The sequence below is a fragment of the Oncorhynchus nerka genome, linkage group LG10 (genome assembly GCF_034236695.1).
Source record: "Oncorhynchus nerka isolate Pitt River linkage group LG10, Oner_Uvic_2.0, whole genome shotgun sequence".
Taxonomy (NCBI): domain Eukaryota; kingdom Metazoa; phylum Chordata; class Actinopteri; order Salmoniformes; family Salmonidae; genus Oncorhynchus; species Oncorhynchus nerka.
This window is the reverse complement of record NC_088405.1, coordinates 51633207-51912750: the sequence shown is the minus strand read 5'-3', so window position 1 is coordinate 51912750 and position 279544 is coordinate 51633207. Positions and strand designations below refer to the sequence as shown.

The window sequence follows — 279544 nt, the reverse complement described above, 5'->3', positions numbered from 1 at the left end:
GGATGCCCTAAAAAGGGTTGAACAGCTCAGAAAATATAAAAATACACATTAGTTCTCCTCAGGCAAGCTTTGTACCCCAAGGATCTATTGTGCCTTCAGAAGGTATTCACACCCCTTGACTTTTTCCACATTTTGTTGTGTTACAGCCTGCATTTAAAATGGATTAAATTTAGATTTTGTGTCACCCATAATGTCAAAGTGGAATTGTGTTTTTGAAATATTAGCAATTAATTACAATTACGTACAATTATCTGTAAGGTCCCTCAGTCAAGCAGTGAATTTCAAACACAGATTCAACCACAAAGACCAGGGAGGTTTTCTAGTGCCTCACAAAGGGCACCTATTGGTAGATGAGTAAAAAAAAAAGCAGACATTGAATATGCCTTTGAACATGGTGAAGTTATTAATTACATTTTGGATGGTCTATCAATGCACCCAGTAACTACAAAGATACAGGTGTCCTTCCTAACTCAGTTGCCGGAGAAAAAGGAAACCTCTCAGGGATTTAACCATGAGGCCAATGCTGACTTTAAAACAATTACAGAGTTCAATGGCTATGATACACTATATGACCTACCACTTCACGGCTGAGCCGTTGTTGCTCCTAGACATTTCAACATCACAATAACAGCACTTACAGTTGACTGGGGCAGCTCTAGCAGGGCAGAAATTTGACAAATGGACTTGTTGAAAAGGTGGCATCCTATGACAGTGCCACGTTGAAAGTCACTGAGCTCTGTAGTAAGGCCATTCTACTGCCAATGTTTTCCTATGGAGATTACATGGCTGTGTTTTCAATTTATATACACTGCTCAAAAAAAATAAAGGGAACACTAAAATAACAAATCCTAGATCTGAATGAATTAAATATTATTATTAAATACTTTTTTCTTTACATAGTTGAATGTGCTGACAACAAAATCACACAAATTATCAATGGAAATCAAATTTATCAACCCATGGAGGTCTGGATTTGGAGTCACACTCAAAATGAAAGTGGAAAACCACACTACAGGCTGATCCAACTTTGATGTAATGTCCTTAAAACAAGTCAAAATGAGGCTCAGTAGTGTGTGTGGTCTCCACGTGCCTGTATGACCTCCCTACAACGCCTGGGCATGCTCCTGATGAGGTGGCGGATGGTCTCCTGAGGGATTTCCTCCCAGACCTGGACAAAAGCATCCGCCAACTCCTGGACAGTCTGTGGTGCAACGTGGCGTTGGTGGATGGAGCGAGACATGATGTCCCAGATGTGCTCAATTGGATTCAGGTCTGGGGAACGGGCGGGCCAGTCCATAGCATCAATGCCTTCCTCTTGCAGGAACTGCTGACACACTCCAGCCACATGAGGTCTAGCATTGTCTTGCATTAGGAGGAACCCAGGGCCAACCGCACCAGCATATGGTCTCACAAGGGGTCTGAGGATCTCATCTCGATACCTAATGGCAGTCAGGCTACCTCTGGCGAGCACATGGAGGGCTGTGCGGCCCCCCAAAGAAATGCCACCCCACACCATGACTGACCCACCACCAAACCGGTCATGCTGGAGGATGTTGCAGGCAGCAGAACGTTCTGCACGGCGTCTCCAGACTCTGTCACGTCTGTCACATGTGCTCAGTGTGAACCTGCTTTCATCTGTGAAGAGCACAGGGCGCCAGTGGCGAATTTGCCAATCTTGGTGTTCTCTGGCAAATGCCAAACATCCTGCACGGTGTTGGGCTGTAAGCACAACCCCCACCTGTGGACGTCGGGCCCTCATACCACCCTCATGGAGTCTGTTCCTGACCGTTTGAGCAGACACATGCACATTTGTGGCCTGCTGGAGGTCATTTTGCAGGGCTCTGGCAGTGCTCCTCCTTGCACAAAGGCGGAGGTAGCGGTCCTGTTGCTGGGTTGTTGCCCTCCTTCGGCCTCCTCCACGTCTCCTGATGTACTGGACCGTCTCCTGGTAGCGCCTCCATGCTCTGGACACTACGCTGACAGACACAGCAAACCTTGCCACAGCTCGCATTGATGTTCCATCCTGGATGAGCTGCACTACCTGAGCCACTTGTGTGGGTTGTAGACTCTGGCTCATGCTACCACTAGAGTGAAAGCACCGCCAGCATTCAAAAGTGACCAAAACATCAGCCAGGAAGCATAGGAACTGAGAAGTGGTCTGTGGTCCCCACCTGCAGAACCACTCCTTTATTGGGGGTGTCTTGCTAATTGCCTATAATTTCCACCTGTTGTCTATTCCATTTGCATAACAGCATGTGAAATGTATTGTCAATCAGTGTTGCTTCCTAAGTGGACAGTTTGATTTCACAGAAGTGTGATTGACTTGGAGTTACATTGTGTTGTTTAAGTGTTCCCTTTATTTTTTTGAGCAGTGTACTTGTCTGCAACTGGTGTGACTGAAATAGTAGAATCCACTCATTTGAAAGGGTGTCCACATACTTTTGTATATATACTGTGTAGGGGAAAACTGAGGATGGATCAACAACATTGTAGTTACTCCACAATACTAACCTAAATGATAGAATGAAAAGAAGGAAGCCTCGACAGACTAAAAAATATCAAAAGAATGTGTCCTGTTTGCAACAAGGCACTAAAGTCAAACTGCAAAAAATGTGTCCTGAATACAAATCATTATGTTTGCAGCAAATCCAACACAACGCATCAATGAGTACCACTCTCATATTTTCAAGCATGGTGGTGGCTGCATCATGTTATGGGTATGCTTCTCATCAGCAAAAAAATAATAAAATGGAAACAGCCTAAACACAGGCAGAATCCTAGAGGAAAGGCTGGTTCAGTCTGCTTTTCGACAGACACTGGGAGACAAATTCACCTTTCAGCAGGGCAATAACCTAAAACACAAGGCCAAATATACACTGGAGTTTCTTATCAAGACGATATTGAATGTTTCTGAGTGGCCTGGTTATCAGCTTGAAAATCTATGACCAGATTTGAAACTGGCTGTCAAGCAATGATCAACAACCAACTTGACAGAGGTTGAAGAATTTTTTTAAGAATAATGTGCAAATATTGTACTATCCAGGTGCAAAACTCTTAGAACCTCAACCAGAAATACTCACAGCTATAATTGCTGCCAAAGGTGATTCTAACGTATTGACTCAGTGGGTTGAATACTTATGTAATCAAGATACAGTGGGGCAAAAAAGTATTTAGTCAGCCACCAATTGTGCATGTTCTCCCACTTAAAAAGATGAGAGAGGCCTGTAATTTTCATCATAGGTACACTTCAACTATGACAGACAAAATGAGAAAAAAAAATCCAGAAAATTACATTGTAGGATTTTTAATGAATTTATTTGCAAATTATGGTGGAAAATAAGTATTTGGTCAATAACAAAAGTTTATCTCAATACTTTGTTATATACCCTTTGTTGGCAATGACAGAGGTGGAGGACAGAGGAGCCTCTTAAAGAAGAAGTTACAGGTCTGTGAGAGCCAGAAATCTTGCTTGTTTGTAGGTGACCAAGTACTTATTTTCCACCATAATTTGCAAATAAATTCATTAAAAATCCTACAATGTGATTTTCTGGATTTTTTTTCTCTCATTTTGTCTGTCATAGTTGAAGTGTACCTATGATGAAAATTACAGGCCTCTCTCATATTTTTAAGTGGGAGAACTTGCACAATTGGTGGCTGACTAAATAATTGTTTTGCCCCACTGTATATTACCATTTTATTTTTCAGATGTTTTTATTTTAATTTTTTTTACAAATGTTAGAATTTTTCTTCCACTTTCATATTACAGAGTATTTTGTGTAAATTGTTGACAAAAATAGACAATTAAATACATTTGAATCCCGCTTTGTAACACAACAAAATGTGGAAAAAGTCAAGGGGTGTGGCCCATGCAACGGGTGGATCAATACAGCATTGTAATGTTAAAGTAGAACCAAAATCTAAATGAAGAATAGAGGAGAAGATTCTGTCTGGAATGTCCCTCCAAATCTATGGAGTCACCAGCTCCTCCACGCCTCTCAGCTGTCCTTCTCTCCTGCTCCCCTGCTGCCGCATGACATTTACAGGTAAAAGAAAAAAAAGAAAAACACAATTAGAAAGCTATGAATAATTAATATTTACTCAATAACGCTGATGGAGAGCTTTGTTCTCGAAGCCACGAAGTAGAGGGCTGTTGAAGTGCAAAAGGGAGGCTTTTTTTTGGATGGCAGGAGTCAGCTTCACTCTAGTGACTTCACGCATGCTGCCGTGACACAGGTGTGGTGTCACCTATCGACGGGGAAGCAGCAAGGGGAAACAGGAACATACTAAAACATGACTTTGTTCTTCATGGAGCAGCTGTATTTAAAGCGAGTCAACAGATCCATTCAGTACATCTCTGGGCGTACCAACAATACTCTTACTCACGTTTGACTTAAAGGAACACGTTGAGCCTCGCTTTGCATCCGACAGGGAGAACGTCCGGAAAACTAGGGATTGCCATGCGTTGTAAACAGAAAGTCAGTTCATTTATCCAGTCGCAAGCTCTTCATGAACCCCAACGTAGGCTGCAAGGCCACAGCTGATGTTATTACATTGGATTGGAGGTAATGAATATGACAGGTAAAATGAGGCTTTGATTGCGAGGATGGGAATTTCATGATCACGGAGCTTTGCAGAGCATATTTTAGTAGGCTGCATGGGGGCAGAGGGCATGAAGGTGAATTTCCAATTCCTGAGAATTAATTACAAATATCAGATCACTGCAAACCCTGGCTAGAGTTAGCATTAAGGACGTAGATACAGGTTTCTACAGTGGTTCTAATGGCCAGTTTTTCTAATGAGTGAGTATCCACGGCGGCGGCCCAGAGTGGTGGGCTAGCTAGTGCGCGTGTGAGCGTGCGTGCACGTGTGTGTGCGTGAGCTGGTGAGCAGATTGGCGTTGCGAGGGTTGGAGAGTGCGTATTCCCAGCTTCCCCCCCTGGTGCCAGCGCTGGGCTAGTGCCATCGCCGTGGCTCTGGGGGGGGCTGAGGCCCTGCATTATTAATGTGCGCCGCGGCGTCCTCCTCGCCTCCTCTGCTCCTGGCCGCCCGCACCGCTCCGCACAGCACTGCTCACTGCCCAACCTGTCATCATTGAGGGGGGTGGAGGGGAAGGGGGGGAGATAAAGAAAGGCAGCAGAACGAGAGAGCAAAAAATGATTGTGTGCCTGTGTGTAGGAGGATCTGAGGCGGAGTGGACTCACTGTTTAATTCTTATACTCCTATGTGATGCCTGCTGCTGAGAAAAACATAACTTTATGGGTTTAAATCGTGGTATGACCCAGGGTTGGGTTAAATCCCATTTGAATTCTGGTCCATTCAGGAAGTACACTGAAAATCCAATTCCAATTTTCCAATGAAAAAAAATGTGGAATTGGAATTTGGTTTACTTCCCTAATTGACTGGAATTCCAAAATGGAATTGACCCCAACCCCCAGAAACACAAACCACTAATGGTCAGATATTAATCAAACCACCTTCCTCCCCCTAACCCCCCCCCCCATGTATCCAAAACCACTAGGTGTGGTGAGAGTTGATTGAGGTTGGTGAGGTGGTACAGTATAGTTGTAGTTGAGGGTTAGGTGGTGGTAGTGGTGGTGGTGCAGGTGTTTCTCTACATAGGGGTGGTGCTAGGGTGGGTGAGCAGGGCCTGTCACAGTGTAAGAACCCTGGAATCTTATCACCGCCTCGCAGACACTGAGCTGCACTGATCTGCTCCCCCTCTTGACCGGCAGACGTGCCCTTCCCCCATCCAAATGCCCCTGCACAGGCAGACCCCTTCCCTTCTCTCTCCGCTCCGCTCGCCTCCTTCCTCGCAAGGGGAAGATAGTCGGAGATGACGCAATTCCATTGTTGTGAGTAAAGGAAATGTCTTAAAAGAAAGAGGAAGATGTAGGCTTCCAGAATAAACAGATATTTAGGAATTGAAAATGACTATTCGGTGTGATGAAATGACTTACCTCCGTGAATATACCTGGCTGGTTTGAGAGCTACTGTGCACGAACGTCAAACTTGGCTAATACTCCGCCAATGGTCGACAGTGGCGAAGGAAAAGCCTGATTTCGCTGTGACTGCTCAGTATGTGAGATGCTATGCTTTACCGTGACCGACTTTGAACGGGCCTCCGCCTGGCTTCGGTTAGGTGATGCAGGCGGTGGGAACTCAGTCACGTCTTGATGATTGACGCACATCAATTTAACAGTGATGACCGTTTCCTCATCTCTCTTGTGCCTTTGTTTCTGCTGTGGCTTTGCGGTCCGTGCTATTGGCCAGCAACACCGCTCTCCCTTATTCTTCGTGTGCATAACGGTGTCTGCTATGAGGACAAGAGGCGTCAAAATCCAGCCTCAGAATGTATCTGTTGTGATGACGAGCTTCCAGCGGCTGAACGTACCCAATTATACACACTGTTTGTGTGTCTGAAAGCTGGGGGGGTTTATGCCTCATCTCTGGTGGTGACGTCATACACACCTCCCTCCCCGCTACCCAGGGGACCTCCTGTCCTGTGTTTGTGTGTGAGCTGTAAGGGAGCTGCTGCAGTGAGATAGAATGGCACTAAGGCATAATGCCTCAGTGACACACTCAGGCTATTCCTGTATCCTGTTAGTTAGCAAAGATCATATTGACAAGCCTGACTTATGTAACAAGAGGACATTGACAGGCCAGGGATTTTTTAAAAACACCACTTTACCATATCAGTCACAGAGATGAATAATTCACTGTTTGCAAGGACATACACAACAATATCTTCACTACTTGTTTCGGTTGTAGAACTTTGATATGGAACCAACTTAATGAGGGGGGGATCAAACCTGGGCGTCGATAGACATCCACCATAGATGAAAATATAGATGACACAAAAGGCAGCCTACCTGATGAATATATTAGTCATCCAAAAGCCAATCACTACGTTACTTAAGTCTGTTATGTTATGTCAGCGGTGATTTGTCGTTTACAAGAAAGGAACCCGTTTCGGACACATGTTACCAAGCATCTTAGAGTAGAACATTGGTGCTGAGAATATAGACATTTTACTCCTGCTCTTATGGGTAAAAATAAAAAAGCTATACAATGAAGCTTCTTTAGTCATAAGAGTCCCACTCAGTCGACAGGTATTTAGGGGACCTCGTGAGTTGTCCTAACCTGTTACGAGTTACCAGCAGGTGTGTCGATAATGGGAAAAATGCAGCGATTCAGTGCCTCCTGCGCCGTAGACCGGCAATCGCTTCTGGAGTTGTTGAAATAAAGTTTTTATATTTCAAAATGATCAACCCATAAATAATCTACACCTACATCTCACTGGGTACAGACATCAGTTAAACGTCTAGTTTTGATTTACATTCATTCATGATTCAATGTCATCACATTTATTTTTGGGGGGGTTGAAATGACATGGAAACAATCCGTTTTTTTGGGGCCCAGTGGGATGCAACAGTATCTATTGCACTTTTGACAATTATTTCACAAGGCCTTTATTCACATGATATGTCTAAATACTGAAACCACTTTGCTAATAAATAATCACTTAAAAAAATATATATATATATTTCATTATAGGCCTACATCATGTTATTTCAAGTTATCCCTTTGGAGTGCAATATCATGTTGTTAAAAAAATATATGTCTGAATTGGGTCTATAAATTGGGCAATTGAAAGTACTGTATCCAGGGCCTGTGTTGACTTCGATTGTGATAGACCCTTCAAACGTTTTATGCAACCGGCAAGTGACTTGATGCCCACTGTGCCAAAGCAATTTAGAGTTGTTGAATAGGAGTGACAAGTGTGTTGATATAACAGTAACATTATTCAAAATCTGCTTTTAACATCAACCATCCCGCTGGGCACACACTGGTTATATCAAAAAGGTTGTGCATGCCAATATATTAGGCAATAATTAAGAATTGGCAAAGTGACCGTGTCAGGCGAAAGTTATATCAAACGTTTTACCATTGCCACATTTGATGTACAGTTACATTCACCGTGATTGGGTGGTATAGTGTCCACAGATGGCGATGCCTCATCGTGATTGGTTATTCCCCATCACTTGCAACAATGTCAATGAACGTCTATCACCACTATCTTCCGTTTGCAGTACCTCAAGCTGTCGTGATTACCAACCGAGATCAACTTTTCGGAGTTGATTTTTCTCCTGGCTCAGTTTGTCTGAGCAGTGTGCTAATATCCTAAAACCTACTCTGAGCTGGGAGTTATTTTAGTCTTAAAACCGGTTTTAGCAGGATTCCTAGAACCTTTCCTGGACGCTTTGTAGATATGGCCACAGACCACATTGGAAACATTGATTTAATGCTCAAGCTGGCCACTTGGGACTTCTTAGTTCTTCAATAGGTTGGTGTTTATTTACATCCAGACCAATTTATCTTGTGGTTGTTATTTGAGGATCACTTGCATACACAATGATAACTTAATAATTCACCGTTAATACCTCATGATGGCAGGAGACTTTTCAGTATTGATGTCAAATGTCTTTTTTTGAAATAGATATAGTCAAAATTGGTAAGCAGCAACACCCTAAGCAGACAAACAATGCTGCATTCTAAATAGGGCATCATGAGGATGGTTTACTTCTTCAACATAAAGAACAGTGTAGGTTTGCAGGAAAGGAATTAAGTATCAGGTACATGCACACCTGTTAAAACAGAGAGAGAGAGAGAGAGAGAGAGAGAGAGGGCAAGAGAGAGAGAGAGCGAGAGAGTAGAGAGAGAGAGAGTGTAGAGAGAAAGAGAGAGAGAGATGATTTAAGATTTACCCACCCACTAAAACACGTGCAAATCTAAGCTTGTCTTGCGCACGAGCCAAACACACACACACGCACACACACACGCACACACAGAAACAGATTAAGCCCAAATCAATGGCTGTAGCTCGAAAGGGAGAGAGATTTCGCCCAGGGTTCTCGTTAAGGCCTGATGCAGGCGGCTGAGACACGGGGGAGTGTTATTACCAGGGTGATGGCTGATAAGACGCTCGTTCCTCCATGGTGCATCCCGTGGGACAGATGCATGCATCGTGCAGCCATGGTAACCGTAAGGCTAGGCGTTATGCTGTAATTGTGCCAGCATCTTCAAATTAGAAATGTAAAAAGCCATGGACCTTCACCTCCCTTTCTGTTCCTGTGTAATTTGTTATGTCCAGTAACAACCGACAGGTACAGTATAGATGGAGGATTCTGTTGTGGAATTTCAGAAATGTAAAAATACAAAATGTTGAAAGGTAAAGTCTACTCTCTTCAAAATATGACACAGAAAGATACCAGGCACAAATATCTGTATTTTAATATTGACAACAGCATAAATCAGCAACAGTCATTCAAGCATAATTATGCTAATTTGTCTGAATAAGAAATTAAAACAGACACACACAAATACAAGCTAATATACATGTAACACACTGATGCACCCCTTTCCGCATCACAAAGTTTCTCCCTGGTTTTACATTTCCTTTGAAATCAAGAGAAACGTACATATGGGGAGACTGGTTGGGGATGGAGAGGAAGGAGAGTTGATGACCGTGCTCTGCTCACTCTCTGCAGCTCGCTTGATTACGATCAATTTCCCTGGTATCGACGGCTTCCCTGGCCCTGAGCTACACTGCCTCCTGCATTTTGCATGGCACGTGCTTTGTGTACCATGACACATCTTCCACACCAGTGGTTCCCAACCATGGGTACTGGAACCCTTGGGGGTACTTGGCCAATCCACAAGGGGGTACTTGAGAGGACTCATGAGACCATAGGCTTACCGGCAAAAGGGGGGACTTCGGGGGTACTCCGGGCAGAGCAAAATTCAGTTGGTGGTACAGTAACTGACAGAGGTTGGGAACCACTGTCCCTCACCATCCACCACAACCAATCCCTCACCAGCCGCCAGGCAGCCCTCAGCTTTCCCCACCTGCAATCCAGTTCAGTCCCATGCACATTATGGCCTAGGGGAGAACAACATGGAGGAACATGGATGACTCACCAACAGGGTGCTCTGCCAAGATACTGTACAGTGCCTTTGGAAAGTATTCAGACCCCTTCTCTTTTTGACAGAGCGAAAACAGGTTTTTCAAAATTATTGCAAATGTATTAAAAAAAAATTTAAAAACAGAAATACCTTATTTACATAACTATTCAGACCCTTTGCTATGAGATTCAAAATGGAGCTCAGGTGCATCCTGTTTCCATTGATCATCCTTGAGATTTAAGGATTTAGAAAGGCACACACCTGTCTATATCAGGTCCCCCAGTTGACAGTGTCTGCTAATATACACACAGTGAGAGTTTGACGAGCCTTGCTCAGATGCTCTACACTAACCTATATCTGTTTCCTATTATACTTTGATATTTTTTGGTAGAACTGTTTTGTCCCCTGATATAGCTTAGTGGTATTGATGTAACGGTGTTGATGTACGTTTCTGTGTGTGTGTGTGTGCGCGCGCGTGTTTACTGTGCAGAGAGGCGTCTCTCCCAGGACTGTGTGTAGATCTGTTGTATTGAGCCTGCTCTGCTCTGCTTCTCAGACACTGGGAGACTAGGGGAGTTGCAGGGCCTGGAATGAGAGAGAGGGGGAGAAAGAGAGAGGGGGAGAGAGAGGGGGGAGGAAGAGAGAGAGGGGGAGGAAGAGAGGCGTTTGTGATGTCGCGGACTCGGAGGAGACGAAGAGTCTGGTTCTGTGTCTGTGACTGTGAGACCATACTCCCTCCTGCGTGTGTGAGGGTGCACCCCGCATCCCTCTATCTCTGCACTCTTGGCAGGCTCTATCCAAATTAATTGCATCTCCGAGAGGGAGAGAGGGAGTGAGGGAGAAGGAAAGAGAGATAGAGGGGTAGAAAGAGTGAGAGAGCAAGAGAGAGGTAGTGAGGAAAAAGAGAGGTTTAGTTGTACGTACTGCTGGGCTGGTCTTGCTACGGGGGGGAATCATTTAAAATTCTACCTCCCATGTGGTTCCTGGTTTCCAGTTTAATGACCCCCCCTCCTCTCCCGACTTTCCTGTGCTTGGAGCTCAGAGCTGTTTCCTCGTTCTTACGTCTCCATTGTCTTCAGAGAACACCCCTCCCCCGACACACACACACACCACCACCACCACCACCAGCGCTACGACTCTCTGCTGCAGTTCCACGTAACGCCCTGCTCGCCAATTATCAGCAGTAGATCCTGCACAGCCCCCGGGGAGCATGGCTGCTGCTGCACCTGTTGTCAAGGTTTGCTGAAGGATCTCTGAACTAAAAACCTGTTACAGGGCCATACACACAGTGATATTTGTGCACCGAGATGGATCATGAAGTCTTTGGATTGTAACTTTTTATATGTCTTTGTTTGTTACTCCGTGGAAGGGACTGATAAGGGACTTGCTGCCTCACGACTCATATTATCCAGGGGGTTTAATGAGAGAGAGAGAGAGAGAGAGAGAGAGAGGTCCCCTACCCTGGACTTGAGCTGGCCCACCTTGACAGTGTGAGGGGTCTGGGACCATCTGGCCTTTGCGTGTTTGCCAGGTCTCCCGTCACTTGCACCAGTGGACCTGGGTTCAGGCTGAGTGGACAGACAGGAAGTGTAGTGTTCCCCTCGCCATGCTCCCTAACTTCCATGCCAAGCAGAGAGGGGGAAGGAGGAGTTTTTGTTGTTGTTGATATGATTGCCTTTGGCAAATTCAGTCTCAGACCTTGTATGGCCATAAGACGCCAGTCATTTGTTTTGTTTCGGTAAACGCTATCCAGCACTAACCCTTGGGATGTCTCTACCGTAAACGCTAACACTAAGCTTAACCCCTACCATTACCCTTACCTTAACCATAACCTTTATCTCATCCTAACCTTAACCCTTACCATTACCCTTACCCTAACGATAACCATAACCTTTATCTCATCCTAACCTTAACCCTTACCATTACCCTAACCATAACCATAACCTTTATCTCATCCTAACCTTAACCCTTACCATTACCCTTACCCTAACGATAACCATAACCTTTATCTCATCCTAACCTTAACCCTTACCATTACCCTTACCCTAACCATAACCATAACCTTTATCTCCTCCTAACCTTAACCCTTACCATTACCCTAACCATAACCATAACCTTTATCTCATCCTAACCTTAACCCTTACCATTACCCTAACCCTAACGATAACCATAACCTTTATCTCATCCTAACCTTAACCCTTACCATTACCCTTACCCTAACCATAACCATAACCTTTATCTCCTCCTAACCTTAACCCTTACCATTACCCTTACCCTAACCATAACCATAACCTTTATCTCATCCTAACCTTAACCCTTACCATTACCCTAACCCTAACCATAACCATAACCTTTATCTCATCCTAACCTTAACCCTTACCATTACCCTTACCCTAACCATAACCATAACCTTTATCTCATCCTAACCTTAACCCTTACCATTACCCTTACCCTAACCATAACCATAACCTTGATCTCATCCTAACCTTAACCCTTACGGTAACCAATGTCAACATCAACGGGGTGATGTCAGAGTTGGACGTCCCACGGTCCCCGGATAGCAAGGGCCGACAGGGCAGGGAGCCTCTCACTAGTGCATGATGGGATATGCCCTCGGACACCGGCGAATGAGCCGAGCCCTCCTGCCAGCTATTTGTAGGACACACACACGCACATACTGAGAGAACGCTTGTAGGACAGTGACTGTCCGCAAGGTCAGACTAGGCAGCAGTGTATACGGTTGTTTTTCTCTCAGTGTTTCTCTCTCTCTCTGTATCTCGGGGGGTGGTTGGACGCAGTGTGCTGCCTGCCTCCCCAGGTCTCTCCCCTATCTGGTCAATATGAGCACGCAGCTTGTGAAGATCAATTTGGGGGTCAATACCTCTCAGGCGCCTGCCTCTTTGTGTTCTCACTGATTTAGCTTCCTCCAACCCCCGGCCCTCTTTTTTTAACTATTTTTTTCCCCCTCCTCTCTTTTCTCTTAACGACCCGGGCTCTTAAATACGTCGCCCTGCTGAAATTAGAGACACAGTAGTAAATCTGGGACGCTGAGCGCCCACTCTTTCCACCAAACACCATAAACCTAGCCCCTCATCAGGAAAGCACACAGCTGTCTCTGCTGCAATACACCCCAACAAGCAGGCAAACGCACGCACACAGACGATAAGATGGCGGCACTGAGGAGGGCACAAGCCCTGCTCGACTTTGCTTATTTTAATGGCTATTTTTGCGTTAATTATTCCTTTGTTTGTTCAGAATGTTCGTGCAATAATTTCCTACTTCCGGATCATGAATTGGAAGCTACACACTTGTCTCTCAGCCTCCCGGATCAGGAATACTACCTTCGCTCTTTTGTTCCGTTCCACAGCGGGCTTACCTGTTGCTCCTGGCCGAGATGACCGAAGGCTACGCTGGCGACAAAGAAAGAAAAGAGGGACTTGTGAAGCTGGTTGAGAATATACCAAGAGTGTGCAAAGCTGTCATCAAGGCAAAGGGTGGCGATTTTGAAGAATCTCAAATATAAAATATATTTGGATTTGTTGAACACTTTTTTGGTTACTAGATGATTCCATATGTGTTAGTTCATAGTTTCGATGTCTTCACTATTATTCTACAATGTAGAAAATAGGGAAAATAAAGCAAAACCCTTCAATGAGTAGGTGTGTCCAAACTTTTGACTGGTACTGTATGTCACAGAGGACCAACAACACCACCACTGTTGTCAAGAGGGCACAGCAGCGTCTCTACTTCTTTAAGTCGGCTGAAGAAATTTGGAATGCCGCCCCGGGTTCCTCGCCAAATATTACCGCTGCACCATCGAAACCATCCTGGTCGGTTGCATCACAGCCTGGTACGGGATTTGCTCCGTCCATGACCACAAGGCCCTCCAGCGGATGGTGCAGACTGCCCAGGTCATTACTGGGACCTTGCTCCTACCCATCCAGGACATCTACTCGAAACAGTGCCTGAGGAAGGTCTGCAGCATCATTAAGGATCCCACACACTTAAGCCACGAGCTGTTCTCTCCCTTACCGTCGGGCAGATGGTATTGAAACATGAGGTCTAATACCAACAGGCTCAGAGACCGTTTCTATCTACAAGCCATCAGACTGCTGAACACTTGACCTGGACTGAACACCTGCTCGGATTCTCCACACATTAGCAACACATGCACTCACTCATGCGAATACACCCACACACACACACACACACACACACACACACACACACACACACACACACACAGACACACACATATACATTCATGCTACACACACATCACACACTGCTGAGACCAGACTCTTACTATACTGCTCAGTTTATCCCTCTCTTCCCCGAAAAACAAGTGTAAATATTGGACCATAAATTGTGCCTTCCTGCTTTATACTCGTATTAAAATGTTTATTCTATTCTACCGAGCCATTTACTTTGTGTTCGTGTGCTCATCTCGTACGATTTCTTATTGTTGCTGCGTTGTCGAGAAGAAACCTGCAGGTAAGCACTTCGTTGAGCCGTGCGTAGAATAAAACGTGAACGCAGCAACAACACAAAGGTAGCCGTGTTGACATGATCCTGTTGCGAATGACGGTGAGGGTTTATTGTCATCCCTTGATACTTCCTCATACGTCACTCTTAGCAACAACAACAAAAAAACAGAAATAGTCAAGCAGGAAGGAACCATTAATCACACTTCTACAGCATGACAGGTATAGATCTACTCATTTGCTGGTCATTGCCTGCCATAATGATAGAGATTTGGATGTTTTGGCACTCGCCACCTTCACCTGTAGGTGGGGCTAGATTAGGGTTTGCCAACCCCCCTCTAGCACCACACAGCTGATTCAAATAATCAACTAATCATCAAGCTTCGATCATTTCAATCAGCTGTGTAGTGTTAGGGCAACAAACAAACAAAAACGTGCTCTCCTCTGGGTCCCGGGGGCCTAGATTAAGGGCCCAAGTCCAGGCCATAGAAATATGTATTGCTGCTTAGCCGTATGCAAGATGTTCCCGAGGTTATTTGTTCATTGGCAAATTGCAGGCAACCGTTTGCGTCACACATCAAACGACAACACATTACGAATAGTGCCAGATACACGTAACACTCCCATACAGACAGAGGAAGGACCTGTAGGATGACGTGTTGGAAAACACATAAAGAGACGTGTCACTCATATCACTATATAACCACTGGTATTATTGTCTCATTCATGTTCTCGGAGCGTGTATTGAAGGGTTTTAGGTTCATTTATATGATATTTTTGTAAGATAAAGTGGCCAGAGGTTTCACATAGGGTGTTTGGATTGTTCCTGATTTCTAGAGATGTTTGGAAATGCCAGATTAGAAGTTCTGGGTTCGATGACTGAGGGCATGGTAGCGTGCTGGCAGGTTAGGTAACGAAGCGTTAGGGAGCGGCGGGGTTGTCAGGACTTGTCAGGGTGATACGGCCACACTTGCAAACGCTAGAAAAACGTTTTCACTTTAAACTGTTTCTCCGTCGCAAAAATTGCGCATCGGCCAATTCATATCGTTGATTTACTTGCCTGTGATAGTTACATTATGGCTGGTCCCTTCAGATAGGCTGGGACACGTTAGTCCTACCAAGACCTGACCAAGTGGCAGTGATTATATCTGTTATCAAGTTCTGTATCAGATCATTCCAAAGGTTTCTATAGGTGGACATGACCGAACACTTTTTCATGAACACGTCGTGCGTGGTGCGTTGACAGGCCCTTAGCCGTGGTATATTGGCCATATACCACCCCCCCCCCGGGCCTTATTGCTTAATTATAATCAACCACTTTGTCATACGCGTTATTTGAATCGAGTATGGAGGACCGGCAGTGAACAGTATTTTCCTTAACAAAAAAGCTTTTGACAGGAGGGGGCTGTAACTCACAGTTAAAGCGATGGTGATCACGCTACATGACAGCTATTTGATCCAGAAATCCATAAGGCTCCTCATCTTTTCTTTTTTTACGACATACAATAAACTCACGTACCTCATTTAAGGACCTCCTTTATATTTCTTCGTAAAAGGCACAAGGATGTGTGAAACGGATGTTCCAGTCCGTGTGTGGAACAAAAGTAAAGCTGGAATTTGGAGGTTTTAAAATACACCTCTGGTGGCCAAGTTGACTCATTTGAAGAAACCCCATTGGTTGGTGGATATAAAGTCTTTAATAGGCTGTTACGGAATTTGTTACAGGAAATAATGACTGTCATCTGGCGAGGTTAACATGGGACTAACCTGTGCCAGGTGATCTGATGGGACCATCTACAATGTAGTGTACATATCATTTGCAAGTAAATCAACGATTTTAATTGGCTGATCGGCATTTTGAATGGATAATGTTCGCAAGTGTGCCCCTCCCCCGGGGTCAAAAGATATTGATTGCAGAGGGATGGGCTGCAATTACGGAGAGCCACTTGGTGAGTTGAGCAGGCATGAGTTTATTTTACAGTGCATTCGGAAAGTATTCAAACCCCTTCCCTTTTTCCACATTTTGTTATGTTACAGCCTCATCAGCCTCATCAATCTACATACAATATCCCATAATGACAAAGCAAAAACTGATTTTAAGAAAGGTTTGCAAATGTATTAAAAATGAAAAACTTAAATATCACATTTACATAAGTATTCAGACCCTTTACTGAATACCTTGTTGAAGCACCTTTGGCAGGGATTACAGCCTCGAGTCTTCTTCGGTATGACGCTATAAGCTTGGCACACCTGTATTTAGGGAGTTTCTCCCATTCTTCTCTCCAGATCCTCTCAAACTCTTTCAGGTTGGATGGGGAGTGTCGCTGCACAGCTATTTTCAGGTCTCTCCAGAGATGTTCGATCGGGTTCAAGTCTGGGCTCTGGCTGGGCCACTCAAGGACATTCAGAGACTAGTCTCAAAGCCACTCCTGCGTTGTCTTGGCTGTGTGTTTAGAGTCATTGTCCTGTTGGAAGGTAAACCTGAGAGCTCTGGTGCAGGTTTTCATCAAGGATCTCTCTGTAGTTTGCTCCGTTCATCTTTCCCTTCAACCCTGACTTGTGTCCCAGCCCCTGCCGCTGTAATACATCCCAACAGCATGACACTGACATCACCATGCTTCACCGTGGCTTCCGTCTGGCCACTCTACCATTAAGGCCTGATTGGTGGGGTGCTGCAGAGATGGTTGTTCTTCTGGAAGGTTCTCCCATCTCCACAGAGGAACTCTGGAGCTCTGTCAGAGAGACCATCAGGTTCTTGGTAAACTCCCTGACCAAGGCCCTTCTCCCGCGATTGCTCAGTTTGGCAGGGCGGCCAGCTCTAGGTAGAGTCTTGGTGATTCCAAACTTCTACCATTTTTAAGAATGATGGAGGCCACTGTGTTCTTGGGGACCTTCAGTGCTGCAGAAATGTTTTGGTACCCTTCCCCAGATCTGTGCCTCACCACAATCCTAGTCTTGGAGGTCTACAGACAATTCCTTCAACCTCATGAGTTGATTTTTGCTCTGACAAGCACTGTCAACTGTGGAGGCTTATATAGACAGGTGTGTGCCTTTCCAAATCATGTCCAATCAATTGAATTCACCACAGGTGGACTCCAATCAAGTTGTAGAAACATTGATGGAAACAGGATGCACCTGAGCTCAATTTTGAGTCTCAAGCAAAGGGCCAGAATAGTTATGTAAATAAGGCATTTCTGTTTTGTTTTTTAAATATAATTTAGCAACAGTTTCTAAAGACCTGTTTTTGCTTTGTCATTATGGGATATTGTGTTTGGATTGATGAGGAAATACATGTATTTATTCAATTTTAGAATAAGGCTGTAACATAACAAAATGTGGAAAAAGTCAAGGGGTCTGAATACTTTCCGAATGCACTGTATATAACCATACCTGTCCTGTCCTGTCCTGTACCGTCCTGTCCTGTCCTGTACCGTTGGCTAGCCAGTGACAGCTCGAGTCCCAGTCCCAGAGACATAAACAGACCAAAATGACGCGACGTCGTTCCTCATCTCCCGCGCGGCATCTGACAAACGTCCCCTCTCCCAAAGTGTCGTGTGATTGAAAGGCCCCCGTGGAGCCCAGTGACATTATGGTAATTGTCATTACCGGGGCTGGAGTGCGTGCGTGACTGACGCCATTAGAGCGAGCGCAATTACAGTAGGCTTTGGCGACCTTGCTGACTGGAGGAGGTCAGGGCTTCTCATTAGAGTGTGGTGGAAGGCAGCCCAGTGTCTCCGCTATGCCAATCAATAAGAGCGCAGCTCAGCCCGCACTAATCACGGCCGCCACCACGACGCAGCCCAGCCTCACAGCTCATCACCCCGCCCCCCACCACCCCCACTCTACACCACTACCTCACTACATCAGTACCCGGCACCGCATTCCCTCTCTCTCCCTCACACACACAACTCATCTGACTCACCATTCCCCACCTGTACCTGAGTAAGACCACCAGACCTGGGTTCAAATACACGTGCATTTGATTATTTGTTATTTAATTACTTATTTTCTGTGTATTTTCAAATAATATGGCCCGGATCAACTACTCCTATAGCCAATCCTTATTTCAAAATACATTTCTTCAAATACCAAACAGACCTGGGCCCATATCCACAAAGAGTCTCAGAGTGGAAAATTGGTTGTAGCTTAGGGTAGACATTTTACTCCTACTCTTTATGGGTAAAAATAAAAAGCTATACATGAAGCCTCTTTAGTCATGAGACTCCCACCTAGTTGACAGATATTTAGGAGACCTCGTGAGCTCTCCTAACCAGTTAAGTGTTACCAGCAGGTGTCTTGATAATAGAACAATGCCGTGTGTCAGTGGTTCCTCCTGAGCCACATGCAATTGTTTTGGAGTGGTTAAAAGAATGTCTTAATATTTCTGTTTTGATTTAATAAATCCATAAATAACATAGTCCTACGTGTAACAGTAGGCTTGTTTCCACGTCAATTTCAACAAAAATAAATCAATGTGATGAAATTGAATTAATTTAGAAAACTGATTGGATTTGCAAAACGAAATCAATGTAAGAGAATTTCACGTTTTTTTCAACCGGCTTTTAACCTAAATCCAATGGCGTGGTGATTTTTTGGGTTGATTTCACGTTGAATTCATGTTAGTTGACAATTCAACCAAATGTAAATCAAAACTAGACGTTGAACTAACATCTGTGCCCAGTCGGCTATCTCATGCGCTTTTGACAATTATAGTCACGAGGCCTATTTCACGTTACATGCTGAAACACTTAGAACCTCTAGGCTAATACATTTATTTCAAGTTACCCGTTGGAGCACAACATCAGATTATTTAAAAAGATGCCTACATTGGGTTTACCTATAAATTCGACAATTGAAGGATTGAATTATGCTAACTTTGATTGTGTTCAATGAAAATTATGGATCTTTCGAACCATTGTATGCAACATTATCGGCAAGTGACTTGATGCCTACTGTGCCAAAGCGATTTAGTTGTTAAACGAGTTACCAAGTGTGTTCATATAGGTAATATTGTCAAAGTTCCGTTTTTAACAACCTTCAGAATTGATTTTTTTTTAAAGGTTGTGCATGCCAACATATTAGGCACTAATTAAGAATAGGCAAAGGGACCGTGTCAGGCGAAAGTTATATCAAACGTTTTACCATTGCAACATTTGATGTACAGTTACATTCACGCGTTTGTCTGAAGCGTGCTATAGAGTTCACAGCTGGCGATGGGTTATTCCCCATCGTTTGCAACAAGGTCAATGAGCGTCATCACTGTCTTTGCTCTGTGGTACCTCAAACATCGTGATTACCAGCTGAGATAAACTTGAATGAGTTGATTTTACTCCTGGCTCAGAGTTTTGTCTTGGCAGTGTGGTAAAGGCCCAGTGCACTCAAAAACATGATTTCTTGTATTTTAAATATATTTCCACACTATGAGGTTGGAATAATACTTTGAAATTGTGAAAATGATTAATGCCCTTTAAGTGTTAGAGTTGTTTGAAAAGACCTATCTGTCTGTAGCTGTTATAGACCTGTCTATAACAGCTAGTTATCCCCTCCCGCTCAGACCAGTCCTAGACAGTCCTAGCAAAAATCTTGCTTGTGAAATTGCTATTTTCTAAGAAGCTTTTTTTTCTTCCATTTTGACCATTTAAAATTGAAAACAATCACAGTAAGGTACTTATTTGTATTCCAGAAATGAATTGATATTGAGATTTTTTTTAAACGGCTGTATTCCACCTTTAACATGATTCTAAATGACAAAAAGAGTTTGTTTTACCCAGGTCTGAGGACCACCACAGCCCTCATTACTAAAGCTCTATACGGAAACACACCAGATATAGCAATGTGTGAAACCCACTGGACATGCTATGCCCAGACATATAGTGCTGTAGTGCTGTTTGTATTACAGTGTTGATTGGGATACAAGAGTGTTGTATGTCTGTGTGTTAAGATGTATTGGAGGTTTTTGTGTTGTAACACAGTAGTGTACTTTGTGAGGCAGTGTGAGGTATGTGGTGTGACTGTGTGTGAGGGTGTGTAAGTGTGCTCTCTGTGTTAAGTGTAGTATAATGTGCTGTGTTGTGTGTCCCAGGCGGTAGAGCATGAATTACCGGAGGGCCGTAATAAAGGCAACAAAAATACAACTTTGGAGGGGGGGTCTCTAAATATCGATAATTTGACCTAGATGCACTCGCAAGGCGCATCAATGTCACTGCCGAAAGCGTCCGAGCGAGCGAAACAGTGCAAATCTCAGTGTGTGTAGACAATGTGCAGCTCCCTCAAATGCTTTCTCCGGTAAGATAGATTCAGCTACTTGAGGATTGAAGGAAAATGATGAAACATGGAGAGACAAAGAAAGAAAAAGGATTTCATTGTTTTGTTTCTGTTTTTATGACTAAAATGTTTGGGGAAGCATGGCTTCCATTGGCATCCGTGAACACACACCACTGTATAGGCCTAATGCCATTACACCTTTAAGGTGTTTGAAACATATTCATCTAATGGCTGTTTGGATGCTGGAATTCTTTTTGGAGTGGACAAATGTGCTCAGGTAGCCACATTTGGAAGTGATTCGTTTGACAATCAGATGAAAACATCATGACTGACTGTGTTCATGCCACATTAAAATGTAATACATTTTTACCTTTAAATTACGTATTCATTCATTTGTGGGCCCATAAAAACGTTTCACTCAATAGAGGTATAATTCACACTCTGCAGGGTGATGTGCAGTGTGTGTGATGTGTAGCACAGTTCGATATGTGAGAGTGTGTGTGGATATACGTGTGTGTGTGTGCAGTTTAGTGTGCTCTCTTTGTGAGAGTGTGCAGTATAGTGTGCTGGGCTGTACGGTGTGAGGTATGCGGTGTGGCTCGGGGCAGGCAGTCAGGCAGTCAGGCTGTGAGTCAGTTGTCCTCGGAGACCGAGGGGGAGGGGTGGCCGGCCGGAGGGCTCCAGGCACCAGCACATTTCCGCACTCCAGTGGTTCAGTCACCAGCCGGGCCTATTAAATCAAGGGCCCCTTTCGACAAAGACTGCCAATTATGCCCTGCCGAGACGCAATTCTCCCCCTCGCTTGCTCTCTCTCTCTCTCTCTCTCTCTCTCTCTCTCTCTCTCTCTCTCCTCTCTCTCAGTTTCAATCTCTGCCTCTCTCTCTTTTTTTCTGTCCTTCTCTCACTCGGCCTGCCTCACTCTCCCGGGCTACTGTCCAACGGGAAAACCTGATCTCATCTCTGCCAATCCCCTGGTTTCTGTGCGACTCACACAGCCGTGGTGGAGAAGGGGAAAAAAGCCCCTTACGTGGGCTGATCTTTGCGGTGGTGGCCTCAACTGCGGCCTAACGCTGGTGCCCCATGGCTGTTCTGGCTGGCTGCCAATGTGCCTCCCCACTCTCCCTCTCTACAGCATGTCTCCCTCCCCCCTCTCTCTGCAGCATGTCTCCCTCTTTCTCTCTCTCTCTCGCTCTCTCTCTCTGTCCTCCCCCTCACTGACCCTCTCTCCTCTCTCTGCCTCACTTGTCCCCTTGCTAGGATGGCCTTTAGTCACTTTGGGGACAGTGTTCTAGCATCAGGAGGGACATAAACAGGAATGGGCTTGACTTCTAGCTGTCCTCTGCAGCGTGCAGTGTATGCTGTGCTGGGAATTCGTCCTCAGTGTTTAGAAGACGTGATCAGTCTCTGCCTTGCGTTATTTTCCTTACCTGCTCAGTAGCGGTACAAAAATAATCTTCTGGCAGGTTTTTTTTTTTTTTTTTTGATCTGAGGTTCAGCCTTTTTTTCTCCCCCAAATGACATGGAAATGACTGTAGTGATCTGTGAGAATCAATCATCCTCTTTGCAAATGAGGTTTTTAGTCCCTGGGTCTCCCCTATACTCTCTCTGTATCCAGGTCCACTACACCAAGGCAAGTGGAATGGCAGTGGAATGGGGATTCTGGACTGAGGTAGCCCCTGTCTGTCTGTGTGGTGTGTGTATTGCCCTGTGTGTGTGTGTGGTGTGTGTATTGCCCTGTGTGTGTGTGTGGTGTGTGTATTGCCCTGTGTGTGTGGTGTGTGTATTGCCCTGTGTGTGTGTGGATTGCCCTGTGTGTGTGTGGTGTGTGTATTGCCCAGTGTGTGTGCATGTGTAAAGGCAGTGGGGGGCTGGGGGGGATTGGCTCTGACAGAGATGCCATAGGGAGGTGACCTCAAGCTGGGCGCTGCTGTGTTTCGTCAACACGCCTTCCTTCTGCAGAAGACACGAGTCCCTTGAGATTGCCCCGAGCTTTTCTCCCCCAGCTTTCACTCTCTCCCTCTTCCACTCGGTCCCCTCCTCTAACCCCTCTCTGTTTTTCTATTGCTCCACAGTCATTCTGGACAGAGAGGTAGAGGACAGAGAATACGTTTTGAGCTTTTTGCTTCATAGATTCCTTTTGAAAACGATCAAAAGAGCTCTATGTGACATGCCACTCACTCAACTCAGTCCTGTGTCAGATGCTGTCATTGTTTCCAGAGGACGTGTCTCCAATAATATCTCCCAGTTTGACCAGTTGCCGATGTGTTGATTTGATATCAGTGGGCTGTGGACCATGGCAAAGGCTCAGTTAACAGAAAGGGTTGGAGAAATGGGGAATGAAGGGAATTTAGACAGAGAGAGAGAGAGAGAGAGAGAGAGAGAGAGAGAAGGAGAGGAAGAAGACAACAGCGGGTAATAAAGAGCGGTATAGGGAGCTGTGTCTGGGTGAGTGTTCTCTTCCTCTCCTCTCCTTGTAGGTGGGGATGACAGATGCTTGTTTACCGGCCTCATTATGTCAGCGAAGGGCTGGCTGTCCTCGGAGGCTGTGGCAGGTCACGCCATGCCCCTCCGTCCGGCACTCTCCCGCCGTCCACCCACTGAGACCCTGCTACCCTGACCACTCTGCCCAGACACACTGCCCTCAGGACAGAGTGAAGGGGAATGACTGTCTGTACCATTACATAAATGAACAGACGTTACCTGCACACTGTTAATACTCCCATAGATGGCAGATTCTATTGTGAACTTTGCAAACATACCCGATCAGGTGAGGCTTTTTCGTCAAGGTAGACTACCGGCCTCATGATCAGAGGTCCAAGGGCGGAACATGGCGAGACGGATTCTTAGTTTAAGTTTGATTTAGTGGCAATGGGATGCAGTTGCTGATATTTTTGATGCAGCGGAGGCTGGTGAGGGGAGGACTGCTCATAATAATGGCTGGAACGGAGTGAAATGGAATAGCATCAAACACGTGTCTTTGACGTATTTGATACCATTCCACATTTGCCGATCCAGCCATTACCACGAGCCCGTCCTCCCCAATTAAGGGGCCACCAACCTCCTGTGTTTTGGTGAAGCGTCATTATGGGCACAATATCTAATTGTCTCCAAGGATTCTTCAGAGTTTCTCTCGCTAGAACGCCATTGTTTGTGTGGTATGTGAATGCACAGTATGCATAAATGACAAATGGTGTGATCATTCATATGAGCATGTATCTACAGTATACGCATGTATCCGTGTGTGTACATTACCGAGGAAGCCTGTGTGTGTGTGTGTGTTCCTCTCCGCAGTCCCCACATCTATAATCCCTTTTATTGAAATCCGTGTCACCTGCCGCCCGTGCAGTCCAGCGCTCTGAAGCGCCAGTCTGCTGGCATAGTGACGGGCACTGCGGCGAGAGACAGAGGGAGACAGAAAGAGAGAGATGGAGAAAGAGAGAGATGAGAGAAAGAGAGAGATGGAGAGAGAGAGAAGAGAGAGATGGAGAAAGAGAGAGATGAGATGGAGAGAGAGAGAGAGAGAGAAAGAGAGAGATGGAGAAAGAGAGAGAGAGAGAGAGAGAGAGAAAGAGAGAGAGAGAGAGGTATAAAACAATTATACTACAAATGTGTCAGTTACCACACATATAGGGAAACTTAGTTGCATAATGTGATTAAATATTCCGAGACTACCGTCTGTGCGTGCGTGTGTGTGTGTGTGTGTGTGTGTGTGTGTGCACATAAACATTTGTATTTCAGTGATGTTAAAATGCAACAGAGAGATGACAGGTCACAGACGAGAGCAGGGTTGGAGTTGGTCAAGTGTGGGACACATGACTATAACATTCAACCAACTGTTCAATTCATTTCTCACTCTAATCATGTGAGGCATGACAGTCAATCCAGCGTGTATGGATAGTCCCTGTTCCTTTGTCCTGTGTAATGAAATCCGCGTGTGTTCACATTCCCATTTCATTGTTTTGGTAGAGTCCTATGGGCCATGTACTATTGAGGCTGTCTATAACACTGCCCACTCTCTGTTCGTCTTCATCTAGTATGGGCTGTAGAGTCAGGGCGGCCATCTTGGATGTGAGAAAAGGTAGAGCTTGTTGTCCCTCTGGTCTCTCCCCCAGTGTGTTTTACCTCCGTGCTTCTGCTCGCCTCTCCTATACACCTGGGAGATAGGCTGGCTATATATTCTGTAGAGGGAAGGAGAGAAAGATGGAGGGAAGGAGGGAGGGGAGATAAAGACAGTGGGAGGGAGGGAGAGAGGGAGGGAGGGTGGAAGAAAGCGGCAGGCAATCTTGCAAACCTGTGACATATGAATTATTAACAAACTCAGACTAAATGCGTAAAGTCTCTCCCTCTTGTTCATTCTCTCTCCTCTTCCCTCTCTTCCTCACTCACTCCCTCTAATTTACCCTCCTCTCCCTCTCCCTGGAAAACACTCACTTTTTTCCTTCTCTCCCCTACATGCAAGCGCACACGCACACACACACACACACACACACACACACACACACTTACACACACACACTTACACACACACACACTTACAAACACCCCCTCCTAGCCTGCCTCTTTTTTGTGGAGTTTTTCTTATTTTTTTCACGGTGAGGTGCCGTGTGCTGCTCGTAAAATGAAGTGGAGCATGTCGGAAGGGGGGGGTTGGGAGGGTGACAACAGTGTCAGGCATAAGGCCCATAGAGGGGGACTGGAGGGAGAGCGAGGGAGGACACAGTGAGGGACAGAGAGAGAGGTAGAGGTGGAGAGAGTGGGGACTGGGGGAAAGTGAGATCGAGCGAGGGGGGAGTGAGAGGAAGTAGGAAGAGAAAAATACAGGATGGAGGTAGGCTGAGAGTCCAAAGGCAATGAGCGAACAGAGAGGGAGAGAAAAAGAGAGGGCGAGAGAGAGAAGGGAGGCAGCGCCAGTCAGAGTGAGTTTCAGGTGCTGTTTCTCAGGTGTGGATCAGTTCATTAGTGCAGGAAACGGGCCTCTCTGCAGCTCAACCCAAGAGTTTCATGCACAAACACACCAACACAATATAAACAAAGAAAGTATACTCCATATCTTGAGGGTGTCTGCAACAAATAAGTGTGAAACAATGAATTCATCAAAGCCATGGCTTTCTGAATGGAGGTTGTGTTGCAATTTATGTCAGGTAGCAGAGGACTGAATGGGTGAATATTGTTGTCACTAGAATGTAGGGTTGTCCTCACTTAGAAATATGATGTGCTCCCTGATGCTGTCATAGTCTATGTAATGACAAATATGATGCTCCCTGATGATGTCATAGTCTATGTAATGACAAATATGTGCTCCCTGATGATGTCATAGTGTATGTAATGACAAATATGATGTGCTCCATGATGATGTCAGAATCTATGTCATGACAAATATGACATGCTTCCTGATGATGTCATAGCTGACGTAGTCTATGGTTGTCACGCGGGACTAGGTGGGTGCAGGAATCAGACGCAGAGAGAGAGAGAGAGTAACTGAGTTGAAGTGCTTTACTCTTGCACACCAAAATAATAAGCCCAACACAATACAGGGCGCAGGACACTTTACAAGACAACCCAAAAACTACAGGGTGTCAAGTAATGAAAAGAAAATCCACCACTAGCTAACATGCACACACGTAACATTAAGATAATCCACCACTAGCTAACATGCACACACGTTACATTAAGATAATCCACCACTAGCTAACATGCACACACGTAACATTAAGATAATCCACCACTAGCTAACATGCACACACGTAACATTAAGATAATCCACCACTAGCTAACATGCACACACGTAACATTAAGATAATCCACCACTAGCTAACATGCACACACGTAACATTAAGATAATCCACCACTAGCTAACATGCACACACGTAACATTAAGATAATCCACCACTAGCTAACATGCACACACGTAACATTAAGACAATCCCACATAAAACAAGGGCGGGTCAAACTACTACATATAGGGAAGCTAATTAAACCAAAATACACACAGGTGAAACTAATAAGACAAAACCAACAGACAAACGAAAAAGGGATCGGTAGCGGCTAGTAGGACGGCGACGACGACCGCCGAGCACCGCCCGAAACAGGCAGGGGAGCCAACTTCGGCGGAAGTCGTGACAATGGTGTGCCCCCCCCCCCTCCAGTAAACATACACATATCCCACAAGCTCCTTCCATCCACAACCTGTCACACATAGATAACCATAATAGAGACTTTGTACTTGGACACAGCCGCTATGGGTGTTGTCTCCATGGACACGGTCTCCGTGGACATGTTGTCCGTGGACGTCAATGCTTCTTTTTCAGTGGGATGAGGCAGGAGCTTCCCCAAACACACACTGCTTGCTCTCCAACAGATATCCTCCCTCTGTGATTGGACGGCCAGGGGCCTTTTGTGACAGGCAAAGTAAAGGACATCAGAAACACCCCCACTCATCTATCCCTGCTGAGAGCAAAGAAGCCCAGCTCCCCTCCCGCCGCTGGGACAGGAAGCCTAGGGCAGCAGGGTCAAGGTCCACCTACAGTCCCCTGAAGCCGCTGGTCACAGGAGCTCGACTGGTAGTATGGAGGGTTGAAGACCAGTGGCAGACCCCTCAGGTCAGCTGGACTAGAACCACAGGGCCGATGGGCATAGAGGGCATGACATTTGGTGGTCTACTATGCGGAGGAAACCACAGTGAACAAGGTGAGAGAGATCTCGTCATCTTTAGATTATTCAGCATTCATTGGATCACATGGTTTGTCATGTTTTGATCTTCATATCAAGGGTGGACATTCTGGGGTATGGACAAGAAGCTAGGGTTAGGGTTAAGGATAACCATGATGCAACCTAACCATGATACAACCTCATTTGCCATGGCTGCATACTTCAAGCACAGCTACAGTCATCATTTTTTACTGATTCATAACGATAGGTTAAGGAATGACTAACAGTCCAGAAACAAACAGTAAACACTTTACCCGTTATAAATGTTAAAGGACAGATCATTTGGTCATCTAAGAGCCAGTCAGAAGAGTGGATGCACATGACATCAGGTTGAGAGAGACTATTGAATGTATTTATGTTTACAAAAAACACAGAGGCCGGGTGCACTTAGTGACACTCACACAGTGATGACACACGTTGCAGGGATAGCTGCAGTGACCATACAGTGGACCAGGGAGGACAGTCTCTCTGGCCCTGACAGCCTGCCTCACCATGGCAACACTTCCCACTGTGCAGGCCCTGCAGCTGTATCAGCCGCCTGCGCACTGCATGTAAACCAGGGCTGTAGCCTTATGCACGCACGCACGCACACACACACACACACACACACACACACGCACACACACACTGCCTACACTCTAAGAAATACAGAGTTGTTCGGAAAGGGATACAACTGCTTGTCACAGGGGTGGTACTCTGTAAGGTCATCGTTTGTAGTCCACAGGTACAAAAGTGTACTTTTAGAAAAGGTAGGATTTGCCTTTATAGGGAGCCATCACAGTGACAAAGCCATATGTAGGTGACAACATTTTTACCTCTACCATAGACCACAAACTGGTACAACACTTCCACTCACGGGTGGTCAAAAATAACTAACTGGAAGCCACACCCCCACTATAATCTCCTAGTGTGCCTTGCCTTTTCGAGTGAATTGTAGCGTTACCACCTATGACTGTATTTGTTAGTGACAGAGAGACGTGGCTGTTGGATTCATTCATTTTCAGTCCTGTGGCCGTCACCAAGTGAGTTCATAGGCATATGTTATGATAACAATACATTACATACAGTGGCGACCCATCCTCTTTAAATACATTTCTATACTTTTTACATTTCTTTTCTTTTTAAATGCATTTTCATTTTTTTGCATGTTATTTTGGCATTAATTTGTGTCGCAAACAATGTCAAAACGAATTTATTGAGTGAATAAAGCCACATACAAACATGGTCTCTTTCTTGCTTTCTTAAGTAAGGTAGCTTCAAAATGCAGGTGTTTCATCCTAGCTCAGTGCTTTCTGTGGTGGAGGGGCAAGCCAGCAGAAAAATACAGAGTGCAGGAGTTGGTCATCTTCTCTGTAGCGCTGTGATTGGCTCAGTGTTCTGTCACTCATGGGGACACTACGTCACTGCAGAATCTACTGGGAGAGCTAGGCAGTTCAAGCCCCCTTGGGTGCTGCCATACATTTACATTAGAAGTGCCCATCCAAGAAGGCTCAAGGTCATTGGCCACAGATAAAATGAAGTCAAATCATGTTATATCTACTGTAGCTTTGATTGGACTGATCCTGTCAACATCATACTTTCAAAATCTCAGCTAACAAGCTAGACAAGCAGTCCTCATCATGAATCACGTCAATCTACTGGCATATCCTTTTCAATCCTTGTCATATGAAGAGAAATTATAGATAAAAATGTACCGGTGGTCATCGGCCACTGGACGTAAACATTACACAACAAGTCAGAAATCACAAATTCAAGAATGAGTGGTTTGGAAGGAGTCAGTGGCTAACTGCAAGCGTTGCATTTATTTGGTTCCCCTGCCTGCTAGTCGGTGGGGAGGGGGTTTGGTCCAAGTCTGGGTTTGAGGATTTAAGAAATCTGTCTGAAAGGGTCTCTTTTCCAAGCTTAAATGACAAACATTCACACACAAAACCATGGGCCAGAAATGGTTGAATACAATGACCATGCTGTCAATCCAGCATGACTTCTGCCTCGTTCAAAACAACTGGAAACTCAGAACTGGCAAATCTCAGACTTCAGTGAGTTCAAGACAACTGGGTAGTCAGAATAAAACAAGCTCCAACTGGGAAAATACGTTTTGAACGGAACTTGGGCATCCTTCTAGAGCTCCGACTGGGAAAATACGTTTTGAACAGAACTTGGGCATCCTTCTAGAGCTCCGACTGGGAAAATACGTTTTGAACGGAACTTGGGCATCCTTCTAGAACTCCGACTGGGAAAATACGTTTTGAACGGAACTTGGGCATCCTTCTAGAACTCCGACTGGGAAAATACGTTTTGAACGGAACTTGGGCATCCTTCTAGAACTCCGACTGGGAAAATACGTTTTGAACGGAACTTGGGCATCCTTCTAGAGCTCCGACTGGGAAAATACGTTTTGAACGGAACTTGGGCATCCTTCTAGAGCTCCGACTGGGAAAATACGTTTTGAACGGAACTTGGGCATCCTTCTAGAGCTCCGACTGGGAAAATACGTTTTGAACGGAACTTGGGCATCCTTCTAGAGCTCCGACTGGGAAAATACGTTTTGAACGGAACTTGGGCATTCTTCTAGAGCTCCGACTGGGAAAATACGTTTTGAACGGAACTTGGGCATCCTTCTAGAGCTCCGACCTGAACATCACAGACGTCATGATTCAAACTTGTTGATTTCAGCGTTCCCAGTTGTCATCCAGACAAATCTCTCTCTCTCAACATTGAACAGGCCTACCTGGTCGCAGCTCGTTTGCTTGCACTTGCTTATACTTAGAGCTAAGTGTTAATGATATAAGTATAAACATTGTGAATTTACTGAACATAAATGCAATAATGTTTGTGTATGGTTCAAAACTCATTTCGGCGTTTTGGGTATTATCGAAGGAGAATGTGGTTCTTATCGACTTACACAAAAAAAAGCAGTCAGTGGAAACTGCATTTATTTAAGCAAGTCAGCCATATCAGCTATGTTTTTTAAAAAGGCAGTAAATGAGGCTGAATGAACTGTTTCACTGCCAGACAAGGCTCCGCTGATAGCAAGGTGTAGCAGTGGTAAGGATTCACTCCATTGTGCTGGAAAGAAAGCTCTGCTGTTGGGACAGCTTTATGTAATAGTTTTGTAGTGGATCACACTACCTCTACCTCTATCATTACCACTACCTCTATCACTACATCTACCTCTACCACTACATCTACCTCGACCTCTATCATTACCACTACCTCTACCACTATCACTACATCTACCACTACCACTACCTCTACCACTACCACTACCACTACCTCTACCTCGACCTCTATCACTACCTCTATCACTACGTCTACCTCTACCACTACCTCTACCACTACCACTACCTCTACCTTTATCACTACCTTATCACTACCTCTACTGTACCTCTAACACTACCTCTACATCTACCTCGACCTCTATCATTACCACTACCTCTACCACTATCACTACATCTACCTCTACCACTACCACTACATCTACCTCGACCTCTATCATTACCACTACCACTACATCTACCTCGACCTCTACCACTACCACTACCACTACCTCTACATCTACCTCGACCTCTATCATTACCACTACCTCTACCACTACCACTACATCTACCTCGACCTCTACCACTACCACTACCACTACCTCTACATCTACCTCGACCTCTATCATTACCACTACCTCTAGCACTACATCTACCTCTACCACTACCTCTACCACTACATCTACCTCGACCTCTATCATTACCACTACCTCTACCACTATCACTACATCTACCACTAACTCTACCACTACCTCTACATCTACCTCGACCTCTATCATTACCACTACCTCTACCTCTACCACTACATCTACGTCAACCTCTATCATTACCACTACCTCTACCACTATCACTACATCTACCTCTACCACTACCTCTACCTCTACCACTACCACTACCTCGACCTCTATCACTACATCTACCTCTACCTCTATCATTACCACTACCTCTATCACTACATCTACCACTACCTCTACCTCGACCTCTATCACTACCTCTACCTCTATAATTACCACTACCTCTATCACTACCACTACCTCTACCACTACCACTACCTCTAGCACTACCACTACCTCTAGCACTACCACTACCTCTAGCACTACCACTACCTCTACCTCTACCACTACCACTACCTCTACCACTACCTCGACCTCTACCACTACCTCGACCTCTACCTTTATCACTATCACTACCTCTACCACTACCTCTACTGTGCCTCTAACACTACCTCGACCTCTAACTTTATCACTATCACTACCTCTACTGTACCTCTAACACTACCTCTACCTCGATCACTACCACAACCTCTACCCCGATCACTACCACAACCTCTACCTCGATCACTACCACAACCTCTACCTCTAACACTACCACTACTGTACCTCTACCACTACTGTACCTCTACCTCTATCACTACTGTACCTCTACCTCTATCACTATTGTACCTCTACCTCTATCACTATTGTACCTCTACTGTACCTCAACCTCTACCACTACTGTACCTCTACCACTACTGTACCTCTACCACTACCTCTCCCATGACCAATACTGTACATCTACCTCTATCACAACCTTGATCACTACCACAACCACTACATCTACCTCTACCACTACCTCTGCCTCGACCTCTATCACTACCTCTATCACTACCTCTACCTCTACCACTACCACTACCACTACCACTACCTCGACCTCTACCACTACCTCGACCTCTACCACTACCTCGACCTTTATCACTATCACTACCTCTACCACTACTGTACCTCTAACACTACCTCTACCTCTACCACTACCACTACCTCAACCTTTATCACTATCACTACCTCAACCTCTACCTCGATCACTACCACAACCTCTACCCCGATCACTACCACAACCTCTACCTCGATCACTACCACAACCTCTACCTCTAACACTACCACTACTGTACCTCTACCACTACTGTACCTCTACCTCTATCACTACTGTACCTCTACCTCTATCACTATTGTACCTCTACCTCTATCACTATTGTACCTCTACTGTACCTCAACCTCTATCACTACTATACCTCTACCACTACTGTACCTCTACCACTACCTCTCCCATGACCAATACTGTACATCTACCTCTATCACAACCTTGATCACTACCACAACCTCGATCACTACCACCACCACTACCTCTACCTCTATCACTACCACTACTGTACCTCTACCTTTATCACTACCACTACCTCTACCACTACTGTATCTCTACCACTATCACTACCTCTATCAATACCTCTACCACTATCACCACCTCTATCACTACCTCTACCACTACTGTACCTCTAACACTACCTCTATCACAACCTCGATCACTACCACAACCTCGATCACTACCTCTAACACTACCACTACCTCTAACACTACCACCACCACTACCTCTACTCTACCACTACTGTACCTCTACCACTACTGTACCTCTACCACTACTGTACCTCTACCTCTTTCACTACTGCACCTCTACCTCTATCACTACTGTACCTCTACCACTACTGTACCTCTACCACTACTGTACCTCTACCACTACTGTACCTCTATCACTACCGCTACCTCTAACACTACCACGACCACTGCATCTATCACTCCCTCTATCACTACCACTACCTCTACTCTACCTCTACCTCTACCACTACTGTACCTCTACCAATAACACTACATCTACCTTGATCACTACCACAACCTCTAACACTACCACTACTGTACCTCTACCTCTATCACTACCTCTACCAATTATGTACCTCTACCTCAATCACTACCACCACCTCTACCTCTATCACTACCTTTACCACTACCTCTACCTTTACCACTACTTCTAACACTATATCTATCAATACCTCTACCACTACCTATATCACTACCACTACCTCTACTGTACCTCTACCTCTACCACTACTGTACCTCGACCACTACCTCTAACACTACATCTACCTCGATCACTACCACAACCTCTACCTCTAACACTACCACTACTGTACCTCTACCTCTATCACTACCTCTACCAATTATGTACCTCTACATCTATCAATATCCCTACCACTACCTATATCACTCCCTCTATTACTATCTCTACCTCTACCACTACCTCTACTGTACCTCTACCACTACCACTACTGTACCTCTACCACTACATATACCTTGATCACTACCACAACCTCTACCTCTAATACTACCACTACTGTACCTCTACCACTACCTCTACCAATTATGTACCTCTACCTCAATCACTACCACCACCTCTACCTCTATCACCACCTTTACCACTACCACTACCTTTACCACTACTGTACCTCTACCACTATCCCTTCCTCTACCACTACCTCTACCTCTACCTCTACCACTACTTCTAACACTATCATTACCCCTATCTGTACCTACACCTCTACCATTACTGTACCTCTACCACTACTTCTATTTCTACCTGTACCTCTACCACTACCACAATCTCCACCACTACTTCTACCACTATCTCTACCACTATCTCTACCTCTACCACTATGTATACCTCTACCCCTATGTCTACCTCTACCACTACTTCTATTTCTACCTGTACCTCTACCACTACCACAACCTCTACCTCTACCACTATCTCTACCTCTACCACTATCTCTACCTCTACCACTAACTCTACCTCTACTTCTAACACTACCACTACCTCTACCTCTACCACTACCACTATCTCTACCTCTACCACTATCTCTACCTCTACCACTATCTCTATCACTACATCTATCACTACCTCTTCCACTACTTCTACCTCTATCATTACCACTACCTCTATCATTGTCACTACCTATTTCACTACCTCTACATCTACCACTACCTCTACCACTATCTCCACCTCTACCACTATCTCCACCTCTACCACTATCTCCACCTCTACCTCTACCACTACTTCTATTTCTACCTGTACCTCTACCACTACTGTACCTCTACCACTACCTCTACCTCTACCACTATGTCTACCTCTACCACTACTTCTATTTCTACCTCTACTCTACCTCTACTTCTATTTCTACCTCTACTGTACCTCTACCACTACTTCTACCTCTACCTCTACCACTACCTCAACCTTTATCACTATCACTACCTCTACCACTACTGTACCTCTAACACTACCTCTACCTCTACCACTACCACTACCTCGACCTCTACCTTTATCACTACCTCTACCACTACCTCTATCACTACCTCTACTGTACTTCTAACACTACCTCTACCTCGATCACTACCACAACCTCTACCCCGATCACTACCACAACCTCTACCCCGATCACTACCACAACCTCTACCTCGATCACTACCACAACCTCTACCTCTAACACTACCACTACGGTACCTCTACCACTACTGTACCTCTACCTCTATCACTACTGTACCTCTACCTCTATCACTATTGTACCTCTACCTCTATCACTATTGTACCTCTACTGTACCTCAACCTCTATCACTACTGTACCTCTACCACTACTGTACCTCTACCACTACCTCTCCCATGACCAATACTGTACATCTACCTCTATCACAACCTTGATCACTACCACAACCACTACCTCTACCTCGACCTCTATCACTACCTCTATCACTACCTCTACCTCTACCACTACCACTACCACTACCTCTACCACTACCTCGACCTCTACCACTACCTCGACCTCTACCACTACCTCGACCTTTATCACTATCACTACCTCTACCACTACTGTACCTCTAACACTACCTCTACCTCTACCACTACCACTACCTCAACCTCTACCTTTATCACTATCACTACCTCTACCACTACCTCTATCACTACCTCTACTGTACCTCTAACACTACCTCTACCTCGATCACTACCACAACCTCTACCCCGATCACTACCACAACCTCTACATCTAACACTACCACTACTGTACCTCTACCACTACTGTACCTCTACCTCTATCACTACTGTACCTCTACCTCTATCACTATTGTACCTCTACCTCTATCACTATTGTACCTCTACTGTACCTCAACCTCTATCACTACTGTACCTCTACCACTACTGTACCTCTACCACTACCTCTCCCATGACCAATACTGTACATCTACCTCTATCACAACCTTGATCACTACCACAACCTCGATCACTACCACCACCACTACCTCTATCACTACCACTACTGTACCTCTACCTTTATCACTACCACTACCTCTACCACTACCTCTATCAATACCTATCACCACCTCTATCACTACCTCTACCACTACTGTACCTCTAACACTACCTCTACCTCTATCACAACCTCGATCACTACCACAACCTCGATCACTACCTCTAACACTACCTCTAACACTACCACTACCTCTAACACTACCACCACCACTACGGTACCTCTACCACTACTGTACCTCTACCACTACTGTACCTCTACCTCTTTCACTACTGCACCTCTACCTCTATCACTACTGTACCTCTACCACTACTGTACCTCTACCACTACTGTACCTCTATCACTACCACTACCGCTACCTCTAACACTACCACGACCACTGCATCTATCACTCCCTCTATTACTACCTCTACCTCTATCACTACCACTACCTCTACTGTACCTCTACCACTACCTCTACCACTACTGTACCTCTACCACTAACACTACATCTACCTCGATCACTACCACAACCTCTAACACTACCACTACTGTACCTCTACCTCTATCACTACCTCTACCAATTATGTACCTCTACCTCAATCACTACCACCACCTCTACCTCTATCACTACCTTTACCACTACCTCTACCTTTACCACTACTTCTAACACTATATCTATCAATACCTCTACCACTACCTATATCACTACCACTACCTCTACTGTACCTCTACCCCTACCACTACTGTACCTCGACCACTACCTCTAACACTACATCTACCTCGATCACTACCACAACCACTACTGTACCTCTACCTCTATCACTACCTCTACCAATTATGTACCTCTACCTCAATCACTACCACCACCTCTACCTCTATCACCACCTTTACCACTACCACTACCTTTACCACTACTGTACCTCTACCACTATCCCTTCCTCTACCACTACCTCTACCTCTACCACTACTTCTAACACTATCACTACCCCTATCTGTACCTACACCTCTACCATTACTGTACCTCTACCACTACTTCTATTTCTACCTGTACCTCTACCACTACCACAATCTCCACCACTACTTCTACCACTATCTCTACCACTATCTCTACCTCTACCACTATGTATACCTCTACCCTTATGTCTACCTCTACCACTACTTCTATTTCTACCTGTACCTCTACCACTACCACAACCTCTACCTCTATCTCTACCTCTACCTCTACCACTACCTCTACCTCTACCACTACTTCTAACACTACCACTACCTCTACCTGTACCTCTACCACTACCACTATCTCTACCACTATCACTACCTCTTCCACTACTTCTACCTCTATCATTACCACTACCTCTATCATTGTCACTACCTATTTCACTACCTCTACATCTACCACTACCTATACCACTATCTCCACCTCTACCACTATCTCCACCTCTAACACTATCTCCACCTCTACCTCTACCACTACTTCTATTTCTACCTGTACCTCTACCACTACTGTACCTCTACCACTACCTCTACCTCTACCACTATGTCTACCTCTACCACTATGTCTACCTCTACCACTACTGTACCTCTACCACTACTTCTATTTCTACCTCTACTGTACCTCTACCTCTACCTCTACCACTATTTCTACCACTACCACTATCTCTACCACTACCACTATCTCTACCTCTACTGCTACCACTACCTCTACCACTATTTCTATCACTACTTCTACCTCTATCATTACCACTACCTCTATTACATTTACATTTAAGTCATTTAGCAGGCCAGAGGTGGATGAACGCAGTGCCCTTGTTTGGGTGTAGGGCCTGATCAGAGCCTGGAGGTACTGAGGTGCCGTTCCCCTCACAGCTCCGTAGGCAAGCACCATGGTCTTGTAGCGGATGCAAGCTTCAACTGGAAGCCAGTGGAGAGAGCGGAGGAGCGGGGTGACGTGAGAGAACTTGGGAAGGTTGAACACCAGACGGGCTGCGGCGTTCTGGATGAGTTGTAGGGGTTTAATGGCACAGGCAGGGAGCCCAGCCAACAGCGAGTTGCAGTAATCCAGACGGGAGATGACAAGTGCCTGGATTAGGACCTGCGCCGCTTCCTGTGTGAGGCAGGGTCGTACTCTGCGGATGTTGTAGAGCATGAACCTACAGGAACGGGCCACCGCCTTGATGTTATTTGAGAACGACAGGGTGTTGTCCAGGATCACGCCAAGGTTCTTAGCGCTCTGGGAGGAGGACACAATGGAGTTGTCAACCGTGATGGCGAGATCATGGAACGGGCAGTCCTTCCCCGGGAGGAAGAGCAGCTCCGTCTTGCCGAGGTTCAGCTTGAGGTGGTGATCCGTCATCCACACTGATATGTCTGCCAGACATGCAGAGATGCGATTCGCCACCTGGTCATCAGAAGGGGAAAGGAGAAGATTAATTGTGTGTCGTCTGCATAGCAATGATAGGAGAGACCATGTGAGGTTATGACGGAGCCAAGTGACTTGGTGTATAGCGAGAATAGGAGAGGGCCTAGAACAGAGCCCTGGGGGACACCAGTGGTGAGAGCACGTGGTGAGGAGACAGATTCTCGCCACGCCACCTGGTAGGAGCGACCTGTCAGGTAGGACGCAATCCAAGCGTGGGCCGCGCCGGGAGATGCCCAACTCGGAGAGGGTGGAGAGGAGGATCTGATGGTTCACAGTATCGAAGGCAGCCGATAGGTCTAGAAGGATGAGAGCAGAGGAGAGAGAGTTAGCTTTAGCAGTGCGGAGCGCCTCCGTGATACAGAGAAGAGCAGTCTCAGTTGAATGACTAGTCTTGAAACCTGACTGATTTGGATCAAGAAGGTCATTCTGAGAGAGATAGCGGGAGAGCTGGCCAAGGACGGCACGTTCAAGAGTTTTGGAGAGAAAAGAAAGAAGGGATACTGGTCTGTAGTTGTTGACATCGGAGGGATCGAGTGTAGGTTTTTTCAGAAGGGGTGCAACTCTCGCTCTCTTGAAGACGGAAGGGACGTAGCCAGCGGTCAGGGATGAGTTGATGAGCGAGGTGAGGTAAGGGAGAAGGTCTCCGGAAATGGTCTGGAGAAGAGAGGAGGGGATAGGGTCAAGCGGGCAGGTTGTTGGGCGGCCGGCCGTCACAAGACGCAAGATTTCATCTGGAGAGAGAGGGGAGACGAGCAAACAAGGATCGGATGTCGTCGACCTTCTTTTCAAAATGGTTGACGAAGTCATCTGCAGAGAGGGAGGAGGGGGAGGGGGAGGAGGATTCAGGAGGGAGGAGAAGGTGGCAAAGAGCTTCCTAGGGTTAGAGGCAGATGCTTGGAATTTAGAGTGGTAGAAAGTGGCTTTAGCAGCAGAGACAGAAGAGGAAAATGTAGAGAGGAGGGAGTGAAAGGATGCCAGGTCCGCAGGGAGGCGAGTTTTCCTCCATTTCCGCTCGGCTGCCCGGAGCCCTGTTCTGTGAGCTCGCAATGAGTCGTCGAGCCACGGAGCGGGAGGGAGGACCGAGCCGGCCTGGAGGATAGGGGACATAGAGAGTCAAAGGATGCAGAAAGGGAGGAGAGGAGGGTTGAGGAGGCAGAATCAGGAGATAGGTTGGAGAAGGTTTGAGCAGAGGGAAGAGATGATAGGATGGAAGAGGAGAGAGTAGCGGGGAGAGAGAGCGAAGGTTGGGACGGCGCGATACCATCCGAGTAGGGGCAGTGTGGGAAGTGTTGGATGAGAGCGAGAGGGAAAAGGATACAAGGTAGTGGTCGGAGACTTGGAGGGAGTTGCAATGAGGTTAGTGGAAGAACAGCATCTAGTAAAGATGAGGTCGAGCGTATTGCCTGCCTTGTGAGTAGGGGGAAGGTGAGAGGGTGAGGTCAAAAGAGGAGAGGAGTGGAAAGAAGGAGGCAGAGAGGAATGAGTCAAAGGTAGACCTGGGGAGGTTAAAGTCGCCCAGAACTGTGAGAGGTGAGCCGTCCTCAGGAAAGGAGCTTATCAAGGCATCAAGCTCATTGATGAACTCTCCGAGGGAACCTGGAGGGCGATAAATGATAAGGATGTTAAGCTTGAAAGGGCTGGTAACTGTGACAGCATGGAATTCAAAGGAGGCGATAGACAGATGGGTAAGGGGAGAAAGAGAGAATGACCACTTGGGAGAGATGTGGATCCCGGTGCCACCACCCCGCTGACCAGAAGCTCTCGGGGTGTGCGAGAACACGTAGGCGGACGAAGAGAGAGCAGTAGGAGTAGCAGTGTTATCTGTGGTGATCCATGTTTCCGTCAGTGCCAAGAAGTCGAGGGACTGGAGGGAGGCATAGGCTGAGATGAACTCTGCCTTGTTGGCCGCAGATCGGCAGTTCCAGAGGCTACCGGAGACCTGGAACTCCACGTGGGTCGTGCGCGCTGAGACCACCAGATTAGGGTGGCCGCGGCCACGCGGTGTGGAGCGTTTGTATGGTCTGTGCAGAGAGGAGAGAACAGGGATAGACAGACACATAGTTGACAGGCTACAGAAGAGGCTACGCTAATGCAAAGGAGATTGGAATGACAAGTGGACTACACGTCTCGAATGTTCAGAAAGTTAAGCTTACGTAGCAAGAATCTTATTGACTAAAATGATTAAAATGATACAGTACTGCTGAAGTAGGCTAGCTGGCAGTGGCTGCGTTGTTGACTTTGTAGGCTAGCTGGCAGTGGCTGCGTTGTTGACACTACACTAATCAAGTCGTTCCGTTGAGTGTAATAGTTTCTACAGTGCTGCTATTCGGGGGCTAGCTGGCTAGCTAGCAGTGTTGATTACGTTACGTTGCGTTAAAAGAACGACAATAGCTGGCTAGCTAACCTAGAAAATCGCTCTAGACTACACAATTATCTTTGATACAAAGACGGCTATGTAGCTAGCTACGATCAAACAAATCAAACCGTTGTACTGTAATGAAATGAAATGAAAATGTGATACTACCTGTGGAGCGAAGCGGAATGCGACCGGGTTGTTGAGTGCGGAAGTTCTATTCAGTAGACGTTGGCTAGCTGTTGGCTAGCTAGCAGTGTCTCCTACGTTAAGGACGACAAATAGCTGGCTAGCTAACCTCGGTAAATTAAGATAATCACTCTAAAACTACACACTCTAAACTACACAATTATCTTGGATACGAAGACAGCAAAGACAACTATGTAGCTAGCTAACACTACACTAATCAAGTCGTTCAGTTGAGTGTAATAGTTTCTACAGTGCTGCTATTCGGTAGACGGTGGACGTTTGCTAGCTGGCTAGCTGCTGGGCAGATAGCAGTGTAGACTACGTTAGGACGACGAAATACGATAATTACGCAATTATCTTTGATACAATGACGGCTATGTAGCTAGCTAAGAAGAAATTGCTAAGATTAGACAAATCAAACTGTTGTACTATAATGAAATGTAATGAAATGTAATGAAAAGTTATACTACCTGCGGACCGAAGTGCGGATGCGACCGCTCGCTCCAACCCTATCATTGTCACTACCTCTACCACTACTGTACCTCTACCACTACTTCTAACACTATCCCTTCCTCTGCCACTACCTCTACCACTACCTTTACCTCTACTTCTAACACTATCACAACCTCCACCACTACCTCTACCACTACCACTACCTCTACCTGTACCTCTACCTACACCTATACCACTACCACTACTGTACCTCTACCTCTACCACTACTGTACCTCTACCTACACCTATGCCTCTACCTGTACCATTACCTGTACCATTACCTCTACTGTACCTCTACCTACACCTATGCCTCTACCACTACCTGTACCCACACCTCTACCACTACCTGTACCTACACCACTACCTGTACCTACACCACTACCTGTACCTACACCACTACCTCTACCACTACCACTACTGTACCTCTAACACTATTGTACCTCTAACACTACCTCTACCACTACTGTACCTCTACCACAACCTCTACCACTACCACTACTTCTATTTCTACCAGTACCTCTACCTCTACCTCTACCACTACCTTTATCACTACCACTACCTCTACCACAACCTCTACCACTACTGTAACTCTACGACTACTTATATTTCTACCAGTACCTCTACCATTACCTATACCACAACCTCTACCTCTCCCACGACCTCTACCGCTATGAATACTGTATTAGTACCACTGCTACTATGCTTTGTACTTCTGCAAAAGATATGAGTAATTATGTCACATACTAGCTTTACCATTAATAATGGAGTTCATAATTAATATACCAGTGATATGGATTTACTCTTTCAAATAAACAAGCACACAAGCAGATCTCCTCAACATACATGCTCTCTCTCTCTCTAGGTCCCCTGGTTTGTCCCCCTGCCCACTTCCTCTGCAGCCTGTGGTGTTTCCGTTGGGGTGAGAGAGTGCCAGCTCCCTCCCCCTGCTCCCCAGTGGGGTTCTGCCTCCCGGCATCTGTCAGGGCAGCTGTCTCCCCTCTTCGCTCTGCACCACGCCGTGCCTCAACCGGCCTCCACGCAGCACTGTGTGCCACACACACTGCTCACATACACATACTGTGCTCATACACACATGCATGCCAGATCCACACACACATGGATGCCACACACACACGCCCGAAACACACCTGCAACACACAAATTTGAATGTATTGCCCCCCCCGCCCCAACCATCAACTCAAATACACCCACAGGTGACACGTTATTGGTCAGGAAAATGAAAATGAAGAACGAGAACTTGGTGAAACAGGAGAAGCAACATCCAGCCACTCAGGGGACAACAGGAGGGAAGTAAAAGCAGAGAGGAGAGATCAAAGGGGGTGGGGTAGCCTGAGTCCAGGTGTGCTAGGAGCTACGGGGAGTAAACATAGAGGCGCTCAGCTACGCAGGTGCTGCTGAAAACTGATCCTGTGCCTGGAGAGAGAGGCCCAGCAGAGAGAGAAAGAGAGCCAGGCTGATCCATCCTGGAACACAGAGGGCACTCTGGAAGAGGACGAGAGCAGCGGGCCAGAGAAGGGCGCACATGATTGTAGTTCTGACTGTGAGTCTGGAATCAACCCAGCACTGACAACCCTCATCCTCGCCACACTCTCATCCTCTCTCCCCATCGCTCTTGCTTCTTTGTTTCTTTTTTCTCTCTCTCTCTCTCTCTCTCTCTCTCTCTCTCTCTCTCTCTCTCTCTCTCTCTCTCTCTCTCTCTCTCTCTCTCTCTCTCTCTCTCTCTCTCTCTCTCTCTCTCTCTCTCTCTCTCTCTCTCTCTCTCTCTCTCTCTCTCTCTCTCTCTCTCTCTCTCTCTCTCTCTCTCTCTCTCTCTCTCTCTCTCTCTCTCACATACTCTCCACTCCGCACTCTTTTTCTCTTACACCCCTTCACCCCAGGCTCCCGCCCCACCCCCCTCCTGGAGGTAGGGGTCCATCCAGCATGGATGCAGCTCTGATTAATTGGGCGCGACGCGGGGAAGTGGGTCTGGAAACTACCTGCCAATTTCCTTCAGCCTGTCCCCCACCCTATCCTCCCCCCTCCTCTTGGAGCGCACAAGTCGGCAGGTGGGCTGCTGGGAGGAGGAGTGGCTGCCATGCAGGCAGCGTTGATATTCTGCCTGCGTCCAGCTTGCCGGGCGCCCTACATTGCAGGCGCTCCCTCTGCCAGTGCCTGGCTTCAGCTTGGCTTTGGGCTGAGCACTGGAAACACTGAGGCTCTGACAGGATCCATGGACACACACAATGGAACAGAACGGACTGCCGTTCTCACCACCGCAGCGAAACACACACACACACAGATATTTCATTGTACGGTAATGATGCAGAGGAAGAAGCATGTACAGCTGGCTACTCCCACCTCTCTCTGCTCTGGCCCCTGCACTGAGAGAGAGAAGGAGAAAGAGAGGAATTTGGGGGAGTGGACTGGAGGAGGAAAGAAACATTGAAACAGAGTGAGGGAGGAGAGCCAGTGATAGACCCAGGTACAAAGTGAGATTTATAGCGGGAGAGAAGAATGAGGAAATAGATGGGGGACACAGAGAGAAAGAGAGATATTTACCTCATCCACATTCTGTAAACCGTCTGGATTACGCAGTGGAGCAGGAGGGAGTCTGTTTTAATGAAAGCACAGGAAGGGGGCAGCAGCTGGTGGCGTGTGTTTGAGCCGAGAGGATAAGACCCCCCCCCCGCCCTCCCAACACCCCCTGTAGAGACTGAGCTCCTTTGTCCGCTCTGCTGCCGCCCGTCCTGGAGCAGGGCCCGAGCCGCGGGGGCCTGCCGGTGAGCCAGCACCAGAACCGGAGCAGAACCAAGTTCAGCCTCTCTCTCACAGTGCTGGCTGGAGGCTGTCTCTCTGGACCCACAGAGCAGAGCTGCCTGCCTGGCGCCCACTCACCCTGCGCTTCTTCTGGACTTTTGGACTCTGGTGTGAGCTCTGCTCATTGTGTTGGGTGGGGAAAAGAGAAACACAAAAAAAAGCGACGTCTAACAGATTCGTTGGACAATATGAACAAGAGAGAGAGATGTAGAGAGAGAAAACTGAGAGGAGCAGGACCCAAGCTGCGGCAGAGAAATGGGACACTGCGTTCTCAAGCCACGCTCTCACGGAAAATGTCAGCCATTTTGAGAGGACTAATCTCTCTGCCTCGAGTTTACAAGTGAAGCAGCTGGATGTGTGGCCATACAGTGTCACACAGTAAAATGAAGACCAACACAAAATCATTTGACTTTCATTTGTAATCATTTGTAGCCGCACACAAGATATGTTTTCCAAAATCGGAATTACGACACTTGTCCAAACCAAATTAGAGAAACATCCAAGCAAAATGTCTGATCCTCATAGAGTGTATGCTGAACAGTATGTTCATGTATCAGAATATGTATCAGAACAGGGTAACAGTAGGAGTTTAACTGTAATAAGATAAGACACCTTTATTATGTAACAACAGACACCTCTCTTCTGTGACTTACCCAAATTATGCCCAAATTGCTCTGGTGCTGCATTGGGGTGCATTAGACAGACATACTGTATCCTGGAGGCAGCATTGGTCCAGTATGCATTAGTTTTACTGAAACACACCACTGTGGGAGATGATAAGGATAATTGGTTGAAAGTTGTGGTTAGTGTCAGTGGTGGAAATCGTACCCAATTGACATACTTGAGTAAAAGTAAAGATACCTTAATAGAAATGACTCAAGTAAAAGTGAATGTCACCCAGTAAAAAACGACTGAAGTAAAAGTCTAAAAGTATTTGGTTTTAAATATACTTAAGTATCAAAAGTAAATGTAATTGCTCAAATGTACTTAAGTATCATAAGTAAAAGCACAAAATTCCTTATATTAGGCTAAGCAGACGGCCACATTTTCAATAATTTTTGCCAGGGGCATGCTCCAACTCTCGGACATCATTTACAAACCAAGCATGTGTTTAGTGAGTCCGCCAGATCAGAGGCAGTAGGGATGACCTGGGATGTTCTCTCGATAAGTGTGGGAATTAGACCATTTCCCTGTCCTGCTAAGCATTCAAAATCTAACGAGTACTTCTGGGTGTCAGGGAAAATGTATGGAGTAAAAAGTACGTCATTTTCTTCATGAATGTAGTGAAGTAAAAGTAAAAGCTGTCAAAAATGTTAATAGTAAAGTACAGATTCACCAAAAAAAACTACTTAATTAAGTAGTACTTTAAAGTATTTTTACTTTACAACACTGGTTAGTGTTTCCCAACTGTTTGGTTGATAACCTCCGGGTTGTGCTTTAACACTCGATTCTGGCTAGAAGTTTTGTTTTTGTTTCAAGAAAATGAAAACTACAAAAGAAAACATTGGGGAGTCACTAGGTTGGCAATTGAGCCAGTTTGTTGCATTCTGGGTAAGGGTTAGTAGAATAATGAGGACCTAACTATGAATATACTTTCTGAACTAAAGAGACTCTGGTAAAGTGTAACCTAATAAAGAACTCGTAAAGCCAACAATAATAAATGTCCAACTTGTCGTGATGATGTGGATGAAAATAATTAAGGACAACTCTGATGCATTGCATTAGCTAGAGGGTGGGAATACGGAACGCATAATGCAAAAACAATCAAATCTAATGTGTGTGGGATTGGCATGGTGTGGCAGGGTGAAGGGGCTGTGTGTAGGGAGGAGGAGGAAAAGGAGGACGAGGAGCAGGAGCAGAAGCAGAAGAAGGAGGAGAAGGAGGAGGAGCAGGAGGAGGAGCAGGAGAAGGAGCAGGAGAAGGAGCAGGAGAAGAAAGAGCAGGAGAAGGAGGAGCAGGAGGAGAAAGAGCAGGAGAAGGAGGAGCAGGAGGAGAAAGAGCAGGAGAAGGAGGAGGAGGAGCAGGAGGAGGAGCAGGAGGAGAAAGAGCAGGAGAAGGAGGAGCAGGAGGAGGAGCAGGAGGAGGAGAAGGAGCAAGAGCAGGAGGATGAGCAGGAGAAGGAGCAGGAGGAGAAAGAGCAGGAGAAGGAGGAGCAGGAGGAGAAAGAGCAGGAGAAGGAGGAGGAGGAGGAGGAGGAGCAGAAGAAGGAGCAGAAGGAGCAGGAGAAGGAGGAGGAGCAGGAGAAGGAGCAGGAGGAAAAAGAGCAGGAGAAGGAGGAGCAGGAGTGGGAGGAAGAGCAGGAGGAGGAGCAGGAGGAGGAGCAAGAGCAGGAGGGTTAGGGTCTTGGGGGCACCAGGATGGTGCAGATCCAATTACCGAGGAACACACTGAGGCGTTTGTGTCTGTCACTCCTGATAACCGGAGCCCCAAACCTCCTATCTGCTCCAGCTTCTTAGACTGGACACAGCTTAACACTATACCAGTGGAGGCTCCTCAGAGGAGGAAGGGGTAGACCATCCTCCTCAGTAAATTTTATAAAAATAAAATGTTAAATATTTTACAATTTAAATGTTAAAGAAATTCATACTCCCCAGTGAATTTGATTTAAAATATATATATATATTTTAAAGTTTTCATTTTAAGATAAAACTATACTAAATATATTAATGTGACGAGAAGAAAAGGTGAGAGGGGGAGAACCTATAGAGGCGAGAAGGAATACCACGTGGCTGCTATGAAAGTGAACTTTGTTTACGCGTGACCAGGGGTGTATTCATACCGCCGATTCGGTTGAAAAACGTTTCGTAAATAGAAGCAAACGGAACGAAACTGGGATGAACATACCTGAATTTGTCTAATAGAAACTATCGTTTGCAACTTTTGGACAAATGATTACACCACAGATAACCTAGATTAAGGAAACAGTGTGCAAGGCGGTATTGAATGTGTGTTACTGTCTGTCACCTCAAATTATTCTCTCGACCTGTGTGCACCGACGTTGTAAACTTTCATTCATAGGCTAGACTTTAGCAACCTCATGATGGTTACAGGGAAAATTAGAGTATCATGGAGTAGCCTAAACCTATCGATGTTACATTGAACTGGGTGAATGGGATTTGAATGACCGTGAAAAATAAATAAAGCCATGCTCATGAAAAACAAAAATCGTCCTCCCAAATCTTAAACGGCACCGACCGCCACTGCACTATACAAGACACACAACTCAACACTATACCAAACACACAACTCAATACTATACCAGACACACAACTCAATACTATACCAGACACACAACGCAACACTATACCAGAGACAGAACTCAACATGATACCAGACACACAACTCAACACTATACCAGACACACAGCTCAACACTATACCAGACACAGAACTCAACACGATACCAGACACACAATTCAACACTATACCAGACACACAACTCAACACTATACCAGACACACAACTCAACACTATACCAGACACAGAACTCAACACTATACCAGACACAGAACTCAACACGATACCAGACACACAATTCAACACTATACCAGACACACAACTAAACACTATACCAGACATACAACTCAATACTACACCAGACACAGAACTCAACACTATACCAGACACACAACTCAATACTACACCAGACACACAGCGCAACACTATACCAGACACACAACCAAATACTATACCAGACACACAACTCAATACTATACCAGACACACAAATCAACACTATACCAGACACATAGCTCAACACTATACCAGGCACAGAACTCAATACTATACCAGACACACAACTCAATACTATACCAGACACACAGCTCAACACTATACCAGACACATAGCTCAACACTATAGCAGACACACAACTCAATACTATACCAGACACACAACTCAATACTATACCAGACACACAACTCAACACTATACCAGACACACAGCTGAACACTATACCAGAGACACAACTCAAAACTATACCATACGCACAACTCAATACTATACCAGACACACAACTCAATACCATACCAGACACACAATTCAACACTATACCAGACACACAACTCAACACAATACCAGACACAGAACTCAATAATAATAATACCAGACACACAACTCAATTATATACCAGACACACAACTCAATACCATACCAGACACACAACTCAATTCTATACCAGACACACAACTCAATACCATACCAGACATACAACTCAACACTATACCAGACACACAGCTCAACACTATACCAGACACACAACTGAACACTATACCAGAGACACAACTCAAAACTATACCAGACACACAACTCAATACCATACCAGACACACAATTCAACACTATACCAGACACACAACTCAACACAATACCAGACACAGAACTCAATAATAATACCAGACACACAACTCAATTATATACCAGACACACAACTCAATACCATACCAGACACACAACTCAATTCTATACCAGACACACAACTCAATACCATACCAGACATACAACTCAACACTATACCAGACACACAGCTCAACACTATACCAGACACACAACTGAACACTATACCAGAGACACAACTCAAAACTATACCAGACACACAACTCAACACTATACCAGGCACACAACACTATACCAGACACACAACTCAACATTATACCAGACACACAACTCAATAATAATACCAGACACACAACTCAATTCTATACCAGACACACAACTCAATACCATACCAGACATACAACTCAATACCATACCAGACATACAACTCAATACTATACCAGACACACAACTCAATAATAATACCAGACACACAACTCAATTCTATACCAGACACACAACTCAATACCAGACACACAACTCAATTCTATACCAGACACACAACTCAATACCATACCAGACATACAACTCAATACTATACCAGACACACAACTCAATACCATACCAGACACACAACTCAATACCATACCAGACACACAACTAAACACTATACCAGACCCACAACTCAACACGATATCAGACAGGCAACTCAATACTATACCAGACACACAGCTCAATACTATACCAGACACACAGCTCAACACTATACCAGACACACAACTGAACACTATACCAGAGACACAACTCAAAACTATACCAGACACACAACTCAACACTATACCAGACACACAACTCAACACTATACCAGACACACAACTCAATACCATACCAGACACACAACTCAATAATAATACCAGACACACAACTCAACATTACACCAGACACACAACTCAATAATAATACCAGACACACAACTCAATACCATACCAGACATACAACTCAATACTATACCAGACACACAACTCAATACCATACCAGACATACAACTCAATACTATACCAGACATACAACTCAATACTATACCAGACACACAACTCAATACCATACCAGACATACAACTCAATACTATACCAGACATACAACTCAATACTATACCAGACATACAACTCAATACTATACCAGACATACAACTCAATACTATACCAGACATACAACTCAATACTATACCAGACACACAACTCAATACCATACCAGACATACAACTCAATACTATACCAGACACACAACTCAATACCATACCAGACATACAACTCAATACTATACCAGACACACAACTCAATACCATACCAGACATACAACTCAATACTATACCAGACACACAACTCAATACCATACCAGACATACAACTCAATACTATACCAGACATACAACTCAATACTATACCAGACACACAACTCAATACCATACCAGACATACAACTCAATACTATACCAGACATACAACTCAATACTATACCAGACATACAACTCAATACTATACCAGACATACAACTCAATACTATACCAGACATACAACTCAATACCATACCAGACATACAACTCAATACTATACCAGACATACAACTCAATACCATACCAGACACACAACTCAATACCATACCAGACACACAACTCAATACTATACCAGACACACAACTCAATACCATACCAGACATACAACTCAATACTATACCAGACATACAACTCAATACTATACCAGACATACAACTCAATACCATACCAGACACACAACTCAATACCATACCAGACACACAACTCAATACTATACCAGACACACAACTCAATACCATACCAGACATACAACTCAATACCATACCAGACACACAACTCAATACCATACCAGACACACAACTCAATACTATACCAGACATACAACTCAATACTATACCAGACACACAACTAAACACTATACCAGACCCACAACTCAACACGATATCAGACACACAACTCAATACTATACCAGACAAACAACTCAATACTATACAAGACACAGAACTCAATACTATACAAGACACAGAACTCAATACTATAGCAGACACACAACTCAATACCATACCAGACACACAACTGAACACTATAGCAGACACACAACTACATACCATACCAGACACACAATTCAACACTATACCAAACACACAGCTCAACACTATACCAGACACACAACTGAACACTATACCAGAGACACAACTCAAAACTATACCATACACACAACTCAATACTATACCAGACACACAACTCAACACTATAGCAGACACACAACTCAATACTATACCAGACACACAATTCAACACTATACCAAACACACAACTCAACACAATACCAGACACAGAACTCAATACTATACCAGACACACAACTCAACACTATACCAGACACACAACTCAACACTATACCAGACACACAGCTCAATACCATACCAGACACACAATTCAACACTATACCAAACACACAACTCAATACCATACCAGACACACAATTCAACACTATACCAGACACACAACTCAATACCATACCAGACACACAATTCAACACTATACCAAACACACAACTCAACACAATACCAGACACAGAACTCAATACTATACCAGACACACAACTCAACACTATACCAGACACACAACTCAACACTATACCAGACACACAGCTCAACACTATACCAGACACACAACTGAACACTATACCAGAGACACAACTCAAAACTATACCAGACACACAACTCAACACTATACCAGGCACACAACACTATACCAGACACACAACTCAACATTATACCAGACACACAACTCAATAATAATACCAGACACACAACTCAATTCTATACCAGACACACAACTCAATACTATACCAGACACACAACTAAACACTATACCAGACACACAACTCAATACTATACCAGACACACAACTCAATAATAATACCAGACACACAACTCAATTCTATACCAGACACACAACTCAATACCATACCAGACACACAACTCAATTCTATACCAGACACACAACTCAATACCATACCAGACATACAACTCAATACTATACCAGACACACAACTCAATACCATACCAGACATACAACTCAATACTATACCAGACACACAACTCAATACCATACCAGACATACAACTCAATACTATACCAGACACACAACTCAATACCATACCAGACACACAACTCAATACCATACCAGACACACAACTAAACACTATACCAGACCCACAACTCAACACGATATCAGACACACAACTCAATACTATACCAGACAAACAACTCAATACTATACAAGACACAGAACTCAATACTATAGCAGACACACAACTCAATACCATACCAGACACACAACTGAACACTATAGCAGACACACAACTACATACCATACCAGACACACAATTCAACACTATACCAAACACACAGCTCAACACTATACCAGACACACAACTGAACACTATACCAGAGACACAACTCAAAACTATACCATACACACAACTCAATACTATACCAGACACACAACTCAACACTATAGCAGACACACAACTCAATACTATACCAGACACACAATTCAACACTATACCAAACACACAACTCAACACAATACCAGACACAGAACTCAATACTATACCAGACACACAACTCAACACTATACCAGACACACAACTCAACACTATACCAGACACACAGCTCAATACCATACCAGACACACAATTCAACACTATACCAAACACACAACTCAATACCATACCAGACACACAATTCAACACTATACCAGACACACAACTCAATACCATACCAGACACACAATTCAACACTATACCAAACACACAACTCAACACAATACCAGACACAGAACTCAATACTATACCAGACACACAACTCAACACTATACCAGACACACAACTCAACACTATACCAGACACACAGCTCAACACTATACCAGACACACAACTGAACACTATACCAGAGACACAACTCAAAACTATACCAGACACACAACTCAACACTATACCAGGCACACAACACTATACCAGACACACAACTCAACATTATACCAGACACACAACTCAATAATAATACCAGACACACAACTCAATTCTATACCAGACACACAACTCAATACCATACCAGACACACAACTCAATACCATACCAGACACACAACTCAATACTATACCAGACACACAACTCAATAATAATACCAGACACACAACTCAATTCTATACCAGACACACAACTCAATACCATACCAGACACACAACTCAATTCTATACCAGACACACAACTCAATACCATACCAGACATACAACTCAATACTATACCAGACACACAACTCAATACCATACCAGACATACAACTCAATACTATACCAGACACACAACTCAATACCATACCAGACATACAACTCAATACTATACCAGACACACAACTCAATACCATACCAGACACACAACTCAATACCATACCAGACACACAACTAAACACTATACCAGACCCACAACTCAACACGATATCAGATACACAGAACTCAATACTATACAAGACACAGAACTCAATACTATACCAGACACACAGCTCAATACTATACCAGACACACAGCTCAACACTATACCAGACACATAGCTCAACACTATACCAGGCACACAACTCAATACTATACCAGACACACAACTGAACACTATACCAGACACACAACTCAACACTACACCAGACACACAGCTCAACACTATACCAGGCACAGAACTCAATACTACACCAGACACAGAACTCAATACTATACCAGACACACAACTCAATACTACACCAGACACACAACTCAACACTATACCAGACACACAGCTCAACACTATACCAGATACACAACTGAACACTATACCAGAGACACAACTCAAAACTATACCAGAGACACAACTCAACACTATACCAGACACACAGCTCAACACTATACCAGACACACAACTCAACACTATACCAGACACACAACTCAACACTATACCAGACACACAACTCAACACTATACCAGACACACAACTCAATACTACACCAGACACAAAACTCAACACTATACCAGACACACAGCTCAACACGATACCAGACACAGAACTCAATACTATACCAGACACACAACTCAATACTACACCAGACACACAACGCAACACTATACCAGACACACAGCGCAACACTATACCAGACACACAACGCAACACTATACCAGAGACAGAACTCAACACGATACCAGACACACAACTCAACACGATACCAGACACACAATTCAACACTATACCAGACGCACAACTCAACACTATACCAGACACAGAACTCAACACTATACCAGACACACAGCTCAATACTATACCAGACACACAACTCAACACTATACCAGACACAGAACTCAACACTATACCAGACACAGAACTCAATACTATACCAGACATACAACTCAATACTATACCAGACACAGAACTCAACACTATACATTTACATTTAAGTCATTTAGCAGACGCTCTTATCCAGAGCGACTATACCAGACACACAACTCAATACTACACCAGACACACAGCGCAACACTATACCAGACACACAACGCAACACTATACCAGAGACACAACTCAAAACTATACCAGACACACAACTCAACACTATACCAGACACACAGCTCAATACTATACCAGACACACAACTCAACACTATAGCAGACACACAACTCAATACCATACCAGACACACAATTCAATACTATACCAGACATACAACTCAATACCATACCAGACACACAGCTCAACACTATACCATACACACAACTCAACACTATACCAGACACACAGCTCAACACTATAGCAGACACACAACTCAATACCATACCAGACACACAATTCAACACTATACCAGACACAGAACTCAACACGATACCAGACACAGAAGTCAATACTATACCAGACACACAACTCAATACTACACCAGACACAGAACTCAACACGATAACAGACACACAACTCAATACTATACCAGACACACAACTCAATACTACACCAGACACAGAACTCAACACTATACCAGACACACAACTCAATACTATACCAGACACACAACTCCATACTATACCAGACACACAACTCAATACTATACCAGACACACAACTCAACACTGTACCAGACACATAGCTCAACACTGTACCAGACACATAGCTCAACACTATACCAGACACACAACTCAATACCATACCATACCAGACACACAACTCAATACTATACCAGACTGATACCCCACCAACCAATAAATACCCCAAACCCAACATATACCCCAACATTACTAGATCAATAACCCAAAAGACAAATAACTGAACACTCAAAATACACCCAACACTCCCAGACAGACACCCCAACACTCCCAGACAGACACCCCAACACTTCCAGACAGACACCCCAACACGTTCAGACAGACACCCCAACACAACACTCCCAGACATACACCCCACTACTCCCAGACAGACACCCCAACACAACACTCCCAGACAGACACCCCAACACAACACTCCCAGACAGACACCCCACTACTCCCAGACAGACACCCCAACACAACACTCCCAGACAGACACCCCAACACAACACTACTCCCAGACAGACACCCCAACACAACACTCCCAGACAGACACCCCAACACAACACTCCCAGACAGACACCCCAACACAACACTCCCAGACAGACACCCCAACACAACACTCCCAGACAGACACCCCAACACTCCCAGACAGACACCCCAACACAACACTCCCAGACAGACACCCCAACACAACACTCCCAGACAGACACGCCAACACTCCCAGACAGACACCCCACTACTCCCAGACAGACATCCCACTACTCCCAGACAGACACCCCAACACTCCCAGACAGACACCCCACTACTCCCAGACAGACATCCCACTACTCCCAGACAGACACCCCAACACTCCCAGACAGACACCCCAACACTACCAGACAGACACCCCAACACTACCAGACAGACACCCACTACTCCCAGACAGACACCCCAACACGTTCAGACAGACACCCCAACACAACACTCCCAGACAGACATCCCACTACTCCCAGACAGACATCCCACTACTCCCAGAAAGACATCCCACTACTCCCAGACAGACACCCCAACACTCCCAGACAGACACCCCGACACTCCCAGACAGACACCCCAACACGTTCAGACAGACACCCCAACACAACACTCCCAGACAGACACCCCAACACAACACTCCCAGACAGACACCCCAACACAACACTCCCAGACAGACACCCCAACACTCCCAGACAGACACCCCAACACTCCCAGACAGACACCCCAACACTCCCAGACAGACACCCCACTACTCCCAGACAGACATCCCACTACTCCCAGACAGACACCCCAACACTCCCAGACAGACATCCCACTACTCCCAGACAGACATCCCAACACTACCATACCGACACCCCAACACTACCAGACAGACACCCCAACACTCCCAGACAGACACCCCAACACGCCCAGACAGACACCCCAACACTACCAGACAGACACCCCAACACTCCCAGACAGACACCCCAACACTCCCAGACAGACACCCAAACACTCCCAGACAGACACCCCAACACAACACTCCCAGACAGACACCCCAACACGTTCAGACAGACACCCCAACACTCCCAGACAGACACCCCACTACTCCCAGACAGACATCCCACTACTCCCAGACAGACATCCCACTACTCCCAGACAGACACCCTAACACTCCCAGACAGACACCCCACTACTCCCAGACAGACATCCCACTACTCCCAGACAGACACCCCAACACTCCCAGACAGACACCCCACTACTCCCAGACAGACATCCCACTACTCCCAGACAGACACCTCAACACTCCCAGACAGACACCCCACTACTCCCAGACAGACATCCCACTACTCCCAGACAGACACCCCAACACTCCCAGACAGACATCCCACTACTCCCAGACAGACACCCCAACACTACCAGACAGACACCCACTACTCCCAGACAGACACCCCAACACGTTCAGACAGACACCCCAACACAACACTCCCAGACAGACATCCCACTACTCCCAGACAGACACCCCACTACTCCCAGACAGACATCCCACTACTCCCATACAGACATCCCACTACTCCCAGACAGACACCCCAACACTCCCAGACAGACACCCCAACACTCCCAGACAGACACCCCAACACGTTCAGACAGACACCCCAACACAACACTCCCAGACAGACACCCCAACACAACACTCCCAGACAGACACCCCAACACGTTCAGACAGACACCCCAACACGTTCAGACAGACACCCCAACACTCCCAGACAGACACCCCAACACTCCCAGACAGACACCCCACTACTCCCAGACAGACATCCCACTACTCCCAGACAGACATCCCAACACTACCATACCGACACCCCAACACTACCAGACAGACACCCCAACACTCCCAGACAGACACCCCAACACGCCCAGACAGACACCCCAACACTACCAGACAGACACCCCAACACTCCCAGACAGACACCCCAACACTCCCAGACAGACACCCAAACACTCCCAGACAGACACCCCAACACAACACTCCCAGACAGACACCCCAACACGTTCAGACAGACACCCCAACACTCCCAGACAGACACCCCACTACTCCCAGACAGACATCCCACTACTCCCAGACAGACACCCTAACACTCCCAGACAGACACCCCAACACTCCCAGACAGACACCCCACTACTCCCAGACAGACATCCCACTACTCCCAGACAGACACCCCAACACTCCCAGACAGACACCCCAATACTCCCAGACAGACATCCCACTACTCCCAGACAGACACCCCAACACTCCCAGACAGACACCCCACTACTCACAGACAGACATCCCACTACTCCCAGACAGACACCCCAACACTCCCAGACAGACACCCCAACACTACCAGACAGACACCCCAACACTACCAGACAGACACCCACTACTCCCAGACAGACACCCCAACACGTTCAGACAGACACCCCAACACAACACTCCCAGACAGACATCCCTACTCCCTGACAGACACCCCACTACTCCCAGACAGACACCCCAACACTACCAGACAGACACCCACTACTCCCAGACAGACACCCCAACACGTTCAGACAGACACCCCAACACAACACTCCCAGACAGACATCCCACTACTCCCAGACAGACATCCCACTACTCCCAGACAGACACCCCAACACTCCCAGACAGACACCCCGACACTCCCAGACAGACACCCCAACACGTTCAGACAGACACCCCAACACAACACTCCCAGACAGACACCCCAACACAACACTCCCAGACAGACACCCCAACACAACACTCCCAGACAGACACCCCAACACGTTCAGACAGACACCCCAACACTCCCAGACAGACACCCCAACACTCCCAGACAGACAGCCCACTACTCCCAGACAGACATCCCACTACTCCCAGACAGACACCCCAACACTCCCAGACAGACATCCCACTACTCCCAGACAGACACCCCAACACTCCCAGACAGACACCCCAACACTCCCAGACAGACACCCAAACACTCCCAGACAGACACCCCAACACAACACTCCCAGACAGACACCCCAACACGTTCAGACAGACACCCCAACACTCCCAGACAGACACCCCACTACTCCCAGACAGACATCCCACTACTCCCAGACAGACATCCCACTACTCCCAGACAGACACCCTAACACTCCCAGACAGACACCCCACTACTCCCAGACAGACATCCCACTACTCCCAGACAGACACCCCAACACTCCCAGACAGACACCCCACTACTCCCAGACAGACATCCCACTACTCCCAGACAGACACCTCAACACTCCCAGACAGACACCCCACTACTCCCAGACAGACATCCCACTACTCCCAGACAGACACCCCAACACTCCCAGACAGACATCCCACTACTCCCAGACAGACACCCCAACACTACCAGACAGACACCCACTCTCCCAGACAGACACCCCAACACGTTCAGACAGACACCCCAACACAACACTCCCAGACAGACATCCCACTACTCCCAGACAGACACCCCACTACTCCCAGACAGACACCCCAACACTCCCAGACAGACACCCCAACACTCCCAGACAGACACCCCAACACGTTCAGACAGACACCCCAACACAACACTCCCAGACAGACACCCCAACACAACACTCCCAGACAGACACCCCAACACGTTCAGACAGACACCCCAACACGTTCAGACAGACACCCCAACACTCCCAGACAGACACCCCAACACTCCCAGACAGACACCCCACTACTCCCAGACAGACATCCCACTACTCCCAGACAGACACCCCAACACTCCCAGACAGACATCCCACTACTCCCAGACAGACATCCCAACACTACCATACCGACACCCCAACACTACCAGACAGACACCCCAACACTCCCAGACAGACACCCCAACACGCCCAGACAGACACCCCAACACTACCAGACAGACACCCCAACACTCCCAGACAGACACCCCAACACTCCCAGACAGACACCCAAACACTCCCAGACAGACACCCCAACACAACACTCCCAGACAGACACCCCAACACGTTCAGACAGACACCCCAACACTCCCAGACAGAAACCCCACTACTCCCAGACAGACATCCCACTACTCCCAGACAGACACCCTAACACTCCCAGACAGACACCCCACTACTCCCAGACAGACATCCCACTACTCCCAGACAGACACCCCAACACTCCCAGACAGACACCCCACTACTCCCAGACAGACATCCCACTACTCCCAGACAGACACCTCAACACTCCCAGACAGACACCCCACTACTCCCAGACAGACTTCCCACTACTCCCAGACAGACACCCCAACACTCCCAGACAGACATCCCACTACTCCCAGACAGACACCCCAACACTACTAGACAGACACCCACTACTCCCAGACAGACACCCCAACACGTTCAGACAGACACCCCAACACAACACTCCCAGACAGACATCCCACTACTCCCAGACAGACACCCCACTACTCCCAGACAGACACCCCAACACTACCAGACAGACACCCACTACTCCCAGACAGACACCCCAACACGTTCAGACAGACACCCCAACACAACACTCCCAGACAGACATCCCACTACTCCCAGACAGACATCCCACTACTCCCAGACAGACATCCCACTACTCCCAGACAGACACCCCAACACTCCCAGACAGACACCCCAACACTCCCAGACAGACACCCCAACACGTTCAGACAGACACCCCAACACAACACTCCCAGACAGACACCCCAACACAACACTCCCAGACAGACACCCCAACACAACACTCCCAGACAGACACCCCAACACTCCCAGACAGACACCCCAACACGCCCAGACAGACACCCCAACACGCCCAGACAGACACCCCAACACGCCCAGACAGACATCCCAACAGTACCACACAGACACCCCAACAGTACCACACAGACACCCCAACACTACCAGACAGACACCCCAACACTACCAGACAGACACCCCAACACTACCAGACAGACACCCCAACACTCCCAGACAGACACCCCAACACTACCAGACAGACACCCCAACACTCCCAGACAGACACCCCAACACTACCAGACAGACACCCCAACACTACCAGACAGACACCCCAACACTACCAGACAGACACCCCAACACTACCAGACAGACACCCCAACACTCCCAGACAGACACCCCAACACGCCCAGACAGACACCCCAACACTACCAGACAGACACCCCAACACTCCCAGACAGACACCCCAACACTCCCAGACAGACACCCCACTACTCCCAGACAGACATCCCACTACTCCCAGACAGACACCCCAACACTCCCAGACAGACATCCCACTACTCCCAGACAGACATCCCAACACTACCATACCGACACCCCAACACTACCAGACAGACACCCCAACACTCCCAGACAGACACCCCAACACGCCCAGACAGACACCCCAACACTACCAGACAGACACCCCAACACTCCCAGACAGACACCCCAACACTCCCAGACAGACACCCAAACACTCCCAGACAGACACCCCAACACAACACTCCCAGACAGACACCCCAACACGTTCAGACAGACACCCCAACACTCCCAGACAGACACCCCACTACTCCCAGACAGACATCCCACTACTCCCAGACAGACATCCCACTACTCCCAGACAGACACCCCTAACACTCCCAGACAGACACCCCACTACTCCCAGACAGACATCCCACTACTCCCAGACAGACACCCCAACACTCCCAGACAGACACCCCACTACTCCCAGACAGACATCCCACTACTCCCAGACAGACACCTCAACACTCCCAGACAGACACCCCACTACTCCCAGACAGACATCCCACTACTCCCAGACAGACACCCCAACACTCCCAGACAGACATCCCACTACTCCCAGACAGACACCCCAACACTACCAGACAGACACCCACTACTCCCAGACAGACACCCCAACACGTTCAGACAGACACCCCAACACAACACTCCCAGACAGACATCCCACTACTCCCAGACAGACACCCCACTACTCCCAGACAGACATCCCACTACTCCCATACAGACATCCCACTACTCCCAGACAGACACCCCAACACTCCCAGACAGACACCCCAACACTCCCAGACAGACACCCCAACACGTTCAGACAGACACCCCAACACAACACTCCCAGACAGACACCCCAACACAACACTCCCAGACAGACACCCCAACACGTTCAGACAGACACCCCAACACGTTCAGACAGACACCCCAACACTCCCAGACAGACACCCCAACACTCCCAGACAGACACCCCACTACTCCCAGACAGACATCCCACTACTCCCCAGACAGACACCCCAACACTCCCAGACAGACATCCCACTACTCCCAGACAGACATCCCAACACTACCATACCGACACCCCAACACTACCAGACAGACACCCCAACACTCCCAGACAGACACCCCAACACGCCCAGACAGACACCCCAACACTACCAGACAGACACCCCAACACTCCCAGACAGACACCCCAACACTCCCAGACAGACACCCAAACACTCCCAGACAGACACCCCAACACAACACTCCCAGACAGACACCCCAACACGTTCAGACAGACACCCCAACACTCCCAGACAGACACCCCACTACTCCCAGACAGACATCCCACTACTCCCAGACAGACACCCTAACACTCCCAGACAGACACCCCAACACTCCCAGACAGACACCCCACTACTCCCAGACAGACATCCCACTACTCCCAGACAGACACCCCAACACTCCCAGACAGACACCCCAATACTCCCAGACAGACATCCCACTACTCCCAGACAGACACCCCAACACTCCCAGACAGACACCCCACTACTCCCAGACAGACATCCCACTACTCCCAGACAGACACCCCAACACTCCCAGACAGACACCCCAACACTACCAGACAGACACCCCAACACTACCAGACAGACACCCACTACTCCCAGACAGACACCCCAACACGTTCAGACAGACACCCCAACACAACACTCCCAGACAGACATCCCACTACTCCCTGACAGACACCCCACTACTCCCAGACAGACACCCCAACACTACCAGACAGACACCCACTACTCCCAGACAGACACCCCAACACGTTCAGACAGACACCCCAACACAACACTCCCAGACAGACATCCCACTACTCCCAGACAGACATCCCACTACTCCCAGACAGACACCCCAACACTCCCAGACAGACACCCCGACACTCCCAGACAGACACCCCAACACGTTCAGACAGACAGCCCAACACAACACTCCCAGACAGACACCCCAACACAACACTCCCAGACAGACACCCCAACACAACACTCCCAGACAGACACCCCAACACGTTCAGACAGACACCCCAACACTCCCAGACAGACACCCCAACACTCCCAGACAGACACCCCACAACTCCCAGACAGACATCCCACTACTCCCAGACAGACACCCCAACACTCCCAGACAGACATCCCACTACTCCCAGACAGACACCCCAACACTCCCAGACAGACACCCCAACACTCCCAGACAGACACCCAAACACTCCCAGACAGACACCCCAACACAACACTCCCAGACAGACACCCCAACACGTTCAGACAGACACCCCAACACTCCCAGACAGACACCCCACTACTCCCAGACAGACATCCCACTACTCCCAGACAGACATCCCACTACTCCCAGACAGACACCCTAACACTCCCAGACAGACACCCCACTACTCCCAGACAGACATCCCACTACTCCCAGACAGACACCCCAACACTCCCAGACAGACACCCCACTACTCCCAGACAGACATCCCACTACTCCCAGACAGACACCTCAACACTCCCAGACAGACACCCCACTACTCCCAGACAGACATCCCACTACTCCCAGACAGACACCCCAACACTCCCAGACAGACATCCCACTACTCCCAGACAGACACCCCAACACTACCAGACAGACACCCACTACTCCCAGACAGACACCCCAACACGTTCAGACAGACACCCCAACACAACACTCCCAGACAGACATCCCACTACTCCCAGACAGACACCCCACTACTCCCAGACAGACACCCCAACACTCCCAGACAGACACCCCAACACTCCCAGACAGACACCCCAACACGTTCAGACAGACACCCCAACACAACACTCCCAGACAGACACCCCAACACAACACTCCCAGACAGACACCCCAACACGTTCAGACAGACACCCCAACACGTTCAGACAGACACCCCAACACTCCCAGACAGACACCCCAACACTCCCAGACAGACACCCCACTACTCCCAGACAGACATCCCACTATTCTCCCAGACAGACACCCCAACACTACTAGACAGACACCCACTACTCCCAGACAGACACCCCAACACGTTCAGACAGACACCCCAACACAACACTCCCAGACAGACATCCCACTACTCCCAGACAGACACCCCACTACTCCCAGACAGACACCCCAACACTACCAGACAGACACCCACTACTCCCAGACAGACACCCCAACACGTTCAGACAGACACCCCAACACAACACTCCCAGACAGACATCCCACTACTCCCAGACAGACATCCCACTACTCCCAGACAGACATCCCACTACTCCCAGACAGACACCCCAACACTCCCAGACAGACACCCCAACACTCCCAGACAGACACCCCAACACGTTCAGACAGACACCCCAACACAACACTCCCAGACAGACACCCCAACACAACACTCCCAGACAGACACCCCAACACTCCCAGACAGACACCCCAACACGCCCAGACAGACACCCCAACACGCCCAGACAGACACCCCAACACGCCCAGACAGACATCCCAACAGTACCACACAGACACCCCAACAGTACCACACAGACACCCCAACACTACCAGACAGACACCCCAACACTACCAGACAGACACCCCAACACTCCCAGACAGACACCCCAACACTACCAGACAGACACCCCAACACTCCCAGACAGACACCCCAACACTCCCAGACAGACACCCCAACACTCCCAGACAGACACCCCACTACTCCCAGACAGACATCCCACTACTCCCAGACAGACACCCCAACACTCCCAGACAGACATCCCACTACTCCCAGACAGACATCCCAACACTACCATACCGACACCCCAACACTACCAGACAGACACCCCAACACTCCCAGACAGACACCCCAACACGCCCAGACAGACACCCCAACACTACCAGACAGACACCCCAACACTCCCAGACAGACACCCCAACACTCCCAGACAGACACCCAAACACTCCCAGACAGACACCCCAACACAACACTCCCAGACAGACACCCCAACACGTTCAGACAGACACCCCAACACTCCCAGACAGACACCCCACTACTCCCAGACAGACATCCCACTACTCCCAGACAGACATCCCACTACTCCCAGACAGACACCCTAACACTCCCAGACAGACACCCCACTACTCCCAGACAGACATCCCACTACTCCCAGACAGACACCCCAACACTCCCAGACAGACACCCCACTACTCCCAGACAGACATCCCACTACTCCCAGACAGACACCTCAACACTCCCAGACAGACACCCCACTACTCCCAGACAGACATCCCACTACTCCCAGACAGACACCCCAACACTCCCAGACAGACATCCCACTACTCCCAGACAGACACCCCAACACTACCAGACAGACACCCACTACTCCCAGACAGACACCCCAACACGTTCAGACAGACACCCCAACACAACACTCCCAGACAGACATCCCACTACTCCCAGACAGACACCCCACTACTCCCAGACAGACATCCCACTACTCCCATACAGACATCCCACTACTCCCAGACAGACACCCCAACACTCCCAGACAGACACCCCAACACTCCCAGACAGACACCCCAACACGTTCAGACAGACACCCCAACACAACACTCCCAGACAGACACCCCAACACAACACTCCCAGACAGACACCCCAACACGTTCAGACAGACACCCCAACACGTTCAGACAGACACCCCAACACTCCCAGACAGACACCCCAACACTCCCAGACAGACACCCCACTACTCCCAGACAGACATCCCACTACTCCCAGACAGACACCCCAACACTCCCAGACAGACATCCCACTACTCCCAGACAGACATCCCAACACTACCATACCGACACCCCAACACTACCAGACAGACACCCCAACACTCCCAGACAGACACCCCAACACGCCCAGACAGACACCCCAACACTACCAGACAGACACCCCAACACTCCCAGACAGACACCCCAACACTCCCAGACAGACACCCAAACACTCCCAGACAGACACCCCAACACAACACTCCCAGACAGACACCCCAACACGTTCAGACAGACACCCCAACACTCCCAGACAGACACCCCACTACTCCCAGACAGACATCCCACTACTCCCAGACAGACACCCTAACACTCCCAGACAGACACCCCAACACTCCCAGACAGACACCCCACTACTCCCAGACAGACATCCCACTACTCCCAGACAGACACCCCAACACTCCCAGACAGACACCCCAATACTCCCAGACAGACATCCCACTACTCCCAGACAGACACCCCAACACTCCCAGACAGACACCCCACTACTCCCAGACAGACATCCCACTACTCCCAGACAGACACCCCAACACTCCCAGACAGACACCCCAACACTACCAGACAGACACCCCAACACTACCAGACAGACACCCACTACTCCCAGACAGACACCCCAACACGTTCAGACAGACACCCCAACACAACACTCCCAGACAGACATCCCACTACTCCCTGACAGACACCCCACTACTCCCAGACAGACACCCCAACACTACCAGACAGACACCCCACTACTCCCAGACAGACATCCCACTACTCCCAGACAGACACCCCAACACTCCCAGACAGACATCCCACTACTCCCAGACAGACATCCCAACACTACCATACCGACACCCCAACACTACCAGACAGACACCCCAACACTCCCAGACAGACACCCCAACACGCCCAGACAGACACCCCAACACTACCAGACAGACACCCCAACACTCCCAGACAGACACCCCAACACTCCCAGACAGACACCCAAACACTCCCAGACAGACACCCCAACACAACACTCCCAGACAGACACCCCAACACGTTCAGACAGACACCCCAACACTCCCAGACAGACACCCCACTACTCCCAGACAGACATCCCACTACTCCCAGACAGACACCCTAACACTCCCAGACAGACACCCCAACACTCCCAGACAGACACCCCACTACTCCCAGACAGACATCCCACTACTCCCAGACAGACACCCCAACACTCCCAGACAGACACCCCAATACTCCCAGACAGACATCCCACTACTCCCAGACAGACACCCCAACACTCCCCAGACAGACACCCCACTACTCCCAGACAGACATCCCACTACTCCCAGACAGACACCCCAACACTCCCAGACAGACACCCCAACACTACCAGACAGACACCCCAACACTACCAGACAGACACCCACTACTCCCAGACAGACACCCCAACACGTTCAGACAGACACCCCAACACAACACTCCCAGACAGACATCCCACTACTCCCTGACAGACACCCCACTACTCCCAGACAGACACCCCAACACTACCAGACAGACACCCACTACTCCCAGACAGACACCCCAACACGTTCAGACAGACACCCCAACACAACACTCCCAGACAGACATCCCACTACTCCCAGACAGACATCCCACTACTCCCAGACAGACACCCCAACACTCCCAGACAGACACCCCGACACTCCCAGACAGACACCCCAACACGTTCAGACAGACACCCCAACACAACACTCCCAGACAGACACCCCAACACAACACTCCCAGACAGACACCCCAACACAACACTCCCAGACAGACACCCCAACACGTTCAGACAGACACCCCAACACTCCCAGACAGACACCCCAACACTCCCAGACAGACACCCCACAACTCCCAGACAGACATCCCACTACTCCCAGACAGACACCCCAACACTCCCAGACAGACATCCCACTACTCCCAGACAGACACCCCAACACTCCCAGACAGACACCCCAACACTCCCAGACAGACACCCAAACACTCCCAGACAGACACCCCAACACAACACTCCCAGACAGACACCCCAACACGTTCAGACAGACACCCCAACACTCCCAGACAGACACCCCACTACTCCCAGACAGACATCCCACTACTCCCAGACAGACATCCCACTACTCCCAGACAGACACCCTAACACTCCCAGACAGACACCCCACTACTCCCAGACAGACATCCCACTACTCCCAGACAGACACCCCAACACTCCCAGACAGACACCCCACTACTCCCAGACAGACATCCCACTACTCCCAGACAGACACCTCAACACTCCCAGACAGACACCCCACTACTCCCAGACAGACATCCCACTACTCCCAGACAGACACCCCAACACTCCCAGACAGACATCCCACTACTCCCAGACAGACACCCCAACACTACCAGACAGACACCCACTACTCCCAGACAGACACCCCAACACGTTCAGACAGACACCCCAACACAACACTCCCAGACAGACATCCCACTACTCCCAGACAGACACCCCACTACTCCCAGACAGACACCCCAACACTCCCAGACAGACACCCCAACACTCCCAGACAGACACCCCAACACGTTCAGACAGACACCCCAACACAACACTCCCAGACAGACACCCCAACACAACACTCCCAGACAGACACCCCAACACGTTCAGACAGACACCCCAACACGTTCAGACAGACACCCCAACACTCCCAGACAGACACCCCAACACTCCCAGACAGACACCCCACTACTCCCAGACAGACATCCCACTACTCCCAGACAGACACCCCAACACTACTAGACAGACACCCACTACTCCCAGACAGACACCCCAACACGTTCAGACAGACACCCCAACACAACACTCCCAGACAGACATCCCACTACTCCCAGACAGACACCCCACTACTCCCAGACAGACACCCCAACACTACCAGACAGACACCCACTACTCCCAGACAGACACCCCAACACGTTCAGACAGACACCCCAACACAACACTCCCAGACAGACATCCCACTACTCCCAGACAGACATCCCACTACTCCCAGACAGACATCCCACTACTCCCAGACAGACACCCCAACACTCCCAGACAGACACCCCAACACTCCCAGACAGACACCCCAACACGTTCAGACAGACACCCCAACACAACACTCCCAGACAGACACCCCAACACAACACTCCCAGACAGACACCCCAACACTCCCAGACAGACACCCCAACACGCCCAGACAGACACCCCAACACGCCCAGACAGACACCCCAACACGCCCAGACAGACATCCCAACAGTACCACACAGACACCCCAACAGTACCACACAGACACCCCAACACTACCAGACAGACACCCCAACACTACCAGACAGACACCCCAACACTCCCAGACAGACACCCCAACACTACCAGACAGACACCCCAACACTCCCAGACAGACACCCCAACACTACCAGACAGACACCCCAACACTACCAGACAGACACCCCAACACTACCAGACAGACACCCCAACACTACCAGACAGACACCCCAACACTCCCAGACAGACACCCCAACACGCCCAGACAGACATCCCACTACTCCCAGACAGACACCCCAACACTCCCAGACAGACATCCCACTACTCCCAGACAGACATCCCAACACTACCATACCGACACCCCAACACTACCAGACAGACACCCCAACACTACCAGACAGACACCCCAACACTCCCAGACACACACCCCAACACGCCCAGACAGACACCCAAACACGCCCAGACAGACACCCCAACACGCCCAGACAGACATCCCAACAGTACCACACAGACACCGCAACAGTACCAGACAGACACCCCAACACTACCAGACAGACACCCCAACACTCCCAGACAGACACCCCAACACTACCAGACAGACACCCCAACACTACCAGACAGACACCCCAACACTACCAGACAGACACCCCAACACTACCAGACAGATACCCAACACTACCAGACAGACACCCCAACACTCCCAGACAGACACCCCAACACTACCAGACAGACACCCCAACACTCCCAGACAGATAACTCTGCATTATCAAACACACTCAATACCTTCAGACACCCCAACACTACCAGACAGACACCCCAACACTCCCAGACAGACACCCAAACACTCCCAGACAGACACCCCAACACTCCCAGACAGACACCCCAACACTACCAGACAGACACCCCAACACTACCAGACAGACACCCCAACACTACCAGACAGACACCCCAACACTACCAGACAGACACCCCAACACTCCCAGACAGACACCCCAACACTACCAGACAGACACCCCAACACTACCAGACAGACACCCCAACACGCCCAGACAGACACCCCAACACGCCCAGACAGACACCCCAACACGCCCAGACAGACATCCCAACAGTACCACACAGACACCCCAACAGTACCACACAGACACCCCAACACTACCAGACAGACACCCCAACACTACCAGACAGACACCCCAACACTCCCAGACAGACACCCCAACACTACCAGACAGACACCCCAACACTACCAGACAGACACCCCAACACTCCCAGACAGATAACTCTGCATTATCAAACACACTCAATACCTTCAGACACCCCAACACTACCAGACAGACACCCCAACACTCCCAGACAGACACCCCAACACTCCCAGACAGACACCCCAACACTCCCAGACAGACACCCCAACACTACCAGACAGACACCCACTACTCCCAGACAGACACCCCAACACGTTCAGACAGACACCCCAACACAACACTCCCAGACAGACATCCCACTACTCCCAGACAGACACCCCACTACTCCCAGACAGACACCCCAACACTCCCAGACAGACACCCCAACACTCCCAGACAGACACCCCAACACGTTCAGACAGACACCCCAACACAACACTCCCAGACAGACACCCCAACACAACACTCCCAGACAGACACCCCAACACGTTCAGACAGACACCCCAACACGTTCAGACAGACACCCCAACACTCCCAGACAGACACCCCAACACTCCCAGACAGACACCCCACTACTCCCAGACAGACATCCCACTACTCCCAGACAGACACCCCAACACTCCCAGACAGACATCCCACTACTCCCAGACAGACATCCCAACACTACCATACCGACACCCCAACACTACCAGACAGACACCCCAACACTCCCAGACAGACACCCCAACACGCCCAGACAGACACCCCAACACTACCAGACAGACACCCCAACACTCCCAGACAGACACCCCAACACTCCCAGACAGACACCCAAACACTCCCAGACAGACACCCCAACACAACACTCCCAGACAGACACCCCAACACGTTCAGACAGACACCCCAACACTCCCAGACAGACACCCCACTACTCCCAGACAGACATCCCACTACTCCCAGACAGACACCCTAACACTCCCAGACAGACACCCCACTACTCCCAGACAGACATCCCACTACTCCCAGACAGACACCCCAACACTCCCAGACAGACACCCCACTACTCCCAGACAGACATCCCACTACTCCCAGACAGACACCTCAACACTCCCAGACAGACACCCCACTACTCCCAGACAGACTTCCCACTACTCCCAGACAGACACCCCAACACTCCCAGACAGACATCCCACTACTCCCAGACAGACACCCCAACACTACTAGACAGACACCCACTACTCCCAGACAGACACCCCAACACGTTCAGACAGACACCCCAACACAACACTCCCAGACAGACATCCCACTACTCCCAGACAGACACCCCACTACTCCCAGACAGACACCCCAACACTACCAGACAGACACCCACTACTCCCAGACAGACACCCCAACACGTTCAGACAGACACCCCAACACAACACTCCCAGACAGACATCCCACTACTCCCAGACAGACATCCCACTACTCCCAGACAGACATCCCACTACTCCCAGACAGACACCCCAACACTCCCAGACAGACACCCCAACACTCCCAGACAGACACCCCAACACGTTCAGACAGACACCCCAACACAACACTCCCAGACAGACACCCCAACACAACACTCCCAGACAGACACCCCAACACAACACTCCCAGACAGACACCCCAACACTCCCAGACAGACACCCCAACACGCCCAGACAGACACCCCAACACGCCCAGACAGACACCCCCAACACGCCCAGACAGACATCCCAACAGTACCACACAGACACCCCAACAGTACCACACAGACACCCCAACACTACCAGACAGACACCCCAACACTACCAGACAGACACCCCAACACTCCCAGACAGACACCCCAACACTACCAGACAGACACCCCAACACTCCCAGACAGACACCCCAACACTACCAGACAGACACCCCAACACTACCAGACAGACACCCCAACACTACCAGACAGACACCCCAACACTACCAGACAGACACCCCAACACTCCCAGACAGACACCCCAACACGCCCAGACAGACACCCCAACACTACCAGACAGACACCCCAACACTCCCAGACAGACACCCCAACACTCCCAGACAGACACCCCACTACTCCCAGACAGACATCCCACTACTCCCAGACAGACACCCCAACACTCCCAGACAGACATCCCACTACTCCCAGACAGACATCCCAACACTACCATACCGACACCCCAACACTACCAGACAGACACCCCAACACTACCAGACAGACACCCCAACACTCCCAGACACACACCCCAACACGCCCAGACAGACACCCAAACACGCCCAGACAGACACCCCAACACGCCCAGACAGACATCCCAACAGTACCACACAGACACCGCAACAGTACCAGACAGACACCCCAACACTACCAGACAGACACCCCAACACTCCCAGACAGACACCCCAACACTACCAGACAGACACCCCAACACTACCAGACAGACACCCCAACACTACCAGACAGACACCCCAACACTACCAGACAGATACCCAACACTACCAGACAGACACCCCAACACTCCCAGACAGACACCCCAACACTACCAGACAGACACCCCAACACTCCCAGACAGATAACTCTGCATTATCAAACACACTCAATACCTTCAGACACCCCAACACTACCAGACAGACACCCCAACACTCCCAGACAGACACCCAAACACTCCCAGACAGACACCCCAACACTCCCAGACAGACACCCCAACACTACCAGACAGACACCCCAACACTACCAGACAGACACCCCAACACTACCAGACAGACACCCCAACACTACCAGACAGACACCCCAACACTCCCAGACAGACACCCCAACACTACCAGACAGACACCCCAACACTACCAGACAGACACCCCAACACGCCCAGACAGACACCCCAACACGCCCAGACAGACACCCCAACACGCCCAGACAGACATCCCAACAGTACCACACAGACACCCCAACAGTACCACACAGACACCCCAACACTACCAGACAGACACCCCAACACTACCAGACAGACACCCCAACACTCCCAGACAGACACCCCAACACTCCCAGACAGACACCCCAACACTACCAGACAGACACCCCAACACTACCAGACAGACACCCCAACACTCCCAGACAGATAACTCTGCATTATCAAACACACTCAATACCTTCAGACACCCCAACACTACCAGACAGACACCCCAACACTCCCAGACAGACACCCCAACACTCCCAGACAGACACCCCAACACTCCCAGACAGACACCCCAACACTCCCAGACAGACACCCCAACACTACCAGACAGACACCCCAACTCTACCAGACAGACACCCCAACACTCCCAGACAGATAACTCTGCATTATCAAACACACTCAATACCTTCAGACACCCCAACACTCCCAGACAGATAACTCTGCATTATCAAACACACTCAATACCTTCAGACACCCCAACACTCCCAGACAGACACCCCAACACTACCAGACAGACACCCCAACACTACCAGACAGACACCCCAACACTCCCAGACAGATAACTCTGCATTATCAAACACACTCAATACCTTCAGACACCCCAACACTCCCAGACAGACACCCCAACACTACCAGACAGACACCCCAACACTACCAGACAGACACCCCAACACTCCCAGACAGATAACTCTGCATTATCAAACACACTCAATACCTTCAGACACCCCAACACGACCAGACAGACACCCCAACACTACCAGACAGACACCCCAACACTACCAGACAGACACCCCAACACTCCCAGACAGATAACTCTGCATTATCAAACACACTCAATACCTTCAGACACCCCAACACTACCAGACAGATAACTCTGCATAATCAAACACACTCAATACCTTCAGACACCTGACATTTCCAAATTGCCAGATTGGTCATCATAACAAAAACAGTTGATAATTGCCTAACTTTCCATCCTACAGCAAACACCAGAAACAACTCAGAGCTGCTGGGTAATAACCGTATTACAATTTTTCTACCTGGGATTATCACAACCTATCTTTTCTAAATTGGGTAACTGAAATTTGACAGATACATCTCATTATCATATGTGTAAACTGAAAGACTAATTTAGGAGAATCTCTGAGTTTGTGCATGTATCAGTGTTACTCAGTGTGAATTCTGAATGGCTAATGGACTGTGTGTGTGTGGTGTGTGGTGTGTGTGTGTGTGTGAGTGGGCTACGTGTGGTCTTTGTTCCCAGGGCACAGTTTAATGTGTTCCTGCTGTGTCCCCTTCCATAAAGAGGCTGGAATGGTCTGCACTGGCGCGACCTGCTCCCTCCCTCGTCTGCGGAAAGGCCAGAGCTGCACAGACCTTGGTCTTACCGAGTTCCTCACATACTTCACTTCCCTCTGTCTTCCCCTCAATCTCACTGTCATCTGAGCTAGTGTCGGTGAGGATTAAAATGAGCACAACCCTGACCTGATCTCCATGCTCTGGACCGGCATGCTCAATGAACTTGATTGGCTAGCTTCACTCGCTCTCACTCACTCTAACAACCTAACACGCAGCCATCACTGGCAGAGTTCATTTCCTAGAAACATGGACACCCCCCCTTCTCTAACCCCCCCCTTCCCCCGTGAACTGTGGCCTTCTCCCAGAATGCCATACCGACCCCCCTCCCAGGCAACAACAGCCATCATGTGATTGCAACATCTACGGTTTCCTGGCAACCACAGTTATTGGAGTGGTCACAGCTCACGGAGGCCATGTTGGCTGAACCAGCCATGTGACGCAGGTGTTGATGGTGACCCCTAGAGATAGGGCGAGACATTACACACTCCAGCATTGGGATGCCACCCATCTCTTGTGCTGCTTGTTTTCCTGTCACATTGACTCCTAGACAGGGTTTAGTGGCAGAGTGAGTCCCATCCCAGTTCCATATTAGACCATCAACCTCCACGCACGGCATCACTAGCCCCAATGCCTGTCTCCTAGCAACGCTGACTGCGTCCCATGCCCCAGAGAGGAATCTGTTGGTCTGTACACTAATACTCACATGGTGCAGTTCTTGGAGGGCAAATCAACCCCCGCCCCACTCCCCTCTCTCCACCCTCCCTCTCCGTGTCTCTCTCTTCCCCTCTCCCTCATGCTGGTCTCCTCCAACTGGCTCCCACGCCAGGATTTGGAAGGGCGCTCTCACGCAGTCCTCGGGATGAAAATAACAAGGCCACAAAAATGTCCCTCCCTGCCTCACAGAGCTCTCCTTCTTCTAGTTGGACGTGCAGTGACGATAGTGCACCATCTCTCCAACACAGTTGGTCTCTCAGGGTGGATAATGACCCTCCCAAGATGACTCTGCTGAGAATCACAATTTCACTATATCAGTTTGGTCTTTCACTGTTCAATCTTATATTGGGTCACAATGAGTTCGAATACTTTCCCACCCTGTTTCAGAACGGTTTCATCTCCCTTTTAGCTGCTGCTGTATGTGTATCTATGTTTTGTATAGAGAGCCAAGACTGATATCTTTCCAGGGGTAAATGAAGGTGTGTGTAAATAATTCATAAGGCGAGTTTGACGGATACAAGGCTTTCTCTGACCTTGTGTTGTCCTTGTATTTGGGTGAAAATGAGAGTGAAAAACAAAGCCCAATACATAACAAACTCCAGCGAGCCCTGTGGAACAGGGCCTAGCTCATTAAATCTGGCTCCACACCTCTCTCCATGCGAATGAGTCTACCCCCTCCACACACACCACCAAATCGCTATTCCCAGAGAATTCCCCGGGCTCTTGGCTGTTCCCCCTCTCTTCCCTCGGAGGGCCCAGCTTTCCCACTAGGCAGCGGGGCTGCCTGCGTCGGCGAGCAGCGAGCCGCTCTTGCCCACCTTCCGCACATCTGAGAACCTCTGTGAAATCCTAATCCCCAGAGCAGGGTGAAGCGCAGACCCAGCTTGCCTGACCTCTCCGGTTGCCATGGATACACCGCACTATAAATAAAACAGAGGGCTTTTTTTTTTTTTTGAAAGCAGTTTGGCAGGGCTGTGTGTCCTACTCACTGGAGAGGCTTATTTTCTTTCTCCACCTCTCTCTGTATACTCCCCCCCCCCCCCTGCTCTCTTCTCCCCTCAATCACCGGGTGTCCATCCTCACTCTGTCTTGGTTTCCCTTTCTCGCTCTCGTACTCTCATTCGCCCTTTACACTCTGGCACTTTTTAGATCGAGGCACTAACTGTGTCATTAACAACTTTTTGGACACGGCGTTCTAAAAATCATGGTAGCCTAAAACAGCCACAAAAACATGGAGTGAGAGAGAGGGGAGAGAGAGTGGACCTTGCGAGAGACGAGGCAGAGTTATTTTGTGGGTGCTGTTTTTGGGAGCATTTAAATCTGTCGAGTGTAAACAGACAGAGCCATCCTAGAAGAGGCCCTGTAAAAAAAAAAAAAAGAAGAGGCCTATTTTCTTCAAAGTGGCGGCAGAGAGGCGTTGAGAGACGAGGGGAGGTTGCGTGTTTGTGCACTGAATCAGGGCTGCGCTGCAGATTTTTGTCTGGCGAGGCGAATCTCGGGAGGCTAGAAAATAATTTGGTCACGGCTGTGGGAGGTTGCTGGGGGCAGGCGGGCGGGGGGTGAGGAGGAGGAGGGTGGAGGGACGGCTGGAGGGGGGGCAGGGTTTCGACCGTCTCGCTGCGGTGAGAACACGCTTGACACTTCATTCCTTTCCAGTCAATGCGGAGCGTACTGCAGGAGGTTAACCCTATGCCTGCCTGGCTGCATGGCTGCCTGGTCACTGGCCTCGTGCTTTGCTAGGCCTCTACACCAACCTGAAAACACCTAACCATAAGGCCCGGACAGCGCCAGAACGGACCAGTGGCCAAATATAAGACACTGTTTGTAAGGATACGTTCATTTTTGTATTGCGTCTATGTGTCACGTCAAGTTGGTGCGAATATCTGAGTAACGCGGCGACGCCGAAGGTGCCGAGTATCCGTCATGGTGGTTGGTGATTTGACCACGACATAACTGGTGGCCCTTGTCTGAGACAAGGAGGAGTCAAATCTATCCGTCTGCCTCGGGTGAAGTAGACGTTTATAAAAAATACTTTTTTTTTTTTTTCCTAAACACAAAGGAGATGGTCACATGACTAAGGGTGGTCACATGAGATGACGGTCACATGAGACGACGGTCACAGACCTGGGGGCTAATCACATGGTCCCTCATCATGTCATGAAACCATCGCATGTCCGGTGGACATTCCCACAGGTTGGCTTAAAAAAAAAAAAATTCAAAGCTTCTTTATTCATGTCTGTAGCCATGCCTGGAACTGTCCGTAGGTAGAAAGAACAGTGGATGTACAGTATATTGCTCTGTTCGTGACTTTGGGAGGCTGGCTAAGGCAAAGTACAGCTACAGTATGGTAGGACCTCGGAGACGGCTGAATCTGAGCTCTCTATGCAGGTGAATCCACTGTCTCCCATCGACCGTATTTTACAGTCCTCCACAGAGGTGTGTGCAAGCCAGTGTGTTTGTGTGTTTAGGTGTACATCTCGGAGTGTGTGCTAGCGTGAGCATGTGAGGACATGGTGAGGACGTGGTGAGCAGGGAGTTAACCACACAGGCAGGGCTGTGGCAGTCCTCCTGCCCCTCAGCCAGATTAATCATGCAGGAGAGACACAGCAGGCCCCCGCTCGCTCTGCCTGGGGGTGAAGCCGTGCTCGCATGCTCTCCGTATCACATGGCCTTGCCCCCCCCCCCCCTCTTCTCTCCTCCCTCTCTCTGCTCCACTCCTCCAGGCTGGGGGGCTGGGGATGGGGCTGGTGGAGGGAGAGAGAAGTGGTGGGGGGCCAGTGGAACGCCTCATAACGCAGTGCTTTTCTTCCTCGGCTCTGCTTGGCTTTATTTCCTTACTTCCCCTTCCGTGGGCGTCGGGAGATAGAGGCAGAGAGAAGGAGAAAAACAGAGGCGTCCATCTCCCCTGCTCCGCAACAACAACGGCCCCTTTTTATCTCTCATCAGAGGGCCCCAATGGTGCCGGTGGCCAGGCTCTTTGGAGGGGGAGTAGTTTGTGTGTGTGTGTGTGTGTGGGGGGGGTTACCAAGGGCCTCCAGCACTCGCCTGGAAACTGCTCAGCGATGTCTCTGTGCGTCAGAGAACAGTCGTAGCCATTGTTGGGCTCACAGGGAGAGAGCTCTAGCGAGGCGCTGTCTCACAGTCTCGTGTATCACTGTGTTTCGCTCTGTGTGTGTGTGTGTCTGCACGCACAGCTGTGTGTCAGTACGAGTGCTCGTGTGGGTTGAGAGTGCGTTTCAGTGCGAGTGTGTTTTGGTGTGCGAGCGTGTGTCTGTGCGTGTGTGGTGGGATGTGTGAAAATCCTCCACAATGCTGATGTGTTGACTTCCAAAGCGTCTCACCCCCCCCCTGCGTTTCGATAAAACCCTCCGTGACATCACAGGGCCCTCCTGCTGCCACCTCGTCAAAATCAACACCACTCCTCCTCGTCCTCCCAAACAATAGAATTACCTCCACTCTGTCTGTATGACTCTAATCAAACACATGTGGATCAGAAGAGGGCATGTTTACTACCCCGAGGTTACACGCCATTGTTTGTTTACGTTTCCTGTAAAACTGTGGTCAATAATTTTTTTAAACTCATGCACGAATGTGACTTTGTTGAATACAATGTTAAATAAATAGGATCGTTTGTGGTTTCGGGAAACTGACTTGAAAGTTATGATCAACAGGGTGCTAAATGGCTTCTGTCGTGTCATCTGAAATGTATCCATAGCCTGTCAGACTGTGTATTAGGGACCAGAACTGCTTCACTCACTCAATTCAATGGGCTTTATTGGTATGGGAATCATATGTTTACATTGCCAAAGCAAGTGAAATGGATAAACAAAAAAAAGTGAAATAACTCTCCCTCTCTCGCTCTCCCTCTCTCTCGCACACACTCCCCCTTTTCCACGCGGGCTGGCACTGTATCTCCTCAGAGGTATAATGCTTTGCTTTGACTGGCAAGCAGGGGGCAGCCAAGAGAGGTTAAATGAGGGAATTGATGTTTTATATTAACTACCCAAATAGGGATCTGGGAGGGGAAGCCTATAGGGAGTCCCCCCCCCCCCCCCCTCCACTTTCACTCTGAATTTCACTCATGGAATCTAAAAGGAACCAAAGTTTACCGGTGTACATTTCTCTGCCGCAAAAGAAATCCTGTATATAAAGTGGATAAAGAGAGAGAATCATGCAGAAGGCACGCGCACACACACATACACACACCGCCTTGCCTCTTGGAAAATTCACATCACTAGCGCTTGGAGGGGTCAAACGATTTTATTGTTCCACTGTGGTTGCGCCACACAGGCCTGACATCACACACATAGTTCAACACACACCTTGTGTGGGACAACACACAATTGGAGAGCTACCATCAGCTCTCCGAATTAACATAGTAAAAAAGTTTTCAAAAAAAACAACAAAAAAAACAAAGTGCAACCAATCAAAAATGAGATTGAGAAAAAATAACAGACGGGTTAACCACAGCTAACAAGTATTATTTGGCACTGACCGTGTGGCTTGCCAGTGTTCGGTCCACTGGGACACAGAGCAGAGGCGTTTGGCACCGTCATTGGTCAATCTCAGGTAGTTAGCGCAAGGTGCTTGTTCGGGCTAGGTGGCAGTCAGGGGAGATGTGACAGTATACAAGCCGACGGTGCTACTCCCGGTGAGGAGCGCCGTAGACGAAGGAGGAAGCCCCGCCCCTCACTCATCCGGCTTCACCCGTCCAGCCATACTGTACTCTTACCCATCTCCTTGGTCATGACAGGCGGGTATGATCAATGTGGCTCTGTCATTTGTCAGCACACGGAACAGCTCTCAACCACGAAAGCAAATGTCCTGCGTCATTTTAAGTTGACATTTGTCGTGACTTGTTGCAATCTCAAGAACAGGTTTATGACCTTGATGACATTGCACAAAGCTTTGTGACCGTACTGTGCACCAAATGTAACAATAAAAGTGGTATTTGTACATGACAAGATATAAAAAATAAAATGTTAAAAAAGTATATCGACAGGTGAAGAATACATGGTGTGATACGGTCAATAATACATTGAATATTAAAGAGGCAAAATCAGGAAACAAAGGAAGACGCTGTTCTACAATCAACGCTTTTGGTTCACCTTTCCCCACAGAGAGAATTTACAGTACTGTACAATTTAAAATACTAAATCAAATTAACTATTAAAACATGGCACAGGTAAAAATGGCAAAAGCTCTATTCTCATTGCTTTGCTTTTGGAGTAAGAGCAATGGAATCAAAATGTTTGGCTGTGTTCCTGAGAGCCTTGGGGCCTGCCTCCTTGCGTCCTTGTCCCCAGTTGCTGAGACACCCAGGCTGGGTGCCCAGCAGTGTTCAGTGGAGCCTGGGTGGGGTGTGGTGGGGGACAGCGGGTGGCCCTGTGGATTACCTGAGTGAGGGGCTGGCAACCAGGTGCAGGTGGTTGGGTTTGGTGGGGATGGGGGGTTTACTCCCGCGGGGAGGAGGGATCTGTGCAGGGGGCGTGGGGCTCTTCACGCAGAAGTTCTTCATCAGCTGAGCCACCCGACCACTCCGTGAACAGGTGTCTCCGCCCCCCTCTGACACCACATCCTCAGACATGGCCCTGCGATAGGCTGCCATCACGCGGATATCTGGGAGAGAGACAGAGGCAGACATTAGATGAATGGTTAGAGGTGCCTTGCATCAGCGAACGGAGCTGAAGCTCACATTGGTTACGATGTCTTGGTCGGTTGTCGCGCTTCCCCGTAACTGGGAATGCTAATAAACATTTTTTTTTAAAAAGAGGTCTGTAAGCCTACCGGCATCACGGAACATTCTCCCTGATCTCCTCTCCTATTTCTGCGTTTTTTCCCCCCTTTCTCCTGCTCGCCCTAGCCTTCTTCCTCTACCCTCCCGGACTCTTCCGTCCTGGGCTGTAGTAGGCCAGACTGGAGGTCATCTTCATATGAAGAGGAGCAGGGACACAGCTGGGTGTAGTTGGTGTGTGTGTGTGAGAGAGAGGCACGACGTTTGGGAGGGGGTATAATTGAGGGACGGGAGCGGAGGAGGGCCACGGGGACAGAGACGGAGAGCAGACAGACGCTGTTCAGACACCAGAAGGCTTGAGGAGCCGAGTATTTTTAAGCGCCGTCCCCGGGGGGGGGCACAGATGTGTGAGCACACACACACACACACACTTAAAAAACACACATAACCTTGGATCTTAACTTTTTATCATCTTAAAGTGGGATTAAAATTGATTTAATGGTCATTTTCTCTCAACGACCTACACAAAATACTCTGTAATAAGAAAGTGGAAGAATTTCTTTGGATTTTTTTTGATTCATGATTAATTAAACACTAATATAGTTTGATTAGATAAGTACCCCGAGTCAATACATGTCGGAAACACCTTTGGCAGCGATTACAGCTGTGAGTCTTCTTGGGTTAGTTTAAAAGCTTTGCACGCCAAGTTCTTTCAAGGTGTTGAGGATCATGGCGAGACAGCAATTTTCAAGTCCTGCCATAGATTTTCAAGGACAATTAAGTCAAAAACGGTCACTTGGCCACTCAGGAACTTTCACTATCTTAAATGGTAAGCAAATTGGCATTGTGTTGTAGGCTATTGTCCTGCTGAAAGGTGAATTAATCTCCCAGTGTCTGATGGAAAGCAGACTGAACCAGGTTTTCCGCTAGGATTATGCCTGTGCTTAGCTCCAACCAGTTTCTTTTTTATCCTGAAATACTCCTGTCTTTGCCGCTGTCAAGCATACTTATAACATGATGCAGCCACCACCATGCTTGAAAATAAGGAGGCATTCATTCAGTCATGTGTTGTTGTTGGATTTGCCCCAAACATAAGGCTTTGCACTTAGGCCAAAAGTGTATTCTATTGTCTTTCTTTTTTACTGAATTACTTTAAGTGCCTTTTCGCATGTTTGGAATATTTTCATTATTATTTTCTGTATATTTTTTATTCTTCTTTTCACTCTGTCATTTAGGTCATTATTGTGGGTCACTACAATGTTGATGCATCTTCAGTTCTCTCTTTACAGTCATTGAACTCTGTAGCTGTTTTAAAAATCACTAATGGCCTCATGGTGACATCCTTGAGAGGTTTCCTTCCTGTCCCGCAGCTCAGTTCAGAAGGACACCTTTATCTTTGTTGTGTCTGGGTGGTTTAACACAGTCGTAGCAAAAAGTTGAGAATGACACAAATATTAATTTTCAAAGTCTGCTTCCTCAGTTTGTATGATGGCAATTTGCATGTACTCCAGAATGTTATGAAGAGTGATCAGATGAATTGCAAAGTCCCTCTTTGCCATGCAAATGAACTGAATCCCCCCCCCCCCCCCAAAAAACATTTCCACTGCATTTCAGCCCTGCCACAAAAGGACCAGCTGACATCATGTCAGTGATTCTCTCGTTAACACAGGTGTGAGTGTTGACGAGGACAAGGCTGGAGATCACTCGGTCATGCTGATTGAGTTCGAATAACAGACTGGAAGCGTCAAAAAGGAGGAGGGTGGTGCTTGGAATCATTGTTCTTCCTCTGTCAACCATGGTTACCTGCAAGGAGAAACATGCCGTCATCATTGCTTTGCACAAAAAGGGCTTCACAGGCAAGGATATTGCTGCCAGTAAGATTGCACCTAAATCAACCATTTATCGGATCATCGGTTTAACTGTTGGGAAGAAGGCTTCAGGGCGCCCAAGAAAGTCCAGCAAGTGACAGAACCGTCTCCTAAAGTTGATTCAGCTGCGGGAACGGGGCACCACCAGTACAGAGCTTGCTCAGAAATGGCAGCAGGCAGGTGTGAGTGCATCTGCACGCACAGTGAGGTGAAGACTTTTGGAGGATGGCCTGGTGTCAAGAAGGGCAGCAAAGAAGCCACTTCTCTCCAGGAAAAACATCAGGGACAGACTGATATTCTGCAAACGGTACAGACAGGGATTGGACTGGGGTAAAGTAATTTTCTCTGATGAATCCCCTTTCCGATTGTTTGGGGCATCCGGAAAAAAGTTTGTCCGGAGAAGACAATGGGAGAGCTACAATCCGTCCTGTGTCAATCCAACAGTAAAGCATCCTGAGGCCATTCATGTGTGGGGTTGTATCTCATTCAAGGGAGTGGGCTCACTCACAATTTTGCCTAAGAATACAGCCATGAATAAAGAATGGTACCAACACATCCTCCGAGAGCAACTTCTCCCAACCATCCAGGAACAGTTTGGTGACGAACAATGCCTTTTCCAGCATGATGGAGCACCTTGCCATAAGGCAAAAGTGATAACTATGTGGCTCGGGGAACAAAACATTGATATTTTGGGTCCATGGCCAGGAAACTCCCCAGACCTTAATCCAATTGAGAACTTGTGGTCAAATCCTCAAGAGGCGGGTGGACAAACAAAACCCCACAAATTCTGACAAACTCCAAGCATTGATTATGCAAGAATGAGCTGCCATCAGTCAGGACGTGGCCCAGAAGTTAATTGACAGCATGTCAGGGCGGATTGCAATGGTCTTGAAAAAGAAGGGTCAACACTGCAACTATTGACTCTTTGCGTCAACTTCATGTAATTGTCAATAAAAGCCTTTGACACTTATGAAATGCTTGTAATTATACTTCATTATTCCATAGTAACATCTGACAAAAATATCTAAAGACACTGAAGCAGCAAACTTTGTGTAAATTAATATTTGTGTCATTCTCAAAACCTTTGGCCACAACTGTACATCATCCACAGCATCGTTATTAACCATGCTAAAAGATATATTCAAAATCTGATTTGGTATTGCTACCAATAACAGACCTTCTTTTACGAGGCTTTTAAAAAGCACCCTGGTCCTTCTAGTTAAATCTGTGCTTAAACTTCAATACTTGACTGAGGGACCTTACATACGTTGTATGTATGGGGGACAGAGGAAGAGGTAGTCAAAGAAATTATGTCAACCCCTATTATTTCACACAGAGTGAGTTCATGTAACTTATGTGATTTGAGAAGTACAATTTAACTCCTGAACTGATCGAGGCTTGCCTAAACAAAAGGGGTGAATAATTACTGTATGCAATGACTGTATTTAACTTATTTCATTTTTTATTCATTTGGAAAACGTGTAGAATTCTTCCCGTTATGGAGTATTTTGTGTAGATCAGTGATAAAAATGTCAATGAAATCCATCTCAATCCCACTTTATAACGCAGCAAAATGTGCGAGAAAAAAAATCCAAGGGGACTGAACACTTCTGATACCAACTATACTCACACACACAAATACACACACCCTCCTGCTCACAGACTCAGTCACGCATGCACCCATCTCTGACTAACCGCATCACATTCGATTCAGACACTGAGGTCCTGTGTTTAGTGTAGAGGGTGTGTGTGTGCAGCCCAGGAGAGGCAGTCAGTTCTATGGCCAAAGAAGCTTTAAAGCAAACACTTGATAGCGGTGAGGCATGAAAGGAGACGGGCCCAAACTATCTTTAAAGGTTTTCCTTTTGTTGTTTTTCTCCCTCTCCCCCCTTTCCCTGTAGCTCTGCCCCCTGCCTCCACCATCGTCTCCCTCCCCTTTCCCTGTAACTCTGCCCCCCTGCCTCCACCATCGTCTCCCTCTCTCCCTCCCTCCCCTTTCCCTGTAACTCTGCCCCCTGCCTCCACCATCGTCTCCCTCTCTCCCTCCCCTTTCCCTGTAACTCTGCCCCCTGCCTCCACCATCGTCTCCCTTACCCTCTCTCCCTCCCTCCCCTTTCCCCCTGTAACTCTGCCCCCTGCCTCCACCATCGTCTCCCTCTCCTTACCCTGTAGCTCTGCCCCCTGCCTCCACCAGTCTCCCTCTCTCCCTCCCTCCCCTTTCCCTGTAGCTCTGCCCCCTCCACCATCGCCTCCACCATTGTCTCCCTCTCTCCCTCCCTCCCCCCTTTCCCTGTAACTCTGCCCCCTGCCTCCACCATCGTCTCCCTCTCTCCCTCCCTCCCCTTTCCCTGTAACTCTGCCCCTCTGCCTCCACCATCGTCTCCCTCTCTCCCTCCCCTTTCCCTGTAACTCTGCCCCCACCATCGTCTCCCTCTCTCCCTCCCTCCCCTTTCCCTGTAGCTCTGCCCCCTGCCCCCACCATCATCTCCCTTTTTCCCCTCCCTACCTCTGTCCCCCTCCCACCACCTTCCTCTCCCCCCTCCCTTCCTCTGCCCCCTGACCCGCGGTTCCTGTGTTAATGTCCTCTCGCCGCACTGCGTGGGCCTGCCTCTGATTGTCTCGCTGTGTTGTGTGGTCACCAAGGAAACCCTGGATAGGCTCCAGCGATCGAGGTTGGACATGCATGCAGGCACGCATACACACAAGCACAGAGTCACACAGGCACAGAGTCACACAGGCACAGAGTCACACAGGCACAGAGTCACACAGGCACAGAGTCACAAGCACGCGTGGTCGGAGGCTTTTTGGTGCTTGGGTTTCGTTGTTGGTTCTGATAGGAATGCTAAACACAAGGAGTATGTGTGTGCCTGCGTTTGAGAACGCTAGCGTGCAACGTATTCCTAACCATTACACGTGGGTACGGTGAGGGAATAGTAAGAAGAATTATGCTTTTTCTTAAATGTATATATATTTTTTTATCCCTCTGAGGAAGATGATACCTCTAGAAACTAGACGCCAACCTAACCTGTCTTAGCAAAGAACGGCCCAAACCCACGCAGAACGTTCCACCAGAAACCAAAAAGCCAAACATCAAGCCGATAGACTCGCAGCTCTGTCAACACAAATGGAGCGGGGGTGAAAAAAAGCAGTCCGCTCAGCGGGTTACCTAACTGTGCAGCCGTTTGTAGGAAACCTTGGCAACACCTGATCACAGTTACAGGAATTTCCTTCTGCTCCAAGTCACTGGTCAATATGACACAGTGTCTGTCTGTCTGTGTCTTCAGGCGGACCTTTGAGGCGGCTCCCGCTCTTCACACCTCGGCCCAGTCCCAGTCCCAGTCCCAGTCCCAGCTCCAGCCCCAGTCCCAGTCCCAGCCCCAGTCCCAGTCCCAGTCCCAGTCCCAGCTCCAGCCCCAGCCCCAGTCCCAGCTCCAGCCCCAGTCCCAGCCCCAGCCCCAGTCCCAGCCCCAGTCCATACATGCAGTGGGGGAGAGTGTCACCCACCAGCACCAAAATAAAAGCAAGTCTAGCTCTTTAAATTACCCCCTCCTCTCTGGCACAGAGGGGGAGGGAGGGGGGGGGGCAGAAGTGGGGCAGAGGGCAGAATTCCGGAGCGGCACGTCTGTGCAGTGAGCCAGGCCGCGGGAGGGTCAGGGTTGGGAGGGGGGGGCCGGCATGGCGCTGTGTGGAGGCTGGGGGCCCTGTCACTTATCAGCTCCGGCCGAGCGTCGCCCAGGGCCAGAGTCGGGAAGCAGCGCTGGAATGTGTGTCCTTCTCTCTGAATGTGAGGAGAGGAAAGGCAAGCCGAGGGAGAGAGCGAGGCACACACACACACACACACACTCAGCGAGCCAGCAGCTGCAGGAGACTGATACACTCGCATGCACACATACTCACACGTACACTATCACCTATTCTCTACCCCAACCCCACCACCCTTGGGGTGCACACACACACCAACATGCATGGACATAGGTCAATATACACATTAACACACTCATATCTTATATACTCACACCAACACATTAAACCCCTAAATAAAACCTCTCAGAGGTAGTAATAAACATGAACAGACTCCCTCAAACTGTGTGTAAACACCGATAGACTTTCCCATACATAAAATATGGGTACCTACAAGAACAACACGTACACACTCAAGCATGGCGGTCTCTTAACACTTTTTTGGTTACTACATGATTCCATGTGAGTTATTTCATAGTTTCGATGTCTTCACTATTATTCTACAATGTAGAAAATAGTCAAAAGCAATAAAAACCCTTGAATGAGTAGGTGTGTCCAAACTTTTGAATGACTGTCTGACTGTCTGTCTGTCTGTACGCACGCAACTGTTCAAAAGTTTGGGGTCACTTAGAAATGTCCTTGTTTTTGAAAGAAAAGCACATTGTGTCCATTAAAATAACATCAAATTGATCAGAAAGTCGGAGTGGGAGGCACCGGGGCCTCCCACTCCTCTTTCTATTCTGGTTAGAGCCAATTTGCGCTATTCTGTCAAGGGAGTAGTACATAGCGTTGTACGAGATCTTCAGTTTCTTGGCAATTTCTCGCATGGAATAGCCTTCATTTCTCAGAACAAGAATAGACTGACGAGTTTCAGAAGAAAGCTCTTTGTTCCTATCCATTTTGAGCCTGTAATCAAACCCACAAATGCTGATGCTCCAGATACTCAACTAGTCTAAAGGCCAGTTTTATTGATTCTTTAAAATCAGCTCAACAGTTTTCAGCTGTGCTAACATAAAAGGGTTTTCTAATGATCAATTAGCATTTTAAAATGATAGACTTCGATTAGCTAACACAACGTGCCATTGGAACACAGGAATGATGGTTGCTGATAATGGGCCTCCGTACGCCTATGTAGATATTCCATTTAAAAAACAATATATATAAAAAAAAATCAAATAAAAATATCAGACATTTCCAGCTACAATAGTCATTTGAAAATAAAAGAGAGCCGCACACTCTTGGAGCTCAGATGCAAAAATTTAATACCAACGTTTCGACGGCCAAGCTGTCTTCATCAGGGTATAATCACAAACACTGCGGGATGACTCGTTTATATAGTGTCAAAAGACACAGGTGTCTGTAATCATGGCCAGGAGTGGCCTAATATCATTGGTTAATAATCAAATATTAAAATGTCATACAAAGAACAGCATACAAACAAATGGATAGCATACGATCATAGATTAATTTGACTATACAAGTTTACACACAATTACAATGGCAAAGTCACAATAATCACAAGAATGGCTTCAGATCAAAGTCTACGTTGAGACCGAAGGGCGCAAGGGTCTTTAAATTAAAGATCCAGGCAGCCTCTCGTTTTAACAATAAATTATCAAGGTCACCCCCTCTCCTAGGGAGGGTGACATGTTCGATGCCAATATAACATAATATAATAACGCAGAGACAAAATCGATAGTCATTTACAACATCAACAATGTCTACACTGTATTTCTGATTAATTTGATGTTATTTTATTGGACGACAAATGTGCTTTTCTTTCAAAAACAAGGACATTTCTAAGTGACCCCAAACTTTTGAACGGTACCCACACACACACACTAAAAAGATGGCGCCGATAGAGATGGCAGCTTCGCTTCTAGTCCTTAGGAAACTATGCAGTATTTTGTTTTTTAAAGTATTATTTCTTACATTGTTAGCCCAGAAAGCCTTAAGTGTTATTACATACAGCCGGGAAGAACTATTGGATATCAGAGAGACGTCAACTTACCAGCACTACCAGACCAGGAATACGACTTTCCCAAAGCGGATCCTTTGTCTGCACCTCCCAGGGCATTTGAACTGATTCCAGAGGCTGACCCAAAACGACACCATCGGAGGAGAGGGTGCCGGAGCGGTCTTCTAGTGAGGTTTCGGATGCGTGCACAACACCTGCCGCTTCCGAGTATATTACCTCGCTAATGTCCGGTCCTCAGTCAACAAAATTAGGGTAAGATTTGCTTTTCAAAGAGATATCCGGGATTGTAGCATACTTTGTTTCACAGAGACATAGCTAGCTGGACACATCCCGTCGGAGTCCGTACAGCCAAACGGGATTCAGTACATCGCACTGACAGGAACAAACATCTCTTTGGTAAGAAGAAGGGCGGGGGTGTACGTTTCAAGATTAACAACTCATTGTGTAATTGTACCAGCATACAATAACTCAAATCCTTTTGTTCACCTGACCTAGAATTCCTCACAATCAAATTCCGGCCGTATTATCTCCCAAGAGAACTCTCCTGGGTTATCGCCGCACCCGTGTATATCCCCCCGCAAGTGGATACCAAGACGGCCATCAAGGACCTTCACTGGACTTTATGCAAACTGCAAACCATATATCCTGAGGCTGCATTTATTGTAGCTGGGGATTGTAACAAAGCTAATCTGAGAACAAGGCGAGCTAAATTCTATCAGCATATCGATTGCAGTACACGAGCGAGTAACATGCTCGATCATTGCTACTCTAACTTCCGGAATGCATACAAAGCCCTCCCCCGCCCTCCTTTTGGCAAATCTGACCATGGCTCCATTTTGTTGCTCCCCTCCTATAGGCAGGAACTAAAACAGGAAGCGCCCATTCTTAGGTCTATCCAACTCTGGGCTGACCAATCGGATTCCACGCTTCAAGATTGCTTCGATCACGTGGTCTGAGATTGCTTCAGACAATAACATTGACGTATACGCTGACTCGGTGAGCAAGTTTATAAGGAAGTGTATAGGAGATGTTGTACCAACTGTGACTATTAAAACCTTCCCTAGCCAGAAACCATGGATTGATGGCAGCATTCAAGCAAAACTGAAAGCATGTACCATCGCATTTAATCACGGCAAGGCGACTGGAAACATGGCCGAACACAAACAGTGTAGTTATTTAGTCCGTGAGGCAATCAAACAAGCAAAATGTCAGTATAGAGACCAAGTAGTCGCAATTCAGCGGCTCAAACATGAGACATATGTGGCAGGATCTACAGACAAAGAAAACCAGCCCCGTCACGGATATTGACATCTTGCTCCCAGACAAATTAAACAACTTCTTCGCACGCCTTTGAGGACAATACAGAGCCACCAACACGGTCCGCTACCAAAGACTGTGGGCTCTCCTTCTCCGTGGCCGGCGTGAGTAAAACATTTAAACGTGCTAACCCTCGCAAGGCTGCCGGCCCAGACGGCATCCCTAGCTGTGTCGGACATAATCAATCCCTTTCCCAGTCTGCTGTCCCCACATGCTTCAAGATGGCCACCATTGTTCCGGTTCCCAAGAAAGCTAAGGTAACTGAACTAAATGACTATCACCCTGTAGCACTCACTTGTCATCACGAAGTGCTTTGAGAGACGAGTCAAGGATAATATCACCTCCACCCTACCTGACACCCTAGACCCACTACAATTTGCTTACAGCCCCAATAGGTCCACAGACGACGCAATCACCATCACACTGCACACTGCCCTATAATTTCAGCATTCAACACCATTGTACCCTCCAAACTCATCATTAAGCTTGAGACCCCGCCCCACATGGGTGTGTTCTCAGCCCTCTCCTGTACTTCCTGTTCACCCACGATTGCGTGGCCATGCACGCCTCCAACTCAATCATCAAGTTTGCAGATGACACTACAGTGGTAGGCTTGATTACCAACAACGACGAGAGCCTACAGGGAATAGGTGAGGGCCCTCGGAGTGTGGTGTCAGGAAAATAACCTCTCACTCAATGTCAGCAAAACAAAAGAGATGATCGAGCGCACCCCCCTATCCACATCGACGGGACCCAGTGGAGAAGGTGGAATGTTAAGTTCCTCAGTGTATATATCACCGACAAACTGAAGTGGTCCACGCGCACAGACAGTGTGGTGAAAAAGGCACAACAGTGCCTCTTCAACCAACAATGTGGCTCGTCACTGAAAACCCTCACTAACTTTTACAGGTGCACAATTGAGAGCATCCTGTTGGGCTGTATCACTGTCTGGTACGGCAACTGCACCGTCCTCTCCAAAGGGTGGTGGGTTCTGCACAACGCATCACCGTGGGCAAACTACTTGCCCTCCAGGACACCTACAACACTCAATGTCACAGGAAGGCAAAAAAGATCATCAAGGACAATAACTACCCGAGCCACTGCCTGTTCACCCCGCTATCATCCAGAAGGCGAGGTCAGTACAACAGGTGCATCAAATCTGGGACAGAGAGATTGAAAAACCGCTTCTATCTCAAGGCCATCAGATTGTTTCACAGCCATCACTAGCACAGAGAGGCGGCTGCCTACCTACAGACTTGATATCATTGGCCACTTTAATAAATGGAACACTAGTCACTTTAATAATGTTTACATATCTCAGATGTATAAACTGGATCCTGCATTTCGTTACACTCCCAATAACATCTGCTATCCCATGTGACCAATAAAATGTGATTTGAACCACACACACACACACAGACAGAGATAGATCGGACATGTATACAAAAAATATGTATAGATTTTTTTTTTTAACATCTGAAAATAAGTAACCCATTCAAATGACAATACGACTTCGCCATCTTCACTTGAAATGTCTCAATATTGTGAGGAAACATGCAACCCATGAATATGTTCTGGTTGAATTACAGGTTCCACAGCCAGGACAAAGAAACACAGTTCTTCACCTCATTGTAATGTTAGCACACATCCAGCAGGGGGAGACTGTAGACGGCAGACAGTTTTGTTTCCGGCTGACTCTGTTAAGAGGACTGGCTGCAGTGTGATCAGTGGTCCACTGAGTGGTGCTGGTCTAGTTCCCTCTCAGTCTGTGTCTGGTTTGTGAACTGGGTCACTTGTCTGTCGAGCTGGGATGTGGGCCGCTGATCAAAAACCAACAGCCTATCCTGATCACCCAGCGGAACGCTGTCCAAACATTGCTAATTAGACTGATAGTAAACTCACTCCTAATATTACACAGTCAGGGAAAGCTAGACAAGCTAAGATACTGAGGAATTCTACGGAATAGGGGACACCAAAAAATTTTTAAATACAAATTGCAACAAGACACAGAGACGCTGCCATAAAGCAATCAACTACAAGGGCAAAGCCAATAACTCACTATATGTGAGGCTCAGAGATACAAGAGACATCCATCATCATACACTGATAAAAGTAATGTTCGTTAAGAGGGACTGTGGAAAACGTTAGACAAACACACATAGAGATCCCCCCGAGAGCGAGTAGCCAATAGAAAGGCAGAGGAGGTGTGGGACCATGACACTGCTACCCCCCCCCCCCCCCCCAAAGACGGAGGCACTGGCCTGCTTTTAGTCTGCCAGTTCATACAGATTCCAGTGGGCTGAGGTAGCATTTGGCTAGGACTCTGGGCAAATAAATCCCCATCGCTAACTGCACTAGGAAAGTCTAACCAACAATATAGGGGCCTACTGCAGAACCATGGTGTAACTGACCATTATGAACACCACACACACCAGGTAAAAGGGATTCGATGTCAGATCATCTTCGTCACATACACATAGGCAATTCTCTTCCCTGCCACGTGGGTGCTGTTTTTTTTTTTGGAGGGGGGGTACAACTTCATTACCAAAAGTGTTCAATAAAAATGTGTCCTGGTGTCTACATGCTTCCAGGCCCAAATCTGTTACTCCCACCATTCACAACAATCTCAATACATTCAACTTTGACCCTAGCACCCTAGTGTTGGAATGTTGTATTTGTGCCATTGGTGCTGTATAAAATGTTCTTCTTCTTCTGTGTTTGAAAAATGTATAAAGCTAATATTGGTGATTTTACCGCCACCTGCACTGCTGGAGTCCTGAACCAAAATATTGTGTGTCATTCATTTATTGTGTCCACTATAATATAGCTTAAAGCCATTTACAAACCGTATAACCCAATTTGAAGAAGACAATGCTCTCAACCCATAGAAATCCCCACCCATTTGACTACTTTAAAATGGTAGAATCCCTTAATGGCAATGTCCATGCTACAACAGGTCATTTCCAAGCAGAGATCTCTATACATCTCTATGGAGGGGACCCAATCTCTCAAGCTGCTCTACACTCTTACCTCCGCTGCTGGGTGTCTCCTGGGGGTGGGGCTCAGCCGGCTCCTCGGGGTGGAGTCTGGTTGTGATGGACAGCGGGACAACGGTCGTCTTCTCCGGACCGTGTGGTTTGGTGGTGCTCTTCTCTAGAGCGTCTCTTATGGCCGTGCTGCTAGCCACAGGGGATGGAGCGATGGTCCTGTGGAAAGGGGACGGTGAATAGATGCTAGGGACAGGAGACGGAGTGGAGCTTGGGACAGGGGACGGTGAGACACTGGGGACAGGGGATGGAGTGGAGCTGGGGAAAGGGAACGGTGTCACACTGGGAACAGGGGACAATTTGACAGAGCTGGGGACGGGAGAGGGCGTGATGGTCTTCTCTGAAGCGCGAGCTTTGGCAGCGCTCTTCTCTAGAGCGTCTCGGATGGCATTGCTGCGGGGGACAGGAGACGGTGTGACAATGCCGGGGACCGGAGACACTGTTACGGTGCTGGGGAGAGGGGACGGTGTGCTGGTAGGGACAGGGGATGGTGTGGCGCTGAGGACAGGGGATGGTGTGATGGTGAAGTTCTTGGGGACAGGGGACAGCGCGGTATCTAGCCTCGGGTTGGCAGTGCCAGCTCTTGAGTGAGGTCTGCAGGAAGAGAGGACCGGCTTCTCCTCTGGAGCATCGACCTCTAAATCCTGCTTCAACTCAGCTTGCTGCGGAAACAGGAAAGAACAGTCAGTGTCCGATTCATTCATACCATTTTATTTGCATATTCGGCAACCGTTCAACCTGAATTCAATGCCTTCAGGTTACTGAGAGGTTTGATGGCTTCCATACACAGTAAGTATCCCCCAAAATAAAATGAAACATGGGGTGCAGACACCATGAGCTAAGCAGGCCTGGGCAACGCCAGTCCTCGAGGTCCTGATTGGTGTCACAGTTTTTGCCCCAGTCCCAGCTAACACACCTGACTCCAATAATCAACTAATCATGATCCTCAGTTAAAAATGCAATTAGTTTAAAATCAGGTGTGTTTGCTAGGGATGTGGGTGAAAGTGTGACACCAAATCAGTCCCATGAGGACTGGAATTGCCCAGGCCTGAGCTAAGGGCAGGTTTAAGGCGACCTCGGCATCCATCATTAAGACCCCTCACTGTAGCATCAGCAGTACCAGTACCAACCCCCCCCACACACACAAACAACTATCAGCTCCAAATACCGTTGCCGGAGATCATAGCCATTTGGATGGTAGTACAGTTCCAATTAACAACCTGAATTCTACATAACAACAAAATCTATGTGTTAACAAACCGTTTCAGAATCCCAGTCTCTCATACCTATCATATTTAACAATAGGGTGGGGCTGTGCATTAGGACTTTGACATGGGTTGGCAGACACGTGCAGCGGTGTGTTTAGGAGGAGTCTTGTGTAAGGATACATGAACGGAGTGATAGAGTTTTCTCCTGCGGTTCGGCTTGGCTGCGTGCAGTAGGCGACGAGATGGAAGGAGATCTCCCCTGCGCAAACCTCAGGAGACAATCCCACAATCCCATCCATCTGTGACTGAAACCCTCCCCTGTCTCTGGCGTTTTAATACCCTGATCAACCATCTGCTCCAGAGGAGACCAGAAACCAAGCTCCAGCGATTCCGCTCCTCGTACACGCACACATTTATTTTACCTTTATTTAACTCGGCAAGTCATTTAAGAACAAATTCTGATTTACAACGACGGCCGACACCGGCCAAACCCGGACGGCGCTGGGTCAATTGTGCGCCGCCCTATGGGACTACCAATCACGGCCGGTTGTGATACAGCCTGCGCGCGCACACACACACACACACACACACACAAAAACAAAAAGAACACCAAACGAAACAATCACTCAGGAACACCCTTCATTCCACCCCACCCCAACCCAGTCCCATTGCAGCATGTGGTAGAGAGCAATGACATACATCCTGGAGGGCTGCTACAGTTCAGCTGCTCCCCCAGAGAGACAGAGAGAGACGTATGAGGGGTGAGGCGGCCAGGCCAGGAGCAGCTGGAACGGAGAGAGAGACAGAGAGAGCTGGGAGAAAGAGGATCTGGAGAGAGGCTGAGAGTGAAGGGACAGCTGGCCTAACCTCCACACCCTGGAACGAGGGAAAGAGTGAGTGAGTGAGTGAGTGAGTGAGTGAGTGAGTGAGTGAGTGAGTGAGTGAGTGAGTGAGAGAGAGAGATAGTGAGAGAAGGGGCGTGGGTGTCCAGAAGAGTCAGACGTGTTCAAGCCATATTTAAGGAGAGCCGAAAGGGTGGATTAGTGAAATGCAAACCACACTTAGGCAGGATATTTGAGCAAGTGTTTTGAAATTTGAACCATCCACGTCTGTGTCATGGCTATTCGTGCTGAAACCTGCCACTTACTAGCACCGCTGAGACAATGACACACGTGTTGCCTTCTCAACCCCATAACCCAGCCAGGAATACTAGGGGATTAAGGCCGTGCTTTCCCATCTTTCATTACATGACACTTGATTATATGCCACCGATGACATCATCATCGTCGCTGTTCAGGGAAGTGACGATCAAATGGCTCGCCCTCCACAACCCAGGGAATAACCCAACCTCTTACTCTCCAACCGTGCACAGCGTTATACATACCTAAACTCGGTGTTAAATGAACGTAGCGTTTAAAAAATGACTACCAACAGAACAGGTGCATTTAATAGTAGTCGTCGTTTGATTCAGTATTAATACGGCATCAAACTACTGAATCAAACTACTATTAAACACACTGGTTTATCTTTAACGTCGCTGCATACCTACCTTTATCAAAGCAGAAACAAAATGTCCTCAATGTGCATAATGGACAAACTGATTTACAGAAGCCAAACTCACAAACGTGTTTATGTGATGCTTTACTTTGTCCAGTGCTGCAGGTGGCTGCTGCTCACCCACTGACACCTGTGGGTTGAACACACAAACACAGGCATTACTGGGCAACTCATAGCTTCTGAGCTGACGGACATTCTGAGCTGACGGACAAAGCAGTGATATGTGCAGTACATAACCATACCTGTAGAGGGGGCAATGTCCTCACTTCCTCAGTGTTCTCCTGTTGGAAAAGCAGGAAACAGGTCAGTTGGTATGACCGATTTAAAAACGCACCTGCTATGGGCGTGCAACAGATGTATATAGTGTAAGCACACTGTAGGCCTGCACAAGGCCTATACATTTAGATTCATTTCCTTGTGCTTGTCCGGGACCATTCTCAAAACATTTCCGACGTTCTGTTTGCGGTACCAGCCCATGGGGTGCCTGGGATGGGCACTGGTATGCTCTACAGGCAAGATGGAGTGTCCACCCGGGCCTGCGCTCGCTATGTGCAAACGGGTTGCCATGACAACGCTGAAAATCTTCTCCCTCTTTTTAAGATGGCGTGAAAACGGAGGTAACCTGCCCTACCACACACACAATATACTTGTGACACAGGCACGCTTCTCAATTTCATGGTTCGGTTCAAATATCTAGGGTCAAACCAAATATGCAGGGTTTACTATAACACATAACCCCCCCCCCAATCAGTCCCCCTCCTACACAATTAAAATACTTAATGTACATGTAGATTTACACAAACACACAGGGGTGGCACATGCACACACGAGGGACAGCACAGGAGGTTGGTGGCACCTTAATTGGGGAGGACGGGCTTGTGGTAATGGCTGGAGCGCAATAGTATTAAATACATCAAACACATGGTTTCCATGGTTTCCAGGTGTGTGATGCCATTCCATTTGCCCCGTTCCGGCCGTCCTCCCCTCACCAGCCTCCACTAACTCCCAGCCAGCGGGAAACACAAATGCAATAGGGAGGAGAGGGATGGATAGGATGTGGTTGAGCTGGAAAGAGAAGAGCAAGGGAGAGAGGTGTTCTGCGGAGTGTTGGAGGTAACAATGGGGAGTAGAAGAGGGAGGGATGGAGTAAGGGAACAGTCAGGAGAGGGAGAGATAGAAGGGCTGATTTATTTGGCTGCTGAGCAATGACTCTCCCTCGTCTCACTGGCCCTCAGCTGTGTCCGAGATTAATGACAGCAACAGGAAGGTCACTCTCACACACACACACACACACTCACACACTCACCTTTAAATTGAGCTGTATCCCTGGCTGTGTTTTGGGAAGCAGGCTCTCTCTCCCAGTTCTGACAGATTCTGAGACGGGTCTGTTTACCAGGTTGCTCTTCGGGGGGGTTGTCTGGTGGCTACAGATGGACCAGACAGGATAATCAAAACAGGGATGATAGAAAATGGAAAACCCCAAAAAACAACCTCCTACTCAATTTGATATGGACTATTACAACTCCACAGAACTGCAGGTAAAAAAATGTTTTTAACACTGCTGGTATTGCTGACGTGTCCGTACCGTGTGCTATTGTGCAGGCTTGGTGGTGCTTTCCTCTCCACGGGCCCAGAACAGATGAGTTTAGAGGTCTTCAGCTCGTCCACCTCTCCAATCACCATGACCGCCACATCACCGTCCCTGCCCAGCAACCAGCTCACATTCTTACGGTTGGCTACAGGGGACACGAAACACACTGAGGATGAGGAAAACCAAGATTTGTCATATTTATGTTTCTGTGGCAAATAGACATTGATGGGTTCCAGCACACACACACACAAAACACACACGATCAGTAGAGACAGCTATCCAGCCTAGTTGCCTTGTAAATATCCTTTGCTATTCTGATGTTGTTTTCTGTATGTATTGTGATTGCTACAAAACGAGAAAGAAAAAAACTTGAATGTCCTCAATGAGGCTTTCGTAATCGTGAGGGTTTTGGTTGAAAAGAAGGGGAGGCACCCCTCCAGAGCAGATTACCAGTGAACTGGTTCTGCCAGCCTGTCCTGTGGCAAATGCAGGGAATTCCACTGGGGCAAACCACGATGACATGCCCTGAACTCAGCCCAGACAAGTCAAAACATACTAGCTAGGCAAACAGACAATTCTCTCAAAACGCAAGACACTAACTACAGACAACAAAACACTTGTCAAACTTGTGCTCTGGACTCGTGGAACCCAAAACTCCTTCGCGCCTTGACTAAACATCACACCCTCTCTGTTCTGAGACCCTCATAAACCCGGGGCCATGTTCCTTGTACAGTGGCATTTATTTCTGATTTAGCACGTACTATATCCCTGAGATCTGCATATCTGTGGCGCGTTCAGGGATCACCGCGGGCCTAGTTACTGTGGCAATAAGACGGCCCGCCCTGCACTGCAGTCTATCATCTGCCACTAGCAAACGTCACCAGTCTGCCACGTTCTGTACTCAAAGCTCAGACACATACCAAAAACGGACCTAACCACACACAGGACCACATACGATGTACGGAAAAACTGTCATAACAGCACGAGTCATGTAGCCTACATGCTACACATTATACAGATGTACACATACACGCTACATATATATATAGTTACACAAACATTCAACAACACATTAACTACAGTATATTACACGCCAAACTAAAATGGTAAATATAACTGAACAGATGAAAAACACAAAACCTTTTTTTCTATTTTTTTCCCCAGCCGTATGTTGTCTTTTTGTTCTCCACAATGCTTGTCCTGCATGCTTCCTGCTGTGTTCGCAGCTAATATTTAGAAGGAAGGGGCCAGGAGTCACTTCCTGCTTTGCACAGACACCTGGGTCATGTGCTTGTAACAGACCACCATTTCCTCTGCTTCACACTAAGAAACACAAAACTAGGTCTGCTACAGACCTCTAACTCTATAGTCCAGTGTGTGTGTGTGTGTGTGTGTAACACCGCAGCGTGTATCGGGGTGTGTGTGTGTGTAACACCGTAGCGTGTATCGGGGAGTGTGTGTGTGTGTGTGTGTTTAACACCGCAGCGTGTATCGGGGAGTGTGTGTGTGTGAAACACCGCAGCGTGTATTTGGGAATGTATGTGTAACACTGCAGCGTGTATCGGGGAGTGTGTGTGTGTGTGTAACACCGCAGCGTGTATGTGTGTGTGTGTGTTTAACACTGCAGCGTGTATCGGGGTGTGTGTGTGTGTGTGTGTGTGTTTAACACTGCAGCGTGTATCGGGGAGTGTGTGTGTGTGTGTAACACCGCAGCGTGTATCGGGGAGTGTGTGTGTGTGTGTAACACCGCAGCGTGTATCGGGGAGTGTGTGTGTGTGTGTAACACCGCAGCGTGTATCGGGGAGTGTGTGTGTGTGTAACACCGCAGCGTGTATGTGTGTGTGTGTGTAACACCGCAGCGTGTATGGGGGAGTGTGTGTGTGTGTGTAACACCGCAGCGTGTATGGGGGAGTGTGTGTGTGTGTGTAACACCGCAGCGTGTATGGGGGAGTGTGTGTGTGTGTGTAACACCGCAGCGTGTATGGGGGAGTGTGTGTGTGTGTGTAACACCGCAGCGTGTATCGGGGAGTGTGTGTGTGTGAAACACCGCATCGTGTATTTGGGAATGTATGTGTAACACCGCAGCTTGTATCAGGGAGTGTGTGTTTGTAACACCGTATTGGGGAGTGTGTGTGTGTAACATCGCAGTGTGTAACACCGCAGTGTGTAACACCGCAGTGTGTATCACCGCAGTGTGTACCACCGCAGTGTGTACCACCGCAGTGTGTTTCGGGGAGTGTGTGTAACACTGCAGTGTGCATCCGGGGGGGGCATTGACTTGTAGGAACAGCTGCCCTGGTAGTTAGCAGATAGAGAGGCCTATGTTCTCCCGCCCTCCCTGTCTGACATTCAGTCGGTTGATAATCAGTACATTGTGGTCAACTGCAGCCAAGAAAAGAGTTCCAGAATCAATGCACAACCTGACATGTGCTACAGTGACCTACAGCCAGCCATCACAGAGACTCGTTTTCATCCACTGTTACAAATCGCTCTCGACCAAACTTCCCAAGTAGAAGCTCTGGGGTTGTTGTCTTGTGATCTCAGATTCTCTTGATGGAATGCCAAGGGAAAGTACATTGTGAACCGAGTCATTACGACACAGATTTCTCATACAGGGACCGGCTGGCTACCTACAGAAATAAAATGCAGACGGGCAAGATTCTGCAGTACATCAAACCAGTTTCAGGATTGAATTAGGGGCCTGCCTTTTTCTATTTGTAGCTATGCATGTAATGAGCCATCTGCACAATACAAGAAAACGTGATTCCCTCTCTAACATAGGGGTACAAAATATAGTGGCAGTTTCACAGAGTATTTCTGTCTATCGCGTGTTCCTATTTTAATCTGTTATCGGTTTTTCCGACACACGCACACACATTCCAGACATCAGCCTGCCTCTCCCTCGCACACACTAGTGCTTCACTGGGAACAAGATTATCTATAATCAGGGCATTGTACACACACACACACACACACACACACACACACACACACGAGGAAAAGCAGCCAGACCTATTCTGCTTGAGTGCATCAGATTCAGCATCACGCCTGTTTCAACTGTTTGTTGCGTGTGTGTCTAGTGGGTGGACAGCTTACGCTCAGATGGGCTGTGTTCACTGATAATGCCCCTTTAAAAAAACGATTGATTAGTGAACCAACAATTCAATCAATTAAGGGTGAGTCAGCTATAAGTGTGTCATTTCCTCAAATGAGATAGCACTGTCGCATCCTGATCTGGCAGTAGGCCTACTCTTTCAGACATAGTTGCTATTGGAAGTGACTGGAAAGGTCGGATGGGTACCTTCATTTCGTGAAAAATGTATTGAACTTGATGCAGTTTAAGAAAAGGATGACTACTCTTCATGAAGAAATTAAACAGTTGACCAGGCGCCTTGACCTGAATAAGGATTCTATGAGACTACTGGCATCTTTAAATGCTTCCTATCAAAACATCCAACAGGATCCTAATGGGACCTTCCCGAACTATGATACATTTCCCCCACTGCACCCCTCTACTAGCTAGAATCAGGAAATGGCTGCTCATCGTTCGACTCCAGGTGAGCGTAAATGGATGTGTGTCAGAACCAGAAAGAAGGAGAGGAATCGTTCTCGGGGCGCCTGCCTTTTGCCCCCCACCTCTGGACTTAAGACTCTCAAATCACTTTGAGCCCCTATACCGGATGTCTTCTGCCGGGGGCTTGAGGGGGGCTGTGGATGCCCCTCCAGCTACTTCTCCCTGTCCTAGTCAATCAACCGCCTGGGCTGTTGTGGCCTGCACGCAGCCGCCGTCTCAACAGCCCTCTTCTCAGGTGAGTTCTGTGGCTCTGGCCTCCGCCTCGAAGACCACATCATTCCGGCTATTGTGATAGGGAGTTCAATGGTGATGCATATATCTGTACCTGGGGCAAAGACTTTGTGTTTTCCTGGGGTCAAAGTTCAGGATATCACCATGTTGATTCCGAAGGCTGTGAGTAAGTCACCGGGGACTGATACTGTCATGGTTTATGTGGGGTCAAAGTTCAGGATATCACCAGGTTGATTCCCAAGGCTGTGAATAAGTCACCGGGGACTGATACTGTCATGGTTTATGTGGGGTCAAAGTTCAGGATATCACCAGGTTGATTCCCAAGGCTGTGAGTAAGTCACCGGGGACTGATACTGTCATGGTTCATGCGAGGTCAAAGTTCAGGATTTCACCAGGTTGCTTCCCGAGGCTGTGTGTCAGTCAACAGGGGCTGATGCTGTCATGGTTCATGTGGGGTCAAATGACATTATTAAGGGCAGCTCAGAACAGAACTGATTGGGTCTCTACTTGACACCAACAAACACCCTACCCTCTCTAAATCGTGGCATTGAACATTTCAGCAGACTGTTAGCCCTCCATAACTGGCTACGAGACTATTGCAGCTCTGTGGATGTAACATTTAGATACCTTCTGGAAACAAAGCTTGTTTTATAAGGAGGATGGGATCCACTTTCACAGCATTATAAGGCTGTGTTGAGACAATGACTTAAATTACCCAAGTTTAGCTCATTTAATCCCTGCCATTGTGTCACTGAGATACCTTCCAACACCCCTAGGATAATGTACATTTTTCTGAAGCAGGATGACATTGTAAGTAACCTAATGTATGTCCATCTTACTGCCCTGGATGCCTCTGCTGATCCTACAGCTATTGTATGCAGTAATCATATGCCTATGAACCAGAGTTATACTGTTAGCACTGTGGTGGTGTGCTCTAATAGGAAGTCCCCTGTGTGCAGCTCACCCTGCACTAATAAATAACCTGAGCATTGCTACCTCTGCTAAGCTTCCCAGTAAAGCAATGAAAACAATCAAGCATCCCAGAATTTTTTAAAAATAGCCCGCGATAACATATGTAGCTTAAAAAACAAGGTTCACGAAATCAATAATTTGCTAGTAACAGATGACATTCATATTCTGACAATCTCTGAAACTCACTTAGATAATACAGTGGTAGCAATACATGGTTATAAGATCTACAATTAAGACAGAAATGCCAAAGGTGGAGGTGTGGCTGTTTATATTCAGAACCACATTCCTGTAAAGCTTAGATAGGATCTCATGTTAAATACTGTTGAAGTAATATGACTACAGCTTCATCTGCCTCACCTAAAGCCTTGTGGGAACCTGCTATAGACCATCAAGTGCTAACAGTCAGTATCTGGATAACGTGTGTGAAATTCTTGATAATGTATGTGATATCAATTGAGAGGTACACTTTCTGGGAGATTTAAATATTGACTGGCTTTCATCAGGCTGCCCACTCAAGAGAAAGCTTCAAACTGTAACTAGTGCTTGCAACCTGGTTCAGGTTATCAATCTACCAGGGTAGTTACAAACAGTACAGGAATGAAATCATCAACATGTATTGATCATATATTTAATAATGCTGCAGAAATTTGTTTGAAAGCAGTATCCAGATCCATCCAATGTAGTGATCACAATATAGTAGCCACAGCTAGGAAAACCAAAGTTCCAAAGGCTGAGACTAATATTGTGGATAAAAGTGTTGCAGTGATTGTATTGATTAAAAGTGTTGTCGTGATGTGAAGAATATTTGTTGGTCCGTGGTGTGTAATGACAAGCAACCAGACGCTGCACTTCAAATTTATTAAATTGCTTATCGCAGTTACTAATAAGAACGCAGCCATTTAAGAAAATGACTGTAAAAAATGTTAAATCCCCATGGATTTATGAGGAATTGTAAAATGTTATGGTTGAGAAAAAAAAAAGAGATGTCAAATAGGTCTGGCTAATTGAGAAATCATGTGACTAAATTGAATTTAAAAAGAAGAAACTACTACACTATGAAACAAAGATAAACAACATAAAGAATAATGGTAAAAGTCTTTGGAGCAACTTCAATTACATTTTGGGAAAAGACAAATTCCGCTCCATCATTTATTGAATCCAATGGCTCATTCATCACAAATCCCACTGTTATTGCCAACTACTTCAATGATTTTTTAATTGGCAAGATTTGCTAACTTAGGCATGACATGCCAGCAACAAACGCTGACACTACACATCCAAGTATATCTGACCAAATTATGAAAGAAAAGCATTGTAATTTTTATTTCCGTAAAGTAAGTATGGAAGAGATTAAAAAACTATTGTTTATCAACAATGACAAGACACCAGGGACTGACAACCTGGATGGAATATTACTGAGGCTAATAGCGTATGATATTGCCACTCCTATTTGCCATATCTTCAATTTAAGCCTACTAAAAAGTGTGTGCCATCAGGCCTGGAAGGAAGCAAAAGTTATTCCCCTACCTAAGAACAGTAAAACGACCTTAACTGGCTCAAATAGCCGACCAATCAGCCTGTTATCAACCCTTAGTAAACTTTTGGAAAAAATTGTGTTTGACCAGATACAATGCTATTTTTCAGTAAACAAATTGACAACAGACTTTCAGCATGCTTATATGGAAGGACATTCAACAAGCACAGCACTTACACAAATGACTTATAATTAATTACCTGAGAGAAATTAATGATAAAAAGATTGTGGGGGCTGTTTTGCTAGACTTCAGTGCAGCTTTTGACATTATAGATCATAGTCTGTTACTGGAAAAATGTATGTGTTATGGCTTTACACTCCCTGCTATATTGTGGATAGAGTTACCTGTCTAACAGAACACAAACGGGATTCTTTAATGGAAGCCTCTCCAACAAAATCCAGGTAAGAATCAGGAATTCCCCAAGGCAGCTGTCTAGGCCCCTCAACTTTTTTCAATCTTTACTAACGACATGCCTCTGGCTTTGAGTAAAGCCAGTGTGTTCATGTATGCGGATGACTCAACACCATACACATCAGCTACCACAGTAACACTTAACAAAGAACTGCATTTAGCTTCAGAATGGGTGGCAAGGAATAAGTTAGTCCTAAATATTTGAACAACTAAAAGCATTGTATTTGGGACAAATCATTCACTAAACCTTGAACCTTAACTAAATCTTGTAATGAAGAATGTGGAAATTAAGCAAGTTGAGGGAACTAAACTGCTTGGAGTAACCCTGGATTGTAAATGGTCAAAACATATTGATACAATAGTAGCTAGGATGGGGAGAAGTCTGTCTGTAATTAAGCGCTGCATTATTTTTAATATTTTTTTCCATTTTACCCCCTTTTTTCTCCCCAATTTCATGGTATCCAATTGTTAGTAGCTACTATCTTGTCTCATCGCTACAACTCCCGTATGGGCTCGGGAGAGACGAAGGTTGAAAGTCATGCGTCCTCCGATACACAACCCAACCAAGCCACACTGCTTCTTAACACAGCGCGCATCCAACCCGGAAGCCAGCCGCACCAATGTGTCGGAGAAAACACCGTGCACCTGGCAACCTTGGTTAGCGTGCACTGCGCCCGGGCTACCACAGGAGTTGCTGGTGCGCGATGAAATAAGGATATCTCTTCCGGCCAATCCCTCCCTAACCCGGACAACTCTATGCCAATTGTGCGTCGCCCCATGGACATCACGGTCGCGGCCGGTTACGGCAGAGCCTGGGCGCGAACCTAGAGTCTCTGGTGGCACCCGGGAGGCCCCCAAGCACTGCATTAGTAACAGCACTATCAACAGGGCAGGTTCTACAGGCCCTAGTTTTGTCGCACCTGGACTACTGTTCAGTCGTGTGGTCAGGTGCCACAAAGAGGGACTTAGACAATTGCAATTTTCCTCAGGACAGGGCAGCACGGCTGGCCCTTGGATATACACAGAGAGCTAACATTAATGATATGCATGTCAATCTCTCCTGGCTCAAAGTGGAGGAGAGATTGACTTCATCACTACTTGTATTTATGAGAGGTATTGACATGTTAAATGCACCAAGCTGTCTGTCTAAACTACTGGCACACAGCTCAGACACCCATGCATACCCCACAAGACATACACCAGAGGTCTCTTCACAGTCCCCAAGTCCAAAACAGACGATGGGAGGCACACAGTACAACATTGATCCATGACTACATGGAACTCTATTACACAATCAAGTAACTCATGCCAGCAGTAAAATTTGATTTAAAAAGCAGATAAAAATATGCTGTATGGAACAGCGGGGACTGTGAAGCATCACAAACATGGACACATGCATACAAACACACGATAACATACGCACTATACACAAACATGTACACATGGATTTTGTTTTATAGATAAGTGGTATTAGAGTTGAGGCCTGGGGGCACACACTTAATATGTTGTGAAATCTGTTATGGATGTATTGCAATGTTTTTCAAATGTATAACTGCCTTCATTTTGCTAGACCCCAGGAAGAGTAGCTGCTGCGTTGGCAGCAGCTAATGGCAATCCATAATAAATACAAATACTAGAAACCTGAGTTGAAGACCTATTTCTCTCACCCCGGTGATGCTACATGAGGCCGAGCCACTTCCACACACCCTCCAGTGTTCCTATTGTGATGCTAAATGGTACCACTGGTGAGAAACTGCAGGTAGTGATTTAACAAAAGACAAGTAGTCTTTCCAGCCATTAGCTACTCTCTTAGCCCTGCTGACACTCATAACATAAACAGATAATGCCATCTCATTGAAACAACGTGTGTAACCTACTCGCAGGCAGACACAGACCCACATACAGAGGGCCTGCCAACAACAGAAAAAAGAAATGACTGATACTGAATACATTGGCAGTAGCCTAAAGCACACCACAGGATGTTTCTCAGAGGTAAGCCACATGCTTGCAGCTCAACTTCACAAGGCAGCTCCCTATTAGTTCATTCACAGCAACAACAAAAACACACCAACATATCTGAGACTTGCCCGATGTGTCTGCCTTTAGAAAGACCAAGTGGGTTAGGTTTCAAAGAAACATGTTTGTAGACTTATTTCATAAGCAGATAACGATACTTTTTTTTTTTTTGCAACAACAACAAAAAGTTACACAGCCTCCAGTCACACAGACCCTGTATGTGAAGATGTAGCAGGAGAGGCAAGCAGAAGAGGTAGGGAGGAATGAAATGAGTACCTGTACTCGGCTTTGGTCTATGGTCTTCTTTCTCCTCGCGTTCCTTCCAACGCCGCACCTGCTCCTGTCTCATCTTCAGGAACAAGGTCTTCTTCTGGTCCTCGCTCAGGGCCTCCAGCACATCAGGATCGATGTACATGTCCTTTAGTATCTGCTGCAGCATGGTGGCGGAGGGATGAAGGTGGAGGGGTAAGGCGGTAAGGGCTGTTCCGGCAGGTTGCCCAGTCTAGCAGGGTGTGGATGGGTACTGTCCGGACTCCTTGGGTCGACAGTTTCCTGAAGACGTGTTGGCTTCTAAACAAGCTTCATGAGGAGAAGGAGAAGATCGAGCCTCGCCTGTCACATACACAAGCTGTAGACAGCTTCCTCTGACGTCCTCTGCACTGACACTCCCTCCTCCCTCCACACACACACACGTCAGTCGTCCTCAGTCCTCATCAGGCAGCCATGGCTGGGTGAATCTGCATCAGGGAAAATTACACATCACAACCTTTGTCAGCACTGTAGATGACTGGCACTCCCTGCTGTATGCTAATCATGCTGCTGTTAAGTGCTCCTAGCCACTTGTCCTTCCTTGTCTTTTGATTTATTTTCTTACTTTTTCCCCTTTGTCTCTTCTCCTCTTAAGATGCAACTGCTCATTGCCTTCTTCTTCAATGCATAGTAAATCACAGCGATCTCCTTTCCCTTCTTCAGACGAATGATAGAGTTCAAACCCTGGCTTCCTCACCCAAGCCATGGGCAGGGCTCTGAGAGCGACTGTCTGGCCCTGGATGGGAGGAGATTCCAAAGGAATGGGGCATTTTTTTCTGCCGTCAGTAACCCCCCACCCCCACCCCACCCCCCTTTCCAACCGCCCTTCTTTTTTTGTCTTCTTCTTCCAAACTCCCATGAGATGGCTGCTCCATTTTAACACGCTCGTTGTTGGGCTGTAACCAAAATACAGGGTCACATCCCAGGACAGCGTGAGTAGAACGCTACTCTAGCAGAGGGGCTGAAAGGACTTCACTAGGCATGGTGGTCATATTAACAATGGAAACAGCACAATCAACATTTGGAGGGAGACAAAGGTAGACTGAGAACTGTCACTGCTGGGAAACAGATTGGTTTAAACTCAACACTTGGTGGTGGGGGGAAAAAAATACAAAAAGAAGAGAAGCGAGTGAGTCAGTGATAGAGAATTCGGCAGAACGTGTGCGAGAAAGGATGTGTTGTTTAAGGAGGATGTACTCACAGTGGGGTGCAGACGCTTCACGGCAGAGTAACTACTCGGGAGAGTGAGTGTGCTTGTGTGTCCTCCTCCTTGCCTTTGTGTAGGACTGAGCTGATGACATCACAGCATTCCATTAAACTGTCTCTCACTCTATCTCCCGCTCTGTAAGACACACACAATAATTATCTTGGTGGTGGTGGTAGGGGGAGAGTCAGGAAACAGAGCTCAGCCAAGCTAGCTGGAAAAGAGGTAACAGCATCCTGTTTAACAGAAAGAGAAAGATCAAAACCAGCTGCTGTTAGAAAACCATGTTTCTATTGCCTGGATTGTGCAATTTGATTGCTATTCAAAAATATTGTATTTTTATTTTTTATAAACAATCCAATTGTACATTTTGCTTTTACTTGTCACATTTCTCCTCCGCAAACTATCTCCTCTTTTCTTATTTTTCAAAAGCTCTCGCACTCCACCTCCCCTGAATACATAGCTCCTCCCCCCATAAAAGTCTAGTCCTCTTCAGACCATATTTGTCCCCTTCGTCCCATATAATCCCCCTATCGCTTTCTCAAACACCAAACTAACCAACGAAACACTAACATATAGAAAAAGATACATCGACAGTTGTCTTCAGAGATGCCAATATCTAGTTTACACAATTGCCCCACTTCCACGTTTCAAATTCAAGTGAATAGCACTCTCTGGTGGTCAAACCCTTTGGCCTGTAAATGAAGGGGGTTTTTTTCTCCCAAAAATGTCTTTATCCATAACTGCAATTTGTCTAATTTAGTCTCATCAGATCAGTAAAATTATATGGATAGGTTTAAGCCAAAAAAAAAATCGATTTCGAAAACAATGATGATACCATTTAAATTCAAACAACGGGCAATTGTCCAGTAGGCTTTACAGCCAGTCTACTGTAAACCACTCCTGTACCTTGATGTAAAGAGCTGCTGTTTCCCATATCCTGAAGTCATTGTTCGCGTTACCCTGCTCAGACGTTGCATGCATCAACCAATGGTTGCGTGCCGCGTCATCGACTGAAACTAGATTCACTACATACTGGTCTTGACGAGAAGGGGAAAAAATGAGTACATGTGTAGTTAAGATGGAATGTCGCCTTGTTAAAGTCCAAAAGCAAAAGTATGTCACAGGCACTCTTAATATTTGTCCCGAAAACCGGACCATCTGGTTGTTGGAGACTTGGCAGAGGCTATCGACCGACAGATTGCTATAATGTGTGGTTAGCTGATACGTAAAATACCTATCAGGAGTAATGAAATCTGGCAGACATCAGCAAGGAACGTGTCTTTCTGGATGCATCACTCCTCAAGGTCCATCACAGCACAACATATTGCTTTAACCAATTGCGCCATCTGCTGGTTGTAGCCTATTTGAAAAGACTACAAGGATGATGGTTTTCATTTTTTTTTAACTAGTCAGTTAATTAAGAATAAATTGTTACTTATAATGACGACCTACCGGGGAACAGTGGGTTGGTTAGCTGCCTTGTTCAGGGGCAGAACAAGGTATCTTGTAAACTCGGGGATTCGATCCGGCAACCTTCCGGTTTACTGGCCCGACGCTCTAACCACTGCGCTGCCTGCCGCCCCAAAATAGCACTTCAAAAATCAGATTAGGAATAGTTTAAAATGACATGTTTTCAGGAGCCGGTTAAATGCGGCCATCTTCTCTCACCCCCAAAGGTTTTCAGGTGTAGCATCCTCCTCATCAAAGTAATTTCTGCATTGTTCAAGACAACTGAGAACTTGGCAATCTCCGACATTTGATTTCAATGTGTTCCGACAACTGGGAACTCTGGTAAAAAGAAGCACTGAGTGGGGGGAAAAAAGTTTTGAATGGTCATCCAACTCGGAATTCCAAGTCGGAAAGTAGGGGATCAACCTGTGTCACGTTCACATCTTGTCATTGTGATCGGAGGAAATACTTGGAGCGGTCATGTGCTTGGAAGGAACGCAAGAACCATTCTCACTATTGACAGACGAATCCGCGGTCATTTTCATTGGTGTGTGTGACGTCAGAGTTCAGCGTGTGGGAAAGATTGGCGTCTTAACACTGGTGTAGCAAAAAACCCTGCAGTCCCCTAAATGCAGTGGTGTAAAGTACTTGAGTAAAAAAAACTTGAAAGTACTACTTAATGTGTTTTTTTGTGTATCTATACTTTAATTTACCATTTTATATTTTTACAACTTTTACTTTACTACATTCCTAAAGAAAACGATGTACTTTTTACGCCATGCATTTTCCCTGACACCCAAAAGTACTTGTTACATTTGGAATGTTTAGCAAGAAAAAATTGTCTAATTCACACACTTATCGAGAGAACATCCCAGGTCATCCCTACTGCCTCTGATCTGGCGGACTCGCTAAACACATGCCCCTGGCTATGAGTTTGGAATTTGAAATTATTTATACTTTTACTTTTGATATTTAAGTATATTTTAGCAATTACATTTACTTTTGATACGTAAGTATATTTAAAAACCAAGTACTGGACTTTTACTCAAGTTGGATTTTACTGGGTGACTTTTGCTTTTACTTGTGTCATGTTCTATTAAGGTATCGTTAGTTTTAGTTTTACTCAAGTATGACATTTGGGTACTTTTTTCACCACGGCCATAATGCAGGCGCCTGTCATCTCACACCCCCCGTAATGACAGTGGCTTTGCTCCTCTTCCTCCTCTCGAGAATAGTGACAGAGATCGACTGTGAACACTGGTAAGTCTACGAGTGATGAGACGGATAGCCGACAGCGTGGAGTCCAAGTTCAAATGTGTCATATAAATAGTCTACCAGCTAAATACTGGATATATGTAAAGATAGGCTAGACTGAATTGTCTGTAAAATGAAACAATCAGTTGTGTTGATTGTGGACTGATTATATTATTTGGCATCAAGGCTGGTTTTAGACCACACATACTTTCTATCCAAGCTGCGATAGAGCGCGAGGACCGCCAAGGTAGGCTATAGGCTTAAATATATATATATATATTAGTTACTGATTAGTATGTTGTTGCATGGAAAATTCATTTTACAATGTGCAATTTTAAATGTCCCACTTTAATTACTGAACAAGTTAATACATTATTACCGCCAGACAGCATTCTAAATAGCATCTTTGCGAAACCGTAGGCCTATAGATTCTTGAAACATAAATGTTAGGCTTATGAGAAAATGACGAGCAAACAAAAAATGAACATGTATCCATTGAAGCAAAGATGTAGGCTACTACATGCACTAGCACCACATAATCTGATAGCCCATCGATAGGCAGCCGTGTAAAATTGCAATTTCAGAACCATGGACAGGGATCGGTAGCCAATAACCTGTGAGTGGCTAACGGATTAGATTTTAGAGGGATTTTGCGGGAGTACCAGATAAACCGCGCCACATCAGTGGGACCAGAGATTATAACCAAGTTTCATAGTTGGAATTCAAATTTGGAGGTGCGTTCAAGTGCATTTTTACCAATAGGACGGTCGTATTTAGGATTTCCCGACATGACGTGAATGCGGCAGTAGAGCTCTGACTTCTCCGACCTTGAATATCACTGACGTCACAATTTGACCTCGTTGTTTTTCTGGTTCCCAGTTGTCTTGAAAGCACAATTTGTCCCCTGTTTGCGCATTGGCAGCAGTGTCTGGTCTATGAGATTATTAGCAAGCAATCAATCACATTTCTTAGGACCTTCACAAAGATAGTATAACTTCTATAGACCTTATATTCTGAAAGGAAAGCCTCTTTAAAAAGGAGTGCAGAGATCATTATATTGGGCAACTAAAAAGTTTGTGGTTATCTAATTGACTATGGCGCGCCAAATTTCAAAACTCAGCCGACCACGTTTGGAGTGAGTCTGATTAATCAGGCTGTAATGCACAGTTAATTGGATATACAGCCTGAAATGAATACATGCAAAATCGTGTAAATGTTCCTTATATGCCAGAATGTCGAATAAAATTACATTTAAACTTACTGTACTGGTTGTCTGTGAGGTTTGTTCTTCAGCTCCTCGAAATTTGAGACATTTAATCCTTGTAAAAATCCCCTGTTTTAGGTGAGTTAGGATCACCACTTTATTTTAAGAATGTGAAATGTCAGAATAATACTAGAGAGAACAATTTATTTCAGCTTTTATTTCTTTCATCACATTCCCAGTGGGTCAGAAGTATACATACACTCAATTAGTATTTAGTAGCATTGCCTTTCAATTGTTTAACTTGGGTCAAATGTTTCGGGTAGCTTTCCACAAGCTTCCCACAATAAATTGGGTGAATTGTGACCCATTCCTCCTGACAGAGCTGGTGTAACTGAGTCAGGTTTGTAGGCCTCCTTGCTCGCACACGCTTATTCAGTTCTGCCCACAAATTTTCTATAGGATTTAGGACAGGGCTTTGTGATGGCCACTCCAATACCTTGACTTTGTTGTCCTTAAGCCATTTTGCCACAACTTTGGAAGTATGCTTGGGGTCATTGTCCATTTGGAAGACCTATTTGTGACCAATCTTTTACTTCCTGACTGATGTCTTGAGATGTTGCTTCAATATATCCACATCATTTTCCTCCCTTATTATGCCATCTATTTTGTGAAGTGCACCAGTCCCACCTGCAGCAAATCACCCCCACAACATGATGCTGCCACCCCCGTGCTTCACGGTTGGGATGGTGTTCTTCAGCTTGCAAGCCTCCCCCTTTTTCCTACAAACATAACGATGGTCATTATGGCCAAACAGTTCTATTTTGTTTCATCAGACCAGACAGCATTTCTCCAAAAAGTATGATCTTATGTCGATATAGGACTCATTTTACTGTGGATATAGATACTTTTGTACCTGTATCCTACAGCATCTTCACAAGGTCGTTTGCTGTTGTTCTGGGATAGATTTGGACTTTTCGCACCAAAGAACGTTCATATCTAGGAGACAGAACGCGTCTCCTTCCTGAGCGGTATGACAGCTGCGTGGTCCCATGGTGTTTATACTTGCGTACAATTGTTTGTACAGATGAACTTGGCACCTTCAGACATTTGGAAATTACTCCAAAGGAATAACCAGACTTGTGGAGGTCTACAATTTTGTTTCTGAGGTCTTGGCTGACTTCTTTTGATTTTCCCATGATGTCAAGCAAAGAGGCACTGAGTTTGAAGGTGGGCCTTGAAATACATCCACATGTACACCTCCAATTGACTCGAATGATGTCAATTAGCCTATCAGAAGCTTCTAAAGCCATGACATCATTTTCAGGAATATTCCAAGCTGTTTAGAGGCACAGTCAACTTGGTGCATGTAAACACTAGAATTGTGATACAGTGAATTATAAGTAAAAAATCATCTGTTCGTAAACAATTGTTGGAAAAACTACTTGTGTCATGCACAAAGTAGATGTCCTAACCGACTTGCCAAAACTATAGTTTGTTAACAAGAAAGGTGTGGAGTGGTTGAAAAACTAGTTTTAATGACTCCAACCTAAGTTTATGTAAACTTCCCACTTCAACTGTATATGGTTTGGTTATAGGCACCAAGGTAAAGCTTAGTTTTATATTGGATATGTTGGGGTTCTCTTGTCAATAGCTATTTAACCAATCATTCCATGACTATTTTTTTTTAGAAGATTGAAATCTGAATTTTAAAAAATGAATAAGTGACAAATTCTCCATCCTCCGCTGATTCCCTAGACCCATAATGGATTAAAGGAGCATTACGCTCAGGATCCCTCATCCTTGACCCACCCTCCTCTACTCTCCTCACCGCCTCAGCATATGAAACCTTCTGTACTACTCTGACCAACTCAACCTGCCGGACACTTCCGATTCCTATCAACATGGGCACCCCTACAGTTGACAGACACACACACACACACACACACACACAATTACAGAGCAAAAAAACAGAAATACCTTATTCACGTACGTTTTCAGAACCTTTGCTGTGAGACTCGAAACTGAGCTCAGGTGCATCTTTCTTCCATTGATCATCCTTGAGATGTTTCTTCAACTTCATTGGAGTCCACCTGTGGTAAATTCAATTGATTGGACATGATTTGGAAAGGCACACACCTGTCTATGTAAGGTCCCACAGTTGACAGTGCATGTCAGAGAAAAAACCAAGCCATGAGGTTGAAGGAATTGTTCGTAGAGCTCCGAGACAGGATTGTGTCGAGGCACAGATCTGGGGAAGGGTACCAAAACATTTCTGCAGCATTGAAGGTCCTCAAGAACACAGTGGCCTCCATCATTCTTAAATGGAAGAAGTTTGGAACCACCAAGACTCTTCCAAGAGCTGGCTGCCCGGCCAACCTGAGCGATCGGGGGAGAAGGGCCGTGTTCAGGGAGGTTACCAAGAACCTGATGGTCACTCTGACAGAGCTCTAGAGTTCCTATCTGGAGATGGAATAACCTTCCAGAAGGACAACCATCTTTGCAGCACTCCACCAATCAGGCCTTTATGATAGTGGCCAGACGGAAGCCACTCTTCAGTAAAGGGCACATGACAGGCAGCTTGAAGTTTGCCAAAAGACACCTAAAGGACTCTCGGACTATGTTAAACAAGATTCTCTGGTCTGTTGAAACCAAGATTGAAATCCTGGGCCTGAATGCCAAGTTTCACGTCTGGAGGAAGCCTGGCACCATCCCTATGGTGATGCATGGTGGTGGCAGCATCATGCTGTGGGAATGTTTTTCAGCGGCAGTCAAGATCGACTAGTCAGGATCGAGTGGCAGATGAACGGAGCAAAGTACAGAGAGATCTTTGATGAAAACCTGCTCCAGAGCTCTCAGGACCTCAGACTGGTGTGAAGGTTCACCTTCCAATAGGACAACGAACATAAGCGCACAGCCAAGACAACGCAGAAGTGGCTTTGGGACAAGTCTCAATGTCCTTGAGTGGCCCAGCCAGAGCCCGGACTTGAACCCGATCTGACATCTCTGGAGAGACCTGGAAATAGCTGTGCAGCAACGCTCCTCATCCAACCTGACAGAGCTTGAGAGGATTTGCAGAGAAGAATGGGAAAATCTCCCCAAATACATGTGTGCCAAGCTTGTAGCATACCCAAGAAGACTTGAGGCTGTAATCACTGCCAAAGATGCTTCAACAATGTACTGAGTAAAGGGTCTGAAGACTTATGTAAATGTGATTTTTCAGTTTTTTATATGTAATGATTTTACAAACATTTCTAAAACTGTTTTTTGCTTTTTCGTTATGGGGAAATGTGTGTAGATTGATGAGGGGGGAAAAACAATTCAATTCGTTTTTTAAAATAAGGCTCTAATATAATGTGGAAAAAGTGAAGGGGTCTGAATACTTTCCGAATGCACTGTACATGGGACAATATTTTAAATGGTTAATAGCTCCAAATTTGTATGACTTAACCTCAAACCCACTATAAACTATAGAAATCTATATACAAATATGAATAACCATTTAATTAGACAACTAACTGAAAATACTGTCCCATTTACATTATATATTGCCCCAGGGATATGCTATCCAACGTCAAACCAATTTTGCCACAGTCGCACACCAGCAGGCTGAAGCGAATTGGCAAAAGAGGTTGGTTAGCACTAGCTAGCCTAGGAGACTTAGAGACACAAGATCTGATTAGACTGATTTTAAGTGATCTAGAAGGGTAGTGACTGTAACTCTGCACTCTTTTGGCAGAGTGAATGTACAAAATTCTTGCCACGTGTGAACACACAAACAGCCACATTAAAATGTTTGTCAAAAACCTATTGAAAAGTGGCAATTGGCAAGACTATTACTGACAAAGGAGACCCAGAAAAAACGAACTAACTGAAAAACATTTTTCATTTCAGTTGGCTAAAATGAGAAGAGATTCTGGACAAGAGTTTTTGGAGAGAATGAGAACTTTTCAATGATAAGCACAATTATATTAATTATATTATATTATATATATTGAAGAAAATATTAATGCAACATATAAAGTGTTGGTCCCATGTTTGATGAGCTCAAATAAAAGATCCCAGAAATGTTCCATATGCACGAAAAGCTCTTTAAAATGTTATGCACAAATTTGTTTACATACCTTTACATTTCTCCTTTGCCAAGATAATCCATCCACCTGACAGATGTGGCATATCAAGAAGCTGATTAAGCAGCATGATCATTGCACCTTGTACTGGGGACAATAAAAGGCCACTCTAAAATGTGAAGTTTTGTCACACAACACAATGCCACAGATGTCTCAAGTTTAGAGGGAGCATGCTGCAGGAATGTCCTCCAGAGCCATTGCCAGAGAATTGAATGTTCATTTCTCTACCAGAAGCCTCCTCCAAAGTCGTTTTAGAGAATTTGGCAGTACATCCAACTGGCCTCACAACCTCAGACCATGTGTATGGCGTTGTGTAGGTAAGCAGTTTGCTGATGACAATGTTGTGAATAGAATGCCCCTTGGTGGCAGTAAGGTTATGGTATGGGCAGGCATAAGCTATGGACAACGAACACAATTGCATTTTATCTATGGCAATTTGAATGCAAAAGTCACTGTGATGAGATCCTGAGGCCCATTGTCAGGCCTATTTTGCATCTCTGTATTCCCAGTCATGTGAAATCCATAGATTAGGGCCTAATTTATTTATTTCAATTGACTGATTTCCTCATGAATTGTTACTCAGTAAAATCAATGAAATTGTTGCATGTTTTTGTTCAATATATTATACAAATTGTAATTCGTAACATGTCAGACGAAATGGGTGATGAATATCCACAAATTAATACATACCATACGAAACGTAACATATCATAGTAAATGGAGTGTATCAGATTTATGTGCAGGTTGAGACCAGGTTGGTTAGATACACTTTTCATAGCTAGGTTCTGTAGCCAAAGTAGTATTCTCCCTCTTTTCCTCCGAGACAACTACTGGGCAAAAACTGGTTGAATCAGCTTTGTTTCCACATAATTTCAACCCCCAAAATACATGTGCTTACGTTGAATCGACGTGGAGTACTGATTGGATTAGCAAAAGTCATCAATTTAAGGGAATTGTTTAAGGGAATTGTGCCATTTTTTTCACCCAACTTTTAACCTATATTCAATGACATGGTGACATTTTTGTTGATTTCTCGTTGAATTCACGTTAGTTGACAACTCAACCAAATGTAAATCAAAACTAGATGTTGAACTGATGTCTGTGCCCAGTGGTTAGCCATTACTGTTCAAAAGATATGACCCACAATACCGGCGCTATACGTTTTTTTCTTTCCATCGTGCATTAGTGGGCCACATTTTACATACAAAAAGTATATCGCTGGGCCATTCTAAGACTAGGCTAACTTGCGGTCAGTTTGTTAAGGCTACACCTTGTTCAGTCATGTTACCTCATTAGCTAGCTGTAGTTAATAATCTGGGGCGCGTTCAGCAGGAAGCAACGTTGTGGAACGTCCAGTTAGAAATGTGCTGTGTAGAACAAACACACCTCTGCCATTTTAAATAAGGAATAATGTTGGCTCTATTCATGGCTTTCTATCTGCAACGTTCGAGAACGTTTTGCAACTGAACGTGGCTACGCCAACATTAACAGTAGCCTATATGCAAACATTTGGTGGCATAAAAAGGAAAACAAACTATTTATTGATTAAATCCCTCGCGCTACAACACCATATCTGACTGGGTAAATAACATTATTTTGAGTTAATGTGACTCACACAGGACTCGAGCACTGGGACTCGGACTTCAGCCAGAGGGACTCGTTACTCGAACATTGGACTTGGACTCTGACTCGAGCACAGGGGACTTGGGACTCGATTCGGACTCGAGGTACAGAGATTCGACTACATCACTGGGCGAAACAGTCATTGACGTTTTCATGTGAATATTCTAAAATCAGCATTAAAAAAATATATGCATTTTCCCACCAGTGGTGTTTCCACCAAACGGACTTGTTACAGATCAAAGGCAGTGCGTGATGACGTGATACTCACAAAATGTACTTTTCCGTTTAAGTTTTCATGTACCAAATGCAAATCTAAAGTTCAATGTGTTTCCATGCCATTTTCAACTCTACTGATGTGTTAAATAGCAAATGTGCCCATTCTGGTTTTGGCACCTGCGCTCTAGCCAACACCATATACAGTGCGGGTAGGCTGTGAGGGTAGGATAGTCTACATGATAATATTTGCATTTGTCAAACAGCAGTCAAGTATCAATCATCATGTCACCAGAATAAGACATTCGATATTTATTTGAAAAGGAACATCGAGCTTCTCTCTTTGCACTTTCACCACCCTGTGAATTCCATCATAACTTGTCATCTGTAGCCTAATAAACTGCATGGTTTCCCCGAGTAACAGTGTGAGGACCACACCATATCATGTTTGACTCTAAGTTTACTTCCATATGATGGTTATTATATCAATATTTGCGAATAAATGCCTTTCCACCACCATTTCTCGCATAATTAATTTTACCAACACAAGATTCAGCCATGTCGAATGTACAAATGATCTGTTGGCATTTATAAAATTGTACCGAGACTTCCTGTTTCCATCACAGCTGTCATGTCTCTCTCTCTCTCTCTCTTCTCTCGCTCTCTCAATTGAATGGGTTTTATTGGCATGGGAAACATTAACATTGCCAAAGCAAGTGAGGTAGATAATATACATGGCCAGATAATCCTGGCCATGTTTCAATCCAACATTTTTATGTGAGTAAAGTACTTTTTTATTTTTTTATTCACTTCAGGCCTGATGGAAAACAGCAAATTTTTCATTAAACTTTCCAAATGTCGACAAAACAAAACAGCTAGACATGGTGGGATCTTTTTTGTGATGGTAAAACTAATTATGCGACAAAATGGAGGAGGAAGCACTTATGCTCAAATATCGATATAATAACCATCATATCGAAGTTAGTTTGGAGTCACGCGATGACGTGTTGTGTGGTACTCCCGCTACGACTCGGGAAAGCATGCGGTTTATTAGGCAGATTAACCAAATTATGAATTTAACAGGGTGGTGAAAGTGCAAGCAACTTAATGAGCTTCATGCACCTTTCCAATAAATATCGAAGGTATTATTCTGGTGATATGATGATTGCCGTTTGACAAATTCAATTAATCTAGCTGTTTTGTCCATATTAATCTCGTCATGTAAACTATTACCTCACTGTATCTGGAGTTTTTGGCTAAAGCGCACGTGCCAATACCAGAGTGGACCCATTTGCTATATAACGCAATTTTTTGTTGTTGACAAAACCATCAGTAGAGTTGAGAATCCGATGGAAACCCATTTAACGTCTATTTTGTATTCAATACATGGGAATTCAACTGCAAAAGTTATTTTTATGTGCACTACGTCATCACGCACAGACTTATCCTCAACAAGTCAATTTGATGGAAACACATCTCTGGTAGGAAAATGCTGATATTTTAGAATATTTGCATGAAAATCTGTCATATTTCTGCTGTTGGGAAGAGAATAGGATATGTTATTATAGGAATTATAGTTAATATGTTGGTAAGACAAGGTTATGTATGTTTGTGCACATGGAAGTCAGTGATTTATGTTTACTATAGGTTAATGAGGGAATACAAATGTAATGTGAATAAAATGAAAGGGCATTTAGTTGATGCAAATGACTAAATCATTGATATTTTAAGACAAAAAAAAAACTAAGACAAAATCTAAAAAACTGCCAAAATTAACACTATTCTATAGCTACCAAAATGGCTGCGCTGCATGTTGGCTTAAAAACAGCGCCCCCTGTCAGGCATCTAGAGTTAATACATACCATTTGTTACGACACATCCTCTCACTTTGCGATTGCATTTCGATTGGACCATTTCATTCAGCATTATTTCCGCTCATATGAAAGTTCAATTCCAATTGTTTCCAAAACCGTATCGCAAGCGAGGCATATTTGCGTTAAGACTGAGCGTTTGGGCAGCATTGGTTCATTTCCCTCACCCAGCAAAAAGGGACATGGAATGACTATTTTTGATGCAGTTGAATTTGAGTTATAATAAGGGCAAGGCTTTGCAATTCATCTACAATTTCCATTTGTCCTTATGATATTGTAGGAAATGTAGAGGTAGCCAGATCGGGAGTTGCACCTGGGCAGGGCCATGTGGCTGACAGTCCGACAGCTTTAACATTAAACATAGAGGCTCTGGCCTCTTGTCTTTTCGAGGTCACTGCTGTACTGTGAGCATGTCTCCACAAGTCCATCGTGCTGTCCCGATGGGACACTTCAATGGCCTCCTTGCACTTCTGATACCAATTGGCTCAAAAGAGAGTGAGTCACCAGACACGAAGATTGTGGATTGGTTAGATAGACACATGCTGGCCAAAAGCACAAGCTGACTAGTGCCAGCACAACATACAACATGTATGACTCTGTAGTATACTGCAGTAGACTTGAATGAATTTGTCATCGTACGAATCATATATATTGCCACTGTAGCAGTGCTGAGTTAGCCCTCCTAAAAGTAGGCCACATGGCCATTTTGGGTCTATGAATAATGAATTAGACTAAACATACTGGGCAGGCAATGTAAATGCATACCTGTACCAGTGGAGGCTGCTGAGGGCAGGACAACTCATAATAATGGCTGGAACGGAGTGAATGGCATCAAACACGTGGGAACTATGTGTTGGTGTATGTGATACCATTCCATTAATTTCACTCCAGCCGTTACCACGAGCCCATCCTCCCCAATTAAGGTGCCACCAACCTCCTGTGACCCGTACCTTTCTTTGCATTATATTTCAACGTTCACATTGCCTTTGCATCTTAAATAGCAGGTCTCCTTCTGTTCTAACACCAGCCCGAAAGGAATGTGCTTCTACCTTCGAGCTCTGATGTCCATGGGTAGCCAGCGTCAAATGCTAACCTACACAAGAAGTGAAGATCTTGAACAAACCGTCTTTAACACTGGGGATTGTAAAAGTGTAATCATAACCTTGTGATGCCCTTTCTTCAGAAGTGGTGTTTTATAATACATAATCATTGCTAGTCCTGAAGCTTCTCATAACTCTAAAAATATGAAATCAGTAGCATATTTTAGTCTCTCCACTGGCAGTGCAGGTGGTGGTTGCTCTAGTAGTCCAGCAGTGACAAACATCTATAGATTTATGCACCCTTTGGACTTCAAATTGATTGTCAATGGGAGGTCCGCACGCACATTTGAGTTGTATGCAGACTGTTAAGGGCTTTGACATACAGTATTTGCAGTCAAATCAGGTGGTTACAGTGTGAAGCTGTGAGCTCATGGCATGGGAAACATAAGACCCAACGAGCTGCAGACCCAACGAGCTGCTACACAAGGTGGTAGAACGTTGAGCTGTGAGTGTTAGTGTCTAAGCCCTTGTTTGGCAAAACTAAAAAAGACAGAATCCTTCTAGGATCAAACACAAAGTGCATATCAAAAAAGCACTGCCGACCATATAACCAATTTGGACATAGTAAGTCAATAAATCACAAACATGAAATAGGCGACATGATACAGTATTATCTGATGGAAGAGCTGTAGTGTTTCTGGAGGTTACCAATATCCATAACCCAAATAGACAGCGAGTAGAAAAACCCTGCCCAGTTTGGCAGTCCTACATTGCTATCTTACACGAGAGAACCTCCTGAGGAAAAAGCAGATACATTTGTCCGATGTGGGTGGATTAAAAATGTATTAAAAACTGTATTCAAATTGGTAAAAATGTACATAAAATGATATTCCATGCATCACCACCGAATGAGTTAAACCCATAATCCTCTTTGAAAAAGGGAAGCGACGTAAGAGAGAAGAAAAATATCATTTCTACCAAATGATTGGTCAGACATTCCATCCAGTTAGGAAAGCAATGTGCTACAAACAACCGCTGAAGACAGGAGATAACCACACACCTTCATAAGTATCGTACTGGTACCAAAGCACCATTTTAAAGCAAATCAGGAAACATGGCTGCATGCTACTTCTCCTTTTCACCCAAACTCGACATACATTCTCAGCCCCTACAATCAGCTCAGCCCATCACTTCACTCTTCCCAAGCCAGAGGGAGAGATGATAGAGGCCCATGAGACAGACAACACTATTCCTCATCCTTAGCATGTTAGTTAGTGTGAATGTTATGGCGTTGGTTGTGCCCCTCATCGGGCAGAGTTAAGCTTCGCTTTGTTAAGATTGATTTCTCCTCCCAGACCTTTAAGTGCAGATAAAGGCATGTAAAACATTGAAGAGAAATGAACATGGAATTCAGCCACATGCTTTCAAATATTAATCATATATTTAATTGATATACATATATTGCCACCATTGGCACATAGGATATTGCACACAGTAATGAAATGTTGCACTGAAAATAAAAAATAAAATATCCTCTGTGAGCAGAAAAAACATTCAAAATTACAAATAATGTGGAATAACATTGAAAAGTTCAAACTAAAAACTAAAACAAAATAAGACATGCTTACTACTCCCCTGTAATTGAGGTCTTTAGCAACTTACAAATTACACATTACTGCCCAAGTCGTAGAACTACACACAGAAAATATCACAAAGGGGGGCTCCAACAAGCGTTCTGAATCCAGTCCACAGTGATGTTTCCAATCAGCCACTGCTCCCCGCGACCACCTCACCGGGCTTGGGCCTGTGAAGAGCAGGTTCCTCCTCATCGTCTTCTAGGTGACCACCCCCTTCCATGCTTACATGTAGGCCGATACCTGGGCGGCTTGGGGACGGGAGAGGTCGGGGGGAGGAAGGTCGCAGAAAACGCTTAGTAATCTGCCCCTTTACTTTAGGGTTCTTGCTAAACCCTTTAGCACCACAAGTTATGCTGTGGCATGGGGGGGGGGGGGGGGGGTCAATACATGGGGGGGACAAAAGAAACCAAGTCATGATCCAAAGCACCAGGCCAGCATGTAAGCATGCGGAGTGTGTAAGGCACCGAGTTGTTTATATGTTGAAGAGGACGCACCCATTTGGGTGTCAGTAATACCAGTAGCTCCAACCAGGGGGGCTCAAGGACAGTTAGGCCTGCTGCTTTTCACTCCATTCAATCTGCCAAGTGATCTTTTCACGGAATACTAAGGTCAATTTGTCATGGTCTGATTATAGTCCGTTTCTTTGGAAACAACTGACACGGCTTATAAAACTCGATGAGATATCCAGAGTCATACCAGCATTCAAGCTAAAGAGTTGAGCATTGGCAGGGATGAAAACCAGCTTGGAGAGAGGTCCTTGAGCCACTATGTTGGAAAACCAACATTCGGCGTTGTACAGGTAAACATGCAGCAATAACACTCATTGGCACCTTGGCATCCTATTGGTTGACTGATATTTTCTGTTCCTTTTGTGAGACAAATTCCCCAAACAGAAAACCTCTGTTCCATAAGTGCTGACATTGACGTACATTTCAGAATCACAAAACCATGCTTTACTTTTTCCGTCTCGGCACTCAATAGACCATGAAGCCAATTCGGCGGTGCTAGCAGGGTTGAGTGGTCTATATTACAAATGTGTTGTTCTCGAGCACTTGTCATGTCATTTGCTGCATGTTGTCACTGCACTTAATCTAAGACAAGTACCTTTTTTTAATATATATATATATTTTTTTTAACACACCGCATGACAACGAGACACAAAGGTAGTCTATAGTGTACCAATCCGCATGACGACAACTTCAATTTCAAATAGAAGTTACAACAGTAATAATCCTTTTGAAGATATTCATGTCGAGTTCAATGTGTTCCGAGTTTGATGCAATGCATTGCACAAAAGAGTGACCACTTTTCCCTTGCATTGACATTGCCTCTGTACCTTTTTCAGACTGCATGACATCGAAACAAAATTCCTATGCAGGCCTAGCCCTCATACATGTATGATTTGTGTAAACACATCTCTACTCACAGGGTGAAGGTAAATAGGGTGGCAAGTACACAATGACAACCCTTTAAAAAGGTAAAAAAAAAAAAAAAAGGGTTTTACATTTTGGTTAAAAAATAAAAACAACTAAAATATCTGATTTGTGCTGAAGTCATTAGCTCACATGAAAAGGACTTTCTATAACTCGGCAATAATTCCATTTGAAAATTGCAAACACTTTTTATAATAGCTTTAACGTGTACAAAAGTTATTGGTTAATAAGGGAAATAAACACTCAGTTCTTTATCATCTGTCATCAAGTAGGAAACACGGTTCATATATAATGTTATTACTTTGTTTAGCAGCCGCTTACTGTATTAATGGTGGGTAAAAGTGGATAACATCCAGCGATGGGTGACAACATGTCATAACTGTCAGTTTGTGTAGGTTTCTTTTTTGTGGGTGGTGCTCCCTTGGAGTTAAACAATTACAGTTAAATCTTTAGATCTCTTTCTTTTTACAGTAAAGTTTATTATAATTTCTCTTTTTGTTATTTTGATGACTTTTTTTTGTGTGCATGTTTTTGCGCTATATCAATCCTCGTCCGCATCATCAGCATGCGTCTCCTCTTGCTGTTGCATCTCACATGCCCTTTTCTCCCGCTGTTTCTCTTGGATCTTCTTCATCTCCTCCGCGTATTTACAGAACGTATTCCCAAACTTGGACCACACTTTGTAGGGCACCGTGATAGAGTTGCGGTATGTTGGCTTCACCTCACTTACCCGCATGAACACTCCGTACTTATTGGAGCCCACGTCGAAGAAAAAGCGTTTGTTGTCCACTGTCAAGGAGGTCCCTTCGGGCAACTCCGCAGGTTCGTCATCTACTCCGTAGTCGTCAATGAGTTTAGCCAAAGCGTCACGAAACTCAATAAGTCCCTGGGCAGGAAGAGCAATCGTCTGGCCTTGCGTGGATCCCAAACCGGGCCCCCGGTTCACGGTCTGTCGAATCCTCAGAAACCGGCCTCTCTGGTTCTCTTTCAGATCCATGTAGTACTTCCGATTCTCCCGAACCAAGAATTCGCTTTTAAGTGCTCGCCTCGGCTCATCCTGTGCGATGTCCGGATTGCTAGGACCTAATTGGGCATAATGTTCGATGAAGTCCCCTAAGTAGTCACGGAACTCTACTGCCACTGACATGGAGAGAGTGAGGCGGCTCTTGTTTCCCCCGGCCCCGACTTCGGCTATCTTCAAGAAGCGGCCTTTTGCGTTCTGCTTCACGTCCAGGTAGAAACGTTTGTTTTGAATGTCAACCCGTTTCGACGCCAGCTCTTGCGTCTCGTGCTGCAGCCCGGAAGCCGAGCCCGCCCCTCCTGTCACTGGGTGCATGGAACCGACGCCCGGGCCCGTGGCTGCTCCTCCCTGCTCACTTCCACTGTCTCTGTCCGCCATGATGCTGCCTGCCTGCCTTCTCCCTCTGTCTACTGCAACCCCACAGTCAGCCAGCCACGCCACCACTCTCGCGAGATCTACACAGAGGGAAATACAAGAAGAATATCTACCTAGACGGCCTCAAAGTGGAAATTCTATATTATCCTTTAGGCCTAAATACAATCGTGGCGCATTAATACAGGAATAGCCTATTTTCATCCCCGTTTAAATGCTCAGGCTATTCTGTGTAATGCAAGCTTACCACTTCAAAACTGAAATCGAAGTTATTATTTTTACTTATAAAATTGGATGAAGTGCAATCCAGAAGTGCAGTAAAACGTCGTACTTTACTTGAATCGTCTGCGTAAAACATTACCGCGTAAAACCGTATGCGTAAAAATGGCTTACCTTTGCCAATGGAAAAAAACATTTAGCTCTATTATTCCTTAATAAGGGGTTATTACTAGGTTACGGCACTGTTTGGTATTGTCTGATATGTTTGCGAATGTGTTGTGTGTATGCCTGGCTATGTTTTTATGATGAAATGGGAAAATATGGTGTCAAAAGGGGTGAAATAAAAACTAAGAACTCTGCTTCCCACAAGCCATACATAGAATGCTGACAGCTTATGGTGGCTTCAATCCAGAGGCTCACATTCGAGGCAACATTTTACATTAGGCTACATGCGTTAGGGTTGCCCGTGCGGCGTGCAAATACCCTGCACCATCTATTATACTTAGCTATTGGGTTTCACACCAATTATATTTCACGTCTTGTTAGTCTATCCAATGTAGGCCTACTAATTGACCTTCACTGTTACCATCCGAAAGCCTCGATTCGGAAACCTTTGCCGCTTCTCTATTTCAAGTATTGTGAGAGAAACCCCTATTTGGCAACAAAATACAAAAACATTGTCTGCACAGGCACAGGTCGCTAATGGCCTAAAAGAAAGACCACAAATCCTACCGCTGCTAGGTTTAATAAAACGGTCTGTTGATTTAAGTGTCTCGGTTTGGCTTATTTATTTTCCTTTGTATGTACAGTTGTTCTTACCAACCTTTCCTGTTTCGACCTTGGGATGATATGATTCAATTTAAGCCTAGACAGACACGCAGTCATGGTGATAGGGTGAGTCTTTCTTTCATACTCCTGTCTATGTAGTCTACTTACAGAACCGTTACCATTCGTTTTCGTTAGGCCTACCAAATAGAGAGCAGGTCTACCAAATAGAGTATTTGTTAGGCCTACTAGAATATGGGCTACATGTCATGATTGTGCACTTTTGCGATACATACTCGATTCTCAGATCCTTAGGCCTAGGTCTACATTGATCTGATGTCTTTTTTTGGGGGGGGGGGAAATTAAAGCCAATTCTCTTGATTGAATACGAAAATAGTAGGTCTGATCTCACGAGCTCCAAACTGCACAAATCACTTCGTTCGTTTTGTTTATATTTTAATTCAACTTAACATGTCAAATTTACATATTTAAATATGATAATTGACATTACAACATTATTTTTTTTTTTGTTTAATGGAAGTACTTAAACTGGTAGACAACAACTAGATATGTAGGCCTATAGCCTATTAATTAGCTTATTATTATCCTCGTCGTAAAATTAAATCCATCCGTCCAAATGAACAGCCTTCAGAATTGTGTTTTTCGGATGTTATCCAAATAACGCATCTATTTACAGGCTAATTGTCTTCTAACTTTTGGGAATTAAAAAATGTGCAATTATATCTAGTCCATCGTTAGCCTATGTAGAATAGCATGTTTTTTTGAACAAAAGTAACAATATGTCGTGTGTAATCGAATAAAAATGTTTAATCCTACATAATTATGTTTGCTGAATAATGTTATTTTCTATTGTATTTCAACTTTAAATGTACGTTCCTTTTTAATGGATGTATCATTGGTGAAAAATTGCTATTGCCATTGTCAGCGTGTAAGGGAAGTGTTAAACTGTGTATTTGTCCCCCCCCAAAAAATGCTAAAGTAATAGCGATTATCGTTGCAATAAAAAAAAACGTGCATAGAAGAACACGCATACAAATAAGTGTAACTATTATGGGACAAAAAAAATTGGAAGGAATTCAATTGATCTAATATGTCGAATATAAGATGCTAATGTGATTGTTAAGTTCCTTCTTATTCAGATGTAATTTAATACGTTAATATATGACCACGCGCATCTTCGTTTGATATGCAGGATGTTGATGTTCACCCGAGGAAGGAGGAAATTGCAAAGATGGTGTCTTATGCGCTGGCTTTATTCCCTCTTTCAGGCCTATGGAACTACCGAAAATCTATCAAGAAATAAACAGATTCAATACTTTCATTTTCTAGTCTAACCCACATGCAGGCCATCGAATGATATACATTGATCGTTCTGGAAATGATCATTTTGACAATACATACCGGAATGCCAGTGGGAACTATAGGCCTGTAGCCTACTCTGACACAATTCATTTGAAAATTGAAACCTGGGTGTCTGAGCACTGTAGGCCTATTGTCAACGAGACAAATATTTTCATTTTAAAAGTGACGTTGACACGAGCGGTAGATGCACCTTAATGTAGCCTATTTGTAATTGTTTAGTTAACACAAATGATTGCAGTTGCTTCGCTGGTCTTGTGTGTCATCACAGTGAAAAGAGTATTATTCCTGAATAGACTTTGCTTTAAAGTGTTTCTCATTTGGCTTCATTCAGCCCAAATACATTGGTTATTTTTATCCACATTGCTGGACAGATTTTGTGTAATTATTCATTTATTTGTGAAAGTGGAAAATAGCCCTATTAAATGAAAATTGTCACCGTTGCTCAAGAAAGGTAAGAGTATATTACGGGACATTTGTTGGAAAAAAATGATAGGCCTATCTGAGACACCAAGTTTGAAAACGTTATCATAGCTTACCAATTGTTTACAAATGTGTCAACAAGACTCAAAGGTTTAGTGAAAGGTGATATTGTATACGTTCAATGTTTTAAGAAGTGGACCGAAGGGAAACTTAGAACGAAAAGGAAACGGTCATGATGTTGCTGAAAAACACTGTTGTATTGCTTCAGTCTCATTTGCAACTTAATAGGACCCAGAAAACGTTCGTAGAGAACTGCTCCTATCTATAGGCAAGTTATATAACAACAATACAATTCCATGGATATATGATCGTGTCTAGCTTCTCTCTCCCTCGTCCATCAGTGCAGAGGTCTGATGAGAATTTGGTCACAGAATTTTTTAAATTGTATGTGATTCTATCCTTCGACTAAGTTATCCCACTGCCTCGTTTGGGATTCACACATCAGACTATATTGTGCTAAGGTAAGATGAAAATGTGTAGCTGATTTTTGTACTGAGCCAACAAGAGTTTAAAGAACATTCAGGTTTTATTTATTTTCCCCTAAGTTTTGTATTTTGTGCATCCTCCTTTGGCATGGCAGCTTTTTCCTCTCTCACACACACACACACACTTCTTGAAACATTAGGTTGGTGTTCTACTTCCACTTGTCATAAGAATGTTCTCATGGGCAAAATTATTTTTCTTAACTTGTCTTCTTCATGAGTCCAAAGATGTTGAACTGTATTGGACAAGAACATTGGTTCAATGGTCCCTTGATATGTTATTATTTGGATTCATGCTTTTGACCATCCCCACAACAGGATGACTTATCTTCATGGGCACATGGGTGAAAGAAGCAGAAAATCACAGGAAACAGATCCACCTCTGAAAATAGAGGAATGTTCTGCCTTTTCTCACTCAGTAGCAAATATTATACTACTGAAGGCGATATACATGCATGTTTCATGAAGTAAAACATCTCTAAAATGCAGTTTGAAAAGTTTGTCCCATCTTCCCTGGAGTCACATTTGCATTTTCATATGCTGGCATATGCACGTTTTATTTTGTGTGTTCGTTTTGGATCATTTGTCGATATTAGAGATGGTAATGATCAGTTCATACACATTCTTTGATCTTTTGGCTCATTTGGCCCAGGATGCTTATTCCAAAACACACACGATCAAAAGCAAAGTTTGAATACTCTAGAACAAGCGGTACTCAACTCTGACCCTACGAGGTCCGGAGCATGCTGGTTTTCTGTTCTACGTGATAGTGAATTGTACCCAGATGGTGAACCAGGTCTTAACCAGTCCCCGATTAGGAGGTGAACAATGGGGGGAAAGCAGTTGAACTGGCTTCAAGGTCCAGAGTTGAGTTTGAGGGCTCTAGAACATGTCCAGCGATCTCATAAAACACTTCAAAAAGGTGTCATGTCAGTCAAAGGATGATGCAGAAAACACTGACTAGGCTACAGGGCTGTGAATCCATGTGACAACATTGTCATTTCTGGAGGTAAAATAGCCTGTTTGTTGTAAGCTAAGCTACACTCTTAAAAGAAAGGGTTCCAAAACGGTTATTCGGCTGTCCCCATATGAGAACCCTTTTTGGTTCCATGTAGAACCATTTTGGGTTCCATGTAGAGCCCTCTGTGGAAAGGGTCCTACCTGGAACCAAAAGGGTTCTACTTGGAACCAAAAATGGTTCTTCAAAGGGTTTGAATTGAAGCACTTATTTGTCACCATTCCTTTTGATTCAAACACAACTTTCCATGTTTGCCCATCGAAGAAGTGGTTTGAATGTGACTTTGTAGACCTTACGGTCTTGACATTCAGGAGATAAAGGTGCTCAAAGTTGACCCATTTGGCATATCTCATGCACCATACCATGAGACATCCATATCTTCATCACTGGAAAAGATAAACAGTTGAGTGTTGATATCATTTAAAATCTTACAAACAGTGCTGTCAAAATAGGTAATAATTTGTAGATGTATTTTTTATTCGTACATTTTTAACATTTTTAAAGTAAATTATCTAAAAACGTGTAAACGCAGATATTTTTCATATTCACATACGTTTTTAGCTTAGATCCTACCTTACATCCTCTGAGGATTTTGTGTTCCCGCCATCTGTTGGGACTCAACAAGCTCTTGAATACATTTCAAATCATAGAAATAGGTCCATTCTATGAATTCTCTCTCTTCAGACCACTGCAATTTAGCTTGTAGGTTACACTATTAAGATGTAAATTGTGTTGAAATGTTTACTTCTAATTACTACCATAAATATTGGCCGCTGGTCCACCCACGTTGAATGTCAACATAGAATAGACATTACCATTTATTATCTATATTTATATTATTTGAATAGGTTTCCCATGGAGGACTGACGGTATCATTTAAAACAGATATTCCCATTCAGGTCAACATTCTCTGATGTGTGGACCGTCAACCATCTTCGTGGTACCATTTGAAAGTTGACAGTTCAATGTTATCCCAATTTTAATTCATTTACCAGCCAAAACATGACACCCACCCTTAAACGGTGGCGGGCACAACACAAAACCTCAGAATTGTGTAAAATAGGCTCTAAGCTACAACATATGCGAATATTTACGAGTTCTTAGATGGGTCAAATTGACATGAAAGGTCAAATAAAATGCCACATTTTCTATTACTTTTTTCCTCGAAATAATAAAGTTATATGACAACCCTGTTTGTAAGCTTTTAAATTATATACATCTCAACTATTTATATTTTCCAGTGATGAAGACATGGATGCCTCTTCCCACTGGGCACACTCAAGGTGGGGATCAACGTTGTTTACACGCCATTTCAATGAAATTACGTTGAATTGACGTCTGTGCCCATTGGGATGGGATGGTATGGTTGGGGTCAACTTTGAGCACCTTTATCTCTTGAATGTTTTGGCATTCGGGTAACTTTCTGAGCCCTTCTACAGTGTATGGAAAGGGTTTGTTCAAATCAAAAGGGGTGCTGTCAAAAAGTGATTGAGTTCAAAACAAAAGGGTTCTCCTTTGGGTACAGCCGAAGAACCATTTTAGGTGCTAGATATCACCTTCTTTTCTAAGAATGTATGACTCAAACCCGAGGTGCGCTATGTAAGTTGTCAGGTCTCCATAGGCTTCTGCAGACATGTCTGATACGCTGCTGTCGATTCACTGCAGTGCCGGTTGTCAACATGGCTTGATTGGCAACACTTTCGATATTATCGGAAACCTCGTCCATCATGTTAATAAGGCTGCCGAATGTCCACTGTTGAGGGAAATCGCTTGCAAACCGAGGGCACCGATTAAGTGAGAGGATTGCAGTAATGAACCCAATGACATGTAAATAAACCCGTCGTCCTCTTCCCATCGTCACAGACCTATTAACGTGCAACAAGGACAGGCATATCTTACCCCGCTTAGTCTGCAGGCAGAGCGCCTGAACAGCTTCGGCGTAGTCTCGTAGCAGACAGACACGAACAATTAAAAGGTGAATAACTCCTTGTAGTCCTACTGTCAACACTATACAGTGGTGCTGCCTCACGGATTCGCCGCTTCACAAGATGGAAAGAAACAGCGAGTCGTGGCATGGAGAGGGACGCACGTAGCCTACAAGTTTAACGCCGCACGCTTTGTCCTATGATGTCAGCACGCTCAGTTACTGGGTGAACTGCAAGAGGCGTGCGCCTCGCACTGTTTATCTTTAGAAATTGCAGTTTAAGATTTCTCAAACCCGCTAATACTTTCTCGACACATGTCTGAAGAGAACCACAAGCTGGTGTTGCTTCTTATACCAAATCGATCCCTCCACTTCAAAAGGCATTTAGTCCTTAGGTCAGTTTAATCGGAAACAATATACATCGTAATTCATTGAACACACCTTTTTAATTAATTGAACACATTTGTATGAATTGAAAACCTTGTAGGCCTAGATGTGTAATTTGCTCTTCTGGGGTAAAATAAAGGATGGTATCGTTTCCCTGCGCATATCCCAATCACGTAGGCCTAACAATGTAAGTTGGGGTGAGGTTGTAGGTTCTCTTTAGTTGATCGTAAGATAAAACCTACCTGTTTATCCTGAAAGTCAGAGACATACTCCTTATATTATTTTGTGTGGGGGGCAAGTATCACATTTTCCTAGATGTGTCATATGACAAAGTTAATTAGCCTACACGGGCGGTTTAATGTAAGTCTATTCTGGGTGGTGGTTACATTTAAATGGCAAGGGAAATGTATTTTAATTGGTATATTAAATATATAAGACAACAACTGAAGAGACCACTTCTAAGAGCCTCGTGAAAGTGCAGGTAAATTGCATCTCCAGTTGGACCGGGTGCGGTTTCAGCACCATGGACAGCGCCACCCTGCTCTCCTATCTCGTGCATTCCATGTGATACTCATGGGCCATTTCTGATGCTCATCTAGCCCTTTCGTTCGTTGGCCTATTTGTTGTAGAACCTGTGTCAAACTTTGTCAATGGTGTGTATGAGAGTTTCTGAAGGATGAATGGGGCGATATGAAAGACAGACTTGCCCACTGGGCACAGACATAATTTCAACGTCTATTCCACGTTGGTTCAACGTAATTTCATTGAAATGACATGGAAACAACGTTGATTCAACCAGTGTGTGGTTGAACCAGAAGTTTTCCTTCGATGTTTTTAGTCAACCTCCTGCATGTTTTAGGCTGTGTTGCTAATATCCGTCTGTCTGGTTTTTTTCTGTCTTTATTGAGTATGATGCTAAAACAATGGTCACATTCGAGGCGAGCATTTCAGAATATGACCTCACGTTGCTCACCTGCTCTGGGGAACATTTGTTGGTCAACAGATGTCGCCCTTCGTGAAAGCATTCAGCTTCATGTCCAGTGGTTTTCTCCGCATTCAAATGAAGCCCAACATAATATTGACCTTTAACTTAGTTGACATATTCACTTCAAACGAGACGAACATTATGTCTCATCTGAATGTGTAGGCTATATATAATCAATTCCCATTTCATATTTTCTCTCCATGCCATTACGCATGTCTCATTGACAACCCACACAACAATATTTGAATATGCACCCAGTGTCTGTCCATGCATGGCAGATAGCTGTGTGTTCTCCTGTCTTTAAAGCCCGTTCGCAGCTGTTTTTAGTTGTATGGCTTTGATGCAGCGCCTCAGCATCTGTTTTCTTTTCAGAGGCAGAACGACGAATGTGGCCCGAAGACAAGGGCATGACTTCATAATGGAATGAGACGCAAAACTCATTCAAAACAGTATGTTAAAGAATCTGAGGCTTTGAATCGCGCTTTCACTGCGTTAGTCATCGCAGACGAAACCCCTTTCTATCTGCTGAACTGACTGCAGCTGCTTTTTCAAGCGATCTTTTATATATATATTTTTTTTCTCTCTGAGGGATAGGCCTATGCCCACTGTAATACGCAATTTGAAAACGGGACGCGTGATGCATTTTTCTGTTTTATTTCATTATTAAATTTGAACGTGAAACCGTTTGGTGATGGGTAAGAGCATGAAGTGATTGTCATTTTGTCGGCGTTTGGGGGAGTGTGGTGACCGAGCTTTGGTGTCGGGGTAGGCTATATCATAGCGCTCCAATCTTAAATATCCTTTTTGTGGTGGAGCCCTTCGCAATCGACATATTTCTCTCCGTCTCTGGTAAGTGGGGGAGGCGGAGAGAGACAGGGCAGTGGGAAAAGGCGGTTTATTACCCGTGGAACAAAACACTGTTTCGTTAGGGGCATGAATCGTATGCATTTTTTTGCAAGTGGACTATAAAACGAATTGTTCACTGCAGCATTTGGCGTATTTTCTCTGCGGCGAATGATAAAGAAAACCATCAGTGCTGAGCACGGCGCCCACCCGACCACTGCAATTTTTGGGCAAAGATAGACTGGCGTCGTCTTGCGGATAGGCTACTATGGCAGCATAGGAGCATCTTCTGATGGGGAGAATCCATGAATCCCTTGCATTTTAGAATGTGTTTTTAGTAGAATGCAGTGATGGGATTTTAAACCCAGCCTCATTACGCGGTTTCCGGTTCCTAGCTGGTATTTCCACATTGCAAAATTATTGGAAAAAACAGCGGATCCCGATGGCATGGACACTTACGCAAGGTCTGCCGCGCCGCCGTGCTACTGGAGCCTATTTGCTGTCTCTTCCTTCCACCCAGCTCCACCGCCATCGCCCCGCAGCCCAGAGAGCCCTGCCGCAACGCGATCAGCCACCACCGAGCCAAAGCAGGCGGCATGAGGCTTGATTCAGTACATTTATCCATGCTGGTCATCGGGGTCTCCTTCGCCTGCTACTCCCCGAGTTTGAATTCCCTGCAGGACCAGGCTTACAAATCCGCTGTGGTGATCGAGGGCAAGGTGCAGTCCGCGCCTCTGAACGTCTCAGCGGAGCCGTACGGTGTGATTGTCAAAGTGCTGGACGTGTGGCCGCGGAACAGCGGGGGTCTAGGACGGGAGCAGCTCGTCACGGTGGGGGAATTCGGATCGGAGGCTCCGTGCACCACAGTGATAAAGAATCACAAGTACATTTTTTTCATGGACCCAACCGAGGATCCCTTGGTTTTCAAGGCATCGTATGCTCCCCTAGATACTAGTGGGAAGAACCTCAAAAAAGATGTTGGGAAGATATTGTGTGAAAACTGCGGTAAGTTTATTCTTTAATCTTGCCAGTGAAGTCGAACCTGGCAAAGAATATATAATGATTATGACTGTAGCTGCAACTGGCCATACGTTCTTCCCCTGTCAATATGTCTAGCTACATGTGGAATAGTGATTTAATGTTTGAGAGTGAGTAACAGATGGTTAAGGGTGCCCATGGGGCACCTCTGCTGCAATATTCGAATATATAAACATTTAGGCTAGAGGTATGAATAGGCTTCATGATGCCATTGACAGACACACAGACACACACACACACACACACACACACACACACACACACACACACACACACACACTTTACATGTTTGATTTCAGAATCGCAAGGCGTGGATCATTTGGTTGATAAATGAATTACCCACGGTGCAGCAGGCGTTGCATCAATGCGAGTTTCGATGCAGTAGGCCACGGAGCACTCACATAAACACGCATATACACATGCACGCACACACGTGTATATTGATTCTCGTGGAAATCTGTCCTTCATGCCAAAAAAATAATTATAATATTATTTGCAAATGCCTAGTACGGTCACGTTTCTTAAAGTGGCAGTAGTAGGCAACATGTCAATTCAATATGTTTCATATTTCCATGAAAATCTATGGTGAGGCACCCTGGTTGCTTTGCGTTTGTGTTCTGGGCCTTCAGAGCAACCGTGCCGGGAGTGGATCCCTCTCAACACAAGTTAGGATGCATCGAACCTGTAGCCTACTTCCCTATCAACGTCATACTATGCTGCTCTCTGCGTATTAAGGAAGCAAACTGCTATGGTCAGGGGGTGAAATTGATTTTCGCACAAGCAGGGGCTGTCATTTTTATGGGCCATGGCTCTCACCTTCTATGTTCAGTTCCCGAAAGTAAAGAAGCGGTAGTAGGATACTAGGCTCAGCCATCGAGAGAAATAGGTCAATTGGATGTACAATGCTCGATCTTTCTTGCCACGTTTTGAGCAGCATACGTATTGTTGCATATGCTCTATGTGTAAGACAGCAACGTGCAGCCAGAATCAAATTAAGACCAGACTCTCCCGACTTCCTTGACCTCGAGGAAATGGCTGAATTTCACCTCATTGAAGTTATCTCATTCCTATGTGTGGTCAGTCTGTCTGGTGCTCTTCTGAGTCATGCTCTCATCGAATGTATCAGCTACAAGAACGAATTGTGACACTGACTGGCAAAATAACAACTTAAACCCCTGTCCATGGTACTGATTCTTTGGCGCCAGCAACTGACCAGAGTTGCTGTCTCTTGCTGATTCTTTGGCCCCAGCAGAGTTGCCGAAGGCCTAAATGGGATGAGCCTGACAACCTTTCACGTGATGACTCAAATCACGAAGGATCTTCATATCACAGGAGGTTGTGGCCCCTGAAATGGGGAGGACAGACTCATGGTAATGGCTGGAGTGGAATAAGTGGAATGGTATAAAATACATCAAACACATGGTTTCCATGAGTTTGATGCCATTCCATTTGCTCCTTTCCAGCCATTGTTAGGAGCTGTCCTCCCCTCAGCAGCCCCCACTGCTTCATAATACCACCGGGAATGGAGCTACACCTGTCAATTTAATGGTCCGTAGTTTTATACTCTTACTCATGTGACTTGCAGGGTGGTTTCAGTTCTAAATGTAATTCACTAGTTTACAGCTCCTGGATATTAGCAACATGCACGTTTAAGATCCAGTTTAAGCTTAAGACTGGAGAAAATGGGAATCGTATGAAGATTTCTGAATATAGAGCTTTATGTTGATGTAGATGATGTATTGCCATGCCATTAAAACTATAGCGGAGGGTGGGTGCTGCATTGTTGAGGAGGACATTTTAAGTTGACCGTCTTGAGTTAAAGTTGTGACACGCCAGGTTCAGCATTTAGCAGCATCTCTCTGTTCCAGCTCGAATGAGGCACACCTTGTTCCTCACTTGATTGGTTGATGGGTGGATTATGCTACTAACAAGGAGGGACTGCAGTTTCTACCAAAGTGACCGAGGGTTGCTATTTCTGAACATTTCTCACATACATTTCCCCTTGATGTGGCAGTTTGGTTATAAATAAGACAAGGGAGTTTATACAGCACCAAACTGTAGTTCAGAAAGTATTAATAAGACTATTGTGCTCTTATTTGATGTGATTGTCTTAGAACCATTCTGGGATCTGATAGGAGGCTCCAGTTGGAGTGGCTGTTGTAGCAGTGGTTGACTTTGTTCCTCTCTGGTTAGGCAGGCAGTCAGACAGAATTATAGCACGGGCACACTGACTGACTGGGATTTAAAATATGTCACGTCTGCCTTTTTAGCTCACATTTTGGGATAAGAATAGTATTTTTTGCCAGTCCCTTATGGCTCAGCCTAGATTGAAAGACTGTAGTTGCACGTAGTGTCGCGGGGGGCCCTAGCTTTTTGTCTACTCATAGACCCCATGGAGGAGACCTACATATTAGCACCCTCTAGCCTATGTATGTCTGTGTATGAGTCGTGTGTGTGTGTGTCTCTATTTGGGATTTTGCTCTGTGCTTATCCTTGGCTGTAACTCTGTGTGTGAATGTTTGCTGTCTTTCTGCATAGCATGCATTTCATATCCAGACAAACATTGCATAAATAAGTACCAGCACATATGATAGGAAGAAGAACACAATTGCAAAATAGTGTTGGTATGGCACTGGAGGGAAGTATCTACTCCCACTGCTGACAGGTCACAGCTGCAGTGAGGTGGGAGGCATGGATTTGCCCATGGCTCTGTACAGCAGTGAACTGAGAGAGCACTCTGGCACAGAGCACAGCTACATGGCACAACACACACATAACATCAGGAACAGATATGATCTGGTATTCAAACAGGTAGGCTTTATGGATTGATATGACTGCAATGGGAATCTGAGGTTAGAGGTAGATTGTTAGTGTTGTCAGGATATACCGTATACAGTCAAAAGTTTGGACACACCTACTCATTCAAGGGTTTTTCTTTATTTTTTACTATTTTCTACATTGTAGAATAGGAGTGAAGACATCACAACTATTAAATTACACATATGGAATCATGTAGTCACCAAAAAAGTGTTTAGATTTTAGATTTCCAAATATATTTTAGATTTTAGATTCTTCAAAGTAGCCACCCTTTACCTTGACGGCAGCTTTGCAGACTTTTGGCATTCTCTCAACCAGCTTCACCTGGAATGCTTTTCCAACAGTCTTGAAGGAGTTCCCATATATGCTGAGCACTTGTTGGATGCTTTTCCTGCGGTTCAACTCATCCCAAACCATATCAATTGGGTTGAGGTCGGGTGATTGTGGAGGCCAGGTCATCTGATGCTGCACTCCATCACTCTCCTTCCTGATCAATTAGCTCTTACATATCCTGGATGTGTGTTGGGTCACTGTCCTGTTGAGAAACAAATGATAGTCCCACCAGCAAAGCACCCCCACATCATCACACTTCTTCCTCCATGCTTCACATTGGAAGCCACACATGCAGAGATCATCCGTTCGCCTACTCTGCATCTCACAAAGACACGGCGGTTGGAATCAAAAATCTAATATTTGGACTCGTCAGACCAAAGGACAGATTTCCATCTGTCTAATGTCCATTGCTCATTTTTCTTGGCCCAAGCACGTCTCTTCTTCTTATTGGTGTCCTTTAGCAATGGTTTCTTTGCAGAAATTCACCCATAAAGGCCTGATGCACGCAGTCTCCTCTGAACAGTTGATGTTGAGATGTGTCTGTTACTTGAACTCTGTGAAGCATTTATTTGGGCTGCAATTTCTGAGGCTGTTAAGTCTAATGAACTTCTCCTCTGCAGCAGAGGTAACTCTGGGTCTTCCTTTCCTGTGGCTATCCTCATGAGAGCCAGTTTTATCATAGCGCTCAATGTTTTTTTGCGACTGCACTTGAAGATACTTTCAAAGTTCTTGACATTTTCCGGATTGACTGACTTTCATGTCTTAAAGTAATGATGGACTATCATTTCTCTTTGCTTATTTGAGCTGTTCTTGCTATAATATGGACTTGGTCTTTCACCAAATAGGGATATCTTCTGTATACCAACCCTACCTTGTCAGAACACAACTGATTGGCTAAAATGCATTAAGGAAAGAAATTCCACAAATTAACTTTTAACAAGGCACACCTGTTAATTGAAATGCATTCCAGGTGACTACCCCATGAAGCTGGTTGAGAGAATGCCAAGAGTGTGCAAAGCTGTCATCAAGGCAAATGGTGGCTACTTTGAAGAATCTTTTTATTTTGTTTAACACTTTTTTGGTTGCTACATGATTACACGTGTTATTTCATAGTTTCTACAATGTAGGAAATAGTCCAAATAAAGAAAAACCCTTGAATGAGGAGGTGTGTCTGAACTTTTTTACTGGTACTGTAGTGTGAAGACCACTAGGGTTAATAGAATATCAATAGATTTTGATAGGTTGGGATGAGGCCCTCTGTTGGTAGAGACTGGTACCTGGTTGCCGTTTGGGAGGCCTGCAGGCAGCAGCTTCATCAGGTGCATCTCTTTGTCCAACTTCCTTACTGCTGGATAAATGGGATGTTGTTCCATCGCTTCAGATCATACACAGAGTGCCTGTGCTCACATATGGGCTGTTTTTGTATAATACCACAAGCAATACAGGAGGATCTTATAACTCACTTACCTGTAGCGGACATTCAAATCAAATCCAAATCAAATCAAATATATTTATTTAAAGCCCTTTTTACATCAGCAGATGTCACAAAGTGCTGCAGTGTTGCTCTTGTACTTGTACAGTAACAATGTATACTAGTAACAGCAATGTATTAACTTGTTGTGACATGTTATTATTAGATAGCATTTAAGTATTTGCGTTATTTGCAGATTAATTGCATAGTAATGGAGTTTAGACTTTTTGAAGTTTGTAGTTGTAAGGCAACAGGGGTTTGCGGATGTCAGAAAGGCCACTGTCTGATGGACTGGGGGCTGACTTAGCAGTGGGATCCTCAGAAAGGAGTTGTTATTGATTCAGGTCACACATGATGATCAATGTTTGTGTAGGGTGGTGTGTGTGTTCCCTGGGTGATGTATTTATACACTGAGCCTTGCTGCCTCTTTCCTCTACTCTCTAGGGCTCTGTCACCAGCCAGATGTACGACTGCTAGACCACAAGCTACGGGAAAAGAGGGCAGGGCTATTTTCAATGGTCTCTCTCTCCTCTTCCTGGATCGCTCATGCAATTACACTTACTCACATTGACTGATAGACGTGGAGCCACACAAGCTATTACTAGTAATGGAATTAGTCAAAAAGAAACCATAGTCAGTGAGTACCAACCAGACCATCAAAGGAGTGCTTTGACCTTTGATTAAAGGTTCAAAGGCACAGTAATAGCTCCGACGGACAGGGTTCATATGAAGACACAGGGGTTGTTTATGGATAGTGGTTGTTTTTAGATGATGCCACTGACGTGTTTTCTACCAGTGGTGAAGGCTAAAGACGATATCTGTAATGATCCCTGATTTCTAGTGAAATATACTGTGATTTCCCATCACCACAGCAGTTCTGTGAGTCCATGGTGAGACGGAGTGTGTGTCCAGGCCCAGTGGGATCAGAGAGCTTCTGGGGTTATGAGGGATAAAGAGTGATGCTAGGCCAAGCTTCCATAATACCTTGTCATTGACGAGTTGTAAAATTCATCTCCACAATGCTTCAGACAGCCCGCAAAAGGCCAATGCTGTGGCTGAGTGAATTCTGACATGAGATATTTAGACGAATCCATTGGCAGAGCTATGTCATTTCTAACTTGTTGCTTCCGCTGCCAGGCCGCAACAAGTCTTTGTAGTAATTCCATATCAAGTTCAACGTTGTCACCGTTCAGCGAAGTGCTTCCTTGCAGGTTTCTTCTCGACAATGCAACAACAATAAGAAATAATAAAAGATTAGAATACGAACGTAAAGTAAATGGCTCAGTAGAATAGAATAAACATTTAAATATAAGTATAATACAGGAAGGCACAATTTATAGTCCAATATTTACACTTGTTTTGGGGAAGGGGGATGGGGGACAAGTTTTTAAATTGTGCAGTATTAATCATAATAGCAAGTCTGGTAGCAACAGTTGTGATGTGTGTGTAGTGTGTGTGTGTGGATGTGTGTATTTCTGTGTGGGTGTATGTGTGCTTGAGTGTATGTGTGCTAAGGTGTGGAAAATAAGAGCAGGTGGTCAGTCAGGTTCAAGTGTTCAGCAGTCTGATGGCTTGTAGATAGAAACTGTCTCTGAGCCTGTTGGTATTAGACCTCATGCTCCGATACACTCTGCCTGACGGTAAGGGAGAGAAAAGCTCGTGTCTGGGGTGTGTGGGATCCTTGATGACGCTGCAGGCCTTCCTCAGGCACCGTTTTGAGTAGATGTCCTGGATGGGTGAGAGCATGGTCCCAGTAATGTACAGGGCTGTCTTCACCACCCGCTGGAGGGCCTTGTGGTCATTGGTGGAGCGATTCCTGTACCAGGCTGTGATGCAACCGGTCAGGATGCTCTCGATGGTGCAGCGGTAGTATTTGGAGAGGACCCATGGCAGCATGTCGAATTTCTTCCACTGCCTTAGGAAGTAGAGACACTGTTGCTCCCTCTTGACAAGAGTGGTGGCATTGTTAGTCCATGTCAAGTCCTCGGTGATGTGGACGACGAGGAACTTAAAACTGCTGACTCTCTCCACTGCAGTCCGGTTGATGTGGATCGGGCATGTTCCCTCTCTTGCTTCCTGAAGTCAACAATCAGCTCCTTTGTTTTGCTGCCGTTGTCGTCATGACATCACAATGCCAGTTCACTTACCTCCTCCCTATAGGCTGACTCGTAGTTTTTGGTTATCAGGCCTAGGCCTAGAACCCAGCAAACCTGATGATGGAGTCGGTGTTGTGGAAAGCCACCCAGTCATGGGTGAACAGGGACGCTGGCGTCCAACCTCGACAACAGCCAGTGAAATTGCAGGGATCAAAATTCAAAACAACAGAAATCCCATAATTCAAATTCCTCAAACTTACAAGTATTATCCACAATTTTAAAGATACACTTCTTGTAAATCCAACCACAGTGTCCTATTTCAAAAAGGCTTTACTGCGAAAGCACACCATGGGATTATGTTAGGTCAGCACCAAGTCACAGAAAACCATACAGCCATTTTTCCAGCCAAAGAGAGGAGTCACTGTAACGGCTGTCGTAGGTGGAAGAAGGTGAGGACCAAGGTGCAGCGTGGTACGTGTTCATACTTTTATTAAATGAACACGGGAATAACAAAAATAAAAAAGAGAACAACCGAAACAGTTCTGTCTGGTGCAGACACAAAAACAGAAAGCAAACACCCACAACCACAATGGGGAAAACAGGCTACGACACCTGCCTCTGATTGAGAACCATACTAGGCCAAACACATAGAAATATAACATTAAAAAAAGAACATAGACTACCCACCCCAACTCACACCCTAACCAACCTAACACAAAGACATAAAAAAGGAACTAAGGTCAGAACGTGACAGTACCCCCCCCCCCAAAGTTGCGGACTCAGGCCGCAAAACCTGAACCTATAGGGGAGGGTCTGGGTGGGCGTCTGTCCGCAGTGGCGGCTCTGGCGCGGTACGTGGACCCCACTCCACCATAGTCTTTGCCCACTTAAGTGGTGCCTTTGGAGCGGCGACCCTCGCCGCCGACCTCGGACTGGGGACCCTTACAGCTGGCCCCAAATAGATGGGAGACTCCGGCAGTGCCGGACAGGCGGGAGACTCCGGCAGCGCCGTAGTGAAGGGTGACTCCGGCAGCGCCCGTAGTGAAGGGCGACTCCGGCAGCGCCGAGGTGAAGGGTGAATCCGGCAGCGCCGTAGTGAAGGGCAGCGCCTGAGTGAAGGGCGGCTCTGGCAGCTCCTGACTGACAGGCAGCTCTAGCAGCTCAGGACAGACGGGCGGCTCTGGCAGCTCAGGACAGACGGGCGGCTCTGGCAACGCTGGACAGGAGGGAGACTCTGGAAGAGCTGGACAGGAGGGAGACTGGAAGCACTGGACAGGAGGAAGACTCTGGAAGCGCTGGACAGGAGGGAGAACCTGGAGGGAGGAGACGGAGAGACAGCCTGGTGCGTGGGGCTGCCACCGGAGGCCTGGTGCATGGAGGATGCACCGGATGGACCGGACCGTGGAGGCACACTGGAGGTCTCAAGCACCGAGCCTGCACAACCTGTCCTGGCTGGATACTCCCTGTAGCCCGGCAAGTGCGGTGGGGTGGAACAGACCGCACTGGGCTGTGCTGACGAACCGGGGACACCGTGCGTAGGGCTGGTGGCATATAACCCGGACCGAGGAGACGCACTGGAGACCAGATGCGCTGTGCCGGCTTCATAGCTCCTGGCTCGATGCCCACTCTAGCCCGACCGATACAAGGAGCTGCGATGTAGCGCACCGGGCTATACCTGCGCACTGTGGACACCGCGCGCCTCACCGCATAACACGGTGCCTGCCCGGTCCACCTCTCTCCACGGTAAGCACGGGAGTTGGCTCAGGTCTCCTACCTGACTTAGCCACACTCCCCGTGTTCCCCCCCTCCAAGAAATGTTTGGGGCTGCCTCTCGTCCCTGTTGCGCTGCCGTGCTAACTCCTCATAATGCCGCCGATATGCTTTGGCTGCCTCCAGCTCTTCTCTGGGGCGGCGATATTCCCCAGCCTGTGCCCAGGGTCCCTTTCCGTCCAAAATCTCCTCCCATGTCCAGGAGTCCAGAACCCTCTGCTCCTGGTTACCACGCTGCTTGGTCCGGTTGTGGTGGGTGTTTCTGTAACGGCTGTCGTAGGTGGAAGAAGAAGGACCAAGGTGCAGTGTGGTATGTGTTCATACTTTTATTAAATGAACACGGGAATAACAAAAAGAACAAAGAGAACATCCGAAACAGTTCTGTCTGGTGCAGACACAAAAACAGAAAGCAAACACCCACAAGCAAAATGGGGAAAACAGGCTACCTAAGTATGATTCTCAATCAGAGACAACGAAAAACACCTGCCTCTGATTGAGAACCATACTAGGCCAAACAGATAGAAATATAACATAGAAAAAAGAACATGGACTACCCACCCCAACTCACGACCCTGACCAACCTAACACAAAGACATAAAAAAGGAACTAAGATCAGAACGTGACAGTCACAAAAAGCAGAAATAGAGATAAAATTAATCACTAACCTTTGATGATCTTCATCAGTTGGCACTCATAGGACTTCATGTGACACAATATACAGTGGGGCAAAAAAGTATTTAGTCAGCCACCAATTGTGCAAGTTCTCCCACTTAAAAAGATGAGAGAGGCCTGTAATTTTCATCATAGGTACACTTCAACTATGACAGACAAAATGAGAAAAAAAATCCAGAAAATCACAGTGTAGGATTTTTAATTAATTTAATTGAAAATGATGGTGGAAAATAAGTATTTGGTCACCTACAAACAAGCAAGATTTCTGGCTCTCACAGACCTGTAACTTCTTCTTTAAGAGGCTCCTCTGTCCTCCACTCGTTACCTGTATTAATGGCACCTGTTTGAACTTGTTATCAGTATAAAAGACACCTGTTCACAACCTCAAACAGTCACACTCCAAACTCCACTATGGCTCCACTTTGTCTGGTGGATAGGCTTTCAATGGAAAAACAGCCTTTCAAAATAATAGTACTTCCTGGTTGGATTTTCCTCGGGTTTTCGCCTGCCATATCAGTTCTGTTATACTTACAGACCTTATTTTAGAGTGTTTTCTATCCAATATACTAATTATATGCATATCCTATCTTCTGGGCCTGAGTAGCAGGCAGTTTAATTTGGGCACACTTTTCATCCAAAATTCCGAATGCTGCCCCCTACCCTAGTGAAGTTAAGAGTCAGTGTGGAGGAGGTGTTTTTGCCAATCCTAACAGCCTGGGGTCTGCCCATCAGGAAGTACAGGATCCAACTGCAGGGTGTGGTGTCTAGACTCAGGGCTCTGAGCTTGGTGTCGAGCTTGGAGGGAACAATTGTGTTGATTGCTGAACTGTAGTCAACAAACCAAATTCTCACATAGGAGCTCCTCTTGTCCAGATGTGTTAGAACCGTATGAATAGCGATGGAAATGGCGTCTTCTGTGGATCTGTTGCAGTGGTAGGCGAATTGGAGTGGGTCCAATGTGTCTGGCTTGCTGGCCTTGATGTGGGCCGTGACCAGCCTCTCGTAGCACTTCCCTATCACTTTGACTGTATTGGATTTATTATTGTAAGCTTCTTATGTATCACAGTTGTTATGCTGAATGTTCCTTTGCTCATTTCCTTGTTCTTTTGATCCGGACAAACTCCCCAGTCCTTCCGATGACAATCATACCCATAACATGATGCTACCACCGCAATACTTGAAAATAGAGAGGGTTTCACTCTTTGTTGATGTAATGGATTTCACCCAACCCTGTCATTTTTAATTTAGGCAAAAAAGTGTTTTTATTTGCTGTGTTGTCTTGCATTATTACTTAAGAGCCTTGTTGCAAACACCATGGATGATTTGGAGTGGATTTTAAACACGGGCTACTTTCTTTTCACTTTGTCATGCAGGCCAGTAATATGGAGCGAATGCAATGTTGTTGATCCCTTTGTATTTTTAAGTATTAAGGTGGCAGCATCATGTTTTGGGTATGCTTGTCACCGGCAGGGACTGGGGAGTTTGTTAGGATCAAATGAAATATGAAAGGAGGAAAGCCCAGGTAAAAAGTTAAAGGAAAACAGTCTTTATTATTTTGCGGGACAATTACACAAAGGTTTATGCAAAAGACAAAACAGAATGGCTTTCCAAGACTAGTTGAGTGTTCTTGAGTGGTCTAGTCTCAGTCCTGACTTAAGTCTGCAAAGAAAATCAGAGACCAGGTTTAAATACCACTGTTCATCAATGATCCCAAACCAAATTTACTGAGTCTGAGAAATGTTGACAAAACATAGGTACATACAGTGCCTTCGGAAAGTATTCAGACCCATTGACTTAGAGTTCTAGAGTTCCTCTGTGGAGATGGGAGAACACTTCCAGAAGGACAATTATCTATGCAGCACTCCACCAATCAGGCCATTATGGTAGAGTGGCCAGACGGAAGCTTGGTGGTGGTGGCAGCATCATGCTGTGGGGATATTTTTCAGTGGCAGAGACTGGGAGACTAGTCAGGATCGAGGGAAAGATGAACAGAGCAAAGTACAGAGAGATCCTTGATGAAAACTTGTTCCAGTGTGCTCAGGACCTCAGACTGGGCCGAAGGTTCACCTTCCAACACGACAAAGACCCTAAGCACACAGCCAAGACAATGCAGGAGTGGCTTCTGGACAAGTCTGAATGTCCTTGAGTGGCCCAGCCAGAGCCCGGACTTGAACCAGATCGAACATCTCTGGAAAGACCTAAAAATACAGAGCTTGAGAGGATCTGCAGAGAAGAATGGAAGAAACTCCCCAAATACAGGTGTGCCAAGCTTGTAGGATCATACCTAAGAAGATTCAAGGCTGTAATCACTGCCAAAGGTGCTTCAAAAAAGTACTCAGTATAGGGTCTGAATACCTACAGTTGAAGTCGAAAGTTTACATATACTTAGGTTGGAGTCATTAAAACACATTTTTCAACCACTCCAACCACTCCAAATTTCATGTTATAACAAACTATAGTTTTGGAAAGTCGGTTAGGACATCTACTTTGTGCATGACACAAGTAATTGTTTACAGACAGATTATTTCACTTATAACTCACTGTATCACAATTCCAGTGGGTCAGAAGTTTACATACACTAAGTTGACTGTGCCTTTGAACAGCTTGGAAAATTCCCGAAAATAATGTAATGGCTTTAGAAGCTTCTGATAGGCTAATTGACATCATTCGAGTCAATTCGAGTCAATTGGAGATGTACCTGTGGATGTATTTCAAGGCCTACCTTCAAACTCAGTGTCTCTCTGCTTGACATCATGGGAAAATCAAAAGAAATCAGCCAAGACCTCCACAAAAAAAATTGTAGACCTCCACAAGTCTGGTTCATCCTTGGGAGCAATTTCCAAATGCCTGAAGGTACCACATTCATATGTACAAGCAATAGTGCACAAGTATTAACACCATGGGACCACGCAGCTGTCATACCGCTCAGGAAGGAGACGCGTTCTGTCTCCTAGAGATAAACGTACTTTGGTACGAAAAGTGCAAATCAATCCCAGAACAACAGCAAAGGACCTTGTGAAGATGCTGGAGGAAACAGGTACAAAAATATATATTTCCACAGTAAAACGAGTCCTATATCAACATAACCTGAAAGGCTGCTCAGCAAGGAAGAAGCCACTGCTCCAAAACAGCCATAGAAAAAGCCAGACTACAGTTTGCAACTGCACATGGGGACAAAGATTGTACTTTATGAAGAAATGTCCTCTGGTTTGTTGAAACAAAAATAGAACTGTTTGGCCATAATGTTTGGAGGATAAAGGGGGAGGCTTGCAAGCCGAATAACACCATCCCAACCGTGAATCACGGGGGTGGCAGCATCATGTTGTGTGGGTGCTTTGCTGCAGGAGGGACTGGTGCACTTCACAAAATAGATGGCATCATGAGGGATGAAAATTATCTGGATATATTGAAGCAACATCTCAAGACATCAGTCAGGAAGTTAAATCTTGGTCAAAAATAGGTCTTCCAAATGGACAATGACCCCAAGCATACTTCCAAAGTTGTGGCAAAATGGCTTAAGCACAACAAGTCAAGGTATTGGAGTGGCCATCACAAAGCCCTGACCTAAATCATATAGAACATTTGTGGGCAGAACTGAAAAAGTGTTTGTGAGCAAGGAAGCCTACAAACCTGACTCAGTTACACCAGCTCTGTCAGGAGGAAAGGCCAAAATTCACCCAACTTATTGTGGGAAGCTTGTGAAAGGCTTTCCGAAACCTTTGACCCAAGTTAAACAATTTAAAGGCAATGTTACCAAATACTAATTGGGTGTATGTACATTTCTGACCCACTGGGAATGTGATGAAATAAATAAAAGCTGAAATAAATCATTCTCTCAACTGTTATTCTGACATTTCACTTTCTTAAAATTAAGTGGTGATCCTAACTGACCTAAAACAGGGAATTTTTACTAGGATTAAATGTCAGGAATTGTGATAAACTGAGTTGAAATGTATTTGGCGAAGGTGTATGTAAACTTCCGACATCGACTGTATGTAAATGTTATATTTCCATTTTCTATAATTTCGCAAAATTTCTAAAAAACAGTTTTTGCTTTGTCAGAATGGGGTATTGTGTGTAGATTGATGATTCGGAAAAAATAATTTATTCAATTTTAGAATAAGGCTGTCACGTAACAAAATGTGGAAAAGGTCCAAATTTGGCAAAGGTACTTTCCAAAGGCACTCTATGTTGCCCTAAGAGTTAATAAAATGGTCATGAAAATGAGTTACATCTGCAAGTCATTTTAAGGCAGCGAAATGTAAACAAAGTTCAAGGGGATGTAGACTTTCTATAGGCACTGTATGTCCATGTAGAGCATGCTAATGGCAGTCGAGAATAACAGGTCCATATGGTCAATATTTAGCAGTTTAACAAACAGGAAATGACCTTACGGTTGTTGATGACAGCTGACATGTTTCACCTATGCTTTTCATCTTCACGACTCAGTCATTCTCAACAGACAATGAAGAAAGCCTTGCGTTCACCACATAGAGGCAGTATATGATCAGGATTCTTGGCAGCCAGGGGAAAACAGACCAAAAAGTGATTTGAGTCATGCTGGAATGTCAGTGAAGCTGTTTTCTTCCCTGCCCCACATATTTGAATACTAGTCTACACAACAGCAAAACTGCGCCCTAGAGCCAACCCGAAGTTCATGTACAATCCAGCTGTAGCCACAGGACTTACCTCACTGGCTGTTGGCTGCTTGTACTCTTACACAATCACACATATATTTATTTTAGAAAAATAACATTCAATTGACTCTTTTTTTTTGGGGGGGGGGGGTATACTGTATATTATATTGTTCATGGAAGGCAACACAGAGAGAGGATTTTACCAAGGGTTGTGTTTGTGTGAGAATGTGCCATTTGTTAGGCCTGTGTACGTGTGTGTTTTTGGCTAAACCTTCAGTCATCCAACTCCAGCTGTGCATTAGAATAGCTGTCAATCATGTTGATCCCTCAACAGCCTTGAAGTTCTATCACAGTAGCCAGGATATGTTTACCTGTTAGTTTCCCTTCATTTTGTTTTAGCTGCATCCAGCAGCCTGAAATGATTGGACAATGTCCAACAGTAGCTTGAAGCTGATTGGTCAGTGTCCTATGGTCGTGTGATGCTTATTGGCCAGGCTGCTGGGACTAATTGGCCAGTCTCCCGCTGCTTTCCGAAGGCAACTGAAGTTTACCCTCCCTCTTGAATTATTCAGTGATTCTCCGCTATCTTGTGCTGCAGTCCCTCCCTTCACAAACTAGCCAGGGAAATATTGAATCAAATATCTAAATCAACCTAAGTGAGCACAGCGTGGAATGTCTCACAATATGTTCCTTTAGAGTCAGAGGTGACTCTGTATTTAATCCTACTGTATGTACAGCTCTAGTGCCTATTAAAAGTAGCTGACGTGGTAGTCACTTTATGTGATCGTGACTTAGTGTAGCCATTTCAGAATATTGATTCATTTATCTATAGTCTATTTAAGCTAGTGTTATTGATTAAGGTAAGTGGATGAGAGAGAGCATGTTTCTGTGATTTATTGCCGCTGTGTGCGTGTACGTTCGTGCGCATGCATGTTGCACGTGTGTGTATTTGTTGGGGGCCGGAGGTTTGAGTAGCTGAGAGAATTGATTTACCCCAGCCAGCGCTTTCTGCCCGGAAGCCGCTCATCAACTATTCATCAGTTACTCTGTGTGCCCGGCCACCCGCCTGCCCGCCTGCCTCCCCACTGCAGTAGACCTCATCCCCATAGATGCCAGTCAGGTGTCAGGCAGATTCACAGGGAGCATCATGCAGCTAAAGGACAGCACAGTAGGTGACCTTTCATAACTGACTCACTCACTGCTTTCCCCCTTCTCCCTCCCTCTCTCTCTCTTCCCTTTCTCCCCTCTCTCTCTCTCTTCCCTTTCTCCCCCCTCTCTCCTTTCTCTCTCTCTCTCTCTCTCTCTCTCTCTCTCTCTCTCTCTCTCTTCCCTCTCTCTCTCTCTCTCTCTCTCCCTTTCTCCCCTCTCTCTCTCTCCTCTCTCCCCCTCTCTCCTTTCTCTCTCTCTCTCTCTCTCTCTCCTCTTCCCTCTCTCTCTCTCTCTCTCTCTCTCTCTCTCTCCCCTTTCTCCCCTCTCTCTCTCTCCTCTCTCTCCCCCTCTCTCCTTTCTCTCTCTCTCTCTCCTCTTCCCTCTCTCTCTCCCCTCTTTCTCTCCCCTCTCTCTCTCTCTCTCCTTTCTCCTCTCTCTCTCCTCTCACTCCTCTGTCTTCCAGCCTCTGATGTTATTTCTGCTGCCTGTGTGGCTTTCTGCTTTCGACTGTATTCTCCTGGTCAAACGGCTTCAAGGCAGTTCATCACTCTTTTTCTCTTTCTCTCATAATGGCTTATCAAAACCAGAACCATGATATTTTCCATATTTGAGCTCTTTCACTCAAGCTGCAATCACAGACAATTGTTTTTGCCAAACAGATTAAATGTTTCCTTTAACGATGCATTTTTTTCATTTTGAGTCGGCTTTGTTTTCCAGAAGTGATAATGCAGCTATGTTGTCTCTCAATTCGAGGAGAAATGCATCAAGGAAGTTGTAAAGCATAGCCTGAATGTCCTGTAAGGTGAGTTAAATATTTGTGTCAGACGTCTTGGCGTCTCATGCTCATCATATAGCCTAACTAATATGGAATATCAGTCTTGACAAAAGGCGATGCAAAGAAAACAACAACAACAGCAGACTTCCGTGTGACGGTTCAATTGCGGACAGACATGGAATCCGATGTTGCAATTCACTGAAACCAGTTATGAAACCTAAATTTCTATATGTAGTAAACCTCTGCAAGTAACACAGATCACCCCCCTCCCACACTCAATATTGTGTAATGACCTAATCAATCTAATAGGAAAGGAAAACACCTTAGGGTCATTCATCCACATGATGCGTGTGCATGCACACATGTATACAGTATGTGCTAATCCTTTTGAATAATACGGTTTCATTTCCTGTGGGTACGCGTATGCTTGTTAATATGCGTCTGTGTCAAGGTGCTTACTTGAACTTGTTTATTCACATTTGAATGGTTGTCTATGCATTAGTATAACCGTGCAGACATGAAAGCAAGTGTGCGTATGCGTCTGTGTGTGTGTGTGTGTGTTTGTGTGTCCTCCTGACTTGTAATGATAGATGTTCAGAGGAAGCAGACAGTGTCAATGACAGGAACTTGACTCCAACAAAACGACAGGAACAAAGGACCATGGGAAGGGCAACAGTGTTTGTGTGCAGCGTGCGGAGGAGAGAGGCTGCCGGCACTCCCGTTGGGCGCTTCCCGGTGTGTTTAAGGAACGTGTCCGGCCATGTTCACCCCACACACGCCACATAGCCTGAGAGAGGGCTTGTTTCCTCAGGTATGTTTGTAGGTGTGCATTGACATGAAAAGGCTTGAAAATGAATGAATGACTGTTGTTAGAAGTGGCAGGAGGTGGACCGAGATGAAACTCTGTTTCCCCTTTGCAGCAGTGAAAGGAACACTTTCCAGTTGGAGGTGCAGCTCTTGTTCTTTATGGAGGCGAAAGCAAACAAATGAAACATATATTCTACGCAGAATAGGGGAATTGCTAACTTGGTCTTGTGATATCCACCATATTGATGCTATTGAATGGATCTGAACCTGTCATGGCTCAAGGAGTAGGTGCTAATTGCTCATATCTTTATTGTTGCGTTTATTGGCAGTAATTGTCAACATCCGTGACTTGACAGCACTTTGCCTGTTTTGCATCATCATATCTCTCCGTAGATATCTGCCAAAACAATGGCATGCAGACAGAGACAGACTTGTATGCGCATATCAACAGCTAGCCTTGAGTTTTCGTAATCAGGACCCCAGAACAATTCCTATTCAGGGCAAGCATTCCTGGATGTTTATGTCTTTCAGAAAGAGATAGCGCTTTTCAATCCACAATGACATAATTGGAATCTCTGCTCTCTCTCTCTTTCTTTTCTCTCTGACACCTCAATGCCGACTATGCTTTGCCCTCTCTATCTAGCCTCAACCTGTCCTTTTCTTTATTTTTCTTTCCCTCCCTCCCTCTCAGTCCTGGGGTTCAGTTGCTCTCACACACACTCACTGTCTGTAGCTACTGTGCCGGAACATTCCTTTGAATGGAGTGGGGAATTTGTATACATGCAATGAGAGATATTATTTGAAAGGTAAAATGAGCAAGTAAGAGCGAGTGTGTGTTTTATTTAGATTTTTTCAGGGAGCAGGAGGTTTACTGTATCATTTCACCTCTCTTCATTCTCTCCCTCCACCCGTGGCTCCACCTCATTATTCAGCTGCTGTAATCTGGAGTGGACTGGACTGGCTGCACCATCGTGTTTATCTTCCTCCACAAACAGGCCCTCTTTCCATCTGGTCCCTGCTCGGCTTGTTGTTGAAAGATAGAGAGCAGAGCTGCTGTGTGTGTGTGTGTGTGTGTGTGTGTGTGTGTGTGTGTGTCTGTGTCTGTGTGTCTGCGTTTCTAGCCGATCCCCAGACTGACACACTGACCCCGTCACCTATCAGCGTAGCAGAGCCTACAGATCAATAACACTCCGTCCTATAGGTGGCTGTGTGGTTGTATTGCTTTTAAAGGCAGGATGATATCCCCTTATAGAGACCTATGGTAACCTAGTCAGAGTTAGTTTGTACAGGGGATCCACAGAGTGAACCCTGTCTGTTTCCCTTTCCTCTTGATTGCCTCTGTATTTACCACACATGGGATGTGTCCTTTTGCTGCTCATTGTCTAGGCATGTATCTTCTCACCACCTCAACGGCCCCCACTGACAGTAAACGGGCCTCGTATCAGTGTATTCGGGAAGTATTCAGACCTGTTGACTTTTTCCACATTTTGTTACGTTTACGGCCTTATTCTAAAATTGATTCAATTGTTTTCTTTCGTCATCGATCTACATACAATACCCCATAATTACAAAGCAAAAAACTGTTTTTGGGTCATTTTTGTAAATGTATTAAAATAAAAAAACAGATATATCACATTTACATAAGTATTCAGACCCTTAACTCAGTACTTTGTTGAAGCACCTTTGGTAGCGATTACAGCCTTGAGTCTTCTTAGGTATGACGCTACAAGCTTGGCACACCTGTATTTGGGGAGTTTCTCCCATTCTTCTCTGCAGATCCTCTCAAGCTCTGTCAGCTATTTTCATGTCTCTCCAGAGATGTTTGATCTGGTTCAATTCAAGGCTCTGGCTGGGCCACTCAAGGACATTCAGAGACTTGTCCCGAAGCCACTCCTGCATTGTCTTGGCTGCGTGCTTAAGGTCTTTGTCCTGTTGGAAGGTGAACCTACGCCCCAGGCTGAGGTCTTGAGCGCTCTGGAGCAGGTTTTCATCAAGGTTCTCTCTGTACTTTCCCTCGATCCTGACTTGTCTCCCAGTCCCTGGCGCTGAAAAATGTCCCCACAGCATGATGCTGCCATCACCATGCTTTACCATAGGTATGGTGCCAGGTTTCCTCCAGACGTGACGCTTGGAATTCAGGTCAAAGAGTTCAATCTTGGTTCCATCAGACCAGAGAATCCTGTTTCTCATGGTCCGAGAGTCTTTAGGTGCCTTTTAGCAAACTCCAAGCGGGCTGTCATGTGCATTTTACTGAGGAGTGGCTTCCGTCTGGCCACTCTACCATAAAGGCCTGATTGGTGGAGTGCTGCAGAGATGGTTTTCCTTCTGGAAGTTTCTCCCATCTCCACAGAGGAACTCTGGAGCTCTGTCAGAGTGACCATCGGGTTCTTGGCCACCTCCCTGACCAAGGCCTTTCTCCCCCGATTGCTCAGTTTGGCCTGGCTGCCTGCTCTGTGCCTCGACGCAATCCTGTCTCAGAGCTCTACAAACAATTCCTTCGACCTCATGGCTTGGCTTTAGCTCTGACATGCACTGTCAACTGTGGTACCTTATATAGACGTGTGTTTGCCTTTCCAAATCATGTCCAATCAATTTAATTTACCACAGGTGGACTCTAATCAAGTTGTAGAAACATCTCAAGGATGATCAATGGAAACAGGATGCATCTGACCTCAATTTTGAGTCTAATAGCAAAGGGTCTGTTTTCAATTGTTTTGTTTTTTTGCAAACATTTCTGAAAACCTGTTTTCGCCTTGTCATTATGGGGTATTGTGTGTAGATTGATGAGGGAAAAAAGTATTCAATCCATTTTAGAATAAGGCTGTAATGTAAGAATATGTGGGAAAAGTGAAGGGGTCTGATTACGTTTCGATGTGTACCTGGTGACTGTTGCCGCATTTAACAGCGTTTCTGGTTATTTTCCTGCTGGCATATTGTGAGAAAATGTACCTTTTCTCCACTACTATACTGAACCGAGCTGAAATATAGCTGGCTAGGGAACAGGTGGGTACATTTTTTTAGATACAGTAACAGTATGGTTCTAAGGCTCCCCATAACTAACCCAATGCTGACTCACTCCCTTGTTGGCAGGGCCAGAGATTCTGCCTACATGGGCAATACAGCTATGAATGAACGGAGGGAAAAGTAGTGTGCCATTTCCGTGCTGCTTTGCCTCCGTGCTGCTGGTTTGGATGGAATGTCCATGGCTCTGTGGATTGGTTCCTCAGTGTAGCTGATATGGGCATGGTGCTGTGCTGTTGTTGGAGCGCCTGCAAGGGGAGAGTGTTGTGTGTCGGAGCTGTCTGCCTGTCGCTGTGAGACGGCCCAGCCGCAGCCCCGGCTTCCTGTCAGCCTTGTCTGTCAGATCCCAGAGCAGAGCGGGGCTGGGGTGTCCTGGCACCCTTGTCAGCGTCCACACTCCTACCCCCGGTCTCGTATTACCCCCCCTGTTCGCTGTATCTAAGGCCCCTTCACGCTACGTCTCCAGACCATACTCCTGGCCCACACAGGAAAGGTCTGCATCGGTGAAAAATAAACAAAGAGATAAGCGAGAGACCCCTCGATAAGGCAAAGCTGGGCTCAGAGAGGCAAAAACAGAAATGCAAATATTTTGAGTGGGGAGCTCTCCCTCTCGGTGGAGAGGAGTGGAGAGAGAGGGAGGGAGAGCGAGAGAGAGGCTTTCTGCAGCTTCTTCACTGTGACATGTTTGTGCTGTTCTCCGAGCACATTCTGGAGATTAAGGATGAGCTGAGAGCGCGTGAGGAATTTGATTTGATGTGAAGAATGCGAAGCGGAGAGCGGACGTCTGTGTGTGGTTTCGGAGCTGTGTGTGTGTGTGGGGGGGGGGGGGGGGGTTTGATAAGAACTAGACCTGTTCCCATGTTTCTCAACTTGACACTGTTGTCAGTTCAAATAACTCCCAGTTTTATAGCTCCTTGGCTGTGATACACCGACATGTAAATAAATTCAGTCCAGATTTCATGCTATTGACATGACTAATGGGAACTCTCCGGCCAGAAAAACAGAATACATTCTGGACTACAGCTGCACTTTTACAGTAAATCAAAAATGTCCAGTTTGTCCAAGGAATTTGTGGCTGTGTGTACATACAGGTTTAATTATATGTACATGGACGGACCTCCTATGCATCTATGTATGTGTGAGTGTGTGAGTGTTACTGTCTTTGCGTTTGGCTGTAAGAGGACGTGTACAGCCATGCGGGTCTGAGGGTACTTGGATAGAGTATGTGTTGCTCTCTGGTGAGAGCCCCCATATGTGTTTGTGTGAAGGCCTTGGCCTATGTGGGAGTGTGTTTGTTAAACTGCGAGAGTATGTGGGAGAGTGTTTGTCTGTTTATCTTGGTGAGCGAGTGAGAGAGCAGAAAAAAGAATAGATCTCCTTCTGCTTCTATCACAACAGCAATCCCCCCCACACACACACCCAGGTAGCCAGGCCTCTGTATCTCTCAGACTGGAGTTGATCTGAGATGGTAGGGGAGAGAAAGAGGAGTGTGTGTGTGTGTGTTTGTGTGTGGTGGTGGTGGGGGGGGCATCAACTGTCATTTGATGGGGATTTGTTTTATTATGTTACTTAGATTGGCACATGGGTGCATCAATAGACTCCTAAGGATTGATGGTTAACCCCCTGAGACGACGGTCTGGTCAAGCAGACCCGCAGTTGCCCACACATACAGTAGTGCACTGCTGGTTCAAACTGTTTATTGTCAACATCCTCAACAAGCAGAAAATGATCATTCAAAAACAAAATGTTAACTGGCAATTGACATCCTCCTCTTGAATATCTGTATTCTGTGGTCAAAGTGTAACCGTACACATCCAGACAAAAAAAGGTTCACTGAGTAAACGCTCATACCCATACACACTACTTTTAAGCACTCACGCATGCACCAGAACGCGCAGACAGACAGACACACGCACACACACTCACACGCACACACACACACACACTGTAGTTCTGACAGAGCACTGATAGAGGGGTCAGTGAATGTCCAGTGATTTGTCAGAAAGAGGTGAGGGTGCCTTCCTAACAGGGTAGGTGTGGCTTGGGCCGGCGGACCATCAAACCCCCAGAGGCAGATGGGTAGGCGAGGCTGGGGCGTAAATCTCTAGTCAGTGATGTCATCTGTGTCTTATCACTAGTTACAGTAAGGTGTAGCACCCTGTCACCATGAAAATAGTAAACAAACAAACATTTGACCAACTGGGGACATTTTGTTAGTCCCCACAAGGTCACATGCTATTTCTAGGGGGTTTAGGGTTAAGGTTAGAATTACTGTTAGGGTTAGAATTAGATTTTGGGTTAGGAGCTAGGGTTAGGAGTTAGGGTTAGGCTTTTAGGTTAAGGTTAGGGTTAGGGTAAGGGTATGGGTTAGTTGTTAAGGAAAATAGGATTTTGAATGGGATGAATTGTATGTCCGAACAAGGTTAGCTGCGCAAGAATCTGTGTCTCTGTGTGTGTTTGTGTGAGGATGCTCTGTTGCCCTGTTATTGCAGTAGCACGCCCTATTGGCTGCTGTGTTGCTATGCCCATCTCTTCTCTTACAGCCCAGTCTCTGTCACTAGACGAGTCAGCCGCTGGGCCATAAGAGGGAGACATGTCTTCATCAATCAATCCACCATTAGATCAATCAATTAATAGATAAATCAGTCCATTTTCATTTATTATAGAGCCATTTCCAGGAGATGGAGAGGGCTAGTGGTATGATGTAGTTATAAAGACTGAACTGACAGATGGAAGATGAGATGGAGGCAGAGAGCCGAGTGAGCCAAGAGACTAAAGAGCTGAAATCTCATTTTCTTGCTGGCCTTGAAAGTGGAGCATGCCCAGTGCTGGTGTTCTCTCCTCTCCCCCACTCAGAGATGGTGCTGCTGCAGTGTTTCCCAGCAGGCTCAGCACAGCACAGCCCAGCCAAGGCTCCCCCCTCTCCGTCCTCTCCTTCATGAACAGCTGTGTTATGAAGTGGTGCAGTTGTCAGACTACAACCGCCCGATAGTTCTCTCTCTCTTTCCCTTCCTCTCTCCTTCCCTGTCCCTGTATCTCTCTCATACACATTCTCTCTCCGCTCTCCATTCTGCTGGTTTCTCCCACACTCGCTCCCTTCCTTCTCTCTAGCCGCTCTGAGTGTGGTTTCCATGGTGACAGCTGTGTGCTGCGGAAACGTCAAAGAGCCGAATTCACCCAGGAACGTTTCCTAATTAAACACTTAAATACTCTCTCCTTCTCTAGCTCGCTTGCTCTTTCTCTCTCACGCTCCTTCTCTCTTTCTCACTCCCTCTTTGCTCATCTCTCTCGCTCTCTCTTTCTGTCTCTCTTGCTCTCCCACTCTCTCACTCACTCTTTACCTCTCTCCTAAAGCACACTTTTTGCTCCACTCACTAAATGGCCATGCTAGATTGGAATCCATTCACCAGTTTGCAGCATAATAAATGAAGGAGTCAATTTGGTCTGGGTTGTCTTTCCGTCTCTCTCATGTCAGCTGTTGCTCAGCAGCTCAGAATCTGAGGTGACCTTGGTGAAACTGACCTTGGGAGAAATTTCCCTTTCCTTTCCTGAGGCCTCCAGATGTCAGTCACATTGATTTGTGTTGTGTGTGTGTGTCTCCCCTGCAGGGCTGCTTTGCCAGCATTCTGACAGACAGCAGCTCTTCTTTTCCAACCTGGTCTCAGAGCATTTCGTATTATTCTGGATGTAAATCCGCAACAATCCATTTAGCATGATATGTTACGTTTCATATAAATATCTGTCAATTTAAACTAGAGAGATCTGGGTTTTTTTGTGCACTGGATGCATCTCAATCCACCACATCCACCCATGTCGCCCTTCTGCATCTGCGGTGAAAAGTTTGTCAGACCATGAGACATCCCGAAAATCCAACTTCTCACAAAATCGTCGGTAAAATCCGAATGGTTTGGCCATAAAAACTATTATGACCCCTCTATGGAAAGATGAGACTCTCATGATGGTGTTCCGTTTTGCTCTACGACCCCCACAAGCATCTTGGGACTCATCTGAAGTCGGTACCGCGGATCTGCCAACTTCTGTCTGGAGCGTCCGAAGAGTTTGTGCTACACATTAATATGACCCCTCTGTGCAAAGGTGAGACTCTCACGACTACCAATAATCACTCTGTGTGACCCTGATTTAGCCCACTGCAGTAAACGTTTTAAAGTAACCATGTGTCTTATGTAACCATACCAAACATATCATACTAATTTGAGTGTCCCGGATTTACATTTACTATGTTATGTCTAGCCTATGAGACCAGGCTACCTCTCCCCACCTCATTCAAACTCACCGTGTCAGTCACAGCTGCACAGATACAGGGACACCATCCGCATTCCCCAGACTGTCAGGGACGTAGAGATATATGTCCCGTGTCAGTCTAAGGCCTGAATTTCAAAAGGCTGATCCAGGTTGTAGAATGGTAATTACATAGTTACCTGCCTGTGTAGTTTGGTGGTTCAACAAGACCATGTCTCAGTGTGTGCTCATCTCAGCAAGTAGATAAATATAATGTTCCAAGGTGGCTAAGCAGCAGCTAAGACTGTTTTGTCTGATAACGAGACTGTTTGCTTGTCAAGCCTGTGTCTTACACTGCTTTACTTGATCCTTGACATACTCCCGCTCTATCTTTTTACATTCTTCCCACCCCCCTACCTCTCTTTGCGGTGTTCTCTCCCCGCTGCTGCCCTTTGCTTCCCCTCTCAAAGTCAAGTCAACAGACAAGTGTTAAAAAGCAGGGACTCGCCCCCATTCTGCACTCCCCACGACCCCCACACACTTTGCTTGCAGAAAAGCAGGGACTCGTCCCCATTCTGCACCCCCCACGACCCCCACACACTTTGCTTGCAGAAAAGCAGGGACTCGTCCCCATTCTGCACCCCCCACGACCCCACACACTTTGCAGAAAAGCCCCCCCATTCTGCACCCCCACCCCCACACACTTTGCTTGCAGAAAAGCAGGGACTCGTCCCCATTCTGCACCCCCCACGACCCCCACACACTTTGCTTGCAGAAAAGCAGGGACTCGTCCCCATTCTGCACCCCCCACGACCCCCACACACTTTGCTTGCAGAAAAGCAGGGACTCGTCCCCATTCTGCACCCCCCACGACCCCCACACACTTTGCTTGCAGAAAAGCAGACAGATGTAAACAATGTGAGGGGTGTTTTTAAACCATTACGTCTTGAAAGGTAAACCCGTGTGCTTGTGAAAGGGTACAAGGTGCTGATGAGCGGCGTGCTGTCTGTGTGACGATGTGCAGGTATAGGAAAGAGGGGCTCTGAATGGAGGGGTGCTCCGCAGCTTCATCATACAAGACAGCTATCTGGTCTGATCTGAGAGCAGGCTGCAGGAGGGGCTGTGGGGATGGGTGTTGGGGCTGGATGTTGGCCCAGGATGCCGTCAGAGATGGGGTCTGTGCAGGGTTTATGAGCAGGACATCCAGGGAATCCAAGCCAGAACTTTTTGGGGTTCAAGCCAAATTATTTCTATTTACTCTTAATATCAAGCACCCCCCCCACACACACACACACAGGCCTCTCTCTCGGCCCCACCACCAGAGCCTGATCCCAGGACTGCCTCGAGGCTTGACGGTTGAGAAACAACAGATGCTTCCTAATGGAGTAGAAAAGAGGGTCAGAGTATTCTGTGTCTGCCTGTGTTTTTTTTTTTCATGTTTAGGGGGTGGATCAGTTTTAATATTGCAGATAGATTGTGGGTTCTATTAATATAATTGTCTGCATTATTTCCAATCACCCATATATATATATATTTCAAATATATATTTTTCCTTCTTTATTAATGTACCCTAATCCTACCACCCCTCCCCTAAATGGGGTAAAATAATTGACAACAATATTTAGGCTTGTACTTCCAGCTTATACATACTATATACATTTTACGGACACTGTATATTTACATGAGTTATTTTTTAAAATGTGTTTTTAGGCCCAACCTTCAGCTACCCTCAGCCCTTCCCATCTTCATTTGAAAACCAGGTTCTGAACCTTTCTATTCTCATAGTTTCTACAGATTGTAAATGAAAGATGAATATTTTTACAAAAAGTATTATTATATTATTGATCAATGGACTATGTCTTTTCAAGTCACCCAGCAGTGCTGTTTGCAGAGTTAGCTCCAGGTAAATGTTACAATTCTTCAGCAATTTCTGAACCTGCGACCAAAAACAACCTACATAATGGGCAGTACCAAAACAACACATCTAATGGTTCTGTCTCTTTGCAGCAAAATATGTATCCCACATTTGTAGTTGTATCCCACGTATACATGACAGTCTATTGGTTTCAATAATTTCGTATAATTATTTCAATTGTGAAAACTATACGTTTTGAATCCAGCATTGTTTTGTGTATCAGTTCATAAACCGTGTGCCATGGAATTAGCACATCGAAAATCTCTTCTCAACTATTTTTGCAACCTGTATGGCGCAGCTGGCAATTTTTTGGGTCCTGACATACTTTTTTATTTATCACAGTTTTCTTGAACCAATTTTGTTCATCAATGTAGGGCCGACAGACAAGTTCCTTACCTTCTTCCCCTTCCACTTGCCTCTTCCAATTTTGCTGTAATACCGCAATCAGTTGGTTGCAATTTTGAATAGAGCAGACATTTCCATATGCAGTGCATTCGGAAAGTATTCAGACCCTTAACGCGTTACAGCCTTATTCTAAAATTGATGGAGAAAAAAAATTGCCCTCATCAATCTACACACAATACCCCAAAATGACATTTTTGCACATTTATAAAAAATAAAAAACACAAGTATTACATAAGTATTCAGATCCTTTACTAGGAGACTCGAAAATTGAACTGCATCCTGTTTCCATTGATCATCCTTGAGATGTTTCTACAACTTGGAGTCCACCTGTGGTAAATTCAATTGATTGGACATGATTTGGAAAGGCACGCACCTGTCTATATCAGGTCTTACAGTTGACAGTGCATGTCAGAACAAAAACCAAGCCATGAGGTCGAAGGAATTGTCCGTAGAGCTCCGAGACAGGATTGTGTCGAGGCACGGATCTGGGAAAGGGTACCAAAACATTTCTCCAGCCTTGAAGGTCCCCAAAAACACAGTGGCCTCCATCATTCTTAAATGGAAAAAGACTCTTCCTAGATCTGACTGCCCGGCCAAACTGATCAATCAGGGGGTGACCAAGAATCGGATGGTCACTCTGACAGATCTCCAGAGTTCCTCTCTGGAGATGGGAGAACCATCTCTGCAGCACTCCACCAATCAGGCCATTATGGTAGAGTGGCCAGACGGAAACCACTCCTCAGTAAAAGGCACATGACAGCCCGCTTGGAGTTTGCTAGAAGGCACCTAAAGACTCTCAGACTATGAGAAACAAGATTCTCTGATCTGATGAAACCAAGATTGAACTCTTTGGCCTGAATGCCAAGCGTCACGTCTGGAGGAAACCTGGCACCATCCCTATGGTGAAGCATGGTGGTGGCAGCATCATGCTGTGGGGACGTTTTTCAGCGGCAGGGACTGGGAGACTAGTCAGGATCGAGGGAAAGATGAACGGAACAGTGTACAGAAAGATCCTTGATTAAAACCTGCTCCAGGGCGCTCAGGACCTCATACTGGGGCAAGGGTTAACCTTCCAACAGGACAACGACCCCAAACACACAGCCAAGACAACGCAGGAGTGGCTTCGGGACAAGACTCTGAATGTCCTTGAGTGTCCCAGCCAGACTCAGAACTTGAACCCGATCGAACATCTCTGGAGAGAAAATAGCAGTGCAGCGAAGCTCCCCATCCAACCTGACAGAGCTTGAGAGGATCTGCAGAGAAGAATGGGAGAAACTCCCCAAATACAGGTGTTCCAAGCTTGTAGTGTCATACCCAAGAAGACTCCAGGCTGTAATCGCTGCCAAAGGTGCTTCAACAAAGTACTGAGTAAAGGGTCTGAATAGTTAAGTCAATGTGATATTTCAGTTTACATTTTTTTTTACATTTGCACACATTTCTAAAAACCTGTTTTTGATTTGTCATTATGGGGTATTGTGTGTATATTGACGAAGGGGAAAAAAATATTTAATCAACTTTAGAATTAGGCTGTAACGTAACAAAATGTGGAAAAAGTAAAGGGGTCTGAAAACTTTCCGAATGCACTGTATTTTTGTAAACTGCGTGTGTGACCTAACTCCACCAGTCGTATTTATGATATTACTAACAAATATGACATTTTTTAAAATATTTTTTTAATGTTTTAAATTACATTTGAACCATAATATGTGTTGTAATATTTATGTTTTCTGGTGGATTAAACTGAAATTGCTACCAGCTTTCCATAGTTTATTTTAAAAATAGCGATATTCCGGATATTTTTTCATTTTCAAATAACCGAAAGTGAGAAGTTTTAATCTGAATAAAGGGAAAAAGGCAATTTTTGAACATGGGGTGAGCCATTACTAACCTGCTGTAAAAACCAGTTTGGATTTAAGTACAAATTCTGTATGACTGAAGACTTTATTGAGATGCTTTAATGCTTCAATGCTTTAATATTTATTAATTTCAGCCCTCCGAATTCATATTCATTATATAAATAGGCCCGTTTAATTTTGTCTGGCTGTCCATTCCAAATAAAGTGAATATCTTTTGCTTATATACTTTTAAAAATAAAGTTCGGTGTAGGCAATTAATCAGGGTGTTTGTTACAGAAATAGACATGGATTTACCTTTCCATGGAAGCAAGATCTTATCTATTTTTGCACATTTTCTATTAAAATGTATTTTGGTGAGATCTTTTCCTTCTTTCTGGATATGAATACCAAGTATGTCCACTTTACCATCAGACCATTATTGGTAAACTACACAGTATTTTTTTTTTTGCGATCAAATGCGTAATATGGTACACTTATCATAATTATTATAGTGCCTGTGTGTGTCCCTGCTGCAGGGCCGGTTCCAGGCATAAACAACATAAGAGGTCACTTAGAGCTCTAGCTGGCCCCCAAACTTGGTTGTGCATTGGCAATGTTTCTCTTATGTCAGTCACTGACAGTCACTCAATTAGCCATGTCAGCTAACAATCTTTAGATTAGTAAGATGACGCCGATAGACACGGCCACTCTGTTTCTGGCTCCTAAGCAACTTTGCAGTATTTGTGTGTGTGTGTGTGTGTGTTATTTCTCACGTTATCATCTCAGAACGTTTCTTGCATCATTACATACAGCCAGAAATAACTTTCAGATTTCACAGCGGCGGTAACTCACCAGCATTTCGACCAGAAATACGACTTTCCTGAATTGGATCTTTTGTTCGTACCCCACCAAGGTGATTGAACTTATCTAAGACGCCACCAGGAGAGGAGAGCTATTTGGAGTTGACTTTTTGTCTGACTCGGGAGGCATGTGTGCACACCATCTACCGCTTCCAAGTATATTACTCACTAATGTTCAGTCCCTGGACAATAAAGTAGACAAGCTCAGGGCGAGGATCTCCTTCCAGAGAAACATCAGGGACTGTAACATTCTGTTACACGGAATCATATCTCTCTACAGATATACTGTCCCCGTCCATACACCCAGCTTGGTTCTCAGTACATCGCGCAGATAGGAATAAAGAACCCTTCGGGAAGAAGAAAGGCGGAGGTATAAATGCAGCCTCAGTTTACATGATTAACGACTCATTGCGGTAACGTACAGGAACTCAAGTTATTTTGTTCACCCGACCTAGAATACCTCACAATCAAATATCGACCGCATTACATCCCGAGAGAATTCTCTTTGGTCATCGTCACAACCGTGTATATTCCCCCTCAAGCCGATACCATGACGGCTCACAAGGAACTACACTGGGCTTTGTGCAAACTGGAAACTGAGGCTGCATTTATTGTAGCTGGGGACTTGAAAAAAAGGGGGGAAAAACACTACCGAAGTTCTGTCAACACATTGCCTGTAGTAGTGGCACTTCAAAAACTCTTGACCATTGTTACTCACTTTGGCAAATCAGATCACGACTCCATTCTGCTCCACCCTTCATATAGGCAGAAACTCAAACAGGGAGTACTCGTGCTAAGGTCTATTCAATGCTGGTCTGACCAATCAGAATGTTATGGACATATTCAATCTCTCCCTATCCCAGTCTGCATGTTCACCCTTGTTCCTGTACCCAAGAAAGCAAAGGTAAATTAACTAAATGACTATTGCCCCGTATCAATAACTTCTGTCATCATGAAGTAATTGGAGAGGCTAGTTAAGGATCATATCACCTTCACCTTACCTGATACCCTAGACCCACTGCAATTTGCATATAGACCCAATATATCCACGGATGATCCAATCGCCATCGCACTGCCCTATCCCACCTGGACAAGAGGAATACCTATGTAAGAATGCTGTTCATTGACTACAGCTCAGCCTGGTACCCTCCATGGTACCCATGGTACCCTCCAAGCTCATCATGAAGCTTGGGGCCCTGGGTCTGAACCCCGCCCTGTGCAACTGGGTCCTGGACTTTCCTGACTGGCTGCCACCAGGTGCTAAACGGTAGGCAACAACACCTCCACTACACTTGTCCTCAAAACAGGGGCCCAACAAGGGTACGTGCTAAGCTCCCTCCTGTACTCGCTGTTCACCTATGACTGCATGAACAGGGAGTACAGCCTCCAACTCGATCATCAAGGCTCAGGAGGCTGAAAAAATTTGGCTTGGCCCCCAAGACTCTCAATTGTGCATCTGTAAAAGTTTGTGAGAGCATCCTGTCGGGCTGGTACGGCAACTGCCCAACGCATCAACGGAGTCACACTGCCTGCCCTCCAGGACATCTACAGTGCCTGGTGTCACAGGAAGGCCAAGAAGATCATCAAGGACCTCAGCCACCCGAGCCATCATCCAGAAGGAAAGGTCAAAACAGGTGCATCAAAGCTGGGATCGAGTGACTGAAAAACAGCTTCTATCTCATGGTCATCAGACTGTTAAATAGGCATTACTACCCAGCCTCCACCCAGTACCCTGCTCTGAACTTAAGTCATGGTCACTAGCTGGCTACCACTCGGTTATTCAACCCTTCACCTTAGAGGCTGCTGTCCTATGTACATAGACATGGAACACTGGTCACTTTAATAATGTTTACATACTGTTTACTTATTTCATATGTATATACTGTACTCTAGTCAAGGCCATCCTATTCAACTATTGCTGTAGATATACTATTATATCCTACGTATTCTTCAGATAGACAATATATTCTATCCACATACTGTTCATAATGTCTATACATCCAATCACATACACTATATATACACAAAAGTATGTGGACACCCCTTCAAATTAGTGGATTCGGCTATTTCAGCCACCTGTTGCTGACAGGTGTATATAATATAGAGCACACAGCCATGTGATCTCCATAGACAGACATTGGCAACAGAATGGTCCTTTGAAGTGACTTTCAATGTGGCACCATCATAGGATGCCACCTTTCCAACAAGTCCGTTTGTCAAATTTCTGCCCTGCCAGAGCTGCTCTGGTCAACTGTAAGTGCTGTTATTGTGAAGTGGAAACGTCTAGGAGAAACAACGGCTCAACATTTAAATTACATTACAATCTAACAGACTCCCATCCAGAGCAACCCACAGGAGCAACCAGGGTGCCCAAGGGCACGTCGACAGATCTCCCACCAAGTCAAAACGGAGACCCGAACCAAGTAGTGGTAAGCCACACAGAACGTGACCGCCGAGTGCTGAAGCGTATAGTGCGTAATAATCGTCTGTCTTTGGTTGCAACACCTCACTCCCCAGTTCTAAACTGCCTCTGGAGGCAACGTCAGCACAAGAACTGTTCGTCGGGAGCTTCATGAAATGGGTTTCCATGACAGAGCAGCGGCACACAAGCCTAAGATCACCAAGCGCAATGCCAAGTGTCGGCTGGAGTGGTGTAAAGCTCGCCGCCATTAGACTCTGGAGCAGTGGAAACGTGTTCTCTGGAGTGATGAATCATGCTTCACCATCTGGCAGTCTGACGGACAAATCTGAGTTTGGCGGATGCCAGCAGAACGCTACCTGCCCGAATGCATAGTGCCAACTGTAAAGTTTGGTGGAGAAGGAACAATGGTCTGGGGTTGTTTTTCACGGTTCAGGCTAGGCCCCAGTGAAGAGAAATCTTAACGCTACAGCATATAATGACATTAAAGATGATTCTGTGCTTCCAACATTGTGGCAACAGTTTTGGGAAGGCCCTTTCCTGTTTCATCATGACAATGCCCCCTGCACAAAGCGTGATCCATACAGAAATGGTTTGCTGAGATCGGTGTGGAAGAAGGTGACTGGCCTGCACAGAGCCCTGACCTCAACCCCATCAAACACTTTTGGGATGAATTGGAAGGCCGACTGCAAGCCAGGCTTAATGGATCAAAATCTCACTTAGGTTCCCAAAAGGCTAGTGTGTGTGTGCAAGACAGAGAAACTTAGCAACGTATAGTATCTGTCTTTCTTTCCTTTCTACTTAGTAAATCCAGGATCAGTCAGTGACTGGGTCTCTGTCTTTGTGAGCTGGACTGACATGAACTGATTTGTCCCGCCCTGATCTGTTTCACCTGTCCTTGTGATTGTATCCACCCCCTCCAGGTGTCGCTTGTTTTCCCCAGTGTATTTATCCCTGTGTTTCCTGTCTCTCTGTGCCAGTTCGTCTTGTATGTTCAAGTCAACCAGCATGGTGTCCCGTGCGCTTGCTTTTCTATTCTTTTACTAGTCCTCCCGATTTTGACCTTTGCCTGTTTTTCTGGATTCCATTCCCGCCTGCCTGACCATTCTGCCTGACCTGACCTCAAGACTGCCAGCCATTCGGTACCTCTGGAACTCTGAACAGGTTTTGACCTTTTGCCTACCCCTTTTTGGATTGTTATTAAACATCTTGGACTGTAACCATCTGCCTCCTGTGTTTGTATCTGTGTCTGTAGAGTCTCAGATAAAGATTTAATACTGCAGGTCTCTCTATAGTAGTCTGCAGCTGCGCGTGTGAATGTGATCATACATCAGTGGTGGCTGGCGGGAGGAGCTATAGGAGGATGGGTTCATGGTATTGGCTGGAATGGAATCAATGGAACTGTATTAGACACATCAAACATATGGAAACCACATCTTTGACTCCGTTCCTTTTTGTGCCATTCCAGCCATTACAATGAGCCGTCCTCCTATAGCTCCTCCCACCAGCCTCCACTGTCAAACATAGCCGCGTTTTCTTGTTTGTAAACAGGATGAAGAGTAGGCGCCCTCAAAGTGAGGTTGGTACACCCACAACATCCCCAGGCTAGTACACACTCCCAGGCACATGCCCACACACATGGATAAGTGCAGCCATTTTAGGCAGGATGGACTGCTCTTATCCCTTATTTAATCTTCCATCCATTTGCTTGGTAGTGGCCCTGCCTGAAAACAAGAGTTCATGGGGAGCAGAGAGGAAAAGGTTGGGGGCCATGTGCAGAGAGCTCATCAATGTACACACATGTTATTCTTCCTCTCCTTCAATTTCACAACACAGGATTTTCATGTCATGGCAGAAACACAGTGGGGAGGAAAACAGTGACATTTTTAGTCCCGTAGCATATTTGTTTTCCTTCTATTTTTGTCAAGATGGCTGAGACATGTCCTTCTCAAAGAACACACTGCACTGACAACACTGAGATTGTTTAATTAAACCCACCCTCTTGCCTGAGTCATTTTACTATCAGGTACTTCCTTCTCATGTACCTGCATTACTGTTACATTAGTATTGTTACATTATACACTGACACTCTGTGACGCACACACACAGATACACATAAACACAGACACTAGTGCCAGAGAGGACAGCAGAGGCACGGTAACGAGTCTCATCTTGCTCAACAGAGGGGGAGGAGGGATGGGGGGGGGAGTAGGAGGGGAGAGGGGGTGAGGAGGAAGAGGGAAGGGGTTGATTCGTGACACACCGAAGCCCTTCAAGTCCTGCTTGCTCTGTCATCCCCGCTGACAGATTAGATCACCATGTAGAAACTGTAAGAGAGGAGGAGAAGAGGGAGATGTAAACAGAGGGAGCGATGTTAAGTGTGGGGTAAAGAGAGAGAGAGAGAGAGAGGACTGGACCAAGTTGGCATTGGGCACCTGGGCTCTATCGGGCTGACTTGTTGGGACATTGGGACATGACGAACGCCCCCCCCCCTTCGATTATTTGTTTCGATAGCTTGCGTTCGTTAGAAGCTTGAAGAACCAATCACACGTCTATCGGAGAGAGACAGGACCAGTGGCGAATGAGGTGATCCCCTCCCCTCATTATAAGGAGCCACTCACCCACCATCTGATAATTCTCACCTATGTTCTTCACGAAAAGTACTACTCTAAGGGACAGATCGAAATTTACAGAATGGTTACCTGGAGGAAAATGGGGGAGGGTCATGCTTTTTAAAATTTCAGTCAAGGGGATTGTTTAGTATTTTTTTTAATCTAGTCCAGGGGAGGGACACGTAATGACATTTCAATAGTTTTTTAAAATTAGTTGCTTATCAGGCTATATATCGGTGTGTGCACGATGCCGCCCGTCACCTCTGATTCTCCGCTGGGCACGCAATATCAATTGCACCTATAGGCTATTTAGTGTGGTGTCAATCAAATGATCTACACGCTATAGGCTATGAAGTGTATGCTCGGAGAAGCCCAGAGCAAAGTTATATTTCTAAGATAGCTGCATTACACACCACAATCGATATTCCAACCCTGAGCCCGGTCTGCTCTGCTTTGACAGCTTGCTACTACTATCATAGATTTTTTATTCAAAACAATGTTTCCATGCCCATTATGTATTTATCAGAGGTACCGATCTCACAATAAGCCAGATTTGAGTAATTTACATTGTGGTACTGAAACTTGAAATCAATCGGAAATGAACAGCTCATGGTGCTGAAAGTAGGCAAATTTGTCTGTAAATTCAACAATCCGCCATGCACTCTTTTTAAATAGCCTTCCTCCAGGCCAATGAAGGTCTGTTAAGTTAAAAACCAAGACTCCAATTGAGGGGTTATGAGAGGGTCTGCCATAGACCTACCTCTTCTTCAAGAAAATGTCAAAAAAGCACAGACCTACCCCTTGTTAGCTTAAGATGTTGGAGATGAATATAATGGATCCCATAATATAAATCGATCTATAACAGCGCTTTGGTCCATGATGCTTTATGCTAGAAACAAGCTGTAAAATACCCAGGAAAGACGTGACTCCGATGCATATGGGATATCATTGTTTTGTTTCTTTGACATTCAAAGGCTGACTTTGCTAGGGACGTAATCTAATTCTGTCACTATCAATTGATTTAAGCTATTAACTTTCTGTACATTCAAAGATTTTGTCGTTGTTGTTGTTGCTTAAACGCTCACTGTCTGGGTTGGAAAAGTAGGCCTAACTTTTGAAAGTACCATGTTCAGATTACTAATGATGCCTCAGATGTTATTATTTGCAAACAGGGGCAGTTTCATTGCAAACAAGACACACTGATTTGGCATTGTAGAAATATGATAAGATGAACACATAGGCCTATCTCTCTGTCCATGCTTAGCATGTAATTCTGGTCATTTGTGTGGTATTAAAAAAAGATTCCACTAAATATGTCAAATTACGTAGAATTGCATGAAATGTTTATAACAGGATTTTTTTCCTCGGACCTGCAAATACCATGCTAGATTCATGCTTTTACTATGAAGGAGATCTTTCCAACCCTACCCTTGTCCATTGTGGTCTGTGAACCCACAACCTTCTGGCCTGCAGCTCTGTATGCTTTAAAAAAAACTCACGTTTTGGTATGTAATAACAGGACGAAGAACAGTTTCTAAAACTGCATATCTAAGGCTCTGGTCTACCCAAGAAGTAAGGGTAAATGGGAGACATGTTCTCTGCTATCTACTTTGTTTTAATTATTGTTTTGGATATAGAGGGTCACTAGTTGTTTTTCACGTGTTCAGGGAGGGTTTAGATCCAAAATATTTTGCTGAATGGAGGGCCATCCATTTTCATTTCAGATATGTCCGATTTTCTCTCTCCATGTAACCCTTATTATAAATAACCTAAGCTCTCCTCAGCACGACTTGATCTGTTTTCCTGTTCAGTTATTCACAGCCGCCGTACGCAGGTTTTTCAGCTCTCATCTTCTGTGATGGGTGACTATCGAAAGGATAGTTTTTGCTTCGGGTAAATTCGTTTTTTTCCCTTCCCTTTGTCTCCTGTGGTAGCTAGTGTCACACGGCTTGATACTGAAACTTGGCTAGCTTAGCTGCATGGCTTAGGGAACCTGGGTAGCTCACCACCGGAAAGGGTAGAATTATTAGCGCTCTCTCTCGTTAACTCAGCCCACACCCAGCCATAACACATTGACTAGACCAACTGCCCTAGCTTCACTGCTTATTGCAAAACTAACAAAGTGCTAGCTTCCTCCGGCTAACATTGTGCTTACTAGCTAGGCTATTACCCAGTGTTGTGGAGTAATGAACTACATGTAATTCAACTAGTAATTTAAGTACATTCTGCAGTAGCTTGGTAGTAGTTGAACTAGATTCATATTTAAATAAGGTTTTCAGTAGTTCATTACTTTTTGTCATGTTGCAGTCCATCTAACTACTGGAACTACACACTACTTTGTTTTGCAAAAATCTAATAAAATATGGGTGCACTAATTTCCTTTCTTTTTTGGCTTCAAACGTGTCTATAATTCTCACTTGAAACCTAGCTGTTGTGTTGAATAGGCTAAAATACACATTCTGTTAACATTTTACCCCAAAGTGATCTGTTTGTGCAATTTGAAGTATATGACAGTTCAGACCGCCATACGGTTATTTTTCAGGAAGTAGTTTGGATGCAGTGAGCAATTTTTTCAAAGTAACTTTAGTTCAGTGAACTATAGTTTTTAAAAGGACGCTTTAGTGTAGCTGAACTTCTTCCATTGTAAAATAAATGGTATCTTGGTAAACTATATTTTCAGAGTAGCTTTTCCCAACACTGGTCCTACCAAATCAAAGTAATGGGAATACTTGCACACTGAGAAAGCACATGTTTCATCTCCCTCACTAAAGAAGTTAGTTGTAGTGTGTGCGTGTGTAAACAGGAACTTGGTGAGAGGACGGTGTAACGTCATTCTTCCTCCTCTTCTGAGGAGGAGTAGCGAGAAGGATATGAGGACCAATGCGCAGCGTGGTAAGTGTCCATAACGTTTATTTTAAAGACATAAACTGAACACTACAAAACAATAAACGTGAAACGACCGAAACCGAAACAGTACCGTGTGGCAACAAACACACACACGGAAAACAAACACCCACAACCCAAAAGTGAAACCCAGGCTACCTAAGTATGATTCTCAATCAGGGACAACGATTGACAGCTGCCTCTGATTGAGAACCATACTAAGCCAAACTCAAAACCCCAACATAGAAAAACACACAGACTGCCCACCCAACTCACGCCCTGATCAACTAAAACAAAGACAAAACAAAGGAACTAAGGTCAGAACGTGACAGACGGAAACAATTAGAATCTGGGGCGGGGATTTAAAAATATATAAATATATATATATATATATATATTTTACATTGCTTCAACAGAGGGAATTATCATCAGAGATATTCATTTTGATCTATAACCGTAATAGGAAGGGAATGATAGTAAACGTAACAACTCATTTCTTTGATCAGTAACTGTAATACTGTTCCAATTGGAGTAACACGAACTGTTATATTACTTGTTTCTGCAAAACGCGTTACTCCCAACACTGGCCATGAGGCACCAAATAAGCTAGCTCATGCCTGTCAAGACGAATTCGCAGCAGGCGCTACTAGGTTATCAGGACTTATTCCACTAATTAGGGACGTAGGAAGGGTAACAGTGGCTTGACCACGGCCTAACCTTGACCCCCTGATTTCAATGTACTATGGCCACTGAGGCAGGTACTCAAACCCCCTCACTCTTGTTGCTGGCACCCGACGATGCTGGGATGCCGGCTGCAACTGGCTCTCCCATCTACGGTGGAATTGCCAGCCTACTCTCTTGTGTAATACATTTAACGTTCACTCGTTTCGTTGGCTAAACTAACCGGTTACACCTCACCTTGCTACGGTCAAAAGAGACTCCTAGACTGAGAAAGGATGCTATAGGCATAATGCTGGATTCTCTCTCGCCATTTGACACTCTTAGATTAACTCATTGGGTCGTTTTGACAGTGCCTCTCCCTTTCCACAGGGGGCGCTCGGTCACCATTTCAGTAGTACCTCTTGCCCCACTGAGGTTGAGAAAATTCCAGTACTTGGTGTCTGCCCAACGTATGTCTACACGGCATCACCACAATGGTCAGATAAAGGTATCCTCTGCATGTCTCTTGGCTCTCCGTCACTGGACGAGCCCCTCAATCTTTGTTTCTGGCACCCCTAGGGGTAGACTACCCCTAGGGGTAGTGGCAAGAGGAAGGTGGTGATAACAGACATGCCACTCACGGGCTGGGGCGCCATTGACGAGGGGAATGCAATAAACGCTGCATTGCTCACATAAAATGACCTTAAATTTCTGGCAGTGTTTCTTTCACTGAAACACTTTCTACCCTCCCTTTGGAATTGTCACGACTTGACCAGCACAGACAATACGACTGTGGTGGCTTACATCAACCACCAGGGTGGCACTTGGTCCCTGTGCTTACAGACTATCCATCAGGATTATTCAGTGGAGCAGGGCACACATACTGTCCCTACTCGCAACGCATGTCCCGGGAGTACTAAACGTAGGAGCAGACTTATTATCCAGGGAGAATCCCCTTTAAAAGGAATGGAGACTCCATCCCCAAGTGGTGAAACAGATCTGGAAGAACAGCCAAGCATCCGTAGATCTCTTTCATCACAAGAAAATGCGCACTACCCATGGTTCTTTGCGCTAGCTGTACTCCACACTTTAGCCAGAGTGAGGGAAGAAGGCTCATCCCTCATCTTGGTAACCCCTCGATGACCAGGCAAGCTCCGGATAGCAGAGATCATTTTTTTCTGCTGTATGACGAGCCCTGGCATCTCCTGTGACCCAAGCGACCAGAGAGATTTTCCACCCTCACTCAGGAACCATGGCCCTCTGGGCCTGGCCCGTGAGAAGTTAAATCTGGATGTGACAGGCCTACCGCTCGGAGTCATTGAGACTGAGCACCGGGGCTCCTTCTACACATTCACTATACGGAAACAAGTGGTGTGTCTTTGAGAAGTGGTGTGACCAAAAACAGATCATTCCTTACCAATGTTCTGTATCAGAGGTTTTCTACAGGACCTTATTGACTGAGGGAAGGCTTTCCCACTGTTAAAGACATGCTTCGGTTCTCTGGCGACTAAGAAAGCATTTTTTTGAGCCTCCCGCTTTGGGCTGGATGTTTCCATGTGTAGTTCAGACATACATAATCTATGAGAAGAATTACAGTCCCGTAGCAATTTGAGTTCTAGCCAATGAGCTTCAGCCGCTCGCAATTGAGTGACAGCTGGCGAGAGGCCTACCCAGCATTATCCTATGAGGTTGCAAGGAGGGCCCAAAGGCTCAATGGACACAGCAGAGGGAGAGAGAGCAATGGCACCGTGCACATTTCTGCATATACTGTATGTGACGGACTATGCAATGTTCAAGGACCACTTTTGGCTCGTGAGTGAGAACAGATCTACTGACTAGAAAGTATACAGAGGTACCGGAGAATCTCTTTAAGGTCCATCTAATCACCATCTTGGCCTGTAATATACTCTGAACGTCGCGTACGTCCAGTTCCGAAGCCTACAGTCTCATATTTCACAGGAGCCTTTTGAGCCACTGGAAATCATGAAGATGAAACATCTCTCCTTTTAAACCGCTTTACTACAAAACGAGTGAATGAGCTACATGCAATGTCAGTTCACCATTCGTGCCTGCACGCTGCGATACGGGAGTTGGCTCTATACTTCATGTGAGATATCGAAATGAATAATTGAAAGAGAACTTAATCCCTGTCTTTTTAATCCCCGTTCTCCTCATGAGTGAGATATCTCCCTGCATACCCTTACTCGCAAAAGTGTGCGGAAGTCCGGCCTGCTCGAGAATGAACCGAGGCCGGACGAGTGGCTCTTTTTAATGAGGGGAGGGGCTCACCTCATTCGTCACTCGACCTGTCTGTCTCTGACAGACATGTGTGAGTGGTTCTTCAAGCTTCTGAGATCAGAAAACATTTATTTGTCAGGCTATTGGATTTAATTACATCAATATATCAGCAGTAATTTACACTGTATGAGTGCTGTGCAGTGTTGCTGGATGTGTAAGACAGACTGCATGTGTGTGTGTGTGATTGTGAGAGAGAGATAGAGCTCGCTCCTCAGGTTGGTGATGACGATGCGCCGGCAGAGAGAGACGCGACCACAGACATGCTGGGGCTTGCTAGCACGGCAGGGGTAGGAGGACACAGGGAGGAGAAAGGGAGAGGCAGAAAGGGGCCAGAGAATGCGAGAGAGAGAGAGGAGGGAAAAGGGGAGGGGAGAGGTGTGGAGAGGAAATGGATGATTGTGTGTAAGGAGCATATGCATATGTCATGCATTGTGACATTTCTAGTTTTCATTGTTTTCAATGCATATCCTCTTGTTAGGTTTCAGTGTTTATTACCTAAATCAGAACCACATTGTGTGAGTTTGGGGAGCATGTAGAGACCCCCTAACCAACATGCACAGAGGGCAGACCCAATGGGTGGTCAGTATGGGGGAGGGGTTAACTGGCCCCTCTCCAGGGGTGCAAGGGTCAGTCATAAAGACCAGATATGCTCCAGGCTAGAGGTATCTGGGGCTGGGGGAGGCTACAGGTGGCCTGCTATATGGGCCATCACCTCTGCTCTGTGGTCTCTGTGAATCCCAAACCACCCCCAGACCCCTATCAACTCGCTCCGAGGGCCCTCTGTTGTCCTTGTTCCTGACGAAACCCGAGGGTCGCTTCCTGACAGTGGCGAGAGGATCAATAAAACCATCAAGTTCGGGACACACCGGTGATTTGAATGATGCAATTCATGTTCCGCTTTTAAATAATAAAACAAGCATGACATTCAAATAAACAAATCCCATGCCATCTTATACACGTGTCAAATGACGAAATCAGACATAAACAAATGCACGTGGCATATCATTAGGCACGCCTCTGCATATTTTTTTGTTGTTGTTGCGCAAACTCAATAATGTGGTGCCTTATGTGATTCCACTTCGCTCTGGAGCCGACAGCATTGCTGGCATGGTCGAAGTGGCTAACGTAGTGTCTAGATTGCCCCTACGCGTGTGAACACGCAAGTGTAGGGCAGAGGGGCGAGAGTGAAAGGGGTTGATTTGGGATTGGACCTCTCAGGTCTCCGCTCCAGCATGAGGGCCTAGAAGAGTCTGTGTTTATCGGATAGTTCTAGGCAGGGAACAGTTAATTGCCTATACAGCAATGAGAAATGCCTCCCTGCTCACCCCCTAGGTCTCTCTCACTACCCTCCCCTTTCTCTCCTTAGCGCTGTCTCCTTACTTTTCTCTCCCCCTCTTCGGTCGTCTCTTTCATTCTCTCTCTCTCTCTCTTTGCTTTGCTGTGAGTAGGTGTTTCCCTACTGTGGGTGATTGGTGCAAGTCTATATAGGAGGGGAGACGCTCTGACAAGCTTAGAGTCTAGCGTAACACGCTCCTCACAGGACTACCTCTTTTTGTCAGTGATTTTTTTTTTTCCTGAGAGGATTTACACTTTCAACTGACAGCATGTCGGAGGGCAGGAAGAAGGAGAGGAAAGGGAAAAAGAGTGGGGGGAAAAGGGCACGGAAAGAGGAGAGAGAGCGCAAAGAGAAAGAGGAGATCGAATTGGATCCAACAACAGGTAAATATGACTCGATGGAGAGGACATTTGGAGGTGTGTGTGTGTGTGTGGTGGAATGGTGGGAGACTGCAGGGCCTGTGAAAGAATGTATCACCTTGTCTTGTCATAGCTTGCCACATGGAAGTGTTTCCTAATGTGGGCAGCATACATGCAGGGGCACATCTGTTGGTGTGGTCGAATGTGCCTTTGGCGTGCGAGCCCAAATCAAAGCCCTCAATGAGCTGGGGACCTCACTGCACACACCACGGTAACACCACTGCAACACACAGCTGGTTTGGGAACATCTTGACAGCGTAAGAATTGTTTTCTTCACATTTCACTTTCGCAAACGTGTCTCATACAGCAGCCTGAAACTATTGCTTCGTTTAGTTTTCCCATGTCCTCAAGGGAGTGGGAAAACACGGTTTCCGAAGCAAAACATTTCGCTCACACGGTGTATAGTGAGGTACAGTATTACACAGTAACCCTATTCCTCACAGTGTACAGTAAACATGGACCAACAGAACACGCCCAGGGCCGTCCACCGTCTCTCAGCTTTAGTTCCTAGCGGCAGTGTTTTCCCTTGTCAAGTGGTTCTCTCATTTCTCGCAGGAAAACCCTCTGCCATTTGAATTGCACTGCAGCTGCTGTCCTCTGAGTCACAAACGCAGCAATGTGCTCTCTCACTGGTTGCTGCTGCAAGCCGCAACACGCCGCTGCAGTTTGACACACGGTTAGCAGGTAATGCCTGCTCCAATCTCAGTCCTACTCCACTTAAACTATGTCCCACACTAAAGGAATGATTCAACATTCTCTTTAGATACCACGTTAGAGGTCTTCTCCGGTCCAAGAAGTTGGATCCGGACCTAAACAGACCAGTGGACAATCAGATCCAGAACCGAAAAGACCAGAACTTTCTTTTTTTAATTTTTCAAAAGTGGGACCTGACACGAATGGACCCGAGAACAATCAGACCTGGACCCGATGGCAACCAGACTTAGACCCGACCCTAACAGGTCCGGGTTTAGACCAGACCCGATTGGACAGGAGTGAAATAATGTTCAATAATGTTAATCAGCCAAGTTGCTCTTCTGGTTTACACATAGGTATTTATATGTTGGCTAGGCCTTCTATAATTCAATAAATTCACCTTATTAGCGTAAAATAAATACGCAGAGCTGTGGTCAGGGCCATTCGGGTCTATCAACTGTAGTTACATAGACCCGAGACCCGATTAACATCAAACAGGACCTGACCTGGGTTTGAGAGACAATTTGGACCCAGACCTGTCAGGTCTTGGATATTTGGGTCCACACACAGTCTCACGTGGCAGGTTTAACCATGAATTAAATACTGGACTGGTGGGAGCATTTTTTTATTATACCTCTGTATCATAGTGGGAGGTTTTCAGCCAAAGCTAAAGCGTCTGTGAATGTGTGAGTAACCCAGCCTGTGAACCCTCTCCAGGGGCTATGAAAGAGGGCCTGCGTCCCTCAGTCTGCCTTCACTAGGGTGTCTGAAATGCCAGGCCCCCAGAGAGACACTCAATCAGAGGCCTTTGAAATCGCAAAAATATCAGGTCACACAGACAAGGCACTGTATTGTATTGTCTTTCGCTACCCCCACCCACCCACCCACCCACCCAGGCCCGTACTTAGGTTTCTCCCTCTGGATTCCCCTGGCAGCAGTCACACCACCATGGCTGAGCACTCACAGCCTTGTCCTCTGTAAAACTGGGTGCTGGAGCTTCCATTCCTCTACTCTTATAATTAATGTGCTGATTATTCCATTGTTTCCTAATCTGTTTCTCAGATCTTGGTTATTAACCAACGTCTCATAGAATACTAAATCTTCTTGACATGAAATTTGCCTGAAAGCTGTTAAACACAATTAAGAGAAGGGCCATACTTTTGTTTGTAGTTAGTTATGAGAGAGAGGGGGGCACAATCAGGTCCAGAATTTAGCTGACACGCCTGGTGCCCAAATTGATGACATATCAAATTGATGACATATGTCGCGCAGCGATAGTCGAGGGGAGACGAATGGATTTGGTTCAGTCAGTCGTCCTGATGAGCCCTTCCCAGCTAGCCAGTGTATCATTGTAGCTAGAAACTTCTGTTAGACATTTTTTAGAATTTCTTTGGAGTGTTCAGAATCATTCCGTTTCTATCAGAGTAATTATTATATTTTACGGAAATGTAGACGTTAATGACTTAGTTGTACAAATCACTAGCCTACAATAAATGTGCTTTAGCTGTCTCTCGGGCCTGATATTGGCGACACTATCCTAGCTACTTTCCTCTCCTTGCTGCGGCAAGCGGGAGTGAAGGACACCGTGCCCTGTGTTGTGTTCCCAGCTTGCAGCGCAAACTCTCCCCATTGAGCAGTGTAGACTGTATCACGGTGACATCCAGATGGTTACTACCAATATTACACGATATTTCCCATGCAGGCTGCTATCCTACTCTAAATAAAATGAACAAATTGGCCACGTTAGATACCGCCTGCGACATGTAATAGCCCGGTGGGATGCAACTCACGTCAGCAAAGATCCTCCCAACACCGTTGCACTGGTCATTAACACCGGCTTGTTACTTCAGCTAATTGGCATGTCACGGTGACATCCAGATGGTGACCAATACTACAAGTTACTTCTCCCTCGCCCTTCAAAAGGAACACAAACTTTCTTTTCCAAGTTTTAACCAGGGCCATGCTGTTGTTGGTGCGAGCTAGCCAGCCCAGCATATAAACTAGCTAGCTGGGAAGGGCTCATCAGGATGACTGACCATTTGTTTCCACACTCGACTCTCATTGCGCGACATACGTCATCAATTTGGGCACCAGGCATGTCCGTATGTCCTCTCCCTTACCTGCAGGCAGCTTTCCTTTAATCTGTCATCCTCACCTGGTGTTATGTGGACTCCATGACACTATCCTTTTTTTCAAAGACAGTAGATTTAACTAACTATGGCTGATTGACCCGTGTACTGTATAACGCCAGGTTATCACTACTGATTCTCTATTCATTCCTCTCTGATTTTCTCTCTGCATTGTTAGGAATGAGTAGGGGAGAACCAGGACAAAAGTAAGAGTTTTTGTTTTTTTCCTAATTACTCAAGAGATCGATAGAATTTGAGACACCATATTTTACGACAAACAACTCTGTTATTAGTAAATGTCATTTAAATTCTATGGTGATAGACCAGAGAACAGAACGACCGCAATCTTACTTTTGTACCTGCGTTAGGGCGGCCTTAACTTCATGTTTCTAGTTTGTAATGCTCTTTGCTTAAAACAAATGTAATTTTATTATTTTTTTCAACTTTTATTTAACTAGGCAAGTCATGTACTATCAGCCATAATTGAATGTTTCTGTCTATTTGAATAATTAGTGCTATAGGTTTGAAATGTATGAAAATGAACCATGCGTCAACATCGCAATGTTGCTCAACCACAATATTTTGCCTTACAACATTAATCAAACTAAAATGGATCACACTATATTAAACAATTTTCTCATCTCACTTTAAATGGGGACGTAGTGGGAGATGTTTTCCACCATTTGTAATGACTATTCATGCTTAGCCCTACCAATCTTGATAGAATAAACGTCTTTATTCTCTTCCCAACGGCAAACTCATCTTGCTTACCACATTTCCATGGCTTGACATAACGTAATTGACTCCCAGAATCAAAAAAATATTTTTAACCACTAACCTGTCGATAAAAGCTTGTGAGAATCTGATCCACCAAGTCGATTGATTAAGACATCATTTTAATGAGGTCATGTTTAATTTTGTAACATTCGGTCCTTTGTTGATATTTGCGAATGTAACAGTATAACTTTAGACCGTCCCCTCGCCCATACCCGGGCGCGAACCAGGGACCCTCTGCACACATCAACAACAATCACCCACGAAGCATCGTTACCCATCACTCCACAAAAACCACGGCCCTTGCAGAGCAAGGGGAACCACTACTTCAAGGTCTCAGAGCAAGTGACGTCACCGATTGAAACGCTATTTAGCGCGTACCACCGCTAACTAAGCTAGCCGTTTCACATCCGTTACACTAACATAAAAGCAATATGAACTAGATACAGTGGCCAGTGCTTAAACATTGACTTTATTTTATTCCAGGTCATCAGTTTACATGGTCTTACTTTTGTCTCTCCTGTAACTTCTCCCAGGCTAACACATAAGACTAGCTAGCATGATACTTTAAACCTATGCTGTCATTTAGTCACTAGATAGGATAAGAAAATGCATACGTTTGGATCCTTGAACGACTAAACGCAACTTTACAACTGAAGAACACTTCCGGGTCATTTTTTATTTCATTTTTTACGTCCATCGCTCAAAACCAAATTTTGCTAAACATGGTCAGACTGGGCTGTTTCTTTGCAGGGAGCTCGTCCTCCACCGTAGGAAAGTGCTGACTTTACTACGTCGTTCTAGCTTCTGTGTTATCTGAGAAAATGGCCATCTTACTTTCACCCCGTGTTACTTTCATACAGCTCTGCCCTAAGCATTTCACGGTTAGCCTGTTGTTTACGAAGCATGTGACAAGTAACATTTGATTTGATTTCTTCTGCTAATTTAAAATTGCCCTTAGGTAAACACAGTTCCTCATTTCCCAGGTCCATTATGAAACTGATGTGGCTTTTTTTCTCTCCGTTTGATGGGTCAGCCTGTTGTTTTACTGCATAATAACAATTATTATTACTACCACCCATTTATCTGTTTGCGTGTGGTGTTCCTGTCTTATCTCTCTGGTCACCAGTCAGACAGTGTGGCTATTGACTCAGAGAGGAGCGTGGTGTTATAGTGAACCTGATGATAATCTGCAGTGCTTTGTCTGGAGGGGGGGAAAAAACATTAAAACAGCACCTCAAAGAGAGCCTGCGACTCCTTTTGAAGACTCTTAGGGGAGGGAAAACGATTATGTTAAGCTTCTAAGTAGCACACTGTTTCTTCAGTTTGTGCCACCTCACTTTTCGTATCTGTTGTACTGTACTGCCTGTGACTCTACATTTCTTCTACACACGGCTGTAGTTTATCCAAGTCTTCCTGCTTCATGCTGTATGGCTTTGGGGTGTTTGACTCACTTTTTTCCCTTTTTTCCCCTGAAAATGTTCAGGCAGTTTTATCTGCTTTATGTTGACATGAAAGAGAACAGAAGGCCACACATGGAATGTATGTACTTTTTCAGCCATGTGAAGTCTTTCTGTCCAATGTTGGTGGATCATTTTACCCAGTTTTAATGTCACTCCTGAAGCACTATGATCAATGATCATGAGTGTGTACTTTTAACACAGCCGAGATTTACTTCAAAGTGCATTTCAAGAAGACGGATGGACAGATCAGCTATGTAGAATGAATAAAAATGGATCATTTATGAGCGGTAGTGGAAATGTGGTTATCGTTTGTGCTGAAAGGGTAATCCTACTCATTCTCATCTTTCGACAAGGGACTTATTTTAATTAGGTAAGTTAGGGGTGTTGTAAAGATTGCCAAATAATGACATTAACATACTGCTCTCGCATTCTTAGCAAAATAAAGTATGACTCCCCGAGGAGGTCTCAAACCCAGACCACCAGCACCGATGACTAATGCCCTAACCACTGTCCCAATAAGGGTTATCCCTAAGATGTGTGCTTATTAGGCCAGTATAGGCCCTGTCCAGACACAAACCCTAAGCCCTTCTTCCCAGGCACTTGTGTAGATCTGAAATAACTGGATAGGTGTAAGCAGTAGGGGGAATGCACTTTCTCAGCTCTGGTAAAAGTACTCAATAATTTATTTATTAATTCAGGAGTAACATTAACTCAAAATGATATGCCCCCACCAACATTAGACAACTATACAAAAAGTCCTAAAATTGCAGAAATAAGTCAATCAAATCAATGATGAGAGAATAGTCAGAACCTGACACAGACATGATGGTGTAGCAGAAAAATAGGAATGCTGTGAACCAGGAGGTTGTGAGTTCCCAGGGGAGGACATAATTACAGTTGACTAATAATTACTGTATATAAATGAACATGTGCATTGTAGTCATGTGTGTCAAATATGTAAATTGAAATATGTAAATTGAAAACACTGTTAAAAGCATTCTGTGTGTCCCTAACCTTGCCAACAAAGAGCTGTGAATGGCTCAGTGGTTCACCAATCACAGCCTTGATGGGCTCTGCCACAGTAACAAGGATTGATGTGTAATGAAACAATATATTTTTTTGGGGGAAACGTTTCTTTGGGACCATCAGGCGACGTCATGACGACAGATGCACAGGAATGTTCTTGCAACGTTCCCATGGAATGTTTCTAGAACATTAATATCTTATATTTTGAGAACATGGCAACCGTGTTTCATTTGACATTACTGAAAGGGTTTCTTGGAAACAGTCCTTGCTCATCACTGGAACATTTCTCTGAAAACATTAGGTAATGACCTAATGAGACTCTAAAGTTATGGGAACGTTTGTTGTTAGCTGGTAGCAAGGGCAAACCTCTGTATCGGTACCGGAACATTCTGTCATACTGACTGACTGACTCCCAGAGCCTGGGAATATGACTTACTAGGCTTTCCTCAGGCTATGTGCTGCTCTGAATTGGGTAGTAGAAGCGTATATATGTAAATCAAGCACAGTATTCTCCTCTAGACTGTTTTCTATACAAGTCTCGATTTTGACATTTCCTCAATGCTCATCCTTTACAAAACTATGTGCTGAACCAGACCTAATGAGAAGAGCAGGGTACAAGGAGTACACTGTTGGTAATCTTGTCATAGGTGAGGATTCCTTACTGTTTGTCAGCTGGGGTTGTTTATTTTGTATTGTGGTTGGTTTATCTTGTTATCGGGAATCACAAGGATACATGGAGCCTACAGCAGTAAGAGGCTGGGATGCTTTCAGTCAAGGATTAGTCTGAGGACATTACATAACTAACAAAGTTGGCTGGAGATCCCCATAGCTTTCCGCCAACTCTGTCGCCATTGCAGAAAAAAAAGAACCTTGAGGTTAAAACACGAGGATGAGCTCCTATCTCCCTCTGCCTCATCTGGCTGGCTGCGATAGCTCACTCTCTGTGTGTGTGTGTGTGTGTGTGTGAGTTTACCCCCTGCAGTGAGAATGATCATTAGCCCTCCTTTTTTAACCTAACAGGAAGTTGTTGACAGTTCTGAGGCTCTGTCTCCTCTAAGTGTTTTCTAACAAGGCTTGTGAGAGATGTGTACAGCTGGAGTTGGACTAAAAATAACATGTGTCCTATTGATCTATGATGCATGGTCTTTGTTCTGATATAGACATTCCCTTGTTTGATTCCAGCAAGTGCAGATGGCACTGACAGCTCATCTTGAAATGGCTCAGATAATTTAGAGATAAAAATTATTTCAGTTCGACGTACTAAACTCTTAGCTACTCCCTGCAAAACTTGGTATGTACACAGGTGCTCCAATCAGCAATGGATTAGGAGAACTTCTGAGAATGTCAGGGTAGAATGGTGCTTACAAAATTGGGCAAATTGTATTGATGGCCCCTTGTATGGATTTGTATATAAAGTGCATACGGAAAGTATTCAGACCACTTGACTTTTTCCAAATGTTACATTACAGCCTTATTCTAAAATATCTTTTTTTTTTCATCAATCTACAGACAATACCCCACAATGACAAAAAAACTGTTTAAAAAAATATATATTTGCAAAGTTATACAAATAAAATAAATGTCATATCACATTTACATAAGCATTCAGGCTCTTTACTCAGTACTTTGTTGAAGCGCCTTTGGCAGCGATTACAGCCTGGAGTCTTCTTGGGTATGACTCTACAAGCTTGGCACACCTGTATTTGGGGAGTTTCTCCCAGATCCTCTCTAGCTCTGTCAGGTTGGATGCTGCACAGCTATTTTCCAGTCTCTTCAGAGATGTTAGATCGGGTTCAAGTCTGGGCTCTGGCTGGGCCACTCAAGGACATTCAGAGACGTGTCCCGAAGCCACTTCTGCATTTTCTTGGCTGTGTGCTTCGGGTCATTGTCCTGTTGGAAGGTGAACCTTCACCCCAGTCTGAGGTCCTGAGTGCTCTGGAGCAGGTTTTCATCAAGGATCTTTCTGTACTTTGCTCCGTTCATCTTTCCCTCGATCTTGACTTGTCTCCCAGTCCCTGCCTCTGAAAAACGTCCCCACAGCATGATGCTTCCCCATAGGGATGGTGCCAGGTTTCCTCCAGACGTGACGCTTGGCATTCAGGCCTAAGAGTTCAATCTTGGTTTCATCTGATCATTGAATCTTGTATCTAATGGTCTGAGAGGCCTTTAGGTGCCTTTTGGCAAACTTTGAACGGGCTGTCATGTGCCTTTTACTGAGTGGTTTCCGTCTGTCCACTCTACAATAAAGGCCTGACTGGTGGAGTGCTGCAGAGATTGTTTTCCTTCTGGAAGGTTCTCCCATCTCCACAGAGGAACTCTGGAGCTCTGTCAGAATGACCATCAGGTTCTTGGTCACCTCCCTGACTAAGGCCCTACTCCCCCGATTGCTAATTTTGTTTGAGGAAGTTCTAAACTCCTTCCATTTTAAGAATGATAGAGGCCACTGTGTTCTTGGGGACCTTCAATGCTAAAGACATTTTTTTGGTACCCTTCCCCCAGATCTGTGCCTCGACACAATCCTTATCTCGGCGCTCTACGGACAATTCCTTCAACCTCATGGCTTGTTTTTTTTTCTCTGACATACACTGCCAACTGTGGGACCATATATAGACATGTGCTAAATTCAATTGATTAGACATAACATGTGGACTCCAAGTTGTAGAAACATCTCACGGACGATCAATGGAAACAGGATGCACCTGAGATCAATTACGAGTCTCATAACAAAGGGTCTTAATACTTATGAAAATAAGGTATTTCTGTTTATATTTTGAATACATTTGCAAACATTTCTAAAAACCAGTTTTCGCTTTATTATTATGGGGGTATTGTGTGTAGATTTCAGAATAAGGCAGCAACGTAACAAAATGTGTAAAAGGTCAAGGGGTCTGAATACTTTCTGAATGTACTGCAACTAGTGTTCCTAAAGATTGACGCCAAAAGCATTATGGTATCTGCTTAAAGTGATATATTCCATTTTTTTCAGTGAAATCAGATTAGTGAGATGGTGGAACCTGGACCTTTTGATTAGCTGTTAGTTCACCCAGATTTATAGAGCTGTCAATGGATGTTTCATCAATGTGAATGTTGTACACGATAGAAGCATGGTAACTCCGTTATTGTCACATCATCTTGTCACGGATTTCCAATGGACAGAAAAAAGGATGAGCTACTGATGGGTTAAATTCACCAGTATAATTGCTGGTCAAGTATAGATGTTTCCTGATACTCTTTTGATTTATGTAACTGTTCCTTTAAACTAACAACTTCTTGGCCTCCTCTTACTAAAGAGACACTGTGACATTCTGGCAATTAAGGTAGTTTCGATTACGCTAAGCGTACCTGTAGACTTTCAGTCATTGCGCTAACGCTAGTTAGAATTAGCTCGCAAAACTATTTGTAACTTCCTTCATACTGCCATCAGAGACATAGAAATGGTATCCATGAGTTCATCGGACTCTGGGGAGGTAGAAAAAAAAGTCTCAATTTATGGAATCTCACAGTATCCCTTTAAACACTGAAAATAATTGATTTTACAATTATAGATGGAACCCCAGAAAGTGCATCTTTGTTCAAAGTTTAACACATTTGGGGTTGTTTAGGGAAGTGGTCCAGGCCAGACAGGCATCCTTATGAGAGCAGTTCTGCCACGTTAGAATAGACTAACGGAGGGGGATCCGAACAATGATGTCCCATTATGTTGTATTTCTACACACTATTCCTTAGGTAACCTTGCTTTCTCATTCTCTAATATCATCTACCATATTCAGAACAACTTACAAGAAGTGCATTCAGTAAGGAATTGGAAACAACCACTTGATCCAAGCATTATAAGGAAACCTGTAAAAAGGGTGACATTTTGACAGCAATAATGCAAAGGTGATGCCAGAACGATCAGTATCATTTGTAGTTTGAAATACTGCTGATCAGGGCCTCCCGAGTGGCGCAGTGGTCTAAGGCAGTGGTCTAAGGCACTGCATTGCAGCGGTCTAAGGCAATGTTGCGGTTTCACTAAAGCCTGGGGTTCGATCCCAGGCTGTGTCAAAACCGACTGGTCGTCCCATATGGCGGCACATAATTGGCTCAGCGTTGTCCGGGTTAGGGGAGGGTTTGACTGGGGGGGGAGGGGCTCATCGTGCTCTAGCGACTCCTTGTGCATCATGTCTGGGCTGTGCAGGATGACCGCTGGCTCCGCATAGAGATCTCAGAGCCAGGCAGGGTGTAGGGTCTGACTGTCATAGGACATGTAGCCTACATAGGACAGATCTTCCCTGTAGGATGCAGGGCCAAGCTATTCTGCTGTTACTCCATACTGTACTAGAGAGAATTAAGCTTGTACTGTATCTGTAGTCCTTCAGAAAGGCCTCTGCTCCTTTCTATGTACATAGTCATTCTGACAAAGGTATGGGGTTAGATAGCATAGTCCGTACCACGAGTATAAAGTACTATCAATATCTTTGCAGAATTATCAAGGCTAGTTCCAAATTCAAAGACTGACTCACTGAACACTGAGGGGTTAGTGAACATCAAGCGTAGACTGTCTGAACGTAGACCAAATCGTTCCTTACTGCACATTACAAGTGGACTGTCCGACTGCAGACTGAACACTAGTACTCTTTGTTGTAGTGGACCATCCTTATCTGCAGCCCTTTAAAGGGAACTCGCCTTAATGCAATACACATTCCATCAAACCCCACTACATTCTGAAGAGCTCAATATCACTTAGCAATTTCCACAGAGGGATATTGAAGAAATATTAGTCATTCTCTTCCATATAGGTTTTTAGGACAGACAGCCTGTCTTCTTTACTAGGTCGGGGAAGTGGGGCAATCCCTCCCAAATGAGGACATCCGGTGATTTATTTTGGTGCACCTACATGTTCAGTTTTAATTGAAGTAATTACCTATTATTTATAAAGTATTTTTGATTGTATTGGATACTGTAATTGTATATTAAAAAAAAAATCCCAACCCTTACCACTCTCCACTGATTTGAAATAAACTAATGGACAACAGTAATGCTACTTACAACTATTTCCGCTTGCATGTAAAATAGAGTACATGTAGTAAAATGATTATATACACGCACATATACAGTACCAGTCAAAAGTTTGGACAGACCTACTCATTCCAGGATTTTTCTTTATTTGTACAATTTTCTACATTGTAGAATACTAGTGAAGACGTCAAAACTATGAAATAACACTTAGGACAGTTCTACAGGGAGACAGGACGGACAGCTGACTGTCCTCGTAGTGGCAGACCACATGTAACAACACCTGCACAGGATCAATACACCCGAACATCACACCTGCGGGACAGGTACAGGATGGCAACAACAACTGCCCGAGTTACACCAGGAAAGCACAATCCCTCCATCAGTGCTCAGACTGTCCGCAATAGGCTGAGAGAGGCTGGACTGAGGGCTTGTAGGCCTGTCGCGTTTTTTTTTGTGTTTATCGTCAAAGGAATGAGCGTTACACCGAGGCCTGTACTCTGGAGCGGGATCGATTTGGAGGTGGAGGGTCCGTCATGGTCTGGGGGCGGTGTGTCACAGCATCATCAGACTGAGATTGTTGTCATTGCAGGCAATCTCAACGCTGTGCGCTACAGGGAAGACATCCTCCTCCCTTATGTGGTACCATTTCTGCAGGCTCATCCTGACATGACCCTCCAGCATGACAATGCCACCAGCCTTACTGCTCATTCTGTGCGTGATTTCCTGTAAGACAGGAATGTCAGTGTTCTGCCATGGCCAGCAAAGAGCCCTGATCTCAGTCCCATTGAGCACGTCTGGGACCTGTTGGATCGGGCCATTCCCGCTATATATGTCCGGGAACTTGCAGGTGCCTTGGTGGAAGAGTGGGGTAATGTCTCACAGCAAGAACTGGAAAATCTGGTGCAGTCCATGAGGAGATGCACTGCAGTACTTAATGCAGCTGGTGGCCACACCAGATACTGACTGTTAGTTTTGATTTTGACCCCTCCCCTTTTGTTCAGGGACACATTATTCAATTTCTGTTAGTCACATGTCTGTGGAACTTGTTCAGTTCATGTCTCAGTTGTTGAATCTGGTTATGTTCATACAAATATTTACACATGTAAAGTTTCCTGAAAATATACGTAGTTGACATTGGGGACTTTTTTTTTTTTTGCTGAGCTTATAAATGTTTCATTAAAAATGACACGTAAAATAGCTTCAATCAATTCTCCTGAAGTATTGCTTGCTGCACTTCTTCTCTCCTGTGTAGGTCTTTTTTTCTTCTCTTTCTTTCTCTTATAAAAAGTTGATTTGTCTGTGCTTGTCTCTCTCTTTTTTTCTACCTAGAGGGCTATAGAAGTTACAGTATGCGACTGCATCGTCTTGCATTTTTGTGTGCAAATGTTTTCACTGTGGCCTGTGGGCCTCGGTTGGGGCCGTGTTCTATACTGAGTATGGACATCCCCGAAAGTATTTCCTGAGACATTGTGCATATTATCTGTCCACTGCGCTGCACACAATTTTCTTAAAATATGCACGCTAAGATATACCAGAGATAAGGACTGTTGATATTGCAACCGCACAACTCAAACGCTGGTTCGCCAGTACGTAGCCGCGGGATGATACAGGTGCCAGATGATGTGTGCTCATGATATGCTCTTATCTATTCAGTTGTGTGGGTTCGGCGTTGGACACGCGCTCTCTGCTGTACGACATACCGTTTAGTTTGAGTTGAGTCGGGTCTCTCTCTCTCTCCCTCTTCTCTCCCCCATGTGGTGGATATCAAATGATCTGGAGAAGTGCTCGAAATAGTTTCCTAATTCTATTTTCTATTAGTTTACAATTCTAAAATTAGGTGTAGGTGTACTAGCCCAATAGTCTAGTAAGCAACACGGTGCTGGGCGCAGCCCAGTGAGTGGTGCTTTACAATTACTGGCGCTGTAATGCATAGCTGTCTCTTGGTGCTCAGTTTTAATAGGCACAATCTTAGTTACAACACCCCTCTCGTTATCTCTCTTTCTCACACACACACACACACATTGTAATTATGCAGTACAAAGAAATGTGTGCTCTGTTCACAACGTTCTATTCCTAGGAAGCGTTTGGGGAAACCTACAATTTATCCTACAGTACCATTTCTACTGATCTGCATGCCAGTTATGATATTCATATGCACGTTTTCGTGGGACAGTTTCATTTCAATATATATATATTTTTCTCAAAATCAATGTCACATGTTTTTAATAATATAAATAATATAAATCGGAATGGAAAAATGTTAAAATATAAAACTTTAGATTCCTCTAAAGCGAGAGCATCAGCCTCTGATATATGGACACACTGATTCACAGTGGGCCATTGGCGGCTAAAGAAATGAGCACGTGGAACTAAGAGATGGCTTAGGCCAATGTAGCAGTAGGCCTACTATCATTTCCATATCAGGTTATTTCAATCGCATTCATCTCTCTACTGTGCCTGTCTGCCTCTCCTTCTAGCTGTCTTGACTTGAGCTATCGCTAGTGAAGCGCAACATTGTATCAAATCATTCAAATCAACTGTGCCCGGGCCAATGACTGTATATAGGAAGGTCAGGCCCGAAGCTGTCGCTGACAAACTTGCAACATTGTCTCAACTAGCCTATTCCCACGCCAGTGAGCTCAGGACAGACACAGCTGTTTTTGCGCAAAGGGAAATGTGTTCAGGTATTTTATGACGTTTCCACTGGATATATGGGATCCTCAGAGCATGACATTTTACTCTTTCACACCGAGGCCTAGTGATTATCGAGGGAGAGTTTTGGAGCAATTTTTCAAATACTGTGAGGAACTAATGTCAGTCGCAATGGATTTTAAAATAAATACTGACTTCATTGACTTTCTGTGCGAGGTGAAGAAAAAAATGGCAGAAAAACAAGTTAATTAAGAAGATCAGAAATCAGACATCCCCAAATGGGCACTTTCCTACATTTGTGCGCAGTTTAGTCTACTTCTATGCGTGCTCAGGCACGCACTCCATCGAGGACAGAAAGCAGACACATGCTCATTGCGTGGAGCGCTCCAAGCAAAATACAATGAAAACATTTAAATGATGGTCGGAAATAAATCAGAACTTGTTTGTGTAGCAGGTTGTGAACTCTGTAAACAATGTTTCCACTCCGAGAATGGTAAATGACTGTGTAGGCCTAATTGATCCAATCATGAACAGAAATGAACGTAACTAAATGACAGGAATTAACAGTAAATGTACTACTGGTGACATGTAATGCGGAATTTATTTTTAAAAAAATAATGGATGGAGAGGTTTTGGGGGTTGGGGGGTCTCGGATGGTTGAGGGGCAGCACACGGGGGAACTGTAGGGGGGGGGGGGGGTCTTGGAGGTTTGGTGACTTGGAGATTGGAAGCTTGGGCCAGTGGCCGATAGGTCGTTGGTTCGGGTCCCCGTTTTGACTTGGTGGGAGATCTGTCGGGGCACGGCGCTTGACCCTGGTTGCTCCTGTGGGTTGCTCTGGATGTGAGTCTGTTAGATGACTGAATGTAATGTAAATGTTGAGCCGTTGTTGCTCCTAGACTTTTCCACTTAACAATAACAACACTTACAGTTGACCGGGGCAGCTCTAGCAGGGCAGAAATGTGACGAACTGACTTGTTTGAAAGGTGGCATCCTATGACGGGGCGGCAGGGTAGCCTAGTGGTTAGAGCGCTGGACTAGTAACTTCAAACCCCCGAGCTGACAAGGTACAAATCTGTCGTTCTGCCCCTGAACAGGCAGTTAACCCGCTGTTCCTAGGCCGTCATTGAAAATAAGAATTTGTTCTTAACTGACTTGCCTGGTTAAATAAAGGTAAAATAAAATAAATAAATGACGGTGCCACGTTGAAAGTCACTGAGCTCTTCAGTACTGCCAATGTTTGTCAATGGAGACTGCATGGCTGGGTGCTTGATTTTATACACCTGTCAGCAACGGGTGTGGCTGAAATAGCCAAATCCACTAATTTGAAGGGGTATCCACATACTTTTGGACATGTAGTGCATCTTGCCTATCATATGAACATCCTTTTCAGACTCAAAAAGTGTTTCCTGGAGATTGGTCTGCTGTCCAAAAGATTTCAAATAGAAATGGTCTTGATATGAACATTTTAAGTTGCAAGTATTTGAAAATATCTACATTGGTCAGTCTAAAATTCATTTAAAATTCTGTCATGGACATTCATGTATTACTTATTACCACGTCATTTACGGTTTCTATGCCTTTCGTTTTCCATGTAGGTCAATTCCAACTTGTCCATAATATTCGTAATCTCTCGTCATACTTGATTCAAAGTAAAGATACCTTAATAGAAAATGACTCAAGTAAAAGTGAAAGTAACTTGTGTAAAAGTGTAAGTATTTGGTTTGAAATATACTTAAGTATCAAAAGTAAATGTAATTGCTCAAGCATACATCATTTCAAATTCCTTATATTAAGCAAACCAGACGGTACGATTTTCCTAGTTTTTCTTTTCAAATTTAGGGATAGCCAAGGGCACACTCAACACATTACAAACAAGCAAACAAAAAATTACAAACAAGTAATTTGTGTTTAGTGAGTCAGATCAGAGGCAGTAGGGTTGACCAGTGATGTTGTCTTGATAAGTACATGAATTGGACCATTTTCCTGTCATGCTAAGCATTCAAAATGTAAAGAGTTCTTCTGTGTGTCAGGGAAATATATTGAGTAAAAAGTACATTGTTTTCTTTAGAAATGTAGTGAAGTAAAAGTACAGATACCCCAAAACACTACTTAAGTAGTACTTTAAAGTATTTTTACTTAAGTACTTTACACACACTGCTCTTTTTCCCTGGCCACTTTGTCAGAAAATATTGAATGAGTTTCCTTTTTAACAATAAATTAGCCATGTAAAAATTGCTCTTCTTTTCCTATTATCAGCCAAACCATTGGAATTATAGCTAGCTAGACTCAATTCACCAATTACCATGATGGGTTGTATTTGAGATACTTACCACGATCCTAGCCAACAATTTCAGATTCTTATCCATACCTACCAATACCACCAGAATCAATGCCTGTCAGTTATATACCTAGCTGTACAATGATGGATGCCCTGATAAACATGCTGTAGCTACAACTGGCTCTAAGTACACCTCCAATTGTGTTCCAATTTCCCTCCTGCATAAACAGCATATTTTCACAAGAGTCAGAGATTGAGGCACTTCATGATGACTTACTGTGATAATGTGTCTGAAAGAGAAGGCGGGAGAATGAGCGAGAGGGAATGAGAAAGGCCGCAACCTCACCTTGAGAAGCCCCTCCCCTTCACCCCTGTTCACCTCTCTCCTCTGTACTCTGGGGGAATCCCAGTCCTCAACGAACATGAGTGCAGCTGTCAGCTGTGACAGCAGAGCAGGCCAGAGACCATAGGGAGGGAGAAGACTGCCAACTGTACAGCCCATCCTCCCTCCCTCTACCCATCCATCCATCCATCCATCCTCCCAGAGCTGGGCTGACCCTGTTGTCTAGTTTGGGGTAATTCCATGGTAACGGAATTACGCTTTGACTCAGATTTTTGACTTTAAAATGCATGCCAATCAAAAACCGTTGACTTCAAAGTTTAACAAACCATACAACCCTATGCACAAGGACTACTTTGAACAATTTACACTGAACATTTTACACAAAAACACATTTACTGGAAGAACAGTGCAGATGCAAAGTTTGGCAACAGAATTACTGTAAAATCTCGACAAGTTATTTTGCGTCCACATTTCCCCAGAACTCCAAAGTTAAATATCTGCTCCGAATTAAGATTCAAAGATGTCTACAGAAAGAATGGAGGTGTCAGCTATGACATGACACCTTGAGTTTGGGGGGGAAAAAAAGAAAAAAAAGATTTTGCTTATTAAACTACAGTGGGATTTACGTCCGGTAACGGAATTACATCATGGGTCTCTGATCTGTCCTATATAGAAATGCATAATTATAGAAATTAATATCATTCTCTTTGTGGTGTTGTATCCTGAATAGGTACACAAAGGTAGAAATATGCAATATTCTTCTTTTGCATATTTGGGTATTATTCTACACATGGGCTATTATTGTCTTGAGATCCGCCCCCAAACAAGACCACATTTGTTTGGTCCGAACCACAACAAATCGGAACCATTCCATAGACGTCTTATGTTTCAGAAGTTTGGACTTGTGCCGCAGTACTGTTCTCTACTGTACTGTCTCAACTTGTGAAACACAGACCTCTATGATTGGTTAAGATTTGGTCCCGGCCAGGGCGGAATGACCAGATTTCAACTACTTTTGAACCAAATTTCAACTACTTTTTCAATGGATATGTAATGTCGGTATTCAGTGGGTAAGGCTGCTTGTTAGGGTAAACGGAAAGAGGGTGGGTTGTAGGTGTCAGAAAGAGCCAGGAGAGGTGACATTAACTGTAGAGAGAGAAGAGCGAGAGAGGGAGAGTGAGGGTTTGTCCAGACTGTTTTCAGAAATAAAACGGTTATGAACATACAACAGTATGCCAGTGGAAGGGAGGACTGTAGGTGGCCCAACTGTGGTTTGTAACTACTATGCCTAATTCCATTGCAGATTTGGTAACAGAATTACAAGTTTTAATTACTTAATAATTCATAAACAAACTTGATATCAGCAAAAACACTAACTAATTGATAGGTCTACCTTTTACTTGTTCCTTCTGTGAACTTTCAATATCCTCATGAGGAAAATAAATAAGAAAATATCTTTAAAAATATGTGGGTTCGTGGTAACGGAATTTGAAGGCACAAGACAATGTTTCTAAAACTTATAGAAGGGAAAAACATTACTCCCAAAATGAATATGTGTTGATATAAGTTGGCAGGGGTCTTTTTTTATTTTTTTAAATACATTTTCTGGTAGATGTGGTCTACGACCCCTTTTCCATCTGTTTGACCAGATATGAAAGCTTTTGCTTATTTAAAAATGTTATGATGGAAAACGCTTCAAATGTATATATGCCTTTTTGTGTTGTAAATATCAACTCTTAGCTTTCATTTGACACCCTATTTGAACTGGTCCTTTTTTAAAAGATGGAAATGCCGCTAGCTAACTTACCCTCCAAGCATGCACACGTGCAATCGTCTCTGGTCACTAAATGACAGGCCGTGACAATGTGATCTATGGTTTAACCCTGGACATGTGTTGTGCATTCATCAGCTATCTCGGCTTCGTTCGCCCCCTAGCCTTTTAAATCAACGTTGGTTACTGTAGCGCAGTGGAGAACAGAGGTCATCCCAGTGATAGAAGGTAGCTAACAGAACAACTTCTGTCTACGCTGAGATGGACATAAGATAAGAATAATGGTCATTCTGTCCTGATAAAAAGGTAGTTAACAAACGTGTGTGTGACAGTTTTATACTTTATCCCCGTTGTGTATAGTAGTTCATTTAAGAACTTTGGTGGCATCTCCTCCATGAGTGCACATCTAGCTACGTCTTTGGTAATACTATTTCTGTCAATCTATGGCCGACAAAAATGTCACAATATAGATGAGAGGTAGAGAGAAAGAAATAGATCATGGTTTAATGGTCGTAGCGGCCTTAGCAGCGGTTACTGGTTCTTGCTTTTCTTTTTCTGAGAGCAATTGTGAAATTCTGAGAGCCTGGGATCGGTTCATCTCTGTCCTGTTATTTATTGTTGTGTTCGTTGGAGCATATCATTCCGAATAGCATTTTTTGTTGTTGGTGTTTTGGTTCTGCTGTGAATACTTGAAAGTAGCTCCTCTGTGATTGAAGATGGTGTAAAATGTACCCTGTTTGACAGTGATACTGACTTTGTCTAGGCATGAGAGAGGCTTAGCTGGCAGTGGCTCTGGTGACCTCATCTGGCCATACGAGAGTGTTGGTGAACGGCTGAGCACTTGGTGACCTGACATGTTTGTCTTTGTGCCTCTGTTTGTTTTCTCTCTCTCTCTCTCTCTCTCTCTCTCTATTTTCTCTCTCCCTTCCTCTCTTTCTTTCTCTCTCTATACTCTCTATTCTCTCTCTCTCTCTATTCTCTCTCTCTCTATTCTCTCTATTTTCTCTCTCTCTCCCTTCCTCTCTTTCTTTCTCTCTCTATTCTCGCTCTCTCTCTCTCGCTCTCTAAACCCATTTCAATAGTGAACACCAATCAGTAGCAAAATGTATCAATTTTAACAAAAAAATTTCTGTCTCTTTTCTAGCTATTGTGCCAAAGTTAAAGCGAATGAGGAACCCACTGATGGTGGACGAGGGAAGCAGGCTCACGGTCAAATGTGAGGCTACAGGGAACCCCAGTCCTACCTACAAATGGTTCAAAGATGGCAGTGAGCTCAAGAAAAGCAGAGAGGTCAAAATAAAGTCCAGCCAGTGAGTACATCTACAATCTCTTGAAGCTCCTAACACATTTAGCATGTGGTACTATCAACAAAACAGACAAATGTCACAAGTCGCAGCATGGCAGTGATTCCTCCTTCAGTAGTTTTCTCCTAATGCTTTTACCAGCTGACCCAAAGGATGAAATGCATTTTAGAAAGTGAAACATCAACGTAGAGACTTCAACATTATTTATGAGATGATAATGTGCTATTCCAGGGGGTTATGAGCAAATTACTTAATTGGTGAAATAACAGAAAGTATACTTGGCGGCATAGAAGTGTTTTCAAGACTAAGACTTTTTAAAATCAAAGTTGGTTACTGGGTTGATGAATAGGCCGGGGCCCTAGATTCCACACACCGTGTTCCATATCGCAAATCTTTACGTTCCTATAGCCTCCATTACTCCTGTGTCCATAGCTTCTCTCAGCTATGTATTTGAACAATTACTTCACTTTGAGGGTGTGTGAGTGCTTATTTCTGGTACAGGGAGCAGGTATCGTAAAACCAAGGATCCCTTTTATAACACACTTGATAACTGTCCGATTCTACCCTGCTGAAAGTAACTGCCTCTCACTGGCATCTATCCCACTCAAATCTGGCTTGTACGGCGACGCCCCGTTCCTGTTGCTAGGCGCCTCTAGCCCTGTTGTGTTGTCTTTCTATATCCCTGTCCCCAGCCACGGGTTATGTTTCCATGTCATTTTGGTTCCCCCGACTAAGCTGTTTGTGTTCCCCTCTGCCACAGGAAGAACTCCAGGGTCCAGATCAGCAGAGCCAAGCTGGAGGATTCTGGGAATTACACGTGTGTGGCAGAGAACCTTCTGGGGAACTCCAACTCCACCAGCACTGTTCATGTCCAAAGCAGTGAGTACTGAGCCATGGCCTAACTGTCTGTCAGAGTAGGGGGAATACTGACATGTTGCTGAGTGGTTGGCTGGAACATAGATTAGCGTGTTGGATTTTGTCGAGATGTGGCGAGAGATGTGATTTCTGTTGTTCCTGATTTGTCGTATAGCTGAGTGCTCACATTCTGGCAAAGCTTCAGGAGTCTATGTTCCCGCATAAGAATGTTGGTTCCCTTTAAGTGTGACATAACAATCTCTTTGTGTGCTGGTGTTTGCGTATTCTCTCGTCTCTCTGTGTGTGTGGCCGTCTGTCTATCAGCGGTTGAACTTCCTTGAATCTCTTCTCCTAGTTCTTCCCAACAGTGGCATCGCTGTCTTCCTTGTGTTGTGCCATGACGAGTGATTGGCTGCTAAGAGGAAGGCTGTGTGTCTCTCGCACTGTATAAATACTAGCTGTCTCGCAGGCAAGTCTCATTCTGTTCCAACTGAACGCCTAGTTCCGCCGTGCTCTAGGGGGGCAAGACGGGAGGCAAGACATGGTCATCAGGGTGATGTGTCCACAGGTTGGGGGGAGGGGCTCACCCAGACGGCGTCAATAAACAAATGGCAGTAAATATGGTGAATACGGAGGTAAACCGATCTTGCTGTGTTTGTTTAGCCAACAATGTGGCAGGAAGCTTGATATGAACAAAAGGTGGCAAAAAACTTGAATGTCTATATGAATGAATGAATGAAGAAGGCCTTGTATTGAATGTGTGTGATAAGATCTAGACCTACTGCAGTGTTGTGCTCCTTGGCTTGTCTTTTGACAGGTGGAAGGAATGTTTCAAAGGAAACCTTTATCGGGTGCTACATGCTTTCTTGTTCATGTGAACAGGGGGTGTAGGATTCATCGGGGTCACCGCCTCGGTTGCGTTTCATCCTAAGGTCATAAGAGAAATGGCTGCAGTGGTGTACGTCTGCCTACCTGCTGCAGTGTGTTGCTCTAGCAGCATGTAGCCGCGGTATTATCTGTGTATGTGTGCCTGCTATACATATATATATATATATATGAGAGAGAGAGAGAGAGAGAGAGAGAGAGACCCCAGCTGCTTTGCAGAGGAGACTGTTTCACACCTATTTTAGAATGCAGTCCGAGTTTGCCGGCTTTGTCCACAGAGGCAGCCAATAACATGTTGTTTCCACTGCACACAGCTAGTTAGGCGCTGGGATAGTGACACCCAATCTCATTTTCACGTGGTACATGTCTTGCTGAACCCTCCCCTGCCTTGTATCACCTCACTCCAGTCCAACCACTCACACACGTCATGCACACCAGCTTTTGCAGATAATTGCCTGTGGTAATTGAGATCATTAGTAATGTTGGCCATCACTCCGGTTTTGCTGTCCCATAGAGGTTGAACAGGGCTAGGGTAAACACAGAGGGGGACGGGAAGTGTGTGTGTGTTTGCGCTCGCCATTGGATCCCCCCGGGCGAGTGTGTGAGACCCTGAGATGTAAGGATTATGGGTAATGAAGACAAACAGCACCTAGCTCTAGAGAGCCATCATTCCTCTCTCCCAGAGGGATCCAATAGAGCACATGGCTGCCTCTGAACAGTCTGCTCTGTTGGAGAAAACCAGCCCCAACACAACACACTCTGCCCTCCCTCCTCCACCATCCAGCCCCGGACTGCTCCCCTGTGCCAGCCCATGGCTTCCCTCCCTGTCTGGGGTCAGCCGCTGGGGAGGGCCCTGAGCATGGTGGTCCGTCTGAAGTCTGTGCGTGTGCATGTGGTCCAAGGCTGTAAGGTCACAGGTCAAGGAAAGGGCAGCCTGGGGAGTAGCCTGAAATATTGTGGAGCGGCCACTTCAGTGAAGCAAACCAGCAAAATTGAGTTTCACTTTTTACAAGGGAAAAAACTGGAGAGCACTAAACATCACTAACCACTTGAGCAATCTGGATTCATGACTTAACAAGACATGAGAGATGGGGAATGGGGAATAGAGTTAGTGAGATTTACAGGCGTAATATTGTAGAGCCCTGTAGTTCTTGTGGAGCAATGTTTTATAAAGTAAAGCAGTAATAGACCTATTCCCTATTCCTTTTTATAAACTGGGTGGATCGAGCCCTGAATGCTGATTGGCTGAAGGCCATGGTATATCAGACCGCATACCGCGAGTATGATAAAACCAGTTTATTTTTACTGCTCTAATTACATTGGTAACCACTTTTATAATAGCAATAATGCACCTCAGGGGTTTGTGGTGTATTGTCAATATCCCACGGCTAAGGGCTGTATCCAGGCACTCTGCGTTGCGTCGTATGTAAGAACAGCCCTTCGCCGTGGTATATTACCCATATACCACACACCCTCAGACCTTATTGCAGAAATATATGCCCGAAACAATAAATGGTTTTTATTTATACTAAAACACCAGCTGTTTGATATTACCAACGTAGAAAGCCAGTATCGATGATAAACCACCATCGATTAAAAAAAACAGTACTGTGCAGCCGTCTTCATCGACCTGGCCAAGGCTTTAGACTCTGTCAATCATCATATTCTTATAGGCAGGCTCAACAACCTTGGTTTCTCTAATGACTGCCTCGCCTGGTTCACTAACGACTTCTCAGATAGAGGTCAGGGTGTCAAATCGGAGGGCCTGTTGTCCGGATCTCTGGCAGTCTCTATGGGGCTGCCACAGGGTTCAATTCTCGGACCGACTCTTTTCTCTGTATATATCAAGGATGTCGCTCTTGCTGCAGGTGATTCTTTGATCCACCTCTACGCAGACGACACCATTCTGTATACATCTGGCCCTTCTTTGGACACTCTTAACAAACCTCCAAACGAGCTTCAATGCCATACAACACTCCTGCTCTTAAACGCTAGTAAAACTAAATGCATGCTCTTCAACCGATCGCTGCCCGCACCCGCCCGCCCGCCTAGCATCACTACTCTGGACGATTCTGACTTAGAATATGTGGACAACTATAAATACCTAGGTGTCTGGCTAGACTGTAAACTCTCCTTCCAGACTCATATTAAGCATCTCCAATCCAAAATTAAATCTAGAATCAGCTTCCTATTTCGAAACTAAGCCTCCTTCGCTCATGCTGCCAAACATACCCTCGTAAAACTGACTATCCTACCGATCCTTGACTTCGGCGATGTCATTTACAAAATATCCTCCAATACTCTATCAGTCTTTCACAGTGCCATCCGTTTTGTCATCAAAGCCCCATATACTACGCACCATTACGACCTGTATGCGCTCGTTGGCTGGTCCTCGCTACATATTTGTTGCCAAACCCAGTGGCTCCAGTTTATCTATAAGTCTCTGCTAGGTAAAGCTCCGCCTTATCTCAGCTCACTGGTCACCATAGCAACACCCACAGCTTACAGATAGCTGCAGCTGTACACAGCCCATCTGTAAATAGCCCATCTAACCAACTACCTACCTCATCCCCATATTCGTTTTTTTTCTGCTCTTTTGCACACTAGTATTTATACTTGCAAATCCTCATCTGCACATCTATCACTCCAGTGTCAATTGCTAAATTGTAATTACTTCGCCACTATGGCCTATTTATTGCCTTACCTCATTTGCACACACTGCATACATATTTTCTATTGTGACTGAACATTTGTTTATCCCACGTGTAACTTTGTTTTTTTGTCGCACTGCTTTGCTTTATCTTGGCCAGGTCGCAGTTGTAAATGAGAACTTGTTCTCGACTGGCCTACCTGGTTAAATAAAAGGTGAAATAAACATTTGCATTTAACAACAAATGAGGGTTTGTGCTCAGGCGTAAAAGAAAGGTGGTCAGTGTGTCGGAGAATAAATGTACAGAGCTCAGAAGGTACTCGTACCATGAAAAGGAGTAACCCAAATGAGGCAGAGATGCAAAAAGAATCTACCTATTGAATCCGTGCTAGGGAGAATACGAACGGTCACAGGGGCGCTACAAGTAAAACACAAAGGAGCATGTGTTTCAGCCGGATGCCTTCGTCAGTGCTGTTACAAAGCAGCATTTTCAATGTGACCATGCAACGCCATGCTAGTGCCATTCATCCAATAGGAAGAGCCGCAGGACATGTTTCCTCAAATCTGGTGTTGGAGGGAGAAAAAAACCCCAACAACTGCTGTGTTTATCTGCTACAACTACACCCTCCGGTGAACTTGCTCTTCTCGTGCATATTTAAAAAGAGGGTGAAGGTGATGTACGGTGGCACTAGCTGCTCTTCTATGGAGATTTTGACCAACGTCGCTGTGTTTCACCAGTAAAAAAAAAAAAAAATACGTTGTACCCGGACAAAGTGGCAATTATAGTTCTACTGCACAGATGGCAGAGTGGGTGGCTGGTTTGAATGATTTAGTTAGTCCATCACTATTCTGGTGTACCGGTGTGCAGTTTAAGCAGGACTTGCTTTTTTTTCTGCTGCAGTCTGCGTCTGTGCAGTTATACAGTGGGATGTCCATATACAGTACGCATTTCCCTTCTGTTTAATGTCAATGACAAGGCCTTATCTGAATACTTTACTGGCCTTCAGGTGAGGTTTATGTTCATGCTTTAAACATGTCATAGACCACTACAGGACCGGTGTATGTGACTCCTGGTACAGGACCAGTGTATGTGACTCCTGGTACAGGACTGGTGTATGTGACTCCTGGTACAGGACCGGTGTATGTGACTCCTGGTACAGGACCGGTGTATGTGACTCCTGGTACAGGACCGGTGTATGTGACTCCTGGTACAGGACCGGTGTATGTGACTCCTGGTACAGGACAGTGGTGGTAGACGCTGCTGGTTGCAGTGCCCCACGCGGCAAGGGAAGCTCATAGAGAGGGAGAGAAGCCCCCTGTGCATCTCCTGCAGGCTGCCCTGTTGTGATGAGCATTTGCGAGGTGCTCGTGCGTCCGCGGGCTAAGGATCGCTTCCCTAGGGGTCGTTCTACACAGCCCCACAGAGAGAAAGGGAGAGCATGTGAGCTGCCAGGAATGTGTTGATGGAAAACGCAGCTGGGCGGCTGATTTTTTTGTTGTTGTTCCAACCTCCTCAGTCATGCTGGGGTCTACCAACAGCAGTTTACACACACACACACACACTCTCTCTCTCTCTCTCTCTCTCTCCACCTACCCATGTAAATGTTTTAGTCAAACACATCTTCCCCTCTCATACAAAACCATATAGATTCAGTTTTTAGGTACACCCATCTATAGAGTACCGGATTGGACCCACCTTTGCTTCCAGAACAGCCTGGTTTCTTCGGTGCATTCTATAAGGTGTGGTGTTCAAACGTTGCTCAATTGTTATTAAGGGAATTAACGTTTGCCAGGAAAACATTCCCCACACCGTTACACCACGGCCACCAGCCTGTACAGTACCTTTGACCCCAGGCAGGATGGGGCCATGGACTCATCAAATCCTGACTCTGCTATCAGCATGACGCAAAGACAACTGTGATTCGTTAGACTAGGCAATGTTTTTCCACTCCTCAATTGTCCAATGCTGGTGATCGCATGCGCACTGGCGTGGCTTCTTCTTGTTTTTAGCCTTTTCTCTCTCTTTTCGTATTTTATCATTCTCTTTCTTTCCCTGTATTAAACGTCCTGACATGTCATTCTAATATAGGCTACAGGAAACATAGAATGTTTAAACTAGATAAACCGCCCCTTTCTCTCCCTCCTTTTTTCTGGGTTGTAAAAAACAGACACCTCACTCCCCATGACATCCCAAACGACCAGATTAACTGGGCTCAAATGACGCTCCAAATCGTTTTGGGATGTTCACTGCAACCGTGGCTGAATGTGAAGTACCTGTAAGCCAATCGATAGGCATTGATTGGTGTGGGCGAGCGGCGGTGGCCATGTCAGAGTAGAGCAGGCCCTCACTCAGGGAGATTCATGCCAGGCCCTCTGTATTTACAGTCCACTGGAGAACACCCTGACAGGGGCCCTCAATCACCACAAATGGATCCACTTCACTTAAACAGAACCTAACAAAAAGTTGACTGCTTTGTTGTTTCAATCACTGGTTTAGTGGTTTTTATAGATTTCCGTGTGTGTGTGTGTGTGGTGACATTCCCAGAGAGTTGACCATTGAGAGGCCTGTGTGCCCTCTGACCTCTTGCTACTCTGATCAGGCCCAGTGTGTCTGTTCAAGTTGTGTTGCACTATGGTGGGTAAAGGTGTCTCTGGTCACAAGGAACAGATATTTACTATTTCACTGCCGAACGCTCGGGACTGTTGCCTTTTGTAGTTTGCCTGCCACAGCTGTCCCCCTACCCCCAACTTTGTTTCCTCATGCCTCTGTCTCTTGTTGCTGGTGAAAGTATTCATCACTTCATTAAGTCTGCTGGGGCGGGGTGGATGATTCTTTCCCGGGTCTTGTTTTCTATATCTGCAGAGAGAGGGAAGTCCTGATGGGAGCTACACTATGTTATGCTGCTGCTCAGTGGACACCAATGGGTTGAGTTGCAGGGCTGTGTGACCGTGGCCCCTTGAGTGTGACTGGGTCTGGTGCTGGAGCTGGGGTTAGGACAAGAGCCGGGGCTAGAGCCAAGGTTAGGAGGACTGGAGCTGGGGTTAGGACTAGAGCTGGGACTGGAGCTGGGGTTAGGGCTGGGGCTGGAGCCCAGGTTAGGGCTGGGGCTGAGGTTAGGACTGGGGCTGGAGCGTGGGTTAGGAGGACTGGGGCTGGAGCACAGGTTAGGAGGACTGGAGCTGGGGTTAGGACTAGAGCTGGGGCTGGAGTGCGGGTTAGGGCTGGGGCTGGAGCCCAGGTTAGGGCTGGGGCTGAGGTTAGGACTGGGGCTGGAGCGCGGGTTAGGAGGACTGGGGCTGGAGCGCGGGTTAGGAGGACTGGAGCTGGGGTTAGGACTAGAGCTGGGGCTGGAGTGCGGGTTAGGGCTGGAGCCCAGGTTAGGGCTGGGGCTCAGGTTAGGACTGGGGCTGAGGTTAGGACTGGTGCTGGAGCGCGGGTTAGGAGGACTGGGGCTGGGGCACAGGTTAGGAGGACTGGAGCTGGGGTTAGGACTAGAGCTGGGGCTGGAGTGCGGGTTAGGGCTGGGGCTGGAGCCCAGGTTAGGGCTGGGGCTCAGGTTAGGACTGGGGCTGAGGTTAAGACTGGGGCTGGAGCGCGGATTAGGAGGGCTGGGGCCCGGGTTAGGAGGGCTCAAACCAAGCATGTGCATAACTTCTAGAAGGTTGATCAACTTTGTTGCACGCAAATAGGCTTATTGTTTGTTTGGGGGAAATGGGATGTGTTTAATGGACAGGACCTATAATAATGGCTAATAAATTCATTCAAACATAGGCCTAATGATAAAACCGATGGATTTGCCATAGCAGCATGTCATCTAATATGTTTAGTTTACTCATCAACGAGGTGGCTACCATTTATCAATCACTCGTTCAATAGCCAAGCATGCTCGAAAGTTAGATGGTTGAACTGTGTTTCCTCCAACACATTGGTGCGGCTGGCTCCCGGGTTAAGCTGGCGGGTGTTAAGGAGAGCGGCTAGGTGGGTGACTCCGCCTTCGCCTCTCCCGAGCCCGTCGGGCAGTTGCAGCGATGAGACAAGATCGAAATTGGGGAGAAAAGAGGGGTAAAATACACACACAAAAAAACACAGTCATGTATTGATAAACAAAATATTGAACTACAGTTCAAAAAGTGTGGGCAGTAGCATTTACTTTTAAATTGTTCAAAAGGACAATGAATCTTGGAGAGTGCTCAGCCAGTGTTTGGCACTAGCTAGGTGGCTTGCATTTTTAGTTTGGAAAAGTCACTGCAGTGTTCTGCCCACATCTCTACTGAAATGTGATCAACTTTGCCATTGCGCTTACTTTTAGGAACTATCATGGCCCAGTTAAAACCATACAACAAATGTATGGTTACCATCCTTATTCCAAGATGGCATAGCAGTTCAGACGTCTTTTGTCCTCGTCTTGTCGTGTATTGTCGTATATATATACATATATATATATTTACAACTTTCTTTGCATACATTTTTATATTTTTTATTTTATTTTCCATAAACTCATCTTCAAAACACTCTCCTGCAACCCGCCTCACCAATTTATATATTTTTTTAAAAGAAAGTATTATTTACCTCAAATCTGTAATCCTCCATAGAAGCTAACCAGAAGCTAGCCAGAAGCTAGCCAGAAGCTAATCCAGAAGCTAACCAGAAGTTAATCAGAAGCTAGTTAGCTTCTTTACTGGCTAATTGTTAGTATTCAGCTGACCACGGTTTGTGGTCATCAGCTATCCTTTAGCTCGAAAATCTATCGCCCGTTTTGTACGGCGCGGCTCGGACCGGAACATACCGGACCTATTTTTCTCTCCATGTCCCCGGATTTCAACCGCTAACTCTGGATATTTATACCTGGATCTCGCAGCTAGCTAGCTGCTATCCGTGTGACTATTGGCTTACGTCGATTCCGGAGCAAACATCAATTATTCCGGAGCTAGCCAGCTGAAGAGTTCCATCAGTCACTCCTGCGCTACAATCACCTATCCGGACCCGTTTTACTGCCAACGCGGAGCCCCACCACTGGACTACCGACGTTATCTACCCGAGGGAGTTATCCGGCTGGCTCCTCCGTCGCGACGTTACCTGAACACCCATCTGCGGTCCGCTAATCGTTAGCTGTCTTATCGGAGGCTATCTGAATAGACCTATCGGACAATTAATTTTTTTATTTTATTTAATTTTTTCTTGGGCCTCTATAACTATATTTATTTATATATATATTTTTGCGAATTGGATTGATCCCCTCTACCACACGGGAACCCCACTAATCGTACCGGCGGAAACGACGAGGTGGCTAAAAAAATACCTCCATTCTATACTAGCTTGCTACCGATGGCCCGGATAGCTGTCTGAATCGCAGTGACCCCAACCAACCTCACTACTCACTGGACCCTTTTGGTCACTCGACTAAGCATGCCTCTCCTTAATGGCAATATGCCTTGTCCATTGCTGTTCTGGTTAGTGTTTATTGGCTTATTTCAATGTAGAGCCTCTAGTCCTGCTCACTATACCTTATCCAACCTATTAGTTCCACCACCCAAACATGCGATGACATCTCCTGGTTTCAATTATGTTTCTAGAGACAATATCTCTCTCATCATCACTCAATACCTAGGTTTACCTCCACTGTATTCACATCCTACCATACCTTTGTCTGTACATTATACCTTGAAGCTATTTTATCGCCCCCAGAAACCTCCTTTTACTCTCTGTTCCAGACGTTCTAGACGACCAATTCTTATTGCTTTTAGCCGTACCCTTATCCTACTCCTCCTTAGTTCCTCTGGCGATGTAGAGGTGAATCCAGGCCCTGCAGTGCCTAGCTCCACTCCTATTCCCCAGGCGCTCTCTTTTGATGACTTCTGTAACCGTAATAGCCTTGGTTTCATGCATGTTAACATTAGAAGCCTCCTCCCTAAGTTTGTTTTATTCACTGCTTTAGCACACTCAGCCAACCCGGATGTTCTAGCTGTGTCTGAATCCTGGCTTAGGAAGACCACCAAAAATTCTGACATTTTCATCCCAAACTACAACATTTTCAGACAAGATAGAACTGCCAAAGGGGCCGGTGTTGCAATCTACTGCAAAGATAGCCTGCAGAGTTCTGTCCTACTATCCAGGTCTGTACCCAAATAATTCGAACTTCTACTTTAAAAAATCCACCTCTCTAAAAACAAGTCTCTCACCGTTGCCGCCTGCTATAGACCACCCTCTGCCCCCAGCTGTGCTCTGGACACCATATGTGAACTGATTGCCCCCCATCTATCTTCAGAGCTCGTGCTGCTAGGCAACCTAAACTGGAACATGCTTAACACCCCAGCCATCCTAAAATCTAAGCTTGATGCCCTCAATCTCACACAAATTATCAATGAACCTACCAGGTACCTCCCCAAAGCCTTAAACAGGGGCACCCTCATAGATATCATCCTAACCAACTTGCCCTCTAAATACACCTCTGCTGTCTTCAACCAAGATCTCAGCGATCACTGCCTCATTGCCTGCATCCGTAATGGGTCAGCGGTCAAACGACCTCCACTCATCACTGTCAAACGCTCCCTGAAACACTTCAGCGAGCAGGCCTTTCTAATCGACCTGGCCGGGGTATCCTGGAAGGATATTGATCTCATCCCGTCAGTAGAGGATGCCTGGATATTTTTTTTAAATGCCTTCCTAACCATCTTAAATAAACATGCCCCATTCAAGAAATTTAAAACCAGGAACAGATATAGCACTTGGTTCTCCCCAGACCTGACTGCCCTTAACCAACACAAAAACATCCTATGGCGTTCTGCATTAGCATCGAACAGCCCCCGTGATATGCAGCTGTTCAGGGAAGCTAGAAACCATTATACACAGGCAGTTAGAAAAGCCAAGGCTAGCTTTTTCAAGCAGAAATTTGCTTCCTGCAACACTAACTCAAAAAAGTTCTGGGACACTGTAAAGTCCATGGAGAATAAGAACACCTCCTCCCAGCTGCCCACTGCACTGAAGATAGGAAACACTGTCACCACTGATAAATCCACCTTAATTGAGAATTTCAATAAGCATTTTTCTACGGCTGGCCATGCTTTCCACCTGGCTACTCGCCCAAGCCTTCCCCATTTCTCCTTCTTCCAAATCCGTTCAGCTGATGTTCTGAAAGAGCTGCAAAATCTGGACCCCTACAAATCAGCCGGGCTAGACAATCTGGACCCTTTCTTTCTAAAATTATCTGCCGAAATTGTTGCCACCCCTATTACTAGCCTGTTCAACCTCTCTTTCGTGTCGTCTGAGATTCCCAAAGATTGGAAAGCAGCTGCGGTCATCCCCCTCTTCAAAGGGGGGGACACTCTTGACCCAAACTGCTACAGACCTATATCTATCCTACCATGCCTTTCTAAGGTCTTCGAAAGCCAAGTCAACAAACAGATTACCGACCATTTAGAATCTCACCATACCTTCTCTGCTATGCAATCTGGTTTCAGAGCTGGTCATGGGTGCACCTCAGCCACGCTCAAGGTCCTAAATGATATCTTAACCGCCATCGATAAGAAACATTACTGTGCAGCCGTATTCATTGATCTGGCCAAGGCTTTCGACTCTGTCAATCACCACATCCTCATCGGCAGACTCGACAGCCTTGGTTTCTCAAATGATTGCCTCGCCTGGTTCACCAACTACTTCTCTGATAGAGTTCAGTGTGTCAAATCGGAGGGTCTGCTGTCCGGACCTCTGGCAGTCTCTATGGGGGTGCCACAGGGTTCTATTCTTGGACCGACTCTCTTTTCTGTATACATCAATGAGGTCGCTCTTGCTGCTGGTGAGTCTCTGATCCACCTCTACGCAGACGACACCATTCTGTATACTTCTGGCCCTTCTTTGGACACTGTGTTAACAACCCTCCAGGCAAGCTTCAATGACATTACAACTCTCCTTCCGTGGCCTCCAATTGCTCTTAAATACAAGTAAAACTAAATGCATGCTCTTCAACCGATCGCTACCTGCACCTGCCCGCCTGTCCAACATCACTACTCTGGACGGCTCTGACTTAGAATACGTGGACAACTACAAATACTTAGGTGTCTGGTTAGACTGTAAACTCTCCTTCCAGACCCATATCAAACATCTCCAATCCAAAGTTAAATCTAGAATTGGCTTCCTATTTCGCAACAAAGCATCCTTCACTCATGCTGCCAAACATACCCTTGTAAAACTGACCATCCTACCAATCCTCGACTTCGGCGATGTCATTTACAAAATAGCCTCCAATACCCTACTCAACAAATTGGATGCAGTCTATCACAGTGCAATCCGTTTTGTCACCAAAGCACCATATACTACCCACCATTGCGACCTGTACGCTCTCGTTGGCTGGCCCTCGCTTCATACTCGTCGCCAAACGCACTGGCTCCATGTCATCTACAAGACCCTGCTAGGTAAAGTCCCCCTTATCTCAGCTCGCTGGTCACCATAGCATCACCCACCTGTAGCACGCGCTCCAGCAGGTATATTTCTCTGGTCACCCCCAAAACCAATTCTTTCTTTGGCCGCCTCTCCTTCTAGTTCTCTGCTGCCAATGACTGGAAGGAACTACAAAAATCTCTGAAACTGGAAACACATATCTCCCTCACTAGCTTTAAGCACCAACTGTCAGAGCAGCTCACAGATTACTGCACCTGTACATAGCCCACCTATAATTTAGCCCAAACAACTACCTCTTTCCCTACTGTATTTATTTAATTTTTTTATTTATTTTGCTCCTTTGCATCCCATTATTTTTATTTCTACTTTGCACATTCTTCCACTGCAAATCTACCATTCCAGGCCTTTTTTTGCCTTTACCTCCTTTATCTCACCTCATTTGCTCACATCGTATATAGACTTGTTTATACTGTATTATTGACTGTATATTTGTTTTACTCCATGTGTAACTCTGTATCGTTGTATGTGTCGAACTGCTTTACTGCTTTACTTTATCTTGGGCAGGTCGCAATTGTAAATGAGAACTTGTTCTCAACCTGCCTACCTGGTTAAATAAAGGTGAAATAAAAAAATAAAAAATAAAAGGAGATGGCGGGTGTTTTTCTTACCATAAAAGGTGATGGAGGGCGCTTTTGTTATCATAAAACGTGATGGAGGGCGTTTTCCATCCGGGGTTGTAGCTCTTTCAAGACCGCACAAATATAATATGTCTCTGATTTATCAATGAAAACGTATATGTTGCAAATCCTATAATCTCCACGTACGCCAGAATTTAGTACGAAATGTACTCATAGTTGATAACTGAGGCCCCTGATGTTTGGTCTGCTGGGATCTGGTTGGGGCTGGAGTAGGAGCTGGAGTTGTTACGGTGCTCCTGGGCTGGGTCAGGTTGCTTTGGCCTCTATGTGCTCAGTGACTCCCTCCACTGTTAGTTTGTCCTCTGGCCATGGAGTGGACCAGCACCATCTGCTACCACGCAGCAGTGCTCTGATGTCCAATTTCATGGCCGCCAGAGTGCGTGGGCAGTGCGTGTATTTGGGAGGGACGGAGGGCTGAGGCATGGGCGAGGTGTGATCCAGAGCGGACACGCTTCCTTGCGCAGGAAGCACGAAGGGGATACTTTCTCATGGGAACTCCAGTGGATCTAACAAAGAGATGGGAGTATTTTGAATCTGGTTCAGGGTTGCAAAGCCTGCTGCTCTACTACCACTGTTACCAGGGCAAGCTGCTGTGGGAAGGGACAGTGCATTGAACAGGCAATGGGATGGATTTCTGTGTGTATCCAATCCCTGTGCTGCTGTCTGTTGGGGCTGAGGGTGGCACCAGGTTGGGTTGCCCTGCGTTGCGTGGTAATCCCCGGCTAGGCACCCGGCTGGGCTCCGGGGCCGGAAGGTTCATCCTCTTGCTTCTTCCCACCCTTCTCCTTCTCATCCTGGGCCTGGGTGCCTGTCTCCTGCTGCTGCACCGGGTGCTAGCTCAGGGTTCCACATCCACATGCTCCAAAACCCCCGGTGGCCTGGATCTGAGGAGGGTGAGGAATAGGAGAGTTATCCACTGTCATACACTACAGCTACACCAAACAGAGCAGGGACGGCAGGGGGGACCGCAAATGGGGCCCCTGGGTCCTCCTGAAAGTAGGACACTCTGGGGACCATCCCTCTCCGCTGCAGGCCCTTTAATCCAGCCAACACCTGGCCTGACTATACTCATTCTGCTGCACACCCAACCTGCCCTGCTGCCTGACAGTGCCAGCACCCAGCCCCTCCTCCTCCTCAGTATGTTCACTTTGCTTGTTTACATGACTGGCTGTTGTGCAATCGCATGCTGTGGCGCTCTTTGATTTCCTCTTAATGCAGAGATGACTGTGGCAGGCAAGACCAGGCATATCAGCTATGCCGTTGAGAAAGGGCAATAAGAGGCAAGAATATAAATGAAAACATGATGAGAGGGGAGATTAGGATAAAGTTCAGAACGGACTCCATTTTGTATATTTCAAGCACTCCGTCTCACTCTATCCAGCTGGATGGCCCTTGAAATAATGATGGTCACTTTCCTCTTGAAACAGGCTTTTAGTGAATTATCATTAGTAATGTTCTGTTTATGTGTCTCTCAAATTCTTGGTAGAGATAATGTTCTGTTCTGGCCCTTTGCCGAAACAATGATCGAGTACCCCTCAGGCTGTTGATGGTGGAGCAGTCTCATTGAACTCGGTTCAACTTGTGAAATGTACGAAGACCCACACGATAGATTACGAGCCTTGTTTGTGTGTGGGAGGTGTGTGTGTGTGTGTGTGTGGGGGGGGCTGGTTAGCGCGCTATTTTGTGTTTGCGTAAGGGATTTTTGATCTGTCAGTGCCGCTGTTTGTTGGAGCGTTATGCTCTTGCTGAGCTTCGCAGCTCCGATAATTCCAACAAAAGTACCAACAGTTAAACCCCTTTTTTTTTTTTTTAGAACCGCTGCCTTTGAGACAAAGAAGATGCAGCTCATCTCCTGTCCCTCAACCTTACCCACGTACCCAAACACGTCAGACGAGCACCAAACTGGCAACCAGTCATATTATCATTGAGATGCACCACAGGGCACCCCGGTTTCACAAGAGAACCATTGCTACTAAAATGATCTTGTGAACTACTCTACTTTTTAAAAAAAAGTGAGGACTGAAATGGAGAGACTCTGGGGAAAGAAAACAGGGATGTTACACATAATGGAAACCACACCGATGCAGGAAGAATGCATGCAGTATAAATTGACCCCTAGCAAAGTGATAAGAGATCCCAGTCCCAGCTGTAACAAGAGACATGTCTGAAATTCCCAGCCAGGACTGAGGAGGGGGTTTATGTAGGGCTTTCTACTCTGCTGCCGGTATATAGACTTGACTAGCTGTAAAATATGTCTGGGTTTTTGGAGATACATTTGTCAGTTGATGCTTGGGGCTTGCACTTTTGGACCTTTTTCTCTTACCAACCATGTTCTTTCCCACGACCTGGACTTGGTTCATTCCAGTTAAGATGCAGGCTATGATGACTACTGGTGACTTCTATAATCTGACCTGGTTCCCACCTAAACTAGAAATCTCAAGTCTTTCCTAGTGTTTTAAGGATGTTGGTTGTCTCGCTATGCTGCGTTCAGAGGTAGAAACATGTTTGTCCTTAGCTGCTTATTCCGTCTTTAATAGCTTCCCCGAAACATAACTGAATTACTTCATGCTTTTCACGGAGAAGAGTAATGACCAGAGCCTTATGGAATCTCCTGCTGAGAATATTTAATTACAGTTATTGTCTGCATCTTAGTATTGATTCTTGCTTTTTTTTTTACACAAGACAATTTCTGGGTTGGTAAAATTCAGATTCCTCCACTGACTCTGTGTGGCCCTAGTGATGAGGACCCTGTTGATGTACTTGAATATACTGTAATTACTCCCAATGGTTGAGTGTTGAGAGGTGCAGAACAGGGCTAGCCTCCGGGAAGAGAGAAGAAGAGAAGAACAAAACGCAGCGGAACAGGGACCTCTCCTTTCATTTTTACGGCCTTTCTTTAGAACCCTATGGAGAGCGCGGAAAGACAGACGTGTTTATGAAGGTTTCCAGATGGCCCCTCTTGCACCCCCAGTCTTTTTTTCTTCTTCAGTTCTCTGGCCATGAAGGATTCATCAAACTCCGTGGTGAAGCCTGTTGGGCAAACCACTGGGCTCGAGCTAACAGTGTGGAAAATCCAGTCGGCACACGACTGGGGAAGAAGAAACCAGAGGTTAATAGACCAGGTAAACTGACCTATAACCCTACGGGAATGAGAGCACATCATCGAACCCAGTCTTAGACGGGGGAACTGACCTTTACTTGGAGGATCAGGACCAGGATGTTCCTCTGCTGAAGGGAGAACTAACGTGGTCATGGGGTTGACTTACTCAGCCACATGGCTACGAAACATGAGAAACCAGGCACATGAGAATGGAGTTGCTCCCTGACTTGGTAAACCGCCACAGGCTCTACGGGCTCCAAGGCCAGTGGACACCATTCTGACCCAGCCATGGTTCTGTGAGACAGGAGATACTGACCCAACAATATGGGCATGCTGTACAGAGGGAACGCTCCCTATTTCTATCTCCTAGACCCCTCAAACTCAACTCTGGACCTGGAAGCCAGTTCCACTGCATGTGTTCATTGTTCCCCTCTAATCAGGGACTGATTTAGACCTGGGACATCCGGTGCGTTTAATTAATGATCAGGTAGAAACAGAAAACAGCGGGCTCCGGACCTCGTAGGGTAAGAGTCGAATACGCCTGCACTAGACGCTGTGATCAGGATGAAGCGTCTCATTTGTCACCCATTTATAGCAGCCCCATTCCTGGACTGCCTCCTGGGGATAAATGCACATAAAAGCACTGTCAGTGTCTTCTGCTAAAAAGACGACAGCACGCAAGAGGCAAAGAGAGAGAGGGGAGAATATCTTACAATCCAAACTTTCTTAGGTAATGAGAATTGTTTCCCCCCCCCCCCCCCATTTCCTTGTGTTTTGTTGGAAAACAGTGTGGTCCACTTTCTCCCTGTCTTGATCATCAGTTGGCATTGAAGAGAATGCTACTTTATTTAGATGCGTGAGAAGCAGTTGGTTTTCTCTGTGCACTGAGCTGTCTGAGCTCAACATTCCCTCAGACAGGCCGCTGTGAATACCATGCTTCCTCAGCAGGTATTCACAGTACAGTCGACAAGCTCAGGAAAACGTGTCAGAATTCTGGTTGTATGGATAGTGGGTTGGTACAATATTCAACCCTGCACCAGTCAGGACTGGCAGGTTGTCTGTAGCAGTCAGAACAGGAACAGACGTGGCCTCAGCCTCACCATACTGTTACTGAGCTATAACCATCAGACGTTTCAGAGACCTAAAGGCACCTTGAACATTTTTCTAAAATAACACCCAGATTTAGTATTGATTCCGGTTCCTTTTCCCTGAAGGTACTGAATGGTTGTATTGGATAGCTGAATTGCAAGATCAATGGATTTAAAATCCCCAAAATGATGATATTGTCAGACATGTTGATATACTCTATAAACAATACAGTGCCTTCGGAAAGTATTCACACCCCTTGACTTTTTCCACATTTTGTTGTGTTACAGCCTGAATTTTAAAATATATTACATTTAGATTTTTTTTTGGGGGGGGGGGGGGTCACTGGCCTACACACCCTATAATGTTAAAGTGGAATTATGTTTTTTTTATTAATAACAAATGAAAAGCTGAAATGTCTTGAGTCAATAAGTATTCAAACCCTTTGTTATGGCAAGCCTAAATATGTTCAAGAGTAAAAATGTGTTTAACAAGTCACATAATAAGTTGCATGGACTCACTCTGTGTGCAATAATAGTGTTAAATATGATTGATGGACTACCTAATCTCTGTACCCCACACATACAATTATCTGTAAGGTCCCGCAATAGAGTAGTGAATTTCAAACACATTTTCAACCACAAAGACCTGGGAGGTTTTCCAATGCTTCACAAGGAAGGGCACCTATTGGTAGATGGGTACACAACAAATAACCAACATTGAATATCCCTTTGAGCATGAATGGTGTATCAATCCACCCAGTCACTACAAAGATGCATAACTCAGTTGCCGTACAGGAAAGAAACCGCTTAGGGATTTCACCATGGGGCCAATAGTGGCTTTAAAACACTTTGTTTTCTCCTATCACAGCTATTAAACTCTGAGGATGGATCAGCAACATTTTAGTCGCTCCACAATACTAACTTAAATGACAAAGTGAAAAGGACGCCTGTACAGAATAAAAAAATATTCAAAAAACATGCATCCTGTTTGCAACAAAGCACTAAAGTAAAACTGCAAATTAAAAATTGCAAATAAATTAACTTCATGCCCTGAATATAAAGCGTTATGTTTGAGGCAAACACAACACATCACTTAGCACCACTCTTCATATTTTCAAGTTATGGGTATGCTTGTCATTGGCAAGGACTAGGGAGATTTGTAGGATAAAAATAAACGGAATAGAGCTCAGCACAGGCAAAATCGTTCAAAAACCTTGTTCAGTCTGCTTTCCACCAGACACTGGGAGATGCATTTCAGCAGGACAACAACCTAAAACACAAGGATAAATCTCAACTGGAGTTGCTTACCAAGACGACATTGAATATTCCTGAGTGGCCAAGTTAAATTTAAAAAACATTTTTTTTTACCCGCTTTTTCTCCCCAATTTCGTGGTATCCAATTGTTAGTAGCTACTATCTTGTCTCATCGCTGCAACTCCCGTACGGGCTCGGGAGAGACGAAGGTCGAAAGTCATGCGTCCTCCGAAACACAACCCAACCAAGCCGTACTGCTTCTTAACACAGCTCGCATCCAACCCGGAAGCCAACCGCACCAATGTGTCGGAGGAAACACCGTGCACCAGGCAACCTTGGTTAGCGCCCACTGCGCCCGGCCCGCCACAGGAGTCGCTGGTGCGCGATGAGACAAGGATATCCCTACCGGCCAAACCCTCCCTAACCCGGACGACGCTAGGCCAATTGTGTGTCGCCCCACGGACCTCCCGGTCGCGGCCGGTTACGACAGAGCCTGGGCGCGAACCCAGAGTCTCTGGTGTCTCTTAACCACTGTGCCACCCGGGAGGCCCCCCAAGTTCCAGTTTGGACTTAAATCTACTTGTCATAGATTTTCAAGACCTGAAAAGGTCTACTTTTTTTTTCTCCATGCTTTTGCGAAATGAACTTTCCTCCTTCACTGATTATCAAAGGCACTTAAATCGCCTACAATCCAATAACCCAACATTGCGACTAATAAAACATCCCATTGGTGTTTAGTCGTCTATAGAAGGGTTCGTAATGAAGAATGGAGCGCTCCTGGATGACGTTAACAGTATTAAAGTAAGGAAGTATTACTCAACTGTCTACATTGATCATCACAGGTAGGCAAGGACATATTTGGTGTTCTACACTAATTCAGTCAGACGCTGAATTTATTCCACAGACACAGTACGGTACAAAATGCACACGCTGTCTGACTCATTATAGTCACTTTCCCCGAACAGCACAGTTTGTGTAACCATACAAAACAGTTAGTTATTTGTCCGAATAAACGTTTTCCCGTAAATCACAATTACACATTTCAGATCCTCTCTCAGAAGAGTCTAAGGTGTAATTCAGCCATCTTTATGTCAATATCAATTCATTTCTGGAAAACAGTTGAAGTACCTTACTGTGATTGATTGTTTTCAATTAAAATGGTACAATAATAAAAAGCTTCTTAGCTAAATGCAATTTCTCAATTTTGCTAGGACTGTCTGGGAGTACTCAGAGAGGCTCCTAATTGGAGGGATGTGTAACCTGACAACTATCAGAAAGGAGGGGAAACTCTTTGTTATTGTTATTTTTAAACTCAACAAATGAAAACACGTAGCCAAACAAGCTGAAATTTCTGGAAGTCTTTTCCAACAGCTCTTACACTAAACGGGCATTAACATCATTTTCACAATCTCACAGTATTATTCCAAACTCATAGTGTGGAAATGCATGTATAAAACACAGGACAAATGAAGCTTTTTGACTGCACTGGGCCTTTAAGTCAACAAGGAAATAAGAGAATAATTTGATAAAACAGACGAGGGAGCGTGTGAGAGAGTGATTTTAAAAAACAAAGCTGTCTTTTAAAGAGACAAGTGCTTTCGCCCACTTGCGACAATTAAGTTTAATATGCAGTGGTTAACCCACGTCATTAGTTCCCCTCACAGATAAACAAGTAGTAGAGCCTGGGTACTGTAAACTCTCTCCTTCCTGGCACGGTGGGAGCACCTTCGCTCCTCTGACAGACAGCACTATACACGCTCTGCTACAGCTGGACCTGGGCCAACGGGCGCCTCTCCATGTATGAATTGAGCGAGCTGTGAGAACACTATTATTAGCAAAGTGTACAGTGCTTTTGTTCTAGGATGTTTTCTTCCGATTCCCTGCCATGTCATGCAATGGATAGTGAGTGAGTTAACCGGAGAGTTGAGGGGCCGGGGGGGGGGGGCCTACAGGTACAATTTGTCCTTCGCAGAATCTGTTACTGTATGATTTGCTGCAACAGGTTTCTGCAATGCTTTGTGCACTTTCTGAGAACGTATTTGCAATGCTTTGTGCACTTTCGGAGAACGTATTTGCAATGCTTTGTGCACTTTCGGAGAACGTATTTGCAAAGCTTTGTGCACTTTCGGAGAACGTATTTGCAAAGCTTTGTGCACTTTCGGAGAAAAAGCATTCCTGTTGAGTTGGCAGATCCCCCCCCCCCCCCCATTTATTGAAAACAGTTCCTGCAAATATGTGTATTTTTGCTTTAGAATAGGTTACATGTGCTATCCAACAGAACATGTGCAATGTATTCAGGGCTAAGTTCAAATGGATGTTTAGTTGACCACAGATGTGCAACGGCCTTGTTCATCACACCAATCACAGGTCAGGTTGGCAGCAATGTCTTTCTCTCCGTCTCCTTCTTTCTCATCCTCTACCTATGTATCCCTCTATGTATGCCAATAGTGATCATTGAAATCAATAGCTGGAATGAATGAGGTCAACGTGTGGACAACACCGTGACGAAATGTGATGCAGCAGTGTTTTGTGTGTGTGTGTTCGTTCGTGCATGCGTGTCTGGTGCGTGTGTTGTGTAATATTGTTTTCACCATGGCCACCACAGCACCAACTGAATTTACTACGTATCAAGTTACTGCAAGCAGGAATTTAATTTGGGTAGGTCTTTTGATAAGTGAATTGAGTTAGTATTGCAAGTATACCAATGTACTGTTTTACAAAACCCGTTACTAGCCTACGGATATTGTTGCACTCGCTTTGTACAGGGGTTGGATGCACATATGCCCAGGAGACAGCAATTTACCGAGTTAAAGGGCTTACCGAGCTTAAACCTCTTGGTCAGCCAGTCCAAGTGGATTATTATTTGTTCAGATGGTGATGAAACATAAATATGTACAAAAAAGGAAACATGACAAAAGGCATGGCCAAACTTAAAACTCAAAAACAAACTAAACAAAACCAGCAGCCTCATGACTTGCCAGCTGGGACGCTGACTGACGATCACCTGATGTGCTTATCAACCAGGCTCGGCACCCGGACAAGGTTGCTGCTGCCCCCTGGGGGAATGGAGTGTGGACGTGTTACCTAGATGGTGTGTTTGTCTATGTCTGAACACTAACCGTGCCCCCCATATCATAACAATACTGTATGTACGGAAGTAGGCTACACATTCACAAGTATGTATTTGTCAATCAACCTCCAATTTTGGCAAACGCAAACATGTTGTCACACCCCAGCAAGGTGCGGGGTTGAAATCTAGTCAGTGTACAGAGGCTACATCCCAACGTTTGACAGAGGAGTCCTCCCTCTTCTCCCTCTTCTCCTTGCCCAGTCCTGCCACTCCTCAGGCCTCATCCCAAAACCTCTTAGCACTATTTACATAACAGTGGAGGATTAGTCGGCATGACATTTAGGCCATTTCATTCCAGAGATCTGAATCAAGGGATAAACAGGGACTCCTACGCTCTTCAGGGGGGAAATATTTATCTTTGCACAGAGAGCGTCTTGAGTCCGTGTCAACACTACTGAGAGACACAATGTAATTCTTGGAAGGAAAGATGGGACCGTTTTATGTGGAGGATGAGTGATTGAATGAGAAGTGAGTGTTTTATGTCTTGGTATTATGTATAAAATCACAAAAGAGCAACTGGTTGACCACGCCATCTGGAGTGGAAAGTTCCTGCACCTGTCTCTATGCGCCGCCTTCATTGCATACAGTACAAGTATATACAGTACCAGTCAAAAGTTTGGACACACTTACTCATTCAAGGGTTTTTCTTTATTTGATTTTTTTTACTATTTTCTACATTGTAGAATAATAGTGAAGACATCAAAACTATGAAATAACCCATAGAATCGTGCAGTAATCAAAACAAGTGTTAAACAAATACATTTATTTTATATTTGAGATTCTTCAAAGTAGCCACCCTTTGCCTTGATGAACACTCTTGGCATTCTCTCAACCAGGTTCATCAGGTAGTCACCTGGAATGCATTTCGATTCAAACAGGTGTGCCTTGTTAAAAGTACATTTGTGGGATTTCTTTCCTTCCTAATGTGTTTGAGCCAATCAATTGTGTTGTTTCAAGGTAGGGATGGTATACAGAAGATAGCACTATTTGGTAAAAGACCAAGTCCATATTATGGCAAGAACAGCTCAAATAAGCAAAGAGAAACAAAAGTCCATCATTAATTTAAGACATGAAGGTCAGTCAATCTGGAAAATGTCAAGAACTTTGAAAGTTTCTTCAAGTGCAGTTGTAAAAACCATCAAGCGCTATGATGAAACTGGCTCTCATGAGGACCGCCCTAGGAAAGGAAGACCCAGAGTTACCTCTGCTGCAGAGGACAAGTTCATTAGAGTTAACTACACTTCAGATTACAGCCCAAATAAATTCTTCACAGAGTTCAAGTAACAGACACATCTCAACATCAACTGTTCAGAGGAGACTGCGTGAATCAGGCCTTCGTGGTCGAATTTCTGAAAAGAAACCACTACTAAAGGACACCAATAAGAAGAAGAGACTTGCTTGGGCCAAGAAACACAATGGACATTAAACTGGTGGAAATCTGTGAATCCCCAAATTTGAGATTTTTGGTTCCAACCACTGTGTTTTTGTGATACTCTGTGTATGTGAACATATGATCTCTGCATCTGTGGTTCCCACAGTGAAGCATGGAGGAGGAGGTGTGACTGTGTGGGGGTGCTTTGCTGGTGACACTGATTTATTTATAATTCATTGCACACTTAACCAGCATGGCTACAACCACATTCTGCAGCAATATGCCATCCCATCTGGTTTGCTCTTAGTGGGACTATCATTTGTTTGTCAACAGGACAATGACCCAAAACAGACCTCCAGGCTGTGTAAGGGCTATTTGACCAAGAAGGAGAGTGATGGAGTGCTGCATCAGATGACCTGGCCTCCACAATCACCCAACCTCAACCCAATTGAGATGGTTTGGGATGAGTTGGGCCCCAGAGTGAAGAGAAAGCAGCCAACAAGTGCTCAGCATATGTGGGAACTCTTTCAAGACTGTTGGAAAAGCATTCCTCATGAAGCTGGTTGAGAGAATGACAAGAGTGTGCAAAGCTGTCATGAAGACAAAGGGTGGCTATTTTGAAGAATCAAAAATTGTATTTATTTGATTTGTTTAACACTTTTTTTGTTTTGTTTTTTGTTACCTCATGATTCCATGTGTGTTATTTCATAGTTTATGTCTTCAATATTATTCTACAATGTAGAAAATAGTCTCAATACAGAAAAACCCTTGGAAAAAACCTTTGACTGCTAGTGTATATTGTAGCATGTTCCGCACTGTGTTTCTACTCTTCTACCAAGTCCCCCGAATGGAGCCGTCTTAGTTTCAAGTATTATTTAGATGACAGAATATACATTGTACTCTACTCCAGTAACAGAGCTCTAACTGCCTATAGTACTCTTATGTCTGTGTTGCTAACATGTCGCTCTTTCTTCCTCGACAGTAACCACCACACTATCGCCAGGCTCGGGCCACGCTAGAAGATGCAACGACACCGAGAAGGATTACTGCGTGAATGGCGGGGACTGTTACTTTATACATGGTATCAATCAGCTCTCCTGCAAGTGAGTCCTCGCCGCTATTTCTGAACTCGTCCCATGGCAACATTTTGAATTCTACTTGGACAGTTGTCTTTTTGTTTTTCAGCCGCTGTCTCCTTGTGCTCTTGTAATGACAGATCGATTGCAGGATCAAGACTCCGGTCATGTCAAGTGATTTTCTAACCCTCTCTTAGCAGAGGCCTTTTCTCTATCCCCTTCGTATGGTAGTAATCTCCCTTTATCCCCCCCCCCCCCCCCCCCCATCCACCTTCCAGCCCCCTCTCTCTTACAGGAGGCCCGGCATAGCTGAGGATTACAGGAAGGCATTGCCAGTATGTGCAGATGTCTATTGTAAGGGTTTGTGCCTCTTTCATGTATACTTTGGTTGCTGATAAGGAGGCTAGATTGTGGTCTGCTCGTCGTTCTCAGCCCACGTTTGGCGTGCAGGAGCCTCGCACATGAAAAGGCCTTTTTTAGAAATGTCATGATTCACTGGTAGTGCAAGGAACAAATATTTACGCCAGTCGGAGGCCTCTAGCGAGCTAAATAGGATCGTTGCTTACATCACAAGACCTTTTGAAAAGAGGGCCAGATGTACAACACTGGTTTTAAATCAAGTGCGCTAAGGACATTTTTTTGTTTTTGGAAGATAAATGTTTTTCTGTTGATTGTGGAAGTGGCCACGGGGAGCTGATTGACCTTTTTCTCGGGATCAGATTCTGATTTGCGTGTGTACCGGATGTGCTAGCTATATGCTAGTGTGAGCATGTTGATTTGCCTTGGACATGTGTAGGTGTGCAGCAGCTGTGGTAAAACGGCATATGCAAGAGTGTACACGGAGTACATGCCTTTTGCACACTGGGTGTCGTCTCTGCGGCAGTCTCAGGACAGGTGAACGTTTACGGCGCGGTCATCCTGCGTAGTAACAGTTTGCGTCGACATCACAGCTTGCGCCAGGGAAAGAGTGTGTGTGTGTGTGTGTGGGGGGGGCTGTTGTGTTCTACATCTCTATAATTACGTTATCACATCCTATTATAGTGAGCGTTGGTCCATTTATGTAAATATCACATATGCTTCCACGTTGGGTCTACGGTGGAGAATGGCGCGGAGGTCCACTGGCCAGCCACTGTGTGTGTGTGTGTGTGTGTGTGTGTTCAGCTGGCCCCAGGAACACTGTTCGGCAAGCAGTGCTGCGTGGCTGCAACAGCCATTCAATAAGCTGTGTACAAATTGGAGGGAGCAATAATTCAATTGCTGCAGCTAACTGACTCCCGGTCGAGGCACGGGTCCAGAAAAGTTGAATAATGCAGGGGAGGCCTGCGGGGAATTGTTGCCCCCAAAGCCATCTCATTCAATATAGGCCAAGCTTCAGCGGGTATTACTCACCATCTGAACAAGTCCAGCCGACAGCTGGCCCTGTTTTTATGCCCTTCACTTCGAAGTATAAAGTTCTTTAGCGGGAAGGAAAAGTTTAACGAATGACCCTGAGGGTAATTATTTCCCTGACATGTAGCGCCGGGTTTCATAATACACAATATCGGCCACATCAGCAATGTCTGCTCGATAAGGATTCCTGCAAGTCGGGGACAAAAAAAACACAGACATGAACAGTGAATGGCATGAATCAGGATAGAGTACACAAGCTCTGTTGAGCTCTGCACTATAGGTTGGAGGTCCTGTACATGGAAGACTGACCAGGCCATTATTCTTCATGAAGGATACGGGACTCGCTAAGGAGAACACTCTTCAGATAGCTGACTGCTAACTGCCTTTGGGTTCAATACTGTGTCTTTTAGTCTAAGGGGTTTGTTTTGCCTAAATGCTAGTCAGCTATGTGTATGGGCTTGCTTGGTTTATGTTGACAGAATATATTTAATCCTGTTTAAACACTCAAACCGATATTGATTTGTTACAATATGTGCTCCATCAGTGTGTTCTTTTATGAGGACAGATTTTAACATTTGTTGATTTTACCGTGACAGAGCATTGTTCTTTGTCATTTCTCCAGAAGCCTTTGTTGTGTGTTCCCCAGGTTAACATATCACTCAGCATGGGTAATTTGGCATGGAACAGCATAATACTCCTGGGAGGCATTTTATAAATCTCCTAAATCATGAGGAATTGCCTCTATTGGATTGGCGGCTCCGTTGGTGGAGAGAGAGTGTGAAATGCTGGCACTGCTCAATGAACTGCACATCCTGATTTGATGAGGGAGGCAGAGGAGACAAACGGAGAAGAATAGAATGATCGCGAGAGGGGCCGCTGCGGCGTTTTGATTAAGTGGACAGGTGTCCCCAGAAATATGGTTGTGGTGAGTCGAGAGCAAACTCAACAGATCTTTCCAACATGAGACGTGACACTGTAACTCTGTGAGTCAACTGTCTTGATCCAATTAAATGCACTCCCCCGAACCAGGCGGGTAGAAATTGGAAGGAATGTCATGGCCGGTGGAGCCTCCTGCTTAAAAAAAAAAAAAAATCTTAGTAAAGTTCAAAATATGTAACAGACTGATTGCTCTTCTACACGTGACCCAAGTCAAAAGATGGAGGGCTCTTTGCAACCCCATGTGAAGAAGGAAGAGGTCAAGAGGGTAGAAAGAGAGAAAGCAAGGGGGATGGTGTGATTAGTGGGGGTTGTTTTCGTCCCTGTGGGTTGACCCCCCCCCATGGGGCACTTGAGCTCACATGTACGTTGTAAACTTGACATTTTTTTGGGTTTGTTTCCACAATTGTTTTTCACTGCCATATACATGTATGTTTATTTTGTGTGTGTGTGTATGTATATGTGTATGTGTGTGTGTGCATTTATAGTGATTATTATTTTATTTTGCTACAGCAAATAGTGTCTTATAAGCCCAGGTGAGCTGGGCAACCTGAAAAACCATGACCCTATAATAAAATCTATCAAATCATGTAGGCCCACCCCTCTGGCACTCTCCATCAGGGCAACATTGTTTCCATGACCTCTGACCTGTCAGTTAAAGCCTGTCTGAAGAGAGACTGGGATGCTTCTGTCTTTTGAACAGTGTACCCTCCTACTCACTGCCTAGCCATGTTTTACTCTGGCTGTTTTATAAAGTGCCATCCAATGCAGAGGCACAGTTTTGTTGTTGAAGTGATGGTTAACTCCAGAATCCGGATGTTTTCAGCGCTTCAAGAGTTGCCTAATGTTGAGATTGAGTCCATGTGCCACAGGGTCTGTTGTTCGATCCAGCTATATGCCTCGATCCCAATTTTTCCTTTTTTCGATGCGTCCAAGTTCCTGATTATTAACCAACAGATGCCGTTGGGTACTACTGCTGCAGTCTGTTTGCATAAGAGCTGGCGTGGGGTGGAAATGTTGCTTTCGTGAGTGGAAATGTTCCCGCAAGTGTTAATGTGTTTGAACTCACGGCACTGTTGATTGTTAAAAGGTACAGCTAAAACTAGGATGGTAGAGAGAACCGTTGGGGAAAAGACGCCCTCCTGGTCAACCGTCTTCTGTTCAGCAAGAGACATTCCACCCTTGTCGAGCGACACGGATTGCAAACCCAACTAATTTACTAAGCAAGTAAACCAAAAACCTAGCAATGTTTTTGTAATGTCTAGCACACTGAAGCAGTCGGACGCAGGTAGAAGAACGTTTCTGCCCCACCATAATATTGCATATTGTAATATAACCTCTATCGGGTCTTCACCAGTAACGTGTATACAGTTCACTGCTGAGTTCACTGCTGTGTTTTCCATATTACGTTGTACCTCTCCTCCTCCCTCCCCCAGATGTCCGGATGGATACTTCGGCCCGCGGTGCTTGCAGACTGAGCCGTTACGATTGCGCATGCCCAATCCTTACAGAAGTATGTTCACATGACACCCACAGCTGAGAACAGAGCCACGGTTGTCACCGGGTTACCTCTATAGTCCCCTCCCTTCCTTCCTTCCTCCTCCTCCTCCCTCTCAGGTCAACCAAAGAAGTGGGTGGTGTGCGGCACAGTGGTGTCACCAGTGGGATTGCTCTGCTTCTACTGTCCCTGGTGTTGCTGCGGTTCTAACTCTGTGTTTTTCTGCTTCTCTCTTTCTTTGTCTCTCTCTCTCTCGTTCTCCCTTCATCTCCTCCCCGTCTCTTGTGCATATCCTCTCCTCTCGATACCCCCACCCCCACCCCCACCCATGCTCTCTCTCTCTCTTTCACTCCCTCCTCCCTTCCTCCTCCCTCTCTTTTTGTGGTTTTGTTTCCTTCCATCAGGTGTCCGAATGACTTTACTGGCGACCGCTGTCAAAACTACGTTATGGCCAGTTTCTACCGTATGTCCATTTCCTCTTCTGTCCTGTCTTGTCTTGTCTGTCCTGTCCGTCCTGTCCTGTCCTGTCCGTCCTGCACGTTGACATGTGGCATGGGGCGCCGTGTTGTGTTGCCCTTCATAGTCGTTATTCTACCATCTGTGTCTGTTGACTCATCCAATTCAACTACCTTGTCCCGTGGCGATGCTCCCCTCAGACCAACACCGTGAAGTTGTTGCTGTTCTAATTTTAGAACAAATTGCTGCATTGGAAAGAATTAGCATAGCGACGCACACACTGGACGTCTGCGTGTGACTTGGTACTGAATGTCCTTGACGTTGATATGTACAGTAATTGGCATGTGCTGCGCTGGAATGAGCCCGAGCGGAGTTGGATTGCCAGTGTACCCCCAGCTATTTGAAAACCCTGCTACGAGTCGACTGCATGCCAGCACAGTCTAATGACACAACACACGATGCAACATCAAACCCTCCCGAACAACGTGACAATGGCGCTTGGATGATATCGAATCAAACAGCCGTTTGTGATAATGTTAGTGCTGCTCCGCGGGACAGAAAGAGCCCGATTTCTATTGCGTTTGTTGTCCAACATGAATGTTAAGGTGACATGGCTGTTAAGCATTAGACTGAGGACACCTGGGCTAGCCTACGGACATTGCTAATTGTAATGCAAATTGCCTGACGACGTTAACTGGTCATTATTCAAATGCCTTTGTATCCTTTGCCAATTTGTTTTTGTTATTGTTAAGGCTATCTGTCCATGTACCATCTCTAAATCCCATGGGAATAGAATAAGCAAAGTAAGCATGTGGGCATTGCATCACTTTATACGGAACGTGCTGGAAGGGATAAAATGCACACGCAGTTTACAATGACGACACCTGCCTTTTACTAGTCACATCATGGATCCCCCCCCCCCCCCCCCCCACACACACACACACTCTCTTAGCTTTCCCTGCAATACTCGTCACTGTTATTGTATGAACAAGTCCCAAGGTTTAGCAGCAGCAGAATGCCATCCACACAGTAAAACAACAGACCCTGGCTGCCTGCTCTCACAGAGGTCCTCCTCAGCTCTGAGTTCCTGCCCTGTAATTACAGTGCGCTATTGAATAGGACTAGTGGCCCGGGGCTTCAGACTCAAACCCTGTACCGGCACTCCATGTTGGCAACCCCCGCAAGCATGTCCATCAACCTCCCAATTACACCCAGATTAGAGAGAGGCATGTGGAGAACTTGAGCTCGGCAGGTCATGCCTCGAAGCCATGATGTATGTCCACACACTACATGTACATACATCATGCCTTTCTGCCCCAACTCAATTTTGCTATGTTCCCCAGTGTTTGCACGTCAGCATGACTCCTAATGTGGTTAACTAGTATTTATCCGCGAGTACTTGTTTTAAAGGGCAGTTTATGTATCCAAAAGAGATTTACATGAACAAAACATAAATCTGTGTCTGCCTCCTTGTAGCTCCTCAAATGTCACGTAGGGTTCTCTAGTTTCGCATGAACAAAGGGGGAAATTTACGATATGCAATTACAAAAGTACACAGTATATGATTAGTATACGATTAAACATTGGGCCTGTCTCCAATGTCATGTCATGGCAAATGATTTATACTATTGCAATATTGTAGATGTCTGCTGTGCATATCTGTAAGCATCACAGAGCCCCACAGTGGAGGTGTCATAATACCCATTAAACCTAGCGGTCAAACAGGGAAATGGTTCCAGTCGTTTTTCCACCATTCATTTTTTCCCCCATAGGGAATTTTAGAAACGCTTCAAAAAAGGTCTGTGTTTTGTGTAGGCTCACCCTGGCGTGACGTTTTGATAACCGTGTAAATCTCTCTCAGACAATGTGACTTTTAGCAATATAGTCGGCTCTGGGGCCTCCCGGGTGGCGCAGTGGTTAACTGGTGCGTTCTGGGTTTGCGCCCAGGCTCTGTCGTAACCGGCCGCGTCCGGGAGCTCTGTGGGGCGACGCACAATTGGCCTAGTGCTGGGTCCTGTGGCGGGCCGGGTGCAGTGGAGGGTTTGGCAGTGTGCAGGCTAACCAAGGTCGCCAGGTGCTCGGTGTTTCCTCCGACACATTGTGCGGCTGGCTTCCTGGTTAGATGCACGCTGTGTTAAGAAGCAGTGGGTTGTGTATCGGAGGACGCATGACTTTCAACCTTCGTCTCTCCCGAGCCCGTACGGGAGTTGTAGAGATGAGACAAGATAGTAGCTACTAAAACAATTGGATAGCACGAAATTTGGGGAGAAAAAGGGGTAAAATTAAAATAAATAAAAAATATATATATATAGTCGGCTCTATTTACTCCGATTTGAAAATGCTAGTTAGCATCAATGTAGACATAATGCAAGACTACAAATCCCTGCAAGCTTCTGCACGTCATCTCTAGCTGACACCTTTGCTAAAAGATATTGTGTCCATTTTAAACTTGTACAGGACAGTTCACAGAGTTGTCAGTTTAAAGAAATGTAGCCAATTTAGTCATTACTAAATGTAGCTAACATTAAACAGTTAATCCAGAGATTCTTACCTTTGCCTCGATTAGGCAGTCTTGTCCAGATCATCATGGCATTTGTAGTTCTTTATGATAGCCACATTAGCAGCAATTTAGCATTTAATTTGGGGGGGTAAATGCAGGTGAATATATTGATAAAAGTCACCTTGTCCTAGAGAGATTTAAAATGTCAAAATGTCACGCCAGGGTAAGCCTACACGAAACAAAGCCCTCATCAAGTGTTTCTAAAATGAATGGTGGTTTTTCCAACAACCAATGAGCAACTCTGCCGTAAATTCAAGTGCATTTAGATGGGTTGGTAGCTTAGCAACAAAATCGACGCGTGCGCAACTATGGGGGAAAACTGGGTGGGTCGAATTAGAATGTTGACTACATGTAAACTATATTTAGTCTCCAATGTTTATTGAAAACGTACATAAATGCGCACAATGAGCACTCGTTGTCTCTCAAATACATCGTTACAGCTGTTGGTTAGCTAGCGAGTGAATTTGAGCCATATTAGCATAGACATCAAATCCGTCAAAACACCTCAAAACAAGACCAGGTATCAAGAACAAGATGAAACGAGCTGAAACAAGTCGCTTACGATTCCCCACATGGCAGATTCTTGTCAGTGTTGCTAGCAATCTGGCCATCCTGAATCACGACAACTCACCCATTTTGAAGCGTGCGCATTGTTTTCGGGAAGTTGCCAGCTAACCCATCTATTGAACGTTGAGATTGCCCGAAAGGGCAGTCTCTTTGGCAGTGAAAAGGAGTGGAACGTTAGCTAAAGAGACAGTCTACTCACGTACACTGTTCCGTTGCAAAACGTATACCATATGTCATGTCAGTGCCTTCAGACCTTTACCGGAGTCCATGCATTACAGCCTGGTACTGTATTCAACTGTACTGAAGTGCTAGCCCAGAGCAGAAGGCAGTGTGCGGGAGCTCTCTCACTCTACAGCTACATCCATCTTACCGTAATGTTATGTTTAACCTTACTGGAACTGAGATGAACACAATTGCCTCTCTTTTCAAGAAGTGTATTCAATGACAACTCTAGTCAACCCGAGCAAAGCCTTTTTGTCCCCTGGAATAACATGCTGAGATGACCGAAGAAAGGACGTGTGTGGGTGACGCTTTCAAGCCTCTTCTATTAAGATATCCACAATTGTAAAATAATGTAAAGACATCAGACCAAATGTTTCATTGACGTCGGGCACCAACCAGGGATTAATTCATTAGTACATAAACCATTTATCTTAATCGGATCTGTTAAAATTTCCCCCCAAAAGTTCCCAGCCATGCGTGATCCCTTTTCAGAGAGGACTTTGCGTGTACACAAGAGTAGCATTGGGAACAAGCTTAAGGCTCCACTTAATAATAAAGTGAATGAGTGAAAAGGCAGGCGGAAAGGGGTGGCGCTCAAAACCTTTCTTCACCCTCTCCCACCTCTCCCAGTGCGAGATCTGACATGTCACTGGATTCAGAAAGCACACTGGAGAGGTCATTTCTGGGCACCAATTTCCTCTGAACGTGTTCCAAGTGACAATCGAGGTCAGGACTACTCCAGTGACAGCACTGTATCAAAACCCTTGTACATCCGAAATGTACTTTACTTAGTCAGCCAGAGAAGAAATGCATCTCGTAACCTAAGAATTTGCTTGTTGGCTACATTTTCCAAACAGTTAACTTGACCTACTAGAACAGGATTCTCCCATTTCGAATGATTGTATCGATACTCGTGCGATTACCCTAAACAGTAGAATAATGGAGGAGACTGTAGAGCCACAGTCATATACAATCAGCCTCTTCAGCATTTCTGGGCTAGCAATGTAATCCTTATCATGCTGTGAAGTTAGTTTTGAGGCCGAAACAGAACTATATAGAAGCAGACAGAATCCTCTCCACCCCTCCACACTCACTTCCCAAACCTCATCCATCCCACGTATGAGTTCCCTTCTCCTATCAGGGTGTCTCCCCTACTCCAGAGATCTCGTTGACTCCTGTACAGAAAGCTGGACCGCCTCAGCCCCTCAGCAGGGCCGGGGCTTACCCAAGAGCACGTTGTCATGACAACAGCAGGGATTTGCCGAGACCTGTGTAGAGCGAGTGAGCTTTCAGATGTACTGTATGGGCTCAGAAGCTTGAATGGTGCAGGCAGCCCTTCTCCACTTCGCCCCATGGCCTTGATTTCCCATGCAATATAACCCCCCTCAATCTGACTGGGTTACTTAATTTTGTGCGGATGAGGTGAAGCATCATCTTCACCTAGTCAATAATATCAAGGTGCTGGTCCTTAGATGAGGTTGAGTGACGGATTGCTCAGACGGACTCGGTCTTCAAATTGACATGTATCCCTCTGAGTGCAGTCACAGGTTCCACGTCTCCTACAGTACATGCCCACCACGCGGTTCTAATGCAGGACTACGGAGTGAATTGATCTGATGTTGTATTCCAATTGCAAACAGGTAAGGTTTTTCTGTCAACATGTCACGTCCTATCAAATCCTCCCTGAATGGAGTTGCCTGTGCTGAACGGAACCGTGACATTGGACTGTGTAACGTCTAACATCCCTTATAGTCAGGACGATACATTCTAATCCACTAACTGGACGTCTAATCTATACTTTTAAAACTATGTTCTTGTACTAGAGGCCCATTTGTAGCGGTAATATAATGTTTCATTAGCTAAGTAGTGCGCTGAGTCTTAATCTACCCTTAACGGTTGGCCCAGAGATCCCATGCAGCCGTTCTGGCAGCGGGATGTCTGGTTTTGCATGCCATAGTCTAGATTGACTAACTGCTTGTTGTTGTCTTGTGTCTGTTGTGTGTGGCGCTTGTTTGGATGTTTTGGTCGTCTTATCTTGATGGTTGTCCAGCTCCATCCCACCACTGTAACTGTTGACTCACCATCCATGTCTCCGACTGTCCCGTCAGTCCTGTTGCTCAGTGCACATACTGGATATATCTGTTGTTTATCTATGTTGGAAGGCGTCTCTCCTAAACTGGTCTCTTCTTCTTTCTTTTTTTTTCTCCTTCTTTTTGTTGTTGTTGTTTTGTTGTTTTCCCAACTGTCAACTTTCTGCAATGGCAGAGCATCTTGGGATTGAATTTATGGGTATGGAACAATCCTTCATTTGAATTCCCAGCTTGACTAGAGCTGTGTATTTGATCTCCTTCCGTTCTGTTTGACATTGCTTCCATTCCCTCTGGACTCTAAAGTAAATGGTCCCATTGATTGGTTAATCAATCTGTCAATCAACCATAACCGTAACTCACTGGGCTGCCCCGTGGAGCCGAATCTCCCTCTAACATTACCACGGGGTGTCCTAATCTGCAGCCCTCATCACCACATGCACAGTACATTCGACCATGTAAACAATCTGACAGGAGAGCATGTAGCAGTTCTTCTTGATGAACTGGTTTTAAGGGACTATAGACCTGTAGAGCAGGTATAAATCAATATGGAAGCCTGCTTGATTCATGGATCCTCCCTTTATGGAGTAGACTAGATTCCCCCTCCATCCATCCTCCACTCAGGGAGAAGTAGTGTCCTACTAGAGTCTTGACTCCCTCTGGAATCTTCTCTCCAGGGTTGATGACTTCAGACTTATCCGCGTAAGCCTCCATGGCCGTCCACACGCCCGCTGTTTACGACAGAATAAACAGTGCGAGTGCGTAGTTTCGTGTGATTCTGTTGGTACACCCTGGCTAGTGTTAACACTAGTGTGAATTGAATTACATTACTCTGGAAGAGTTGTATAACCCCTCAGCCCTCCTTAGGCACAGAAACACACACACACACACAAACAAATACACCTCCCTCTCTCTCTCTCTCTCTCTCTCTCTCTCTCTCTCTCTCTTTCCCACTCTCCCTCCATCTCTCTCACTCTCTTTCATTCTCTCTTACAGACGCACACACACTGTTCAGTACTTCCCGTACTGTACTTTTAATTGATAGTGATGGTAGATGTTTTAATGATCCACCCATTATAAAGCAGGAACTGTACCATGTTCCAACTTGTATTAGCCGACACCAGAACCCCTCGCCACATCCCTGAGACACAGACAGGAGCTCAGGAATGAGTGCTGCAAATAGGACACCCCTGTTCTCCTCTCTGAACCAAAGGCCTTCAGGATTTGCTTTCATGTTCTCCCCTCTACCTCTACCTCTGCCCCCCCCCCCCCCCCCGTTAGCATGCTATGCCAGGTTTACAGTTGACTACCCCCTCCCTCCCTCCCCCAACATCCACGCTGCCCATCTTAACTGTGTCATTCTCCTCCTCCCCTCAACACTTCACCTCTAACCTCTAACCTCCTCTCATTTGAAACCTCACTATAGAGTTTTTGCAAGTCGACCTGCTCTGTTCTACCTGCACCCATCCATTTCTTTACTGTGGCGGAGAATTGTCTGCACCAGTAGAATGCTTTGTGTGACTGGACTCTTTCGAGTGAAGTTACTGTGGTATGAGCATGTCATACCTTGTTTAGAGCGTACAGAAATAGTCTGTTCTTTCAGTACCTCCTTTCCCGAGGAATTGCCCGTGATGCTGGAGTTTTATATTTTCTTATGAGACCTCACGGTAAAAAAAAATATAGAAAATACAATTTTGAAACTACAATCAGGTAAATTTGTGTGAGGCTCCGAGAATGTTTCTTCTCACTTTTGAAAATTCTTTATCACAAGATAACAACCAATATGGTTGACCTATTGCTCTTCTCCACTATAAATAAATACTAGCCTTGGTGATTTATTTATAGTGGCAGAAAACAGAGTTGCAGCAACAGGCTGATGTAAAATTGCCCATGCTGCCGGTGAACGAAGGGAGTGGGAGAGAGAGAGGCAACCTCCGATGGGTGGGAGCTGTACAAATACAATTCATTTTTATGACATTGTTCATCATAGGCCCACTACTACCATCAGTATTTCCCCCTGGCCTGCTCCTTCTTCCCCTCCACTCTCCCCTGGTTCAGCCACATTCTCCTCTCCTCACAGGAGCACTTCTACGGGAAAGGAAAGCGGTTGAAAATGTGTTTTTAGTTTATTTTTAGGTGATCATAAAAAAACGACACGTCAAACGACATGTAATAAAAGCTTCAAAAATAGTTGTTTTTATTTTTAGAGTTCATTTGTGTTATATTTATAGCATTGAATGTAGAGCATGTTCAAAGCCTGCAGGGTCCCCTTACCTGCCATTCTGCTTATTTGAGTGCCTCTGTGTAAAATGGTCTTGCAGAGCGGGCAGTGAGAGGTTGAGCGGCCTCTGTCTAGCTGTGTTGATCTGATGGGCTTCCAGTCAGACGGGATCTCTTGGATGAATGAGGCACTCTTACAATCAGAGTGGCAGATTTGGGACAGCTTTTCTGTTTTCAACCTGTTTTGAGCAGACCTCCATTAGAGCGATGCCTCTAGAACAGTGACACGAGTTACAGTAAACCCAGCCCAACAATTGTCACTGCATTTGCACAGCACGGATATGCTACAGCAGTTAAAATACATTTCATGCAAATTGAATGTCGATCATCCACATCTCTAGAGAATGCTGTACAAATTCCCCAGTTAATGTCAGCCGTCTAAATGTCAAACACTTCGACTACATTTCTACCAAACACCCCAGGCTTCTTGTTTGGTAAAGGATGTTGAAACCACAATTATTCCTGTAATAACAATTCATATTTACTAGCTTTTAACTGGCTTTTGTGCATTAGCCATTATAATAAGGGGCTGGAGTTGGACTGTCAGCGAGCTCATGTTTCCGAACGTTCACAACAGTCGGTACAGTAAGTCTGCCGCTTTGATACATGGGTAGAGGGAGAGCAGCATCTGCGGTATCGGTTAGTGTGGGAGTATAGAACCTGTGGAGACAGGAGCAGGGGGTGTGGGATCAGGATCTGGTGTGATGGGATACAAATGGGGTTAACACCCTCCACTTCAAGGGGCTGATGTTGTTTTGTTCTCTCCCCCCCCCCCTTGTACTTTGCGTGCCTGTGCCTGTGTCCACAGAGGCGGAGGAGCTCTATCAGAAAAGAGTCCTGACAATCACGGGTATCTGCGTGGCTCTGTTGGTGGTGGGAATCGTGTGTGTAGTGGCCTACTGCAAAACCAAGTAAGTCAACCCAGGGCAGTATACAATGGGTTTAGTTGCGTTAGATAGCCCTGGAGCGGAGATAACAGTCTATGCCAGGGTCTGTGTGAGTGACTGGGGGTACTCTCTTCCACAGGAAACAGAGGAAGAAGATGCACAATCACCTGCGGCAGAACATGTGTGCAGATCACCCCAACCGGAACCTAGCGAATGGACCCAATCACCCAGGACCTGGCCCTGAGGAGATACCCATGGTAGATGTGAGTCACACATTCATTGATTATTTTACTGACTGACCGGTTACTGGTTTTGATGGATGGGTAAGTTGATTTTTGATTTAAATGTTTGTTTGTGGAGTTTTTGTACCATGGTATCCGAAATGGTACTTTCCTATAGTGGACCATGTGTACTCTCTTGAAGGGTAGGGATGTCACAGGTTAACTGCCTTCAGTAACTAAGCCTCTCCTTCCAGAACATACCCACGTGGTCAATCAACAGAGCTTCGCATCTGTCAAGACAGTCTTTGTGGTAGGAAGTTACACAATTTCATGCCATCTCTCCAAACCCTTTTCCCTCTGTGTGTTTTTAGTACATCTCAAAGAATGTTCCTGCAACGGAGCGTGTCATACGGCACGGAACAGTGGCTTCTTTCCCCGGCAGCCACGCGTCTTCCAGATCTCACAACTCCTATACCCATGCACGCTCATCCACGCACAGGTAACCCGTCACTCAACATCCACAGCTAAATGTTTTGACATGCACATTCGCGCACACAGGAAAATGATTCACGCAGGCACACACTGGACTATACTCCGGTTCAGCCCTATGTTTTGGTCCTCTCTCGTTTCAGACACGAGGAGCGGACGTGGAGCCTGGAGCGGACTGACAGTGTCCTCTCGGACTCGCCGGGCATGATGTCGTCCTCCGTGGGGACCAGTAAATGCAACAGTCCTGCGTGCATGGAGGCCCGGGCCAGGCGTGCCGCACACTGTGGCTTTACTGTGCCCCACCGGCCGGGATTGCAGTACGGAGACTCGTTCGACTCGCTGGGGGACTCTCCACACAGCGACAGGTGGGAAGGGAACACGGCCCATCTCTGTGGTTATGGCACCGGGGCATTTTCTAGTGCCCACCATAGGAGGCCTCGTTTTACAGCTGGCTCTCTATCAGCCCCTAGAGGCCAGCGAGGGCACTTTGAAAGTGTCAATGGCAAATACTATATCATAGGCAGGCAGACATGATGAGATAGGCCTACTGTAGGACAGACGGATCACAACATTCCTACTGTCTTGTTCTGATAAAGGATATTGTAGGTATACAAAAATTCAGTTATATCCAGTTGTATTTTCCTGTATTAAGGTGTGAAGTGTTTTGCGTGTCAAAGCTGGTCGAAAGGAGAGATCCCACAGGCAGCTTTCTTGTGAAGAATCTGCTGTGTCAAGCCCACTGTTCTGTACTGTACTCCCCTAACTCTGTATGGCAGCAAAACAGGAGGCTGAATACCGTAAGGACTTCATTAAGACACGGAGGGCAGAACAACAGATCTGATCTCTGGGGTGGAGCTCTAGCTAGCAGGTCTCTGGTGTGGCTGTGGTTGTCAACTCTACTGTGACCTCCGCCCTGGGTTGCCATATGCCTAAAGATTGTAGGGACACATCTTCATCGTTTCCAGAGGCTTAGAAGTTTACAAAACTTTGGTTTCTATTTACTAATTTCAGCTGGAAACCAATGACCACTCATTTGTTTCAATTACGATGTTAAGATTTTAGTTTTAGAGTGTTTTTAAGTTGGTGAGAGTGCGCTCATCCAATAGCTACAGTAGGCTAACATTAACGTTTGACTGAACAATGCTAATCTTTCCAACAGGATTACAGTGGAACAGTGATTACATTTATTTTAGATTTGCCATTGGATCTTTCAGATGCTTTTTCCTAAAGTGTGTACTGTGTTTTTCCCCCAGTGCCATAGAACATATGAAGGAAGAGGGACTGTACTGGGGGAGAGGGACACTAGTTCAACATATTGTACAATCTAAATATTAAAGCACCTCAAAACCCAGCGCAACACACACACTGATGTTTTTCCTAGGTATAACCCTCCCTCAGGCTAAAGGCAGTGTTGGGGAGTATTGAACTACATGTAGGCTAGTCTGTCTTGCAATTTGTAGTATATAACATTTTAGATTGACGTCCAATCATTTTTCACAAAGTAGTTTGTATGTAGTGAACTACTTTTTCAAAGTAACTCGAAGTATTGTTATCTATGCGTAGTCCATTTACAAATGACGTAGACTAATCTGTACCCCCCCCCCTGTAATATAGCCTACTTTTACTTTTTGATTGAACCGATTTTTAATTATTTTTTAAAAACTTTAGTATATTTACTAAATATTTTCTTAACTCTATTTCTTGAACGGCATTGTTGGTTAAGGGCTTGTAAGTAAGCATTCCACCGTAAGGTCTACTACACCTGTTGTATTCAGCTTATTTGGCAACATTTGATTTGATTTAGTTAAGTTAACTATATGTTTCTTAAGGGTAGCTGTAGTGTGTCATAACTTCTTCTAGTTTGAAGTAATTGGTAGCTCGGTTAACTAGATTTTCAGAGTACCTTCCCCAACACTGGTTAAATGTCACATTAACCGATAAGATGAACACATTTATTAACATAACAAAGATATAGCAAACTGACTGAATGAACAGACAAACAAGGATGTCACAAACACCATCCACACACAACTGACAAACCTCTGCTCAATAATTCAACGTCTCTTACTGCTGTTAGTGGATGGTGGGTCCCTGTCCCACGTCACTCTGTTAGACATGACATCTAACTCAGCTGCTGCTGTTTGGCCTGGTCCTCTCTCTCCTCTCCCCACCCTTCTCCTCCCCACTCCCATCTTCACCCTCACCACAGGTATGTGTCGGCCCTGACGACGCCGGCCCGCCTCTCTCCAGTGGACTTCCATTACTCACTGCCCCCGCAGGTGCCTATCTTCCAGATCACCTCCCCCAACACCAGCCAGGCCATGTCCCTGCCGCCAGCCGCCCACACCCGCTACCCTCTGGAAGATGACCAGCCTCTGCTGCGGCGCTACCAGGTGCCCCTGCACGACGTCCAGCGCCAGGAGCCCTACCGGCAGCAGCGCCGCACCTACCTGAATGACAGCACGGGCAGCCTGCCCTCCAGCCCATACCGGCTGGCTGAGGAAGAAGACTACGAGACCACGCAGGAGTACCTGTCCTCCCGAGAGCAACCAAAGAGAAGTGGGCCTGGTGGTGGAGGGGGTCGGCGCTTGCGGAGGTCCAGGCTGAACGGCCACGTAGCGCCGCGAGGATACGAGGCATCACGGGACTATGGCTCTCGCAGCTGCCTGACGGACAGCGAGTCGGAGGAGGAAGAGGGCGAGAGCACGCCCTTCCTCAGTATGCAGAATATGAACGCGGAGCCCTCCACCATCTACAGGCCAGCCGACAGTCGGACTTCTCAGTCGCACTCTACGGGGCGGCACGGTGCACGCGGGAACGTACAGACCAGACAGACGCACTCGCGGTCCAAACCGGACAATGCACCCCACTAAAGAACGAAGTCGACCTACCAACAAAAAATCTATATACTATAAACCTGCACCTATAAGAAATATTTTTATTTTATATAACTGACAGATATTCTAAACAAATGAAATATTTATTTTCATTTTAGCAAAAGTTGTCTACTAGTTAACAGCAAAGACTTTTTTTATAGGGAAAACTCTATTTATATGTACATTTTGATTTACAGCATAAAAACACGTGCCAATTTTTTCACTACTTAAAAAATAGAGTAATATTGTGGTGCCTTTTGCTGTGTGCCGATGCCAGAGGGCCAGTGGAGATTTTTGCTGTGTGCCGATGCCAGAGGGCCAGTGGAGATTTTTGCTGTGTGCCGATGCCAGAGGGCCAGTGGAGATTTTTGCTGTGTGCCGATGCCAGAGGGCCAGTGGAGGTTTTTGCTGGATGCCAGAGGGCCAGTGGAGAATTGTTGCTGTGTGCCGATGCCAGAGGGCCAGTGGAGAATTGTTGCTGTATGCCAATGCCAGAGGGCCAGTGGAGGTTTTTGTAGCCTTTTCTTATATGGACATCATTTTTTTTATACACGTTTCCTCTTTTGGCTTTTTCTTTTCTTTCTGGGAGTCTAGCCCCATTTGAACATTACTCCTCCCCTTCCACATCATGCAATATAAACCACTTAATCATAAGGTGTATGTTTACATTAATATCATTTGCCTATAGGGTTTATCATTTTTGGCATCCAATAGAAAATCTGATAAATGCAACACAGGTCCTTTTTGCTCTCTGAGTGAAGGAGTGTGTGTGGGCATGTGTGTGTGTGTGTGTGTTGTACCAACTCATTGCTCTATTGGGCACCAAAGCAAGCGGAATCAGTAGAGGAAAGCTGCTGATACACAGTGAGGCCCAACCTGGGTTCCAGGGTTGTGCTGCTGTTGGGTAGAGAGTTCTGTTGGGTAGAGAGTTCTGCATGTTGTTGCTTGATGTGTGTTTACAGCTGCCTCACCTAACCTCAACCACCCCACCCCGGCCATCCTTGTCCAAACAGGGTAAGGTTTTACTTCATGGTCCCCCTTGTCCCAACAGGGTAAGGTTTTACTTCATGGCCCCTCCTTGTCCCAACAGGGTAAGGCTTGTCTAATGGCCCCCACTTTGTCCCAACAGGGTAAGGCTTGTCTAATGGCCCCCTCCTTGTCTCAACAGGATAAGGCTTGTCTAATGGCCCCCTCCTTGTCCCAACAGGGTAAGGCTTGTCTAATGGCCCCCTCCTTGTCCCAACAGGGTAAGGCTTGTCTAACGGCCCCCTCCTTGTCCCAACAGGGTAAGGCTTGTCTAATGTCCCCCTCCTTGTCCCAACAGGGTAAGGCTTGTCTAATGTCCCTCTCCTTGTCCCAACAGGGTAAGCCTCCAACGTCCTGGCTTATCTGTGATTCTGAAGAAGAAATGCCACTTGTCAGTGTACAGTAGCAGTTAGTCTGCCATCAGTGATAGTGGCTCAATACAAAGAAACTTTCTCCCATGACCCCCATGCCGCCTCTTCCTCACCTGTCCATTTTTGTCCCCGTGGTCAGAGTAAAGGGCCGCACAGCGTCTCAGGACTTCCACCCCCCCTCTCCCCCCTCCACCATCAGACCTACCTAGGACTTAAGGTCCCCCCCCAAGGACATTAAGGTCACACCCAACTTGCTATTCTTCTGAGCACTCCCATCTAGAAAAAAGTAAAGCAGAGTGTTGAATAGAACAGAACACACTACACCAATACAAGATAAATAGCTGTGAAACTTTGGAGGGTCATAAAAATGCCAAAATATGCAAACTTTCCATTTAGCTCTGTTTGACATCATTTTCTAAGAGGTGACTGTAGTGTGTTGTGTGAAACCTATGTAATGCCTGTAGTGTAGAAGAAGAAGAAGCACCATGATAGGAATACATATTTACATCATTATTATAAGTTCATGCAGTTATGCAGCCATTGCTCGAATTGTCAATTTTCCTCATTCACAGATTCATGTTCATAGATTTTTTTTTGGGGGGTCATGAATCATGAATTCTTATCTCACTATGTCGAGACCAAGCAGACAACACACAAGTCTACAGGAATGACTAACCACTTTAAAAGGTCTCATACACTAACGTCGAGCGCTGCTCAGTCTTGTGGATAAGGATAGGTATTTGTTGCCTGTTGTGAAGTATGTCACTAAAAGTTAACAAACTGTTCAAACTTCTCTGTCCTCCACTCCCCAAAAAATATTGCAGGAGCTTGTTTTGGCAATCCATTTGAATTGTAGTGACAGAAAACAGTTGATAATCTTGCAGAACTGGTCATATACATTTTGAAATGCAACCAAAAAAACTCAAATGACTGTACCAGGACAAATCATCCGGTTAATCTAGAGGACAACCAAACTGACAAGTAGGACTTGAAACAGAACGTGTATCTGTTGTATGATGAAAGGCAGAGTGACACAGACACATAGACACTGGTTTTCTGTCTCATCTCCCCTATGGATTCTCTCTCCTTCCGGGTCCTTCACAGTCTGGGTCTAATTTTGTATGTTTGAAAAAAAAAATGCAAAAGTAGACCGTGCTTCTTTAGTTAGTTTAAATGTGATACCCCCACCCCCATCTTGCCCCTCTCCTCACCTGACAGAAGTGCTGCCAGATTCATCCTGTTTTTCCTTTTTTCCTCCCTCTCCGCTTGAAATGTTTGAACACCTCTCCTCTGCATGTGCTTGTGGTCAAGGTTAGATGCGTGCATGGTGAAGAAGCAGCAGACATTTTTTTTTTTGGTCAGTGAAAGTGTATTTCATTTCACATTCAGCAATAAAAAAAAGCCACCCCCCCATGTCCATTCTTGGAATATGCTAGAAAAAATGTGAGATTGTCATAGATTGTTAAATAAAATGAAAAAATGATCCACCTGTTCATATGATAAAATAAATCTTTATTCATGTCATTTTAACATAAGCGGTCATCCTCTGTGCAGGGCTTTGGTGTGTTTTGAGATATCCTTAGCCATTGGGTTGAGGTATGACTGGTTTTGGGGAACTTCCTGCTTGTGACATACTGTTTGTTTCCAGTATCTGAAGTGTGTGTGCTGTGATACGTCTCTTGGACAGTAACCCTGTCCAAGCGTGCCATTTCTCCAATATCTTGAGATATGGGACCACAGAAACCAGGGGAAACATTGTTCTAACTCTGTTACGCACAAGGTAAGAGTTAGGAAAAATGCTCCCTTGTACACACAAACTAATGAATAGTGTACTAGACTGTGTGTCTGCTAAGGACACCGTGTATAGTTGAGGTAGACTGCTGGTACTGTACAAGAAACAGGCATACACGAGTTTGAGTGTCAAAATGTGTCTAATGTACACACTGGAAACATGACACTTTTGACACTGTAGTACTCCAGCTGCTCACACGGTGGTTCAATGTCAAAACAATTCTTTCTGACTTCTCGCAAGACATTTCCAAGACCTTCATCTGGCTTTCATCATCGCGAACACATTTATTTCCCTTCGATGACCCTGATCAACTAGCAGTTATGTGGCGCAAGTTCTCACCGCTAAATCCTGACATGCTAAAATTTGGAACACATGTGTCATGTTATTTCACTTCTGTCAAACCAATTTTAAAACAAGTCAGTGAGTGATTTGGGGATTACACCTCGATATTGTAAGAGGACTCCTTGGAATATACCGCAGTAGTATTTGATCCTATTCCAAGTTCTGCTATTATTGCCGACTGTTTCCCACTCAATTAAAGATCAACACGCATTGCAACATGTTGAACTCGCTCACACACAAATCTTGCATTCATGGCACCTTTTTCAAAGCGACGCTTGTAAGTCAGTGTCCCAGACTGCCGGCCTTTGCAGGGAGAGCGCATGCTTGAGAAACAGCATTTTGTTTTCTCACAAACTCTTAAACATATCTGTCATGTCCACTTTACAACAGCCTTATGAAGGCTAATGGCGTGTTCAATCAAAGAGTAACCAATTTTCACCACTTTTCTTTATATTTTGCGAGAAATGTACCTGCTGACTTTTCGCATCCTTGGAAATCAATCTGAATTGTGGCTATCAAATGCTAGAGAAGTGATTGCTTCCTGGGGAATATTGTGCGATATTTCTCCATGCTTCATTCAACTGTTCAGATCAATTTGGCATCTCTGTGCTTCTCTGTTCCAGTACATCTGCTTCGCACGTTTCTGCAAGGTCAAAAGCCCTGTGAAAACAGCATTACTGTAAATATTCAAGGCCAGCGGGTAGACTCTTTGTCCATTCGCATCAATTGTCACATCGGGGAGAACTCAGCCTCTTTTTTTTATCTGAAGAATATGGGACTGAACGAACGTCTGTCTCGTCAGTCACGGATTAGAACACCATCTATCTTGTATTTCCAGTATGCCTTGCCTTAACAGACATGACTCACTCGCAGCGTTTATGGGGAAAAGAAGCCCTCTCTTGGTAGGGATTATTATTTGTTAGTCCATTGGCAGGTGAAGGGTGGATCTCTGGGAAAATAAATCGCACCGCTGCATTACCTCATCCTGTTCCCATCAACTTGGGTCAAGAAGCCTCTTTCACTCATTTGATAGAAGACATGATTATCCATGTTCATTATTATTTATTTTTGTTATCCGATAAAATGGACCAGACAGTGCATGTCCATTGACACACATGTTTGCTTATAAAACACACACACAGTAATAAACCGTGACTGCTTCCTATCATTATTTGATGCTTGTAAACCTCTGATGGTATTTCCTTGGCTAATAGTTTGGTGTGGAACCCTTCCAAGTGCATGCTTTGTCAAAGCAGGCCTTGTGAGGGAGAGCCTTCCTTCTCCAGCACTGTTAGAGCCGGGTGTGGCCGTGGAACCTAACCCTCCACTGATTGCTCTGTAATTGCAGGTCAGCTCCGCATGGATTCACCTTGTAACAACTGAATGAGTATAACATGTAAGGATAACATAGTCATTCAGTCGGTCTCCCCTCTGTCTCGCAATGGAGTTGTGCATAGTCTGACCTGTTACAGGTCCCAGTCTAGAGTCTGGTTTTACATTTCCTCTTGAAATGTGTATTCAGGTCATGTATTCCAGCAAAAATAAAAACCAAGGTCAAGAATAAATCCTATTTTCCTTCCTAGTGTAGATCAGGCAAGATATCTCATACACTAAAAATACTTATCGTCTGCAATGAAGGCCGCTGTTCCTTGCATTGAAGACGACTAGATGGTAATAGGTGTTTTCAAACATTGCTAAATGTTTTTGTTTTAATTGGGATTGCATTTGAATGCAATCATTAACCGGTGAACTTTTTGGTGTTTTCATTAGGATCCTCCAATAGCTGTTGTCAAAGCAGCAGCTACTCTTCCTGTGGGGGTCCACACAAAATGTGAAACATGACCATACGGAACATTAGATGACAACGGCTCAAGGACAAAACGACATCAAATTTTTTTTTTAAAGGCCCACGTAGCCTACAGTACATATCAATGCATAGACACAAACGACCTGGGTCGAATAGGGGAGAGGCGTTGTGTCGTGAGGTGTTGCTTTATCCGTTTCCTTTTTGAAAGCAGGTTTGCTGTTCACTTGAGCAATACGAGATGGAAGTTCTGTGCGATCGTGGGGGTAAATCAAGCACAACGGCCAGAACACTTCAGCACTTCAGAGATCAGAAGAGTCTTTCATGTCCGGTACCGTAAGCGATCAACCAAAGCAAAAATAAAAAGACGTATGACACGCTAAACCCGGGAAAGTGTATATAAACCAGTATTGCAGTGTTTTACCAAGATATAACACCGATCACAGTACATGCAGTGTGCTGGTTACTACAAAAGCCAATAAGGTCATCGACAATTCAGTCACATGACTTGCTTCTGTACTTGTACATTGCCGCATCACAACAGGGTATGGATAACATTTTTGGAGAAAAAATAATAATAATCTTGAGAAGGTATGACACTTTGACCTTCCACACAACTCCCAACGAAACACACAGATGTTCAACACCCCTGGAAGCGGACTTGAATTCAGTCACACGCGAGAAAGGGAAAGCACATTTCAAGGGTTAACGTACATCAACCCTTTCAGGTGCATTGGAGAAAGAAACAATACAGTTCAAGTCAAAACAACCCCCACTACACTGTGCTTGCAAAGTAGCACCATTTATTGATTGTACTACCGTTTCTGCCTTTTGACCTTTGCCAGAAAATCTGGGTTCTGATCTGGGTTGACAATTCATTGTCTTGTCAGACCTTACACCTATAGCTCCATCTTTGAAATTGATAGTGGTTACATTTTCAAATGTACATTTCTACAAATCTCTCCGAGGTCGTTAGGTGTTGAGTTAAGGTTGCTTACTGCTTCAATGCTACTGCTTGCCCTCATGCTTCGCTCTATTTCTCTCTTTCAGTCTCTTTCACTCTCAATTTCTCTTTTTTTGCTCTCTTTCTGTCTCCTCGCTCTCTGAGGGTCAACCTTTAAGTGTAGGATTGGCCTTAGTGAGAGGTGTATATAAGTACACCTTACAAACAAAAGGTGTGTCAGAGAACTTCTACCAAGACTGCTACTGAGTGCGCCCAAGCCGTTTCCAGTAGACCAACATTATGGCCACACAGTGCAAGTCTACAGTACCTTCTATTTACCATCAGCTTGTGTCTGGCTGCTGGGAGCTTGGCCCATATACCTCCTCTATGCAGTAAGTCAGAGAATGTTTATTCTTTGTAAATTTAACTAGATGGTAAAAGAATTCATTCATTCAATGTCACCAGATTAAAGAATAAATAAAGGGGGGTGTGAGGTTGCATTTCTATTTGAGACATAGTTTTCTAGCTCTTGGTGTAACTATATACTTGAAATTCATGTTTTTTTGTTTTTTTTACAGTCTCACCACCATTGATGGACGGCATTGGCAATAAGGTTCGAGGGGGTGTGGTATATGGCCATATATATATATATACCACGGCCTGGGGCTGTTCTTAATCACAACGCAACGCGGACTGCCTGGATACAGCCCATAGTAGTGGTATATTGGCCATATACCACAAACCCCAAGGTGCTTTATTGCTATTATAAACTGGTTACCAATGTAATTAGAGCAGTAAAAAAACATTTTTTTTGTCATACCTGTGGTATACGCTCTGATATACCACGGCTTTCAGCCAATCAGCATTCAGGGCTCGAACCACCCAGTTAATAATAAACTATAAACTATCCATAGGTCTATTACTGTATGTATGTTTGAATCTGATACCTACAAAAATAAATAATCTTTAATTAAAACATGGGATGTTTTTGTGAAAATTTCAAATATATAATCTCCACGATGGTATTCAAGCCAAATACGGCTATTCACCCACAATCAGAACACCATCCACTGCTGGCTGGACAACTATAAAGATCAGCATACTACACAGCACAAAGCATGCCCCCTGTATGGAGCTGCAGCAGACATAATCCTCTCCCCAGCCTCCCCTTACAAAGCTACTATACCATCAGCCACCAGGCCACAAGGTTCACTTCCTCTATTTTCTAACAGGCAATGATAAACTACTCAAACAATTCCCAGGCAACATAAAGGTTGTTCAAAGGCATGGGATCTATTTCTAACAACCTCCCTGTTCCATAACCTCCATTCAGTTCCAGTTGTCCATTGTGTGTGTGCTTCAATGAAATAGAAAAATACTCCGTACTGGACCATGTGTCTTCAACTCCTCCACCAATGCACCATAGTGTCAGTACAAGCCCTGAATCACCGAATAACTCAGACCCTATAGTTTACACACAGTAAAAAGTTCCATGATCCAGTCCTCTCTGACATTCTACTTCTCGTCCTCAGTGATGACTCACTCTATGCCGTTAATCTGTCTTTATTTTGGTCGTTACGCTTATAGCCGTCATAACACCTACCACTCAGTAAATGATGCTAGGTGAAATTGATGACAAAATTAGAGATTGAGGATGGTTCACGCATGAAACACAAAATGACAGAAATCCCTTTTCCGCTTTTAAAAACGTCATTTTTTCTTGTTTTACAGCAGACAGGGGACGGGGGAGGGATTAACACAGTCATTTAGATGTCAGCCTTCTTCAGTGTGCGTGCATGATCATATGTTAATATTAATACAAAACAATCAAATGGATACAAATCAAGCGCACATGTTTATCCAGCCCAGTTTTTATTTATTTATTGCAAAACCCCAGAGTAGACGGCCTACAGGGAGGAGGTGAGGGCCCTCGGAGTGTGGTGTCAGGAAAATAACCTCGCACTCAAGTTAACAAAACAAAGGAGATGATTGTGGACTTCAGGAAACAGCAGAGGGAGCACCCCCCCATCCACGTCGACGGGACAGTAGTGAAGGTGGAAAGTTAAGTTCCTCTGTGTACATGTCACGGACAAACTGAAATGGTCCACCCACACAGACAGTGTGGTGAAAAAGGTGCAACAGAGCCTCTTCAACCTCAGGAGGCTGATGAAATGTGGCTTGTCACCGAAAACACTCAAACTTTTACAGATGCACAATCGAGAGCATCCTGTCGGAGTGTATCACCGCCTGGTATGGCAACTGCTCCGCCCACAACCGTAAGGCTCTCCAGAGGGTAGTGAGGTCTGCACAACGCATCACCGGGGGCAAACTACCTGCACTCCAGAACACCTACACCACCCGATGTCACAGGAAGGCCAAAAAGATAATGAAGGACAACAACCACCCGAGCCACTGCCTGTTCACTCTGCTATCATCCAGAAGGCGAGGTACAGGTTCATCAAAGCAGGGACCGAGAGACTGAAAAATCTATCTCAGACTGTTGAACAGCCATCACGAACATTGAGTGGCTTGCTGCCAACATACAGACTCAATCTCTAACCACTTTAATAATTGGATGTAATAAATGTATCACTAGCCACATTAAACAATGCCACTTTTATATAATGTTCACATACCCTACATTACTCATCTCATATGTATATAATGTGCTCTATACCATCTTCTGCATCTTGCCTATGCCGTTCAGCCATCGCTATATGTACATATTCTTAGTCATTCCTTTACACTTGTGTGTGTGTGTATAAGGTAGTTGTGAAATGGTTAGATTACTTGTTAGATATTACTGCACGGTCGGAAATTAGAAGCGCAAGCATTGCTACACTCGCATTAATTAACATCTGCTAACCACGTGTACGTGACCAATACAATTAGATTTGATTAGCAAAAAAGGGAGTCTGTTGGAAAATGCAAAACACAATGGAAGACAATACGCTTTAATGGACAACACAGAATATCATGACGTCATCCTAGAGGTAATGGCCTTTACAATTATAGCTGCTAATGTGATAAACCAATACAGGAATAACGATACACAGTTGTATAACATTTATTTTTTCGAAGAGACTTAAGTATGAGACGTCAAGGGCTTGATAATGCCATTGTAGCTTGACTAAAGGATCCTGCCCCGTATGTCGATCTTATAGATCTTTTCATCTATATTCTTTATTGAAAGGTTTATGTTTAGGCAATACAGGGGCTGGCAAAAGTATTCACCCCCAATTGTTCCTATTTTGTTGCCTTTACAACCCCCCCCCCTAAAAAAAAAGTTTAATTCAAGGTTGTATCATTTGATGTACACAACATTACACACTTTGAAGATGCAAAATATTTTTGTGAAACAAACAAGAAATAAGACAAAAAAAACGGAAAACTTGAGCGTGCATAACTATTCATCCCCCCCAAAGTCAATACTTTGTAGAGCCACCTTTTACAGCAATTACAACTGCAAGTCTCTTGGGGTATGTCTCTATAAGCTTGGCACATCTAGCCACCAGGATTCCTGCCCATTCTTCAAGGCAAAACTGCTCCTTCAAGTTGGATGGGTTCCGCTGGTGTACAGCAATCTTTAAGTCATACCACAGATTCTCAATAGGATTGAGGTCTGGGCTTTGACTAGGCCATTCCAAGACATTTAAATATTTCCCCTTAAACCACTCAAATGTTGCTTTAGCAGTATGCTTAGGGTTATTGTCCTGCTGGAAGGTGAACATCCATGCCAGTCTCAAATCTCTGGAAGACTGACCAGTTTGCCAGCCCCTGCCAATGAAAAACATCCCCACAGCATGATGCTGCCACCATCATGCTTCACTGTGGGGATGGTATTCTCGGGGTGATGAGAGGTTTTGGGTTTGCACCATACATAGCGTTTTCCTTGATGGCCAAAATTCTCAATTTGTTTTATCTGACCAGAGTACCTTCTTCCATAGGTTTGGGGAGTCTCCCATGTGCCTTTTGGCAAACACCAAACATGTTTGCATATTATTTTATTTAAGCAATGGCTTTATTTTTTTTATTGCATATTACACCTGCTTCATGCTTTACAACTGCAATTACTCATGAGGAAGGCTCAAACAAGGTTCATGTTTAATGAGTGTTAAATCAGACAAAACATCCTAAATTGGAGACTGTGTACCACTTACCTTCGAAGGGTTTGGTGCTACAGGAGCGCTGGCTCAGGGGAAGATCCTTGGGTCAATGTGGTTTGAGAAGGTGAGGAAAAGGGATGTGAGGAATAGAGAGAAATTAATTGCGAAAGAGCCTTTTGTGACCACCTGTCTTTTTGATCCTCAGTATGACTTTCTATGACATGGTGCTCGGACAGGAGGAACCTGACATTTTCAACCCTCCTTTCTGTGACAAAGCAGAGTTGAACAGCGATCACGCATTAAAACGTTTCTTTGATGCCCTCATTTCAGTTCATCGTGATGCATCAGATCATTTCCCACTATGATCATTTAAGTAATTACAATAGGTTCATTTAGTTTATGAAGTAAACAAACATCTTGACTACTTTTTATGTTTTAACCAGATGGCATTAGCGTTAAATACGAGACGGGCATAGTCAATAAGTACTTTAGGGGTCCATAGGAGCACAACTCTGTAGATATTTTCAAACTTCCAAATGCACAGACTTAAATATGAAATCCAAATCTACACTAACAAATTAAACTGAGCCAAATAAAAGCAAACTCCTTGTCTCAATAACTGACATAGCACAAAGATGCACAATGAAAACAATATTATATAAATGTCTATAGCAGCTACTGGCCAACAGATGGTGCTATTGATAGGGGCTGGGTGAAATCTTGACCCTTTCAAGAGTATCAGTGCTACAGTACTTACATCATAACCCAAAAATAACATTGTTGCAGGTATGTGAAATGGTTAATATCTTGGTTTATACCCATAGTAAAGCAGAAAGAACCTGATATACTGTTGGTGGCCACTGATATTAAACAGACAGTTCTTACATACTATTTCTCTTTATTCTATTTAATGGGTGGTGTTGGCATTAATGAGAATCACTTAACATGCACATTTGATACTAGACCATTTTAAAGTTTAAATATGTTTATTATCATTATTGTAACATACTCCTTGTTTGAAGAAGCCAATTCAAATTCACAAATATTGATGTTGTGCAGCCATTCTATTGGCAGACACTCAGACTGGAGTGAAGAGGTAGTTCATGGAGGTTGGGGATTTGTTCCATGTTTTTAAGAGGAGTTTTTTTGAAGTGATTGGTCCCAGGAGGGTCTTGAGTAAGTAGAGAATGTACGGGACGTCCCAGTTAAGACAGAGTCCATGTTAAGTTATTCTTTCTTCTTGTAGTTCTCAATGTTGGCGAGAACCCAACCGGAAGGTCCCAGGATAGCCACTGCGAACATCCCCAGTCCGATGACTGTCTCCTACAGAAAGGGAGAGAGCGCAAACATGGTTACATTATTCCAGGCAAGGTGCCATGTTGAGTGTTGTGTAACGTTACAGAATGATCAAATGTATAGAACAGAGTGCCTCAAATTGAGGTTCAATGTCATGTGCTGAATCATCGGTGACTAGCAATGTTACCTAACTAGCTAAAGTAGCTACATAGCTAACACGACCTTGGAGATTAACGCAATAAAGCGTTAGCAAATGATCACAAAAGCAATAATAGAATACACTTTTACATTATGAATACCTATAGTTTCCTATCAAGGGTATATAGCCACAAAACACAACCGCGATCTGACAGTGTCAGCCGGCGTTGGCAAGGTAGTTGTGCATCCTTGCCTGTCACGAACTGACCTAGCTTGCTAACGTTAACGTGACCTTCCAGTCCAACTAAAATGTCCAATATTTTTTTGGGCTAAAATAAGACATCTATGCAACACTCGTGACTCGTTGCGATGTTACCCCACCAAAGTGGAATTATGACCATAATTAATTGATAAAAATGCCGCTAGATTTAGTTAGTTAGCTGGCTAACAGGCCTAACATCATAAGGATGTATGCCACAACAGCTACTACGACGAGCTACCTACTAATGATTTTCTTGTCTGTATGAAAAATACAGGTACAATTACTTACAGAAGGGCCGAGAGGGTCTTTAGCCGGTCTGGTGAAGACACTGGCCCTCTGGGTAATCATAGGTCCGCGCAGAGCTGGAGCAGTGCGGGTTGAAATAGTTCTGATGAGCCCAGACATGCCTGCTGTTTCAGTAGAGGTTCTTGATTGAATACTGGGGAAGTTGGTTACGGAGGAGGGGATCCGCCGGTCGGCAATAACAGCAATGTGGGAGTTGTAGTTGTCACACAAAAGGACTAACGCGTGCGCATCACCATGTCTCGGATAGAAGAATGAGCCAGATATTTCAGATATTTCACCGGATGTGTAAACGTGAAGCATCCGGTTGGCGTTTCCACTCACTACCAAGATATGGTGATGTGAGGAAGCACAGTGCCAGTGGCGGGCTGCGGAAGAAGATTGAGCGAGAAGGATTTTGGCAGATTCTGCTAATTTTGTCATCGATGTAACATTTGATCTCCATACAGTTCTGTTTCCTAAACTAAAATCTATAAGAAACTTTGTGGGCTGCAAAAAGTTTCTTAAAATGGTGTTGTTTAGGAGTGCATACGCGATTTGAGTTATTGCACACTCGCACTCATAGCAGGCGTTCCCTAACGGAAATGATGCATATATGTGCTAGATCGCTCCAATAGGATCTTACTAGTTCGTGCTCTGCCCACGATGATTAATTTGCTCCCATTGTAAAAAAAAAAAAACAAACAGGCTCTGTTCGATCCCGGCCGCATGTTTTTTGTTGTTGTTGCCTAAGCAGTATACAGCTGATTCAAATAATATACGTTTGAGGATGAGTTGGTTATGCGAATCAGCCGTGTAGTGTTATGGCAAAAAAACTAATCGGGGGGGAGGGGGGCAGGACAGGACTGAGTTTGGGGAACCCTGGTCTACTTAGTAGTTACTTGAGACAAACAAAAGTTTAAATGTGACGTTTATTCACCACGTGCACATGATACAACAGCTGTAAAACAGTACAGTGACATTCTTAAAAATTGGTAGGGAAGTTGGTCAGGGAGGATGGGAGGCATAATCTGTGACAGTCTAGCAATCCAAAAATTGCATGTTCGGGTCAAGTTAAGGACAACTGTAGAATTTTAGCTAACCCTTATTCTACATTTAACCCAATTCACCTAACCTGCTACATAATTTCACCTAACCTTTGTCGTTAGTTCCCCACGGTTAGCAGTTGATGTTACTCTTCAATAACACGGATCCCAAATCAGGGGGAGGTTAATAGGTTTATTCGAAGAGGACAAATCATGTGGGGATGTACATGTTCATTCTTACTTCTGTCCTCAGTGATGCTCTCCTCAGAACAAAGGGACAAGTTTGTAGTTTTTAAAACCCCACCCTAGCCTGTGGTTGACCAATTGGAATTCCTTGCAATAAAACTGGAAAATAACCAGTATCTTATTTCAGGCTCACTGTATAGACAAATTCCTCCCATGTCTCTGACCCATTGCTCACTAATCCTCTACTACAGAAAAAACACTTATTTCCATTCATTGTTAGTACTTTTAGGACTTTTAGTCCTCTTGACCTTTAGTACTCTACTAACCTCTCATCCCCTGAGTTGTGTATTTATCTTCAAAATATTCTCCCCCCTAGACCATTTAAAAAAGAAAAGAAATATACTTTAAATGTATTTTTAGAAAACGTGAAAAAATAGACAGTCTAAAAAGCATTAGCTGTAAGCATAAAGTCATTCCCTGAAACACCTTGCATTTCTATAAAACACAACGGGCATATTTGACATGCTGTTACAATAAGAAATAGATTTCAAACAAAGTTATAGGAACAAGTATTAACAGGTGTAATGATTCTTACCACGTCCTGTATCAGGAGGAAAAACACAAAAAAAGAATTGTCTACAAGACAATAATACTCAATCGTCCTATTGGCAAGGTAGTCATTCACCAAGTCCTTTAAAAGTGACCAGCTCTTCCACACTGGTATCAGTCCCACATAGATAACTATTAGAAATGATATTCTGACAGTCTGCAGGTAGTGAGGATTTCTTCTTTAGTTCCGCTGGTTGATAAGGACTTCTCTAAGGAACACTTCACCGGTGATCTTGTATCATTTCAAGTACAGTCCTTGGATCAAGGAATATTGCTTTCAGACAGTAGATTCTCATAACCTGTAATGAAAAAACAAACAAGTGAAAGTGACATGTCCTGGTTTGAAGAGAAATTGATATTTCACATAGATTTCCCTAAGTAAGCATGTCCCGATTTTCAGGAAAAAGTTGGACATTTCGCCTAGACATCCCTAATATGACGACTGCGGTGTACAACATAGAAGCTTATCAGGTTCTGATTATCTTACTATGCTTTTTTTTACCCGAGATTGTTCCCCAATTGCTAATCAATCAGTTCTTCATTCTCCAGGCTCTGCTTTGTCATCAACATGGACAACCTTGCAATGAGTGACATGTATCCATCGTGATTTTCCCTGGACTTTTACCGCTGACCTTGTTATGAGCAAAACTTAGCAAGGACCTTCCCATTTTGGCCCTAATGTATCTATTACATCATTTCTTACCATCACCCACTGTCCTGGTACTATGTCATGTCCCCACTCGGGAGTTATTCCCCACTCCTCTTGTACTTGTCTGTCTGCTTCTCCTACTACATTAGAGAGTTGTATGCAAAATAGTTAAGCTTTGTGTCACTCATAAAGTGAATGTCCGCTTCTCTGAAATGTAACGTGTCTGTCACTATCACATTGTCCATTGTGGTACCTGCCCAGCCTGCCTTCCTCACACCCTCCCTCCACAATGCTTGAACCGTCTGTGTATAACATGAACTCAGGGTTTTTCCAACGGATGGCTCTTATTAATAAACCCATCAGAGAGCTGATCCAAAACCAACTCACAACAGTCGGTGTTCAAGTCATGTGGTATCTGGAGGAAGCATCAGAGTAGCTGGATCACATGGTGTCTTTTCAACTATACCCATGTACCATCGATCTTTAATCACTACTTTTGTAGCGGCCATAGCTTCCTTACTAATGAGATATTGTTTTGACACCCGTCAAGCACACTGGTTCCATATCCAAAGTTCCACACTCATTTTTCTTTGTAGTCCAAATAGCATGGTTCTGAACTGTAGATCCCTACAGTTGTCTAATTTGCCACGTAACCTTCCCTTCAGAAGTGTTCAGCAGAGAGTCAAGTTGCATAATAACATCAATGCCTAAAATAGGTTGTTCAAATGAGCCTATCCCCACCCCTGCATCAATCTTCATTGATCCAATAGAACAGAGTCAATGTGCGGGGGGCACCGGTTAGTTGAGGTACTATGTACATGTAGGTAGAGTTATTAAAGTGACTATGCATAGATGAGTGGCAGTGGTGTGGGGGGGGGGGTGGGTGCAAATAGTCTGGGTAGCCATTTGACTAGATGTTCAGGAGTCTTATGGCTTGGGGTTAATAGCTGTTTAGAAGCCACTTGGACCTAGACTTGGCGCTCCGGTACCGCTTGCCGTGCGGAAGCAGAGAGAACAGTCTATGACTAGGGTGGCTGGAGTCCTTGACAATTTTTTGGCCTTCCTCTGACATCGCCTGGTATAGAGGTTCTGGATGGCAGGAAGCTTGGCCCCAGTGATGTACTGGGCCGGTCGCACTACCGTTTATAGTGCCTTGCGGTCAGAAGCTGAGCAGTTGCCATACAAGGCAGTGATGCAAACAGTCAGGATGCTCTCGATGGTGCAGCTGTAAAACCTTTTGAGGGTCTGAGGACCTATGCCAAATCTGTTCCATCTGTCCAGGCTGGAAAGGGCAGTGTGGAGTGCAATAGAGACTGCATCATCTATGGATTTGTTGGGGCGTTATGCAAATTGGAGTGGGTCTAGGGTTTCTGGGATGATGGTGTGGATGTGAGCCATGACCAGCCTTTCAGATCACTTAATGTCTACAGACGTGAGTGCTACGGGGTCGGTAGTCATTTAGGCAGGTTACCTTAGTGTCCTTGGGCACAGGTGTAACAGTACTCTTCTTGCGTTGTGTACAATCAATCATTGACACGAGCTCCAATTTGTAGCACCAGTCATGGAGCTTTATTCTGATAGAAACAGCACAAAATTTCATGTCATGCAATGCACAGCTCACCATCCAGCTCTGCACGTGACGCACGCTGGTTTGGTGCTTGTTCACTGGGCAATGTAGTTAACAAAATAATATAGCAATTACAATATACAATATAATATTTTGAACAATGTACCTGATAGAAACAGCACAAAATTGCACGTCATGCAATGCGCAGCTCACCATCCAACTCTGCACGTGACGCACTGTACAAAATATACAAACCCCCCCCACCAGACACAGTAAGTTGCTAGCTAGTATTAGCTGGAATTCTCTACAACAAAATGCATAACAAATATGCACCACAAAACGCTGCATCTTATGTGTGATGTTCGAATAACATTTACAAACCAATTGATATAAATTGTACATTTAAATCATCTCTTTTGACGTGCAGTGCTTTGCAACCAACAACTTACCGCTGGTTTGGTGCTTGTTCACTGGGACGATTCTAATGAAACATCCTCCCTTCTAAGCAAGCTACGCAAACCAGCCTATAAGATGCCATGTTGAGTAGGTGAAGGCAAGACAAAACTAAAACCAAAAACCCATTGGCTTAACAATAAAGTGGCAATACATGTTGGTATTACAGACTTGGACAGGGAGAGGTTGAAAATGTCAGTGAAGACACTTGCTAGTTGGTCAACGCATGCTTGCAGTACACGTCCTGGTAATCCGCTTCTTGAAAGCGGCAGCTCTAGCCTTTAGCGCAGTGCGGATGCTGCCTGTAATGCTTCTGGTTGGGGTATGTACGTACAGTCACTGTGAGGACGACGTCATCGATGCACTTATTGATGAAGTCAATGACAGATGTGGTGTACTCCTCAATGCCATTGGAGGAATCCCAGAACATATTCCAGTCTGTTCTAGCAAAACAGTCCTGTAGCTTAGCATCTGCTTCGTCTGACCACTTTTTTTATTGATGTAATCCCTAGTGCTTCCTGCTTAAATGTTTGCTTGTAAGCAGGAATCAGGAGGATGGAATTATGGTCATATTTGCCAAATGGAGGGAGAGCTTTGTATCCGTCTCTGTGTGTGGAGCATTTAGGTGGTCCAGAGTTCTTTTCCTCTGGGTACACATTCAACATGCTGATAGAAATTTGGTAAAACTGATTTAAGTTCCCCTGCATTAAAGTCCCCGGCTACTAGGAGCGCCGCCTCAGGGTGCGTGTTTTCTTATGGCGGAATATAGCTCATTCAATGCTATCTTAGTGCCAACCTCTGGCTGAGGTGGTATGTGAAACAGCTACGAAGAATACAGATGAGAGCTCTCTCTAGGTAGTGCTTATCATTATATACTCAACCACAGGCGAGCAATGGCTCGAGACTTCCTTAGATATAGTGCACCAGCTGTTATTTACAAAAATACATAGTCTGCCGCCCCTCGTCTTACCAGACGCCGCTGTTCTATCCTGCCGGTACATTGTATAACCAGCCAGTATGTTGATATTGTCGTCGTTCAGCCACGACTCCGTGATGCATAAGATGTTACCGCTTTTATTGTCCCGTTGGTAGTTTAATCTTCCCCGTAACTCGACAATTTTATTGTCCAAAGATTGCACGTTTGCTTGCAGAATTCTCAGAAGGCAGCCCGCTTTCCGGCCTCTCCACAATCACCAGACCTCAACCCATTTGAGATGGTTTGGGATGAGTTGGACTGCAAAGTGAAGGAAAAGCAGCCAACAAGTGCTCAGCATATGTGGGAACTCCTTCAAGACTGTTGGAAAAGCATTCCAGATGAAGCTGGTTGAGAGAATGCCACGAGCGTGCATAGCTGTCATCAAGGCAAAGGGTGGCTACTTTGAAGAATCTCAAATATATTTTGATTTGTTTAACACTTTTTTGGTTACTACATGATTCCATATGTGTTATTTCATAGTTTTGATGCCTTCAATATTATTCTACAATGTAGAAAATAGTAAAAAAAATAAAGAAAAACCCTTGAATGAGTTGGTGTGTCCAAACTTGACTGGTACTGTATATGTGCATGTTTATAAAAAGCTTGTCTTAATGTATTTATAAAGGGCAGCAAATACTTTGCAAGGCACATGGTTTCCATTTGTAATGTGTTGCACCTCTGTTTATGTGGTTACTTATCAACACACAGACTAACCATGTCAGTATGACCAAGCAGTGCCCCTTTTCAAAGTAGGTGGCCACTATACCTGTTTCATCGTTTGAGCTTGTGCACTTCAATTCTAAGATACAAACATATATCGAGTACACATGCTGACAGTGGAATCTTTGTGTGTGATGAACAAAAGCCAAAGGTCTACTATTTTTTTATTGTCTTAGTATGAAGAACATCCTGAAAAGACGGGGAGATGTGGCTTTCTTGGCCACAGGTGTTTCTTGGCCATTGTTGATTACCATAAGGTGAAACAAAAAGACGTCTGGGAAGGCCATTGTGTGGGTTTCTCAACAACAAATCACGGACACTTCCTCCGTCTGTGGAGCAGCTGTGTTATCCCGCCCCTCCACGGCTCTTCTTCTCTGGTTCCCAGGCTGACCCTCAGAGGTCTTCAAATGGACTACACGCATACGTCAATTTCTTTAGGTCAAAACAAAACATATACACAGGTTGACAAATATACAGCTGTTTAACATTGGTTTTCTATCTGATTGAGTAAAAAGACTAGATACAGATCAATATATTAATGCAGGCCTATGTCCCCGAACAGAGTTTGCACGGAGGTTGTCCTTTAGCCACCATACATATATTGATGGGGTGGGCGGATGTAGGAGAGGCAAGCATGTCACAATCACGGCAGTTCCCTAAGAAGGATGGTTCTCATCATTGACTAGAGCCTATGCTATGAGAATGCATGTACAATATTGACGGCATTCAAGCCAAGATAAATGCATATAGCTCAAACTACAGAAAAAACACAAACTCTTTCAGCAACGGATCCAAGTCCACATAACCAAACGCAAAAGCCACCACACAGCTCGTATGGCCTCTCCAGAACAACAGCAGTTTAGACCATTAATACATGCATGGTCTGATCAGTGACAGAACAGTGAATATCGGTAAATTCATGTCTCTGTTGTCACTAAACAGAAGGCATTGCTTCCTTTCTCATCTACTGCTATTGTGAGCTCAATGCATGTCATGATAAGGGGTTTGAACAGTGATGGTGTGAGCCATGTGAACAGCCAGAACTCTATGTATATGCTACAGACTAGTAAAACAGACATCCATCACTGAAGTCATTAAACCCACTGGGCACAGACGTCCATTCAACGTCTATTCCGCGTTGGTGCCGCGTCATTTTGTTGAAATGGCGTGGAAACAACATTGAAAGGGCGTGGAATCGACATTGGTTCTACCAACGTGCGCCCAGTGGGAAGTGCTTTAAGAAATGATTAGCCATTTCCCTCAGGCATATCTAATGGTGCTTATTGTGGGGTCAGTGGTGAAGAAGGGAACTGTGTGGAGTGGACGCACAGCTTATTTGAGTTGCTCGTCGGGGGCAGGGATCTTCTCCAGGCTGGGCTCCACGCCCCAGATCTCCCGGGCGTACTGGGAAATGGTGCGGTCGCTGGAGAATTTACCACAGCCTGCAATGTTATGGATCACCATCTTGGTCCATTCCTTGGGATTCTGTTTTTAGAGAGAGGGACAGACAGGGCGGAAGGAAAGATAACGAGGAGATCAATATTTGATAAGGTATGGACGGATACCTGAACCAGGCAACCTATGTTGTTTAGCCATAACACTGACCTTGTACAGTTCGTTGACCTTGTCCTGACACTTGATGTAGGCTTCGTAGTCAGCAAACACCTTGAACCTGTGCATAAAACATTAGATAAGAATACGTTGAAGAAAATACTTATGCGTGCATGCGCGCGTGTGTGTGTGTGATTACCTGTCGTGGTGCATCAGCAGGTCCACAAGTTCCTTGAAGAGGTCTGGCTGCTTATGGCTGAAGAAGCCACCAGCGATCTGGTCCATGGCCTGTTTCAGCTCGGGAATACGGTTGTAGTACTCAGAGGCGTGGTATCTGTGCAAGACAAAGGCCAGTATTTAAAGCACGCTGTTCTGATTGTCGCGTTCCCCAGGTTCATTTTGTCTCGATTATCTTAAACAGAAAAACATACAGTATGTTGAGATTGATATTTCTTATACAAGGGAGACCTGGCCAAACAGTATCTAAACCTTGCCACGTGTGTATCTGTTAATAGAATTATATGATTAGAATTATTAGAATATTACCCTCTGATACCATAACTCTGAAACCATATGATTGTATGAAATTGATTACAATCATTAGACTATTTTAATGCTGTGTGTGATTTAGTCAGTAGAATTATATCTGAGAGTGTAGTTCGTAGTCAGAATTAATGTTTTGGTGACAATATATCTAGTATCTTGATAACGGACTGTCTGAGCAAGATTCAGGGCCGACCTTGGCTGGGCCACTGAGAACTTCCCAGGGTCTCTGCACTGAGAACTTCCCAGGGTCTCTCCCTACGTCGACTGGGTAGCAGGACAGTGTGTGCGTAGGATAACTAATGTTTTGTGTGGAAGTATGTGTGTCACTATAAAATGAAGGTCTTTGTACGGTGCACGGCAGAACGTTCCCGCAAATAAACCTTTTTAACTATTTTAGCTGGGCCTCCGTCTGTTTCATTCGACCAGGATCTTACAAATTCTGGTTTGCAGACAGAGTCATATAATTAAATTGGGTTATGTACCTTGAGAACATAATTCTCTTATCAGTATCGGGGACTCTGGCAGAGCCTGTCCCCTCTCTGTGTCCCCCTCCTCCACAGCACTCCCATTCCCGTGGATCAGTTTCTCTTTGCCTCCCTGTCCCTACTCTAACCCACTGTCTCTTCTCCCTCCCTGTCCCCATGTCCACGTCTTCCTGCTCACCCTTTGCCGGCGTCCATTGCGTCCACATCCTCCACCCTCATGCCGAAGATGAAGAGGTTATTCTCTCCGGCCTCCTCGGCCATCTCCACGTTGGCTCCGTCCATGGTGCCGATGGTCAGAGCGCCGTTCAGCATGAACTTCATGTTGCCAGTGCCAGAGGCCTCTGTGCCAGCTGTAGAGATCTGCTCAGACAGGTCAGCAGAGGGGATGGCTGGGAGGGGACAAGGAGTGTGAGGGAAATGATAAGCGTGGGGAAAAAACGGAGAGAGAGGGAAGAGAGAAAAGGAAAGATGGATGGAGGGATACAGTACAAGAGGAGAGCATTGTAGACGAGGGTAAACTACACATTATACCAGAGACCCATGGGGTTATGGGTTAGTCGGTCACCTTTCTCAGCCAGGGTGACTCTGTAGTTCTCCAAGAAGATGACTTTGAGGCGGTCGCCGATCACGGGGTCGTGGTTGACAACCTCACCGATAGCTGTGATGAGACGGATGATCATCTTGGCTGTGTGGTATCCTGGGGCAGCCTGGGAGATGGGGGAGAGGGTGTTGCTTCATGAGTTGTGGATGTCAGTTATTGTTCTATATTTACTTCCGGTAACTACACGCTGTTACTCTGAAGGCTAAGGGCCGCCAAACCTACCTTTCCTCCGACCATGATGGTTCTTGGGGTCCAGTGCTTGTTTGGCTCTTTCTTGATACCTGAGAAATAGACAGATGGGTGTATAGTAGGAGTAGAGAGAGGTAGAAGCACAGAGAGAGAGGGAGAGAGAGTGCCGGGGAAGTACTAACGGTTGTAGTAGGTGATCATGTGCAGACAGTTGAGCAGCTGTCTCTTGTACTCGTGGATTCTTTTGACTTGAAAGTCAAACATGGACTGGGGGTTGATCTTGACCTTGTAGTGCTCCTCCAGGTGCACAGCGAACTTCAGCTTGTTCTCCTACATTAGGGAGGATATGATGGGGGCGTGAAGTAGGCACAGAACTTGTCAAATGACTTACAGTACTACCCACAGGTGGCTGATGGCACTTTAACTGGGAAGGACGGACCCATAGTCATGGCTGGAACGGAATTAATGGAATGATAGCAAACACATCAAATACATGGTTTCTATGTGTTGGATACCATTCCATTCACTCCATTCCAGCCATTATTATGAGCCGTCCTCCCCTCACCAGCCTTCTGTGACGTACTACAGTATCTTGGACTCACCTGCTTGATTTTGGCGATGTCACGGATGAAAGCATCATCATTAATGAACTTCAACAGTTTCTTCAGCTGGTCGAGGTCACGGACAAACTCCTCTCCAATTCTCTGACAAAAGAGATGACATTAGAAAGGTTATAGCGTGCAAGTATCAGGTTACTGGCGCTCTCATCATGAACAGAAACATCTATTTTGCAACACTGATATTATAAACATACGGTCAAAATGATTTCAAATGTATGGCTACTTCCAATGCAAAAGTCGTACTACTTTCGAAGTGTTTTTGCAACAGTTCCCCTACCTCTGCGATGACCTCAGCCAAGCCAGGGTTGCACATAACCAGCCAGCGACGGGGGGTGATGCCATTGGTCTTGTTCTGGAACTTGTGTGGGTCCAACTCATAAAAGTCCTTGAACCTGCACACAGAACACGCAGTAGCCCAGATATATCAAATTAGTTTGCTATAACTCTTCAAACTAATCCTTTGAAAATGTGCACGCATCAAATGACTAATCCATCGATTGACACCTGATGTGTCTGTGTTACTTTGAAATATTGTGATTTTAAATGTGTAATTAGCTACTTATTGAGGGGGGAAAAACGGGTTAGGACCGTGATAGGTGGTTGTCTCTCTTAACCACCTTAAGCTGAAGGCTCTAACTGTAAGTCGCTCTGGATAAGAGCGTCTGCTAAATGTAACATGTCATGTAGCCTAAATGTGATGTGTATGCGGTTTGTGTAGGACACGTACAGAGTGGCGATGAGGATCTCCGAGTGGATGCGGGCTACGCCGTTGACAGCATGGGATCCAACGATACACAGATGAGCCATGTTGACTTTCTTGCAATCGCCCTCCTCAATCAGGGACATGCGGCGCAGACGGTCGTTGTCGCCAGGGAACTTAGAGGCAACGTACTGGAGGGCGGATTTCAATCAAGTTAGCCTCTAATAACATGTTGTGGTACCTTAGCTCGGAGTTAGACAAAGCGCAAGGGGCACTGTTCTGTAATAACACTTCCTGCCCGCACGTATGTACCTGCAGGAAGCGACGATTGATCTCGAAGATGATCTCCAGGTGACGGGGCAGCAGGTGTTGGAACAGGTCAATGGGCCAGCGCTCCAGGGCCTCAGGCAGCACGGTGTGGTTTGTGTAGGCACAGGTACGGACACACACGTCCCAGGCCTGGAAACACAGAAGGACAGAGGTAAGATAAGAGGATGTATTTGCCTGGTGGTTCATGACCCTCTCTTGATACAAGTAGGGCAAATGAATGGTAGTCTTAGTAGTCTTAGCTTCACATTTGTTCTAAATATTTATTAGTAGTGTGTGCCAAGGCAGTAGAGAAGGATGGAGGACTACTCTTTTGTATCTGTGCCATTATGGCGTCTTCTTCTACTACTTCTGAGTTGGTAAACAAACTGAAAGGGTGCATACTGCCACCTGGAGTGTGTTGTTTGAACAGGTATAAAGCCAAGGTCAGCGACTTAATGCCACCTGCAGTTATGGAATGTTTGCTCAAGAGCATCATTCATTGGTATCCCTCCTGATGACCCGGATGGAATTATGTGATCCTTCTTTAACCCATAGGAAGTCCCACCAAGTTTAATATCTCAAAGTGGTGAAAGTCCTCAATGGTGCTGCCCATGCTAAAACAGGCTTTTGGGCCCTAGTTCTCTATGTATCTCGATGGCCCAAGCCAACACATTCTACTATGCTGGTCTTTGTTGCCCCCTCCTGGTATCATTACTGAAGTACAACGACATATGAAATGGCGTGGGCAGTAATACCGGATGTACAACTGTTCAGGGCAATAGAGCGCAATAGTAATGGTGTCTTTTTGTAGACACTAACTCTGCCATGGCTCTTGGCCAAAGCCTATCAGGAAATAAATTGAGTTTGAGGTGTTTGGATAAACGCTGAAAATAAGGTCTGTGGTAAACACAGGCTTAGGAGATCTGATACGTTTTGTTCCATGACATCATATTCATCAGCTAACGTCGCTTTTTATGAATTTTGAAGCATTTATGTAATACATTTTTAAAAATCACAGACTTCATAATTCATTCATAATTCTGATATCTCATACAACATACAGTATAAGTTCTCATAAGCTTGTGTTAACTTCAAACCTTATTTTCTGCGTTTTATCATTTCCCAAAACCGTATTCTTCCCCCATTCATTTGCCCCACAGGGATGACTTAAAGAACCAGAGTTAACTCATTTCCTTTTTTTTTTTTGGACTACAAGCTGGCGAGCTCTATGAAAGTTATTCAGTCTACCTAGTCAGAACCTCGTCTTCTCCTCCACTCACCTTGTCCCAATCCAGCTTCTCCTCATCAACCAGTACCCTCATCAGCTCAGGAATGGCCATGGCAGGGTGAGTGTCATTCAGCTGGATGGCAACCTGGATGCGACAGACATTAAAATCACACCATAACTATACTGACACAGCATAACTATACTGACACAGCATAACTATACTGACACAGCATAACTATACTGACACAGCATAACTATACTGACACAGCATAACTATACTGACACAGCATAACTATACTGACACAGCATAACTTTCGAAGTTACCACCGATATAAACACAGAGGTGCACAAGTACGAATGCAACACCACCACATCAGAACAAGACATCAACAAAAAGGATACCTAAGCCAGTGACATGAAGACATAAAGTGAAATGGAGACATCTAAGTGTACGTCTGAATCACCACTCGGGAGTTCTCACTTTGCTGGGCAGAAAGGCGAAGTCTGTGCGGACGATCTCTCTGGAGCCAAACTTGGAGGCCTTGAAACGACGGACGACGTCCTGAAGGGTGGCGGCCACCACAAAGTACTCCTGCTTCAGCCGCAGCTCCTTGCCCTCAAAGAACTGGGGAGGAAGACACATAGAGGTGAGCTGACCTGTCATATCTGTCTGTCGCCATCTTGAGGGCGTGTCACAATCAGTGGAGGCTGCTGAGGGGAGGACGGCTCATAATAATGGTTGGAATGGAGTATATGGAATGGCGACTATTTGAGACCATTACACTGACTCCGCTCCAGTCATTACCACGAGCCACGTCCTCCCCAATTCAGGTGCCACCAACCTCCTGTGATCACAATACATAAGATTTCAAATTCCCATCAATGCCAGTCCTTTTTTTAAGAGAAGAAATACAGAGTATAGAGCAGACCTGTCACAATGTATTCTGACGTGTATCTATAATATATATATATACTGTATATCATCAAAACCGACACTGCACTTGGATTTTAGAGAGAAATTCAGACATATTCTTACGTTATCATTGGGGTACAGCACACGGGAAATGTTCTCGCATAAGTTTCTGTCCAACACAGCCTGAATGTACCCACCAACGTTGACTGTTGGAGACAAGGAAAAATACACCCTCAGGGCAACGGTTCCCAGTAGCCAATTATGTAACATGACTTACATGAGTAATGTTAGCAATTTGCAGATCTAGCAAACTAAGCACATGAAATGGTGGATTGCAGCCAGTCAAGGCGAAAAACATGTATTCAAGCAACGCATACATAGTGCCTTGGCCTCTGTAAGACACTTACAGTCTTTCAGGTTGAAGTCGCATGGGGCCTTTGCAGACCACAGTCTCATGGTGTTGACAATGTTGTTTCTGTACCCGGGGATAGGGGTGTCATATGGCAGAGCCAACACGACCTGTCAACACAATTACAAGAGACTGAGATTAGAGACATCTGCCAATGGAATCCATATTCATTGATTGATTCAATGATGGTTCATTGATGATTGATTCAATGATGGTTTATTGATGATTCAATGATAATTCAATGATGGTTACTTGTTGGCATCCAGTGCCTTGTTTTTCATCTCCCTTCTCAAACACACACACACACACACACACACACACACACACACACACACACACACACACACACACACACACACACACACACACACACACACACACACACGTCTTCCTCATATGCACCCTCAACCTCACCCCCAACCCCTGTCCTCTATTCACCTGAGTGTCAACCCATTTCACACCATCTGGGGTGTGCTCGGTTCTGCCATAGAACTTGACGGGGCGCATGTACTCGGGTCGGGCCTTCTCCCAGGGATTGCCGTAACGCAGCCAGTCATCAGCCTCCTCAACCTGCCAATCATTTGGTTATATAACAGTCTGTCGGGCACTTTCAGCAAAACAAGTTGTTTCACAGTACTTCCTTCTGTCTTATGGTCCTGGATATGATGGGGAAAAGCACCCCGGAAGCATATGACCATACGTTACCTGCCATCCTTTGACGATCTTCTGGTTAAAGATGCCAAACTCATAGCGGATACCGTATCCATACGCAGCCAGACCCAGAGAAGCCATAGAGTCCAGGAAGCATGCTGAGGAAAGGCTTAGGTTAGGCTATGTTTCTGATCCTGTCTATACCGTTTGTATCCTGTTCAGATCCTTCTGGTGATCTAAACTGTCTAAGGCACAAGAATGTCACACTCTCCGTGAGAGGAGGTAGCGAGGCAGCTTACCGGCAAGGCGTCCAAGACCACCGTTTCCCAGGCCTGCGTCCTCCTCCATGTCCTCCAGCTCCTCCATGTCCAGACCCAGCTACGGAACAGAGGGGCTCAGGTCAAGCCAAGTTCAAACCACAGCTCTGTGACAATGGCATTCAGTTTAAACAGAGCCGGATTGGTGCCAATAATATGGTTAAATGTGCTATGGAATCTTGTCCTGGTCACTCTCTTACTGGAGCACAATTGGCGGTTAAAGACCAAGTGCAGTCAAAAAAACGTGATTTTTTTTTGCTGTGTTTTAGGTATCTTTCCACGCGATCAGGTTGGAATAATACTGTGTAGTTGTGGGGAAAAGACCTTTGTGTAAGAGCTGTTTGGAAAGGCCGCCTGAAATGTCAGCCTGTTTTGGTTGGATGGAGTTTTGGCCTGCCTGGTGTCAACACATGAATAAACCAATAAGAAAGAGAGTTCCAAAACTCTCTGCCAATAACCTCTCGTTTTCAGTTTCCCCCTGCCCACTCAAACCACTCCCAGACAGTCCTAGCAAAATTATTGCTTGAAAAATTACTATTTTCTCAGAAGCTAATTATTATTATTTTTTTTACCATTTGAATTGAAAACAATCACGGTGAGGTAATTAATTGTTACCCAGAAATGATTTGATATTGAGGTAAAAACGGCTGCATTGGACCTTTAACATCCACCCACAACTTCCAGTCTTTAGTCACAGGCACACGACAAACTCTTCTTCCGTGTATTCCTTTCAGCTAGACCTTGAGTCAAATTTGAAAATGAAGTTGTTTGTTACACAAGGTGCAGTCAGTTTGACTGCCCCTTGGTTAGCTACAGCAATGAAAATCCAATTTCGCTATGTTGGCCAGAATCCATGACATGATGTACGGATGTGAGCATCCCTCACCTGGTATACGGCTTCATCACAGGCGTTTTCCAGCGCCAGGTTCACCATGGTGTTCTGCAGGGTGCGGCCCATGTAGAACTCCAGGGAGATGTAGTACACACGCTGAGGACAGGGGAGGAAGGGGAGAGAGAGATGAGAGGGATACCATGGGACAGCTAACACTCTCTAGCCGTACAAGTAATACCCAATTAGTCACAGTCTGTTGCTGAACCCAAATGTTGACACACGTTTTACGAGTCGGACATAGCAATATTTCACTGTAGGGGCACCCATTCAAACTGTCAAGGAAATTTTCATGTTCTGCCATTAGAAAGGAGCATGTGGAAATCTGAAACCTGAGCCTTAGTTTAGCCTTTGAAATGTCACGTTTTCTTTCTTGGTGTTTTACAGGGAGGTCTGACACTCTCAGGCAGAGGAAGAAGAGGTGCAAGAGGCGAGAGTACGGGATAGAGGGCAGGGAGGAGGGGGGGACTACGGGAGACAGATTGCTGTTCGTGTTACGTAACACTGGCATTTTGGCATAGGTAAAAATAGCTTCAGCTGGGGTTGTTGTAAAGGTTAGTCTGAGTGTGATACCCATGAATAGTGAAAGAGAGATCTGAAAACATAATTGTATCAGGGAATTGATACAGTAGTGTAAATATGTAGAGAACTAATTTACCAAATGTAATAAATTACTTAAAGGGACATTTAAAAAATGTATCATCTCCAGCACCACCCCAACATCAACATATGTGAAAATGGCAGAACCTCATGATTGTAACTAATTATGAGTTGGCATTGCCCGCTAATTGGTTGATGAAGTCATTGGAAACACTTGTTTCCCTCTACATTTTTTATTACAAAACGCACCATCTTGTATAAATGTGTGCAAATCGAGCAAATATGTACGAAACAAATATGACCATCTATCATAAAATTGGTAATCATTTGGATACATTGGATTAAAGCTGGGATCCGCATTAGGAGAAATAGCGCCTCTGGCCGCCCAAGTACATTTGTAATTAAAACATATTTTTTTTTTATTAAACTTTGGAGACGAGCTCCTACATCAAGGTATGAAAAATCTTTGCATGTACCCTTCACACCAAAAAACAATGGTTCTATATAGTGACAAATAAGGGTTCTTTGACTTATAGCGGAAGCCTTTTTGGTGCCATTATAAAGAACCATGCTCATAAGGTTGTAAATGGAACCTGCATGGTGTTGTAAAGAACACCTTTCCTAAGGTTTTATAAAGAACCATTAAATATAGTTTAAAAAAAATATATATATATCACCAAAAAAGGGTTCCAATATGGTTACAACCTTTTGTGGACTATATAGAACCCTTTTTTATGGTTCTTTATACAATCTTTATAGAGAAAGGTTCTAAAAAAAACTTTATCAATCTTAAAGGTTATTTGAAGAAACATACATATTTTATTTATTCTGGTTTAATAGCCATATTATATTGTTGAAATTCCAAAAGGTTTTTATTATTTTGTCTATTAAAAAGTAGAATCAGGTGTGCTAGCTCTGGAACAGATGGGGTTCCTGAGGAGAGAATTGAGAAGTACTTTGTCAAAAGTTCTCAATAGACACAAGGCCATACATGAGTCTTTCACAAGACACTGCCACTGGCAATAGACATAAAGTACATGTGTACGGTTGCACAAAAAAAACTGGACGAAAACCACGCCCCAAAAGATTCTAATGAGCCGCCGCACCTACATTTTTGGCCAGTGTCGTTACTGTCTCTGTTTTCCCATCCAATAACACATCATATGCATATTTACTGGATGCATTAGAATGTGCATATAAATGGTAGTTTTTGGCATGTAAGGAGAGCTCTCTATGTTCTCATACATTTAGACTCTAACCAGCCTCCTGTTTTTTTCTCAGATTAGGTGTCCTCTTGCCCTCCCTGCTCATATGGGTTTCTATCTTGACCTTTCTTTGAGAGAATAACTCATGACCTTTCAGAGAGGGACACCATAACCACCAGCTGACCTTGGATGAGGTGATAAAGAGAATGTCAGAGGGCAAGTGCAATACAGGCAGCATCTTTCTGATGTAGAGTAATTACCCTAGTTGGTATAAACATGGTATTAACACACACAAATACCTATTATACAAAGAGAATATTATATATGATTTTTGTGATACACATCTTTTTTTGTGTGTCAACATTTCTTACGGCTTTTGATCTTGTACTGACTATGTGTCACTGTCTGTAAGGATTTATCATAAATAAGATAGACATGGAAGATGCTGATTCATAACTAGATAGAAGGCTCCGTCTGATAAAACGAATCGATGAAGACATGGAAACAAAAGGTGTTCCCCGTTACTTTACATTTGTTGAGGTCAATTGGTATCTCTGCTACTCCTACAACTGTAGCTACAGTATATAGGCTCGTGTATTAACTATATTATGTGTACAGGAGAGGAGGAGACAGAAGGTCACAGAGAGGTCTAGAATTACAACTCCCGATGTCCGAGGAGTGCTAGGGGATTGGAAATGTCATGGCGTAACATTACAGTGACATTAGAAGGTGATACTGTGTTCACGCAGCAATGCAACATTTGGCAAAGAGATTTTACCCAGGGCCAGAGTCCTTCTGTGGACTTTGCTGGGGTTGACAAGGGAAAACCTAAAATCAGGCTTCAAATCTGTCATTTTCACTCAGTGTTAAGTAAAGAATATACATTATGTATAATATGTGTCATATTAAATTGCCATGGCGATCAGACGATGTTTTAAACACATTTGTCCTAAGTTGGCATGGTTATCCTGCCAATACGTCTGGCCACTGGTACAGTATGCTTCTTACCTGAGGTCGGAGGTACACAATAATATATTCATGACTACAATATTGTGTAAATGCTCCAGAAATCCAAATGATTCAAACAAACCCACTAAGGGCAATCATCAACCTCATTTCACTTCTGGAATTGTTTGAATGAAAATATTTACAGATTAAGCAGTAAAGCATTTGTTACTTTATTTTATGTTACATTTATTTGAAATACAACGTAAGATATATTTTTGGGTATGCATTTTCAGGATACATGTGAAATATAAAACATTTGCAAAATAATACATCAAATATCTATTTAATACATTTTAAATGTGTTTTCAGATGCATTTGAAATACATTTTGCAATATATGTACAAATGTATGATTTATTTTTTATTTTTTACCTGTATACCCAGGACCACTAGAATATGTTATTTACTTGCTTACAGTATGCCCCGTATATTGCCCACTGAATTCTGCATTATTTTGTGAAACCAAATGGAACATTTTTACATTTTATTCCATTTGTTATTTTAATTTCTATTGGTTTCTTGACTATTACATTATATTCTATTTCATACTTTTTAAATTCTGTTCTATGGGTTGTAGTAGGCTACAGGTGATACGAACGTTACAATAGTTTAACTTACTTTTGGATCTTTCTCATAATAGTACTGCTGGGTTCTGATCCACCTGCCCACCAAGTGGTCGCGCACGGTGTTGGCGAGAGCAAAGTAGTAATCCCGTTTGGATGCCACATTTCTGTCCTTGACCAGCGTAAAATGGAGATGCCTGTTGAAAGCAAGCTTCAGTTCTGCCACATTTTCCACACCGGCAAGACCTCTCACGGAGATCTGCTTCTTTCTGTCGTGATCTGATAACGGTTTTGACATAATGCTACTCTTGTGTCGGCTCTGACCCCGGCTCCCTTCTTACAATAAAATGACACTTCCACCCAGTTCAGACACTACCACAGAAGCAGCCACATGGATGGGTCATGTTCCCCTATTTATAGGAGGGATCATTACTATTGAGAAGAAGGCGGGGCGTACTCAAAATAGAGAGCCAATTACTACTCAGTCCTTATTATTCCATAGGAATATGTGTTGATTAGGCCTATTTCACATCTTGCAGTCTAGAAACGAAATGTATCTGAATTGAATTGTAAAGCGTACAGTAGTAAAATAATTTATTTGGAGGCATACAAAAGAGACATGGGAGATGCAAAAGGTTTTCAGCTGGTTTAAAATGTAAAGTAATAGCTATGAATTTGTTCTACTAGTCTGTGGCCAGACACCTCTAGTTATTTCTCTCTATTACACTGGGGTGAAGAACTGTATCCTATTTGTATCTCTTCACTACAGCCCCCAGCGTGCCTTGCTCCTCCTCAGTCATTTTCCAGAGTCTCTGCAGTACTATCATGGAGCCCTGGTCCATTAATAGCAGCTCTGACCCAGACCCAAAGGCCATGATATTTGAAAGGCATGTGTGGTTAATGTCAGGAGCCAGTAGCCAACACTTGTAGCCTGACACAAACCGAGCAAGACCACAGCTTCAGGGGAAAGGCAATATTTATTTGTGACCTTTCTACATTAGGATGGTGTAGTCATTATTGTGTCTTCTCCCTGCAGTGAGGTTACTAACAGTAGAAGGTTTCATACTGAAAAAGTGAATGACGTTTTAAACTCTTAAAATATGTTAACCATTTGTGAAAGACCTCAACAATTCAATATCTGAAAAGGGTAGAAAATAACAAGACGCAATACTTCACAAAAATACATGTTACAAAGAAGAGAACGGAAGGGTGACACCCCACTTTAAATTTACAAAACGATTGTGTTTCTTGTGAGATCAAATGATATTGTTTTAAATATAATATACAATACTTGCAACAACAAAAAACATGATTGATACGCCACAACTGTAGTACTCACTGTAGTAGGAAACAATGTGAGTACAACCACTGTAGTACTCACATTGTTTCCTAGCAAACATCAGTAGAATAGGGTCATGGGAAATGACCCCTTGGCCTGGACAGAGGGAGCAGGAAACTAGAGCTTGACAGCTTGGGCACAGTTACTGTCTGTTTGTGATTTTCTCTGAGTACATCAGCTCAAAAGGAATTTGTGTTATTTGATCTAATTGACTTTATCTTCATAGTTATCTTGCAGATGCATTTAAAATATGTGAGAATACAAATATTCTCCAAACATGTCCTCTTGTTGTCATATGTATATGTTGGCATTTAACCTTTATTTAACTAGGCAAGTCAGTTAAGAACAAATTCTTATTTACAATGACGGCCTACAGAAAGGCACGTTGTGAATCTGGATGAGCAAGCATATGGTGAAAACACACAGACATACAGTACCGGTCAAGTTTGGACACCTACTCATTGCAGGGTTTTTCTTTATTTTTTAAAACTATTATTCATTGTAGAATAATAGTGAAGACATCAAAACTATGAAATAACACATGGAATCGTGTAGTATCCAAAAAAAGTGTTAAACAAATCCAAATATATTTGAGATTTTAGATTCTTCAAAGTAGCCTCTCTTTACCTTGATGACAGTTTGCACGCTCTTGGCATTCTCTCAACCAGCTTCATGAAGTAGTCACCTGGAATGCATTTCAATTAACAGGTGTGCCTTGTTAAAAGTTAATTTGTGGAATTTCTTTCTTTCTTATTGCATTTGAGCCAATCAGTAGTGTTGTGACAAGGTAGGGTTGGTATACAGAAGATAGCTCTATTTGGTAAAAGACCAAGTCCATATTATGGCAAGAACAGCTCAAATAAGCAAAGAGAAACGACAGTCCATCACATGAAGGTCCGTCAATCCGGAAAATGTCAGTGCAGTTGCAAAAACTATCAAGCGCTATGAAACTGGCTCTCATGAGGACCGCCACAGGAAAGGAAGACCCAGAGTTTTCTCTACTGCAGAGGATAAGTTCATTAGAGTTATCAGCCTAAGAAATTGCAGCCCAAATAAATGCTTGACAGAGTTCAAGTAACAGACACATCTCAACATAAAGTGTTCAGAGGAGACTGCGTGAATCAGGCCTTCATGATCTAATTGCTGCAGAGAAACCACTAATAAAGGACACCAATAATAAGAAGAGACTTGCTTGGGCCAAGAAACACGAGCAATGGACATTAGACCGGTGGAAATCTGTCCTTTGGTCTGATGAGTCCAATTTTTTAAATTTTTGGTTCCAATTGCCTTGTCTTTGTGAGTAGATGATAGGATGATCTCCGCATGTATGGTTCCCACCGGGACAAAGAAGATTACCACGCTGCATTTTGGTCCGATCCTTGCTACACCTCCTCTTCAGAGGAGGAGATAGAAGAAAACCGTAACAGAATCACCCACCACAACAGGACCAAGCGGCGTGGTGACAGGCAGCGGCAGCAGGAGCAACAAAGTCTGGATTATACGACTTGGGAGGAAATAGACAGGTGGGCGGTCGACCCAGGGAGAGTGCCGGAGCCCGCCTGGGATTCGCTGGAGCAGTGCGAAGAGGGATATAGGAGAATAGAGTTGGAGAGACGAACACGGCGGCGTGGAAGGAAGCCCGAGAGTCAGCCCCAAAAATGTATTGGGGGGGGGGGCTCAGGGAGAGTGTGGCAGAGTCAGGAGTCAGACCTGAGCCAACTCCCCCTGTTTATCGTAAGGAGCCAAGGAGGAAACCAGAACCAGAGCCGGTATTGGAGGTGAGCGAAGCAGAGACTGTGAAGGAGTTACTGGGGAAATTGGATGAGAGAGTTATGAGGGAGTTGCTGTGTTGGTGCATTAGGCACGGAATTTGCCTCGACGGAGCGTGTCGGGGATTTGATGGCACCTGGGTCAGTGCTCCATACTCGTCCTGAGGTGCGTGTTAGTCGGCTGGTGAAGATTGTGCCAGCCTCACGCACCAGGCCTCCTGTGCACCTCCCTACCCTTGCACGTCCTGTGCCAGCCCTGCTCTCAAGATCTCCAGTACGCCTTCACGGTCCGGTCCATCCTGTGCCACCTCCACACACCAGCCCTCTAGTGGCAGCTCCCCGCACCAGCCTTCCCGTGCGTGTCCTCGGCCCAGTACCACCAGTGCCAGCACCACGCACCAGGCCTTCAGTGTGCTTCGCCTGTTTAGCGCTGCCAGAGCCTTCCTCCTCTGCAGCGCTGTCGGAGTCTCCAGCCTGTTTAGCGCTGCCAGAGCCTTCCTCCTCTACTGCGCTGCCGGAGTCTCCCGCCTGTTCAGCGCTGCCAGAGCTGCCAGTCTGCATGGAGCAGCCAGAGCCGCCAGTCTGCATGGAGCAGCCAGAGCCGCCAGTCTGCATGGAGCAGCCAGAGCCGCCAGTCTGCATGGAGCAGCCAGAACCGCCAGTCTGCATGGAGCAGCCAGAGCCGCCAGTCTGCATGGAGCAGCCAGAGCCGCCAGTCTGCATGGAGCAGCCAGAGCCGCCAGTCTGCATGGAGCAGCCAGAGCTGCCAGTCTGCATGGAGCAGCCAGAGCCGCCAGTCAGCATGGAGCCGCCAGAGCCGTCAGTCAGCCAGGAGCCGCCAGAGCCGCCAGTTAGCCAGGATCCACCAGTCAGCCAGGATCTTCCAGATCCGCCAGTCAGCCAGGATCCGCCATTCAGCCAGGATCCGCCAGTCATCCAGGATCTGCCGGAACCACCAGTCAGCCAGGATCTGCCAGAACCACCAGCCAGCCAGGATCTGCCAGAGCCAACTACCTGCCTGAGCTTCCTCTCAGTGCTGAGCTTCCTCTCAGTACTGAGCTTCCTCTCAGTCCCGAGCTTCCCCTCAGTCCCGAGCTTCCCCTCAGTCCCGAGCTGCCCCTCAGTCCCAAGCTGCCCCTCAGTCCCGAGCTGCCCCTCAGTCCCGAGCTGCCCCTCAGTCCAGTGGGGTCCTTGGTGAGGGTTACTAGGCCAAGGTCGGCGGCAAGGGTCGCCAATCAAAGGACACGATACAAGGGGACTAAGACTTTGTTGGAGTGGGGTCCACGTCCCGCGCCGGAGCCGCCACCGTGGACAGACGCCCACCCGGACCCTCCCCTATGGGTTTAGGTGTGCGGCCGGGAGTCTGCACCTTGGGGGGTGGGGGTTTTGTCACGCCCTGGTCTTAGTATTTTGTATTTTCTTTATTATTTTGGTTAGGCCAGGGTGTGACATGGGTTAATTATGTGGTGTGTTTTGTCTTGGGGTTTTTGTAGGTATTGGGATTGCGGTATAGTGGGGTTATCTAGAAAAGTCTATGGTTGCCTGAAGTGGTTCTCAATCAGAGGCAGGTGTTTATCGTTGTCTCTGATTGGGAACCATATTTAGGCAGCCATATTCTTTGAGTGTTTCGTGGGTGATTGTTCCTGTCTCTGTGTTTGTTTGCACCAGATAGGCTGTTTAGGTTTTCGCGTTACGTTTCTTGTTCTGTATTGTTCGTGTTTATTTGTTTATTAAACATGTATCAAAATTACCACGCTGCATTTTGGTCCGATCCTTGCTACACCTCCTCTTCAGAGGAGGAGATAGAAGAAAACCGTAACAGGAGGAGGATGTATGATGGTGTGGGGGTGCTTTGCTGGTGACACTGTCAGTAATTTATTTAGAATTCAAGGCACACTTAACCAGCATGGCTACCACAGCATTCTGCAGCGACACGCCATTACATCTGGGTTGCACTTAGTGGGAATATCATTTGTTTTTCAACAGGACAATGATCCAACACACCTCCAGGCTGTGTAAGGTCTATTTGACCAAGAAGGAGAGTGATGGAGTGCTGCATCAGATGACCTGGCCTACACAATCACCCAACCTCAACCCAATTGAGATGGTTTGGGAGGAGTTGGACCGCAGAGTGAAGGAGCATATGTGGGAACTCCTTCAAGACTGTTGGAAAATCATTCCAGGTGAAGCTGTTTGAGAGAGTGCCCAAGAGTGTGCAAAGCTGTCATCAAGTCAAATCGTGGCGACTTTGAAGACTCTCAAATCTGAAACATACTTGAAACACAGATTTGCAACCTCAAACAAATGGAATAACTAGAAAGGAAAACCACCCCCACCCTCGGGATGTGTGTGTGCGTATGTGTGTTGACAGGAAGAGAGAGTGAGAGAGAGGGGAGACAAACATGTTTCCATGACCACATCAGTACTTTATTAACGCATTTACTTTATTGAGAGGAAAGGTGGTTGACACTTTGGGGCGCGGTCAAGAGAAGGGAATGTGACCGCACATAAATCGCTCAGCAAAAAAAAGGAAACTGAGAGCAAAAGACAGCTAAAGGGATATCTGTAACTGTCACTCAGTCAGACAATCTGCTTTAAATACGTTATGGGATGGAGGGGTTCCGACAGCTTTCGTAGTCTTTTGATGGGATCCTAATGACTTTTAATATACAGCATTAACATTTACATTTAGTGAGATAGTTAAGGAGGTCTTAACAGGGTCAAATAAGTTCTCTTGATGTTTGCTATCCACTTGATGACAGACACTTTCCCAGTTTTACACACCTCATGACAACACTGCTGGGGTCATTTCAAGAGGGTAAGATTTTTTTTAATGATCTAATATAATTTTGGTTGTTAGACTGGTTGTGGTGTCAAGTGGTGGGAATAGTGTTGTAATGACTCATCTACTGTATCTAATAGGTCAGGAAATGTATGCAAAAACAGAGCAATGTCTAATTGTGTTTGACATTTATTTAATACGTGGGAAAGATTGAACCGCCACCAACACACTTTGATCTCTGTCTGATGGGTAATCATTTGGCTGAGCTGATCTTTTCCTTTCATCATTTATAATCAGATCAAACATGGATGTGGAAGGATGAATTATTAAAACCAAAAAATTGCAATATTGCTGCTTCTTTTGTCACAGAAATAGACCACTTGGTGTTAACATCAGTGAGTGAACAGATGAATACCAATTTGCTAGGCCTACTCTCAGATGGGTAGAACATACTCGTCTGAAGAGTCTTTTCTGTTGTTGTTTTCATGTCCGTACCAACGTTCATGTATGTATTAAGGTGAGGCAGAACGAACACTTAAACTGAAACTGAAATCCTCATGAAAGAGGAAGAGTTGCTTGGCTTGTTGACAGGAGCAGGGTAGCTGCCTGCCTGAGGACTAAACAGACTCATCAGAGGGCTCTGGTGGAAGGTTTTCCCAACAGAATAGCAAACCCACAGCCTTTCTTCTGAATCCCACACCTCATCACAATCTCACTGTTTGTTCGAACGGAGGAGACAACAGAAAGGGGCATTGGAGAGAGAACCAGAGGAGGATGAAGTTCATCGGATTGGATCGGTCCGCGACAGCGGATGATCTTACGGATGCTTGCGTCAAAGCATTTGGTAAGGATCCACTAATTGCCTCTCTTTCGGTGTAGTGTCTGATTTAGTTGAAGACGGTGCTTGCTTAGATAACATTTTGATCGTTTTTTGTTTGTTGTTGTTTTGTTTGTGTGCACAACTACAGCAGTTTCCATTTAAATGAATCACACGATATCTGCCTTGTACAGTGAAGCTCATCCACGTATCTCAGGCAGGCTGAGTGATGAGCCTCTGGTCCAGATGTTTCTCACGATACATCCCTGGTACATCTTCTCTGCTGACCTGGCCAAGAAACTCTCCAACAAGTATCCTTTCAGACAAATGACACACTACTATTCTCTTTATAAAATAAAATGATGTGCCAGATGCTAGTAGAGGGTTATTTTTGACATATAGCGATGGCCCCTAGGATTTAGCAGACAAAAGGGACTCTAATCATTTTTGGTGGAAAAGTCATTTTGCTCCTTAACCACTCAAACAGGTCTCTGGATGGGAAACTGTCCACCTGAACGCGGGTCACAAATGTGCCATCTTATCAAGTGAGTGAATATGGAGCACTACAGAGAAAGAACTGTTTCAGGTCTTAGTTGTGAGATTCTGGGCTTGTGTTTCAACAGTAACCCATCAGACTGTTAAACAGCCATCGCTGCCAACTTACAGACTCAAATCTCTGGCCACTAGTGACACAAAGGTGTCACTAGTCACTTTAAGAATGTTTACATATCCCCACCATTACTTTATTGGCCACATGCGCCGAAAACAACAAGTGTAGACTTTACTGTGAAATGCTAACTTACAAGCCCTTAACCAACAGTGCAGTTCAAGAAGAAGAAAATATTTACCAAGTAGACTAAAATAAAAAGTAATAATAAAAAGTAACACAATAAGAATAACAATAATGAGGCTATACACAGGGGGCCCCGGCCCTAAATCAGTACAGGCTAGTTGAGGTAATCTGAACATATACAGTTGAAGTCGGAAGTTTATTAAGGTTGGAGTCATTAAAACTTGTTTTTCAACCACTCCACAAATTTCTTGTTAACAAACTATAGTTTTGGCAAGTCGGTTAGGACATCTACTTTGTGCATGACACAAGTCATTTTTCCAACAATTGTTTACAAGACAGATTATTTCACTTATAACTCACTGTATCACAATTCCAGTGGGTCAGAAGTGTACATACACTAAGTTGACTGTGCCTTTAAACAGCTTGGAAAAATCCAGGAGACGATGTCATGGCTTTAGAGGCTTCTGATAGGCTAATTGACATCATTTGAGTCAATTGGAGGTGTATCTGTGGATGTATTTCAAGGCCTACCTTCAAACTCATTGCCTCTTGGCTTGACATCACAGGAAAATCAAACGAAATCAGCCAAGACCTCAGAAAAAAAATGTAGACCTCCACAAGTCTGGTTCATCCTTGGGAGCAATTTCAAAAACGCCTGAAGGTATCACGTTCATCTGTACAAACAATGGTATGCGAGTATAAACACCATGGGACCACGCAGCCGTCATACTGCTCGGGAAGGAGACACGTTCTGTATCCTAGAGATGAACGTACTTTGGTGCAAAAAGTGCAAATCAATCCCACAACAACAGCAAATGACCTTGTGGAGATGCTGGAGGAAACAGGTACAAAATATCTATATCCACAGTAAAACAAGTCCTATATTGACATAACCTGAAAGGCTGCTCAGCAAAGAAGACGCAACTGCTCCAAAACCGCCATAAAAAAGCCAGACGGGGGTTCCGGTGACGCAACTTAGGAAATGGCTGCCTAGCTTTTCGTACTGCACATCGGTTGGGTATTCCCCCCCCCTAAATTCAAGTATTTACTCTGAGCATTATAACAACCTACGCAAAATGGAGAAGCGGAGCTACAACAACAGCCCGTAACAAGACAGCAGAAGATATAATCGTAGCAGTCAGACGTCTTGTCGTGTCTTGTCCCTTGTATATATCGTTTTTACATACTTTTCTTCGCATATCTTTTCAAATATTTTGCTAAACCTCAACATCTAAATTACTCTCCTGCAACCCGCTTCACCCAATGTAATGTCGATCTGCTTTTTTTTCTTCTAAAGTATTTATATTTACTTCGGATCTGGAACCCCTCAACTGAAGCTAGCCAGCTAACTACCAGCTATCAGTCAGCAAACCATTGCTAGCGGTCATCAGCTAACCTTTAGCTCGGATAGCTCTCGCCAGTTCGAACAACGCGACTCTAATCAGAGCATAACGGACGTATTATTTTTATCCCCGGATTCCCACCGCAAACGGAACATTTTCATCTGGATCTTCACTACTAGCTAACCGCAACCCCGGATGACTACTCCTGGCTAGCGTTTCCATCCACTTAGCTTGAAGCTAGCCCGGCCAGGGCTCCTGTGCTACCACCGAAGCATACTCCTGGGCTACAATATCCGGACCCACGACCGGTCTATCGATGTCACCGCATGAAGAGGCATAAACAGACTTAACCCCATCGCGACGTCCCCCAAAGGCTAACTTTCTAGCCCTTAGTATCTGCTTGCTTGCTAATTCGGCCTGCTAACTGCTAGCCTGCCCCGGTCTACTAACTGCTAGCTTGTTTAGCCCTGGTCTGCTAACTGCTAGCTTGTTTAGCACAGGCCTGCTAACTGTCTGAATCGCCGTGTCCCCAGCCAGCCCAACCACTCACTGGACCCATATTTTTTTTCAATCTCTTTTCGATTTTTAATTAGATTATACCTTCCGGTAACCTGCCTCACCCAATGTGATACGGAATTGCTATTATTTTTAATTTTTAGAACACATTCAAGAACCTCCAGAAGCTAACTAGCTACAAGCTATTTAGTCATTGTTAGCCACTGCTAGCGGCTTTTACCTTCTGCACAGCCAGATAGTTTTTTTTGCCTGGATAATTACTCACCAGTCTACCAGTATCGAACTGTCTCTCCACAACAATGGCGGATTCCTGCCGTAATCCCTGGACCACTACTTCTGATCTTCACAGCTAGCTTGCACGCAGTACCGAAGCTATCCCAGAGGCCCACTTCCCGGCCTACTCAGCTGTTCACCCGAACCACACTCATACACGGCTAGAGAACAATACTCCACCGGATCCTTGCTGTAAACTCTGGACCTTGGTTAACGCCACTGCCACGAAGCTAGCACCAGTTAGCCGTGAGCCAGGCACATCTCCCTGCTAGCAGGCACATATCCCTGCCAACCCCTACCACCCCCGGGCTACTAACTTTAAACGCTGTGTCGCTAGCGTAGTGGCGGCTTCCCTGTCCCATCTACCGCTGCCCCCTGGACACTGTGATCACTTGGCTACATAGCTGATGCCTGCTGGACACTGTGATCACTTGGCTACATAACTGATGCCTGCTGGACTGTCCATTAATCACGGTACTCCATTCTGTTTGTTTATGTTTTTATCTGTCGGCCCCAGCCGCACTCAGGCTCTGTGTGTAGTTAATCCGACCCTCTCTGCCTAGTCAACGCCATTTTACCTGCTATTGTTGTGCTAGCTGATTAGCTGTTGTTGTCTCACCTACTGTTTTAGCTAGCTCTCCCAATCAACACCTGCGATTACTGTATGCATCGCTGTATGTCTCTCTCAAATGTCAATATGCCTTGTATACTGTTGTTCAGGTTAGTTATCATTGTTTTACTTTACAATGGAGCCCCTAGTTCCACTCTTCATACCTCTGATACCTTCTTTGTCCCACCTCCCACACATGCAGTGACCTCACCCATTACAACCAGCATGAACAGAGATACAACCTCTCTTATCATCACCCAGTGCCTGGGCTTACCTCCGCTGTACCCGCACCCCACCATACCCCTGTCTGCGCATTATTCCCCAAAATATATATTCTACCATGCCCAGAAATCCGCTCCTTTTATTCTTTGTCCCCAACGCTCTAGGCGACCAGTTTTGATAGCCTTTAGCCGCACCCTCATACTACTCCTCCTCTGTTCCGCGGGTGATGTGGAGGTAAACCTAGGCCCTGCATGTCCCCAGGCATCCTCATTTGTTGACTTCTGTGATCGAAAAAGCCTTGGTTTCATGCATGTCAACATCAGAAGCCTCCTCCCTAAGTTTGTTTTACTCACTGCTTTAGCACATTCAGCTAACCCTGATGTCCTTGCCGTGTCTGAATCCTGGCTCAGGAAGGCCACCAAAAATTCAGAGATTTCCATACCCAACTATAACATTTTCCGTCAAGATAGAACTGCCAAAGGGGGAGGAGTTGCAGTCTACTGCAGAGATAGCCTGCAAAGTAATGTCATACTTTCCAGGTCCACACCCAAACAGTTCGAACTACTAATTTAGAAAATTACTCTCTCCAGAAATAAGTCTCTCACTGTTGCCGCCTGCTACCGATCCCCCTCAGCCCCCAGCTGTGCCCTGGGCACCATTTGTGAATTGATCTAGCTTCAGAGTTTGTTCTGTTAGGTGACCTAAACTGGGATATGCTTAACACCCCGGCAGTCCTACAATCTAAGCTAGATGCCCTCAATCTCACACAAATCATCAAGGAACCCACCAGGTACAAACCTAAATCTGTAAACGAAGGCACCCTCATAGACGTCATCCTGACCAACTGGTCCTCCAAATACACCTCCGCTGTCTTCAACCAGGATCTCAGCGATCACTGCCTCATTGCCTGTATCCGCTACGGATCCGCAGTCAAACGACCACCCCTCATCACTGTCAAACGCTCCCTAAAACACTTCTGCGAGCAGGCCTTTCTAATCGACCTGGCCCGGGTATCCTGGAAGGATATTGACCTCATCCTGTCAGTTGAGGATGTCTAGTAAGATAAGATAAGATAAGCATACTCCGTTCAAAAAATGCAGAACTAAGAACAGATATGGTTCACTCCAGACCTGACTGCCCTCGACCAGCACAAAAACATCCTGTGGCGGACTGCAATAGCATCGAATAGTCCCCGCAATATGCAACTGTTCAGGGAAGTCAGGATCCAATACAAGCAGTCAGTCAGGAAAGCAAAGGCCAGCTTCTTCGGGCAGAAATCTCCGAACTCCAAAAAGTTCTGGGACACTGTAAAGTCCATGGAGAACACGAGCACCACCGATAAATCCATGATTATCGAAAACTTCAACAAGCATTTCTCAACGGCTGGCCATGCCTTCCTCCTGGCTACTCCAACCTCGGCCAACAGCTCCGCCCCCCCCCCCCCAGCAGCTACTCGCCCAAGCCTCTCCAGGTCCTCCTTTACCCAAATCCAGATAGCAGATGTTCTGTAAGAGCTGCAAAACCTGGACCCGTACAAATCAGCTGGGCTTGACAATCTGGACCCTCTATTTCTGAAACTATCCGCCGCCATTGTCGCAACCCCTATTACCAGCCTGTTCAACCTCTCTTTCATATCGTCTGAGATCCCCAAGGATTGGAAAGCTGCCGCAGTCATCCCCCTCTTCAAAGGGGGAGACACCCTGGACCCAAACTGTTACAGACCTATATCCATCCTGCCCTGCCTATCTAAGGTCTTCGAAAGCCAAGTCAACAAACAGGTCACTGACCATCTCGAATCCCACCGTACCTTCTCCGCTGTGCAATCTGGTTTCCGAGCCGGTCACGGGTGCACCTCAGCATCAAGGTACTAAACGATATCATAACCGCCATCGATAAAAGACAGTACTGTGCAGCCGTCTTCATCGACCTTGCCAAGGCTTTCGACTCTGTCAATCACCATATTCTTATCGGCAGACTCAGTAGCCTTGGTTTTTCGGATGACTGCCTTGCCTGGTTCACCAATTACTTTGCAGACAGAGTTCAGTGTGTCAAATCGGAGGGCATGCTGTCCGGTCCTCTGGCAGTCTCTATGGGGGTGCCACAGGGTTCAATTCTCGGGCCGACTCTTTTCTCTGTATATATCAATGATGTTGCTCTTGCTGCGGGCGATTCCCTGATCCACCTCTACGCAGACAACACCATTCTATATACTTCCGGCCCGTCCTTGGACACTGTGCTATCTAACCTCCAAACGAGCTTCAATGCCATACAACACTCCTTCCGTGGCCTCCAACTGCTCTTAAACGCTAGTAAAACCAAATGCATGCTTTTCAACCGTTCGCTGCCTGCACCCGCACGCCTGAC

The 279544-nt window shown here is 45.3% G+C and overlaps 5 protein-coding genes across 10 annotated transcripts; 1 reads left to right on the top strand and 4 right to left on the bottom strand.

Moving 5' to 3' along the window:
• Positions 1-78710: 78710 nt before the first annotated feature.
• LOC115135516 (uncharacterized) lies at positions 78711-107070 on the bottom strand. 4 transcript variants are annotated; one of them, XM_029670279.2, is made up of 9 exons: positions 106760-107065; positions 106124-106294; positions 105526-105986; positions 96505-96655; positions 96226-96343; positions 95162-95200; positions 94984-95049; positions 92138-92816; positions 78711-80088 (listed from the first exon to the last, which is right to left on the bottom strand). In XM_029670279.2, exons 3-9 carry the CDS (start codon positions 105686-105688, stop codon positions 79862-79864), a joined length of 1443 nt encoding a protein of 480 aa, XP_029526139.2. In that variant the 5' UTR covers positions 105689-105986; positions 106124-106294; positions 106760-107065; the 3' UTR covers positions 78711-79861. The 4 variants fall into 4 exon arrangements, with proteins under 4 accessions (XP_029526139.2, XP_029526138.2, XP_029526137.2 ...); XM_029670278.2 differs by having other exon boundaries at positions 105526-106294; XM_029670277.2 differs by lacking the exon at positions 106124-106294.
• Positions 107071-120965: 13895 nt separating this feature from the next.
• On the bottom strand, positions 120966-130422 carry LOC115135515 (transcriptional activator protein Pur-alpha-like). The gene is made up of 2 exons (XM_029670275.2): positions 130256-130422; positions 120966-124092 (listed from the first exon to the last, which is right to left on the bottom strand). Exon 2 carries the CDS (start codon positions 124013-124015, stop codon positions 123158-123160), a length of 858 nt encoding a protein of 285 aa, XP_029526135.1. The 5' UTR covers positions 124016-124092; positions 130256-130422; the 3' UTR covers positions 120966-123157.
• A 2514-nt stretch (positions 130423-132936) lies between these two features.
• Positions 132937-238257, top strand: nrg2a (neuregulin 2a). Of its 3 annotated transcripts, none has more exons than XM_029670272.2 (11): positions 132937-133500; positions 194235-194400; positions 195155-195273; positions 218804-218924; positions 223125-223183; positions 228791-228814; positions 231701-231803; positions 231919-232042; positions 232372-232499; positions 232633-232854; positions 234699-238257. In XM_029670272.2, the coding sequence occupies exons 1-11, from the start codon at positions 133092-133094 to the stop codon at positions 235360-235362; spliced, it is 2139 nt and encodes a 712-aa protein (XP_029526132.1). In that variant the 5' UTR covers positions 132937-133091; the 3' UTR covers positions 235363-238257. The 3 variants fall into 3 exon arrangements, with proteins under 3 accessions (XP_029526132.1, XP_029526133.1, XP_029526134.1); XM_029670274.2 differs by lacking the exon at positions 132937-133500 and adding an exon at positions 174598-174926; XM_029670273.2 differs by lacking the exons at positions 223125-223183; positions 228791-228814 and adding an exon at positions 222659-222735 and having other exon boundaries at positions 132939-133500.
• Positions 238258-246716: 8459 nt separating this feature from the next.
• LOC115136404 (cytochrome c oxidase subunit 8B, mitochondrial) lies at positions 246717-247958 on the bottom strand. Its single transcript, XM_029671986.2, has 2 exons — positions 247734-247958; positions 246717-247072 (listed from the first exon to the last, which is right to left on the bottom strand). The coding sequence occupies exons 1-2, from the start codon at positions 247848-247850 to the stop codon at positions 246977-246979; spliced, it is 213 nt and encodes a 70-aa protein (XP_029527846.1). The 5' UTR covers positions 247851-247958; the 3' UTR covers positions 246717-246976.
• Positions 247959-254084: 6126 nt separating this feature from the next.
• Positions 254085-267111, bottom strand: LOC115135513 (glycogen phosphorylase, muscle form-like). The gene is made up of 21 exons (XM_029670271.2): positions 266772-267111; positions 263339-263440; positions 262435-262513; positions 262190-262293; positions 261923-262054; positions 261483-261594; positions 261199-261281; positions 260644-260787; positions 260215-260307; positions 258938-259084; positions 258653-258816; positions 258203-258317; positions 257908-258009; positions 257488-257635; positions 257339-257397; positions 257081-257222; positions 256694-256904; positions 255684-255818; positions 255539-255605; positions 255263-255418; positions 254085-254365 (listed from the first exon to the last, which is right to left on the bottom strand). Exons 1-20 carry the CDS (start codon positions 267012-267014, stop codon positions 255266-255268), a joined length of 2535 nt encoding a protein of 844 aa, XP_029526131.1. The 5' UTR covers positions 267015-267111; the 3' UTR covers positions 254085-254365; positions 255263-255265.
• Between the last annotated feature and the right edge of the window lie 12433 nt (positions 267112-279544).

Bases quoted from the DNA above. Each gene is read 5' to 3' on its own strand.
- LOC115136404 (XM_029671986.2), bottom strand. From the start codon at position 247,850: ATGTCTGGGCTCATCAGAACTATTTCAACCCGCACTGCTCCAGCTCTG. The intron at 247,073-247,733 runs GTAAGTAATTGT...CCCTTTCTGTAG, and splicing joins AAGACCCTCTCGGCCCTTCT to GAGACAGTCATCGGACTGGG.
- LOC115135516 (XM_029670278.2), bottom strand. From the start codon at position 105,688: ATGCTGCAGCAGATACTAAAGGACATGTACATCGATCCTGATGTGCTG. The intron at 96,656-105,525 runs GTACTCATTTCA...TGTCCCCTGTAG, and splicing joins TAGACCAAAGCCGAGTACAG to CCAACCGTAAGAATGTGAGC. The intron at 95,201-96,225 runs GTGAGTGTGTGA...CTTTTCCAACAG, and splicing joins GGATACAGCTCAATTTAAAG to GAGAACACTGAGGAAGTGAG.
- nrg2a (XM_029670272.2), top strand. From the start codon at position 133,092: ATGAGGCTTGATTCAGTACATTTATCCATGCTGGTCATCGGGGTCTCC. The intron at 133,501-194,234 runs GTAAGTTTATTC...TCTCTTTTCTAG, and splicing joins GATATTGTGTGAAAACTGCG to CTATTGTGCCAAAGTTAAAG. The intron at 231,804-231,918 runs GTAAGTCAACCC...TCTCTTCCACAG, and splicing joins GTGGCCTACTGCAAAACCAA to GAAACAGAGGAAGAAGATGC.
- LOC115135513 (XM_029670271.2), bottom strand. From the start codon at position 267,014: ATGTCAAAACCGTTATCAGATCACGACAGAAAGAAGCAGATCTCCGTG. The intron at 259,085-260,214 runs GTGAGTGGAGGA...CTGTGTTTCCAG, and splicing joins AGAAGCTGGATTGGGACAAG to GCCTGGGACGTGTGTGTCCG. The intron at 256,905-257,080 runs GTGACCGACTAA...GTCCCCTCCCAG, and splicing joins AGTCACCCTGGCTGAGAAAG to CCATCCCCTCTGCTGACCTG.
- LOC115135515 (XM_029670275.2), bottom strand. From the start codon at position 124,015: ATGGCGGACAGAGACAGTGGAAGTGAGCAGGGAGGAGCAGCCACGGGC.